The sequence below is a fragment of the Vulpes vulpes genome, chromosome 2, assembly GCF_048418805.1.
Source record: "Vulpes vulpes isolate BD-2025 chromosome 2, VulVul3, whole genome shotgun sequence".
In the NCBI taxonomy this organism is placed as follows: Eukaryota; Metazoa; Chordata; class Mammalia; order Carnivora; family Canidae; genus Vulpes; species Vulpes vulpes.
Window position 1 is genome coordinate 103,954,964 of NC_132781.1, and position 288,358 is coordinate 104,243,321.

The 288,358-nt window shown below is 36.7% G+C and overlaps 3 protein-coding genes and 1 non-coding gene across 8 annotated transcripts; all 4 read right to left on the reverse strand.

Annotated features, from left to right (window-relative positions):
* Nucleotides 1-22,559: 22,559 nt before the first annotated feature.
* Nucleotides 22,560-117,269, reverse strand: MRC1 (mannose receptor C-type 1). The gene is made up of 30 exons (XM_026015900.2): nt 116,938-117,269; nt 104,212-104,613; nt 100,297-100,470; nt 95,641-95,805; nt 87,916-88,029; nt 84,899-85,045; nt 81,657-81,842; nt 72,692-72,849; nt 70,786-70,896; nt 65,308-65,423; nt 62,664-62,812; nt 60,643-60,842; nt 57,698-57,825; nt 57,122-57,209; nt 54,640-54,784; nt 53,071-53,112; nt 51,711-51,874; nt 50,044-50,111; nt 48,652-48,752; nt 47,625-47,767; nt 47,133-47,247; nt 42,931-43,097; nt 39,438-39,540; nt 36,202-36,434; nt 34,269-34,434; nt 33,283-33,432; nt 26,627-26,740; nt 25,928-26,092; nt 24,755-24,796; nt 22,560-23,626 (listed from the first exon to the last, which is right to left on the reverse strand). Exons 1-30 carry the CDS (start codon nt 116,996-116,998, stop codon nt 23,376-23,378), a joined length of 4,368 nt encoding a protein of 1,455 aa, XP_025871685.2. The 5' UTR covers nt 116,999-117,269; the 3' UTR covers nt 22,560-23,375.
* A 15,891-nt stretch (nt 117,270-133,160) lies between these two features.
* TMEM236 (transmembrane protein 236) lies at nt 133,161-171,178 on the reverse strand. Of its 3 annotated transcripts, XM_072749423.1 has the most exons (5): nt 170,945-171,178; nt 170,374-170,477; nt 155,512-155,584; nt 151,342-151,480; nt 133,161-136,304 (listed from the first exon to the last, which is right to left on the reverse strand). In XM_072749423.1, exons 2-5 carry the CDS (start codon nt 170,469-170,471, stop codon nt 135,736-135,738), a joined length of 879 nt encoding a protein of 292 aa, XP_072605524.1. In that variant the 5' UTR covers nt 170,472-170,477; nt 170,945-171,178; the 3' UTR covers nt 133,161-135,735. The 3 variants fall into 3 exon arrangements, 2 of the variants coding, with proteins under 2 accessions (XP_072605524.1, XP_025871693.2); XM_026015908.2 differs by lacking the exons at nt 170,374-170,477; nt 170,945-171,178 and adding an exon at nt 165,570-165,924; XR_011999950.1 differs by lacking the exons at nt 151,342-151,480; nt 155,512-155,584; nt 170,374-170,477; nt 170,945-171,178 and adding an exon at nt 146,025-146,159 and having other exon boundaries at nt 136,169-136,304.
* A 25,160-nt stretch (nt 171,179-196,338) lies between these two features.
* Nucleotides 196,339-275,935, reverse strand: STAM (signal transducing adaptor molecule). Of its 3 annotated transcripts, XM_072749424.1 has the most exons (15): nt 275,225-275,798; nt 252,485-252,569; nt 243,473-243,611; nt 232,721-232,796; nt 232,544-232,639; nt 230,755-230,901; nt 222,662-222,752; nt 220,315-220,507; nt 218,579-218,673; nt 214,301-214,389; nt 212,473-212,560; nt 212,202-212,256; nt 211,489-211,642; nt 209,292-209,467; nt 196,339-197,662 (listed from the first exon to the last, which is right to left on the reverse strand). In XM_072749424.1, the coding sequence occupies exons 4-15, from the start codon at nt 232,769-232,771 to the stop codon at nt 197,431-197,433; spliced, it is 1,467 nt and encodes a 488-aa protein (XP_072605525.1). In that variant the 5' UTR covers nt 232,772-232,796; nt 243,473-243,611; nt 252,485-252,569; nt 275,225-275,798; the 3' UTR covers nt 196,339-197,430. The 3 variants fall into 3 exon arrangements, with proteins under 3 accessions (XP_072605525.1, XP_025871701.1, XP_025871719.1); XM_026015916.2 differs by lacking the exon at nt 243,473-243,611 and having other exon boundaries at nt 275,225-275,935; XM_026015934.2 differs by lacking the exons at nt 243,473-243,611; nt 252,485-252,569 and having other exon boundaries at nt 275,225-275,670.
* On the reverse strand, nt 218,315-218,418 carry LOC112908419 (U6 spliceosomal RNA). The gene has a single exon (XR_003232923.1). It is a non-coding gene; the product is annotated as a U6 spliceosomal RNA (small nuclear RNA).
* Nucleotides 275,936-288,358: the final 12,423 nt, after the last annotated feature.

Consider the following 288,358-nt stretch of genomic DNA (forward strand, 5'->3'; position numbering starts at 1 on the left):
TTTCTTTATAATGTATTCACATGTGTACCCGGCCTTGAGCTAGAAAGACTTTAAAGGGGCCCGGCAGGAGCCGTAAAATAAATGGGGCCAACTAAAGAGACTGAAACCAGGATCAAGCCATCTTGTGGGGTAGTTCAGGGCTGCCCTGTACAGTGTTGCAGGTTGGGCATTGTACAACTGTAGGGATCATCATTAACTTGCCTCTTCATCACAGATGTATATATTTATTGGAACAATTTTCCAGCAACCTTCATGAGGAAAGGAGGCTTTGAGCTGCCAGAGGGCTGCGTGTGTGCCTCTTCTCCAGCATTCAGCCTAGCCCCATGGGGCCAGCTCTGGCGGTAATAGGAGGTCCTCCTCTTCCAAGCTTCTCCCCATGTGCCCCTTTACATAGTCTTCTTCCCCCTTTTCCAAGACACTACCCTAAATAATAATAATAATTAATAATAACAATATTTATTAACACTTTTTGAGTGTCTTTTACGCCTAGGCACTGTGCTAAGCAGCTTCATGTATATTTTCTGGTGTTATAGCAATTGAACCTAATGAACTTCTCACTGTACATTTCAGAACTAGCCAGTGTCACACAGCTGGTAGTTGTCACCAGAAATCCAGGCCTGTCCACATCGAAGTTTTGGTACTTCTACTCCAGGCATCCGTGGGTTGTGATGAGCTCCCTGGTTTTTATTTGTAAATGCAAGCTTCTTTTACAGCACAGCGTGGGATGGGCGGGATATGTGAAGGAAGCAGATGAGAGCCCATCATCGAGGAAATCATCTGCTACATTCTGATTTTCCAATTCTTCCCCAAAACCTTGCAGCTCAAAACTTCTCAGGGGATAAAAGAAAACGTAAGCGGAAGACCGAACTTTATAACAAACAGAACCTTAGGCTTTATTACTTTTATGTGCTACTTAACAGGACTACCTACCAGGCATTTGAAACAAATTCTCCTTGTTCTCTAAATGATTTCTCAGAGGAAAAACAGAATATCCCTCTGGGAAGGCAGCCCTATGGGGCAGGGACTGTCTAATATGGCTTCTGATTCTCTGACACGGCCAATTTCACTGTGTTGACAACAATTAGAAGATGTCAGTTGGTTTGAATTTAGACCTTTAGGCCATCTTTGACTTGGAAGCCGACTTAAATAAAACATACACTCTATTATGTGCAACTTCAAACAATATTTTTCTTCTCTTTATAAAAGCCATAGATTATCACTAGTAAAAACAAAAAACAAACCTAGAGAAAATACATGATGTATAAAAAAAAAAAAAAAGGATGGTAGTCTCTGTATTCTCTTACCTTTTAGATCACCTAAAAGGTAGTTATCTCTTTTTATGATTTTAACCTAATTTGGATGTTATATATCCCTGATTCTAAAGCTCATCCTTTTTACTCATTATTTTGTGCCAGTCTTGTTGGAAATGGATCTCTCTGATTAGTCGTTTCAAACATTCACCATCCCATTGGCTTTGATACCTCATTTATAGATTGCTTTCCATGCCATTAGTTTTCACCCTTTTTATTTCCTCCCTCCCTTTTTCCTGTCTTTCCATGGTTCCTTTTGTGGGAACAAAGCTTTGAGTGGCAGACTTTGCTAAGCATCCACCCCATGTCCATCCTTCCTTCTTCCATTTGTTCAAGGCAACAAAGTGCCCAACTGAAACTCCTCACTTCTCCAGACTCATTAAAAGTGAGGGGGGTGCTGCAGGTCTATGGTGAATCTGAGTGGAAGTCTGCTGGGGATGTTGACGGGAGCGTCCTGTCTGGAATGCAGGTGGCCCCAGCAACCCAAGGAATGGGAGGCCAAGGGCCTCTCCACTCAAGTTGGAAGAACAGGAAGACAGAAGAAGGGGCTTAAACACCAGAGTTACCATCCAAGCCACCGTGGGAGCCCTGGCTGCCTGTCCCTGGAGGTTTGGGCTCCTACCTCTGTGAGGTCCATGCCTCCAAGTCTTCTGTTCATTTGTGCCACATGCATATGCTGGTACCCCTTGAGACAAAAATGATATGTGTTGTCATCTTTTTCTGTTTCTGGAAATGACATTTTCAGACAGGGAAAAGCTACTAGAAATGGAGAGTGGGTATGTGAAGAGGCCTGCTGACCACTTAATTTCACAACTAGCTTCTGACTCACTCTGGGTGAATCATTGTGTAAATAGGTGTATTAGTCATCTATTTCTGCATAACAGATTAACACAAATTTAAGCTCCCAACAGGACACATTTATTATCTCACAATTTCTGTGGGTCAGGCATGGCTGAGACATGTATTCTGTGTTTTGGAACATCAGGCTGCAGCCTAGGTCTCGGGCAGGGCTGGGGTTTCTCTGAAAGACTTTGTTGGTGGAAGGATACCCTTCAAACTCATGCGACTGTTGGTAACCTTATAAATTCCTGTTTCACTGGTCAGAAGGGAATCACATGTCCCATCCACACTTGGGGGGATAAGGGCACCATAAAGAGGTGGGGATCACTGGGAAGCATTAAGTGTTAACAGGAGAAGCATAGGGAAATCAATTCACATTGACAATTCACATTGGAAAAAGCTGTATTTTTCATCCATACTCTTTCCGGGGGAATTGGAGACAGTGGAACTTCTTACAACATCTTTCTTGATCCTCCAGCCACACCCCAACTTCACTTGTTTCCCAGCCCTCCTGGGGTTAGCCACAAATATTACAAAGGACATATTCAACATTTAATATTTGTTCAGAATCTTCAGCGCCAGTCTAAAACACTGGGAATTCTTTCCTTTTTAATTTAATGTCTTATTTGCTTGTTCCTAAAACGAAGAACTAATCCTTTGTAAATTGAGATGAAAGAATATTAAGGTACGTAACCCTCAAACATGTTTTTTTTTCTGCAAACCCAAACCATTGCAATTTCTAGAATATTTTTAGAAAAATAGAATCCTGAGTTAGCATTTTAGCCTGCTTTTACGATTAGAGTGTTGGTGTCAACTTATGGGTATTTCAGAATTATGTGCTGAAATTTCTTTTGAATATCCTTTATGCTAATGAGAATTTCAAAAATTTGCTAGACTCTAATATTGCCAAAGAGAAGGATTCAACACTATTTATATTGATTCAACTAATGGCATTCACAAGAATTCTACAAAATAAACTGTTCAGTACTTATTATTTGGTGGATTTTATTCTAAGTATGGAAAGAGATATTTCCAATATTTATCCAGTTATTAGGCACATTGTATAATAAGAGAAGTTATTTTTACACATTTGTACATAATGTTATGTGGATCATAATTATGTCAAATATATTCATGGCAAGAATATCACTATAATTAAGTAGTAATAGTTCCTTACTGGTTGTAGGAATATAGGTGATTTTTCCTTCTTTTTAAAATATTTTCCACATTTTTATAGTAAATATGCATAATTTTGTACAACAGGGAAAAATCATTTTTAAAAGAGGGCCCTTTGAAATACTTTTTAAAACTGCCAGCCAGGATGGTTTTGGAGTTCTTTAAAGGAGGCCGTGGTGATAATACGAATCAGACAGACCTGGGGGAAAGAACACTGGCCCCACGTAGGATATTTTATGGGGCCTCTGAGCCTTCTTCTCATTTTTCAAGATGGGGATATCACCTGCCTTTATGGCGTTTTGGCAGCTGGCACAGCTATGAGTACAATAAATGGACTGTCATCACTGCAATTATTACACAAGCTCTACAGTATGATTCCATGAAAAGTCCTCTCCAGCCTCTTTCTTTGGCTCCTTCTCCAGGCCATTTGCAGCCACTTCTCTTACCCTGAGCATCTCTAGGGTCTAGTATTTGCCCTCTTCTCTCAGGATAAAATGGCCCTTTCTCCCCTGGCCTGCCAAACCTATGCTTTGTTTTGTTTGTTTGCCTTTCCCTCAGGCCCTCAAATACCACTTTCTTTTAAAAGCCTTCCATGGTTACCCTGCCGTAGTAGAATCTTCATCACCTGTGCCTTGTGATACCTTGTTTTTATCCTACTTGTTCCACGATGTGGAGGCGTATATGTTTATCTTATCTCTGTGCAAAACCCTTGAGGCAAAGAGGTGCTAAAATCCCAATTTCTGGTTCAAAATAAGGCAGGAAATACAGAGGGTTGTTTGGGAGAAATGATCCCAGAATAGTTCATGTTAGAAAGTGGAAGTTGTCTCTACCATATACTGAAAAAATGGTTCCCTTAATGGTAAATGCTCCAGAAATAATTTCCAGAAAATCTTGAATTCAACTCATAATAATTCAGTTCAGCCAGCAACTGTTTAGAACCTGCTTTGTGCAAGCTCCTGTTACAGCTTGTGTGAAATACCATGACCTACATATACTCTCAGATCTCCTGGGCCCTCATCCTGGTGGGAGACCTCAGCCCACCCCTAAACAACAATGCTACAAAGTGGTTCAGGGTGTGTCCTGTGTTCTGTGTGTGGGTGAAGGGATCGCTCAGCTCTGATTAGTGGGAGAGGGTAGTACTTCATTCTTAGTGGACTATATCCAATGAGAAAAATAACTCCATCCGGGGATTTCCTTTTTAATTCAACTTTGGAGAGCTGAAAGGAAAATAAAAAGATTGTCTCAACTGGGCGTTTCTAAAGACTGGGAGCTAAGAAATGGGGCAGGCTCCCCCCAAGCTTCCACCTTGCTCACTCTGTGCCTTTTTGCTTCTGTACTGTCTCCCCACACACTCTTCCCTGCCCACACCCCCAGCCCTTCAGTCATCAATTTCTCTGAACTCTGACTCATTCCATTCTTTTCAACTTTCTCAAGCCTTCCCTGACCTCAATATGTACCCTCATGAGCTCCTCAAAGTTTCTTCCATTATACTTTCTTTATTTTTTTTCCATTATACTTTCTTTAATAACAATTAAAAGTTCTTTATGAAATCATTTGTTTAAAATATGTCTTTCCTATAGCCGCCTAAGGTCTGCGGGAAGAAGGACTATGTCTTCTTGTCACTGCTGTATCTTGGTTTTCACACACAGTGCCTTGCATAGAGTGGATGCTGAATAAATACCTGATGAATGAATAAATGCATAATTGAGTGAATGAGCCAGAGGAGGAAAAGTTGATTAGAACTGTGTGATCCCTGTAAGGATAAAAGAGAATGGATGTGATCAGCAGACCTGCTGCTGGGGAAGAAGAGGACTAGCATAAAAGTAGGAAGCTCAGCCACCAACAAAAGAAAAAGTTATGGTCAAGAGGATAAGGTGCTGAAAGAAGAAAATGGTATCATGGGGAGCCATGCTCTGATCTCTTGTTCTTTTTTTTTTTTAAGATTTTATTTCTTTATTAATGAGAGACAGAGAAAGAGAGAGAGAGAGAGAGAGAGAGGCAGAGACACAGGCAGAGGGAGAAGCAGGCTCCATGCAGGGAGCCTGACATGGGACTCAATCCGGGGACTCCAGGATCACGACCTGAGCCAAAGGTACATGCTTAACTGCTGAGCCACCCAGGCATCCCATGATCTCTTGTTCTATTTACAATCCTCCTCTTCTAAAGACGAAATGAAGAAAAAGAAAAAACCTCCTAATGTCTGGGCCTCACTTGCTGAACTGAGCACCTTTGTTCAAATAATTGCCATGTCTCAGATTCCTACTGTGAAAGGTACGTTGCAAACACCTAGATCAGAGCTTCCTTGAAGTCTTGAAGGCATTTCTGTATTTCTCCTTATGAGAAGCTTTGTTGGGGCCCCATAAGTGCTGGTAAAGAGCCTTGGCTTTATGAGAGTGAAAGTCTTAATCTGGTATCATTCACATAGTCCATGATGGGAATGGTGCCAACCCAATTGTATTAGTCAATTTCTCCAGAGAAACAGAACTGGTAGGAGATATATAGATAAAGTTTAGACAAATGATAGATAGATAGATAGATAGATAGATAGATAGATAGATAGACATTGATTGATTGATTGACTGATTGATTCATTGATTATAAGAACTTGGCTCATGTGACTATGGGAGCCAAGAAGTCCCAAGACATCTAGTCCAAAGGCCTTAGAACCAGAAGAACTGATGGTATAAGTTCTAGTCCAAATCCAAAGGTAGCAGAAGATCAATGTCCCAGCTCAGAGATCCTCAAACAGAAGGAGTGAATTATTCCCCCTTCACCTTTTTCTGTTCAGGCCCTCAACTGGCTAGATGTGGCCCACCCACATTATGATACCATCTGCTTTACTCAGGCTACTAATTCAAATGCTAGTTTCATCCTGAAATATCGTCCCAGACACTTCTAGAAATTATGTGTAATCAATTACCTGGGCAACCCTGTCAGGTTGACATATAATATTATCGTATCAACATAATATTATTGAAACCCAGCTTCCTTTCTATGTTAGAACTTCTGGAAACTCAGTATCTCTTTGAAACTACATAGCATACCCCATCTGAACTTCCTTATTAGACTTCAGAGTTTAAGAAAGTGTAAAAAGATTAAGGCTAATCTAGGGGAATACCGGAGGCATAGGGTGCTTTGGGATGGTATCAGACATCATAGATGGGATGCCTTCAAGTAGAACTTAAACTGGTTCTTATCAACCAGTTCCTAAGAGGGTGCTGTTCTTATTTTTAAATGCCATTTGAAGAGAACAACAGACCTGGAAAATTGCACTCAGCATATCCTGTCCTCCCAACATACATTTAATTCACAAAATTGAAGTTTGATCCAATCTATTCATGGTGGTCAGGAATCAGCCAGAAGAGTATATAACGAGCAGCCCCAGGATTTAAGAGAAAGGTTTCAGGCAGATGTAAATTTAAATCCTGGGCTCTGTCATTCACAAGACTTATAACCTTGGTCAGTTTACTGGATCTTTGTAAGCTTCAATGTCCTTATCTCTGAAATGCAGATGATGATTTAGTACCTATTTTATGTGTGGATTAAAAGAGAGAGACCATGTAAAAGTACAGCACCTGGCACTGATAATGTCAAATGAATATTACTGTTGTTATTATTATTAAAATCAGGATTTTGTTAGATTTCTTTCTTCCTTCAGTTGACCCAGCTTCCCATAGATCATCTGTGACTGCCCAAGTCTGGATCTGTCTCCAGCTCTGCTCCATCAATACCTTTTCTGAGGCTATGAATATATAACGAGACTTCTGGTTAAAGGTGGTGTGTGTTTATCTCAGAGCTCTCCTCCAAATTCCATTTTGATGACAATAGAGGATTTTTTTTAAATAAAAGAAGCATAACTCATCAAATAAAGAGAACAGAGAAAAGACAGCAGTGTGAAAAAAAAAAAGGCAAGGAAATCTTAGAAGGATGAAAGTGGATGAGTGGAGACTCCTATATATATATATATACACATATGTGTGTGTATATATAATACTGTTAAAAGTTTCTTGTATATTCTTCCAGAGAAATGTTGTGCATATATAAATATGCATGCATATGCGTGTGTACACTTATTTGCGTGGATATATATAACTGATCGCTAGAAGAATATACAAGAAATGTCCAACTGTGGTTGCCAGTGGCTGAGGGATGGGAGTTACAGGGGTGGGTGGTATGGGGGTTCATCATACTCTTGAATCTTTTTATTTGTGTACCCTATATATGCATTATCTATTCACAATGATGATGATAAATGTAACAAAGATAGTGAAATACCTGATTTGTTATTCTCAGTGCCAATATTGGCAACTGAAATCCTTGATATCACACCCCGCCCCAATGCCCCCAGGAAAGAGTCATATCCTGGAGAAAGAGGAGTGGGTGGTGCTGGGAAGCCTGCTGGCCTTGCACCCCCACCACTATGACCCCCTGCTCTGGGTTGCTGTCTCTGGTGAATACTGCTCTACTGCTGGCGCCTTTGGGTTGTGCCTTCCCTTTGGTTTTTACCCAGGCGCAACCCTGTGGCCAGTTCCATTCCAGCCCGACCTAGTCCACCTCAGTGACCTGTGCTCCCTCTTGCATGGAAATGGAGTTCAGACAGAGAAAAGTCCTTCTTTTCCTTACTTCCTTGCCTTTTTTCTTTCAAAGTCAGCTTACTCACTCAAGAGCTAGCCTGTCCAGGCTCCATTTTTGGTTCAGCCACTTACTAGCTGTGTGACCTTCAATGACTTTCCTAAACTTTCTATCAGTTTTCTCAGTAATGAGAGGGTAAGAGTAGAAACTTGCCTTCACAGAACTGTTGTAAGGGTTCTCCTAAGTTAAATTAAATAATAATACAATGAATGACTTGTACATGGCACATAGGGAATGCTCAAAGAGCATTAGATGTTCTTTGCATATTTACATAGTATCATACTCAGATATTTACTGAGCATGCCTATGTCACCGTATGCTGGTGAGACAATGACAAGAGGAGCATGATCACTTCCCATAATCACAGTTTGTCAGAGAACAGCCTGCCAAACAGTCCAACAGCATGCAGCAGGATAAGTCCTATGATAGTTACAGCATGTTCTGTGGGAACCCCTTACCCTGTGTGGGAGGCAACAAAAGGCAAGATGACTTGAACACTGTAGTAAAAGTGAGAGGTCTGCGCAAAGTCAAGTGAAGCAGAGAGGTTGGAAATATCCTTGAACAAAATGATTATCAGTGAGCACAAATTACCTTCTAGCTTTAGTTCTCAAGGTTTCCTCTGGTGACATATAAATAAGACTTTTGAAGTGACCTCATGGAGAGTCACAGCTTATTCTGGCTCATTAGCAGATAGAAGCCTTCCCTCACTTCGTTGGTCTAATGGCTTAGCCCGTGCAGGCTTCTCTGAGAGGAAGGTTAGGAAGTGTTGAGAAAGGCAAGGGCAACTCTACCTCTTGCAACAAAAGTTAGATCCTGAATGGCACTGGGGTTCTCATTTCTGTCATCTAAGCAGAAGTCTGGTACAATCAGGCAGCATGCTCTCAACTCTCTTGGGTATGAAAACTTTCATTCTCTTGGGTATGAAACCTTTCATAACACAGACTTAATATTTTCCTTGCATTTTTTTTCATCAAATGTGTCCTGCTTGCTGAAGTCAAAAGAGAGTAATAGTTAGGTACATAGATTTGGGACATAACCTAGATTAATAAAGCCTACTCTGTACACCAGCCACCTATACTTGTATGGAATATGAAGTCCCAGTTTATCATCTATAAAATAGTATCTAGCTCATGAGTTACTATAAAAAATTAAATGAGATAAACCACATATAGTATCTAGCACAGATTTTTTCACATATCATTTAATATATATTTAAATATCATCTATCTATCATCTATGGTTAAGCCTCCACCCCTGAAATCAGCAGACATCATGGCTTTCTCTCCCAGTCTGACATTGTCCTCTATAGGTGGGGCCAGAGAAAGTGGTCAATGGCTTGGCCTATCTATTCCTTTGCACACTTTGTAAGCCTCTGGACTATCTTGATCTTGTGTAAAATGAACAGCACAGATTTGCCCAGAAATGAGCAACACTGATAAATGGAATTTGTCCTCCTAAGACCTCTTTAGGATTTAGAGTGAGAGAAAACTTGAGACAAGGCCATGTGCACATATCTTCCCCAGAGAAGAGGAACCTGAGTGGAGGACATGATTTGTAACTGTTAAGTTTTCTTGATTTTGAAGGTGTCAAAAACTTCTACAAGAAAAGGAGAGCCAAGACATTGCTAAAGTCCAATTTATCCAATCCTAGTCTCCCCCAGGGTGGAGATCATTGAGAAATCAATAGCATTCACTATAGCCTGACTCAAGTAGTACTCAAAAATAGTAAAAGTAGGGGTACCTGAGGGGCTCAGTCTTGGTTTCAGCTCAGGTCATGATCTCATGGTTTGTGAGATCGAGCCCCAGGATGGGCTCTGTGCTCAGCAGGGAGTCTACTTGACTCCCTCTGCCCATCTTCCCACTCATGCAATCTCTCTCTCAAATAAATAAGTAAATCTTTAAAAAAATAAAATTAAAAATCTTTAAAATTTAAAAAATAGAAAAAGTAAAAACATAAGTAAATCTTTAAAAAAATAAAATTAAAAATCTTTAAAATTTAAAAAATAGAAAAGGTAAAAACATAAGTAAATCTTTAAAAAAATAAAATTAAAAATCTTTATAATTTAAAAAATAGAAAAAGTAAAAATAATGTAACCACTTCACATCTTTTAGTCGCTACTATCAAAAAAATGGGTAAGTAATAGAAAACAGTGTTGGCAAGGATATGAAGAAATTGGACCCCTTATATAAAATGCCATAGTCACTGTGGGAAACAGTATGGCAGTTCCTCAGCAAATTAAAAATAGAATTACCATATGATCCAGCAACTCCACTTCCAGGCATTACCCAAAAGGATTAAAAGCAGGATCTTGGAAGGATATTTATACACCCATGCTAATAGTAGTATTATTTATAATCACCAAGAGTAGAAGCAAATAAATGTCCAAAGACCAATGAATGGATAAACAAAATGTTCTATACATACAGTGGAATATTATTCAGCCTTTAAAAGGAGAATAATTCTGGGGCGCCTGGGTGGCTCAAACAGTTAAGCATCTGTCTTTGGCTATGTCAGGATCTCAGGGTCCTGGATGGAGTCCCTCATCAGGCTCTACACTCAGCATATAGTCTGCTTCTCCTTCTCCCTTTGCTCCTCCCTCCCACTCATGTTCTCTCTCCCAAATAAATAAATAAAATCCTAAAAAAAAAAAAAAAAAAAAAAAGGGAAAGGAATTCTGATGTATTCTACAGGATGGATGAACCTTGAGAACATTACACTAAGTGAAATAAGGCGGTCCCAAAAGGACAAATGTGCATGATTTCACTTATATCTCTAAGGAGCTACTTAGAGAAGTCAAATTCATAGAGGCAGAAAGTAGTATGGTAGTTTCCAGAAGGTGGGGGTTAGGGGAATGGAAAGTTATTTAATGGGTATAGAGTCTTAGTTTTGCAAAATGAAAGAGTTTTGGAGACTGGTTGCACAATAATGTAAATATATCTACTATTAAACTATACACATAAAAAATTATTATTTTATAGTTTGAATTCTTTCATTGACTCACTGGAGTTAACGTCATGAGCCAAAGACTGTTTAAGGCATCAGAAATTCACTGATGAACCAAACTAGACATTGGTTCCATTACATTGGGATTGGTAGGGAGGAAATAAATAAAGGAAACATTAAGAGATTATGAGTGTTATGGAAACAAGCAGGAGGCTGAGTTTAAGATCAATGGAATTGGAGGTTATCCTAATGAAATTGACCTGAGGGATCTATTGTGCCTAGCTCTTGGAGCTGGGAAGAAAGCACATTCCATGTGGAGGGTTCAACACGTGCCAGTGCCATTCGGAAGCTTTGTGACAATAAGCGTGTATTACCCAGGGACCATGTGCCATCTTGGGTTTGTTGTTGGCATCCTCAGCATTTTTATAAGCTCTGTAAAAACAATACTGAGAATGGCCTCAACTCTAGATTTTTGTTACCAGTTACCTGCATAATGCCTCAATCTCCTTCTTGAAAGTTGTCAGGTTTCATAATGTGCATGTGATATTGGGTGTAGCCTTGAGCGCCACAGTCAGTATGGATAGTACCTTCATTTCTGACTCAACTCTTTATGTCCTGGTGGTGATCATTGCTGTCTTAGACATGACTCCTTAGGGGTGATGGTATTCATCATCCCCGTGATGGTAGTTTTGGCCTCAACACTCAACCAAATGGATGTAGCTCTGCTTTCTGCCTTAACTACAGAATGGCTTACCAGAATCTCTGGGTTGACATCCTTTGCAGATTTGTCAAATATTTGGGGAAGTCGTAATGTTATGACTGGTGTGTTCAGAAGAACAGATTGTGTATATTTGACCATTTACCCATGGCTAGGTCCCAGAAACAACTTTAGAGTTTGTAGCTTACACTGTCATTTTTCTGCTTTGGTTCTTTATAGCATTTTATTCCTGGGCACTATCGGAGCCAATGGAAAGTGAAGTACCATTGAATGAAGAAAACAAAGTGAGAGCTAAAAAAAACCCTCATGATTATGGGTGTTGATGTCTACCCAGGTGTGGTACCTGTTATGGTCACTAAAGTACCACATTGCCCATTGTGTTAGTCTTTTTTGGGTGCCACAGGGTTGGTGGCAGCTACCAAAGTAGCTTAGGTTGGCCGATCCCAGGAATGCTTGGAAGGGGAATGACTGTGTTCTTTCCAACAAGAACTCACTCTAATTCTCTTTAGGCTTTTAAAAAAATCTTTTATTGTCTCAGTCTATGTGATATGTGTTGGCAGAAACACATATAGCTAAATCATTAGCTTAGCTAAATCATTCTTCTTATGAGAGAGAGAGAGAGAGAGAGAGAGAGAGAGAGAGAGTGAGTATTTTGTAAATGGTTCTTGATATCCTGAGGCTTGGCACTGTAGAAAATGCTTGGTTGAAGACGGTCCAAAAGAACACAGTGGCTTGGATACTCTAAAGATCAACTGCAGGAAAGGTTACCTGATACTGCCTGGCCTCCCCAAACTTGTTCTCCTTGTTCCTCTTTGCCCTCATGGAAAGCCCAGAGTACTGTGCTTTTGCTGCTTGTCAAGGGAGAAATCTGGCTTTTAAACAAGAGTAGGGAGGAAGCAAAACAAGCGCAATGACTATACACATCTTGAGGGGGAGCTCAGAGGGAAGCTGTGGCTTCTGAAGCTCCAGTTGGCTAAGGCTCTTCAGAGATTTTGCCAGATTCTCTGTTGTTTGGCAGTAGAATCTGTCAGCTGCTCAAACAAAGGCCCCAAACTGGATCTGCTTCCTCCTTCATGTTCTATAAGCCTGAGGGCTCTTCACTGGGTGAGACATGGCCCTGAGGATGAGGAAGCAGGAATCCCCCTACCTGCATTCTGGTAAAAACACACCACAGGAGCTTGAGACCAGTACAGGTGTTTCCAGCAGAACTGCAGTCCAGGTGGGGAGGCAGCCCACAACAGAGTCAGGGGCCAATGGGGTCCATAGGATATGGAAACAGACTCTTCTTACATAATCCATAGCTAGTTACAGACTATTGACATGTGGAAGCAAAGGCCCAGGGAGAAGTCTGGGCGCATCCAGAGAAAATCAGGACTTTTTATTGAGAACCTTAATAAAAGGGTCATCCCTTAACCCAGTATTTCCTCAAGGGAGTCAAATCCTGCCTGATAAACTGCTTGTCATGTTTAGAGATGTGGGTACATAGAGATTATCAATCTCACATTCTTCCTTCTTCTCTGTTAGAAACTTCAGATCTCCTCCTTTGTTCCCACAGTTCAAAAGTGAAGACCTGTGGGTTTTGGAATTAACCCGTAGGGTGGCACATGGCAGTCAGCAGAACACACTTCGGGACCACCTGGAATTTATTCAATTACATGGCATTCTGTTTAGCACGATAGATACTTAATTAGTTTTCCTATTATCTTCATAGCCAAGAACCGCTCTCACTTCCAGAAAATTGAGGGAAAATACAAGACAGATTCCTCTTTGAAATGTTTATTGCAATTTTTATCAAAGAAGCTGATGAGGTACCTCTTACAGACGCGATCCTCTTACTTCTCAAGAAAATAAGAGTGAATTAGATTGACGGTGATCATAGCATTAGAAGGTTTCCATGTACTTCCTTTTATAACAAGAGCAAGCTCTGAGCCACAACAACTGACATTTCCATGAGCTGGGAAGCCTCTATGGATGGGATAATTTTCTGTTATCACCCACAGCAAAGAGAAATGATGCTTTTCACAAAGATCTAAGGTTCTGTCCAGGACCACATAATGACTGGCTTTTCCCTTCTCTGAGTTTATATTCTAAGATTGGATAAGAAAAACAAATCATCAATTTGCACATATTCATTAATGATGATTATAAAGGAACTGTGTAGGCACAGGATAGCATTGGGAGACTGTCTTAGACCATTTGGGCTGCTCTAATAGAATACCATAGACTAGGTGGCCCAGAAACAATGAACATTTATTTCTCACAGTTCTGGAGGCTGAGAAGTCCAAGATCAAGTTGCCAGTAAAATCAGTGTCTGATGAAGACCTGCTTCCTGGTTCATGGACAGTAGTCTTCTTTCTTCATCTTCACATGATGGAAGGGACAGGGAGCTCTCAGGGGTCTCTTTTATAAGGCACTAATACCATTCACAAGGATTCCAGCTTCATCACCTATTCACCTCCCAAAGACCCCACCTCCTAATACCATCATACTGGTAATTAGGTTCACAACATATGAATGGGGACGAAGGATGCAAACATTGAATAGAAAGCAGAGAGTATAAGGCAGTTTACAAAAAGTAGTACAGAAAGATTTTAGCATCTACAGTTCCTAGTTAGTTAATTAACAGGAAGAATGGAAAAACTGAAACTTTGGTTAACTCCCATGCTATCTGGCTATCCTGCTTTTACCTCACAGATTATGGGATTATGTGAGATATCTAACAGTTTGGAGGAAATGCTATCTCAATGCAAAATGATTGCGAAATAGAGCATCTCATCAAAATAGAGCACTCATAAAGCCCGAGGCCATCAGAATCTCCTGGGATGCGTCCTGAAATGCAGATTCCAGGACTCCAACCCAGCTCTACTTAATCAGAATCAGAAGCATGAGCCCAGAGAAATCTGTATTTTGAATAAATTCTCTATGTGGCTCTTATGCCCATCAAAGTTTGAGAACCCCTGCCAAAACCCCAAATCAGGAGCCAGCCCAGTGAGTCTTGAATTTTCCCATCCTTCAAGAAAACAAAAAGTTCACAGAAAAGAAAGTGTGATAGCTTTGTGGAGTTCTCTCACACTCCTGGAGAACTGTGTGTACATGAGCTGTAATCAGACCCATAAGGAGAAAGCTGTGACAGGAAAGGTTTTCACTCAGCCCACAGAGCTAGTTGAATGAGATCAATAATCTTTGCCAAAACCTAATCATGCAGAGCCGCCATGAATAACTTTAATATTTTAAAGCCCCCACAGCACAGCCAGGATCTCCAGCCAACTCAAGAGAGCCTTTCCAATGTCAGTGCCACCTTTTGTTTAAAATTGCTGCCTGTCAGGGCGCCCTTCCAAATCAAAAACATCATTTAAAGAATGCTATAGAAATTCTAATACCAGAATATGCATTGCGCCAGTTTGGACAAAATTTCCAGTGGAAGGAATCTCCTAAAACATTTTTATGACAACATCTATTTAAGCTTGACCAAAAACAAGGTTTCAAGGAAATTTTCTTATTTGATATTTGGATACAATATAAATTCCGTAAGAAAAACTAGATGTATGAAAAGGCAAATTATAATATTACTATTTTTGGTGATACCTTCTTTTTAGTTAAAAAAATAGTTATATTAAAAGCAGCCATTCTACATCATGAAATTCGCCAATTGCCCTCTGCTAATTTTGAGAAATATTATCGTATTCATGTTCTCAAGAATTTTGACCTATTAGGGAATCCTGAAGAATAATTAACACCTACAAAACTGTCCTATTCAACATTATTTCTTCATTATCTAGTTCATAAATTCACCCGGCAAGCTTTTGTTGGTTTGCCTTGTTCTGTTCTGCTGGTCAGGCTGCCAATGGCTTAGTCTCACTCCCAGATTCTTGTTTCACGGGTCTGAGGTGAGGCTCAGGCGACTACAATGTGCAGCCAGGGTTGAGATGTCCATTTACAGCCAATGCAATAGGTTTTCCCCAAGATATTAGCAGAGAAGAAATTTTCACTGATATAGGTGCCTTACATTCATAATTCAAGAGTTTCTAAATTAAAAGGATTTTCAGCCTCTAATTCTGTTATGCAAACAAGCCAACTGTTCTTTGCATCCCATAGTTATGTGATCTAAGTCTCCAGGAGTCGCTGAGCCTAATTCTTTCAGAGTCTACTAGGGTAACTCCAACGTCTGAGTATAAAGAGTGTTATTTCTGAGGACCTCTCTAAGTTGGGGCAGGTTACACACGCAGCTTTGATTATGCGTGTTAAGGCATAGAACTATTGATCTCATCTCTTTGCTCAAGATTTGCCCTGCCTGGCATCTGTCCCTACCCTCCCCGCTCCCCACTGAAATACTCTTTTCTCTCATCTGATCGAACTGCGTTCAGGTCTCTCCAGTGGCACTTCTCTCAGAAACGACTTCTGACATTCAGAGTGATTCTCTAGTAAAACTTTCAAATGAAGCATAAACTGGGGGGCCCCTCACTTGCATGTGTCCCTTCTAAGCCAGTGGATAGGGTCCTAGCAGTGTTTTCACATGGTTGGGTTTGTCAAATAAGATGTGCAGAAGTAAGATATTGTTTCAGACTCTCTACTTCAACTACCCTTGGATTAAAATTCCTCTTGTATCAGGTAGCATGGGAGTGACCACGAGCACTTTTGGGAATCAGGGGAAAGCGACATCAAGTTTGGAACACATTTGGTTGGTTTAATGGAATAATATATTTATGTGATTGTTAGTACAGGAATAGTGTATCAATCAGAATTTGGGCATAGAAAGAGAACCAGTAGGAAATATTAACATAATGGAGAGAGAGAGAGAGAAAGAGAGAAATAGGCAAATGTCTATAGATAAAGGGAAAGTCAGGAGCAAGTTGGAACAGCCAAAGCTTTCTGAAAAGCAGGAATTTGCCCCCAACCCCTACCCTTGGGAAAGCCTAAGCCCAGTTTTGAGACCATTCAACTGATTAAGTTAGGCATATGCAGGATAATAACCCCAACTTAATGTCATCTGATTAGGGCTTTTACTTGTGCAGAATCCCTTCACAGAGCAGCTGTGAGTACTGTAGTTCAGCCTTGTGAGACTGCACGTCCAACAACTACCTCTCAATTGGTTTCTGGGAACGTACCTACCATCCACTGTATCCAATCGTCCAGCCCCTGTTGGAAGGCTGACAACCAGAATTAATTTATTCAGCAGTATGCGCATATCCTTAATGTACCCAGGACCAAAGTAAGAGGACTTAGAGAAGAAACAACATTAAACATTTGAAACCAGACACTAGTTTACGGAAATTCTTTCGATTACGACAGGGTAAAAAATTTGAGTAGAAATTTCAGTTCCCATCAGAGCTGAATCAAAATGGAGGGTTGAAGTAATGCAGCATATACAATATAAAAGCACTATGTGGTTTTTCTTTTTCTCTTTTTTTGCTGGGAACGTGGTCAGAGTTTTATCAAATACATTACTTCACCTGTAGCTTGGAAAAACAATTTTGTAACACCTCAAAAAAAAAAAAAAAAAGAAATTCTTCTATAGGTGCTGGTAGACTGCACATTGGGATGTGTAGAAAATATACCTTATTTTGTCATTTTTAAATTTATTTGTTAAAGGAGTGCCTGGGTGGCTCAGTCAGTTAAACATCTGCCTTTGGCTCACGTCTTGATCCCAGGGTCCTGGAATCAAGCCCCACACTGGGTTCCCTACTCCACAGGGAGTCTGTTTCTCCCTCTGCCCCTCCCCATACTTGTGCTTTTTCATGTTTTCTTGCACTCTCAATCTCTATCCCTCAAATAACTAAAATCTTTTTTAAAAACAATAAATAAATAAATATATAAATAAATGCATACATACATAAATAAGTAAATAAAAATAAAATTTGTTAAAGAATTAGAGTAAAATACAAGCCAAATGAATGGGAATATGAAACTGTAGAGGCCGAGAAAATTAAGGCCATTCCACCTTAAGTTCAGCGTTAGCACAAGTTCAGCCATCTCAGGCCCCTGTGAATTAGAGCTGAACTTTACCTTACTTCAGTTAAGCCCCATATTAGAATGAGAACAGAGCTGAAGCCAGTGGCAGGAGCCCCATATCAGAATGAGAACAGAGCTTAATGCCCTTGAAAGCCCCATATCAGAATGTAAACAGAACTTGAGAAATTCCTCCACCCTTTCTGAAGGTCCCCTAGACCAGCCCATTTTTATAAACTAAGCTGGAACCCACCTTGGGGTCTAAGTCCCTGCTCCTCTGTGTCGGGTATACTTGGACCCAAGCTCGAGCTTGTTAATAAACCCTTGTGTACTTGCATCTGTGTCGGCTCCTTGGTGGTTTCTCGGATTCGCAATCTTGGCCACAACAGAAACAAAGCAAAAATAAGCCAACAGAAAATTGGAAATTTTGAAAGTTGCAAAATGAAACCAACAAATTATTCTGACATCAAGATGGAAATAGGAACAAGAAAATCTTTAGATCATTCCCAAAGCAATAATTTATTAACAGGAAGGGATTGATTTCAAGTTGAAGTAATGAAAAGACTCTCAGGTTATATGGTAATTTAGTTAATGATGAAAATGAAGAGAACTGAATCATATGAACATATTAGAAAAAGATTTGAATTGTTAGCTGATTTGACACAAAATACCAACCTCACCAAACACATCATATGACATTATAAAAATGTCAACAAACTGATTAGTGATTATTACAGATTCAAACTTGTTTATGATTACTCATTATACTTTCATGCACACACATGTGAACTCAAAATAAATGCCCTAACGTATTAGTGCTTGTAGATGAATGAAATTCAAGAGTTTTTTTCATATTTGCTCATAATTCTAAAATGTATACATTATCAATAACAGGTTATATAGTTAGAACTATAAACTATCAAAGAAATTTTTAAAGATTCTATCATGCTGAAGACTGCATTATCTTTCTATTCTCTCCATAAAAAAAATTGCAAAAACCATTGCCATAAAGGGGGGAGATGGTTAATTTATGTGTCCACTTGTTTGGCCATGGTGCCCAGATAGTTGCTCAAGCATATTCTGGACGTTTCTATGAAGGAGTTATTTTGGATGAGATTAACATTTGAGTCAGTGGACTTTGAGCAAAGCGGATTACCCTCCTTCATGTGGGTGAGGCTTGTCTAATCTGTTGAAGGCCTTTGTATAGAACAAAGCCTGACCTTCCTTGAGTGAGTCTGCCAGCGGACTGCCTCTGGACTCAAACTGCACGTGGGTCTTCAGCCTGTCCACCTAGCCTGTACATTTCGGACTTACCAGACGTCCACAACTGCGTGGGCCTATTCTTTAAAATATCTCTTTCTCGGGTTGCCTGGGTGGCTTCAGTCTTCATGCCTTCAGCTCAGGGCATGATCCTGGGGTCCTGGATTGAGTCCCACATCGGGCTCCCTGCAGGGAGCTTACTTCTCCTTCTGCCTGTGTTTCTGTCCCCCTTCCCTCTGTGTCTCTCATGAATAAAAAAATAAAATCTTTAAGACAAAATAAATAAAATACAATATATCTTTCTCCATTTAGATAACTAAGTAGATAAAAAGATAAATAGATGGCAGGTAGACAGACAGCCACATCCTTTGGTTCAGTTTCTCTGGGAAACCCTGACAAATACAAGGGACAATCAAAAAGAAGTGCTAAGTTGTGTCCCCCCACTCCCCCCAAATTCAAATATTGGTGCCCTAACCCCTAGTACCTCAGAATGTGACTGTATTGGAAGACAAGATCCTGAGGGAGGGTACCAAGTTAAAAAACAAGGTCTTTGAGGTATGACCTAGTCCAATCTGACCGGTGTCTTTATAAGAGGAGGTAGGACAGGGACGTCTGAGTGACTTGGTAGTTGATCATCTCTGCCTTAGGCTCAGGTCATGATGCCTTGGTCCTGGGATCGAATCCTGCACTGGGGTCCCTACAAGGACCCTGCTTCTCCCTCTGCCCATGTCTCTGCCTCTCTCTCTGTGTCTCTCATGAATAAAAAAATAAATAAAAATCTTTAAAAATAAAAGAAGAGGTAGTACACACGTAGAGACACCAGGAACCCCTGCACATAGAGCGAAGACATAGGAAGGGGTAGCAAGTAGGCAGTGATCTGCAACCCAGAGAGACAGCATCAGAGGAAGCCACCCTTTGCCAGCACCGTGATCTTGATCTTCCTGCCTCCAGAACTATAAACTGTCAGAAAGCTGAAAGACAATAAACTTCCATGGTTTAAGGCATGGGTCCATGGTATCTTGTGATGGTAGATGCTAGAAAACCAATACAAAGTATATCTGGTAGCTAATAATTAAAAAACAAGCATAATTATCTTGAATTTATGATATTTGCTGTAGATGCCAACTTAAAAAATTGTAATTTCGCACATTTCTTTTTTCACTTTGAATATATTTTCACTTTTCGTACCTGTTTTTTTGTATTATCTTTCTTCAAGAGCCCCACCCTCCAAAGTGAATGCTGCAGACCCACAAAACCCAGTTCTTGCACTGCTGAAACTGTGTCTGCATCTGTCACTGCTCTATTAATATCTGAGACATATTTCAAATTATAATTATGTGAAGTGATGGATATGTTATCTAACCTTAGTCATTACTTTGCAATATACAGATATATCAAATCATTATGTTGTACATCTTAAATTTACACAATGTTATATGTCAACTATATGTCAATAAAGCTGAAAAATTTTTAAGATTTTATTTCTTTGAGAGACAGAGGGAGCATGAGCAGTGGGAGAGGCAGAGGCAGAAGCAGACTCCACACTGAGTGGTGAGACCGATGCAGGGTTCGATCCCAGGACTGCAGGATCATGACCTGAGCCAAAGGCAGATGCTTAACCATGAACCACCAAGGTATCCCAAGCTAAAAAAATATCTGAAGCCTATTTCTACCAGTGTAACCACCCACTGTTATAAAATGATCTGTGTCTAGACCTCCACTGGGCTGTGGAGCACTTTTTATGGACAAGCACTGCTTCTTACCCATATTTGAATCTCCAGGGGCTCACTCAATGCCTGGCACATGTAACTGATGGTCTAGAAACATCTGAAGGATAAAGGAGCAAATATATAACTTGGCACACTAGCAAATACTGAAAAGTAAATTAAGAGTCTGCAAGTCTCTGCAAATATCAATTTTAGCTTTAGAGTTCAAGTTCCAAGCTATTCACATTGTCTATACTCAACGGCGCTGGGGCGGTGGGGGGGGGGGGGGGGGAGATATCCTTAAGAATATTCCAGCTGCTGGATTCTGATCCAAACTTGAAGCAAGTGCAAAGACACCGAGTAGAGTACTTACACATTTAATCCACCAAATAGAATTTTCTGGTTAAGAAACAAAACAACTCAATTTCAACAACCCAAACCAAAACTGTTCTCCCCCAACCACAAAATATCCTTGATATTTTAGGAGTATATTTGGATACCTGTGTAGGTATAAATGATTTAACTATTTGATTATATGTTTGAGTGGACAATGTGAATGTAAAATATAATGCTCAGCACTCTACCAAATATGGACTGCTTCTTGAAAAGGTAAGACATTTAAGTCTGAGATACATGTTTGAAGTCCAAAGTATCTTCTGTGAAGATATGGCTCTGAGTTATAATGAAAGTGACTTCTGTAAAGAATTTTTAAATCATGTTCTCTTACGTATTTCTCCTTATTTTATATTTCCAATTCACTCTTGTATTTTGAGGTAAAAAAAAATATATATTAGGAAAGGGATATATAGAGAGAATATATATTATACATATGTCATATATTATACTATATATAATATAACATATATAATATGTATAATATATATTAGTATATGTAGTATATTATATAATAAATACAGGTTATATATAACACATAGTACAGTATATATAGTATATATAATACATACTATATATACTATACATATATTATACATTAATCATAATGTATTTATAGTATAAAATTAATTATAGTAAAATAAATTAATTATAATATAATAAAATAATTTAGTAAAATAATATAATAAAATATGGTATAAAATATTTATAATGAAATAAAATTATAGTATATAAAATATATAATAAAAGTATATGTATATATAGTACATATATTCTATATAACATGGTATATATAGTATATACTATATATACTATTATATATAGCTCACTAATATTATATATTATATATATATATAGTTCACTATTATTATATATAGTTCACTATATATAGCTGTGATACTATAGCCATCATTCCTGTTGGAACTTCTTCAAATGAAATATGCTTTATCCTTACCAAGAAAATGAAAAACAATATGTTTTCTATTGTTTCAGATATGAGAGGGAATCCTTTGTGCTCAGCGGGCTTTCCTCGAACTGCCTGTCACTTCCCGTTTCTTTCCACCTGTTACTCATCTGAGTTGGAGTATTAGAAACTCCATCCTATTCCAACCCAATGTTCAGTTTATTCATCTTTTTTGAATTACAGACTTACCCAAAAATCTGCTATTTTCTTCCCAGGAAAAAAAGAAAGAAGCCACACACACAAATTGGTACAGCACTTTGCATGCAATTTTTGGGCGTTCCTAGATCTCTTAACACCAACCAAGGTGTCCCATCTGGAGACCTCAGGTAAGGAACTCCTGCCCTGGACCAATCCCTTGACAAAGGCAAGGATGAACTGATAGTGTGGTATGTGTATGAGATGCAAAATCTCTAAAGTATTATATAGTGCACAGGAAGCTTTATCTAAGGCAACATTTTTAAGGCAAAAAAGAATTATTAAAGTGAAAAAAAAGATATTTAGAAACCTAATTCTCAATAACAGTGCCTTTGTTGAATTCTGACTTGAATCAGTGTTACAGAGGGAGATCTGGGAAAATCATGCAAGTCACTATGAGAAAAAATTCATTTTATACCTGGTGTTTTAGCGACATATCTTTTTTCCGAATAGACGGGGGGTTTAAAGAATTCCTCTTGCTGATCATACTGTTTATTTTCAGAGTAAAGTATCAAGTAAATAGATAAATAAGTCACACTTAAAAGAAATTTTACATTTACCAAGATCACCAAGATACAAATATATTAAAAATAGACCTTGTCTTTGATGTTTATTTCACATTATCTAAGTACATTCAGTTATGCAAATTTACATTTTTATGTCACATCTTTGCATTCCTGATATACATACATATAACAGGACAAAGAACACGTTTGCAAGATTCAGCCTGGAAAACCCTGCTCCGGGCAAACAAGATTCTCAGCTGCCTCATTCTTTCTGCAGGTGTACAAATATAATTCCAAATAACTGAAGTAAAACATCAAGATTGGTAAGAGAAAAATGTGACTAAATTTTCATGCCACCTGAGGATATCTGTACTTGATTTTTTCATCAATGGTCTTCTAATTACTGAATTACAAGTCAATAGGTAACATTTCTTTCTTTGGGAGCTCCTTAAACTATTTCAGGAATCTTAGGTATTTGGGGTTCTCCTAATCCACAGGCGGTTGACACTAGCTGCACATCAGTGATGCTTAAATGTTGGCATTCTTGTGCTGTGTATTCACCTAAGATATCTTTTAAAGTGGTAGTCAATATCCTTATTCTTCATTTGTGAATATACCATGCCAGGCTAGAAAATGAGCAATTATTTCTTCAATTAGGCAAAGGAAAAGGACAGGCCAGTTCAATACAGTACTAATTTTAAAGGAAACAATCACATTGAATTAAAGACCTTAACATTTTAGTTATCATGTTATAAAATTCAAAAATACCTAAATCACATTATGATACTAGATGCCTGCATGTTCATTCTGTTCAATGTTGCCCACGAGATCTTTTGTGTCACTAGTTCCTGGACTCGATCTGCTGTTAAAATAGAGAGTGTTTTCAAAAGTGTTCTCTTGAGGTAAGTGCACATGTCTTTTCTTATGAAAGAAATATGCAGCGAGGCCAGCACCCGTTATGATTAGGAGGACCACCATCACCACGACTCCTGCCACGCTGGAAGACGGCTTGAAAGGGTCCATCTTCCTTGGGTCAGCTAGAAATAAATAAAACCATGAGGATAAAGGTGGAGGGAGGCAAAAGGTAGAACACTATGGAGAAGAGTACAACTTTCTTTTTTGGAAGGCTAAAATGTATCAGTGTCCTTTCATGTCCAATATTCATTGACATTTGTCAGATAGAATTGCAGGGCATGAAAACAAGTCCATGTAAAGGATTATTTTCAATATTAAGATTATTATACAGCTGCAGGAATATTTCATCTATCAATGTTTATTTTGTTTTTTAAAGGTTTATTGACTTGAGAGAGAGAGTGAGTGTGAGCGAGAGTAGGGGGGAAAAGGCAGAGAGAATCTCAAACAGACTTTGCACAGAGCACGGAGCCCTGCACAGGGCTCGATCCCACGACTCATGAGATCACAATCCAAACCAAAACCAGGAGTCAGATGCTCAACGAACTGAGCCACCCAGGCACCCCAATTAATCAATGTTTTAAAATATTTACACCTGTTTCAAAACAATTTAAGGCTGTTCACAAATACATCATATGAAGATAAAGAGAATAGTAATTATGATGATTTTTTAAAAAATGCAAGGGAGAAAATTAGGGAAAAGAGAAAACAAGAGTAGTGGGAATCTGAGCTCATGAGTATAACTAGCTAACAAACAGCACCTAGGAGGTTAATAAAGAGGTTGAAGACAAACCATAAATCATACTTTTGAGTTTTTTTAGCTGTCAACAAAATTGGTGAAATAAGATCAGTTACCTGATTCAAGTTGTCTATTAAAAAAAATTTAAGCTATTGCTTTTAAAAAAGGTAAAAAAAAAAACCCCACAAGGATTCCTGAGAGAAATCTCTCTCGGGGTTTTCACAAGGCACCTCTGTAATGCAGCAATACCTTCAATAATATCTATGGTAAAAAACACCAATCCAGTGCTTGCTTTGGCCCCACATATACTAAAAACACCAACCTGACTCTAAGGTCTGCTTTCCTAGAGCATCATTCAAGCAAGACTGATGACGCAATGGCAAAGGCTAAAGTAGCCCAAGCAATTCTACTGAGAGTACAGGGGGTGTATGAAGGGATCATTATGGTTTTTTAAATGAGCAAACCATATTGATATATTACTAACGGAGAACTTAAAATTTCATATTGTTCTTACCTTTTGTTGCAATTAATGTGTGAGTAGGCTCAGCATCAATAACTGTGAAATAAAAAAATAATTAAATACTTACAAAAATCCATAATAATTTCATGCAGATAGTGACTATTATGTGGTTCACAAATACATGGAATCCTCCATATTTGGTTCATGATGGATGGTATGATATATATGGATAGACAACAGATGATACATAAATAGAATCTACGAGACATATATACATATATATGTATCTATCATCTATCTATCCATCTGTCCATCTGTCCATCCATCCATCCATGCATGCTGCATCAGAATCCTAGAGCTATAGGAGTTTAAATACAATGAAATTTCTGAAAATATAATCCACCGAGTTGCATTTGACCCACTGATACTGACCCTCAAAATTTACCCAATCTATCCAAAAATAACGTATTCTAATCTAGCTGTTTTTGAAGCCTAAAGTACCATAAGGCATTGGGATGAAAAGTAAAATAAGATTCTAACGCCGCAACAAAGTGTCTCAAACAGAGTTTTAAAAGCCTGAAGAACTACACACAATTCCAAAATAATAAAATCTACTGAGGATAGACTCTTAATTTATCTAACTCACTTATTTAAATCTATTATCTAATTAATAATTTCATCTTTTGGGAAGGATATTGTGTGAAGTGGAATGGCATAAAAATAGTCTTAACGTCTAGACAGTACCACATCACGGGTATGTAACACTATTAATTCCCCCAATCCCTGTCCTTACATAGTCTGCCACCTAATCTCAGAAGGAGATTTAATTGGTCTTACATGATTTATTCTATACTAAGTTCTGATTCCTCTGCAGAACCCTAATCCCTTCTGGTTTAGTGGAGATGACTATTTTAACCCCTTTTCCTTTTATGCTGTAAGACTTTTAAGCTGGTTCTCCAAACCGCCTGGAACTCCACAGTCTATATGCATGGGCATCCCCTCCCAAATGTACTGATAAACCAAAATCATTACATCAGCTAAGAAGACAGAGTATGCTCACTTGGAGCTGCAGCCAACAGCTGATCACTAGGGCAGATTGGATTTTTCACTTACAAAAGGGGAAAATTTGCAAAAGACCTATAATCGTATTATAATCCCACACATGACCCCCTAATATCTGAAAGAAATGCTGTGAACATGTGTACTGCAAGGAAAATTCTTACTGACTTTTTGGTCTTTTACAAATATATCCTTTGTAGGAAGAACAGTGAATGTTATTCCAAAATCCAGAAGATGCAGACAAAGCCACACAATCATTTCGTTCACCAGAGGGATCTCCTGTGTTCCAGTTGACAAAGGAGACTGGATTGTTGTTTATCCAAAGCCACATTCCTGATGATCAAATAAAGTCAATAAACACAGAAGTTAAAAGTCACTCTAAAATAAATTCAGCCTATTCATGCAAAATTTCTATGCATCTTGTATCATATTATAATCAATAGTTGTTTACAACTAGACTTTTAGTATGCAAGAGCACAATAATAACCAGTTGCTACAGAGAAAACAACAGAAAAGAATATGTTTCTTACATAGCTTTAGTTGAAAATGTATTCCCACTTAGAACAAATAGATATGCTTTATCCTTCCCTAATTTTTTTTTCTGGCAAAAGATAGAAACTATTTTTTCAAGCTTCTTAAACTACCTTAGCTACGGAAAACACTCTTTTAACCAACAACTTTCAAGACAGCATAACATGTGAGTCATTTAAAATTTCAGTTCTTATTTTAAATGAAAATATAAGTTTGAATTTTCAAACTCTTCACAAATCAATCATTATTTAAGGCAAGACTTTCTAGAACAGAAAACTTGTTTTGCACAGAACATTTTGAAATATTTGTTATTAAATTATTGTTCTGCAAAGTCACCTTCAACATTTCTGAACAATCCTATCCAAAAGTTGGTTTTGCTTTGAAGTGGCTCTACTCGATAGGACAGAAAACTTGATTCAGCAGCACTTTCAATGGAAACCAAAGAGGAACCTGTAAAGTATAAAAAAAACAATGTGATGGAACTGCATTTAAGGAACGAAAAATATTTTTATGAGGACAGTATTGATAATAACTAGAGCAACAAAAATCACCCCAACATCTCCACTTAAGGGGAAGGATTTCAAAGAGAGGACATTTGACTTCTCAAAATTTCAGTTTCCCTTCTGAAAATCTGATTTTCAGGGTGTGCCTGGCTGGCTCGGTTGGTTAAGTGGCTGACCCGTGGTTGCAGCTCAGGTCATGACCTCAGGATCGTGAGACTGAGCCCGGCGCTGGGCTCCACGCTGCATATGGAGTCTGCTTAAGATTCTCTCTTAAAAAAAATGTTTTTTTAAGCATAATTTTTGTACAAGCATTGAATGAGTTGTGGCAGGATACGCAAAGACCAGTAGGACAATGTGTCTTTTTTTTTTCTTTCTGAAAACTGTTTTAATGTTTCATAGGCACTTCAAGCTCCACATGTACAAAAGGAAATGCACAACATTTTTGCCTAGAAATCTTATTTCTCTGTAGCTGTTTGCATGTTAGAGAGCAGCAGCATCTTCCCACTTGCTCAAGCCTGAACGTGCGAGTCATTCTTGACTTCCACCTTTTCTGATGCCTGTGCCTAAATTCTGCTGATTTTGCTATTTAAATATTTGTCACATCTGCCTGCTTCTCTCTGTTTCTATTACTTCTACCTTAAGAATGGCCACTAGCAACTCATACTCAAATTATGGCCGTGACTTTTGGGGTAGACATAATCTAAGATGGCTCACTTTGATCCTTGCCTCCTAATATTACACATTTATGTAACATGCCTCCTCTTGAGTGTGGGTTTGGGTATAGTGACAGGTGTGTGAGTGAATTCGTTTATTTGAATATATCTGACACACAATGTTTCATTAGTTTCAGGCATACAACTTAGTGACCTGACAAGTTTACACATTAATTACGCTATGTTCACCACAAGTGTAGTTAGTTCCCATCTGTCCCATCACATCACTATTATAATACCACTGCATTCCTTATGCTCTGCTTTTATTTCCTTTACTTCCTCATTCCATAACTGGAAGTCTGTATCTCTCCCTTCCCCCACTTCACCCACTTTGCCCAAACCTCTACATCCCCTTCCCTTTGGCAACCATCAGTTTGTTCTTTGTATGTAGAGATCTGATTTTGAGTTTTGTTTGTTTATTCTTTTTTATATTCTATTTATGAGTGGACTCATATGGTATTTTTAGGGTTATTTCACTTGCAAAATACCCTCTAGGCTACGCATGTTCTCTCAGAAAAAGCACAAACTTATCCTTTTATGGCTGTGTAATATTCCATGTTTTCCTTATCCATTCATCTACTGATGTACCCTTAGTTGCTTCCATGTCTTAGCTATTATAAATAATGCTGCCATAAACAGTGGGGTGCGTATATCTTTTTGAGATGGTGTTTTTGTTTTCTCTGGGTAAATACCCAATAGTGGAATTATTAGATAATATGATAGTTCTATTTTTAATTTTTGATACATTTCCATACTGTTTTTCATGGTGGCTGTATCAATTTACATTCCCACCAACAGTGCATTAGGGTTGCTTTTTGGCAACACCTTGCCAACACTTACTATTTATTTTCTTTTTTATTTTAGCCATTCTGACAGGTGTGAGGTGATACCTCATTGTGGCTTTGATTTTTATTTCCCCAATAGATAGTGATGTTAAGCATCTTTTCACATGTCTGTTGGCCATTTGGATGTCTTCTTTGGAAAAATGTCTATTCAGGTCATCACAGAGTATGTCCTAACAAGGTTATGTTATCTACACTATACTATCAGGAGATAGATGGATATATTACAAGAGAAAATAAATACAATATGTAATTGACATGTCAAATAAGGAGATTTGTTTTAGGTGGAACTAAAGGGAAACATAGAGAAAACAGAATTTAAGATATTAAGAAGCATAGGATTTCAAGTGGAAAGAATAAAAAATAATTCCAAGAAGAGAAGGAATAAGAGAAGAGACAGAGAGAGGGGAGAATAGAGCTTCTTTAAGAACATGGCATACAGATACATGGATTCCTCCATATCTGTTTTATGATGATATGATACAAACAAATGATGGAACGATAGATCTGACTATTGCGAGGAACTTAGAGTGTTAAGAGATGTCTGTTTGGCTGGACTAATCTGGTTAACAGGTGAAAAAGGCTTGAGTTAGGCCTCATTGTAGATGGAAAGAGATTGGTATTCAGGGTAGTGATAAAGAACACTTAGTTTTTTTTAGGCAGCAGAATTAATTATTAATCCTGTTGTTAGGTATAGGACCGTACAAAGTAAAAAGAGAGAGGAAAACTGAAAGCCTGGTTAGATTACTATGGCATCAACATCTCACATTACATTAGGGTTGACTCAGTGTCAGCATTAGAGTTTATAGTAAAATATATAGCTTTATAATAATAACAACTAATATATTTTAAGCACTTCATGCCAGACATTTCACATTGGGCTTTACAAGTATGATCTCACTAGGAATTTACAACCACCGTTTTAAATGAACACTACTGTTACTCTACTTTATAGATAAGGAATGAAAATTACAGAAGGTAAGTAATTGGTCAAGATCCCAATGATAGTAGTGAGCTGAGTCATAGCATGATCCAGGCATTCTGAATCTCAAATGCTACACTTAACCATGTGCCTGCATCCCATGTTACTGCGTCCTGGTTGATCCTCTTGATGATTGCTTTTATTGTATAATTATATATTCCATTGTTTAATATATTTCAGAGATAATAATCATTTCAAAATATTTGTGACATGCTTTGATAAATGAGAATCATTTATTTTATTTACAGGAAAACATAGTCACCTAAAATTGAAAAAAATGTTTCCCATATTCATTGCAAGTTTTTTCAAAAAAACACTTAGCAACATGAAGGAAAAAAAAATTTTAATTAAAAAATTCCAAAGCAGACTTCGGTGACATCATAAAGAATGGCAGAGTAAGTATCCATCAAAATCCTCTCCTCTACAAAAGTGGTAAGAACCCTGAAAAATTTCAGACCCCTAAAAATTAAGCAACAGTTGTAACAATACAGGAGGTATTTATATAAAAAATATTCAATCTTTGGATGAAGTGTGAGATTCATGGTGTTTAACTTGTTCTAATTTCATTGCCTTATCTTCAGGTTTCTGTTTACCTTAAAAACAATTGGCACCCAAATCACAGTGAAAACCAGCAGCCCAGAAGCCATTGGAATAGTCAGAATGGGGTTGGAGCTTTTTCAAAGTCTCAATTCAAAAATTTTCCATTATTTTATCTCTCTGACAGTTCTGTGGAAAGTCTCACTTGCAGAGCTTGGCTTTGCTTGTCCTAATTCAAAACCCAACAGTGTAAACAGCCTTCTTTCTGAGGGAATTATTCAAAAACTATCAGTGGCAACTGTCTAACATCATAGACACCTGAGGCAGGGATCACAGTTGAGGAAAAGAGGATAACAAAGAATAAAAGCATAAAAGGAAAAATGGGAATAAAATGACCATATTGAGCTCCAAAAAACTTTGATCCATTCTAGGGAATCTAGAAGGCCACAGACATGCACTAGAGTGTGTACACACCCAGGACTACATGCCTGCTTATGAAAAATTTGAGGGATTCCCAAGCTCTCACCCCTGGCTGACCTTGAGAGTCTGCACAAACAGGAAGTGAGGACTAAGACAGAGTTGTAAGCTAGTTGTAAGCTAGCTGAATGGCAGTATTTTCAGGCAGAGTCCCTTAGGAAAATCTGGGAAACATATCGGTTTTAAGAATTTAAGAAATCTGTTCCCAATCATTAGCCAATCATTAGCTGACCACTAAACTAGCTAAGCAGTGACTACAGTGACTACACATGAAAAAGAATACAATCTTTACAGAATTAATGATAGAAAATCACTAAACCAGAAAAAAAAAAAAAAAAGAAAACAGCAACAACAGCATACTCTGGAATGGAAAGAATCTCATCTCCAGAGTTGCCTATATTATTTAAAATGTCTAGTTTTCAACAAAAAATTACAGGAAATGTAAAAAAAAAAAAAAACCCAAGAAATTATGGGCCATACCCAAGGAAAAAAGCAGTCAATATCAACTGTTTCTGAGAAAGCCACACCTTCAGTTTACCAAAGACTGAATCAGCTATGTTAAAGAAATGAAGGAAAATGTGTAAAAAATGAGCAAAAAAGTATGAGATAATGTCTCACCAAATGGAATATTAAGAGAGAGATAGAAATTATTTCTTAAAATTCAGAAGATGAAAATTATAACAATTGAAAGGAAAAATTTACTAGAGTAGCCTAACAGCAGCTTTGGTTAAGCAAAAGAAATAACCGAAAACCATGGAAATAGGTAAATTGAAATTATCCAGTCTGAATGATGGGGGGAAAAAAGAAAAATTTACAGAGCCTCAAAGATTTGTGGGACATAATCAGGTGTATCAAAATATACATAATGGGTGTCTGAGAAGGAGAGGAAAAAGAAAGAAGCAAAAAGAATACTTGAAGAAATAATGGCCAAAAATTCTGAAATTTGATGAAAACCATTAATGCATACATCTAGGAAATTCCACATCTATTTAAGCTCCAAGTGGGATAATTGCAAGGAAATTCATATTGCAAACTGTCAAGATAGAGATTCTTAAAATCAGCAAGAGAGAAGTGACTCATTGTGCAAAAGAGATCCTCAAAAAAAAACTGGCACTGATTCCTCAACAGAAACCATGGAGCCTAGAGGGTGATGCATAAGATACTCAAAAGGCTGAAAGAAAACAATTATTGACCAACAACTTTCTATCCAGCAAAACTATCCTTCAAAAATGAGGGAAAAATTAAGACATTTCCAGATACAAAAAAATGGAGATAAATTATCACATGGAGAGAAATTATCACAAGCAGATTTACTCTACAAGAAATACTAAAGAGAGTTCTTAAGGCTGAAATGAGAGGATACTTGACAGAAACTCAAATCCACATGAAGATATAAAAAGCACTAGTAAAGGCACCTACGTAAGTAAGAATATGACATATTAATTTATTTATCATTTATAACTCATTTTTAAAATTTTACATGACATAAAGACAACTACATAAAGTTAATAATTATAAATCTGTATTGATGGGCATACAATATATAAAATACGTTTGTATGACAATAGTAACACAAAGCATTGTGGAGGGAATAGACTTACATAAGTGCAAAAATTTTATGTATTATTAAAATTACATTTATATTAATCTGAACTAGATTGTTGCATATTCAAGTGGTAATTATCAGCCCCAGGTCAACCATTAAGGAAATAAACTATATATATATATATATATATATATGTATATATATATATATATAGTAAATAATTAATAAGAAAATTTAAATGGTATACTACAGAGCATGAAAATAGGGAGATGCTGGCAAAAGGGTAAAATGTTTCACTTATAAGATAAATAAAGTTTTGGGATAGAAATGGATAACATAGTGACTACAGCTGATAATGCTGTATTGTATAATTGAGATTTACCAAGAGAGTAGAAGTTAACTGTTCTCACCAGAAAAGAAAAAAAAAGTAAATATGTGATATGATGGATGTGTTAATTAACTTGATGGTGACAATCCCCTCACAATATACACCTATATCAAATCATCATGTTGTAATGATGTAAATCATCATGTTGTACACTAAATATGTGATATGATGGATATGTTAATTAACTTGATGGTGGTAATCCCTTCACAATGTACACCTGTATCAAATCATCATGTTGTAAATGATATAAACATCATGCTGTACACCTTAAATGTCTCATAATTTAATATATTAATTATACCTCAATAAAGCTAAAGGGAAAAAAAAGCCTAAAAGGAAAAATACAAAATCCAAGGTTGACTTTTGAATGAATTCTAGGAAATGAGAATAAAGCTCTTGTATGAATATATATATATCACTATTGGATAAAGAACAATGACATACAACATAATCAAAATTTAAAAAAGAATAATCCAACAGTTTTTTAAAAAGTAGGATTTAATTAAGTATTTTTAAATGCAATCTGAAAAATTAATTTTAACATTTTTATTTTGAGAGGAAAATTATCCATCTCTGTCATGTCTTCTTGAGTTTTGTTTTGTCTTTCTTCACATATAAAATAATCAGAACTAAAGGCTTTTCTATTAATGGTAAAGCAAATGACTCTTGGGCATTTGTCGAACCTGAGCTTATAGTGATAAGAGCTGAACACAACACTCTGAGAATGACAATCCCAACAATTGAGAATATTAGGACAGAAAGTAAGGAAGACTTATCCAGCAGATAATTACTTTCTACTGTAATTCTTTAAAATTTTGAGTCCACGATGTTATAAATTATATTTGTGTGGGACATGATGTTGACTATTCATTCTGTTATAAAATACAGAGAAAAATAAACAGGTATTTTTGCATTCCATATGATTTAAATGTACAGTGTTGTTCATATCATGGTAGTCCAGAATAGGTGATTATAGAATTTTTTAGAGTAAATGTGACACTTACCCATTCGGAGGCATTCCAGAGACGCTTGACCCCAGTTTCTTGTAAATGAAGATTCAATATAGTAGCAGTGACCGTGGAAAGGAATCCACGCTGTGTGCTCGGACTCTGGGCATCTGCCAGGCAGTTGTGGGGGTTCGGTGGCAGGGATTTCTGTTAATAAAATGACATTTAAAATAAAATAAAACCTGAGGTTTCTATATTAGCAGCTAAGAAAAATTTCATCGCCAATCATTATTTGTAAAAAGTTCTAATGGTAATCATTTGGATCTGCCATTTTTTGTTATTGGGTGTTCTTTTTACTTTATCTTTTTGTTTTCATTTTAAATATATTTCAATAGACTGTATTCTGGTAGAGTAGAAATCACAGTCATAATGAAGAAGGCAGATCTATAAATACTTACAAAGATGTTACGTTCCTTAAAAAGTCACCTAAATATAATTTGCAAAGCGTGTCCCCCTTCAAGACACTCTTTTCTGGAACCCTAACCCCTATTAATGCTTGTTAGCTATGACTGATGTCTGTGATATAACGAAATGTGACCATGAAAATTCTAGAACTTTATCCCTGTCCACTTCTAAGACTGTATTCTAAGAAAGCTAAAGCCATAAATCACTGACTCTGCTTAATCTATATGGATTCTGATAAAACTATTTTGATACAGTTGTGCTGTCAACATAAAAAGTCATCATAATTTCCTGACAAATCTGACATCAGAGATTCAGAGGATAATCTCAACAATAAAAATTCAAAAATCTACAAAGTGCAAAGAAACTCTAGCAATGAAGAAAATTTTCGACCTCCATTATTTGCCTCTTTATATATTTGTTTATTACCAAGTCAGCCTTTCATTAGGTGAAGGGATATGTTCTGTTATCTACTCTTAAGATACCTAAGACATGTTACGGTTTAATAATGTCAATAATGGTGTATATTAGCTCATTGAGAAAATATCAGATCCCTTGATTGGCTTTGTGTATTTGATTACCATCTGATCTTTTGCAGAGAAAATAAAAACTTTCATTGCAATACGCTGTCTTCCAGTGACCATCAATATCCAGATAAACACATGCTGATTTCAATTTGGGCTCATCAGCAGCCCAGTTGGTGTATCTCATCCTCCATTTATCTGTCCAAGCATACTCATTATTGGTCTGCAAAGACAAAAAAAAAAAAAAAATTAACATGGAGTCTTGTTTATTTAGAAAACACCAAAAGAACCAAGTGAGGAGTAGAAGTATATTTAAGACTGTGATTTGACAAATCTTCAACATTTGAGAACAAAAAGGACATTATAAATCATTTCTACCAACTTAAATTCAGTTTAATGTCACCTTTTTTTTATAAAGACCCTTGGACTTCTCCATAAAGACATCCTTGAAAGCTAATTTGTAAAACATAGACTTAAAAAAACCCCTATGTTGGGGCAGCTGGGTAGCTCAGTGGTTGAGTGTCTGCCTTTGGCTCGGGTCGTGGTCCTGGAATTGAGTCTCACATCAGGCTCCTCATGGGAGCCAGCTTCACCCTCTGCCTATGTCTCTGCTTCTCTCTCTGTCTCTCTCATGAATAAATAAAATCTTATAAAAAATAAAAGTAATTATAAATGTTGTTATAGTGGAAATGTTGTTTAATCATTCTAAAAATAAATAAAAGCCTATTTCAAACTCATGGGAGAATTGTGACCATGTCTATAAGAATGAGTGAACTATCAAGCGAATTAATTACTAAAATTAGAGTTAACATAGCCATAAAAATGTCCTGCCTAAGCTTAATCACAGAAATCATTATGGAACTACTTACTTTTAAATATTCAGTTCCCTACTTAGGAAGTTCTCTGCCCATAAAGTGTACATTTTGATCTCTGTAGCACAGCATTAGAAGCTCTATCAAATCTGACATCAACCTACTTTCCAGTTTTATCTCCTTCTGTCCATTTCTCTCATCTTAGTACTCCTTATGTTCCACCATCCCAGACCATATCTATAAAGTCCACTTTCCCTAAGAAGCCTTCTTGGCCCTCTTTTCTGACTCAACTGATCTCTTTCCTCTCCTCTTTAAGCACTTTTATAGACTTCTCTTCAACCTTTCTGATCTTGTCTCTCTTAGTTACTTGTAGAAATCTCTATTTCTTCTACTAGGAAGTTTGCTGGCTGACTAGATAAGTGGATGGAGGATGGATGGGTCACAGACCATCAGAGAAGGCTCATTTTAAGAATATTTTGGCAACTGCATCACCACTCTTAGTTCTGTGCCCCCACCCCCACCCCAGTTCTCTGCCAACCTGCCTTTTTCTTTTACGGAACACAGAGAATTGACTGCAGTGAAATTCTTCACACAACTTTAGGACTGATAACTCTAGAATGGCTTGCCACAGAAAATAAAAAGTATCCTTATCATCTAGGAACTATGCCTCTGATCTGGTTTCTTAATTTCCATGGCACAGCTATAATTATGACACTAGAGAGAAACAAGTTAATAAAAAAGGCTTAGATGCAGAATCTAAGTTTAACATTCAAAAGCAGAATTAAAGTTAATATAAGTTATATAAATCTTAGTTTGATTTCTGACACATATCACTAGCTTGCTAGATCCTTGAAGGCATTGGATCCTCGCAAGATTGGATCTAATTCACATTAGCATCACTCACATTGCCTGGCTCAGCGTCTTGCAGTTATATGTAAGACATAAATAAAGAAATAAAACTTATTTTAATTGATTGATTAATATAATTAATTTAAATTTAAATACATTTTATAGTATATAATTTGATTTATTTAATAAATTGATTTAAATTAAGTTTATTTAAAATAGATTCATGTAAAACATTTTATGTAAATATTCAACAGAATGAACAGAAAGAGAATCATGCTTAATCACAATTTATCAATCATGTCAAGTCACACATGTTTCCAGTATCTTACCAAGTTACTGTTCAGGGCGATCCACACAGGTTCATTAAATCTTTGCATTTGCATCCATACAAATGCATTGCTATAGGGATCTAGAATGCTAGCAATAAGGGAAGTGTGAAGCTTGCAATACTTCTCTGCTTCATGCCACTCTAACTTTAATTTCACGAGTGAATAATTACTTTCCCCATATTTAATAAAGCCATCTGTTGGAATTGTTGTTGGAGAATTAGGCAAGGAAGAGTCTGGAATAAAAGATTTGTTTTTATTAGCATTATCAATAAACATTACTTTGAGTGTTAATGGTACATTATATCTATTACCATATCTCATATATTATAAAAATAATCAGGGTAGCATAAATCTAAACCATCAGGTGCTAAAACTATTTCCATGAGTCATTTCATACCAAACACCAAAAAAAGCTCTGTTTTTTTAACCAGTATGTCTGGTTGAATGAAATAATTTCCAAACTGTATTTAGATCATTAATATAGATATGTAATCAAGTTTCTAAACTATATATAAAAAAAAACCAAAAGGCTTGCAAATTCAATGAGATCTAGTATCTGAATGAAAGAAACAACACAGTTTAATTCCATCAATTAAAAATATCTATCATCCTGTCATTACTAATCTTTAGTTTTACCATCTTGGGCATATTTCAAGGTTATCAACCATCTTCTTCCTCCTCCTCCATCTGTTGCACCCAATGCATGAATTTGCATCTATTTGTATCTATTTGACTCAACCTGTTCATAAAGTACCTTGAAGAGGCTGCTTTAAGTTCTGGCATGAGGCCAGATACCAGCCCTGGGTTTATTCAACCTTTATCCCAGCATAAGGCTTTTCTCCTACTGATGATTGTCAATGCCTTTCATCCTGTACCCTCATATCTCAACCAAACTGACTCAGGGGCTGGAGCCCTTTTAAGCCAGAGTCACTTTGACTTTCTGAACTCTTCCTCAGTCTTCTAGCATGGGTTTCTAAAGGCTGTTTGGGCCCACCCATTCTTTGTGACACTGTCAAGACCCCCCAAAAAAAGACCTTCTTTCTGGGCCCCTTTATAGATGGCCTAGGGTGAGAGGTTAGCAAATGACAACCATAAGGTGAAATCTGTTGTCTGTTTTTATAGCCAATGAGCCAAGAATGGCTGGACCAAAAAAAAAAAAAAAATTTTTTTTCAAAGAAAAAGATTTTGTGACATGTCAACATTGTATGAAATTCAAATTTGTGTCCATAAATTGAGTTTTATTGGAACACAGCCGCAGTCACTTATTTAATGTTGTCTGTGATTGCCTAGTATCACAGCAGAGTTGAGTAGTTGCAACAGAGAATGTACATTTACAGCCTAAAATATTTATCATGTGTCTCTCTACAAAAAAAAAAAAAAAAATTTTGCCAATCCCTAGTCTAGGATTCTAGATGTCCTTGCCTACCAATTTTGTCTTGGCTAATTCTCAGACATGCTCCACTATATACGGACCTAATCTACCATCTGCCTTGTTCTGTCACTGTACAATGCCAAACCTGGTTTTGATTATGCCTAGTATGGTAATGACTTTATTTTGGCCGGGGCAGCTTCCCCTTTCTTTTGCTGTTGCTGCCACCTTGTGTTGGTAGAAGAATATCATTAAACCAAGAGACCCAGACCAGCACCCTTCCAATGGTACAGCCTGTAGGGACTGAATAACCACCATTTCCCAACTTGGGGAGCTCTGAATTTGTCTTAATACCACTGGAAAATTTGGGGAGCACTAAAAGTGGCAGAGGAGGCTTGACGTAAAGCTTAAAAGTTTCTTGGAAGGCTATATGCAATTAGGAAACAGCTCATCTGTCCAATTTGCTTGTTTATTAAAACATTCATAAACCAATTATAATGAAAAACTAAACTAAAATACTGGGAGGTTTTTTTCAGGTGGTTTGATCATGAGTACTTTTTTCCTTCGTGCTTTTCTGCACTTTCAGAAATGTCAACAAAGAACAGGTGTTATATATTTTTTAAATGATGGGTTTTATATTCATTGATATGAATAAAAACATGAATGAGTATGTGAATATGACTACCAATATTTATTTTTTAATAAGTTTTGATGAGTGGCAAATTTCTATCACTTATGGTAAGAAGAGAAAGATTTTCAAAAAGCTTGTAAGTCACTATTCATTCCTGGAAGGATACTTCTTCCTTTCCTCAAAACAGAGGCACAGATGGCATGTTTGGCATTTCTGGTGGCCTGAGATTCTGGTGCCATAGGACATAGCATAGAGGGAGAAGCAACATGTCCTGGACATAAATTAATGAATTAATGAAATTAATTCTGAATTAATGAAAGTTTAGAATTTCTACAGTACTTTTTAATCATCCAAAAATATCTTGTGATTTCCACTCATTGTTATGAGTTGACTTAGTTCCCTGACTCCCAAGAGAATGTAGAAAAATCAGTTTGATGCAGAAGAACAAGTACCTTCCAATTCCCACTCTAAGAGCTGTGCTCAGGATGAGAGAAGCCCACCCCACCCTACCTCCTCCTCTCTAAACCACCTTTTAATTTCTGGCCCTTTTTGTATAGGAAGACATTTGTATTCTTCTTTCACTGGAGGCTAAAGTACAAACATAATCTTGACTCAGTAACTATGCACATTTTCTGTTTTATTTTTCTGTAACTATAGGGCTTCCTAAGATATGAAAGAAACATAAATCAGATATCTAGGGATACAGAGTTGGCTTAGTCAGTAGAACATGCAATTCTTGATCTCTGGGTTGTAAATTCGAGCCCCGATGTTGGGTAGAGAGATGACCTAAAATCTTAAAAAAAAAAAAGAAGATATCTACATTTTTAAAGGCAGAGAATACAGAACCAATGGAGCATATATAATGTTCTGTGCCAATGGTTCTCAAATTATGCAAGCAGACTGTAATATTCTTACTGTGACATTTTTTAAATGGTGTACCATCCTAAACTTCTAATGAGGCTAGAAAAAGTTCCAACCTCTCGTGTAAACTGCACAAAATGTTTGTAACGGATGAGGCGGTACACCCAGGACAAGGTCATAGGTGTCGCCCTTTTTTTCTGTTATAGACACACATGGATTGAGGTGAGAAACAATGTGCAAGACAATGGCCATTCTTTAAATAAAACCTTACGTTTTTAGAGCAGTTCAAGGTCTACAGCAAAATTGAGAAGGTCATTTTTTTAGACTGTTAAATAACCTCAGCTCTTTGGGACGGCGAGGTTCAGTACAGCTTACCAGGAAGTGTCTGGCAAATGTAGCCCCGCTTGCTGTCACACGTGTCATCCATCCATTTTCCTGCATCTCTTGACTTCCCTCCAATAATAACAACACAGTCAGCCTGTACATTTGTGGAGAAAGGAGGGGGGGGGGAGAAGCAGTGTGAATCAACAATTGTTTAAATAAATTAATAAGCCAAAAAAAAAAAATCCCTCATTCCCAACCACCAAATTTAAAGACATCATCCTAATTCATTGACAGTTCTGGCCAATTCACCCTTACTTTCCACGCAACTGCTCACACTTTCTATGTGGCTCTCTCACAATGAACTCTTGCTATTGTTTTTAAAGATTTTATTTATTTATTTGAGAGAGAAAAAGAGAGTGAGGGAGCATAAGCCACAGGGAAAGGCATAGGAGAGGAAAAAGCAGGCTCCCCACTGAGCAAGGAGCCCCATGTGGGGGCTCAATCCCAGGACCCTGAGATCATGACCTGAGCCAAAGGCAGATGCTTAACTGACTGAGCCACCCAGGCACCCCTGAACTCTTGCTGTTTTTAATTAAAAGTCAGATAGATTTGGATAATTTTAGAGACAGGTTGGAGAAACTTTGCCATCAGAAATTACATTAATCCCTATCAAAATTTAGCGATCAAATGTTAGAATACAATGTCTTCTCCATCTTAATTCTCATGATTCAAACCCCCAAACAGGTATCCTACTGCTAAAGGGAAATAAATATAATCTATATTTTTTATTGCTAATTTAATTCATAAAATATCATTATGGATTCAGACCAAATTGTTGGCATGTAGCTAGAAAGCTTCCCATCTTATTTGCAATCTTACAGGGAAGTATGCCAGGCTGCAAAGAGTTTTCTATTTTTTGTTGTGAATATGTTTGCAATATCAAGCTTCCATAGGATAGTCTGAGCCAAAGCAAATAAAAAAAGTCATAAGATCTGCACCTGCCAAAGTTTTCATCCAGTGTTTCAGATGAAGATTTTGATTTATTACATGTTGGGCTTCTTTAACCTATCAGTTCTAATAATTATATCTCACACCTATAATATCTGGCATTGTTCTAAGCACCATCTATATATTAATTCCTATAAACTCACATCCATCCGATGTGGTTGGTACTATGAGTATGCCCATTTCATAGCTGAGAGCTCTGAGGCACAGGTTAATTGAGGCACAGGTTAACTTGCCCAAGGTTGTACAGCTAATAAATAAGAGTTAGGATTCAAACTCCAGGCATTCAAGCTCCTAGCACAGGCCTTAGTCACTGCACTACCCAGCTTCTCAACAAGTGAGGAATGCAAAGCATGCTGTGAGCAGGAGTGGCCCCCCAGGAAGGGTTTCTTGTTGATAAAGAGCCACAAAGGAAGGAAGATTGGGTGTTTTCTTGACTGGATAGAACGACTGGAACTTCTCTACCATGCAGTAATGAAGAGCTAAACCAATATACCAATGATGTAGAGCAGAAAGATGGAAAGAACCCCAGTCATTAGCTCTAACCCCCTAACCCCTGATCCATAGCTACCACTGCTTGCAATGCTGCACCAACTGCCTTTGTGACCTCCATGCCTCTAGCCTCATTATCCTATGAACTTCAACCCCCAGGAACTCCTGATCCTGCATTTACATGCTCCACTCATTCCCATCTTCCTTCTTAGCTTTTCTTATCTTCCATTACCCTGGCTTACACCCTACGCTCTACTTCAGAAAACCTGTACAGAGCAAGTATGTTTCCACTACAAAAGACATATGAAAAGCTCTCTCACACTCTCTTTATCACACCGTGTTTAATCCTCTTCATTTTTCAAGTCCTAGAAATTGTAACAATACAGTATGTGTGTTTTGATTACATTTTTGTGAGATAAACTTTATATTTTTCACATACTAAGAACAAGTCTACAAATAAATTCAACACAAAATTGTTTTTTCCTGGATGATGAGATTACAGATTTTGCTTTTATTGTTTTTGCTTGTCTTTATGTTCTCAAAACAAATGAACAAAAGCCACTTGAGCAATAATAATTTTTACACAAAATTCATGTCTCATCCAGAAATTTTTCTAAGCAAACCTTGCCTCATTCCATTTTGCTTGAATTTCTTCACTAAGTTTTTAGCCTTCATGAACGTAATGAAGATTCAAACTATTTCTCCACAGAAAATCACCAACCCATCATCTAAATGCATCTGCCTTACACAGAGCTAACCCAATTAGTTATTGTAAAGGCACCATTGTGATCAGATAATTTTTCTGCTCTAACCTTTTCTTGCTGCCTGACAAAGTCCAATTTAAATGGGGCATTTAAATTTCTCTAAATTCTGCGTCAACCTTTCAAAGTTTACTCCTACTTCCTCTCTGTATAAAAGCCTTGTTATATCCAAAGTCATGTACTCCTGCCCAGCCCTACCTGGTGTCTTTTTCCTGAAGACTTTATTCACCTTGCCCAGTTAGCATGGCCTTCCCCACCCCACACACTCAACTTCCCGATCATTGTTTTAAACCTCTTGAGGAAGAGACCCGTAGCTGGTTCTTTCTCATATTCCTTCTTTGCATCAAATGAAAGATAAGAACTGACAGATTAGATCACTCTATCCCACAGTAAGCTTCTTTCCTCCTAACTACTACAGGGCTTTATAACTGATCCTGCCATCACACCCTTGCATTTCTCACCATCTTCTTTCCCATGGAAGACTTGTAGTCTAACAAAAGTGTGGGCTTCTTTAAGACAAGAACAAAATCTTTTGTTTCTTCATGTTTTTCCTCAATGCCTAGTGCAGTGTTTAACACTGATGGGTTGACTGTCCAATGATACAAGATTAAAAGTACTAAAATAAAGAAACAATCATCTGTCTCTTAGGTTAATATATGAGAGCAGCGAGCACAGTGGCACACAGTAAGTGCTCTACAAGTGGTAACTCAATCATGATAATTTCTATCTTTAGAAGTAGTAGTAGCTGGGCATCTGGGTGGCTCAGTGATTGAGCGTCTGCCTTCGGCTCAGGTCCTGATCCTGGGGTCCTGGCATTGAGTCCCACATCGGGCTCCCCACAGGAAGCTTGCTTCGCCTTCTGCCTATGTCTCTGCCTCTTTCTGTGTCTCTCATGAATAAATAAATAAGAATCTTTTTTAAAAAAGTAGCAGTAGCTTCCAGATGTACACCCCTAATGATACAAGCCTCAAGAGTTTAGAGGCAGTTGATACAGCTAAAATTGATAACTCTGGGTTCAAGTGTACATACTGACTGCAACATAGGCCCAGATTGGAGCTGGCTTTCCCATCCATTGAGACCACCACCACCTACCCCACAAGCTGAAGAGTCCATAACTGAATTTATACCTCTTCCCTCGAGGCTGGCTCAATCTAAAACACTTAAGATCCGCAAGAATGAACCAGATCAAAGAGAAATCTGGTAGATTTTTCACAGATTAATCACTAATATGATGACTCTAAGTAGGCTGACGGTGCATGGAGAGGTGACCTGAAACTGATATTTACATCTTCATAGGAAAGACTGCTCCTTCTTCCACCAGGGTAACCTTTCCCCCAGTTTGTAAAATGAACTCCTCGCCCATCCGTCCAAAGGAATGTGTGCTCTGAATTCACATCATTCAGCCCAATCCAGGCATTAAAAGTGGAGTCCTTCATGTGATAGGTAAGAAATGCTGAAAGAAAGTTCCACAGGGTAATTTTAAACTTTGGTGGGGGAGGGGAGGAAGATACTCAAACTATGGAAAATATTCAAAATACGTAATTTTAAAACATCGAGTACATGATTAATGTCTTTATTATGATTTCAAAGCACTTACCATGAAAACAAACACATTCTAACCTAACATCACGTTATCACTTCACTTTGTACTTTGGAAAGTTTTGTATAATAAAAGTCTGGGTATTTATCCGGGCCGCTGCAGATAGTTGTGCAGGCCGTGCCCTGCCCAAGGGCAGTGGGGAACTGGGACAGGGTGGCTGAAATCCATCCCAGGCCCTGTGCTCCATTTCATACAGCCCGATCTGGGTTGTGGCTGCCTGCCATCCTGCAGGAAGAGGCACTGTTTCTAATTCATACGCAGTCATCCCATGAGTTTGCAGGTGTCCTGATTCTTTAAATAAGACAATCTGATTATAATAATGAGGGGGCAAACAGGGTGCTTCATCCAGAAAACTTCTAAAAATGAAACCTACTCTTCAAAACAAGAAGCATTAGGCTGTCACATTATCACTACTTTGGATTTCCAAACCAAAAGAGCCACCCAATTAGAACTTCTCCCAGGGAGCAACTGCCAGGGGTTGGTGGCCGTCCACCAGGTGTGCTGGGACCAAGGGGGCATCGTGATGCTAAGCACTCCCCTCAGTAGGAGAGAAGATTTGGAAAAATGCACAGAATGTAGAACAAGTGTGGCCTCTTGCTTCCTTGCCAGTTCTGCACAGAGAGGATGGTGGCAAATATTCAGATGCTGTAAGGGGCTTAAGTGAAGACGTGCCCCATCCCCTGTCCATTTGCCCTTCTGCACGCCTCGCACACCACACGCTGCCTTCCATGGCTAGTGACCTCATCTGCCAGCAGCCACGGACACCTAGGTGAATGAACACCAACTCTACAGAATATTTTCCAAAAATGCTTAAACCCAACTCCCAAATGCAAATAGGATACTGAATGACTAAGCATCTGGGTTATTAAAAAGAAAATGCAAAATAGAAAGAAGCCTGAAGAGATACAATTATCTGTTTATTCATGAACAAACATTCCATAGAAGGGTCACTGTTACGTGTTTATTCTCCTGCCAGACTAGCAGACGCAGTGACCACTGTGCTCAGGGATTTGCTTATTTCTCAATCAAAGGTGAAAAAAATAAATAAATAAAAATTAAAATTAAAAAAATAAATTCTTTCAACATTTTTTAGAGCGAGAAGAACACAGCTAGATATTTATTTTGGTTTTGTTTTATTTCCTAAATAAGATCAGAACTTTCCCCATCCCCAACTTGAGATGAATGTGGAAAAGCACTACCTGCCAGGATTTCAGCACTGACTTTGTTTCTGCCAACAACCACAATAAGAATTCAACAACGTGTGTCTGTTTTGCCAGGAATAATGTTATTTTATCTGAAAATTGTTTCCTTCTGCACATCTCTATTACCCAGGTTCTAATTTTGTGATGCCAGGAATCAGCACTTTGTGGTTAAGAGAAGAAATCAATTATTATTTTTCTCTGCTGGGTAGCTAGGTCCAAAATGTGGTAGGCCAGTTAGAGAAATATGAATATTATATTCTTAAAACGTTTCTATTGTGTGCTATGGTTTGACCCTTCTCTTTCAATGTCTGGCAAGCTGCTGAACTTGACAAAGGCTCTCAGTGAAACTTTGGTTGATTTATTGTATCATGTGTTCCAAGAGAGCACATGGCGGCATTTACAGAGTAAACATTTGAGACAGTGCCACAGAGGGTTTTCCTGTGTCTTTCTTCTTTTGTATATTTTGTACCATGTTTTCCAGTAAATGATTCTGGAAGTCAAAGAATCTCAGAACCAAAAGGGAACTTAGAAATTATGCAGTTCCTCAGCTCCCCCTTAACATCTCACATAAACTCATTCGTACAAACACTCATTGTAGATCTTTCGTGCTTTGTACCAGTCAGCATGTGTGACTCTATAACATCCCGTTGAGAACTTCCCAGTGTAAGCATTTTCACAGCCCTGTAGAGAGCTCACAGAACAACTTATTTAATCAGTTCTAATTGTTAGAATGGCTTCCCAGTTTTGAGCCTAAACCTATTTCTTTGCAACTGCCATCCACTGCTTCCTTCTGGAACTATACAGGTTTACATCTTCTCTTTTCAAAGCTCACAGCCTTTCTTTCCGGGGCTGTGAAAGCTGAGGTTCCTTCAAACAAGCCTCACTCAATGCCTGCTGTGGCTTCCAAAACTTCCATGAATTTAGTTACTTCATCTGGCTGATCTGTAGGTGGGCAGCATCCTTCTTAAAATGACAGGTCAATAATTTACTGTAATATCTATTTTAGGTAAGGTGGCCATGAAAAGATCATTGCCAAATTGGTCGGCTATCTTTCTCTTGACAGTATAATAAATTTTCCAATCTGTTCTATAGATATGGTGAGTTTTCTCCTTCAATATTTTCTTCAAAGCTCTGGTTTATCCTTACATTTTATGGGGTGGGGTGTCTCCATTTGCTCAAAGTTCATATTTAAAAATTAGTTTTATTATTTTAAGGTATGTGATCAACCAGTTAGAGGCACAATAAATGGAAAACAAGAAATTTTTCCATTTTACTTCTAGAACTACTCTACTTCTTTGACTGCTTGAGGAATAAACTGGTTTGGTGGAAACAGAATGGAATGTAAATGGAAGAGCCAGTTTGATTCCCAACCCTCCCACTAACCAAGTAGGGTGAGGATAACCTGCTTCACACAGTTGTCCTAACAATGAAAAGGGACTTTTTCAATCGGAGAAGGACAAACATTATATGTTCTCATTCATTTGGGGAATATAAATAATAGTGAAAGGGAATAGAAGGGAAGGGAGAAGAAATGGGTAGGAAATATCAGAAAGGGAGACAGAACATAAAGACTCCTAACTCTGGGAAACGAACTAGGGGTGGTGGAAGGGGAGGAGGGCAGGGGGTGGGGGTGAATGGGTGACGGGCACTGAGGGGGGCACTTGACAGGATGAGCACTGGTGTTATTCTGTATGTTGGCAAATTGAACACCAATAAAATATAAATTTATTATTACAAAATAAAACTAAAAAAATTAAAGAGATACCACCTCACACCAGAGAGAGTGGTGAAAATTAACAAGACAGGAAACAACAAATTTTGGAGAGGATGTGGAGAAAGGGGAACCCTCCTGCACTCTTGGTGGGAATGTGAAATGGTGCAGCCACTCTGGAAAACTGTGTGGAGGTTCCTCAAAGAGTTAAAAATAGAGCTACCCTATGACTGAGCAATTGCACTACTGGGGATTCAACCGAAAGATACAGATGCAGTGAAAGGGCAAGACACCTGCACCCCAATGTTTATAGCAGCAATGTCCTCAATAGCCAAACCATGGAAGGAGCCTCGGTGTCCATAGAAATATGGAAAAAGAAGCTGTGGTCTATGAATACAATGGAATATTATTCAGCCATCAGAAATGACAAATACCCACCATTTGGTTCAATGTGGATGAAACTGGAGGGCATTATGCTGAGTGAAATAAGTCAATCAGAGAAGGACAAACATCATATGGTCGCATTCATACAGGGAATATAAATAATAGTGAAAGGGAATAAAGGGGAAAGGAGAAAAAATGAGTGGGAAATATCAGTGAGGGAGACAGAACTTGAGAGATTCCTAACTCTGGGAAACGAACAAGGGGTAGTGGAAAGGGAGGTGGGTGGGGGGTTGGGGTGACTGGGTGACGGGCATTGAGGGGAGCACTTGATGGGATGAGCACTGGGTGTTATGCTATATGTTGGCAAATCAAACTCCAATAAAAAATATGCAAAAAAGAAACAAAAAAAGGGACTTTTTGTGTTAAATGTCCAGCACAGTGCCTACAACTGAATAAAATAGTTCTCCACGTGTGTTTGGGTTTTCTTCCCTGCCTAATGTTTACTCTGGAAAACCAAAATATCATTTACTATCAGCAGGGGAAAAGAATTACATATTTAAGGGCATCATTGATTATACAATGGTTGCATACCTTGTTCTTTCTCATTGCGGATTGATACCAGATTTCCCCCAAATCCTATGCAAGCTTTTCGTGCCTCTTGCCAATTTTTTCTTTCTTCTTCAACAAATCCAAAGATTTTGAAACACTTGGATGAAAGAAAAAAGGAACTAAGTAAAGATAATAGTGTTTGCTTTAAAGAAATTAAAATTCTTCATGAAGATTATAGCTAAATATAAATTTTCTCCAACCAAACAGAGATCCAAAAGGCTAAGTTAGTTTTATCACCCAGAAACTTCCTTTGCAAAGTTGTTTTCTTCCTCAGAACAAAGGACACGTCCATTTGGAGAGTATCTTCAAGTATACTCTCAATTTCCATAGAGAACTTGAAATAGCAACCTCTATCGTTGCCTAAAATTTTCTAAAGTCCCTAGAGAAGCAAAAGTTACCGCCATACTGAAAGATTTGCATTGTCAATCCACACACTGATCAATGCCACAACTACAACTAATTTTTTTTTAGTACCTTGTTATTGTAAAAATGCCAGCCCTCCTTACAACCTCCTGGGACAGAAGGCACCGTAGGAACAACTGTGGCATTGATACTGCTGTTGTGTCTCTGGCAAATGAAGGCATTTGGATAACCACAATTAATGTCATTCCAAAACCCTGGCAAAGAACAAAATAGCTAAGTTAGACTTACATATTTGCATTTAAAAACACTCTTTTTTTAAAAAAATGCATTTATTTTTTTAAAATAGATTTTATTTATTTATTCATGAGAGACACAGAGAGAGAGAGGCAGAGATACAGGCAGAGGAAGAGGCAGGCTCCCTGTGGGGAGCCCAATGTGGGACTCAATCCCAGGACTCTGGGATCACGACCTGAGCCAAAGGCAGATGCTCAACCACTAAGCCACCCAGGTGCCCCAATGCATTTATGTTTTATAAGGAGTCTCAAAAATTGGCTTAGACTACAACCATCATTTTTACACAAGTGACTAGAAAGATCCCTGCCATATTCTTCTGTTCTTTCACTTAAACTGATAATAGTTCAACTTTATAGATAGCTTCCTATGAGCCCAGAATAAACTTAGTGTTGCAGATGTATTATCTATATCACTATTAAGAACTAATAATAGTAATCTAATAATATCTAAACATATATACGAAGCATTTGTTTAGTGTTTTAGATATATTACATCTTTAATCTTCTCAACAATAGGTAAATTCTATCATTATTCTCATTTTACAGATAAAGATGTGGAGAGAGAGAAGGGAGATAGATAAACATTCTGGATATTTTGCTCAAATCAAAACATAAAGAAATGTTTCATAAAATGAGAAACGACACAATTGTGTCATGTATTAGAGCAAATGTTAAGCATCCATTCTCACAAACCAAACAGTTAACACTGCTGAAATTAAACTTCTTTATTTTCTCTGCTTTTCTTGCCTGATTTAAGTGCACGACTTGCTACTTTTAGCCTAGGGATGTAGCAGATGACACATCATACGACAAGGCAAATTCACGAAGATTTTTATATTGTCTACCTGAATTTGAATACATGGTCACGCAGTTTTCATCGTCATTTGCAAAATTAGGTTCACCTGTGGCCCAAGCCACGTAATCCACTTTGCTTCCATCCATCCAACTGGAAAAGGAAATTCAGGCATTTAGCAGCAATAATCCAAACATTAGGATAACTGGCTGCAGTTTGGTGTGGGAAACAGATTAGTCAATGAAGATGAAGAGAGTATGGGATTTTAAGCAAACAGAAGAGAGGAGTCTACAGAGACTAGCAGGAAAAAGCCCAAGAAGTTGCTGCTTCCCGTGGCACTGGGCTCCTCTGCAGCAACCTGATGCCCTGGCTAGTCTGTCTTCTTTTCCTTCCCTGGAAGAAGCTACCTTTAGTCTTGAAGTGAGAGAGATAATGGAGATCCCAGTTTCTCTAGAAGTGGGTCAGAAGCAAACAGCCTCTCACAGTACTTATTACACATGATTCCCACAAAACAAAACCACCCATAGAGAGAGACCAAGAATTCAGAGTTTCTCATTAAGCCCATACTCTGATTTTTATGTTTATTCTAGGTTTCTCCTAAGGTATGTGGGTCAATGCTTATTTTCATAAATTATAGAAATTCAGAGACTGTTAGCTGGAAAGAGAGCAAGAGATCATCAAATTCAACCCTCTCATTTTAGAGATGATTAAAATGGGTGCTTGTCCAAAGAAGCATCAAACATTTCTGATCTTTAAAAATAATGAGTGTGAGTTTTGTTCTCTATTGCTCAAAAATGGCAATTAATGGTCAAGCGGAACATATGTGGCTAAAACATCCGTGCCTGAGCCAGGAAGACATATCTGCTCTTCAAGCTTAGGAGAACATTGTATTAATGAACAAGGAAAGAAACCCCAAAAATGTACTAATTTCCTCCCTCCCACAGCTTTTCCTGGCCCCTGTATCTAATGGAAAACAGTACAGTCATTCCTTTGAAGGGAAAGCATTTCGTGCAGTTGAAAGGGAATATCAGAGTAGTGCTGTGAAAGCAGTAAGTGGGGCAACTTAAAGACCCCTTTAATCCTGTGCACCAAGGATGGTCTAAATGGGAATCATAATTTTTAAAATAAGTTCAGTATTCATATATGTATAATATATCTTCTTCGTAGATCATTGGCTAACATGTGACAAAACCCTAAAACAAAGACAGGTGGAGTTTTGCAAGATTAAATCAGACTTTGAGTTATCTGTTTGAGAATTATGATGCTGAAAATACGAAACAGGATTTTTAAAAATTCCTTTTGTTTTTTTAAAGACGCATTTTAGATTGAGAATTCAGTAGGATTTTTAAAAATGTATTCAGCAAAACTAAAGTCTCAAAAATAACTCTTAGATGTTTATCAGATTAGTCTCTGAAGCAAAGTCGTTTTATTTTGATGTACTTACATAAACTTTTTATCCAAGCTGATCATTAAGCCAATAAAATACGCTGGCTGTGCATCATTCCTGTTTACCTAAAGGATGGAAGTTTACATATAGTTCAATCCATACTTATATGATAGGAAAATTCTTTTTTTTTTTTTTAGAATATTTATTTATTTGTGAGAGAGAGGGCAAGTGGGGTGAGGGACAGATGGGGAGAGAAAGAGAATCTCAAGTAGACTTCATGCTGAGTGCAGAGCTGGGGCTGACATGGGGCTGGATCTTAGGACCTCAAGATTATGACCTGAGCCAAAACTAAGAGTTGATGCTCAATCAACTGAACCACCCAGGCACCCCTATAATAAGAAAATTCTTAAACAAAATGTACTTATTAATGAGGCAGCCCATTTGGAACCTTTTCTAAGAACAGATTCATGCAGATATTTTGTTGTAAAAGTTATGTTTTTCATAAAAATTAAAAGAAAAATATTGGGGTGCTTAGCTGGCTGAGTCAGAAGATCATGCAACTCTTTATCTTGGGATTGTCAATCCAAGCCCCACATTGGGTGTAGAAACAAAGAAATAAGCTTTAAAAAAGAAGACTATGCACACTATACAAGAATGTGAAGTTATAAAACAAATACCTTAAATCATTCTCTATAATACCAAATGGCTACAGTAATTATTAGGTTGTTGGAAGATATTCTTGAAAACAAAGTAACCACATGGTATTTTGCTTCTGAAGAAAGACTTCATCCACATATATATTTGTGCAAATTAGGAAATATCCTCAAAATTTCAAACCAAAATATATCCACAAAGATGAAGGTAAGTCAGACTACACTCTAATCCCTTTGTCAGCAAATGAATTTTTATTTTTTCATTACGTTAACTTTATTTTTTTCCGCTCTCCCTCTTACTTCCCTTCTGATAAGCAACAAGGATGTCATGAAGATTTTTAAAAAGAAATACTAAGCCAAGTGCCTTTGGAAAAAAAAAACCCTATACTTTCTATGTTATGTGACAATTTCGGTACAACCAAGAAAGATTTTTTTTAAAGATTTACTTATTTACTCATTCATGTTAGAGAGAGAGAGAAAGAGAGAGAGAGGCAGAGACATAGGCAGGGGGAAAAACAGGCTCCATGCAGGGAGCCTGATGTGGGACTTGATCCCGGGTCTCCAGGATCACTCCCTGGGCTGAAGGCAGACGCTCAACTGCTGAGCCACCCAGGCATCCCAACCAAGAAAGATTTTTATGTGAATAATCAAGCTTTTTTTTTTAAATAATCAAGCTTTTAACCAACAATTTGGTCGAAATAAGATAGGTTTTTAAATAATCAACCTACACTGTACACAAAGAGTCCAGGATTGATATATAACAACGAGTTAAGAATTATGATATTTGAAAATCAAATTAGTGAACTCAAAGCCATCATGTGTAGGTCTTCACAAAGCCTCGACTAAAAGCTTTCTGGGTTCTGTGACTCTGCATTGAATAGTTAAGCAATCAGGTCACTTGTTTCTGTTACGGCCACCACTTGCCTGTCCTCTCTGGCATTCACATCTCCCCCAACCTTAGAAAATTCAAATACAGCACATAACTTGAAATTGCACCATGGGGTACCAATAGTAGGCATTATCTTTGCTTATCACATCACTGTTTCATTCTTAAATTAATCAAATTCTTACATATTTCCATAGAAACTTCTTTTTACTTTCACTTTGAATAGAAACAAGATCGCCAAAGTTCTTCTTGCAAAATTCTCTGGCTTTGTCCATGGTTTCCTTCTCTTTGCTAAAATAATACTGGTAGTCTTTGTAAATAACCCACCCATCTTCAGTGACTGGCGGATCTGAAAAATTAATGAAAAAGGGTGATGAATTTTACTTAGACAAATTCAAGAATCTGGTATGTGTGGTTCACAAAAGTGAAAAGGACAGAGTCACTTTATCAGAGGTATCTGAAACTCTGAGAACCCAGAATAAGCAAGATATTTATGCCAAATACAGACTGCATTGCCTAAGGCCAGATATCCACCTTGCATCAACTCTGGAACTTTTTCTTCTCAATTAAGTTCCATGTATCATCATTGGGTAAAGGAACTCTCAGCGTTATTTTTATCAATAGGATCACAGAGCTGGCAGGAGTTACATACCTGCACCCATGATGTTCTGAGTTCAAGAAGTGGAAGCTGGGAGAAATCAGCTTTCATCTCAATATAACAAAGAGCCTGTAACAGATGGACTTGGGTGCTTCAGTGTATACCTGGAGAATCAAGGAATTCACATACCAGGAGGGCTCCTAAGCCTTCTTCCAAACCATGGTATTCTACAATTCTGTGCTATTGTAGGCTGAATAAGAGTCCCCAAAGATATCCATGTCCTAATCTCTGGAATCCATAAATATTACCTTATATAGAAAAAGATACTCTGTGCATGTAATTAATTTAAGGGTTTTGAGATGGAGGTGAGATTATTCTAGATTATCCAGCGGGCCCTAATATAATCACAAATATCCTTAAAGAGGGAGATCTGACTACAGAAGAAGAATAGAATGTGATAAATGAAGCAAGATGCTACAGTGCTGGTTTTGCAAGATGGAGAAGGGAGCCACCAACTAACAAGTGCAAGAAATGAAGTTCTAGAAGTTAATAAAGGCAAGGAATCAGATTCTCCCTTAGAGCCTCAGGAGGAAGCATGATCCTGCCAATTTTGACCCAGTGAAACAGAGTTCACATTTCTGAATAAGTGTGTGTTGCTTTAAGCCACGGGGTTTGTGGTAATTTGTTACAGGAACCATTGGAAACTAACACAGTACTGAAGAGGAGATCCAGCCCCTTGGATTTGATTCAAGTGCCCTTGAGATACTGTATTAAAACTCCTTGTGTTTGTGCATGTGAGCATCTAAAGGAAAAGATCCAGACTTCCACAAGATTCTCAAAGATATTAAGAACTCTGCTCTTCCCAGGTTAGGTATGTCTCACAGAGAAAGGAAAGAGAAGAAAAAAAGGCTACCGATATGGAGTTCACAAAATATGAAAACACCTACTGTCTTGAGGAGCTGGCGTTGGCTCAGGTTTTGGTGTTTTTCCTGGAAAACAAAAGAAAATCAAATCATAAAGTATGCTGGAACTTCTGCAATCACATGTCCTTCTAATTTTACTATTTTCATTGGGTCAAAATAGCTAAAAATATAACTGCTCTCTCTGTCTCCTCCTCTTCCACTCCCTAATTCTCTTACCATGTCGTAGAGTTAGAGAATGAAAGACAGGAGAATTAGGTAAGTAACAGCCACCAGAAATTGGAAGAAACTTTTCAGGCCCAACAAATAGTGTCATATAAAGAAAAAAAAGGAACACAAGTTTTGGATTCAGAAAGCCTAGGTTCAAATCCCAGACTAGGGCTTAAATTGCCTACCTTCAATTCTTTCAACTGCAAAAAGGAGTTAGTAGTATGTGTAGAGAGGTAGGGTAAAATATGTGTGCTATTGGTATATAGAAGGTACCCAATAGATGATAATTAGCTGTGAAATTACTTAAAATTTTATTATTTGAAACCATTAAAGATGAACTATTTGTTTATAAAATGTTTTCTTCAAAATAATCTCATTTTTATTAAATGTATATTTTACTAAAAGTTAAATGAACTTTCTGTCCAAGTAGTTAATGATATATCTGGACTTTGTTGGAACCTGATAAAAGGACTCAGGTTACCCAGCTTGACTTAATGTATTTAACATCTGTTAAGAATAGAGCTACTAACAATACACAAAGAAACTAGTCATTCGGAGTTAGGAGACCTCTAAAGAAAAACTGGTCACCATTTATTCCTCCATTTGAAAAACTTTGAAAACACTAATCTATGCAGAAGTAGGGAAAATAAGCAGACAGACAGTGGGAGAGCAACACGGTTGTGTCTCTATCTAAGCAGTGGCGTTGGGACAGTAGCCAAGGTCCCCAACAGCAGAGGGCAATGTGGTTCCACTTAACTGTTTACAAAGGAGGAAAATTATGTATAGTGTGGTTCCAGGGAAGATCTGTTTATTCCTTTATCTGAACATAAGAACCTGGATCCTCTGACTTCAATGCCTGACTTGGATATGTGGAACTTTCTGAGTCCCAGATCATAACTGATAGCATGCAGTGATATTTTTTGACCACCAATAGCATGGTGGGTGTAGTAGTACCAAGCGCCTCTAAATGGTGCTTGTGCTTTGTGCTGAACATTTATTTAAGAAATCAATATTTAGAATATTTGGGAAATTTTCACCTACTGGATGGCTGACATAGGTCAGGGGGTAAATATCCCCAAAAGAAATGGTATTTGCATTACACCCACTCCTACCCCTGTAGAACGTGAGCCAGAATCACAGCTCGTGGGAACTCTTTTAGAGGACGTGACTCTTGTCCAGGATTCCCGGGTGGCCTTTTGATCTCCTGTTCCTTTGGAACATTTATCTGTACTCAGTGACTTCATTCTTATCCTGTGAATTGATGGACCCTGCCAGTTCCCTTATTTTGTTATTTTGTTTATTTGGTTCTTCTAATAAAGGGAAAATATTAGGATATCAGGAGGTTAGTTCTCCAATCTAGGATAAAATAAAGCACAGTTATCATACCTTTTTGTATCTGGCATATCCAGTTGTTAAGATGTTCACAGTTTATATCATTCCAGGACATACCAGAGTCACCTTTCAACTCACCACAGTATTCAACATTTTGATAATTGTTAGGTTCTCCATAAGCCCAATTTTCATATGAAACCTATGTTAGAGACATTACATTGTAACCATTAATCATTTATATCAGGCCACTGCCTATCATTTATCCAAACAGGAAAAGAAAGGTATATTAACATTTTTAAAATCCGTTTACTTTTTTTTTGCAGTACTTTGTTTTGAAAGCAAGGTTGATGAAAACGGGTAGGAAAGAAATAGCACCCATTACATAGAAAGTTTCAAAGTTGAATAGAATATGCTATTAATTATTATAAAATTTTCTGTGGTTTGGGGATCCCTGGGTGGCTCAGCAGTTTGGCACCTGCTTTCGGCCCAAGGGATGATCCTGGAGACCCAGGATCGAGTCCCACATCAGGCTCCCTGCATGGAGCCTGCTTCTCCCTCTGCTTGTGTCTCTGCCTCTCTCTCTCTCTCTCTCGCTCACGAATAAATGAATAAAATCTTTAAAAAAAATTTTTTCTGTGGTCTTATTAATAAAATGGATCCAGGGCTTCAAAAGTGGGATTTAGGGATCCCTGGGTGGTGCAGCGGTTTAGCGCCTGCCTTTGGCCCAGGGCGCGATCCTGGAGACCCGGGATCGAATCCCACATCGGGCTCCCGGTGCATGGAGCCTGCTTCTCCCTCTGCCTATGTCTCTGCCTCTCTCTCTCTCTGTGTGACTATCATAAATAAATAAAAATTTTTTAAAAAGTGGGATTTATATATATAGGGAAAACTTAGCCAAAAAAGCCCCACTTCTCAGTATTGGGAATCCCTAAATCTGTCATATCCCTACTGCTTAAGGGATAGTATTCCACTGTGATGTTGGAAACTTTCTCTTTTTAGATAGGCAGGATAGAGAAGTACAATTAAAAAAAATTAAAAAAAAAAGAGAAGTACAATTAGTTCTTCTTATAAAAGAAAAGGACTTATGAAATACTCCTAACAAAGCTACCACACTTCACCTAAATTAACAGTGAAAATCAATGAAGGGGATGGGTTCAGGTTCCCTTTGCAGTTTTCAGTGTGGAATCAGAGACAAGAGAGTTTTAGATGAAGCATTTTCCAAAAATATCAATATGAAATCCAAGTGTCAATGGAGCTATGAATTAAATCACTTTACTTCAGTGCCTTGAAAAATTGCTGATGGTTTATAAGAGGAGGTAGAACTGAAATTACACAAAATCACTTCCTGGGATGACTGGAACACTAAATGCTGCCAGCATGTGTCCTAGCCTCTCACTTCTCCATTCCCAAGAATGGGGAAGGCTGACAAGGCCTAGTCCTTACTAATGGATTCTTGAAATTTGTTCCCAGATCTCCTGGTCTATAAAAGGCTGTAAACACTCAATTTTTCATATGAAGTTTTAAATTTTAATTCCAGTATAATTAACATACAGGGTTATATTAGTTTCAGGTGTACAATGTAGTGATTCAACAATTCTACACATTACTCAGCACTCATCATGGTAAGTGTACTCTACATCCCCTTTACCTCTTTTACACATCTTCCCACCCTCCTCCCTCTGGTGACCACCAGTTTTTCCTCTATAGTCAAGAGTCTGTTTCTTGGTTTGTCTCTCTTTTTTTCCTTTACTCATTTGTTTTGTTTCTTAAATTCCACATATGACTGCAATCATACAGTATTGTATGACTGACTGGCTTATTTTACTTAGCTTATGCTTGCTAGCTCCATCTATGTTGTTGCAAATGGCAAATTTTCATTCCTTTCATGGCTGAATAATATTCCTTTATATATAGTAATTTACACCCCACATCTTCTTTAGCCATTCATCTATCAATGGACACTTGGGCTGCTTCCATAGTTTAGCTATTGTAAATAATGCTGCAATAATCACAGGGGTGTATGTACCCTTTGAATTAGAGTTTCTATATTTTTGTTGTAAATACCCAGTAGTGCAATTACTAGATTACATGGAAATTCAATTTTAACTTTTTGAGGGACCTCCATACTGTTTTTCATGGTGGCTATATTAGTTTGTATTCCCATCAGTGGTGCACAAGGGTCCTTTTTCTCTACATCCTCGCCAACACTTGTTTGAAACTCAATTTTTAAGAAGTTGAACTACTCGCACAAAATTTTGCATGATAGAATGAAAACATTATTTTATTTAAACTAGCAAAATGAGTTTTCTAATTTTTTTTCATCCAGTCCACTATGCTTATAACCTTGGGTGAACAGGAAAACCATATTAAGGCAGGAGCAGAATAAAGATCCAAAATAGCATTTACTTCTGCGTAGAAAAATGTTTCTAGTTATCAATAATAATCTGTTTTATGAAAAACTTGGATTAAGCCATAGGATAGCATGAAAATAAATACATGATAAACTAAGAAAATGGTATATAATTAAATTACTCACAGGAGAACCATCACTCCAAGTAAAGCCCTCTGAAGGACTGCCATATGTCAATCCCAACCAAAACAGTTCATGGTAGCTTCCACTAGCCCTGTAATTTACAAGACACCAAGAGAGCTTATACTATTGGATAAAACAAGTCTAGTTACCTAGAAGAGCTAATCAAATTTTAAAACTACCTTCCAAACTTAAATTAGTATACAGGGAAAGGATTCAATGAATAAATAAAAGCATTATGCAATTGCTGTGCAATTTGGTACACCTCATAAATATATTGAAAAGGAGTCACCGATTGAGAATATTTAATTATAAAGCACTGAAAGATATTCATTTATTGATTTAATAACATGTATTGAGTGTCTGGTACTTTTATAGAGCAATTTGTCACAGGATTTATACCTACAAAATTAAAGCATTTGGAAGTGAAACCAGATCAAAAAGGTCCTATGGATTTGGTATACAGTATAGGCACTCAAAGTAGCATTATGAGCCAAAAATTTCAGAAATATAAGAATTTTCTCAACATCATTAGCACCAGATAGGTAAAAGAAAGGAGTATTATATAGAAAAGACACTTACGTTATTAATCGCCATATTGCTTGCTGTTCTTCTTTATTATTGATACTAGCTAGATCACCACCCAGAGCTCTACAAAAATCTCGAGATTCAAACCATGTTTTCTTCTCATGTTTTCCTTTTGCAAATAGCTAAAGATGATATAGTTTCAAAAGTTATTTTTCACTTCATTGCTTACCAAATCAAGAGAATTAATTATTTACTTTTGATGAGATTTCACTTTAGAGAAATAAGACACCTCTATGGTGCAAAACAATGTAATTCTCTTGGTTGAAAATCAATTTAGAAGTAAGTATTTGGGTAACAAAATGTGTAAGATGATTTTGTTGAGAAAAACCTTAAAAAATAAAAGCGTGTTATGGCACAAGAGAAATTAGATTAAAATCTTAGAAGTTTCAAAAAAAAAAAAGGAGTTTCAAAAATATGGGAAAGCATACAGCTCACTGTAGAAGACAGGCTTAATTTGGTTAGGTGTAGAAAGCAGCACTGAGATGGGAAAGAAAGAAAAACTTTTGTCTCTCAATCTCTCTCTCTTTTTTTTTTTTTTTTTTTTTTTGAGAGAGGATGAGAGAGAGAGAGAAAGCTTGTGCAAGCAGGGGGAGTGGAGGGGCAGAGTGAGAGGAAGAAAGAGAATTTTAAGCAGACTCCACACTCAGCCTGGATCCTGACTCAAGGCTTGATCTCATGACCCTGAGATCATGACCTAGTCCAAAATCAAGAGTCAGACACTTAACTGACTTAGCCACCCAGGTGCCCCCAAAAACTTTTGAGAAATAGCAAAACACAAATAAGGAAAACTTCAAAAACAACAAAAAATGTACCACAGTTTGTTATCCTGTTTAGCTTAAACAATGAATAACCTGGCAGTATTCCAATACTCTGTAGCTGGTGTCCTTTACAATGGTCTTGTCTTTTTTTTTCTTATCATTGCCTGTTTTAACAACTTTTAAAGCACATGCCACAAAAGACATGTATTTGGTAAAGCATCTAAAAAGGTTATGAGCTAAACTAAATTTAATAGATCATATTAATAAATTAGGGAATATCTCCTATTATCCAGAAGCCTACAGTGAAATGGAATCCCAGACTGGGAAATACCTGTCTGTATGCAAATATTATAGGAGTCCATTGTATACCCCAACTTTTCTAATTTTCATTCATTGTTTCCATTGTTTCTCATGAGTCATGGTCCCTACCATCATAGGCCTGTGGGAAATAGGATTTGCTCCCAACTGACTATGGCTGCCCAGCTGTCACCACATAACTCAAGGCAATCTTCACCCTGACCCTAACTTGAGCTATCTAGACAAAAACTACCCTGAGCAACTTTCCACATCAATAACTCCCAAGATTCCTGTGAGCACCTCAACCTGCTCAACTGTGATATATATAGTATTTTGTTTTTTCTTAAAGATTTTACTTATTTATTCATGAGAGATACAGAGAGTGAGGCAGAGACACAAACAGAAGGAGAAGCAGGCTCCCTGCAGGGAGCCTAATGCAGGACTCAATCTCAGGACCCCAGGATCATGACCTGAGCTGAAGGCAGACGCTCAACCACTGAGCCACCCAGGCACCCTAAGATTTTCTTAAATAAATTTACTATTACCTAAATTTTATTAATAACTTCTATATCTTCATATGTACAAAGATGGTCCATATATTTCCAAACAAACCCTACCTAAGCACCTCTAAGGCCATATAATTTTCTAACGAAGCACATATTCTAATTTGTTGAATATCCATCTGGATAACATCTCTACCAGAACCCTTGTTCACTTCCCAGCTCTGAAAAATTCCACCACTTTTCTCAAAATCCTGCAACAAATCTCCACAGCCTACCACCCTCCAGTGAATGGCCATGTATAGGATGAAATTGGCCTTTGTGTACTTAATTCAAAAGTTTCCAGATGCCACAATAAACACCCGATTTGCTTTCTGTTCATCTTCAATTAACTCATTTACAAAATCCTCTTCTATCTTGGCCCCAAATGATCCCTTCTAGGCAAATTATGCATTTAGCCCAGACTGGACTGAACAGGTTAGCAGTCTCCATGGCTAGTAGTGGGAGTGGCTAACCCAACTAGTCATGCCCCATGAGTTCCAGAAGACTAAACAGCCTCATTCTGATATATGTTAGTAATTCAAGGTTTCCCCTTAGCCTTGCCTAAGTGTGTACCAAGGCATGCCATGGCCATATGCCACTCAAGGGACTAAGTAAAAGAGGTCCTGAGAGTGGGACATTAGAGAATAGTATCATTAAGCAGTAGATAAACACTTTTCTGTATTTGACTAAGTCTAATTTTCTCAAGAAAGGATGAAAGAGTGAAAAAAAAAGACACAAATGCATAATTCACTGAAGTTTTTATCTCATTCATTTTAGTCAACTTGACTCCCTAAGTAGAAAATGGATGGTGTGAACTTGGAATGGATAAAATGATAGCAGAATATCAAATTGTCATCGAAAGGGCACGGAATGCCTTCACATCCCATCAGGTGTAACAACCAGGCACTAAACCAGAAAAATGGACCATTACCTCTAAAATGTCCATTTGGCATTATCAGTGCACTTACCTAAAAGCTTGGGCTCTAAGAACAGGGATAATGAGATGCAGTGGGATCACATGAAGTGAAACAGAAATTTTCATTTGAGATGCAGACAGGTGAGAGCTCAGACTAGGGCAAGGAAGCCTGGGAGCAAGGAGACACAGAGTGAGGGTGATGAAGGCAAAGCACGTGAAGAAAGCTTCTGTGAGTTGGGTTTGTTAGCTGAAATGCAATTGGTCATTGACATGCACTCAAGGAGAGCTTTTTTAAAAACTGAAGCCCAGCTCCCTTTCCAAATTAATAAAATTAGAATTTTCACGGGTAGAGCCTGAGCACTGTGGTTTTTGGTCCTGTTTGAATTCCTCACATGATTCTTTATTATCTTAGCAATTGATACTCACCTTGAAACACAAGCTTGTTTTACTGTTGGTGCCCCAATCCTCTGGACACTTGGGTTCAGGGGTTGTTGTGGGCTCCGGCGGGCGAGTTACTCCTTCTGCCCAGTGTTTGCACACAAATTTAGCCTTTTCTTCACATCTCAAAACATCCCACAAGCCCCCTGCAACTCCAGTTCTCATGGCAACGCATCCTGTTTTTCGGCCTGTATTAAATACATAACAGAATTCACTTAACAGGTGCTATTAACGGTAGACCACGCTCACAGAAGAGAGTGCAAACCCGAGTGTCAAACGATGTGGTAAAGTCTGCATGTGAAGACAACATATAGGTGAGAAATCCAGCAGCATTTTGCAATTCATTTACACTATTTTGAACTGCTATTTACCTTTTATTTCTGTGGCCTAAATCCCTGAGCAGAACTTTGATATCATATGTCAAGGTTTTGATAACATTTTGTATTTCTAACATCTGGCAAGGTGCCCTGCATATAGATATTTAATGATACAATAATTTTGGTATGATGAAATTTACCATCATGGTAAAAATAGTGGTTTAAGGTAAGTTATTTAAGGATTGTTTTAAGACCCTCTTTTTCCATAGGTCTCTCAAAACAGAAATTCTTCGCACACTTCAAAATGAAATACAACTGAGCGAGAGATTTTAGTTATTCATAGATAATGTAACTATGTTGAAATGGTTTTCTCACCTTAAAAGGCAAATATCCCTACCTACCTCACAGAGTTGTAATGAGGGCCAGCTTTAGTGGATAAAAAGGCACATAAAATAAAATAAATCTGTTTTACAGTTGTGATTATTTCCAAATAGTAATTCATTAAGATGGAACATTGAAAACAGCATGAGTCTTTGCTGCTAGAATGAGATAATCTTTTATTGCTATTCTTTTAATGGACTTCAAGCTTTTAGAGGTAACTCTCAAAGTTCTGGGGAGGCATATCTTTTCCAAAACATTTTCTCTAAGATCTCTCCTTCTCCATGGCTCTGATTTCATCCATTTTTATTTCCGGCACATTCCAAGATGAATCTCTCGAGTCCCCCTGCTGAATGAGCAACACCCGTGAAAATACAGGATGGAGTCCCGCATGGGGCCCCCTGCAGGGAGCCTGCTTCTCCCTCTGACTCTCTGTGTCTCTCATGGATAAATAAATAAAAATTTTTAAAAAAAGATTAGGACTTATTAGGCCATATAGCAAATTCATGAACTTAAGCTAAGGGTCTTGCTTTAGCTTTTAGCCCAGACACAGTGAAACATTTGCTATAAAGGATGTGGAATTTCTGGGCGGTGTTACACTGAATAATGTCACATGCTATAGCAATGTATAAAGAAGGCAAACAATCTTTCAGAGGCTATTTCCAAAACTACTTCCCAGGGAAGGCAAATCAAAATTGATTGGGAGTCATGGCAGTATTAGTGCAAGTAGTACCGATCTGGGAATTACATAGGCTAGTCTAAATCCATGCTTGCAATATTTCTAGTCACATAAATTTTCTGAATTCTAGTTTCCACATCTTTAAAATAAAGATACTTAAATTTACCTTGCAGGTTTCTTATAAGGATAAAATAAAATCCAGGATATATAAAAGGCTAAGGGCAGTACATACAAGACAGTAGAATAATGAGTCCCATGTAAGCACAATTCCTTGCCCCACCACTGAAGCACAAGAATAGTTCCATTCATCGCTGCACTGAAAAGTTTAAATCCCTTTAATATAATTTTAAGGTTACAGAAATAAGTTAACCATTTGGAACATCTGTGGCCATTTAGGATTTCCTAAATATTTTTCAAACAAGGTCATACCAGACAACCAGTAGTTTTTCCTTCCCTGTTTTTACACCACTGTAAACGAATTAGAAAATGAGAAAGAAACAGAGAATGAAATATAAAATGCTGAAAGCATAATTAGTGCACACAGTCTATCTGGAAAGGCACATGGAAGGATAATAAGCTTTGCCCAATCGACTTGGAGGTTGAATGAAAACCGCAGCCCCAAGTACTGAACATACCTGGCATATCTGAATTCCAGTGGGTGAACAGAACCTTTTCCTCAATGGTCCACTGAAAGGTCCCTTTGTTTTGAACATCTGAAAGTCCTGTCCAAAAATATCTTTCAGGCCTCAATCCAACCAGACTAGTCAGAAAAGCTTGTTCGTATCTTTAAAAAAAAAATTTAAATAAATTTTAGAAATGTGAATTTTTCTAATTAGCCACATGAAAAGTATCTCAATTGTATGTTTGAGTTAATGATTTAGTTGGTAATTCAAACATAGTGTGTCATGTTGATATGTCATTTAGATTATGCAAACTTGAGGTGCCTAAGTGGCTTGATCGGTTATGTGTCTGCCTTCCACTCAGGTCATGATCTCAGGGTCCTGGGATAGAGCCCCACAGCTGGATTTCTGCTCATCAGGGAGCCTGCTTCTCCCTCTCCCTCTGCCTGCTGCTCTCCCTGTTTGTGCTCATGCTCTCTCTCCCTCTGTCAAATAAATAAATAAATAAATCTTTAAGAATAAATAAATAAATAAATAAATAAATAAATAAATAACACAAATTTCTAATAAGGAAATGAGGGAAAATAGCATAGGGCTGAGTGAATAAAATCATTCATATATATACAAACCATTTATTCCTATTCCTCACCAGTCCCTATGCCCATCCTCAAAATGTAAGAGAATTCTGAAAATGCAAAGTAGTTCTTTAGCCTCTTTGAAATACATTGTTTAAAAAAATTAGTTCTTTAGCTATAAAGAGTTCTATAGCCTCTTTGACATACATTGTTTAAAAAAATTAGTCCACTTTTCAAATATTTCAAATGCTCTATACAGTTCTTAGTTAAGTAAATCGTGAGGCTGTAACATTATCAAGGATGATACAGATGGAAAAATCTGTGCGGATTTCCCCTTCAATTTTATTCTCTTATCTCAGGTCTGAAACAAAAGAGGAAATTATTGAGAAAAACAGAGAAGCAGAGATTCAAAGTCTAGAAAGAACTGGGAGCAGAGTCACAAATTTCCCCATTTTCTCTCCCTTTGGATCTTATCCACCACGTATTTGACATAATCTGGTAATGACACAATTTGGTTAGTAAAGCAACCAAAGTTTGTCTTCAATGACAAACATTACACAATGAACCAGAAACGTGGGCAAAAATCTTTGGAGCAAAAGAAAAGTGAAGGGATCCCTGGGTGGCTCAGTGGCTTAGCGCCTGCCTTCAGCCCAGGGTGTGATCCTGGAGTCCTGGGATTGAATCCCACATCAGGCTCCCTGCATGGAGCCTGCTTCTCTCTCTGCCTCTCTCTCTCTCTCTCTCTTTCGGTGTCTCTCATGAATAAAGAAAATCTTTAAAAAAAAAAAAAAAGAAAAGAAAAGAAAAGTGAAGCTCAAAGTTTCCAGGAATGAAGAAAGGTGATGGCTCCAGAGAGAGCAGAGACGGAAATGTGGAGGTTACCATAACAGAACATTTATATGACCCTAATCTGAGTAATTTCATTCCCTACATTAAAAAAACAAAAAAATGTAAAAGTCCTAAACTCAATTTTTCTCAAATGTCTAGAAATCAAATTTAACCACAGAGTTAGGGAGCTCCTGAATATAAATATCATAGAAAACACAAAGGAAAACAAACCCAAAATATAAAATATAGGGAATCTCTGCTCTGATAAACCAAAAGATCAATTACAATGCAGTTCAGAATATATTCCCATAGTACTTAAAGATGTAAAGTTCATCTTGTCATAAGATAAAAAGGATCTATGTTCAGATTTTCAGGCATTAGCATTATATGAGTATGCAACAATATATTAGGTATTTAATTGCACATGAAAAAAAGAATATGGTTGAAATACAAGCTCTTTTACAAAGACTATACAAATTCTATATCTTTTTTTTGTTTTTATCAAAGAATTTTTTTAAATATCAATAGCATTCTCTACATTTTATTGGGTGTGCCTTAAAAGGCCAATGGATATAACTTCTTGTATTAAAACACAACCTGTTTTTATCTTTTTATTACAAATCAAATGTACATTTTAAAATTTCTTTTAAGTTTCTTCAGTGCCTAATCCAGTGCTTTGTAAAGATTATGGGCAAGATAAATAAAAACTAAAACCTCAAAGATGGTTGGGATGCTAGAAGTCAAAAGTTATATAAAATATCCTCTATGGCTATGTTATTTTTCTGGACCTAACAGTCTAGCAAGCATAGCAAAGAAAAAAAGAAAGCACAGAAGGATATAAGGGAATAATAAAATATTCATTAAATCTCTATCACCTTTTTTGGTGCAGATAGTGGTAAGATAGAAAGCAGCATTTTTTGAACTAATAAGTTTTACTCAGTTTCCTTGCCTTAAAAAATTTGACATATACTAGATCAGAAAAAAGTCAGATCCACAAACTATGTTTACTAGGATATTAATAAATTGTCCTGAATATTGCTTTATAGTTCTAAAAGAAGCAAAATACTTTATAGTATTTACAAGTGAATAATTCAAATAAGAATATGATTTTTTTTAATGCTCCTACTTTTGCAAGCCATACCTCAGGATAGATCACATGTAACTTCCAGAAATTTAGAGCATGTTGATATTTAGGCTTCTCTGAAAACATTTCATTATTTGACATACGTTCAAATAAAATTAAAGTAGTTGCATACCTGTCTTCAATAGTTGTTAAGTAAGCCTTCTCATTTATACAGGTTTGGTTAGCTTCTGTAAATGTTGAAAGTGTGTGTCCAATCAAATAGCAGTAAAAACCATGTCTTTTCCAGCCCTGTTAATGTTATCAAGCAGATTATCATGGATACTGATTAAATAATATTATTTCAGTAATTCCTCTACCATGAAACATAAATTGATAAATAATAGGAGTATGTGGAGAACACAAATCTGGAAAATTTGAAATGCAATGAAAAATATTTATATGAATAAAGAAAACAGTAGTACATTGTTCCTCTTAGGACAAATTATGCCACAAAACTAGAGGCAGGACATTTACTCTCTCTACTCCTGTTACATCTTCTAACAAAAGTGATTTTTGAAATGCTTACTGAGGATCCTGAACAGAATGGTGAAGATTTCAGTGTTAGAATAAGTAACCACATGAAATAATTTGAGTAGCAAGCCTAGTTGCCTACTGAAGCTAAAAGTAGGTAGTTACTGTAAAGCTGTATCATCTGGTCCTAGGAGAATAATTATCACACTTATGGCAACATGATTCTGCATGGTTCTTCTCCCATACTTCAAACACACAGAAATGCTAAATAAAAACATAACAATAAAAAAAAAAATCCATGCATGAGGAAACCGTAAGGAACCAAAAACATATAGAAAACTAAAATGGTAGAATGGGAAATGCTCAAGCTGAGACTGTAGTCGTCCTGTCATGTACCAGACCTTGACTAGGGTCCTAGGGTCTCAGGGTAGGGGTACTAAATGTCCATATAAATGAGGGTATTTGGCTATCAGCCCACCTGAGGCAGGGAAATGGGACTGAAGTCCTTACATAAAGATCATACTGACTGGGGTGCCTCGGTGGCTCAGTCAGATAAGTGGCTGACTCCTAATTTCAGCTCAAGCCATGATCTCAGGGCCCTGGGATCAAGCCCTGTGTTGGGTTCTGCACTCGTGGGGAGTCTTCTTGAGAATTCTCTCTCCCTCTGCCCTTCCCCCCACCCACTTGAGCGCTCTCTTCCTCTCTCTCTCTCTCAAATAAATGATTTTTTTTAAAAGATGACACCCACTAAGGGGAGCCCCTCCAGGAAAGTAGAGTGAGAAAACTATATTCACAGAACCAAGCAGTGGCAGATTCTTGTCATCTGCCTGGGCTTCTAGGTACAGGAAAAAAAATTCTTCAGTTAAAAATAGTGATTATGTGTCAGAGATGGGTGCTGGTCCCAACTTGTCATTGTTCACGTTGTATTAGAATCCACAGCCAAATCATAAAATAAATCTTGGTTTACAAAAAGAGAAATTCCTCGGCACTCAGGTAAGTAAAATGCACAACTGAAATATTTCTGCAATACGGGTCATGTATGACTATGACATTTGAGGTGTAGGGTGGAGATGAGATGGGGACTAATCACAGTTGAAATTATCAACCATGTGAGGCTCATTTTAAGGGAAAGTCAGCAATGTAACATAATAAAACAATTTGGAAAGAATATAAAAATAAGCATGTTTCTAATGATTTAACAAAAGAAGGCAAAAGAAGCAGAACCAATAATGAAAGATCAAAATGCTATGAAAAAAGAACAAAAGGATCTGAACACACAAAAAATAGAATTTCTAGAAAAGAAAAAATATAAAGTTAGAAACACAATGACCAGATTAAATATAGAAAATGTGGCTTAGTCAATCAAATGAATGCATCAGAGAGATGAACAAATGAAAAGAGATTTTAAAAGCATGAAGAGAAAACAAAATAATACAATGAGAAGTTTCAAAATCAACCTAAGAAAAGTTTCAGAATCACTGTATAAAATTAATGACTGATGATTTTCAAGAATTAAAAGAAAGAGACAAAAGACACATGGAGTACCAAACAGAAGAAAATAAATCCAAATTTCAACATATTGTACTAAAAGCCTGCAGAATGACAAAGACGATGAGGAGATCTTAAAATCAGAGAGAAGATACAGAGTCCCCACTTTTAAAAAAAGAAGAATTAGTCAAATAACAGGAATTCCAATGGCAAAAATAAAGGCCAGGAGAAAATGAAACGATGTATACACAGAACTCTCTGAAAACTACTGTCAACCTAGCATTTTAAAAGAACCTACCTAAGTTATTATGTAAGATGAAGAGGGATCAAAACATTTTCAGATAAAGACAGAGAGTTTTCTACTCCCATATCACTGGTGAAAAAAAATCATTAAAATATTTACTTTGGCAAGAAGGAGTTTAAATCAGGAGGAAGTGGACTAAAAGTCTACACTGAGCAAAGAAACCAATAGATGCCTTAGTGAATCCAGGTCTAAATGCTTGTAGGAATAGCAAAGATAACTAATTGCAGGTGGGAGGTTAAAGAATGGGAAATTAACAAGATGTATAGTTTAGTTAACATATTGAATCCATGTCAGTTACCTAGCTGTGATCCTGTACTCTAATTACATAAGGGGTTCTCACTGGAGGGAGCAGAGTAGATGGCACAGGGGAATTTTCTGTACTCTCTTTTACAGTTCCTTGGGAGTGTAACATTAATTCCAAGTTAAAAAAAATTTTTTTATGTTTACGTGGAATAATAAACTTCATTTTGTTCAGGAAGCTGAGAGAGATGCTGCTTAACTTCAAGTCAGAAATGTGTGTTAAAAACAGAAGGTCAACCATTAAAAAAAATTAGAAGTGGAATATGATTCCCATACGTGTAGAGAAGGAAAATGTGATAAAAACATTCCATAGAACCAGTGGAATGTAAGAAAGCACACACCAGAAAGGAAAGAAAACAGAATGGTAAACAAAATAAAGCACAAAATAAGATGCTAGAAACAAATACATGAGTATCCAAAAAAAAAAAAAAAAAATCTAAACTCATGTTTGCCCGGAAAAAGCCAGAGTTCCTCCAATTAGATTTTAAAAAATTAAAATGCAGATACATATTTACAAGAGCCATTCCATGACATAGAATGATTAAAAAGAACTAGTTGGAAAAAAGAGATTCTAAGAAAATACCAAGCAAAAGATAGCTTCTGTGGGCATATTAATATTATTTAAATTTGATTTTACAGTTAAAAAAGCATTATAAATAAGGAAAGTAATTGCATAATTAAAGGATGGATGTATCAGGAAGATATAACACAGACTAAAGTATATAAAACAAAAACTGACAGAATTGCAAGGAGAATATTTTGTCGAACAGACAAAATATTAGGAATATAGAACATCTGAATAATATAAATTAACTTTTTATCTAGTCCATATCTATAGACCCCTGAAGCCAACAATCAAAGATCATCCTGTTCAAATACACTGAATATGTACAAAAACTATGAATTAGATCATAAAGTCTCAACAAGTAATAACCAAACCTTTATATGATCACAATGCAGTGAAATTAAAATCAACAGTTTCTAACTATTTAGAAACTAAAAACCAAAATTCCCATCCCTACCACCAAAGTGCCACCAATATCAACACACACATAAACACTTCTAAATAATTCAAGGATCAAAGAAATCTTAATGGAAATCAAAAATATTTGGAAGTGAATCATAATGAAAGCACTAGACAAGAAAGTTTGGTTGATTGGTCCACGGTTCCAAGTTCATCTCTAATTTCTGTATGTCACATCCATTAATCCCACCATTTAAAGTTCCTGATATAATTTCAGATTTCATACTCATCTGTAAGATTCCTTGTCAGCCTGGCAGAGGGAACGTCTGCATAAAGTGGCTTAGCATTTGTATCTGTCAGATATCCTGAAATATCAGAGACTCAGGACCTCACAAAGGTAGCAATGAATTGAAAACTGAATCCCAGATCTGTAGAACACATCTGCGGCTTTGAATTCTCACAAAGATCCCCACACCACGAAGTGCCCAGGCACAGATTAGAAAATAAATAAATTTTAAAAAATCTTGTTATCTTCCTTTGCTAGTGAGTGGATTTTTTGCTGTTATTGTTGTTGTTCCAGTCTTCTCAGCTCTCTAAGGAAGCCACCTATTACAGGTATTTTTAATCTGGTCAAATTATTTAATGTCTCTGAGCTTCACTTTCCTCTTCTAACTAGGAACATAATATTTATCCTTTAAGAAAATTAACTGTATTCAACAAACAGTTGTAGATATTTTATTTTTCTTATTACCACCTTAATGATTAAATTGGATTTTATCAGACATTGTAGATATGACAATTACTAGACTATACATATAACTTATTATACATAGAAACTATTACATGTATACAGACTTTGATCCATTGTACAGAAGTAATAACATCTAAGGATTTTTTATTATTTATAGAAAATTACAACAATATACACACTCCTGTATATCCATCCCTATGATTAGACAAAGAATATATAAGTACACTGGTAGTGAAACCAGTAATCTCAGTGTAGAGACATAGGGTTGGGAGACCAGAGTTCTAGCCTTGCTTCTGTCATTCTAAGAAAGTCATGGCTTCCCTGGGCTGAATTCCCAGAGCATAATAATTAAAGGGGGGATTTTGATTATCACAGAGATATCGTGAACTAGCTCTGATTTTCTGTGTCTGCTCAATGTTTCTTTATGATTTATTTGGACAGTTCTAAATTATGTTTCATGAACTCTCAGCCTTCTGGTGTTTGTTTATAAGATGATCTGATCACAACATGACATGCTTGGAAAGAAAATTAGTTTCTACTTTATTTTTATCCAAGAGAAGTGAGAAAGGTAAAAAAGGGGAAGACAAGCAACTCAGCAGTTAAACAGGAAAATGATAACCATACACCCTGTATTTTGTAGTTTCTGGATGCTTTTAGAAATTGTTTCACAGAGATCATTTACTTCAACCTCAAAGAATTATAAGAGCTGCAGGGAGGTAGTATTAGCTGACATACAAGTGGGGACAAGTGGGGACAAAGCATGCCAATAACTTGGCATGGCTTTATAACTGGCTACTACCAGCTAATCTGATCCCCTGCTTCCCACTGCAGGGATCTACGGGAAGAATCCCTATCAGAAGCAGCACCCTCAGAAATATTATAAATGGAGAAAATCACAGGACAGTTTGTTATCCAAAACTTCCAGTTATCTATGGGAAATGTTTCTACAAGCCATAGGATCACTGACTACCAATGCCTCAATGACCCTTCTTCCATGACTATAACTCACTATAGTCTCATTGCCCTCACCAGGCTCCATAGAAGTATGGTTTTATTTTCTGTTCTCATTCCCCCATTTGGGGCAGGAGAATTGCCATGATGTTCTTTAAGCTGCTACTGACCACATGCACCTGTATTACCTGTAGAAGACACCCAAAGATGCTTTTGGGGAGAACAATGATACCAAACACTAATGATAACCCATTGGATGGTTAAACAGTTAGAACACATGGCTACCTAGACAATAATAAAGCACTTTCACAGCCAAAAAATAAAGCCAAGGCATCACATAATATTTTCTACTCTGAAGTTATTGTGCATGTTCTATACTCACTTTCTGGCAGCCTGTTTCTGCTTTCACTGTTCCTGTGGGCTGGGTTTGAGATTTCATCTTACAGATGTAGTCAAGAGGCCTCTCGCAGGCTCGATCTGCCCAGTACCCATCCTGCAGAAAGCAAAGAGAAAAACAATGAATGATTATCAGTTGTTTGGCTCTGAGGCTGTTTCCTTACAATCAGGCCTCAGGAAAAAAAATAAATAAAAAGGTTCTTAAGAGAAAAATGGTATCTCTGAAAGGAAAGGTAAATTCACATTTAATAAGTGAATAGCAAATTTGATTCTGGCTGCAAAGATGTGAAAAGAGATTGCAGCCCCAATGTGTTTTTCTATTTTGGCTGTCCATGCCACTGTAGAGTAGAGGGATCTAAAGAGAAACTAAGAAAAGATTGTAGGCTCTTAAGTTATGGTGTCAAAAGAAGGTCTATACACAGCCTCTTCTATCAGCTGCTTTCAAGTGAACCGAGAACCTGGAAAGCCATCCAGAAAAACTCCCTTCCAAATGCGTCAAACTTCAAAACACATCTGAAAACATGCATATCTCCTCCTTTTTCTGATTCATTTTATTTTTATTTTTTTTAATTTTTTTTTAAATTTTTATTTATTTATGATAGTCACAGAGAGACAGAGAGAGGCAGAGACATAGGCAGAGGGAGAAACAGGCTCCATGCACCGGGAGCCTGATGTGGGATTCGATCCCGGGTCTCCAGGATCGCGCCCTGGGCCAAAGGCAAGCGCCAAACCACTGCGCCACCCAGGGATCCCTTCTGATTCATTTTAATGGGTATCCTCCTGAATCTAAAGCTCCGCCTCCCACTTTGCTTCAGACTCCAACTTCTCTCCCTACCTTAGAGACTTCACATCACAATGGCTTCTCCTCTGCTTCACATAACTATTAACCACTTTGGAAATGTTTTCTGTATTGTCTGCCTCTGATTCCTTATTCCTCACTCAGTTGCAACCTGCTGCCGTTTGGTACTCAACTTTCAGCCAGAGTAATTATTTTTAAATTGAAAAATCGGTCTTGCCACTCCTGAGCTAAGGCATATTTGTTCAGTGTCAACACTCACTAGTATTCCTACCCACCCTGCGTCTTACTCCTTGCTTTCAGCCATACTATTCTTCAGTTCCTTACAATGATGCTTTCTGGTTTCCTCTTCCTAGGACCCACTTCTTCCTATCCTTTCAATAGTTAACGCCTACTCTTTTCTTTAGCTTTCAATTAATCACAATGAAAACCACCCCAATGATGAAATAGCCTCTAATACTTACTGAACAGTAGGTTTGGGCCAGTCACTGTGCTTGTTCTATGCATCAACCCATTTAATCCTTTGCCCATCATTAAGTTGGGTACAATTATTATGCCTATCTTATAAATGAGAAAAATAAGCCATGCATCAAAACCCAGCCTCTTAGCCACCATGTTCATCATCCATTAGCAAAAGATAATTTGATGATATTCTTTAGTCACTAAAGTCGTATTTAAGGACATGGAAGCAATCTTCTCATATTTGACATCTCCATGTAACCTAAAAGAACAAATGTAGCTCTCCAAGTACAGACTGCAGACTGTGGTAGGTAGAATAGACTTAAGTACATCTACTCAGAGCAATCAGTCAGAAATAGAACCAAGCTCTCATTTGACCAGTCAAGCTCTATATATTGCCATTTAGAACCCAGCACAGGAACAATATGAATATGGGTTATTGGTTAATTTCACCCTTGAACTGAATGTTTCTGTCTCTTGCTTTTTTGTCCCCTTAAAAATTTGACCTTGCTAAATAACTGAAATGTAGATAGATCACCTAGACTAGAAACAATCTAAATGATTATATGAGTGAGTGAGGCAGGAGGGAAAATACCTTCAGGCTTTTGCTAGGTATCAGCAAATACAGTTGCCCTACCTTGCCTTTCATGACGACACAATCTTCCTGCCTGTTGTTTTCATGGCTTGGTTCCCCACGAAGCCATTTAGTAAATGTTACAGGGGTCCCATCACTCCACTCAAAATACATTTGAATCTTGATGTCATTTAAGCCGATCCATAACTCATCATTTGGCTCTAAACAGGAAGAAAAACAGAAAAGTAACATACACATGTTTTCTTTCCAAAAATCAGGAGGTTATCAGGAAAGGAAGGCCCCTGTTTTATTAACAGATAATAATATTCTAATATAATAGAATATAATATTCCCTTAATATTATAACAGATAAAAGAGCATCCTCTTGAGTGTTAATCTGAGTTGCCTACTACATTTTATGTTGTCAATATTAGTTTACACAATGTATTCTTTATATTATGAATGGAACTTTATTCTTTTATTGTGTGAGTATAACTTATATCTCATGGCAGTTGCTAAAATGAAGCTGAAGTTGATCCATCATTATTCCCTATTTTGTGAAGTTACTTTTTTGGTTATAAATAACTTTCCATATCTACTGCACTCTCAGTGTTGGATATATGATAACTTCCTTATATATTAATCTATTTGACTGTTATTAAACTCATGAATGTTTTAAAGTACTATTAAAAACCACTTCTAGGGATGCCTGTGTGGCTCAGCAGTTTGGCGCCTGCCTTCGGCCCAGGGCATGATCCTGGAGTCCCGGGATCAAGTTCCACGTCGGGCTCCCTGCATGGAACTTGCTTCTCCCTCTGCCTATGTCTCTGCCTCTCTCTGTGTGTATATCTCTCATGAATAAATAAATAAAATCTGTAAAAAAAAAATACTTCTATTTTATTACTATGCTATTTTGGAGAACATATTGGGTGTTCCCATTAAAGCTCAATATCTATAATAGGAGTGAGAAGATATATAAACTGAGGGGTTGAACTGTCTCTCCTGACATTTGGGACTTATTTATTAGTCTATAAATATAAATGAATATGAAGTCATTTTCACTATAAAATACCAGAAAAAGTTCAAACAACAAGCAAAGGTTAAAACAAAAACAACCAGGTACAGATATAAGATGTGACCATTTTGTTTTATTCTATGAAGAACATTGATGATCTTATCTGTAGTTAAAATTCTAAAAATTCTAAATGTTTTAACTAAAATGGGATAAAATTTAAGGCCTAAGCTTTCATGGCTAGAAACATATATATTTGCAAATTCAAAAAAAGAAAGAATAGACAAGGTCTATTTAGTTTGTACTATTGGAAATGTCATTATGAATGTCTGACTTATGTTCTTTACATGGTAAAAATAAAATTACTTGCCAAAGGATTATAAAGATGATGTTGCAGTAGAAAATGAGAAAAATGCCATACCATATAGGAATTTCCCTAAATGGTTTCATCTCTTCCTCCTAAAAGTTGTCACTCAACTTTGCTTTTGGAGAAGTCCATAATTGGCCCATTGCCAGCCCCAGCAGATGTTTCCAGTGCCATGAAGCATGAATGACATCGCCAGGATGATCCCCTTTTCCTTTCACTTAATTTGGCAGATCATGATCTTTTGGGCAGAAAATATAAGCTTCAAAATGACCTCATGTGCCCTTCCAGGATTTAGGTTGAAGACTAATAAAAATGTAAACTCTCTATAAACATTTTTTCTCACTAAATTGTGCACCTCCCTCTAGTTTTTATAATTCCTAAGCACAATCTAGATTCTATAAAAATACACAATACACAAGTTTAAAAAGTTGTTAGACAAATTGTTATGAATCAGTTAGGGAAGCTGTCTTAGTTGATGTAGTCATAACTTATGTGGGCAAGTGTCAATTTCTCCATTGTGTTTCCACAATTAATATAAAGATATTTTTTACAAAGAGATATTGTCTCAACTACTTAAAGAGTTTTCTAGGCTTTTGATTTAGAAACAATAATTTTGTTTACCTTTACTTTTATTTGTTTTTATCTATATTATTGTTACTGTTTTAAATAAATCAGCCTATCAACAATAAAGAAGGGAAGATTTCCCAGTGAAAATGTATTAATTCCTAATCTGAATTGTAGAACAACCTTTGCCAGAGGCAGCTCCAAACAGCAGCATATGAAGATCCTGAACTCAACTCCTCCAATGGATACAACAAATCTATAGCTACCTATGGAACAATTCCTCTGAAAGGAACCTGACAGCTAGCTGAACCACTATTCTACAACAAAAGGTAAAAAGGCCATGTTGAGATGGCTAGGAGAAGCAGAGACTTAGTCCTGCCAAAAACCCACAAGGGTGTAGTGACCCACCATCAGGAGGGGTCTCACAAATATGGAACTCCTTCCTAAGGAGCAAGGAATTTGTGTCTCACATCAGGCACCCCAACTCTCAGGATGTGTACTAGAAATGAGACCCCAAAACATCTGGTTTTGAAAACCAGTGGGGCTCAAATCCAAGAGAACCATAGGGTTGTCAGAACAGAGGTCTCACATGCAGTGGCACTCAACCCAAAGCCCAAGGCAAAAGCAGCAGTTCCTAGACCATATTCAAAGGAGATTCATTTGCTAATCTTAAAAATTGCCGGGGGGAGGGGAGGCAAAAGTCTGTTGAAATCTCTCCAGAGAAAACAGTGCAGAAAGGCACCATTCTTACATTCTTCCTCTACTTTGCTAGTGTGGGGACTTAATAGGTGCTATTTTTGCACTATCAATCTAATCAGGTAATGCCATTCTATCACACTGATGCTGTAGCCCTGCCAGAGGCAGTAGGTGAGGGCCCCACACCTCCTTCCACTACTACAGCCCCCTCCCAAAAACAGCAAGCAGCACTTTACCTCCCTACATCCCTTCAATGCACAGCCCACACAAAGGATGCCCCTTGAGTCCTAGGCTTTGGTAGCCAGAGTGGGGGGACTGTCTCTGGGCCCCGCAAGTCTGAAATATTGGAGAGACAATTCAAGAAACAGCTAATGATTAAAGCAAAGTTAGATGGTAAGGATCATCACCCACACAGGGCCACCACTTTAAGACAGAGAGGTAGCTGATTCCTGACACACAGAATCCAACAGAGAGTTAGACAAATTGTAGAAACAGAGGAATATGTTCCAAGTTTTTTTTTAAATGAAACTCCAGAAAAAACTTAAAGAAATGGAAATAAATAATTTACATATACAGAATATTCCATTCCCAAACAGCTGAATATATAGTCTTCTCAAGTACACAAGGAATCTGCTCAAAGATAGGTCACATGTGAGGCCACAAAATAAGTCTCAATAAATTTAAGAATACTGAAATCATATCAAGCATTTTTTCAACCACAATGGTATAAAACTAGAAATCAACTACAAAAAGGATACAAGAAAAAATCAGGAATAAATTGAGATTTAAAAAAAAATGCTGCTGAAAAATCAATAAGGTAGTAAAAAGATTAAAGGAGAAATCAAAAAATACCTTTAGACAAATGAAATGTAAATAAACATATCAAAATCTATGGGATACAGCAAAAACATTCTAAGAGGGAAGTTCACAGCAATACAAAGTTCCTACCTCAAGAAAAAAGAAAAATCTCAAATAAATGATCTAACTCTACACCTAAAGGAACTAGAAAAAGAAGAAAAAAATGAAGCCCAAAGTTAGTAGAAGGAAGGAAATAATAAAGATCAGAACAAAAATAAGTGAGAAACTAAAAAGGCAACAAAAAGACCAATGAAACTAAGAGTTAGTTCTTTGAAAAGATAAACAAAACTGACAAACTTTTAGTTAGATTCAATCAGATAAAAAGAAAGGTGTAAATAAATAAAAATAGAAATGAAAGAGGAAAAATTACAACTGATACCAAAGAAATACAAAGTATCATAAGAGACTACTGTGAGTAATTATATTCCTACAAATTAGACAACTCAGAAGAAGTGGATAATTCCTAGATATATACAATCTTCCAAGACTGGACATGAAGAAACAGAAAATAGAAAATCTGAACAGACCAATTACTAGTAAAAAGACTGAATCAGTAATCAAAAGAAAAAAAAAAAACAGCAAACTGAAGTCCAAGATCAGATGGCTTCACCAGTGAATTCTACCAAACATTCAAAGAAGACTTAAAACTTATTTTTCTCAACTCTTCCAAAAAATTGAATAGGAAAGAAAACTCTCAAACTTATTTTATGAGACCTGTATTACCTTGATACCAAAATCAAAGGCATCACAAAAAAAAAAAAAAAAAAAAAAAAAAAGAATCCCTGATGAACACAGAAGCAAAAATCCTCAACAAAATGTTAGCAAACAGAAATCAACAATGCCTTAAAAGGATCAAATACCACGATCAAATGGGATTTATTTCAGGCATGTGAGGATGGTTCAGTATCTGCAAGTCAGTCAATGTAATACACCATCATTAACAAAATGAAAATCATATTATCATCTTGAGGCATCTGGGTGGCTCAATTAGTTAAGCATTAAACTATTGACTTTGGCTCAGTGTTTTGAGCTATTGGGCTCCATGCTGGATGTGGAACCTGCCTAAGATTGTCTCCCTTTCCTTCTGCCTCTCCCTCCACTCATGCTTGCTCTCTAAAAAAATTTTTAATTTAATTTTGAAATAATATCAATAGAGGCAGAAAAAGCAACTGAAAAATCAATATTTATTTATGATAAAATCTCTCAATCAATTGGAAATAGAATGTACCTTAACATAATAACACCATATATGGTGTGCCCACAACTAAGGTACTCAATAATAAAAAACTGAAGGCTTTTCCTTTAAAACAAGAAAAAGAGGGGCATCTGGGAGCCTCAGTGGTTGAGCATCTGCCTTTGGCTCAGGTCATGATCCTGGAGTCCTGGGATCAAGTCCTTAATCAGGTTCCCCATGGGAGCCTGTAATTTTTCCTCTTTCATTTCTATTTTTATTTATTTGCATTTTCTTTTTATCTGATTGAATCTAACTAAAGGTTTGCCAGTTTTGTTTATCTTTTCAAAAAACTAATTCTTAGTTTCATTGGTCTTTTTGTTGCCTTTTTAGTTTCTCCCTCTGCCTATATGTCTCTGTCTCTTTCTCTGTGTCTCTCATAAATAAATAAAATCTTTATTTAAAAAAAGAAAAAGAAAAGGATGCCCATTTTCCCCAGTTTTACTCAACATTATATTGGAAGTCTAGCCAGAGCAATTAGGCAGGAATAAGAAATAAAAGGTATCTAAATTAGAAAGGAAGAAGTAAAATTATCACTATTTGCAGCTGACATGATTTCATAGACAACTCTAAAGACTCCACCAAAAAATTGTTAAAATTAATAAACAAATTCAATAAAATTGCAGGATACAAAATTAATACATAAAACTTTGTTGCCTTTTAATATACTAACAATGAACTATAAGAAAGAGAAACTAAGAAAATAATTCCATTTCCAATTGCATCAAAAAGAATAAAATACCTAGGAATAATTTAAACAAAAAGGTAAAAGCCTTGTACACTGAAAATTATAAAACTTGATGAACGAAACTGAGGAAGAAACAAATAAATATAAAGATAGTCCATGTTCATGGATTGGAGAATTAATATTATAAAAAAAGTCCCTATTACCCAAAGTAACATATAGATTCAACGCAATCCCTATCAAAATATCAATGGCGTTTTTCACAGAAATATAATGAACCTAAAATTTGTATGGGACCACAAAAGATCCCAAAGAGCAAAAGCAATCTTGAAAAAGAACAGATGTAGAGGTATCACACTCCTAGATTTCAAACAATATTACAAAGCCAAAGTAATCAAAACAGCATGGTTTCAGCATAAAAGCAGACACACATCAATGGAACAGAATAATGAGCCTGGAAATAAACCAATGTATATATGGTCAATTAATTTACAACAAAGATGGTAAGAATATACTTTGAGGAAAGGACAGTCTCTTCAGTAAATTATGTTAGGAAAACTGGAAGCCACTTACAAAAGAGTGAAAGAGGACCACTATCTTACACCATAAACACAAATTCATTCAAAATAAAGACTTAAATATAAACCCAGAAACCATAAAACTTCTAGAAAAAAAAACATAAACAGTAAGCTCCTTAACATTGCTTTTGGCAGTATTTTTTTGGCTCTGAGTCAAAAGACAATGGCAACAAAAGTAAAAATAAGTCAAATGGGACTACATCAAACTAAAAAGCTTCTGCTCAGCATAGGAAAGCATCAACAAAATGAAAAGGCAATCTACTGAATGGAAGAAGATATTTGCAGACCAAATGTTCATTAAGGGTTTATATCTAAACTATATAAAGAATTCATACAGTTCAATAACAAAAAAATCTGATTTAAAAATAGATAATGTGAATTGACATTTTTTCAAACAGTATATAGAGATGGCAAACAGACACATGAAAAGATGCTCAAAACCACCAGCCATCAGGGAAGTGTAAATTAAAACCATAATGAGATATTACCCAACATGTGTCAGGATGACTATTATCAAAAGGACAAGAAATAACAAGTGTCGACAATAATGTAGAGAAAAGGGAAACTTTGTGGGCTGTGGTAGGAGTATAAATCGGTGCAGCCACTATAGAAAACAATGTTGAGGTTCCTCAACAAGTTAAAAATAGGTCTACCATATGATACAGTGATTCCGCTTCTGGGTATTTATCCAAAGAAAACACTAACTCAAAAAGACACATGCACCTCCAATATTCCTTGCAGCATTATGCACAATAGCCAAGATATAGAAATAGCCTAAGTGTCTGTCAATGGATGAATAAATGAAGAATACATTTCATATATATATTCCATTGTGTACACACACACACACACACACACACACACACACACACTGGAATACTACAAAACCATAAAAAAGATTAAAATCTTTCCATTTACAACAACATGGATGGATGGAGCTTGAGGGCATTATACTAAATGAAATCAGAGACAAATATCCTTTGATCTCACTTATATGTGAAATCTAAAAAAGCAAAACAAATGAATAAAATAAAACAAACTCATAGATACAGAGACTGGATTTATGGTGGCCAGACGTCATGGTGGGAGGTTGTTGGGGGAAGATGGGTGAGAGGGTCTAGAAGTACAAATTTCAGGAACACCTGGGTGGCTCAGTCAGTTAAGGACCAGGTCATGAGCTCAAGGTCCAGGGATCGAGCCCTGTGTTAGGCTCCCCCACTCAGCAAGGAGCCGGCTTGTCCCTCTCCCCCTCCTCTCACTCATACTCTCTCCTTCTCTCAAATAAATAAATAAAATCTTTTTTTTACAAAAAGATACAAACTTCCAACTATAAAATTAAAAAGTTATGGAGATGTAATTCACAGCATGGTGACCACAGTCAAAATTGGTAAATAGGTTTATTGTGGTGATCACTTTGGAATGAATACAAATGTGGCATCATTATGTTAGATATCTGAAACTAATAAAATGTATGTCAGCTATACTTCAATAAAAAAATAAATAAATGAAAGCAACCTTTGTCAGTCAACTTCCCTACATAACTACAGTAATAAACATAAGCTGCTTCTTTTACTATATCATGTTATATAAAGTAGAGAAAGATTTGCACTTTGGGTCTGTGGCATCTTAACTAATCTGTTTTCCAGATTCATTTGCAAACTTTATTACCTGCTGTAAGTATCATGACCTGGATGCTATGATATTATTCAGACATATCAGTCTTGATTACATTATTATCTTCTAGTCTGAATTCTCCAGAATGTGTAATTAGAGAATATGAAGAAGTTGTTTACAGGCTGCAGCAGGCTATTATCAGGGCCTATTAAATGGAGTCAAGTAGACAGAGGGGAAAGAATTCCGTTTGGCACAGGTGCTAGGAGCCCTGGTGTTTTGGGGTCTTTGCAAAGGCTCTCTGTGACTACTCTGCTAATTCCCATCTTTTGTCAACTGCTGAAAAACCCCTCCTGCATTCCCCCTGACTCCTATCAATTTTCAGGCAATAAGTGTCAGGAAGCCTCCCCCACCATTGCCACCATCCATTTCCTCTTGTTTTGCTGGCTGGAAATGAACAGCTGTCGCTAGTCAGCAGGCTCGAGGGGGAAGCACAAAATGAGCATCACTGAACCAGCAGGTACCCAAGTGCCAGTTAGCATTCGGTTCCTCCTCTCTTGCCTCCTCTTTGGGATAAGTGTTACCAGTTCATTTTTCTTTGTTTTCTGATAGAATCAATTTTTGAAAACCTTCCAGTATTTTGTTTAGTACATTCTCTGTATAATCTTTAAATTACATACCTAAAATTGAGGCATACCTTTCTTTAAGTTTAGGCCACCACCTAACCACCCCAATAAAATATCCTGTTTCTTTCACTGCTCAACACTGTAGCAGTACTAGCTAGGACAATAAAGAAAATAAAATCCACAGTACAATATGGCTCATTTAGAGATATTTCTGGTGAGAGAAACTATGGGTGTCAAAAAAGAAAATACATACACACCAGTACTTCCAATAAATGAAATATTAATGACAAATTTAAGGTAGACTGTTCTGCATGCAGATTATATAGAAAAAAATAATATTTTAAAAACTATATGTCAGTTGATTGTGTATTAAAAGAAAAAGAAGTCAAATTATCTCCTTGATAAAAGTTTTTAAAATTTTGGGTGCCTGAGTGGCACAGTAAGTTGGGTGTCCAACTCTTGATTTGAGATCAGATCTTGGGTCCTGGAATCAAGCCCCCAGTTGGGCTCCCTGTTCAGCATGGAGGCTGTTTGGGGTTCTCTCTCCCTCTTCCCCTGCCTCTACTCATGCACTCTCTTTCTCTCTCTCTCTCTCTCAAATAAATAAAACCTTTTAAAAAAATTCTTTAAATTTCTAAACAATTTCTACTATGCATGATTAATATTTATTATATTTATCAAATAATCTCACTATTAATCTTCAATTATTAAATTAAATTTAACATTTATGATTAAATTTTCTAAGAGATGGGTGGAGAGTGGGGGAGAGCCAAGCATATTACTGCTATAAAGTTTCTCACCATATCCGAGCTGGGAAATGATAAAGTCAAATTCCTCGATGCTGTGGACACTGGCTAGATCACCACCTTCCTTCCGACATGCAGTCAAGGCATCTCTTTGAATTTTCTTCTCTTTTCTATCAATCTTATAGCAGTGACCTGCATATGGCCACCACTGACTTGGACAGTTAGTAGGCACATCACTTTCTAGAGAAAAAAAAGAGTTTGGAAAACATTTAAAAGGGAAGATGTTTTTAAAAGTATAACAAAATTTTCTAAGCATTTAAAGGTAATGTTTACTTTTCCTTTTTGGCACACATACTCACAAATGATAACTAGGTGGAGACAGAGGGGCCGCCAATGAGCCACAGAAACCACAAGAGCATAAGCCAGCCACTGGTGCCTCTACACTGACCCACTGGCTCTGGCTTGTTTCAATGAGATGGCATATGATACTGTAGTGACCACAGAGCTTTAGATTCAGAAGTCTTTCAGGCCAAACCTGAATGTGCCACAAGTTGTGTGATCTTGGGCAAGTCATAGCACATGAACTAAAGTATGTAAAAACATTTCAATAATGTCAATAACAATATTAATACGAAGCTATTCATCTTCACTGTGTTCTTCTGAACTAGAAAACACTTGAGATAATGTCACTATAGATGACAAATATCACACAATTATTATTTAAATCAAGAGTAACAATGGCCAACATCCTAATTATTGCTACTAAGAGTTATTGTCAAATTTCATAAATCTTGATTTCACATTGCAAAATGAACTATAATCGTAAAGAGCTGGGGAAATGGAAAGGAAAGATGTTTGAAGACAGAAACTCAAGTTATCCATCCTTGTATGTCCCAGAATTGGCATGGGGCCTGGTACATGGCAGGTGTAATGAATGTCGGTTGAGAAAATATATTTGATATATAGCAGCTCATCAGTTCTCTTCACAGATACTATTTCAAACTGCAATTTCTCAATAGACCTTGCTTAAAAAGGGACTATATTACCAAATGAATGTTAATTTATACATTTGTTTGGTAGTGAATGTTCTCAAATGTGCTGCCTTAGTAAATGCTCAATACAGTAAATGTTTGCTATTCATTTAATGAATCTTGTAAAGCCATTATCCCGAGAGACCAGGATTGTCTGCCGTACTTCAAGTTACAGGATTGTGTTTACACAGTCATATAAGTAAACAGTCAATCATGATGACCAAACGCTCTGTTATTGTCATAGAAAAAATGCATATACGTAAAAATTCTGGCCCCTCAATACAATTTAGATGTTCAACATTGCCACGTTACAAAATAAATAAATAAATAAATAAATAAATAAATAAATAAATAAATAAATAAAAGTAAGTAAGTAAGTAAGTAAGTAAGTAAGTAAGTTAGTATAGCTCTGGAGCCCTCTGGTGGGATATTTTGACTTTGCTACCTAGGAAGCTAAAAATAATGTCAGCTAATGCTGAGGACTTCAAAATGTGCAGATGACCTTTAAAAATGTTTAAAACAATCAATGAAATGGCATTCCATGGGACAGACACAAAACATCACTTGTTCCTGTAGAGCAACACTGTCTATTAGAGATACAATGTAAGCCACAAACAAGAGTTCCATACATAGTTTTAAATTTGCTAGCAGCTATGATAAATTCTCAGAGGGGGAAAAACAGGTATTAATATTTCCCTTTACGGATGAGGAACACAAAACTGGGGGTTAAGTATCAAGGCCAAGTTCTAGAATTCTACTTCCCATACCAGGGAAGCTGTAAAACAACCATTTTTCTCTTCCCCTAAGTGGCAATTCCAAATCTTCCAAAGGAGAATTGTATGAGCTTTTCCAAGGAGAAAGAATGATACTATTTCTCCTATGGGAGGAATAGAGGAGATGAAGTACTGAAGGCCTCCTGCACATGTGCTTATAATCATCATGGTGTCTCTGGAAATATCACTGAACCCAAGAACCAGGACCCTCATCTGTACCCAGTGGACATCTTGACCATATCTGTATCTATTAAATTTGCAAAGGCACCTACTCTTTGGTCTGGCAACTCCACTTCTAGGAATGATCACTCGCATGAAATGACATGTGTATAAAGTTATTCATGATAGGAATGTTTCCAATAATAAAAAAATTGGAAGTAAACTGAAGGTCAGTTAGGTGACTGGTCAAAAAGTATACATGGTCTCTCTCTGTAATGGCTATCATGCAGCCATAAAAGTATACCAAGAGGCTATTTGTGTACTGTATGGAAAGATGTCCAAAATTTTTATCTGAAAAAAAGTGAAGAATATACATAGAGTATGCTTCCATTTGCATACTAAAACAGACAAAAATTATTATAGACATATTTGTTTATATATTTATACAATAACTACATAAGGATAAATACCCAGAAACAGTTTACCTGGGAGGAGAACTGAATGTTAGAGGTGGAAGGAAAATACTATTGCTTCCTATCATTTTTGTACCTTTTGACTTCCCAGGCATGGAAAAAGTCAAAGAGAAAAGCCAAGAATGCCACAGTGTCAGATTTCTCAAGCAGAATACATACATACATACATACAACTAGAGAATTTCTGCAAAAACAGCCGATAGTGAAAAAAGTTTAGGTTGCTTGCTTTTTGCCAGTTTGAAGAAAAAAAGGTGCATTCTTGTGTAACTTAATTCTTCTCAAAATTATAAGAGGGAGCATAATTGAATTCTTTCCCCAGAGTCTAGCCTATATATAAAATTCATTGAGTACTTTTTGGATGTTTTATCTCATTTCTGTGAAGACTGCCATTGAAGATACTAAACTTACAGCACTAGAGCCAGATGGATCCTTAAATAGCAAGAATATAATTTTAAAAAGTCCCTTGCATATATCTATTCCCTAGCTTGGATTCCAGTTTTGTCACATGTGCAAGTTTTATAGATCCTCTGAATATCTTCTTCCTCGTCTAGAATGTGTGAATAATAATGCCTAGCTCACAGAGCTCCTATGAGGATAAATTCTTATTTATTCTTAAATTCTTATTTATCCTTATTCTTATTCTTTATTTATGTTCTTTCAAAGGCTTTGTACATGCCTGAGCACCATAGCACACTAGGTGGTTACTAGTAACCAACAAAAAGAAATTCCGTAGGGATATCATTAAGTTTACTCCATAAATTATCAACAAAATCTGTCATTTCACACAGTTATGGCTAGACTATAATTTTCTTCTTTAAAATAAAATATTTTATACACTTCAGATCAAATAGATCACTTACCTGAGGGAATCACAAAAGAATTCAAAGTTGTGTTGCCCTTTTTACAAATATAGCCTAGTCTCTGAACACATTCCAGATTTTCCCATTTAGCATTTTTCCCAGGATTTAGGGACACACAGCTTTTTCCAGGTTCTGCTGATGGACTTCCTTTGGGGAAAAGGAAAAATCAAAGTGGATTATCATAGGTATTACAAGCAGATAGCCCCAACAATGGCACGGCTTCATCCTTAGTATTTAATGGATCCCATTCTGTCACTGGCTTCACATTCACCAAGAAATCTTTACTGATTGCAGAGAAAAGACATGTTGGGTGTCTATTTCTTTTCTTGTCATTGGATCATTCCAACGTTTAAAATGTTGATTATACAAATTTACTTCTTTGAAAACAACTTTTTTCACAATATCAACAATAAAGCTAGACCATATAATCTTGAACAATCTTCATGTTGGGTTTCGTGATGTATAACCAAGAGATATCTAACAAAATGCAAAACACATGATGTTCCAAACCAGTCATATTGAACACTGTAAATACCTACCAAAAAGCTAAGTAATGCTAACTGTGAGGAGCAAACTAGAGAATTTCTGAAAGTGGGAATCTTTCTCCAACAAGAGAAAGACAGCAAAGAGGAGAAAGACAAGGGAAAGGGAGTTTGAGGAGCAACTGACATGGGAAATGCTGATAAGATACACCCCCAAACTAAGACTCTTCCTCAAGATTTTCTACCCAGCCTACTGAATCATCTCACCGGTTCCATAAAGCTTTTGTCAAAATTTTTTGAAAGTTGTGGAAGAGCACACAAAGAAAGACATTGTTAGTGATGAGGACTTTAACATATCAATCAGTTGTCTTTCAATGGCTACCACAGTTATATATTTGAATTCACACTTCTACATCATTTGTGTAAAATATCCTCACTTAAACTGTGAATGTATTTCAATAGATACATTATTACTTGGTAAGTACTCAATTGAATGCTTGATCAAATAATTCATGCAATGACAGCTTCTACTATTCCAAAAGATTTCTGGTTTTAGTTTGAAGAAACTCTCATTATTTCAGAAGGGATTTAACCTTGCAGCTACTACTTCTCAGGAATTTGGTTTAATAAAGAGAGAATTTTTCTTTTCCTTTCTCAACCATATTCCAATTTCATTCCTTACTTTCACTGAAGTTAACCTCTCAATTTTCTCACTGAACTCTTGGAATGCAAGTGGTTAAATATTACAATAATTATTCCAAAATTGCACAATAAAGTGACTTGCCTAAGGTGCAATAATAAGCAGCAAAGAATATACTCTAGTTCCTTAAAAAAAGAAAAAAAGATTGGGGCACCTGGGTGGCTCAGTGGTTGAGTATCTGCCTTTGGCTCAGGTAGTGATCCCAGGGTCCTGGGATCCAGTCCAGCACAAAGCCGGGAGCCTGCTTCTCCCCCTGCCTATGTCTCTGCCTCTCTCTGTGTATCTCTCATGAATAAACAAAATCTTTATTTAAAAAAAAAATCATTATTATCTAAAGATCTGATTGAGCCTAATTGGCATTCTCCAATTTAATCTGAGTAGGCAGGCAAATCAAATCCTCAACCACAAAAAGGACATTTTATATTCCCTTGCAGTAATGTTTAGTTCCCATATTGCAAAGGAAAGCAAAGCCAATTCTAGGACAGCCCTGTAAATATGCACTGAAGGAATGCACTGGAAGTGGAATTTCATAGTAAAAGCCAGTCAATTTAAACCAAAATGTATCCTCTAAAATTTCCCTCTTGTGTTTTAGCATCTATTCTGAATATCCTTCTTCCTTCTTTTCTTTCTTTCTTTCAAGTTTTCATTTTCTCTAAATACCATAAATCAGTAATACAGAAGAATTTAATTTCCTAAGCCAAATGCAAAAACCATTCAGTGGCTTTTAAGAAAGCAGTCTGACCATATGAAGGAACACTGTATCATTATTTTCTCATAGCAGAACTAGTAAATGAAAATGCGACTCATCCTTTCCCACATCCATGGCATTCAGTAATCATTAATTATTGTACTCTTTGCTAATAAACCAACATTAATTAGTGCACGGGTATGGGTGGAGAGTTCTGAATCACACTCGATAGAGCACCTCAAGCAGCTACTAATGGTTGGCATTTGTGAATAAGATAAAAGTTTTTTTTGTCATCATTGGTCTTTTTTATTTTCTCTGAATGATTGCCATGTATGTAAAACACATTTATTATTTAGCCTCCTTTATGTTCTGTTACCTGTATGTTATGAAAATGTAGACATAATTAGTTCACAGCATTTTCTGTCCTCCAAAAAATTTGACAGCTGTTGAAGTCTTGGTCATCCCCCAACAGCATTTCTTTATAATTAAACCACAAATTGCCAACAAAACTGGTAATGAATTATTATATTACCTTGGAATATTATCATCTGTCTGAAATATTATTTTAATGCAGCTCTATTAGATTAACAACAGGAAACAATGAAGTTAATATCATTATAATAATGATAATCAGAGCAAATACCACAAATATCTCAGGGCTCAAGATAATGAGAAATTTTCCAGCCCCAAATAATCCACACTCAAATATGTGTGTGTAAATATAAATAAATACATATAAAATCTTTGAATATATAATATAGCATTATATAGTATATATATATCTCATAAGTATACATTTTATATATAAGCACTTTCAACTGGAACATTGTAAAGTTAGAAAATTTGATTTTGAATATAATACCTAGCCAATGAAGAATACTCAGAGAATATATATACACTTTAACAGTGTCCTATATTGATTTGTGTCATAATCCTTCCAGACAAATCCATATCCCAGGAGCCATAAAAACTTTATGGTTTTATAAATCTAGTTGGCAGATTTCAAAGCAACATGAGAAATGGACTATATTCAGTAAAGTTTCCCAATTCTTTTCTTTGAGCTCTACATGTGAGATGATGAAGATCCCCATGGTATCCAGATAAATTAAATTTAGATGAATTTATTCCCAGGCAAGCTGAACCCTACCTGGTAGCCAGTTCAAATATCGGAATGGACTGCCACCACTCCACTGCCACCCACTGTTGAAACTCAGGCTGTTAAGTCCAATCCAGAGTCCTGAGGTCAAGGAACTAGTTAATCCTATACAAGAAAAGCAAAAACAAAACTGACATTTGGAAAAGACAATGGAATCACATTCAGAATTAAGTACTTGAATCAAAATGTATTTGAGAGAAATGATTAAAACACCATGCCCAACATTTCTCCTTGCATTCTCTTGAGGTAAGTACAACTACTACCTCCACCGGCTGATAAACAGAGGTGAGAGCCTAAGTAAGATTCTTAGTAAGATTCTTGGTAAGCTTCTAACCCAGATCTGACCAGGCTTCAACTCTATTGTCTTAATACTCCTATAGAATGGTATGAGTGTGCTTTTTTAATTTGGATAACACTATCATCAAATAATAACATTCTTACTTCACTTTTGAGTACAAATAAGTTTTTTAAGATTTTACTTATTTATTTGAGGCGGGGGGGAGCAGGGGGAAGAGCAGAGAGGGATGAGGAGACTCCATGTCCAGCGCAGAGCCAGAATACGAATGTGGGGCTGGATCTCACGACCCTTAGATAACGACCTGAGCCAAAATCAAGAGTCAGATGCTTAACTGACTGAGCCATCCAGGTGCCCCAAGTGTACAAATAACATTTATTATGAATAAAATTCAAAATATTCTATCATAAAAATGTTTACTAAACATTTTGATCTATCATGCCCACAAATTATTACCTAACCTTACATTCTAGAACTTATCCTAAGAATTTTATTTTATAAAAAAAAAAAAAAGAATTTTATTTTATGGCATCTTTTAAGATCCATTTTTCTCTCATTAATATTTTGCTTAAAGTCTAAGCAAAAATCTTTGGCTAACATGAACAACATTTTGTTTAGGCACTTCATAAATTGTAATTACAATGTTCCAAACTGTGTGAGGTTGGCGGGTGCTGATGTAGACTTAAAAAACAAGCCACACGCACCTCAGCCCTCTGGTGTTAAACACTCTCATTTGTTACTATTTATACTTTCTAAAAACCACACAGATTCTCTGTTCTCTTCACATTCTTTTTAGTTGATTACAAAGAGTTCATAAAAAATAAACTATCCTCTGTCTTTAATAAAGTACTAAACTTAAGTTGGTATTCTTGTCAATGGCAAGAATTAGCACTTATTCTATTCAGAGCACTGCCTATGTTCATTTAATCCTCACTAGCTATGCTAGGTGTCTCGTGACACCAAAGTGCAAACACTCTAGTTCTCCAACTGAGCTACCTCAAAGTCATTAACATTTTCCCCAATTTTTCATCAACTCATGTATGCATGCACACATTCAAGTCACCAATTCAAGTGAATAGGGGTCAAAGTGACTCAGTGCCAAATAATCAGATCTCACATTTATTGCATCCACTTCCATAAAAGTGAAGACAATGGTTTTAGAGATAATGTGACCTCATGTTGCACTCAGATTATTCAGCATCTGGCAGAGAGGCACTAGCAAAGGGCAGTCCAAATATCCACTTGAAGATATGATTAGGTTGATATTGATTAGGTAGGCTGATTGCTTAATAAACTGAACTGAATTCAATGCAGGAATTACTGAAAAGTAAACTTGACTCTTTACTTTTCAGGAAGTAAAATAAACTCTACTGTGTGATTTTTTAAAATAAAGTGATAAAATAACAATGGGATGAAATCAAATACTGGAATGTAAAAATGGGTGAAAATGAATTCAGAATCACTCATTTTTATCAAATGTTCAAGAAAAAATGTTTGAGTTAGCACAGCTCTTACAGGCAGGTACTTTAAGTACCTTGGGAGGTATCTAGTTCAATCTCTTCATTTTACAGAAAAAGAAACCAAAGACAGAGAGATTAAGGAATTTTTAAAGTGAAGGAGATTAGCAGATCAGGATTGGAACCCAGGGTTCACTGTGGTTTCTCCAGTGGCTTCAATTCCTGCTTAAATTAATCTTGCCTGTGAGTTACTACTAATACCTTTTCTAGATAACTTTAAACATTAGAGCACCTTAAATAAACAACAGTGAACTAGACAGATATTTCCGATACATGCCCTTCCTCTCCAAACAATAGCACATGCCAGAACTCATTCCTATCACCTGCAAAGATGCAGCTTTTGGTTCTCCAAAGTTGGAATTTTACCAAAAAATAGAAATGTTTATTGTAAACTACCAAGGAGACGAGATTATCAAAAGGACAATTCTTGATATTTCTTTAGCCTTAAATCTCTGGGATGAGCATCATCAAGTATGATTACAATCATCTGAAAAAATAATAATGTGATAAAAATTCATTCATATTAAATCAATTTCATAATTATTCATCTTATCAATGGTTTCTTTTTAGTTTGTTAATTATTTTTTACATATAGTTATTTAAACTATTTTGAGTACTATTTTATTACTTAGGTCACTTTTGGATAAATGAAAGAAATCAACTTAAAAGTTCTGTCCTCCCTCATTTATGTAATAGGTAATTTGTGTCAAGAGGAAATACTTGCTTACTGGTCTGTGCATTAGAAATGTTATTCTGGGATCAACGTCATACCGACACTACATTTTATGTTAGTAATTACTCTGTTAAATACTATTGGGCACTGAATGATTTTTTTCCATAAATTATTTAAAGTTGTAGTAACCTGGAAAATAATTATCTCTATACTTACAGAGGGGTATACTACAGAAAATGATGCTGAAAGTAGCATTTCACAAATGTTAAATATAGCTATTTATTCCAAATCAAATACTCTGGTATTTTTTAATTGTTATTAAGAAAATAAGCATTTCTAAGCTTTTAAAACTATAAGTAATTCATGGACCATAGGAAGAATTAAAGTAGATTTTGTCTGAGATGGCTTAAATTACTGTGTTTGGCAAAATGAGAAAAGAAGATAGCTTCTTATAGGAATTATCTATCCTCTGATAGCCTGAGTCTGCTCTGTGTACTTCTAGGCTTGTTTTAAAGTATTAAATTAGTAAATACTTCTTAAACCAGGGCCTAACATAAAATATGTACCCAATAAATGTAAGCTGCTATTGTTATCAGTATTAGTACTCTATCTTGAATCAGGGTTGGCAAAACCTGTGATTAGAAACAAAATTCAAATTTTGTGTTAAATATATCATCACCACTTAAAGCAGATGAGCATTGTCCACAAATTTCTTTCTCTAATGTGCTTTTGTAATATCATAGAGAGACCTAGGGTTGTTTTTGTTGTTGTTGTTGTTTTTAGCATTACTATACAAAGTATCGATTCCACACACTGAACTTTTTAATGCTTTATTTTTCTGCATGTGCATTGTCTGAAATGGTTATGCACCTATTTTTGAACCTAGTTATAACAGAAGATGCATTCACATCCAACGTTATCCTTCCCTTTCATCTTTCCTGTACTGTGGTCCAATTCACTTTCCAACCAGCACCAAAAAACAATCAGGGAAACAAGCCAACTTCCACTTCCTACAGCTTATTTCAGTTCTGTAAACCCTAACCCGGCACATATGCTGTTATAACTCTGATTCAGAAATTGAAGGATAAATAGCTTCCCAACATTTTGGAGGTAAAAACAGAAGTTGAGGATGATGCAATGATCATAAATGATATAAGAAGTTGCCGGTGGGCAGACACAATAAGCCCTGCACACAAGGGGAAATCAGATCACCATTTTAAACTAAATTCACCAGAATGATTTGTTGATACTTAAATTAAGGATTCTCTTTAGTGATTTGGAAATCACCAGATCCTGGCTCATTTCATGAGCAGGACCAGGACAGAGCAAATGGAAAGATAGTGGGCACCTCCAATCCAACTGTTTTCTTAACAGGAGGTATTAGGCAAATTTCTAGCTTCTCCCTTTTATTTCATCTATAATATGGAGACATTTAAGAGTTTGGTATGAGCTTTAGAAATAAAGCCCAGTGTCCGGCACACAGCAGCTGATCAATACATGACAGCTGAATGGATCTGAGTCATATAAACGGTTTACACCTTTTAAAAAAATGTTATTTACACTGCTTACAGTCCTCACATGGAATAAATCTTATTTTGAAAGTAACTATTTATGAGTATACATTTTTTTTCCTTTTAGTGGCATATTTCCTCAAATGGAGTAGATCTACAATTCTTCACTCACACCATTATTTTCCAGATTCTTTCCTACTACCTCCCAATGAGTCCTGAATGCCATGACTATCTTCCCTTCAAAAAACAAAGTTCTGTTTTACTTTCTGAATTTCCCTTTAGACCTCCCCGCCCCCCCCAATCTGTGATATTTCTGACTTAAAGAAAAGCAGGAAATGCTACAAATCTCACTAGTGAAACCATTCTCATCCAGATTTCAGTTAAAATTTGCTGACTAAAATTCCGGAGGCTTGGATAAGATTCAAACAAGTATCTGAGGTGAACTCGGCTTCTGAGCCTCTTAGCGCCTGTCTGCACTCCTGAGGGACCCAAGAATAGCACTGGCTGATTAGGAAAGCATTTCCTGAGGCCGGAGCTGGAGCCGCTGCACTCACATCACCCCTTGCCTCCATGCAGCTGGTAAGGCAGGTAAAAAGTCACCTGCATTCTGTACCTTGGCTTCCAGAAAGCCAGAAACCAAGTAAAACTTGGTAGAGTCTAGATAATACAACCCAGAGTCCCTTAAAAAAAAATCCAGCTCAAATCATTTCAACTTTTTTTTTAAGTTTTTATTTTAATTCCATACATCACCCTCTGCTCATCACCATGAGTGCCCTCCTTAACCCCCATCACTCATTCCCCCCATAACTCCCATCCTCTGGCCACTGGTAACTAGCAGTGCGTTCTCTGTGATTGAGGCTGTTCCTTGGTTTGCATCTCTCTCTCTCTCTCTCTCTCTCTTCTTTGCCCTTTGCTCATCTGTCTTGTTTCTTAAACTCCACATATGAATGAAATAATTTGGTATTCATCGTTCTCTGACTGACAGAAACCACTTCACCTCTGATAGAGTTTTCTCTCACCCAGGCCAGCTCACACAGAAAACACCTGACTTGTCTGATGTCATCTTTTCCCTTCCTTGATCATCTACATGAATTTAGTTTTGTCTCTGTCCATGCTTTCTGCCCTGATTTTTATACATGGTCGTAAATATTAATCACTCTGATACTCTGCCCTGATAGTAGGAAGGCCTCCCAGACCAACATGAAACAGAATAACTGAGGAGACATGAGGCATAATTCTTTCTCTGAGCTTATGAACACACAGAGAGGTCAGGTTGCTTTTCTACTATTGGTCTCGGTCATAATAACAGAAATAAAATGATCAATTTCTGTCTGTACTGAAAAGAGACCATTAATAAATGCTAAGCTTGGCACCCAACTATTATTGTAAGAAAGATTCTATTACAGTGGAGCAGCTCATGATTCAGTCCTCAGGAATGGAGGAAGAGTAGAAAAATGCATTTCATGGGGCTCCTGGGAAGCTCAGTCAGTTAAGTATCTGCCTTCAGCTCAGGTCATGATTCTGGGTCCTGGGATCCAGCGGGCTCAGCGGGGAGTCTGAGTCTCCCCTGCTTATATTCTCTCTCTCTCTTTGTCAAATAAATAAAATCTTTTTAAAAAAATGCATTTCACAAGGCTGTGCTACATAAATGTGTGTTACCTCTTTTCTCCAAAAAGAGAATGGAATAAACATCTCCTAATTCAATTAAAAATAATAATAACTTACAGGGGAAATGTGTTCCAGTCATTGAAGACCTATCATCCAAAAAGAAAAAAAAAGGCCAAGCTGGGGACATGCTCCATCCCTTGTATTGGTTTACACATACTCCCCCCTTTAACAGATGATGTCACTGAGGCCCAGAAGCTTCAAAGCTTTGAAGAGCTGAGACCCAGGCTGTCTGGCTCCAGAGTTTACTCTCTCTCTCTCTACTCCTACCTTCTGCTGCCTGGTGGCTAGTCAACTGGACTGTGTAGGCATTGCTGACACAGAAGGCGCTAACACAGTGGTCCCTCAACCACTTGCCCCAGAAGTACCTGGAAGGTTGACAATATGTAGACTCCTGGGCCCCACATAACAGCTACTGATCTAGCATCCCTGGCATTCATGCCCATGTATCTTCATTCTAACAAAGTGGCCCAATGATTCATATGCAACTTTACATTTACGAACCATTGCATTAACCATCTTCTTGCCATAAAATGACCACCTGTCCACACGTGAGGCTGAATTTCTAAATAATTATTGTGCGACACCACCAATTGTCATTTAGCAAACATTCTTTGAGACTCTCTTCCTTGGACGTTTCTATGTGAATCTCTATGGGGGCTGAGGGACATCACTATTCATAAGACTGGGGGCTGAGGGATATTACTATTCATAAGACATTCCTCATTTTCAGCCATTTGCTCCTATAATCCATCCGTCACATGTCTTTAAGTTTGCTTTTTTCATGGCATTCACTAAAATTTGTATTTATCTATTTGTCTTCTGGTTCATGCTGGTTTTCCCCACTGGACTTTAAGCAACATGGAGACAGGACATGACTGGCTCTGGTCACCCTCATGTCTCTAGGACCTATCATAATACCTCACACACAGATATCAGCCACCTGGTTGAATAAATGAATAAGAAATAACAAATGAATGTATTTATAGTCTTGCAGGGGAAGTGGGGCATATACATCTATTATAAAAGTAGTAAACAAATAAGAGAAATGCAGATAGAAATGAATAAGATTGCATTTCACCTGTATGAAATTTGGGGATTCCAGGTATAAAACAGCATGGGGAAAGATATGGCAATGAGAAAGTATTAGATAAAGATGAGAGACCCAAAATTCTTCTGTCAAGACTGCAAAATACCTAAAGGAGAACAGCAGTCAGGGAAGAGCCGTCAGCCTCTAAATGCCAGGCAAAGGTGTTCTGTTAATTATTTGATAGGAAATAAACAGCCATGATGGCTTTTTTGAACACGATAGGCATAGGATTAGAGATATATTAATCTGGTAGCAGGGTCAGGGTGAACTAGAACTGCTCCTAATCTCTCGGCTCCCCAAGTGTGGACTTCAGAAGCTAAAACAAATAGTTTGATCTCAAGCAAACACTGGTTCTCTTCCCATCTTCACAATCCTATAAGAACAAATGCTTAAAAAACAAACACATTGTGGGAAGAACACCAATAAGGCCTGAAAATCAGTAGAGTCTGGGAGTTTGAGAGGCAGGAAGTAAAAAGGACTCCAAGTTTCAGAGCTGCTCTTGACTCGTCCCTGCTTGTGGCAAGAACACACGATATACTTCCTTCTCTCCTTTTGAATTCCGTGATGCTGATGGAAAATCTTTGGCTTCAGGTTAGATCTGGAATGCTTGACCAGCATAGTACCCCTGCCATGTCCAAGAACATCACCGACTGATTGTGATGCCTTCTACTCTAAGCCCAGATCAATTCTCAGAATCCTTCTCAACACAGGTTCTTGAAACTGTCATAATTGATGGAAGAAAGTTTGCTCCTGAGACAAAACCTACTTGCCATTCCGGGGGGCAAATCTGTAATACCTGCTCAGGACTGTAATACCTGCTCAGGACTGACTACCCCTGTAATACCTGCTCAGGACTGACTCTCTCCTGATGTCTATAATCAGATGCACCATCTGCTTTTAAGCTAAACTAAATAGAAATAAAATCATCATGATCTTACAACTTTCTTTTCTTTACCCGTCATTACCTGTCAGGTATGTTTGCTCATGTATCTCCATGATACTCAAGAGTTCAGCACTCTGTTGTTGGCAGCTCCTCCTCGCCTGATGCCAAGTTAAAGCAGATTTGGAGTTTATCTGGTAGGAAATGCCAGTCAGTGGGTCTTTATTCCATAAGCTTTCACTGCCCTCAACTGTAAGAGAAGTCAATGGAATTGGCTGCATTAGGCATAAAAAGACTTTCAGAAAACAATATTTTTTAAACAATTCTAATAGCATTTTTGTCTGAAATATATTTTTCTTTTCTCTTACTTATTTTAAAAGCACCTGTGAGATTTTCTTCATGCCTTTGATAGAGAAGGAGAGTTTTCAAAAGATCAACCACATCTAATTTTTTTTTCATCTGCCTAAGAAAGGAAAGAGAGGTATTGTCTCCCTATTTCTGTGTCAAGATGTTTGGGATCAATTGAGTTGAGAAGTGAGCCAATGCAAAAACTAAGAATAGAGATGCCAGCCCAAACTCCTGGGGAAATTTGGGGAAAGAGAATATATGTATCTTCTCTCAGGAGGCGAATATTTTGCCTGGACATTCTATTTGGGTCTTCTCAGACAAAAGGCATGGGTGTTAGAAGGCAAAGTCGTGGACTCTACCTGCATCCAGGCAGTGGCACTCACTAGTTTATCCTTAGTTTTAAAGTCTTTTTCCAAAAAAAAATAAAAATAAAAAAAATAAAGTCTTTTTCCCATCTCTAGAATATATTAAATTTATGTAGCCCCAGCCAGTAGTAGATGGTTAGTTTTCCTTCCTTTAGAGTAAAAAATAATTCTTTGAGCTTATTTCTGCCTTTGCTGTTTTAATTCCCAATATACTCTATAAACTTAGTTATACTTTATGAAAGGCCAATAGTAGAGACGGATAAATATTATTTGTAGTGTGTTACCTACAAGATGTTTGGGAAATTAGTCAACAAATGAAATATTTCTCTGTGCTTCATGTTATGAAAATGTCCCCTTTTTCTCTCTCTCTTTAAAAGATTATATTTATTTGAGAGAAAGAGAGCAAGAGAGGGAGAGCATAAGCATGGGGGGATAATATAAAATTCTATTTACAAATCCTAGGGAGTAATAATTTCTTCACTTATTCCTAAGGAAGAGGAGGAATCATGTAACTTCTCAAATTTTCTGAGAAGTGTTCAACCTGCCAAGAAGTTGGCCAGTTTCCCATAAGCATATAACCTACGCTGCCATGAATCTTTGTATGTGACAAGGAAGTAACCTTTTTCATACACATACCACATAATGTGATATGAAACTTGTGGTTCTATGAAACATCAAAGAGGAAGAAAAACAGATAAAACTTCATTTTGGCAACAACATAGAAATTTTTATGTTGGGGATCCCTGGGTGGCTCAGTCATTTAACATCTGCCTTCGGCCCAGGGTGTGATCCTGGAGTCCTGGGATCGAGTCCTACATCAGGTTCCCTTTGCCTGTGTCTTTGCCTCTCTTTCTCTCTCTCTGTCTCTCATGAATAAATAAATAAAATCTTTAAAAAAAGAAGAAATTTCTAAGATGTTTTCATTATAAAATGACTATATATTTACATAAAGATAAATTTGAATTGATAATGTTAAACTTAAATGATCAATGATCATGATGTGGGGCACCTGGGTGGCTCAGTCAGTTAAGCATCTGCCTTCAGCTCAGGTCATGATCCTGGGGTCCTGGGATCAAGCCCCATACCCTGTACCCAGATTCCTGCTCAGTGGGGAGTCTGCTTCTCCCTCTCCTTTTGCCCTTCCCCCTACTTGTGCTTCTCTGTCAAATAAATACATAAAATCTTAAAAAATATAAAACAAATGATCATGATCTGAGATCTTACTAGTTCTCAGATTCTTCTCCACTAAGTGAGACCATCCATTCACATGAGACTGGTTTAAGGGTTATTTGAAGATGGAGTTGTTTTAAATACATATTTTTAGAAATTTGGAGATCTAATACGGTAAACAATGTGAGACTTCTTTTTAAAAAGAAGGGATTATTTTCCTGCCCAGAAATGGAAGTAAGAGATATACATAATCAAAGAAGGAAATGTGATTTGACTCTTCTCTTCATTTAAAGAGTATATTTTGCACTGTAGATCAAGGAATTAAAATCTATTTCCCAACGAATGTATAGGTTTGCTGACTCTACACCTCCCCATATTGTTCAAATTCCCACAGTAAACCAGTACAACTGATGTGGAAAGCTAAAGTTGCAAGCTCTGGAGAACTGAGAGAAAGGGTCTTTTCCTTTTCCTGTTCTCATGATACTTTAAAATAAATGTCTAAACAGAAGGAAAACATTACAATAAACAATGCAAAGGACAATGAAGATTAGGTCAATAACTGGTACCTTATCTTCCTGTATTAAACCTGCTAGTTGAAGGCTAATATTTAAAAAAAAAAAAAGCTCTTTTGAAAGGAACACAAAGCAAGGAAAATGAAGTAGATTGGGAAATCACAAAGCCCTTTAAGAAAGGCATGAATGTATTAAATGTGCTTTAAATTTTTAATGCACACTAAAATCAAACAATTTTTTAAATTTCCTGTAGTTATTTTACTTTTACCAACTACACACACACACACACACACACACACACACATTGGTTTTGAAGACATAAATTAGAAGTAACAAGACTAAAAGATTATTCAAGAAAATACTCAGGATACCCCTCCAACACACATGGATCCCAAGGTCGTGAGGTTTTTTGTGTTTTTTTTTTTTTTATGATTAGTGACTAGTCATTTATCTTCCATTTAATGATTGACTAAATCATACATACATCCAACAACTAACTCCTTCATCAATATCACTTAAGTGCAAGATGCTGTAGACTCATGAAATCCACACCTCCAAGAAATTCCTTGATAACAGATTTATAAAATACCATTTCTACTAATAAAGGTGAAAAACACTCCTCAATCATTGGAATACAAGCATTACTTTATCTTAGGGGAAAAATATCTCAATTCCAACAAAAAAAGACATCTAATACAGAGGTCAGACATCTATTAACTTTTCGTGGGAATCAAACTTCTGAAAATTGTTATTAGAGGCAGATACAATTACTTTACCCAAGAACAAGTTAGCAGCATCGCCATGAATGGGAAGCCTGTGAGTTTTTGCAGATATTAGCCCAGAACATGGGAACTGCACACAGAAGAAAATTACAATAATATATAGGGCTGAAAAATAAAATTTATTGTAAGTGGGATTATAAATCTAAAAGAAATAAGCATGATTCTTAGGATTCTGGCTTTACTGTGAGACACTAAAACATTTTTAGCATTATTAATTTATGTGTTATTATTTTTATTAATATTACATTAATAATTAATTATTAATTAACAATAATGCTTGTGTGTAGTTCCCAAAATTCAGTGGTAAGTGATGCTATTGCAATTCAGGTGGCCTTACAATCATCCCAGACTGCATCTGCACCTAACTCCTCTCCTGCACCCACCCCTCTGCAGGCCAGCAGGAGAAAGCTCAGGAGAATAGCACAAACAGGAGTTGCTGTGCTCTATAAAGCCTGAGGGAGCAAGAGCAAGTGTGAAGTTTAGGGGGTAGAAAAGGAAGAGGATAGCTGGCAGGAGGCTGAGGACGGGGGGTGGGAGTGGGGTGGGGAGGTGGGGGGGGGGTAATAGCCCTGCCTCCTTCTTCAGTCTCAGCCTTGGCTTCCAAGGCTCTTCCACTCCCTTCCCTCCTGCACCTCAACCAGCTACACTGTTTCCTTACAGATTCTTGAGTGTGGAGAAAACACAGGAGAATTCTTACATTCTGGCTGCTTCCTATCAATTCCATGCAATGCCACTTATTTTGTATTACTGTGTAATACGTTTTCATTTTAAAAATCCTTCAAGCATAAAAATAATCTACTGCCATTTGATTCATAGCAAGGTTTAAATTAAACGACACTGTTCTTAAATTAAATTTACTGTCATTACTATTCATTACTATCACTTTCACAGGAAAGCGCCCTTTTCATTACATTGGCAAAACATCAGGAGTCCCTCACATCTCTCTCACCCCATCAAACCACATGCTTATGGCATTGTTTAAATTTTGGTTTTGAGGAACTCCTGGGTGGCTCAGTGGTTGAGCATCTGCCTTTGGTTCAGGGTGTGATCCCGGGTCTGGGGATTGAGTTCCGCATCAAGCTCCCTGCATGGAGCCTGCTTCTCCCTCTGCCTGTGTCTCTGCCTCTCTTTCTATGTCTCTCACGAATAAATAAAATCTTAAAAAAAAATTTGGTTTTGATCTATGGTTTAATAAAGGTAAGTCCCAATGGTGACAGTATTCAGTATATATAGCATCAGCATAATTTGCCCTAAAGCCTTAAAAAATAACAGATAGAACAGTAACAGTTGAAGGAAAGAAGCAGTTGATGGAAATAAAGGAGTCATGTATGCAGCCCAGGGCTGAGAAGTCAGAAGATCTGTGTCCTGGTCTTCAGCCAACATGGATCACTTTCTCCATTAGAAAGTGGGGACAATGATATCCGTACAGGGTTGCAGTGGAGTGTGACAAGATGATAAGTGGGAAATAACTTTGAGAGAGAACATAGTCCCAATAAACACAAGGTCTTATCGCCATGTTGCTGTACTAAATGTGGCAAATTTTCTTGACGACAACGCTACTTACATTTCAATGGACAATATCCAAATAGCTTGTCTGCGTCATAATCTGCGGTGGTTCCACACCAGAGCCATCCATCTGATCGCCCAGCACTTGTGCAATCTGCATACCACTTGTTCTCAAACTTGAATGGAAATGCACATGCTGCCCCATTGGCATTGCCCAGCAGTGTGTACATGTCTAGAAGAGACACATTGACCACACTTAGAATGTAAGTCAATCTTCTGAACGGTGGCTTTGCAATAAGAAAAATGCCGAGGATGGGTCTTACTCTTCTGATCACATTTAATGTTCCCACATGGGGAATTCATTTTTCTTTCCCTTCTCTCTGCACCCCAGTCCCTTTCTGAGTACACACAGCCGTCTGTGTTAGGAACAATTCTAGTTCCACTTCATTTCTGCTGTCTTTTAGGACAGATTTTCCTCTTTCCTCATGTTAGGCAAAAGTAGTCAGCTCTAGTGACACCTGCCTTGACTTCTGCATTTTCCCTCAAACAGAGAAGAGGCCATCCTTCCTTTTGCTTGGTATCACAGAATTACTGAATCTCTACATTGAAAAATAACATTCTAGCTGTGTAACTCTAACGCACAGTCAAAAGTCAAATCCCCTCCTACCACTTCCTGTCAAGCCAGCCTCTACTGGAGTCCCTCAACAATGACTATGAGGAAGGGTCAGAATTTGAACATAACTCTCTAATCCACATCATAGAAAGAAAGCACTCAAAACCATTGGATACCATTTATAATCAATATTTGTCCTTCTTAAAACTGAATTCAGACAGAGCAAAATGGGAAGCTCTGAGCTTACCTAGGAAAGAAAACAAATAAAAAAATCATTGTTGATTATGGTTTGGCTTAAGCCAAAGAATTAGAGAAGCTCATATCTCCACTGACAACCACACCACACCCCTAACTGCATTCTTCAAAATGTTTACTGTCTCTGTCCCTGTAGAGACACCCCTCCCCCCCCCCGGGAAAACAATAACCCTCTATAGGGTAGTATTTTGCCTATTGCCACCTGATGATATTCAGAATTTGTCCTAGATAAAAATACTCTTTTCTTCATTAAGTTTTGTAGATTCATGACTTTAAAAGGAGTCCCTAAAAGATATCTCAAAATCTGATTTAGACAATATAAAATGTATAAAACGTAGCACAACACCTAACAAATATTAAAATTGTAATTCATGCTAAGTTCCTTACTCTCTTTCCTTTCTCTTCAGTCACTGAGAAAAAAACCTGGGAATTAAGGGTTGCCAGATTTGGTAAGTAAAAGCAGGATGCCCAGTAAAATTTGAATTCCAGATAAATACTGAATAATTTAATACCAGCATATCCTAAGTTTAGTAAGCTGTGTGACCTTTGGGATATACGTACACTAAAAAGGTATTTGTTGCTTATTTCAAACTCAAGTTGAACTGGCCTAGATTTTATCTGATAACTCTTGAAGGGTTGGTGCATGAGCCTCCTGGGGACACACATGTGTGCTCCTCAGACCAGTCCATCTGGTCTCAAATGAGTGGGGTTACTCACTGGGAGTATTCAATGTGTGGACAAAGGTCTAGTGTGACCCAGACTAGAGGCAGGGGCTGTAGCATCCCAGGGACCTAATGGCCTTGTCCTCCACACCCAGCTGGGTGAGAACCCCATGAGAGAGGGGCAATCACCCATGACCCTGTACTCATCCAATCTTCCTGACAAACTAAGCTTATTTTCATTTACTAAAAAATTAACTTTTTTGTCAATTAGCTAGTTGTTAGGAACTTCAAAATACAGTCCTACCTTTGGTTCCACTATGTTACAGGACCAGTTCTCCAACTCATATATTGTATAAGGAACATGCTGGATTTAGATATAATTGTGCCACCCTTAATCACTGGGTATCCTGTTCCTTCATATGAAGAAAGCCTGTTAAAACCACCTCAGGGCCAGCTGTACTCTTAATTAAATTAGCCAAGAAATTTTCAGGGCTGAATTTAGAGCTCTCAATCAGAAATGGCATTTTCAGAACTAACCCTATTTATTTAAACATAGCCCTGATGAGGCCAAAAGAACCAAATTCCATTCTAGCCATTTCACTGACAAATCATACCTACTGTCAATTTTTCTTCCTATGTGGTCCAAACTCCCAGATAACAGTTTGATTCTACTAAGTCTACGATTCTGATTCTCTTATTCTAAAACAATTCTTGGCCTCAGCCAGTTATCTTCCTCAAGTGTTCTTTTAGAGAGACAGGTTCTATGTATACCCTCTCTACATTATCTTCAGATCAAATGTGTATTCCAATGAGTAGATTCCAAGATCCCTTTGAAAGGCTAGATCTTCTAGTAGGAATAGCTTAAGCTCTGAGAGAGACATGGAGAACAGGCAAAATGTGGTCAATGGACCATCTTCATCCAACCACCGAGGTGCTCATCAAGATAATTCAATAGATTCTTAGATCTTACCCCCTATATGCTAATTTAGCTCCTGGGTAGGAGGGGAACCTTGGTATCTGCACTATTAACAAGCTTTCCTGGTGATTTGTAAACATATTACAGTTTGAGAACCACTATCCCAAACCCTGTGCATCTTTTTCTCAAATAAGCAGAACAAAAAGGATGATGGGAATTGGGGATTGGGGTCTATGTAACTTCGGTGATATATTTTTAAATAAGAAGTCTGATGTTTTAGCACCAATCTTCCTTGTTTTGAATCCCTCAATTAGGATTATGCGTCATCTGTGGAATTTGACTCAGTCAAGTTTGGTTCACTCTTGTCTTGCTGAAGTTTTCTATTGAGTTTCTCCTGAAAGGTTATACTACTTAGGTTGCCTCACCTATAATTTCTAAACCTTCATTACGTTCATTAAGTGGCTCAGGAGAGCCTCTTTCTGAACCCTTCTTCTCATTCTTCTACAATGCCTACCCTCCCTCCTCTTTATAAAAAAGGAAAATGAAAAGCTGACAAATTATGGCCTTAGAAAGATCTGAACTTCCCAGCTCTGATTAGCTACGGCAACTAGCTAATCAACCAATCTTTGTAGCCTCAGGAACATAGTAATTTTGGAAACAGGTAATCTCTCATCCCAAAAGGCAGGCTATTCCTCTGACTCTGAGGTTGTTCTAGATAACACTTCCAAATAACCAAGTGTCCAAACCTGGAATGTGGTTATCATATTATCTGACACAAGAAGGTTTTGTAAAAGGTTTCAGTTCTGTTTTATTTATGTTATGTTGTTTCTGTGCAGCCACCAGAGAATGAAATTTGGCCAAGATAAAACTAAATACTCTGGTTTTATTTAACCTTCAAGAGCTTAAGGAACCAACTTCATATAAAATTATTTTCTGCCCCACAGGTGCTACCACTTTCTAAAACAGCTGACTAAATATGTTGCATGTAATTTACAAGCTAATTCCTTAGATGTTCTAATCTTGTGATTATTATATTTTTTTAATGCTCATAAGGGGACACAGAAACATTTAGAAATTTAAGAGATCAAGAAATGCCAAGCTTTCATTTTAGGCAATTTGACTCGGGAAAGAATGTTGTTCCATGTGTCATTCTCTAGGGAAACATAAACCAAAGGAAAAGAAACATCTGGTTAGATTCATTTATCACAATAACCAAATAATGTCAAATGGGAAGCTTCTGGTCAAAGACTACAGTGCAAATTCATTTCTAATAATTGCAATCCATAACTTAAAAAATATTTTAAAAAGTTAAAAAAACACAAAATAGTCATTCCATTAATTATAAATAGCTAAAGTATCATTCACTGTCATTTATTTATAGAACGTAGAATAGTCTAAAACACAAACACAATCAATTAATAATTCTAGCACAGACTAAACAATAATATACTTATATTCTTGAATTAGATTCCAGCTATAAAGATGAGAAAAACTTGACAGAAAGGCAAGACATTCAATGCTTCTTACCTTCATAACCTCTGGAGCACAAGTCATCTGTAGTTCCATAGACTTTCCATCTGCTCCATAAACCAGAACCCTTGTAAAGCATAATATTCTTTTCTTGTTTATTGCCATAATTAAAAAATAAATCTTCTCCCTTGATGCCCAAAAGTGTGTCATTTTTGCACTCCCATTTCTGAAATTCACTCTTTGGGTCACAGGCATACAGAGTGACAGCAACCCAATCAGTTTTTGATGGCACCCCCAAACATAATTTAAAAGCAATACTCATAATCCGGGATTCAGACACCCATCGAAATTTCTGTGCTTCATTGTCCTGGTTGCAAGTAGCTGTTTGGACTGCACTGGGACTTACTGCTTCCACACAGCGCTTGTGATCTTCATTATATATTAAAAATTGCCTAGTGTCTGTTTAAAAAAATAATAAGAAAACATGCTTAAGTGGATACATATGACAAATAATATTTTTGGTCAAGATTCCCAAAGTTTTTATTTCCACAAAACTCATGATCCCAGAAGAAGGGGAGAAGTGGACTCTACCTGGGCCAACTCTGCTCCCTCTGCTCCAGGCGGGGAGGAGCGTGGTGCAGGAGACCCAGAGGGGGAGTGTCCTTGAGGCTAGGGGAGAGACTAGGGGGAGAGGCTCTCCCTGGAGAACATAGGGTCCCCAGCAATCGGCTGGAAATCCTGAAGACTTCCTAGTTCATTACAGGGAGCATTACAAAAAGGCTTGCCTTAAATGCACACAAATTATAGTAGAGTAAGCATAAAAGGAAGATAACAGAGAAAGAAATAACATGAATTTGAGAAAAGACAATTTAGAAATATATCCAGGGGATCCCTGGGTAGCTCAGCAGTTTAGCACCTGCCTTCGGCCCAGGGCATGATCCTGGAGACCTGGGATTGAGTCCCACATCAGGCTCCCTGCATGCTTCTCCCTCTGCCTGTGTCTCTGCCTCTCTCTCTCTCTCTCTCTCTCTCATGAATAAATAAATAAAATCTTTTAAAAAAAGAAAAGAAATAAATCCAAAAAGCAGTAAAATTAAATATGTGTGTACCCTGGAATAGAATTTTGAAGTCTGATTCAACCCTACTCTCTTTGAGATAAAGGAAACACATACATAATTATTCTAATTACAACATTAATGAGGCTTTTCTGTAACTTAAAAAGTAATTTATTTTAGGAAATGTTACCTTTATGTCCAGCCAATCTTTGAACTAAGTGCTTTCTGGATAGCCCTACAAGAGCAGTGTTTTGTTTTGTTTTCCCTTGCAACAATAGGTAACTTAGAGATATAGCACTGAGATGGAATTTAGTATCTGTTATATAATTTTAGCTTTCATTTTATTGGCATACTCAAGCTAGCCTTTGTATAACAAAAAGAAACAATGAATTTGTCAAATTCACAGTAAAGTTTAAGTATATATCCTTACTTCATTTGAGGTAATATTTTTGAGAATAACTACAAATAACAGTGTTGTTTTTATACTTACAACTTGGGACTGGTAATGTAAATAAATATATGTGGATGGCTTATTGTACAAAGCTGCTAGCTGGCAAAACTGAACTTCCATTTTGCAAAAAGAAAAGAAAGAAAAGAAAAGAAAAGAAAAGAAAAGAAAAGAAAAGAAAAGAAAAGAAAAGAAAAGAAAAAGAGAAAGAAAGAAAGAAAGAAAGAAAGAAAGGAAGGAAGGAAGAAGGAAGAAAGAAAAGAAAAAAGAAAAGAAAAGAAAGGAAAAAAGAAAAGGATCTGGCAAGCTTCCCCCCTCCCCTTAAATCAAAACTGAATTCATGGAAAGGCTTTTTTTTTTCTGTTTATTTTTTTAAGAATAGACAAATGAAAAGAACTGACTTTTCATTTTATGACATAACTATCAAACATTACTTCTGAGAATTTACTAAATTCCTTCTAAGTAAGTGTTCTTTCAAAGTGAGCTGCCAGTATTGCAGATATTTGAGGGTCTGACTAAATTAGTTCCTTATTTTTAATCAAGTGAAATGTCTTAAAGTAATAAAAGTACCACTAGCAGAGTGTACATTTACAGAACCTTTTCACAAGCCATATTCTTTTTACTGTCTCAACACTCCTGTCAGGTTAGAACCACTTACATCCTGAGATCAGTTATTGGACCATTAATTTGCCTTGAAAGTTTATTTTTCCCTGCCCTGCTCCTGCATCTGCTCTTGCCCCACACTCCTTAGAGACCTCCTGCCTCTAATCCATCTGGGTTCCTAATTTGGTGCTACTTTGAACCTTCGCCGGGCTTCCTAGGCTGGGTTTCTCATTTCTGCTGGTTTGATTTCTTGGAATTGGGACTCAATAGTCTCAATTCAGAACACCTGCTTCTGTTTGCTTCTCTGGAGTTGACATCTGTCAACTTGAGTATGCAATGCCTGGCTGAAGCTCCTCCCATCTAGCTGAACTCCTTCCCAGACTTGATCTCATCTTGTTGCTGCCCATGTCCTGGTGTGACAAGATGAGTAACTTTCTGTGTTGGCAATAAAATTAAAATATTAATAATATCATGTTCTGTTTATAATAAAACAGAGGACATAGGGGAGAAAAGCTTACTATGATAATTCGCCACACACAAATGTAAGTCTAGGCTTTTCTATCTAAAATGGTAATGAAGTCTGAAATTTTTCATATATATCTGTGAACTCAACTATATTGTCCTTTACATTTAATTTGTATGCTATTCCACCTATTGTTTTCCTATCTAGACTTATCTTCCACTTTTCAGACAGTTTTGCTCAGTAATACCTCATAAACAGTAATATTTTCCACCTCATACTTCAGCATCATCAAACAGCCAACATTTATTAATCACAAATTCAGTCGTTCAACTAGTTGGTAACCAGCCATTTAAGGTAAGGTGCTTGAAAGTCTTTATGCACAAGTAGTGTTGTTCTTCTTTCAGAGATTTTTATGCTTATTTGACTTTTATTTCATGTAATTTTCATCTGCAGTTCCATCTTGATTTTTCTCTAAATATTATGGCATTTAATAAGCAAAACTCCAATCTTCCGTTTTTCATTAATGGTATCATCATCCACTAATATCCATAAGCTAAAACTCTAGGACATCCTGGATTCCCCGATTTCCTTTACTTTCTAGAACAAAAGCAGAATCTATTGGCTCTATCCAAAAATATACTGTGATAATTAATTTTATGTGTCAGCTTGGCTAGGTCACAGTTTCCAGATATTTGGTCAAACACTGGATGCTGCTGTGAAGGTTTGTTTGATGAGATTAACATTTGAATCTAGATTTTAAGTAGATTATCCTCAGTACTGTGGGTGGGCCTCATCCAGTCAGTGGAAGGCCTGCAAGATAACAGACTGAGGTCCCTAAAGAGAAAAAGAATTTTACCTCCAGACTGCCTTTGAACTTGGACTGCAATATCAACTCTTTCTTGAGTTTCCAGCCTGCCAGCCTACCCCTATTTTGGACTTGCCAGCCTTCACAACTGCATGAGCCAATTCCTTAAATATTCTCAAAAGATAGACAGAAGATGATTGATAGATGGGTAGACGGATGGGTGGATGGATGGATGGATGGATGGATGGACAGATATAGAGATACATACACATACAAACACACCCACATAACCTATTGGTTCTGTTTCCCTGGAGAACCCTGACAGATACATATACTCTAATCCATTCTTTTCTGTCTCCACAGCTACCATCCTAGACCAAGCCACCATAGTCTTACTCTGGTCTTCTTCTCTTAAAAATGCAAGCATCAAAGAATGTAACACTTGATCTCCCAGTTTCCTGGGTGAGATGGGCCTACTTTGGCACCTGACTCCAAACCACAAAACCTACCTCATGTAATGGGTTGTTTCTATTTAACTACATAGATGAGTCTGATTTTTTTCCCGTTTTTGCAGTCTCTTTAGTAGATTGCCTGTGATGTGCATCCCATTCTGGTTGAATGCTTATTCAACCATGAAACTGTTTTCTTTTTCTTCTAGCTTTGTAAGAGGTTTTCTAAGCTGGGAGGAGATTTTGTTTTTTACTATATCTTCCCCAAAATTTAAAACCTTCAAGAGTGCACTATTGTACACAGGACAAAAATATCAACCTCCACATCCTAGCTCCCTAGGGAGGACATGATCCTGTCTGGCTATCTCCACTCTCACCCACCACCTTCCAGCCACAGGCCTTTCTGATCCTCAAACACTTAATTTCCACTTTAGAAATTTCATATTTCAAGTTCTCTCTTCTTGGAATGCTCTTTAAGGCCCTAGTTCAAGTGTCAGCTCCTTAGTGAGCAGACTATCCCGATTTTGCTCTTTTATTTTCTATATAGCATTCACAACCATCTTAAAATATATTCTCTTTAAGAAATCACTTAGTTATTTTTTGCCTGTATCCCTCCACTGGAATGTAAATTCCACAAGTAGACTTCATCTTTCTGGTTCAGTACTCTATCCTCTCTTTTTGGAGCATTATAGTCTGTTGACAAATATTAGTTGAATGAATGAAAGAATATTAATTAAATCTGAAGCACCTTGACTAGACACCCAGACACATTATTTTATTTAATAACTGATTAATGATGATGAGTACGTTTAATGTTAGCTTCTTTCCCTGAAAGTTTATTTTTACCAAAGAACAATCTATAAATGTTTATACAAGGAGTACTTGGAAATGAAAAGATCTATTTCAATTCACCCTTATCTATTCTGGCTTCCTTTATTTATCTTTGACATTAGGGAGCAGTGCAAGTTTGATATTGCATTTGCCAGACAATATAAGGAAATATAAAATTATCATTTTTATGATTCCACAGTCATACATAACTCCTCTCCCCCACTAGTCAACACTGAGTTTTACTTTTATCATGGTATCTGTGTAGTGTCTCTGATTTAAAATGTCATATTTCTTCCTCTGAAAATGATCCAAGGCCTTGACTAAAAGTCATCTTGTGGTATTTTTGCCACTATCAACCACACCAACGTTTTCTGTTCTTTTTCTATACTAACTATGTTATTGTAATAGAAATATTACAAAGCTAACAAAAGAGGATGGTGGAATTTCTATATTCATTTCCCTGCCATCTCAATTATGGGATTGATTGTGTTTTAATTTTTGCTTATTAAATACTTACACATCAGATATTTATTTACAGGATTGAAGAGACCCTTCTTAACTCTATCTTCCTAACCTCATATTAATTTTTCAACAAATATGTGCCAGGCACTGTGCAAGTAACCTTGCAAGGACAAACCAGAGACAACTTTTGTGCCACACTGAGCTCACACCACCTGCAGTTAATTTAAAGGCAGAAATCTCAAAGGTCAAAATACACACATGAAAGAAGCAGTAAGTTCCAGATGAATATCTCAAGTCAAAATAACTGAAGACTAGATACCCAATAACATGAGTGTGAATATTCTTTTTTTTTTTAAATAGGCTCCATGCTTAGCAAGGGGCCCAGAGCAAGGCCCAAACCCACAACCCCAAGATCAAGACCCGAACTGAGATCAAAAGTCAGACGCCTAACCAACTGAGCCACCCAGGTGCCCCATGAATATTCTTTTAAGCATGTTTTAACAGATTTAAATTTTTCCATTGATATTGGGTTAATTTTTCCATTGACATTGGGTTAATAAATTTCTAAATTGATTAGCAAAGAAAATTAGGTGATTAAATTTGACTATCTAGAGATATAAGTATTATATGCTGTATTTCCTTATACATTTATAGACTTTCCCTGCTGGCAAATAAAATGCTGAGCTGCAAACATCTCTATCTTTTGCAAGACAGAGAAGCTGGGTAAGAGGAAAATAAGTGGATACTTTGTACCAGATACTGCCAGAACCCTACTTATCTCTTCTTGCCTTTTGCCATTTCAGTGCACATGAGCCCCACTCCCCAAGGTCAGTATAGCATCTCTGGGCCTGGGGGGCATCTGAGTCCCCTATGCCTACACACTGTGAAGACAAAAAAGGCCAAAGAAGCCCCTGAGTAGTAGCCTTTTACCAGTGACTGATAGCAATTGATGAATGAACACCCCAAGTCCCTGGCACGTTGGGAGGGATAACTCTGAGGCACATTGTCACCCAGAGCACTCTAGCAGGGCTGAACCCCAGGTGTTCCCAGTGGTCAGTGGCTCCTTCCCTTCCAGTCCCACCTCCTTACTCCTTTGCCAGGGTTTCCTGGGACTGTCTCCCAAGTAAACTATTCACTCAAATCATTGTCAGAGAGACTGCATCTTAAGCAGCCCAAACTAAGAAATCTGTCCATTAGCCTCAGTAAATGAATGTAAAAACCTTCATTTGTGTCCTCTAAGAACCGAAGTTAAGTGAAAAGCAGTTATTTATCATTCACCTAGTACATGCAAAAAACAAACAAAACCAAAAACTATGCCAAGTACTGGGGGCATGGGGAAGACTAAGGATCACAGTGTTAGGTTTGGCAAAATTGAACAAAAGTATAAAGGAAAAATTAAGAATTATTTTGGTTGTCACTTTGATCTTTCATTCATTCACCAAATATTCAGAGAGCCTAATAATTTTAAGTCACTGCATTTGGCCATTTGGGGAGGTACAAGTGTGAATCCAGTAAGGGTTATGACCTCAAGGAGAAAGGAGAGGCCAGGCGTAAGACATTTATCCAACTTCCTGTCTTCCTTCCTAAAGATATGAAGAACTACACCCTTCCTGGGTTTGTTCATTTCCATCTCAGTAGGTCTCCCTCGGTCTGCTGATTTCTTTACCTATGTCCTGGACTCTACCCCCCTCTGCCTCTCCACTTGTTCTCCCTTTCTTTCTCTCCTAGAACTTCAACCTCAGAATGCCAGCCTCTCTCCTCGTTCTAGGACAAACAAAATCTATTGGTAAGAATTTGACACTACACCAATCTTCTTCTCTTCACAGCCATGCTCACTAATTAGTTAGTCTTTATGGGGACACCTGGGTGGCTCAATAGTTGAGCATCTGCCTTTGGCTCAGGGCATGATCCTGGGGTCCTGGGATGGAGTCTCACATCGGGCTCCCTGCTTCTCCCTCTGCCTGTGTCTCTGCCTCTCTCTCTCTGTGTCTCTCATGAATAAATAAATAGAATCTTTAAAAAATTAATCCTTATGTATCATGTCCATTTGACCATGGCACAATCAGAACTCTTGACGCTCACTGGGTGTGTGACTTTGGTGAAGTTTCTAAACTACTTTGTGCTTCCTTTTCACCATCTGAAAAATGAGGGGAAAATCTTAGGACTTGCTGGTTGTCGTGAGGCTTCAATGAGATCATCCAAATAAAGCACTGAGAACAGTTCCTGACACACAGAAATCGCTATATACATGTTAATTATTATCATTAACTCGGGAAAATCAGTTTTGAAGACAGCGTGAAATGGTTCAGAACAGGATGAGACCAGAGAAAATAGAGCTGTTGCAGCAGACCAGAGAAAGGAACAGAGATGATGGAGACTCCAGTTTCCAAACTCAAGAGACAAATGATGTGGTGGAGAAGGGTATATTCTTTGAGGTCAGCAAACTTGTGATCAAATTCTGACTCCATCATTCGCTTGTGGTATTGCCTCAGTTAAAGTAATCACTCCAGCCTCGATTTCCTCATCTGTAAAATAGGGATAATAATGCTCCTTGATAGACTTACCACAAACTTCTAAATGAGATACTTTATGTAAAAACACCCAGCATGTCATTTTGCATAAAGTATACATCCCAGTATTAATAACTTCCTTCCCTTCCCCGAATGAAAAGTCTAAACAGTTGATATAAATAGAGGGACTAAATCCTTCTTTGACATACTGTTGTTTTGAGCACATTTTATGTCTTTCCTGATCTATATCTTCCCTGGTCTACACACCCCAGCTGGTAAATTCTTAGCCTCGGAGCCAGAAGACAATAGTCAAGAATCAGTTCTGGTCCTTATTGGCTAGCTGACTTCTGAGCCTGTTTTCTCCTGTAATAAAAGGTGGATGGTAACACCGACCCTTCTTACATCATGGGGCTGTTGTTAAGGATCTGAAAATGATTAATGAATGTGACTAAGGTTCTGAAAGTGCTCTGTGACTTTAATTTGGTTTTTAAGTGGACAAAGTTGTCTTAGAATGTTTTCTTTTTTTTTTCTTAAAGTTCCTTTTTTTAAATAAAATTTATTTTTTTTCGTGTTCAATTTGCCAACATATAGAATAACACCCAGTGCTCATCCCATCAAGTGCCCCCCCTCAGTGCCCGTCACACAGTCACCACCACCCCCCGCCCCCTCCACCTCCCCTTCCACCACCCCTAGTTCGTTTCCCAGAGTTAGGAGTCTCTCATGTTCTGTCTCCCTTTCTGATATTTCCCACTCATTTTTTCTCCTTTCCCCTTTGTTCCCTTTCACTATTCATTTGGGGAATATAAAAAATAGTGTTTTCTCCTTTCTATGTCAGATTCAATTCTTTTTAAAAGGGTATTTGCTTTCTTACCTCTTTTATTCTTACTTTTGTCCTGATTTTCACTAGTTTCCTCTACAGACCAAACTAACCCCATGATGTTTCCATCCAACAATGCTTGATGGTAGCCAAGAAACAAGAGGACACTAATATTCTCATTATGACGTCAGTTTCATTCCCTCTCTGCTATGGAGGCAAGCTACTTCAGAGGCTACTTTCCTTTTGTTCAACTCCTTTCGTGGCCTCTGTGACCTCCTAGCTCTGATCCTTAGCTGCTCATGTTCCAGTCCCAGAGGACAGATCTGAGTGTTGAAGGTCTTCAGCTCCTTTCTGAAGACAAGGGTTCTTGTCTTTAACTGATGTTGAGCATATTTGACTCTGTAAAGTTGACATTTAACCAATGATGACTCCTTCTACTGAGAAATTAGGTTCAGCACCCTCTAAGGCACTGAATTGTCATGTGACAAGGCAACTGTCATCTTACCTTTGTAATATCCATACACAGATCTCCATCTCTCAATTTCAGAAAAATCAGATGAAGTTTGGAACAGTAACAGGAAAAATAGACAAATATAAGAACAGTGGAAAAAAGAAAATGACAAGAACTTGGTTTTGCTCAGTAACTTTAGAAAGCATGTCTTAAATCCGGTGTCTAAAAGAAGTCACATGTAAAGGAAGAAATGAAGAGATTAGAGAAAAAATTAGAAATCTTATAAAGAAAATTTTATGAAAATTAAAATGACTAAGGGAATGGCAAAGGGGAATTATTTCTTGAAGAAATTCTAGATTGGTATTAACCAATAATTCATATACAAAAAAAATGCATCGCTTCTGTTTATTTTTTAATTTTTAATTTATTCATGAGAGACCCAGAGACATAGACAGAGGGAGTCTGATGCATGACTCAGTCCCAGGACCCCAGGATCATTCCCTGAGCCAAAGGCAGACAGTCAACCACTGAGTCACCCAGGTACCCTGCATTGCCTTGGGAGTCAGGAGTCCTGAGCACTAAATTGGTTGTGCCATTAACTAGTTGTGAGACTCTGGAAAGATCACTTAACCTGTCAGGACTTCAATTTTCTTATCTATCAAACAAGGACAGTGGATGCAGCATGGGACTGTGCCAGAGATCAAATTCACTGTATCTTTTTTTTTTACAATCACTGGCTAGTGAGGTCCTACTGTTGGCATCCTTTCCAAGTCTGCCTCCAGTACCATTACATTGGTAGTTTGAAATCAGCTGTGACAGGAATGTTACACCATGAAAATCAGTAAATGCCACAAATCAGTGCTTTTTTTTTTTTTTTTTTTCCCCTCTGGGAACTAATTGTTAAGTTTACCAACATACTATTGCTTATGCACCAAACCATCCCATTTTAAGCTATGTTTCTCTGCTGAGGTCCAACCTCTGAGTCTGAGCATCTCTCACTGTATTATGACTATGACTATATCGCCACTGAGGTCTAAACATTGGTGCTGAATGCAATTCTTTCAGCTAAACAGCAGGGCAAGAAGAAAGCTAAGAACTCCCCCCTCCCCCGCCCCCGCATGCCTGGCCTCCTAGGACCTCAAGGTAGGACATGGATGCTCACAGTGCTGATGATGTGGAATGCGCTGGGTTCTGAATTGAAAGAAAAATAAACCACAGAAAGTAGGGAGACCTTTCTGTGGGTTTTCTTCATGGGTAGGGAGCCAGGGCAGGGGGTGCAGGGGTAAAGGAATTCATATACCCTTTGTTCTACTGCTAACTGAGCAGTAACTAACCTCTGTTCATGTGCTGTTTGAACCAAGAAAAGGTAAAATCAGAATTATAGGCTCTCAAGTTAAAGAAAAAAATTCTGTAAGAAGCTCCCTTACCCATGTTTCTGTTTGTTTTTTATTCTCTGAGTAAACAGATCTTCAGCAACTCCCTGTTTCCCCCATATTTGTGCCTATGAAGAGGAAGACATTCATCAGAGTAAAGGCATTCTGCTGTCTCAAGGAGGGAAACTCTCCTAAGCAAATCGAGAAACATTTCGTGTCCCAAAGCATTAAGAGTCAGTTTAGAGAAAATTAGTATCTATGGGACCCAATATGGTAGCCATTAGCCATAAGGGTCTCTGGTACACTTGAAATGAGGCCAGTCTGAATTGAGAAGTGCTCTAAGTACAAAATACATTCTGGATTTTGAAAATCTAACTTTTAAAAGATGAATATAAAAATATCCCAATACATCTCTTTACTAAAAATATTTTAGACATATCAGGTTAAATAAAAGATATTCATAAAATCAATGTTTTTTAGTGTGGCTATATAATGTAGCTAATAATGTTTCTTTTTTTAAATATTTATTTATTTATTTATGAGAGAGAGAGAGAGAGAGAGGGAGAGAGAGGCAGAGACACAGGAGGAGGGAGAAGCAGGCTCCATGTTGGGAGCCCAACGCAGGACTCCATCCTGGGACTACAGGATCACGCCCTGGGCCAAAGGCAGGCGCTAAACTGCTGAGCCACCCAGGGATCCCCGCTAATAATGTTTCTATTGGATTTCCTGCGTTAGGCTCCAGGTCACATACAGAGCCCTTGAACTGTTCACCTAGATTCTGCTTGAAGACCTTCAGTGACAAGGAACTTAATCCTATGCAGATGATTCTATGTGGGACAGCACAAGTCTTAGAAGATTTTCATTGGTCTTGGTTTTACCTCTTCCACTTGCAGACTTGCAAGATGAACACTTGAAAATGTGGTCTTCTCCCACTTGGGTTAAGCATCTCCTCCTCCAGCACCCCTTACTCAATCAGAGATATGCTTTGTAGCCAGAAATAAGGCAAAATATCTTCTCAGGCTCTAAATTTTTCCTCAGCATAGTTTCTTGGGAAATCTCTCCTTTAAATGCTTCATCTACTGCTTTTATGGGATAATTAGTTACTACTGTGGGAACAAGCGCTCACTACTTCTAATTGTCAGCACTTAGGGAGCAATTCCTATGGCCCATACTATGTTCCAAACATTTCATATTTTGTAACTCATTGAATCCTTGCAAAAGCATGGGGCAGGTAACATTAAGCTCCCTGTTAGAGCAGGGAACTAATACATGGAGTAATTCCGTAGCTTCCCTGCAGGGGCAGGAGGCCTTCACTTGTACTTGTATAATCACTGCTACTTTTTTTTTTTCTTTTTTCTTTTTTTAAGTAGGCTCCACACCCAGAATGGAGCCCAATTTGGGGCTTGAATTCACCACCCCAAGATCAAGCTCTGAGCTGAGACCAAAAGCCCAATGCTTAAGCGACTGAGCCACCCAGGTGCCCCATATAATCACTGCTACTTAATGCTTAATGATTTAACGTTTTCTGTGGTCAGCACCCTCTCTGAAGTCTCCTGGTGGTTGGAGTTTCTGTGTTATTAATATGCTCCCATTCCTGCTCTCACCATTACATGGAAGGTATGGAGTGCCATTGGCAGAGGTGGCCTGTGCTGATGTAGGAGAAAAGGGGGATCAGGAACCAAAAGTTCAAAGTTGAGATCCTTTCAATCTCATTTCAAAAGGGAACTGGGAAAGAAAATTCTAACAGGCACTCTCATTCTGAAGTTTAAGCAGTTTGCATCTAGAGAACGAGAAAAGACAGACTCGACAATGTGTTTGAGAATTGAAAAGTTATGTAAAAAAAAAAAAAAAAAAAAGTTCCTCATGAGCAATCACCAGTCTCCAGAAAGAAAAAAAAAAAAAAAAAAAGAGGAAGAAAACAAGTGTAAGTCGGTTTGAACAACTTAGAATACTGATAAAGATGAGCTTTGTAGCTATAAAAACCATGGATAATTAAAAGATTTGTTCACAGAAAAACATGCATTGTAAAAATCTCATGGAATCCCTCTTTGGAGGATGATCTATGATCCTGTCCTTAGACCCACCATGAGGAAAGACACCAGTGCCTTCCTCCTTTTGGCCAAAACATTCCAGAAGATATTTCTTGGTGGTTAGACAGGATTATTGTGAATTGAAAAACAGAACGCAGAAACCACAAAGGAAATCCCTCTAAGAACAGAGCAGAGAAAGAATGATGGGACGTGAGAGAAGTCAGGAGGAGACAGGGGTTCTGTGGGGCTCGAGGCCAGGTGGCATCTCTGGCTGGAGAAGCAGCCTTGCTTCTCCAGGCCCCGGGTTTCTAGGCCTGGCAGCGAGGAGGAGGCACCGGTTTCCCACAGAGCTGATGGGGCGCGGGACTTTGGCTTTCCTCCTCACCACAGATATTAAAAGGAATCCATCCATTAACCTTGACCCCAAAGGAAACGTGGCATAGCCCCCAGGCCCAAGTCAGAAAGCTTCTGCTTCAGTCAACTTACCCAACAGCTGTACAGCAACCGGAATAAGAGAGAGGAAAACCAGGAGTAGGGACAGCTTCATGGCCCAGAGTTTATCCTTCGCTTCCACTGATGGAGACGAGGGGGTAAGAAGGAGCCAAAACAATGCAGGCACCCACTCACCCCTTCCCCTACTCTGTTCTCAGAGCTGCCCTGCTGAAAAGAGATATGGAGGAAGCTGTCACTTTTAAAGGGCTTCTGAAATTAGGGAAAACCTCCAATAAGGAGATATCCTGTCACATGAGGGTAGTTGGAAAAACAGGAATTCAAAGTTACAACTTTGCTTTGTAAGCTAACTTCTGAGAAGAGCAGACACAGAGGAAGGGAAGAAAGGGACACATGTGGGAGAGGGGTGAGGAAGGGGGGTGGTGAAAGGGTGATCATGAGAAACCCGGAGCCAGGCTGGCCTGCAGAGAAGGGGAGAAGTGAAACAGCTGTGTGCCCGAGAGCTGGCTCAGAAGGAGCTGTGTGACAGGAGGCCATTACCTGAGCCAGAAAGCTGGGGTTCCCTCTGGGAAGCAGCTGAACCAATGGTCCCTCAGCAGACAACCCCACCCCAGACACAGAAATAGCAGGCAATGAAAATGCTTCATGCTGGAAACATTTTCTGATGTGCTGAAACTGATCCCCCTCATTCTCTATATTCAGTGCTTTGAGTGTCTTTTTTTTTTTTTTTCTTAGATTCAAAAGACACAGTTCTCACAGAGCTCTGTTCCTTTAACCAGAAGAAAAGTGAGAGGCTAGACATAAGAAGAAATCTCCTCGAGGCTGGGAAGCAGAAAGTTCTAGAAGGCTTTCTCTAGAAAGTTCTCCAGAAAAAGCGAGAAAAGAGTGACAAAGATTTGTAATAAAGCCTTGATGCCCAGCCTCAACCATGCTGGTTGTCTTCAAAGTCGGAAAGTTCCTCTCAGAGGAGAAAATCTGCTAGTTCGTTCACAAGGATGCATATTCCTTACATGATGGGTGGATTTCTTTCTTTAAAAGCAAAAATAGGAGCACCTAGAGTTGGTTAAGCATCCAACTCTAGATCTCAGTTCAGGTCTTGATCTCAGGGTTGTGAGTTCAAGCCCTGAGCTGGGCTCCATGTTGGGCATAGAGCCTACATAAAAAATGATAATTTTAAAAAGAAAATACAAACAAAAATCTTTATAAAACACAAGATTAGCCCCTAAACACCTATTTTATTATTTTTCAGAAGTAAAACATGGATTAATAATATTTTGATGCAGATATCAGTAATTAGATAGCCAGCCCACATGTGGAATGTTGGTAAAGATAAGCAATTCAAAATGAAGCTGCTGGAAACATTGCATTTTTTATTTTTTTGAAATTTTAAATAAGTAGTTTATCATCAAGTGGAAAGCCCCAAGACTGACCATTTTTGTGAGAATTATAAAAGTTATAAACTGCTACCTAATAAGAAATGTGATATAGTCCTCTTATTAATTTTTTAAAACATTCTAAATTTAAGGTTATTTAAGCAGGATGCAAAAGGTGGTAAAAATATAGGACAAAGGTCTTTTGTTTTTTTCATTAAGCCAAGACTTGACTCACAAAAAAAAGTTGGCTATGAAACAGATGAAACAAAATGTTTCTTAAACACTTTTACTGATTTATCGCACACAAAAAAAGATATTTTAAATGAGTCATTCATGACTTTTAAATGTACATAATTTACATAAATTCAAAAAATTTGGCCTGATTTGGATTTGTATCAATTTCAGAAGCAAAGAAAATGTAATTATATTTTCTCACACTCACCCTCAAGGTTTTTTGAATTACATAAATGTGTCACATGGCCAACCAGGATTAGTGGTAAATCTGACTTTGAAACAAAAGGAGGCCAACTGTTCCACAAAGAATTTACCCAAGACCTTGACCTTATTGAAACAAAAATATATCAGGCTAGAAGGATAGGCAAACTCTCCCAAAAGCTGGACAGTCAACTTTTGTGAGAGTGACATCACAGAAGATGGTGGGAATAGGAGACTCTAGGAATCCATCATTTCATCTAAACAACTATTGCAATGGTGGGAACTGTCCGAGGTAATTATTTGGGAACTCTGGACTCTAGTAGAAGTCTTAGAACACACAGTGGAGAGCTAGTAAATTTCAATGAATTTCAACCTTTCCCTTATGGTGGTGGCTACCATATTCCCCAATCTTTGTGGCTGACAGCGCAAGGGCCACAGACTGAGTTTCTGGTGCAGCTTGCTAGGGCCAGGGTGGATAGAAAGGACCTTGCCCTTCAAACTATCAGAGTTGTGGGTTTTGAAGGCTGACTGCTGCTTTTAATTGCTTTCAACATAGTACTAGAAATTTTAGCTGAATTAATTAGACAAGAAAAAAAACAAAAGTATCAAACTCGAAAAGAAGTAAAACTGTCAAAGAGAAGTAAAATAATCTCTTTTCACAGATGGCATGATTTTATATGTGGAAAACCCTAAAGCTTCCACCAAAAAAAATTAAAAAAAAGAGCTAATAAACAAATGAAACACAGTTGAAAGATACAAAATCAAAATCCAAAAATCAGTTGCATTTCTACATACTATTAATGAAAAATCTGAAAAGGAAATTAAGAAAACATTTCCATTTACAATAGCATCAAAAAGAATAAAATACTTAGGAATAAATTTAACCAAAGAGGCAAAAGACTTATACAATGGAAGCTACAAAACATTGCTGAACGAAATTAAAGAAGACCTAAATAAATGGGAAGATATGCCATATTCATAGAATGGAAGACTTAATATCTTTAAGATGATGGTACTATCCAAAGAGTTCCATAGATTCAATGTAATTTCTATAAAAATCCCAATGACATTTTTGCAGAAATTAAAAAAAAAACTCATCATAAAAATCACATGAAATTTCAAGAGATCTCATAAAGGCAAAACACTCCCAAAAAAGAATGAAGTTGGAGAACTCAATTCATATTTTCTGATTTCAAAATTTACCACAAAGCTACAGTAATCAAAATAGTATGGTGCTGGCATAAGGGAAACATAAAGACTAATAGAATAGAGTAGAAAGGCCAGAAATAAATTCTCACATATGTGGTCAATTGATTTTTTCACAAGGGTGCCCAGATCATTCAATGAAGAAAGAATAGTCTTTTCAACAAATGGTTTCAGGAAAACTGAATACCCATATACAAAAGAATGAAACTTTCACCTTATACCATATATAAAAATTAACTCAAAATGGATCAAAAACCTTAAAACCATAAAACTTGTAGAAGAAAACATCAGGAAAAAATCTTCATGCCATTAAACTCAGCAATGAAAGAAAAAATAGATAAATTGGGCTTCACCAAAATTTTGAAAATTTTTTATATCAAAGGACAGTCAAAAGAGTGAAAAGACAACCAACAGAACAGGAGAAAATATTTACAAATCATATATCTGATAAGGGATTAATATCCATAATATATAAAGAAGTACAACTCAATAGCACCACAACACAATCAATTTTAAAAATGACAATGAGCTTGAGCAGACTTTTTGCCAAAGAAGACACACAAATAGCCAATAAGCACATGAATTCAATATCACTAGTCATTAGGGAAGTACAAACAAAACCACCATGGCATATTACTTCACTCCCTCTGGGGTGGCATCTATCAGAAAACAAAAACAGAAAATAACAAGTGTTTGTGAGGATGTGGAGAAATTGGACCCCTCGTGTACTGCTGGAGGGAATGTAAAAGCCACTATGGAAAATAGTCTGGCCATTTCTCAAAAAGCTAAACATGTAATTGTCATTTGATCTAGAAATCCCACTTCTAGTTATATACCCAAAGAACTGAAAATAAAGACTAAAACATTATTTGTACACCAATGTCAGCATTATAGTAGCCAAAGGATAGAAGCAACCCAACTGTCCATCAGCAGATGAATGGATAAACAAAATGTAGTGTTGGTCACACACACACAATGGAATATTATGTAAAAAGGAATCTGATACTTGCTACAACACGTACAACCTTGAAAATGTTATGCTAAATGAAATAATCCAGGCACAAAAGGGCACATAATGCATGATTCCACTAATATGATGTATGTGGAATAGGTAAACTCATTAGAGACAGAAAGAATAGAGGTTCCAGGGACTGGTAAGGAAGGGAAAGTGGTTATTATTGTTTAGTGGGTAGAGAGTTTCTGTTTGAGATGATGAAATGTTCTAAAAATAGTGGTGGTAATCACACAACATTGTGAATCTACTTAAAGCTACTGAATTGTACATATAAAAACGGTTAAAGTGGGAAATTTTATGTTACGTATATTTTACAGCATTAAAATCTGTTATATTCTTCTACTAAGCTTTGGTTCTGGTTTTTGCTTAGCTGTTGATGGTGGCAGCTTTTAACTAGCACTTCCTTCAAGTTAATGATGTATTTCTCTAAAATGAAGAAAATCCTTACTTTTTTAATTGGCAAGATAATTGCTGAACTATTTCATTTCCTCCTAGACATTTTCTTTCTCAAGCATAACGTAATTGACACCCACTCAGTTCCATAAAAGATGAACTTGGTGACTCTTTTGCCCTGGAAGTTCCAAGAAAATAGCTCAACACATTTTTTGTAACCTGTTCTATCATTTCTCATGGTTAATACTGGCAACTGATTCAGAAGTTTGTTTTGTTTAAGCAAGCCAATCTTTTGATGGGCAAATTTGCTCAAATGGTATCACAATAATTATGGCCCAGAAAGAAAAAATAAGATATAATGATGCAGTTGAGTACAAACTTAAATATTTAAAGGATGGAACACTGTTTATTCATATTCTTATTCCTCACACTTTCCACTCCTTACCAAAATACATCAAAGCACAATAATTGCCTTACTGCAATTAAAAAAAAATATTTGTATTGGCTTGTCTAAAATTTGACTTTGTGGTTCTCTCCAGACAAAATAATTAGATTGACTATAATTTACTATATATACATATACATACATACACACACACACACACACACACACACACTGAGGGGCCTGTAAGTTTTCCAGTTCTCTAATTGGTGTTTTGTTTTGTTTGGTACCACACATGTCTTTATAACACATTTATTTAACTTTGCAAAATAATTTAATTAGAAGGTCATTTCACCCATTTAATATTTGAGAAAAATTTTTTAAATAAAATTAAAAATGTACTTTAGGGTCCAAAAAGTACCGAGACTTTATAGATGGAAGCCAAGACACAAAAACATTAGATTTCTTCTCCTGAACTACACAAATATGTAATGTTACCTATAATATTTAGCAATTCAGAATGTAAATGTTATATCTATTCACTGAAATATTCTAGAAACCCTATTCTCTAAGGTACCTAAATCTTGAAAGAAATAAAATAAAATAAAATAAAATAAAATAAAATAAAATAAAATAAAATAAAATAAAATAAAATAAAATAAAATAAAATAAAATACATACATACATTGTAGGGGAAGAAGGCATTGCTGAAAACTCCATTAATATTTTATTTCAAGGGCAGCCCGGGTGACTCAGCAGTTTAGCGCCGCCTTCCGCCCAGGGTGTGATCCTGGAGTCCTGGAATCGAGTCCCACATCAGGTTCCCGGCATGGAGCCTGCTTCTCCCTCTGCCTGTGTCTCTGCCTCTCTCTCTGTTTCTCTCATGAATAAAAAAATAAAATCTTAAAAAAAATTTTATTTCAATACATGAGAAATGACTTTTTTAATAGGAACATCCTGAAAAATTAATATTTGTGTATATAAATGCAAACTTTCACAGCAAATATTACTATAGTAAATATTATGCCCAACACATATAAAATCATTTTTGATATATTTAAGACTACCCTATTTTTTTAAGATTATTTTTTAAGACACTTAGTTTACAATAAATTTGAGAGGAAATTTCCCATATACTCCTCTTACCCCTCATGTACATACTCTCCTCCATTATAATCATCCTCTGTACTTTACTTGTTCATCTTTTTTTATTGTATCTGTAGTTTTGCCTTTTCTAGAATATCATATAGTTTGAATCATACAGCATGCAAGCTTCTCAAACTGGCTTCTTATATTAGTAATATTCAGATAAGTTTCCTTCATGTCTTTTCATGTCTTGCTAACTCATTTCTTTTTAGTGCTTAATAATATCCTATTATCAGAATTACCACAATTTATTGAACTATTTTACCTACCTAATTATCTACAGAAGGACATCTTTCTTGCTTCCAAGTTTTGACAATTACGAATACAAGCTGCTAAAAATACCCATATTCAAGCTTTTGTATTGATATAAGTTTCCAACTCCTTTGGGAAAATGCCAAGAAGCATGATTGTTGGATGGTATGGTAGGAGTATGTTTAGTTTTGTAAGAAACTGTCTTTTTATCTTCCGAAGTGTCTGTACCTTTGCATTCCCACCAGCACTGAACAACAATTTATTCTGTTCCACATCCTCCCCAGCATTTGGTGTTGCCAGTGCTTTGATTTTGGCCATTCTAAGTGATGTGTAGTAGTATCTCAATGTTTTAATTTGCATTTTCTTGATGGCATATGATCTGGAACATCTCTTTGTATGTTAATTTGCCATTTGTGAGGTGTCTATTCATTTGGTGGGGTCCTTTTGTCCATTTTTAAGTTAGGTTGCTTGTTTTCCTAGTGTTGGGTTTTGAGAGTTCTTTGTATATTTTGGATAAGAGTCTTTATTAGATATCTCTGCAATTATTTTCTCCCAGTCTGTGGTTTGTCTTCTAATTTTGATATTGTCTTTCACAAAGCAGAAGGCTCTTTAATTTAATGAAGTAAAGTTTATCAACTATTTCTGTATGGATCATGTCTTTGGGTGTTATACCTAAAAAGACATCACTGTACCCAAGGTCATCTAGGTTTTCTCCTATGTTATCTTCTAGTTTTACAGTTTTTTATTTAACTTTTGGATCTATGATCCATCTTGATTTAATTGTTGTGAAGGGCGTAAGGTCTACATACAGATTTATATTTTTTGCATGTGGATGTAGTAGTTCCAACACCATTTATTGAAAAGACTATCTTTTCTGCATTTTACTAATTTTGTTCTTTCTCCAAAGATCAGTTGACTATTTTTATGTGGGTTTATTTTGTCTCTATTCTGTTCTATTGACCTGTCTATTGTTTTGTCAATACCATATTGTAAAGCTACAAGTAAGTCTTCAAGTCAGGCACTATCAATTCTCCAACATTGCTCTTCTGCAATATTGTGTTGTCTGTTCTGGACATTTTATCTCTCCATATAAACTTTAGAATTAGTTTGTCAATATTATTTTTTCTTTTTCTTTTTTTTTAAAGATTTTATTTATTCATGAGAGTTACAGAGAGAGAAGCAGAGACATAGGCAGAGAGAGAAGCAGGCTCCATGCAGGGAGCCCGATGTGGGACTTGATCCCAGGACTCCAGGATCATGCCCTGGGCCAAAGGCAGACAGTGAGCCAGCCGGGTGCCCAATCTCTGTCTTTTAAATGGTGTATTTATATCATTGTCATTCAGAGTGATTATTGATAAAGTTGAATTCATATCTATCATATGCATTACTGTCTTTTTTGCCATTTTGCCTTTCACTCTTTTTCCTGCCTCTTATGGTATTAATTGGGCATTTTATATGACTCCATTTTGTCTCCTTTCCCAGCATATCTGTTTACTTCCTTTTTTAAATTTTTTTTAGAAACTGCCCTAATGTTTGCAACATACTTTTACAGCTAATCCAAGTACAGTTTCAAATAATGCTATACCACTAGCATGAATGTATCTTGAAATTTAAAAAAAAATCCTAATTCCTTCCTATCACTTGTATCATTGCTGTTATTTGTCTTACTTACATATAGTTGTACAAAGCATGTATGTATACACTATATACATAAGCATACATAGATGAAAACATTGTTCCTATTATTATTTTGAACAAACTGTTACCAATTAGGTCAGTTAAGGATTTTTTATAGTTTTTATTTATCATCTGTTCATTTTCTGATACTTTTCCTTTTTTTTATGTATCTCAGTTTCTGACCTATATTTTTTTCCTTCTCTCTAAGACCTTCTTTAAACATTTCTTGCAAGGCAGGTCAACGGACAACAGATTTCCTCAATTGTTTAAGTCTAAGAAAGTATTTCTCCTTGCCTTTGAAGAATGATTTCACAGGGCACAGAATTCTGGTAGTTTTCCCCCTTAATTCTTTAAATATTTCACTGTTCTCTCATGGTTCCTGAGAAGGATGTTAGGGATAGGGTGCTTTCTTCCTCTGGCATCTTTCAGGATATTTTTTCTTTGACTTTCTGTAATTTGAAAATGATATGCTGAGGTATAATTCTTTTGCCATTTATCCAGCCTGGTGTTTTTGGAACTTCCTTGATCTGTGGGTTTGGTGTCTTACATTAATTTGGGGGAAATTCTTAGTCATTATTGTTTCAAATATTTTTTCTGTTCCTTTTTATCTTTCTTCTGTTCTAGTATTTCTATTACTCATAACTTATGCCTTCAGCTGTCCCACAGTTCTTGGGTATTCTGTTCTATTTTTTTTTTCAGATTTTCTTTGTTTTCAAACATTCTATTGCTATATTATTTAGTGCAGAGATTTCTTCCTCAGCTGTATCCAGTCTACTAATAAACCCACTAAATTCAGTCTTCATTTCTGCTACACTGTTTTTTGTTTCTAGCATTTCTTTTTTTGTTCCTTCTTGGGAGTTCCATTTCTCTGGTTAAAATGTGCATCTGTTCTTGCATGCTGTCTACTTTATCCAGTTGAGCCCTTATTATTAACCCTAGCTGTCTTAAATTCTTGGTTTGATAATTCCAACATCCCTGACATGTCTGGTTTTGACACTTGTTCTATCTCTTCAAATCATATATTTTGCCTTTTGGTATGCCTTGTAATTTTTTCTTGATAGCTGGACATAATATGTAAAAGGTAAAAGGAACTTCTGTAAATAGGCCTTTACTAATGTGAAGGCGAAGTATGTGGTGGGGGGGGAGCATTTTATAATTTATGACCAGATCTCAGTCTTTAGGGAATCTATGCCCTGAGACTGTGAACTGCACAAGAGTTTCTCTGGTTTTCTTTTTTTTTTTTTTTCCTCCACTTATCCTAAGGTCGACAATATAGCAGAGTGGGCTGGAATTGGGTATTTCCCTTTCCTCAAGTCAGCTAGGCTCTGATGATTACCCCAACATATTAGGCTCTGGTTAGCTAGTTTTTCCCTGAGGGCAGGCTTTATTAAGAAGAACAGAGTGCTCTGGCTTATTTCAAAAAGGTTTCTTTTCCCCTCCCCTGGTAGAAGCATGAGGGGATTTTTCTCCAATATTTACTATGGAAACTTGATCAAGCTTCTGGAGGTTAATCTTACAGTGTTATAGGGAGCCCCTATGATGTGGTCCTTCTGGAGGTTTTAACTCAGTTGTTAACACAGAGCCTCCAACAATTCATCAATTACAGTTGAGGTTTTCCTACCTGGTGCTGGTGAGTATCTCCTTCAGGCAGCTGTGACTTCCTATCTGTCTCTCCAATCTTGGAAATATCCCTGATGTTATTCTTACTTGTTGAAGGTAAAACCCTTCCTTTTCCTATTCTTTCACTTGATTGTATCTTTTGGCTCAACACTGACCAAGAGGGGAACCCATTTTGGAGTAAGTTTCTTTTTTTGAAGGCCATTGTATAAAGATGTTCAGATTGTTCATTGTTAAACCGAAAGGGATGCCCTTCCGATTGGCTACCCTAGTCATACATGGCAGTTCTGAAAAATACATGAAGCAGCATGATTTAGAGTTCATGAATTAATGTCTCTTAGTGAGACACTGAAACACCTTCCCAATGCAGGTACAGCAGAGGGACCCACCCACCAATATGTCCCCAATAGTTGCAGCTGGATCTTGCAGACAGCTGTACCATGGGCTAGCTTCAAACACAAACATACCCATGGTAGCCACAGTTGGCCTCTTAATCAAACACAATGGGCCAGTTCTGCCCACCAGTCACAGCATAGCCATAACAGAAGGGCACACACAAACCACACAGGGGATACCTCTGGAGCACTTAGTTCTGGTGACTGGAGGATTATACTTCTGAGACTCACAGGATATCTGCATAAAGGCCACTTCTTCAAAGCCAGGAGATGAGGCTGACCTAGCGAACACATAGAAACAAACACAGCAAGCAGGCAAAATGAGGAAATAGAGGAATATGTTCCAAAAAAAAAAAAAAAAGACAAAGCTACAGGAAAAGTAAAATGAAGATAAGCAATCTACCTGATAAAGAATTGGAGGTAATGGTCATAAACATGGTCATTGAACTCAGAAGAAAATGAATGAACACGTGAAAATGTCAATGAAGAGATAAAAAATGCAAAAAGGAACCAATCAAAGCTGAAGAATATAATAACTGAAATGAAAAATACACTAAAGGGAATCAACATTAGAGAATACAGAAAAAAAGATCAGTAATCTAGAAGACAAGGTAGTTAAAATCCAAAGTGAACAGCAAAAAGAAAAAAAATAAGAATGAGGATAGTTTCAGTAACCTCTGGAACAACATCAACCACACTAACATTTTATTATAGGGATTTTGGAAAAAAGAAGAGAGAAAGATTAGAAAACTCTTTTGAAGAAATAATAGCTGAAAACTTCCCAAATATGGGAAAGGAAACAGATATCCAGGTCCATAGAGCACAGGGAGTTACAAACAAGATGAACCCAAAGAAGTTCACACCAAGACACATAATAATTAAGGGGACATCTGGGTGGCTCAGCAGTTAAGCATCTGCCTTTAGCTCAGGAAGTGATCCTGGGATATAGTCTTGCATTGGGTTCCCTTTGAGGAGCCTGCTTCTCCCTCTGTCTATGTCTCTGCCTTTGTGTGTCTCTCATGAATAAATAAAATCTTTTAAAAAAAAGACACATAATAATCAAAATGTCAAAAGTTAAAGATAAAGAAAGACTCTTAAAAACAGCAAGAGAAAAACATCTTGTCATGTACAAACGAACCCATATAAGACTATCAGTTGATATTTCAGCAGAAACTTTACAGTCCAAAAGGGACTGACATGATACAGTCAAAGTGCTGAAAAGGAAAAAAAAAAAAAAAAAGACAACCAAAACTACTTTACCCAGTAAGGTTATCATTCAGAATTGAAAGAAAGATAAAGAGTTCCAAAGAAACAGAAGTTGAAGTTTATCACCACTGGACTTTCAAGTAATGTTAAAGGAAATTCTTTAGATGGAAAATAAAAGGCCATAACTACAAGTAAGAAAACTATGAAAGGAAAAATCTTGCTGGTTAAAGCAAACACATAGTTAAGGAAGTGGATAAACCACTTATAAAACTGGTATGAATGTTAAAAGACCCAAAGTAATAAAACCAACTATAGTTATAGTAATTAGTTAAGGGATACACAAAATAAAAAGATATAAAGTACACCATCAAATCATAAAACATTGGGGAAAGCATAAAAATGTAGCTCCTTTAGAACATGTTCAAACTCGTGTCCATCAACTTAAATAACTTGTACATACAAAGGGTGCTAAATATAAATTTCATGATAACAATAATCCAAAACCCCATAATAGGTATAATAGATACCAAAAATAAAATAAAGAGAAAGAATTTCAAATATAACACCATAGAAAATCATCAAAACAAAGAGAAAACATTAAGCAAGAACAGAGACTAACTACAAAAACAACCAGGAACAATTTTGAAAATGGCAATAATTACTTTAATGGTAAATGGACTGAATATTCCAATCAAAAGACACAGGGTGACTGATCAAATAAAAAATAAATAAAAAAGACCAGAGCTTATTTTTTGAGTGGCTCAGTTGATTAGGCCTTTTGACTCTTGATCTCAGCTCAAATCTTGATCTCAGGGTCGTGATTTCAAGCTCCACATTGGACTCCATGCTGTGCAGTAAATAAATAAATAAAACCCATCAATATACTACCTATAAGAGACTCATTCAGACCAACAGACACATATAGACTAAAGTGAAGGGACAGGAAAAGACTCCATGCAAATAAAACCAAAAGAAAGCTGGAGTAACAATACTTGTATCAGACAAAATAGACTTTAAAAGAAAGACTGTATCAAGAGATAAAGATGGACACTTACATAATGACAAAGAGATCAGCCCAACAAGATGATATAACACTTACCAATATGTATACTCCTCCAAGTAGGAGCACTAAAATATATAAAAGCAAATGGGAACAGGTCAAAAGGAGACATTAATACAATAATAGTAAAAAAAATTTAACACCCCATTTATATCAATGAATAGTTCATCTGGACAAAAAAATCATTAAGAAAACAGTGACCTTAAATGACACATTAGACCAGATGACATATTAGACCATACTTACCAGATAAATACAGAACAATCCATCCAAAAACATCAAAATACACATTCTCTTTAGGTACACATGAAACATTTTCCAGGATAGATCACATGTTAGGCCATCACATGTTAGGCTCCTCCAAGTAGGAGCACTAAAATATATAAAAGTCAATATAAAAAGGAGACATTAATACAATAACAGTAAAAAAAACTTAACACCCCATTTACATCAATGAATAGTTCATCTGGACAAAAAAAATCATTAAGAAAACAGTGACCTTAGGGCAGCCTGGTGGCTTAGCAGTTTAGTGATGCCTTCGGCCCAGGACATGATCCTGGAGACCCGGGGTCGAGTCCCACGTCAGGCTCCCTCTATGGAGCCTGCTTCTCTCTCTGCCTTCTCTCTGCCTCTCTCTCTGTCTCTCTCTGTCTCTCTGTCTCTCATGAATAAATAAATAAAATCTTAAAAAAAGAAAGAAAGAAAGAAAACAGTGTCCTTAAATGACACATTAGATCAAATGACACATTAGACACATTAGACCATACTTACCAGATAAATACAGAACAATCCATCCAAAAACATCAGAATACGCATTCTCTTTAGATACACATGAAACATTTTCCAGGATAGATTACATGTTAGGCCACAACACAAATCTCAATGTATTTAAAATGATTATAATCATATCAGCATCTTTGTGATCACAATGGTATGGAATTAAAAATCAATTACAAGAAAATAAACCAGCAAAACACAAGCACATGAAAACTAAACAACATGTTACTAAACAACCGATGGGTCAATTAAGAAGTCAAGGAGGAAATCAAAAAATACCTTGAAACAAATGAAAATAAAATGTACCAAAATCAATGGGATACAGCAAAAGCAGTTCTAAGAGGAAGTTTACAGTGACAGGGGCCTACCTCAAAAATCTCAAATAAACAATCTAACCTTATACCTAAAGGAACTGGATAAAGAAAAACAAACAAAGCCAAAGTTAGCAGAAAGAATAAAGACAAGAGCAACAATAAATGAAACAGAGACTAAATAACAACAGAAAAGATTAATGAAACAAGAGTTGGTTCTTTGAAAAGATAAATTGATAAACATTTAGCCAGACTCATAAAAAAAAGGACTCAAATAAAAATCAGAAAGAGAAGTTACGACACCACAGAAATACAAAAGATTATAAGAGAAAAATATGAGCAACTAGGGTAAAACAAATTGGACAATACAGAGAAAATGAATGAACCCCTAGAAATATACAATTTTTTAAGACTGAATCAGAAGGAAATAGAAAATCTGAAAGAGACTGAGTACTAATAAGGAAATTGAATTAATAATAAAAAAATAACTCCCAACAAATCAAAATCCAGGACCAGATGGCTTAATAGATGAATTCTACTGAACATTGAAAGAGGAATTGACATCTTCCTGAAACTGCTACAAAAAATTGAAGAGAAAGGAATGCTTCCACATTCAGGAGTCCAGCATCACCCTGATATCAAAACTAGGCAAAGATGTTACAAAATAATTACAGGCCAAATATTCCAAATGAATGTAGATGCAAACATCCTCAACAAAATATTAGCACACTGAATTCAAGAATAAATTAAAAGGATTTCTATACCATGATCAGGTGGTATTTTTCCCAAGATGCAAGGATAGGTCAATATTTGCAAGTCAATCAACATGATATATCATATTAACAAAATGAAGATAAAAATCATATCATCTCAGGACATCTGGGTGGCTCAGGGGTTGAGCATCTGCCTTTGGCTCAGGGTGTGATCCTGGGGTTCTCGGATCGAGTCCTACACTGGGCTCCCTGCAGGGAGCCTGCTTCTCCCTCTGCCTATGTCTCTATGAATAAATGGATAGAAGCTTTTTAAAAAATCATATCATCTCAATAATACTTAAAAAACATTTGACAAAATTCAACATCCATTTATGCGGAGAACATATCTCAACATAATAGAGGCCATATATGACAAACCCATGGTTAAAACATCATATTCTATAGTGAAAAGTTGCAGCTTGTCCTCTAAAATTAGAAACAAGACAAGGATGCCCACTTTTGGAACTTATATTCAATATTAGCACTAGAAGTCCTAGTCACAGCAATCAGACAAGAAAAGAAATAAAAGGCATCCAAACTGGTAAGAAGTATAATTGTCACTATTTGCAGATGACATAATTGTATATATATATATAAAATGCTAAAGACTCTACCAAAAAATTGCTAGAATAAGTAAATTGCAGTAAAGATGCAGGATATAAAATTAATATACACAAATCTGTTGCATTTCTATACTCTAATAATGAATTGTCAGAAAGAGAAATTAAGAAAACAATCCCATTTACAATTGCACCAAGAAGAATAAAATACCTAGGAAAAGATATTTTAAAATACCTATTTAACCAAGGAAGTGAAATACTTGTACACTGGAAACTATATGATATTGATGAAAGCAAATGGGTAACACGAATAGAAAGATATGCCATGCTTATGAATTGGAACAAGTAATATTGTTAAGATATCCATACTACCCGAAGCAGTCTATAGATTCAGTATAATCCTGTCAAAATACCAAAGCCATTTTTCAAAGAACTAGAACAAATAGTCCTAAAATTCGTATGGAAGTAAAAACAACCCTGAATAACCAAAGCAATGCTGAAAAAGAAGAACAAAGATGGAGACCATCATACTCTTTGACTTTAAAGTATACTACAAAGCTTTAATAATCAAAACAGCTGATACACACACACACACACACACACAAAATGGACACACAAATCAATAGAATACAGAGCCCAGGAAAAAACCCACAATTATATGGGCAGTTAATCTATGACAAAGGAGACAAGAATAGTGTGATGTGAGAAAAAGTCTCTTCAGTGAATGATGTTGGGAAAACTGGACAGTTACATGGAAAAGAATGAAACTGGACCAGTTTTTCAATCCACATACAAAAATAAAGTCAAAATGAATTAAAGACATTAATTTAAGACTTGAAGTCTTAACATTCTTAAAAGAAAATATAGTCAGTAGGCATAGCACATGGGTCTTAGCAATATATTTTTTGTACCTATCTTCCCAGGCAAGGGCAACAGAAGCAAAACTAAACAAATGGGACTACATCAAACTAAAAAGCTTTTGCACAAAACCAACAACAAAATGAAAAGGCAACTTACCAAATGGGAGAAGATATCTGCAAATGATAAATCTGATAAGGTATTAATATCCAAAATATATAAGAAACTAATAGAACTCAACACCAAAAGTAAATAAATAATAAACAATTTACTTTAAAAATGGGCAGAGGAGGGAAGTGAAGAGGCATCTTCCAAAGAAGATGTACAGATGGCCAACAGACACACAAAAAGATGCTCAACATCACTAATAACTAGGGAAATGCAAATAAAAACTACAATAAGATATCACCTCATACCAATCAGAAGGACGAGAAATAAGTGTTAAGAATGTGCAGAAATGAGAACCTACACCTGTTGGTGGGAATGTAATCCTGTGCAGCCATTATGGAAAACAGTATGGAGGTTCCTCAAAAAATTAAAAATAGAACTACCATACAATCCTCCGATTCCACGTCTGGGTATTTATCAAAAGAAAATGAAAATATATCAAAAAGATAATGTGTGTTCCTATGTTCATTGCAGTACTGTTTATGATAACCAAGATACAGAAGCAGCCTAAGTGTCCATCAACACATGGATAAATCTAAAAATGTGATAGATATACAATGGAATATTACTCAGTCATGGAATATTGCTCAGTCATTAAAAGAATGAAATCTTGCCATCTGCAACATCATGGATGGTTCTTGACCGTACATGTTAAGTGAAATAAGCCAGACAAAGACAAATACCACATGATTTTATTTATATGTCAAATCTCAAAAACAGGACAAATGAACAAAAAAACAAACAAAAAACAGAATCAGACTCTTAGATACAGAGAACAGACTGGTGGTTGCCAGAGGGGAGGGGTGTGGGTAAATGAGTGAAATTGGTGAAGAGGATTAAAAGGTACAAATTTCCAGTTATAAAATAAATAAGTCATGGGAATATAAAGTACACCATAGGGAATGTAGTCAATAATATTGTAATAACTATGTATGGTGACAGGTGATCATTAAAGTGATCATAGACTCATGATTATAGACTCATTACAGTGATCATTTTGTAATATATGTATATCAAATTACTATGCTATATACCTAAAATTAATATTGTATGTCAACAATTTAAATTTTTTTAATTAAACAAAATACTGAAAAGCATTGAAATGAAAAAAAACATAGACTTGAACTTTATAAACTTGTATACTCTTGAAATAAAATATTAAATTAGTTACTCTAATTTTCCTCCTATATGTACATGACTTTACTATTTGTATAAAGTGTTGTGACTTCCCAATATATCAGGTACATCCATTTTCAAATATTAGATACAAGATGCATTCTAAACTCAAATAAGTAATACTTTAGTTTGAGCACTGTTCACTCTATAAATTCCAATATAAATATAAATGTATGTAAAATATATTCACATCTAAGAATATTACAAAGCAACTACTTCACTATAGGTTCCTTAAAAAAGATTATCATAGCATAATTTGAAAGAAATTATTTGAATTCTCATTTTTTAAGAGTTATAAGTATTATATAAGTTCCTGTTGGACTGGCAGATGAAGTAAGAGATGCGTTGTTAAACAAGATTTAGGGAATTTAAACAATAATGGGGAACTCAGAAAAGTAAATTCATAATGAAAGTCTTAATAGAGTATTATAATTTAGGGTCAATGAGAACTCAGGAGGGATGGTCAAATGCCTGATGAATTCACAACAAATTTAATGTGTATATTCAGTAGGTTGCTCATTTTTGTACTTACTGCTGCTTGATGAAAAATTACTATCTGAGGTAACCTTAAGATTTTACATATTATTCTTTACAAATGCATGGTTAAAATTGTTATTCCCAGACAGTAAGCAGGGTATGCAGCAAAAAATGAGACAGAAAAATTAAAACAATACATTTAGCTACTTGTTTCTCCGGGATTTGGTACATTTGAAATATTTAGAATTTATCTGGTTATTATTGTTTGCCAGACAATGTCATGAGAGCATTTCCTGTCTCAATCCTCTCAACCCTCTTAAAGTACAATTCCAACCTATTGAGATACTATTATTAGTCTCACGTTTTAGATGTGGAAACTAGGGCTTTGCATGGTCAAAGAACTAGCCCCAAGCCATAAAGCCAGAAGCTAAGCTTTTAATAACTGTGAATAGATCTTTTCTTATAGTGTGAGGAAAAGCCATAAAGCATAGGGGGCCAGTGAGACTGAGGAATTTGGTGGACAGTAGGGGTGGCATGCAAGTTCAGTTATCCATCCTTAAGCTATTTATTGCCACAGATCACTGAAGAGACTCATTAGTTCAGCACATTACACAGAAGCCTCTCAAATTTTTCTAGCAGCTGAATATCCAAGAGTGTCTGTCCCAACACAGTGAAAGCAAATTCTGTAATTACGTATCTAATCACTTAACATCAAGATATTCATTATACATTCTTACATAAAACACTAATGCATTTACTAGTATGGTCATAAGCTGAACTTCTAATTCTAAACAGGGCTTGCAATTATTTTTAGGATGATCTGAAATTCCACGACCAAAATATTCTTTGAAATCCACATCTTCAATTTATGGCTCCTTCCAATTATAAAACCTTATCTAGGTATTACTGATGTACCTAGACTTCATTATATTAAAGAAGTATTTATATTAGTACTTCAGTACTAGTAAAAGAACTGTGCCTTAAACTGAACCAAACATCTATTACACTGAATTGCCGCTTATGCTAAAATCAGTTCAATTACATAAAAGTCATTTGCCACATGGATTAAAGAACATAATCCCATGCTTGAAGAAGACCTTAAAACCGTAATTCAAATTTTTAAGAAGTATAATTTAAAAATGATTCAAGAACTTTAGGCGCATTTTCTAAAAAAAAAATAGTTTAATTCTCGTAATGCTCTTTAATTTACATAAATGATAAAAATCTCATTCTTGGACTTAGTGGGAAAACATGTTCTAATTTTTTTAAGGCTTTAATGAAGAGTGTTTTTAGAAAAAGAGTGGTGTGTGTATATATATATGTATATAACTAATGAAAATAGCTAACATTTTCTAGAGATCCAGGGGAGCTAACTTATAAGAATTAAATGTTGCTTAAATTTAACAGCATTTGAATATATTTTTTAAAAAGTGATATGCTACAGTTATTAAAAATAGTGTTCTCTCTACAATCTATTCCTATTTCATTATATATTACAAAAACTTACACCCCAGAAAAAATTACAATTATTTTGTAATGTACACATGCATAATGAAGAGGTTTGACTACATGACATTTTCTCTTTAAAACGAAGACGTTTAAAAGGTAGAGAAAGCCCAGATTTTGGTTAAGTAATTGAAGTAAATGTAAGAGAAAGTCACTAGTACGTTTTTACAAAGGCCCAATACAGGTGTGACAGTTCCCAGGGTAATGATTAAACCAAGTCTAACAAAAATAAAGGGTAAATCCTGGAGAAGAATGCTCAGGAAATTCAGAAGAGGGTTCTGAGGAGTTAATATAATTCGAAGGATAGAAATAAAACTGAAAATGTAGACTGGGTATAGCCAGCCTGACTTATACACCGAGGGGTGGCCAGCCACACGCACCATTTCTATGGTGTCAGACCATAGCACAAAGCTCCACAGGAAGATTTGGGCTCGATCATCTTGCTGGGACATTGCTCTCAGGACTCTCGAGTGAAAGACAGGCTCTTGGGGTACCCTCAGCACTGGAGTGGAGATCTGTGTCCTTGTTGCTGATGGCTGTGATGCCTGGGTCGTCCAGGCTGGCTGGGGAGGTGAAGTGTTTTCTTCCTTTTGTTTCACTTGGTCTGTCACAGTTTTTATTTGGTGCAAAGTAGTTGTATGAATGTGCCTGTCTTCATTACCTGCAATAAATTGATTTATTCGAATTTGTAATTAAAAAAATTTACGTAAGTTAACATTTTATTTCAAATTTATGTAAATTCCAAATTTTTTAATTTTAATGTAAAATTTAAAGATAAAATTGTGTTATCTTATTTGATGTCTGTTTTACACATGGAAATTCAGACAAAAGTGGGAAGCATAATGACCAAAAAGACCCCCCCCCCAAAAAAAAAACCCTCCAAAATAACAGAGGCAGAGAAGGTTCTTCATATTTTTAGTTTTTTCTAGATATGGATCTCAAGTCATTTCTACCACTTCATAGTACTAGCTAGCCCTACTGGCACTTTTACATATTACCTCATTTAATCCTCAGAAAAAATCTGATAGATGGGAATTACTATCCCATTTTATAAATATAGAAACTGCAGCCCAAGAGATGAAATGACACCCTAATTCAAGTACACAGTAATGATCAGAGCTGGAATTCCCACCCAGCTTTATTTTACCCCAATTGACAATCTCTTAACTTTATGGCTGCTATTACCATCTGGAGGCAATACATCATGTGCTAATTATAAAACATACAAAACATAAAATCAAATGACTCCAAAAGTCCAATGGTCCAATCTCATCCTTTTTAATAAGAAGTCCACAAGGATCACTACAACCCAGATCTCCAGGCTCGGAGCTTGGTCTTAAGAGGGAATCTGTTTGACCATGAGAAAATCTTAGTGAAAGGTGCCACTCGAATGCACCCGAATCTGAGATTTTTTTAAGCTGTAATTTTGAACCAATCAGTACAATTAATTAGACTAAAGCAACTTGTTTGTGGCCATAAGGCTATCCCCGAAAAACATGACAATCTTCTGAATAAGGGAGATAACTTCTCATGAGTATCACATTGTGTATGTGCTCACACATGGGTCTCTCTGTGCACACATGGGTGTTGAGGTTGGGGGAGTATGAAGGGATCCTCAAATTTCAAAACTTACTACCAATGAAAAGTACAGCACATTATTTCTCAAACATTCATCTAGTTAAGCACCATTTTTTGCTAAGAATTTTTAGGTCTTAACAAAGTTTATTTATTCAGCAAACATGCTGAGCTGTCATATTACTTGATAAGACAAAATTTAAAGGAGTCATTACGCTGAATAGCTCTAAAGGTTAAAGACACGAAGTCAATAAAAGTTTGAACTATATTGAACTGATGTGAAAACATTTTAAAATAAATGATTAATGATTAATACTTGATTACTATAAATAGGAGCTGTTTAAAGAACAAACCTGTTTTTTTTATATATAATGAACTGCTGTAAAGTTTTAAGTGTGAATTGAGTTAATCAATAAACTAAAATGATAATTTAAATTCTTGATGAAATATTACTTACTTCTGATATGAATCATTTGTATACATAGTCTGTAAGGGTCCTACTATGTATATAGAAACTTCTTTACCAACCTTAGATGACATAGCATAGATGAATATCATTTTTATATATAATAGTCAAGTAAGAAAGAAAATTATACACTATTATTTTAACATTCATAAAACCATCTCTTTTTAAACTCAGATGCTTACTGGCATCAATTATATCTCTCATTTTACAAAAGAGAAAAAAAAACATGGAAATTATGTGTCTTAGAGTATGTCATGTCCTGGAGAACTCTCCTTCACCTGTCTTAGTAGATAAAGCTGTTTGAATGGAAATCCAAATTTCTTTGTCAACATAAATAATGCAGTGCATAATTTGGGCTTTGGAGGATGATTGCAAATTCAGCACTGTTTCAAGGCCAGGAAGCAGCAATCTAAGAAGTGACACATTAACATTTTTTAAAAAGATTTTATTTATTTATTCATTAGAGACACAGAGAGAGAGGCAGAGACGGAGGAAGAAGCAGGCTCCTCGCAGGGAGCCTGATGCAGACTCAATCTCAGAACCCCGAGATCACACCCTGAGCCAAAGGCAGATGCTCAACCGTTGACCCACAGGCATCCCAACACATTAACATTTTTAAACAGTCAGTAAAAATCTTAATATCTGTGGATAAGATCCGTGGGATGAACAATGAATTCTTGGCTAGAGTTCATTTTTAATAAAATAATAAAGTCCTAATCCACGTGTATTTGGTGAAATTGGGGCTGGAAGCTTCATATCTCTCTATAACTCAATAGAGACTGAGGGATTCTGTTGTCCCCTTTCCAACTGAGAAGTACTAGAACTACCAGCTAGAAAGTTCTGCTGGCCTGCCAGAGGGCAACGTAGTGTTGAAGAAGCCAAGAAACTGGTCACAAATTTATCCTTAAGCAATATAAACTTTGATGTATTCAGTACTATTCCATTTGAGTCAATAACTAGTTCCCCTTCAAATTATTATTTTTTTAATTTCCACTTTGTTCTTTTGTTGTTGTTAGTGTTCTATTGGGGTAAAATGATATTTATTTGTGCAAAATCCATAAAAAATGTAAGCATGAAGAAAGAGATCTACTCACTTCCTTAGAGTCCCTACATAAAGCAAAAGTAGCAGGCATTCTGTGGAGTTCCCTACATCTAATGCCAGGTGCCAAAACAACTTTTTGTCTTCACTGTGAAAGCTAAAGAATAAGAAAATATCACTTAAATCACAGATAAAGGTTTAAGTAGGTAACTCACATCTATTTTACTTGATTTTTTTATTATTATTTATTTATTTGAGAGTAAGAAAGAGCATGACTGGGGATGGAGGGCAGAGAGGGACAAGCAGACTGTGCACCCAGCATGGAGCCCAATGAGGGGCTGGGTCCCACCACTCCAAGACCATGACGTGAGCCAAAACCAAGAGTTGGACACTCAAGCAACTGAGCCACCCAGGAACCCCTTGATTATTTCTCTATTTTGATGTATTTTTATCTTTAACTTGTCCCCCAAAGTTTTAGATAGCTCACAGGGAAAACCTAAGAAAAACAATAACAAATCAGTAGTGGAGAATTTTCTAAAGTGAGCATGTATTCCTCTGGCAAGAGAATAGGAAAAAAAAAAAAGATATTTATATACAAGAGAAAAAGAGAGAATCATAAGGAAAGGTGCCTAAAACCAAGACACAAATGGAACTAATACTAAAAATACACTGGTTAGGCTCCCAATGTCTGTCAGTAGCAGACAGATTTTAGAGTGCTGTACCAAGCTCAACTGGGGATAGAGGATGGTAGCAGATACTGTGGTAACAGCAGTCCTAACCTCACCATCCTGTCACCTGTGATCACATCAATAAATACAGAAGAATAAAATGTGGTGGGACTTTAAAAGGAAGGTTAGGGGGTACATGGAGGCTCAGTGGTTGATCATCTGCCTTCGGCTCAGGTTGTGATCCCAGGGTCCTGGGATCAAGTCCCGCATCAGGATCAGTCCCACATCAGTCCTGCAAGGAGCCTGTTTCTCCCTCTGCCTATGTCTCTGCCTCTCTCTTTGTGTCTCTCATGAATAAATAATTTAAAAAAATAAAAATAAAAATAAATAAAAGGAAGGTCAGTTCTATTGAATGGGTCTGAGACTGGAGGTCAAGACGGCTCATCTGAGAAGTAACAGTTAAGCAGAAACCTGAAGGGTAAGGAGGAAGGAACTTTCTAGGTGATAGAAAAGGCATGTGTAAAGATCTTCCAGCCAGAGTGATTGAAAGAGGGAAAGTTTTATAAGGAGTTGGGAAGGCAAAAAGGGAAGAAGAGCAGAAGAGCCAAAACCTAGTAAGTGTTCTCTATATACCAGGCACTGTTTAATTCATTGAATCCTTAGAAAAACTCTATAGTATAGATACTTTTATTTTCCCACCTGGAAGATGAATAAATAGAGGCACAGAGAGATTAACAATTGTTTCTAAGGTCACACAGCTAGCAAAGAGAGCGACCAGAACTTGAACCTCAAACCCTTTGCCCCTAGATCACATTATCAGTGGCGGAGTCAGGCATAAAGTGTGTGGCACCTAACAGGCCATGGTAAAGTCCTTGGGCTTTCTTCTAAACTCAGTGGAAAGCTGCTAAAGATGGAAACGAAGGCAGAGGAACCAGAAAGGATATGGAGACATCAGCAAAGAGGTTCTCAAGGCCACAGAGGCAGCTGTTGTGAAATGAGACTGTTACCCAATTCACAGCAACCGGATCAGATCAGAGAATTATTCAGGAAAAAAAAAATGTTCTAGAGAAAGTGAAATGCTAATGAATTAGAAATAACATTATGAGAAAAAAAATCTGGAAGAGAAGAAAATTGTCATTACATATAAAGTATGTTAAGTACACAAAACACTTGGGGTCATAATCTTGGAGACTACAAAAAAATGTAATAAAATACACTGCAGGGCACTTATCTACATTGTTATTTTGAAGGTATCTACTAACTAAACTCAACTGAACTATGGTATCAGTTGTGTCCTTTGAGCAGCACATCTGAGGTCAGGGAAAACCACTAACTTCACTGGCAAATAATAAATGATGAAACCAGGACCCACCTCACAGGGTGGTTATGAGGAATGAACAAGTCAATATGTGTAGAACATTTAAATAGCGCCTGACACACAGAAACAGACATATGTGTTAAATCAAACAGAGCAATCCCTAAATATCAAAGTGCAGTAAATAGTAAAAGGGATCAGTTTGTTAAACTTTGGTTATAGTTACACTGTTACCCACTATCCCATTTATGGGGGGGGGGGGAGGATAAGTTTGAGAAACTGTGTCATACTACAGAGCCTTCAGGAGGTCATGACTTTAATTCTCATATTTGCCTGTTCATACCACGCAGAAAAATGCTCCCTCACAGATATAGCAGGTGCAGGTGCAAGACAACTCGCAACAGCTAACAGGAGTCTATCATGTGCATCTCTTCCCAATTCCATAATCAGTGTTCAGTGACACCATCGCCTTGGTAGCTTTAAAATGGTCACAGAAGGAGTAATGACACCAGAGAAATGGTGGGGCTTTTCCATGGACCTCCTGCAGAGATGGCTATTTACACGTTGACCAGAATACTACTGCCTGTGTTCAAAACGGTACGCAAGTTCTCACCAGATAATAATAATTCATAACAATAATGACTTCAAGACAAATATTCAACCCACCATCAATGCTGCAAGAGCTCAGGAACTTTCTTTAGAAAAAGCATTATCCTGTTTTCCAGTACGTTCAAAAGCCTATTGACTGCCAGTTCCCTGCCAGGCATGAGAATAAATAAATGTATCATTTCTGAATTTTAGGCGATGTAAAATATTAAGAAAATTCTTTTGTCTGATGTAGCTTGAAGGCTGGATGGTTTAAAGACCATCTTCCCGGACAAGATATTATATATAATAATGCAACAATTAATAATTATAATATATTACATATATAATATGGTCAATTATAAACATATAATATACATTAATATATGATCATTATCTATTATATAATATTGAATATATTATATTGTATATTGAATATATATTGAATATATATTTAAATAAAACATAAATCACAAAGTAAAATATTGAAAAGCATGTGGTTATCTTATTTCCAAATATAAATAATACTAGACTTTGAAAAGGTTTGAAACGTCTTTACTGGTAAGTGCTTGGATATAGAGCAAAGCTTGGAATCCCAGCAGGAACCCAAACTGGTTGACAAAAATGGACACATAGGGAAATGAGCCTGTTTTGGGCCTTCAGAGCACTTGCCTCAGCTTTAATTATACACATTTGCTAGTGTAGTTTAGTGATGTGCTATCATGTCCACTAAACTGAGAGCTCCAAAAAAGGGGGACTCTGCCCATTTTCACTCACCACTGTACCCCCAGGACCTAGCAGACGGTCTGGTAAAGATGCTGTGTAAAAGATGGGAAATGTTCCTGTTCTGGGGTCTGTTTGCATAAAGGAGCAATGGGCATCTTGGGGGGGAAATACACACAACGGCAAGTAAGCCAAAGCATGAAAACCAGCAGAATAACAATGCACCTCCCCCTCCCCCTCCGTTCAAGAGGAAGGATGACTCTGGAGTCCCACAGCACGGGATCTGCCACTAAGATTGCCGTGTAGCCCAGATCCTGGAGTAAGACCATGCGACTGCTTCAGTGAACAAGTCCTGGAGGACGTAAGGAGGTCCTGGCAGCACAGCCCGGCCCCTCGCAGCTCAGTGGTGAGGAGATGTCACACACGGCTAGAGGCCCAGGAGAGGAGCCAGTGCCACGTGTCCCCTGCATTGCCCAGCAGGACTGGGACAGCCATCAACGGGAGATCCACTAACAGCGGACATTTCAAAGGCTTCCCAGGCATTGGCCATGTCAGGAGTCACCAGTCAGGGAACAAAAATGCCCACGTGTGATTCCGAGAAACCAGCGTTTGTGAGTTCATAGGAAACACTTAGAATACCACCCCATCCAGAAATAGGCGGACATGGGTTTCTAAAATAGCAGGTGGAAGCAGGGCCACAGCAAAATGGTGCTCCATAAAAAAAAAAGACCCTACCACGTGAAACACAGAATGACCAAGAAGGTCCATACATTATGCAGACCATCAGCTCAACAACCTTTTTTACTCTCTCCACTCCAAGACCAGAAAATCTAGACATGGAAAATCAATGACCTATGCCTTTACTTTCAACCTGGGACCATAATCTTTGCTGATTAATAATGAGAGGAAGAACAAGCCCTGGTAGTATCACAAAGTAAATGCATGCTGAATCCTTTGTGTTCCCTTATTTCTATCCGTCGCCCTAAAATATTTACTTTGAAAATAACCTGCAACTCTCAAGAATTTCACTTTATCTGCTAAAGCTGTTCATAATTTTTCCCCATGTAGGAAAAAAGTAACAATTAAGTGCCAAATTGTCACAGTCATGTAAAGCTGTCCTAATCAAAGGGTCACAATTTGATAGCACCTGAGTTCCTACATCTTTTGGCAGGAGTATTGCTACAATATAGTTTCTGGCCCAATATATACTGACCTAATCCTGACAGCTGGTACTTCATTAGAAGGTGTAAATCAGAAATCCTACCCTTCTCTCATCCTGTTCTGGTAAATAGATACTTATTTCTTGAGAAGGGGGAAGAAAATCCTAAAACTAACACACTTTTCTAAAACTTCCTTCTTTTAAATAGCAAAGGGGGGTTGTGTGTGAAGGAAATACATCCCTCCTTTTTGGCATGGCCACGAACACAGTGTTCCTCATATGTACTCTCTAAACACACATTGCAAAACACATTATGGAAACCCAGCTCACACGCTGGGCTCATATTGTATAATAAGCTTTTTCTTAAAAAGAAACAAAGGGGAACTCAAAGTGCCATTCATTTTATTCAGAGAAAAAGCAATGTCTGGTTTTTATCTCCCCTTTATTGTCTGTGGTAGCTTTTACCTTCTATTTGGTTAAAGTGTGTGGCATTCCCTTTCAAGGAAATATGGAAAGCTAGTAGCTTCAGGAATTTGGATTTGGGCTTTCAGCCTTTAACTTGGTATATGTCACAGTTCCTGATACGTGGGCCTATTACCAGGGGCCCTTCGTCAGGGTGGGTACCAGAACTGTTTGGAATTTTTAAAAATTGTGGATGCCAGGCCTTAAAGCCTGGCATATATTTCAAGCCAGAAATTGCTGGTCTAGGCATGTAACCCGAAGAAGTAATTGTAGATGCTGAGACCCTAACAACTGTCCCCTGGTGTACTGATCAGTAGATGGTGCTCATGCATATGTATTTTGCAACGATAACTCTGGTGAGTACCCATGGGTGAGTCCCTGCATACATATTCATGGGATGGTCCACGATTCACTGGAAATAGCTTACACGTTCAATAAAAATCATCATTGTCATTCATTTAAGAAACTGTAGAATTCAATAAGAAGAAATAAGTAGTAAAGTAACAGATCATTTTCCTTCTTCCATTCCTGCTCTGCGAACTCCTAAACCTGGATCAGGCCTCCAGTTCTATCTTTTCTACAATCAATGCCCAGATTTCTCAGTATCGTTGAAGTAAGGGCTCATAATCTTGATTGGTCCCAGGACAAATTCCTGGTTTCTATTCTAGACAAACCCTATGTATCTCTCATGCATCCATCTCCTTGCCTTTGACCCTCAGCAGTTATTCCAAACCTTACCCATCCTGTTACAGATTCTCTCCCTTCCATCCATCCCCAGTGCTCTCTACAGGTAACTTTGTTTTCTATTTCACAAATGCACTGGGGTTTTAATAGGTGTAAACTGCCCCTGCTTGCTTTCTGTGCATCCACTTGAAACGCATTCACAAGTGTAAATCACCTTACAGGGCTTTAAAAATTACTTGTGTCTGGTCCTATCCTCCACCAAAATGATGATTTACTTATCTAGGGTTAAGTCTGGGAGTCAAAAAAACTTCAAGTCCCTTAGGTGTTCTGAATGTGCATTCAGAAGTGAGAATGACTGCTCTTAATTAGGGATACAAATCAGAATCCAGTGAGGATTTGTTTTTAAAAATTTAAATATAGGGGCAGCCTCGGTGGCGCAGCGGTTTAGCGTTGCCTGCAGCCCAGGGCGTGATCCTGGAGGCCGGGGATCGAGTCGGGCTCTCTGTATGGTGCCTGCTTCTCGCTCTGCCTGCGTCTCTGCCTTTCTCTCTGTCTCTATGAATAAATAAATAAAATCTTAAAAAAAATAAAAATAAAAATAAAAATTTAAATATATCCTCAGAGATCCTGATTCACTATATCGGGGGTTGCTGTGACTGACACTGACATTTTTAAAGCGCTCTATTAAGTCCTTTTTTTAAATGTTGGAAATACCAGGAGAGATGGACAGAAATACAATAGAGGCAGGAGTCTAAAAGCTTTGCCTCGGGGCACCTGGGTGTCAGTTAAGTGTTTGCCTTATGGGTCAGGTCCTGATCCTGGGGTACTGGGATTGAGCCCTGCACTGGGCTCCCTGCTCAATGGGGATTCTGCTTCTCTCTCTGCCTCTGCCCTGCTTGGGTGCTCTTTTTCTCTTTCTCATAAGTAAATAAAAATCCCTTAAAAAAAAAAAAAAAGCTGTACCAGATCAAGTAAATAAATATACTAATTATCATTTCTGGTCTATTGGTTACCTATAATTAGTGAGTTTATACCCTACAGAGATTCCAACTTCTTCTCTTCAGGAAATATATTTTTTTAAGATTTTATTTATTTATTCATGAGAGACATGGAGAGAGAGGCAAAGACATAGGTAGAGGGAGAAGCAGGCTCCCTACAGGGGAGACTCAATCCCAGGACCCCGGGATCACGCCCTGAGCCAAAGGTATATGCTCAACTCTGAGCCACCCAGGTGCCCCTTCAAGAAACATTTAAATATACAAAACTTTTGAGAAAATAATTAGTGAATATTTACATCACATTGGAGTGGGAAAAAAAAGATTTTTAAAGCATAACACTGTAGACAGAGTCCAGAGAGGAAATATTTACAGATTGGATTATGTCACAGTTAGAAAATTCCTATATCAAAAACACTATAGTAAAATTAGAAGGCAAATAACTCTGTAATATATATTTCTGACAGGCAAAGTTTAATGTCCTTACTATTTACAGAACTCATGAATCAGTAGTAAAAACAACAACAACAAAAGAACGGACATAGCAACAGAAAAAACAAATCGAGAACATAAATATATGATTTAAAAAAAATACAATTAGCCAAGAAACCTATGAGAAAATGCACAACTACTGCCTTAAGCACATTATTAAAATAATAAGATACTATTTTCACCAATGAAACTGGCAAAGATGAAAAGGAATACGTTACCTGAAGTTACAGGGTTGAGGAGAGATAGGTGTTTCCTTACATTACTGTTTAGATGGTAAATTAGGGCATTCATTGGAGGGGGCCATTTGATTTATTGACACATCAAAAACCTTAAAAGCTCGTATATACTTTGAGACAGAAACTGTTCTTCTAGGCATTTAACCTAAAAAAGTAATCATCTATACTTCTGAGATCCTGCAGCCCTTGGCCCCAATCTCTGGGTATTAAAGAGTCTACACAGTAGGAACTGGACTAGGTCCACTGAGAGCAGATTTATTTGAAAACCTTACACTGCCAACATCATACCTGGCACTTCTTACTGATGTGACAGTGGAAACCACCTCCTCTGCAGAGCTCTGATGTTTTCCACTCAAATAGCCTGTTGATCTCACCTCTAGCAAGCCGTCTCTGACTGTGCAGATATCCCTAATGCAGCCAAACCATCTTGCTATCCCGTTGGTACAATCCCCTACAAACGACCCCCTGTGTATTTGTCTGCATGTGCAGCCAGTCCATAATAGTCCCATTTCCTCTGGCAAGTGTCATTGCCAAGGAGTCTGGGCATGTGCAGATGCTCAGGGTCTTCTGAGGACACTCTGTGGTCATCCTCCTGATATCATTCGGCTGTGATCCAGTGGCAGTTAACTCTCTCTGTCCCCAGCCACTGCTTGGCCAGTCACCTACAAGTGGCTTCTAACTCTCATATATAGCCAGGGTCCTCCAGACACTGACCACCTGCGCCATCAATGCATGTGCACTCTCCACACATGGCTTGCCTCCCCTGCTTAACTCCAACCATGTCACCCTGCTCATTCTCACCACATCCTTTTGCTTTTTGCTTTTTCCTGCAACCCTTTTTACTTCTGATTAACAGTCATAACAATAGTGTTTTTAGTAGTTAAAAACTAGAAAATAATCTAGTCATCCAACAACAGTAGTTAATAAATCACAGTTAAATATGTTGGGGTTCATTAATATAATGGATATTATTCAACCAATCAAAACTACGTAGCTGAAGAAGATACAATGATAAGAATAATACCCACCACATATTGTTAAGAAAAAAGATGCAAAATAGGTTTCCTTAAAAAGAAAAATGTCCATGAAAATGTTATCAGTTATAAATCTCTAGTCTACAGGATCATGGTTGACTTCCATTTTCTTCTTTTTTTAAAAAAAAGATTTTATTTATTTATTCATGACAGACACTAAGAGAGAGAGAAGCAGAGACATAGGCAGAAGGAGAAGCAGGCTCCCCAAAGGGAACCCAATGCGGGACTCGATCCCGGGACTCCAGGATCACGCCCTGAGCCGAAGGCAGACACTCAACCACTGAGCCACCCAGGTGTCCCCCATTTTCTTCTTTTTTGCTTATGTTTATTTGACGATTTTTTAAAATTAATATGTATTATTTTGGGAAAACATTAGAAATAAAACAATTTGAAGTAGAATGTTCAAAAAATGCATCTGTTTTTTATATGTGTTGGGCCTCAAAACCTATGTATGCTCTGGTGGGATGGACCTGCTCACCCAGCAATGCTATATTGTAGTGGATTTTAGTATGTTGTATAGTATTGTATTGTATTGTATTGTATCATATCCCAGAGCAACAGCAGTCACAAGATATTGGATAAGGATGCACTTTGTCCTTTGGTGGTTCAGTGCCATGATTCCCAGAGATCCATGGGCTGGAGAGGTAGAGAACTGGCCACCTGAGTTATGGTACTGCCTCAGAATCTAAATGAGGTCTGAGGTTAATGGTTAACAGACATTTTGCAGGAAAACCACTTTCTTTCCAAATGAAATCTTACATAAAATATCAACTCCTAAACAAACAAAAGTTGTATTGATTTGGTTCAAGTGGGATTTGGGGCAACCAATGACTCCAGTTAAGCCACCCTTTCTGTCCACAGCCCCCGATAAGCAATGTTGTTCAGGTTTCCAAATGGACTATTTGAGAAACAAACAGTAGCTGGTTTTAAGAAGACAACTTTCATTCCAGCAATAGGTTTTCCATTTAGGGAGTGAAATTCAACTGGTTATTTTTGCCTGTGTATTACAGGTATACCTGACTTTCTTGAGACCCAATCTTCCTTCTATGTAGAAAACTTTCCTCACTATGCCTGCTTGAATTCCTACAAATCCCAGATATTCCCTTTAGTTTTTTTCTGACTTCCAAAACCCTACATTAAATGAAGTACTCCTTCACATGTCACCGCATAGTACTTTAACTATGACACTCTATTATTCCTCATGTAACATGGTGCCTGAGCTAGGATTATACTATTCAAATGAGTCCTTGCAGGTAGAACTGAAAATATGCATCCTAACCACAGACTTCTTTGTGTGTCTGTTTGCATTGCTGGCTTTTATGGAGGTTAATGAATCTACATGGGGGCAAAGAGAATCTAAGGGTGACCATGATTTGGGGTTCAGAAAATACAAGTAAAACTGATAAAGGAGAAACTATGAGATCCCATGGAAAAAAACTACCTCAAGAAAAGGAATCTGGCTCTACCAGAATCAACCACAAGATCTAGTGATAGGAGGGGAAATGATGGTTTCCAGTGGAGTGGAATGACCATTACTTGAAGTTGTTAAATCACAGCCAATCTGTTGGTGCTTATACATTCTGGGCATAAAAGACTTGTGTTCCCAAATGAAAATCTATTGCTCTGTTTGGGATGTCTCTAAACAAGTAGAACTCAGTGAAGGAAGTCAGTCTTCCAACTGTCAAAAGAAAAGCAATCAGTCCAAAGCATCAGCGGAACATCAAATATCCCAGAGGCAAGTAATAGCAGTACTAAAAGCATTTAGAGCAGAGTCAGTCAAGAGTGGTGGAAAAACAGCATGACAAGTTGTTTGTGCATGAGAATGATAACTGAAAAAAAGCAGGAACAATGGAATATTTAGCAGTCTGGACCAACAAATGAGACTACAAGAGACTCACCTTCGGTCTGGCTTAAAAAATGGGAAAGGGAACAATATGGAAGAGGAAGGGGAATGGATGTCTAGTCATTCATTGGTTGGGCTTGAGCTAGTAAAATTCAAATAGAAATATCAAAGTGTGCTCATCTGTACCCTCATCCTAGTAAGAGCTGGGGACATTCAGGCTGTATACTTATTATTTGATCCCATGACTGGGACTGACATTATTAGGTATGGCATACATCTGTGAGACAGCTGTGCCTCAAAGATCTGTGTATCAAAAAATATTCCCATGTGAGGCTCAGGATATGTGAAATGATGAGCCTGGATGTTATGACCTGATAATCACTTGATACTGAGATATTTCAACTGGTAATGGAAAGTTAGCAGAATGGACTCCTTGATTCAGTGAAGACTGCTTTAAGCATAAACATATTTTTCTATATTGAATAACTTTTATTTAAAGGAAAAGCTACACAAAGATCAAGCTTTTCCAGCTTGTAATTGAGATGGTTGAGATGGCATGAAAGTGTCCAGAAAGCATTGTAGATTATTTTTTCATCTCACATAAGGTCATAACTGCTACAAGCTCATAGATGGGTAGGTATTTCAAACTCTCTGAATAAAGCACAGAACAGAATATATTCCCTTTCCCAAACATTTTCCAAAGGAAGCCAAATGTTTCTAAAGCTTGTTCACCACCCACCCCTACCCTACCTCTTGGATTCTGAAGTGCCACATGCAGTGACAGCATATTTTAGCATACTGGCTTATGTTCAGATTTATGAATTACAACTTCTATGTTTATGAATTTATGTATTAAATTCCAGAGAATAAATGAGAATTCCCCATAAATTCAAAATTCACATAATTTATTTTATTAGTATGCATGTCGAAATGCGTATGGCAGACTATTTGAGTTCAAAAGCTTGCATAACAGATTAACATATATTCATATTTGCAAAGGTATTTTGAGTGAATGCTAGTTTTTTAAAGCATGATTTTGTTAAATGGGGGAGCTATTAAACCAGACATTAACCTTCCCAAGGTTGGTCAGACAAGAGCTCAAGAAGAAGGGTCTTCAAACAAGAAAAAGCAGTTGTGCAATATGTTATCAAGTGTTGTCTCCAAGACTGACTTCTTTGGAGTTTTCTCATTTCAATTCTCAGTGTAATTACTGGATACAGGGAAAATTCCCCTTTAACAATCCAACTCATGACTTAAAATATAAAATGCCAATAACTTATTTCCAAAAATGCCCATACATTTTTTAGAAAGAGAACTTTCACTAAGAGCTTAAACAGAAAGTCCACATTAGAATGGAAGTTATAGCATTATTAAAAAAAATCCAATTTCAAAATAGGTTTGCATCAGGAGTCTAGAGAAGTAGCAAAGGATATGACAATTCAGACAATTTCCAAATCCCATCAGATTCAGACAAATACACTTGACTCTGGAGGGCAGATGTAACTTAAGGATACCTTTTCCTCAACAGATGGCCACTAGCTACCATCATACCTACCTTATCATACCCTATGTTATGTTAAACATAACAACCATCATCTCCTACCAAGGACAAAGTACAGAACATGAAGCTCAGAGTCTCAGATTTCCTGATGGCCTCCCAACTCAGTTTAATTTCTCAATTCCAGGAGTAAGAATGACTGGAAGGCTGGTGGCTCATGTGCCATAAATGATTCTCTGGTCTTTTCCTTCCTGGCTGTAGTAGTCATCCCTATTACTCTAAAGAATTCCTAGTGACTCACTCAATTTAACCCAACCACCCTACCAGGCAGGAAGTGAATAGACAAAACTTACCCACTCCAAATATAAAATCTTAGCCATATAAGAACTAGAACATACACTTATAAATTAAACACAGATATTATCACACAAAATTAAGTGAAAGTTGAGAAAATTTAAGAACAAACATAATATCCAATTAGCAAAATACCTTTTTTTTTAAAGGCCAACCTAAATTAGGTTTGATTGATCTTTTTTGCAGGATTATTTGCAGTATATCTTGATTTTGTTAGTGTGATATTTAGCTTTTTGACAATCCACAATTAAAAACACATAATTCTCTAGGACATAATTGCAGTAGTCACATTGATTTCTGTATCAAAGATGTCCCCCCACAAAAAAAATGAAACAAAACAAAAAAACTCACAAAGGTGTCCCAAACTAAGCTACTTATTTACCTAAACTTAAGGTTTTAGGAGAGTTCCTAAAAAATATAAATCTATAATAATTTACCTAGATAATTTTCTCACTAGAGTAAACAAAATTTTCATATTAAATATTTGTAAGTTTACTCTTTATCAGTACTACCAAAATACAAATAATCTGTCAAACTCCTAAAGATATTTATATTTAAAAGAATACTTACTCTTTTGCTGCCCTCTAAGAGGATATATCCTGAGTTTTTCGATAATATCAACCACAATCAAGGAAGTCAGAACCAGAGAAACTGGCAGGTCAGGTAATGTTTCAGGTAAGGGAGATGCAGAACCATTATTTTTTTTAACCTGTTTTCAGAAAACCATTTGGAAGGATTACATTTTTATACTTTCTTTGTTTAAAATTCTTTTAATAGTCTGAAGCAGCACTAAATTAATTATAAAGATATTTCCTAAAAGACTAAAAGTTCGATTTACAGCTTTTCAGGTGTTCAACCCCATAAAACTTGGTAAATACAGGCATAAATATAACAGCAGTCTGCTGGTAATGATGGGATGGGTAATTTCCTCCAACTGTACTGCTAAGCAGAGACTTTGGAAGTCCCTAGGTCAAAGAATTAGGGGCATAGATATTGGATGGAGTTCAGTGTCTTCCAAGAAGGGAGAGTCCTGGTAAATCCAGCCAACTTTTGGGACACTGCCTTCATCTGATTAAGGTATCTACCAAAAAAAACCTATAGCAAACATTATATTAGTGGTGATATGTTGAGAGTTTTCCCTCTGAGACCAGGAAGAAGACAAGGTGCCACCATGACCAAGTCTATTCAACATTGTACTAGAGGGTCCTAACCAGTGTAATGAGGCAAGAGAAAGAAATAAACATTGTAAGTATTGGAAAGAAAAGAAATATGTATCATTATTCATAGACTATATAATTATACATGGGTAAAACCTCCCCCAAATGGATAAATTATTTCTAAATACCCATAAAGGGAAAATGAGATTTTTAAAAAATGATACCATTCAATGAAACCTCAATCAAAATTCAAAGTTTTTGCAGAAAATGATAAGCTGATTCCAAAATCCACATAGAAATACAAACAGCAAGACATTTAGACAAAAAAGATATAAAGATTTACTCTTTTGGATATAAAGAGCTATTATAAAGCTGTAAGAATTCAGTGTGGTGTTGGCATAGGTATATAAAAGCAGGCAGTGGACAAAACAGAAGACTTGAAATAGATGTGTGTGTATATTCATATATATATCACACACACCCACATATATATCAAATAGACACACACACATGTGATTTATAACAAAAGTAGCACTGCAGAGAAATGTGGAAAGACAGACTTTTTAGCAAATAGTGCTCTATCCATTAGACATTGATTGGAGGAAAAATGAACTCCCGACTGCACAATATATGCAAAAAGTAGTTTCAAATGGATTGTGAATCTAAAACAGAATGTAAAACAAGATAGGCTCCAAAATAAAGTATAGGAGGAAATCTTCCGGTCTTTGAGGTTCAGATTCACAGTATGACAAAATATTCTCAAGTTATCAAAATTACTATCCATTAAGAAAAGAAACTGATAAATTGGACTGTTTTTATTTTATTTTTTTTAAATTTTGATTTATTTATGATAGTCACAGAGAGAGAGAGAGGCAGAGACACAGGCAGAGGGAGAAGCAGGCTCCATGCACCGGGAGCCCGACGTGGGATTCGATCCAGGGTCTCCCGGATCGCGCCCTGGGCCAAAGGCAGGTGCCAAACCACTGTGCCACCCAGGGATCCCAACTGGACTGTTTTTAAATGAACAACTATTTGTCCAAAAATAGCATTAAAAGTATTAAATCACAGAGTGTGACTATATTTGCAATACATATAATCAACAAAGAGCTTGAAATCTGAATATATATATATATATACATATATATATATATACACACACATATATATATGTATATATATAAACTTCTGAATAAATTCTAAAAAGGTAAGTGACACAATAGGAAAAAAGTGGCAACGTAAGAAAATGCTCAATTAGTTATTAGGGAAATGCAATATAAAACTACAATGAGATTCAAGAATATACCCACCAGAAGGGCTCAAAGACTTACAAGGTAAGGTTAGTGAGGATATAGACCAATAGGCATGCTCATTCTCTGCCAGTGTTAAGTCTAAATTAGTAGAATCTCTTTGGAAAACTGGCATTTTCTACTACAGTTGAACATTTGAATATATTAAGACCCATCAATTAATACTCCTGCATATTTAACCAAATAAAATTCTTGCATATGTGCATTAGTAGACATACTCAAAGACATTCACAGCAGCATTATTTGTCCTAACCAAAATCAGACACAACTGAATGGAGGCATCAAAAGCAGAAATGATAAACTAACATATTCACAAAATGAAATATTCTACAGAATGAAAACGAATGGACTATGGTTGTATGAGTCACACTTTTGAATAAAAGAAGCCTGACACATATTAGGTAGATAATTAGATATACAATAGATAAGTGGCAGATATATAATTGTCTTTCCCTTTAAAAAGATTAAAAAACAGAGAAACCAATCTGTGGTATTAGAAGTTAAGGTAGAAATTACCTTTGGATATTGGATAGAACTGAGGACACTAGTTTAAAAGACATCTAGTTAAAAGAAATAAAGGTGGATCTGTTTTCAGATTCCTGCTTTTTTATTATTTTGAAATTAATGTTCCTGTCTGTCATACACAAACACAGAAGGGTTTGTTTGTTTGTTTGTTTGTTTAATTAGCTGCTAGACCTTCCTTCACAATCTCAGAGGTAATGATTTTAGGACTTTAAATATATACAATGTAACTTGAGGAGGACGGAAAGGTGGTCATTGCAAAAAACATGGGGGTTGCATTTAGGGAGCTGGCAAAGTTTTACTTTTTGACCCGAGTAGTGTTTACACAGGGGTTCACTTTGTGATATCCATTAATATTGTATATCTTATGTTTTATACATATTTCTATTTGTGTGTTATACTTCAGAGAAAAATTAAATGAAAGAAGGAAAAATGCAACAGTGGGTAAGAGCATAATAGAAAATAAGCAAAAAGGGCAATCAAAACTACAAATATACAATCATTTTATGATAATAGGTTTCCTTAAAATGTTGTAAACTGAATTTTTAAAGGTCTTGGGAACCTCCCAAGTGCTTTACAAAGTCTTTGAGGAGGAGGGAGGAAGAAATGATAAATCTAGATAAGAATATTCACATATTGCTGTTTGGTGCAAAGTACATTTGTGGAGCTCTTCTGAGGTTACTCTAACACATTCATACATTGTCCTAATGTAGCATCTAAGATATATTCTAACAACCATGTATTTCTAATGATATCATACACTACCCAGTACTCACTTCTCTCATAATGCCTATCAGAACTATTCTAATTGCCTATTATTTTTCTCTCTACTATTAATAATTACTGAAGGCCAGAGGCTCTGTCAAATTTTCTGAGTGTTCTATCCCAGTACCTAACACAGTGCCTGGGATGTAATATGCACTTGATAAGTATCTACTCAACATATTTCATCTATGAAATATAAAAGAATTTAAGTTGTTCACTTTAGAGAAGCGAAAATTATATTTTTCACAGCATCATGTAAATTAATAAGGTTAATAGGGCATTATTCTTCTAACCTAAACTTCTCACAACCTGGAAATTTTGCCTATAATATTTGGGGAAAATGAACTGAAAACCCTCTGGAACACCACACTTCCTGGAAGGCAGCTTTGAACCAGCCTCTCACATAAGGGAGTTAGACCCTCAATCCATAGGAGTTGTGTATGTGAGGTAGATATACGATCTACTGAATGCTGAAACCAAGCCCTATAGATGCCCATCTACCAGAGTCCTTTTGAAGTTGCATTTAGTCAAAATATAGTCATATTTACTTTCACATAAATAGCATGTACAAATCCTTCACCAATGGATATATTATCAAAGGTCTTGTAATGTGAGTAGTTCTTCCTTTGGATATTGTTTAGAACTGAGGACACTAGTTTAAAAGACATCTAGTTAAAAGAAATAAAGGTGGCTCTGCTTTCAGATTCCTTTTTTATTAATTTGAAATTAATGTTCCTGTCTCTCATACACAAACACAGAAGGGTTTTGTTTGTTTGTTTGTTTGTTTGTTTAATTAGCTGCTAGACCTTCCTTCACAATCTCAGAGGTAATGATGATCTTAGGACTTTAAATATATACAATGTAACTTGGAAGAAGCCTAAATAAAATAAACTTTAAGAGAATTTTCAGGCATATTATTCTATCAAAATTCAGTAACAAGGGAAATTTCAAAATCTCAAAATCTTGCAGAAGAAATAAAAATTCCATACCTCAGTAACTGCGATAGAAAAGCTGAAGCTGGGAAGTGTAGTGAATACAACACACATCACCATAACAGGTCTCCTAGCAAAGGAGAAAAAAATAAGCAAAAGCAATAATGTACAAGATCAACAGTTCCTGTTACATTTTGCTAATTTTGCAGTTCCTGTTCCATTCATCTATAGTTTTTCTAAGAAACAACTGCTTCCCTATTTCCATTTCCCAAATGTTTGAGTATGGCAAAGGGCAACACATGCAAAAACCGGAATATTTTCTAGAACAAAGAGGTGAAACATTTCCAAATAACTAGCAAACCATGGATTTCTAAGAGCATCTCAGTGCAAGACAAGAGACATTCAACATTTTCATTATTCATTATTTGGAATCTTGCCCCAAAGTTCTAGCTCTGATGACCAACTAGAAAAAAGAACATGACTTTATTAAGGTATATTATACCCTATCTCTAAAATTGGTTTTTCAAAAAAGACATTTACAAATCATATATCAAGAATGACTTCAAGTGAAAACATTTGGATATTTCTTACTTGAACCAAAAAAATTATATATATATGATATATAAAAATTATATATATCACATATATAGAAAATATATATACAAAAATATAAAATTTTATATATGTCACATATATATAAAATCACATATAGTGATGCCTGGGTGGCTCAGTGGTTGAATGTCTGCCTTTGGCTCAGATTGTGATCCCGGGGCCCTGGGATTGAGTCCTCATTGGGCTCCCCATGAATAAATAAAATCTTTTTTTTAAAAAATCACAGATATATGTATGCATGTATATTTCACACATGTTTTTGGACCACTTCTTAAACTTTGCATGATTAATCAAATAGTTATTGAGATATAATACATATATAATACATAAAATGTCTTACGACAGAAAGAATTAAAATATACACTTACCATAGTTAATTTATGGGAAGACAAAATATATTCAAAGCTTCTGTATAATGAAATACTTTCTCTTTCCTTAAACATACATTTTACTAATTATATTTATATGATAATGTGTTTCTAAGTACAAAAAGTATTGAACTCTTTCAAATAACTACGGATTTTTCCTTGGTCCCATTTATGCCAGCCTGGTCTTAGATGTTCAGGGTATAGACGTAAATTAGGAGGCAGGACAGACCTCTCTCCTAGTAAGACTCAGAGGTACAATGAGGTTCTTAAGGAGTAGCTTTGCTTCCTTTCCTGATCCCAGATCCAGGTTCTTGTAGCACCCAGCTCTCTAAAACTGGCTAGAGCCTTCACAGAATCCTCTTCTCAGCCTGTGTTCAACAACAGAGAGTGCCCCAGGCTTACTTCTGCTCTTCTTCTTTGTGTATATTTTCTCCCTCAATTATCTCAGCCAATCCTATGGCTTTAATACCACCCACTTACCCATGACTTCCAAATATAATATTTTTATGACATATTATATTTTTATGACATATTATATATATAATATTATATATAAATATATATTCCTGAGCTCTGGGCTTGTATGCCCAATTCTATTTGGTACCTCCACTGGGATGTCTAACAGGCCACTCAGATTTAACAGGCCTGAAAAAGACTCCACATCCTTCTTCATACTTGTTCCAATTATCATCAAACGCTGTCTGGTTGACTGCAAGTAGATTTACTCAAAATACATTTCCATTCCATCCTTTGTTAACACTGTAGCTCATCTGCTATCATCTCTCATCTGACTTCCTAACCGATTTCCTGTTAGTACTTCTATTCTTGCCTAGCAACGTTTTCTCCATAGAGCAAACTGTTATATCTTTAAAATGAAAAACATATCACTGCCCTGCTCAAAAATCTCCAATGATGGGGGTGGGGTGAATGGAGAGTTAGTGTTTTGTGGAGATGAAGCTTCAATTTCAGAAGACGAAGAGTTCTGTGGATTGATAGTGGTGATGGCACAACAGTGTTTTTTTTTTTTTTTTAAGATTTATTTATTTATTTACTCATGAGAGGCAGAGACAGTGTGAATGTTCTGAATGCCACTGATCTGTACAGTTACAAATGGTTATGATGATAAACTCTTTGTGTATTTTTCATAAAATATACACGTGTATATTTTATATATTTTTTAAAATATCCAATATGTGAAAAATGTAATTAGAATAAAATTGAAACCTATTACCCTAGGCTACATGTTCTTTTTTTTTTTTAATTTTTATTTATTTATGATAGTCACACAGAGAGAGAGATAGAGAGGCAGAGACACAGGCAGAGGGAGAAGCAGGCTCCATGCACCGGGAGCCCGACGCGGGATTCGATCCCGGGTCTCCAGGATCGCGCCCTGGGCCAAAGGCAGGCGCCAAACCACTGCACCACCCAGGGATCCCATAGGCTACATGTTCTATACATGGTTTCTCTTCTTCCTCCTACTCTCTTTCTCATTTAGAATGACTTTTCTCTCTCTCAAAAATTGTTTTTACTCCAGCCATACTGACCTTCCAGTTATTTCATGATCGCAGTAAGCTTGCCCCACCTTCAAGTTGTACATTGGCTACTCCTTTTGCCTGGGGCTCTCTATTCCTGGATCTTCTGTGTCTGACACCCATTGTCATCCAAATTGTATATATTCACAGCCTTATGACTATCTGAAATTCTGCTGATTATTTCTTGTTTACTCTTTACACATTCCTTGTTGCCAATCCACAAACCAAGTTCCGTGGAAGCAGGAAACTTATCTGAGTGGTTTCACTATGTTATCTCCACTGGCTAGAACAACGTTCTAGAACTTTTTTTGTGCAGTTAAACTTCTGAGAATTTTATAAATCCTATGGATGTTTCTCAAAATATAATTTTTAAAAACAAAGCAATTATGTTGAAATTCAGTTATCCCAATTTTTTAAAATTCTGATATAGTAATACATGTGCCTATCTATGAACACATTTTCTTATTTTCTTTGGAGTACCCAAGATCTAGTGGAAACTGAAATTACTCATAATTTCAAGGTGGTGAAGATCATAAACCATAGTATGAAGTAATGTGATATGAAAAGACCTATGTAATAAAATTACAGATTCTGGTAATAGTACTTGTGGTTTGTTACCAACCTTCAAAATTATACCTTTCAATTAGAGAGAGGTTAGTAAAAATAAAGATGTAACCTGTTCCTAATCCAAGTTCTGTGTTTTATGTAACCAGAAATAATGATAATTTATATTTGAAAATCTTTACTGCTAATATATTTTTATAATTTATTACTAAGTGTTGTAGGTTAAATTGTGTTCCCCCCAAAAGATGTGTTGAAGTTCCAACTCCTGGTACCTTACAATGTTACTTAATCTGGAAACAGGATCTTTCCAGCGGTAATAAGTTAAAATGAGGTCATTAGGGTAGGCCCTAATCTCACATGGCTGGTGTCCTTATAAAAAGGGAAAACTTGGAGAATGTATAGACAGAAGATTATGTAAGAAACACTGGAAGACATTGCATGATGAGGAAGGCAGAGATCAAGCAGTGTGATGCATCTTTAAAGAGTACCAGCACACTGTGAGAAGCTGGGAATGAGGCCTGGGACAGATTCTCCCTTACAACCCTCAGAAAGAATCAACTAACACCTTGACTTCAGATCTCTGGCCTCCAGAATTAGGGGACAGTACCTTTCTACTGTTTAAGCTCCCAAGTTTGTGGTACATTGTAACAGCAATCCTAGGCAATTTATACAATGAAATTTATGTTGAAAAACCCACAGACACATCTTTGAAGGTGTACTCATGCTAAGACTAGTGCAAGGCTGTAGAATGCCTAAGGAGAAGGACTTGTGGATGTGGTGTAAGTTCCAGATGGAAGGATGAGTTAGGTCACTACCAGTAGAGCTCTGTGGGCATCTGGAGTAAATTAGAAAGAGACTCCCCCAGGAGTAGGCCTACATAGAAAGACCTCAGCCATGGTAAGCTGAAGATTCCTATTTGTGCAGGAAGGAAGACTTATGGCCCTGAGGTTTCTCATAGAGAAAGTATGGTAGGTGGAACAGGTCAGATAATAACTTGGGAAACCACTCTAAGCTCAGAAACTTGTACACATTCTCTATCACCTAGCTCTTCAAGTCAAAGTTTCCTTCCTTGTCTTTCAAGACTTCCCATGATCTGCCATTAACTTCCCAACAAAAAATAACACTTCTACTTGACACTATCCCCAGTGAGCTCATACTATAAGTCAAGTTCTGCATTCATCCATTCATATAAACTGTTGTTAAATATGTGAACTACACTCTGTTCCCAAGACGGAAAGATACATAAGGCACACTCTGACTTTGCAGCACTTAAAGGCCATGGAAGTTGCCTCAGCACAAGATGAGGTAACTGCAATGAGAGCAAGTTTTTCTAGAAGTCACACCCTCAGTTTTGAAACTCCTTATAAAAGTGACACAGTTCTAGTTGAAGTCAATACATCACACCAATGGCTGAAGCTGAGTTGCATCAACAGGACATCAGGGTATCAGTGAGATCATCTGAAAATTAACAAGCCAGTCATCATCCCAAGGAAATATCCAAAAGGGTAAAAGGTCCAGAAATCACAGGACAAGAATACCTGATGAAACCTGCACACCATAGAAGATAGGAGACTGCCATGGGGTGTGCATGAGATGGCAGGGTGATGTCGCTACTTTCAAATATTTGAAAAACTTTAATATACACACTTTCCTCTAAGTCACCCCTGGAGACACTATTTTGGGAATCATCATATAAGTGGCATTTTATATTATGAGACAATTAGAGTGCTTGTAAAGCAATAAAAGGGGGGAAATTGCAGAACACTCAGGTGGCTTAGTCAGTTAAGCATCCAATTCTTGACCTCAGCTCAGGTCTGATCTCAGGGTCGTGAGTTCAAGCCCCATGGGCTCCATGTTAGACATGTTAGACATGGAGCCTACTTAAAAAGAAAGGGGGTTCTAGGGGGTTCTATAAAATTGGGAGTGGGGGTAATTGGGCAGAGTTCCTGGACATGGCCAAATTCACTAGCATATAAAGGGAAGACAGAGGACATGAAATCTACAGAAAAGATGGGGAGGAATTTTCACGATGGCAGATTTTATTTTCATATATGGAAATAAGGAAGACTATTTTCATAATTAAAGACACAAAAACTAGGGTATCAGAGCCCCAGCATTGGTTAATAAAATGTTCTTCATGCTTCCTTGAACAAAACAACCAGGACAAATGATCTGATCTTGGTTTTGAATATATGAAAATTTGGGGAGCCATGTCCCATGTATGATGATGGCCCTGGAAGTTAGTGCCTAACTCAGGTGAGGAAAACAGTCATGGAGAACAAAGAGGTAATGCAAGAGAGAGGAAAGAGGAAGATTTAATGGAATCTGGTGACTTACTGCTCAAAGTGGGAGAGAAAAGCAAAAGTAAATATACTCCTGATTTACTGGATATCGTGGGGGAAGAAAGAAAAAGCTATAGTCAAGTATCACAAAATTATTGCCAGTGAATAGAAGATGGACAGATACATTGAAAGAAACAAGAGTGCTCTCGAAAGAAGTAACTGTGAATCACCAGCGTTTAGTTCATGGTAACTTACTAATGACCTTCCCAGTCCTGAAAAGAGCAAGCTCTGCTTCCTTCAGTTTATTCAGCCTGTCCAGCAGTGCCCAAGTATTATTACCACGGTGCATGTGACCTGCGTGTGCTGCTGTGGAATAGTAAGGTGCTCAGGAGACAAGGCTCTGGGGACAGAGCACCCTGTGGTCAGTGTTGGCTCCACGGCTCACTCACTAGCTGCATGGTCTTGGAACTTCTGTGCCCCAGTTTCCTCATTTGTCAGATGGGTGCTCTAAGTGTTCTCACATATAAAGGTTAGAGAATAAGCTAAAATAATATAGGCAATGTGTTTACAACTATGCTTGGTACATAGTGCTACTATTGAACAGCTTTTGATAAGTACTTCTTTTATTTTACTGTAACTACAATTACTACTACTATTACTATCACAAATCAACAGCAAATCCTGTCTAATAGGTTAAGCACTGGGATACCTGGGTGGTATCTGCCTTTGGCTCAGGTCATGATCCCAGAGTCCTGGGATCAAGCCCCACATTGGGCTCCCTGCTTAGCAGAAAGTGTGCTTTTCCCTCTGCCTGCTGCTCCCCGATTGTGCTCTCTTCCTCTTTCTCACTCCCTGATAAGAAAATAAAATCTTAAAAAAAAAATAGGTTAAGGACTTAAGCAAGGCAAAATGTAGTCCCAAATGTTGATGTATTTCAAATGTGGCACTGCCCGGAATTCCTGACATGTCATAATCTAAGGTAATTGTACTCTAATAGATTTGAGAGAATTCCTGAAATGCATCCCTGGGTCTCAAGGCTTTCTGGGAATCCCTACACGTCCTCCATTATTATCCTGTCCCCAGGTGCCCTCTTCATTGAGATCAATCGCTCCAGTTGCAAACTAGCCCTGTAGCTCAATGGTTTCACACATTCACTGATATTCCCAGGATCTCTCTTATTTACTGGGATATACAATGTGGTGTGTATATAAATAGCTTTTCCTCATTCCTCAAATCATCTCCCTAGTCTATTATGAATTATGACAGGCATCCCTAAAAAGGAACAGTCATTCTAAAGAGAATGAAGTGTTTCACAAGAGTAAAGGAAAGAGTACTGGATTAAAGTTCAGATTCTACTGTTGATTTAGTGTACATGTCTTAAGCTCTTTGGCATTGTTCCCTCCCTTACAAAATAGGAATTATATCCACTTGGTCAATTTCACAACACTGGCATTCAGGTTAAGTGAGAAAAAAAAACACAAAAAGCACTATATGAATGTCAAATACTTTGCAAGATACTCATGGTATTATTATATTGGTCTTCATTTTTTCAAAGGATAAAGAGACCTACAAGATTTTCCAAATTCAAAGAGTATCATTTATGGCATATAATTGTATTCATCATTTTTTTATCATACCTCTACCACTTCTCAGAGTCATTCAGAAAATTTAAAAAGATCATGGGTTTTGTTTTGTTTTGTTTTTGGTTTTTAATTGGGGGGGATGGGGTGAGGAGAAGCAGAGGAGAGAGAATCTTAAGCAGACTCCACACTCAGCATGGGGTTCAAAACAAGATTCAGTCCCACAACCCTGAGATCATGATATGAGCTGAAATCAAGAGTTAGACACTTAACCTACTAATTCACCTAGGTGCTCCTAAACAAGATCATATTTTAAATGGAAATACTAAACTCAGCCTGAGGTAATAACAATAATATTCATTGAATCCATACTATGTGCCAGGCATTATGCTTGGAACTCATTATCTTATTCCATTTCTTAAAACAACACTCAAGTGAAAGAGCTAGGTTGTCCCTGTAATGCTCATGAGAAAATTAAAATTCAAAGAATTTAAATAACTCACAGAAGTTCTCACAGTCACTGTCAAAGCTGGGATTTCAACTCAGGTCTGTACCTCTCAGCTGTATGGCCAGGGCAAACTCTTTACTAGTTGGATGACTCATTCTTTCCTGAATACCAAATTCATGAGGCTAATAATGCCATCATGAACCTACAGGGAGGTCCTCAAATAGGCTCATCAACAATCTATCTATGAATGCTAAGGATCTATAAATTTTGCATAAACAACTATTTAAGCATTCTTCAGAAATCATTATTTCAATTCCTACTTTTTATAATACCAATTATTTTTGCATTATTTTTATCTAGCAATTAAGATCAACACTCTACATTACCACATATATTAAAATATCCATAAATATAATGTTGAGAATCATATAGTGTACAATTTGATGTACAATCAAATATACATCATTGGAGAGAATATATCTTAATGACACCAAAAGAGTTGCACTGCTCTTAAAATACACTTGGCACTCAAAGATAGGAAAAAAAATAAAGGAAAAGTTATACAAGATAAAGGAAATGGCATAGATTCAGACCAATCTGGGTTTACAAATCCCAGCTCCACCACTTATGAACTTTATTACCTGACAAAGTTGATCACTTCTTTGAGATTCCATTTCTTTATCTATAAAATGAGAACACTGGCATACACCTCATCAGACTGTCATAAAGCTTAAATTTAATAGTATAGAATGTATAAAGCTCCTAGAATAGTGCTAGGTAACTCTTCTCTTCTATGCCAGTAAGAGATAGCAATATGACAGTGCTCATGAATGAGGCCATGAGGAAATAGTTTCACAGTTGTGCTGAAATTATAGATAACCTGTGTCTATTTAGAACACCTAGGTCAGCCACACCTACAAAAGAAAATGAAAGGCCAGAGGAGTATTTCCCCAAAGAATTCACTGGAAGTTATAACTGCAAAAGCCCAAGACTCATTAGCAGAAGGGAGCACACGATCCAAATTTGTAAAATAAAATGTGTACTGGAGAGTACAGAAATCAAAGACTATTCTCTTCTTTGCCCTCAACTAAACCCAGCAGATTGGGATCTTGTCATCCAAAGACAGTTTAGGAGAGTGGTTAGAAGTACCAATTATGGAGTCAAATGGATGGAGGTCCAAAGTTTGGTCCTTTCATTCACTAGTTAAATGACCAGGGAAGTTGCAAAGCCTCTCGAATCATGTTTCCTCTTGGGAATAATAATGAAAAATTCAGGAAAATACCTAATTCACAAGGTGGTATAAAAGGAAATGAAATTCACATGTAAATCTCTTAGCATATACGTGATCAGTAAAGAAGCAGTTATAACTTAAGATGATGATAATAACTGATATGGAAGGTTTGTTGCCTGACTGATATTCAGAAACTAGAGTCCTAGGGATTTGAGTCAATGTGAAAAAATTAAATAAAATCAAGAAGTGCCTTCCTGGGTGGGAGTAAACCAATGGTTCCTACAGTCATTTGGATATTCCACCCTTCCCTCAAAACTCCCAGTCAAGCAAGGAGTCCTGGACAGTCAAAGCAACTCCTGGTCGTGTGAGGAGTGAAGGGCCTAGCTCAGCTCTAAACCTGCTCCTTAGGTAATCATGAGACTTTGGAGCAAGGTTTGGAAAATCCCTAAACTCCACCAATAAACACAGTGTCAACCAAATGGTTTATTCCCGAAACCCTTCTAGATCTTTGCCCTCAAGGAACTGAAAGTCTCCCAGCAAGATTTGTGGAGCTATATCTAGAATTGGCACCAGAGAATGCTTTTGAATTCCACATTTCAGTTCTCCTCTTCTTTACCCTCCTGATGCAACTAGACCGCTGTCTCTATAATTTTCACATTCCTGCCCTTGTTAAAATTCCCAGCTGCTTGCTTTTCAAATGTGTTGATGTTGTTTGACTTTAAAATAAAAGATTCGTATGAAAGGTTTAACTTAGCAAAGAAAACTAAAAAATCTCAGATGAGCAAAAATATGATCTGCAGATCTAAAAGTTAAATTAGTATCAGACATTATTTGTACCCAGTCAATACAGGTGATACAGTCATCAAATTACTGCTGAATTAACATTAAATCTTAATTTATTTAAATTATTTCTGAATTATTATTGAAGTAACCCCCCCCCCCACCACATACGAGGGAAAAAGAACTTACTAACATAGTAAAGTATCATTTTTTAAAATCTAAGTAAAGAAACCAGGTGCTTAAAAATCTCAGTTGGTTAAGGGTCAAAGGATGCTTTAGACCTGCAAAACAATGCAATGTAAACATCTTAAAACAGACATTACTTTGTTTCACACAAAAGTAAAATTCTATGTTATAAATTTACAGTTCTGATTTCTATAAATTCACTGTGATAACTTTATGCAGTTCAGTGAACAGAGGAATTAGGTCCAACATCTAGTACTCAGAATATCATAGACTCATGCTAACTAAAAGCTTATGAACACCTGTAACTTGTTGCTACCAGTCAGAAAAATGCCCCTATTAAAAAAAAAAAAAAAAAAAAAAGGAAGACACCAAAATAACACATTTAAAGAAATGGTGATAATGACTTCTCATTAATCATAATGCATATACCTTAAGTACATTCGTGCTACGCTAATATCCTTACACATAATACCTGAGAAAGTATCTTTGAAAGCATCACCGAGATTCCCTGCTTTAGAACCCTTCTACTTACCATCCTTTAATTTTTTTGTAAAGGCGATACTTCTTGTATAAGAGAACTTTTATGGGAACCCAAATCAGTAGAGTCACTGAAGCCACATAGGCAATGGAACAGGAAACAATCAGCCAATAATGTGTTTTTCCAGGGGTACCTGTTAGGCTTTGATAGACAGAGGCAAACTGTTCCATAATTACAAGCGTGGGTGTGGAGAAAGCCACAAACTCAAGCAGCTCAAAAACCAGGAGCTTGATTATTCTTCCAGAAACCATCCTGAGGAAGTTCAAGCTGCTGAGGATCCAACACTCCCCCTTTGACTGTGAGCAGCATATGGACACTGATAGTGAACTAGGATCAAGTTCCTTGTACTGAAATCACTAACCAGTGACTTTTTATTCTTTTATTGACCCTCATATGGTTCAATGATCTTCCAACTTAACAAGCGAGGTCTCTTAAAGAAACAGAACAGTTGTGGAAATGACCATTTAGTGTGTTTGCATGTTCATTATTCAAAGTCAAATGAACTTCTGAATATGCCTTGCAGCACTGGCAAAAAGCTGGTCTTTCCGTGTAGCTTGGACTGCTAATTTGAGCACATACAGAAACATATGTAATATTCAACACTTGCTAAGTAGAACCACTGGGATCATATAATTTTAGAGTTAAAGGAGAAGAGGGGCACCTGGGTGGTTCTGTGGTCAAGCATCTGCCTTTGGCTCAGGTCTTGATGCCGGGGGCCCTGGGATCAAGCCCCACATGGGGTTCCCTGTGGGGAGCCTGCTTCTCCCTCTGCCTATGTCTCTGCCTCTGTGTGTCTCATGAATAAGTAAAATCTTAAAAATAAAAAAAAAAAAGGAGAGAAGAGCTGTAATTCAATCCCCAATTTTTATATCTAAGCAAATTCAGGCAAAAAGACATACCCAAAACCTGGGTCTTTATCAAGGAAGACTCCCCTCACTTTTCTTCAAAGCACTTGAAAAGGGTGTTTGGATTCACATGCCAATCTCCTAACCAGATTTTTCCCTGGTACTTGAACTATCTGTTCTTTTTTTTTTTTTTTGAACTATCTGTTCTTACACATTAATTGTTATATAACATAGATTAACATTTTTATTTTGATGGTGAGGAAACCAACATATGTTAGAAACCTGTTATCATGATTGACACATTAAGAGCTGTCTATATCTAGTCCAAAAGCATATCAAATATTTAAAACACAACAATCGTCTCCATGAATATCCTTCCTCAAAAACTACCTTTGAGCACCTGCAACAAACACTTGGCTTTTGCTAGGTCCTGGGGTGTGAAGGTGAATGGACAGAAGATTTCTTCCCTAAAAATACTCAGAGTTCAAAGGAGAAAACAAACCTGTGAACAACAAAAATCACTGAGGTCAGAAGTACAAATCTAAGTGCTATGGTAACCCAGACAACTTCCTCTATGTGCTGTGGGAAGGGGAGGGAAAGATAAGGATGAGGAGGACAGATGGCAGGTTCTGGGGTGTCAGTGACATTCCAGACACAAAGAAGCCAGGAGGCTGGATGGTAATGAGAATCTGGTGTTGTTGATTGGCAGAAAGTAGGGACAGGTGATGTTATAAGAATTGGCTGGGGTCAGAATATAAACGTTTCATGAAGGATTTGGGTGAGTGTATGTGTGTGTGTGAGTGTGTGAGACAGGCAGTGAGAAAGCAACGTATTCTGGACAGAAGAGCCACTTACTTGATATTTTGGAAAGGGGAGTGAGTGCTGGTGTGGAGGAAGGACAGGAGTAACGTCAACCTGAAAGTGGGGAAGCCAGTGAAGGGAGCTATAGAGCTGCCTGGACAGGAGGGAGAGCCTTGGCTACAACCAAAAAAGAGGAATGAGGGGAGCACCGCATCAACAGATACGGATTCTGACTCTTCCATATGCTTGCTTCTTTAGATGGCTTTTCCTGTGCCTGCTGACAGCCTGAGGCACACCAGTATCTCCCTGGGTTCCTCTCTCCCCAGGCAGGCCCTTTGTACAGGGGCTCGGTGTGCCTGGCTCCCCAGTGCACCAGGGACTCTGGTAGTGGCTCGAGGATTAATGCCTCCTGCCCTCCTACTGCAACAGAATTAGCCCGTTTGTTTCTCGGGCTATCTATTTTACTTGAACCAGAATCTCCACTCTGCTGGTGTTTTGCAGAAGTCCTCTCAAATGAAAGAAGAGACCTGGAAGACAGGTAACAAGAATGTGAAAGGACGGGGTAGAAAAACCATCTGAGCAGCAGTTCTATCACCAACTGCTTCTAATACCATATAATTATCATTGATTCTCTATATCACATCATTCCTGACAAGATTTTCTATTTAAGAGAAGCTAGGTACAAATTATACTCTAACCTCCTAGCCCTCTGTCTTGAGTCATCAGTGCTATGTTGTGTTATAATTTCTTCTACAAATTTTATGTATTAATAGGAATTGTGCCCTGGGCAGTTGAAGATAGTTGTTGAATAAAATTGGCTCCAAGCAAAAGGACTCTGGCCTGGGTCTTTAATTCCATTTTAAGTATTCAAATTTTATTTCCAAATATGGGAATTTTATTTTTTTAAAGATTTTTATTTATTCATGAGACACACACATGAGAGAGAGAGAGAGAGAGAGAGAGAGAGAGAGAGAGGCAGAGACACAAGCAGAGGGAGAAGCAGGCTCCATGCAGGGAGCCCGATGTGGGACTCAAACCCAGGACTGCAGGATCAGGCCCTGGGCTGAAGGTGGTGCTAAACTGCTGAGCCACCCAGGCTGCCCCAAATATGGGAATTTTAAAACGGCACTCGCTTTATATTTCTCAGATATAATTTGAGAGCAGTTCCTAATATGTCTTCACCTTTACCTTCAAAGACAACATTCGTGTGATGTGACCCACAGTTCTTACAGCACAGAATGCTCTGAAAATTAGCTGTGCTTTCTCTAAATAGGAGGGAGGTTGTGATTCTCACCCTCTATCCACAACAAGCCCGCCTCCGTGTAAAGGAAAGAGTGCCTGTGTTAACATTGTTTATTGGACACTTTGTATGAGCAAATCATGATAGAGATACAGTATTGATTTATATTCTGGTTAGGGAGATGTCACAGATGCACAGGTAAGACCTGAGAACACTGAGGGAATGAGCTGGGCATGTCAGGGCTGTGAAGGGCTCTCCTAAGCACAGTCCTCCACACCCCCCTCTAGCCACATCTGGATGAATAGGCCCTGGGCCACAGAATATCCCTCCATAAACTGGGCCCACTTGCCCAAGCTTAGAACCTTGAACTGAGAAGCACAAGGAGAATTTGGTAAGTGGAACAAAAGGAAGCCATGATTTGGAGTCAGGATTAAAGCAACCCAGGAACTACCCTGGTTATGTTGAGACTTTCAGTACTTATTTGCTGAATGAATGGATGAACAAATGGAAGCCAAGTGGTGAGGGAACAGAAAAGTCAGTAAAGAAGCCAACCCAGAGAGTGAGAAAACTGGAAGGGATGAACAGGGAGATGTAAGCACACAAAGAGACACCAGTCCCTCGGTTCTTGAACATTCCAGTTCATGTGTATTCTTACAAATGGGCTCTTTGTTCTTGGCAACCAAAAGGGCTTGAGTACAAGAAAGGAATATGTTTATGAGCAGGAGCCAAACATTATACCAAAAGAATATGTAAAGACTACATGATTCAGAAGAAAGTATCAAGAAAAATCGAGTAGAGTTGATCAGAGAGGGCTTCCCGAAGGAGTTAAGTTTTGGCCAAATTGATTTTTCTTTTGACTCAGAGCAATATCCATATATTACTACAGCAACCTTCTCTGTGTCATATAATGACATTTTCTTTGGAAATTAGTACTAAGAATGTTCATGATGTAGTGAGTTGAGAGAGGGGTAGGAAAGGAGCAAGTTGCAGAAGCTACATAAAACAATGTGAATGGCACAATCTCATTTTTGTTTTAAAATATCAGAGTTGTAGATTGAAGCATAAATTAAAAATCAGGAATACATTCATCAACTGTTAATAGTGCTGCTCCTGGGGAATGGGTTGAAGGGGTTTTCACTTTTGATTTATTAATATTTGCAAAGCTGTAATATTTCACCAGTATAAAAATTAGTAAATAATTTTTGATTAATAAAAATCAATTACACAAAGCAATTCTGGCTTAATAAAAATTTTATGTTCTATTTTTTAAATCTTTCCTCCATCAGTTTGTTTTCCCTCACTTCTGAGCAAAAGCAACATAAATAAATCTCACTTCTACTTATCCCTAAAATGGCAGCACTAAAGAGCAATGAAATAACCAAGAGGCAAGCAGAAAATGAGGAGAAACTTGAATAACAGTTTGCCAAATGGGCTATGAGGGCAGAATTTTATTACCTTCTGATCTCACAAGAGAATGGGAAAAGCATAGCCTTTATCCTTCAGGCTCCACTCTAAGAGTTTCTTCCTCTCTGAAACCCTTCCTTGCTCTCCTTTAGAGGAGAAAAACAGAAATAAGCATTTCCTCCTTTGAGTCAAAACACCTTCTGAATCCTCCTGGATTTGTCCACACTTACACCATAGTACTTGCCTCCCTGTATTGTTTGTGCACTGGGTCCTCTACAAAACTGGAAGCGCCCTGGAGGCAAAGACTGCTTGTATCATCATATCTCAGCACAGTATCTATCAAAAAATAGGAATTTGTGGAAGGAATGGATGGAGAGGAAGGGTAAGAGAAGTGGTAGACAGTTGGGGGAATGTGCTAAGCTTTGATAATAGCTAACTCATCTTTTATTCCAAGGGAATCCTGGCTCTCACACTAATCTTTCAGAAGGAAAAATCATGTATTACCTACCCCAAAACAATCTGTTCACTCAGCCTATGAGCTTCAGTTTCCTTGTATGGCCCTAAATACAGCCTCCAGGTCTCCTTCATCTGTACCCATGGTTCCATAGCTTTCTAGAGAAGAGAGGAAACAAAGCCTCTAGGGATTGTAGTTTCTTCATCTCAAGATGCAGGTTAGGAAAAGATCTCTTTCCAAGCATTCACAAAGACTCAAGTTCCAGTGTTAAAAATAATCTTTCCCAACATTTTTTAGTCCATATGCTCTCAAAAGTGCATATTCCATCATGGATTTGAACATTAACAAAGGAGGCTGGAGAAAACTGGCTGTTTCTTTGTCTGGACCAAGGCACAACCTTCAATTATTTCAGAGTCCTCAGCCCTTCTAAAGTGTCCATTTGTCTAAAATGTCCATAACAGTTTGGGAGGCAGGGTAGATTCCTTCACCAGGGATAGAGCAAGTAGCTTGGCAAAGAAAAAGAATGCCATTATGGCAGCATTTAGCTACTGGGAGGAAATAATGCTAGACGCCCAACTTGGAGAAAGAGACAAAAAGAGATGTGAGAGGGTTTGAAGTCACCTACCCTTCAGCTGAGACCAGTTTATGCCAATCCTGATTCTTTCCCTTCTAAGTCCCCTGACGAGTCCTCCATGCAATTGCACTGCCAGTAACTGAAAGGACAAGGAAGGGGACATTTTCACACCCCCAAATTCTTTACTTGGATTCATCCAAGACTGATTCAAAGAACTCTGCCCCTTACTCTGCTCTTTAATGCTGGGTTTAACAACTTCCTGGTAGGAAACAGATCTGGTTTTCTGGAGCTGGGTCTGTGGTGGAAAGACTGAGTCTTGTGGTTAGAACTCACTTCCATGTAGGAATGTTGATGCAGTGTTTTTTATTTTAGTAAGCAGAAGATATCACGCTGTCCAGGGTAACACCTGTTCTCCACACTTCCAACTGTCATTTCCTTCCTGCCCACAGGAAGTCAAAAACTGAAAGTCTCCTAAATTGTTAGTAAGATCATTTGTAATCTCAAGGCTTATTCATTGTTTTCAGTGTAGGGTCTGTGAAACAAAATGTACAGATAGCCAGGAATGCTCTGGCATATCTGTGGCTTGTTTCCTGTGATCGTATGGGGTTGATGTGCAGAAAGGCCGGCGCTGCTGGCAGTAAAACTGCTCTACAGATCAAGCTGGATCTACGGAGATTCTTGGGAAGAGGTGAAAGTATGTTCCTGGGCCTAATTTATTATTTATAATTTCCAAAAAATATTTCCAAAATACAGTACTGATCCTCATAAACAAGTGTCACCAAACAAACCAGAAGAATTCAGGAAGATTATGTAACCATCTGATTATGCCCCTTTTACCTTTTACTAATGCTATGCGATCATAGTCCAGATAACATTCAATTTATATTATAGGAAAAAAAGTATAGTTTCATCTTCCGGGCTACTAAATAAACAACTTTGTAAGAGAGCAAAGACAATAACATATTCACTTCTGCAACCCTTTAGTATCTGGTATTTATTTAGTGCTCTATTCTTGAAATAAACAAAATTGGGAGAACGTCCTTACTTTTTAAAACAATCATGCTCCCCTGCAACATTTTTTTCTATTAAAATTGTCCAGATCTCCGGCAGCCCGGGTGGCTCAGTAGTTTAGCGCCACCTTCAGCCCAGGGCGTGATCCTGGAGTCCCGGGATCGAGTCCCACGTTGGGCCCCTGCATGGAGCCTGCTTCTCCCTCTGCCTGTGTCTCTGCCTCTCCCTCTCCCTCTCTCACGAATAAATAAATAAAATCGTTAAAAAAAATTGTCCAGATCTCAACATTTTGAAGGAATGAAGGATGGAAGGAAGGAAGGAAGGAAAATGATTTAAGATTTCCCATTACACAAATTGTGTGTAGTGGCATATAAGTGGGAGCTAGTAAGTAAAAATAGACTATTAAAGAAAAGAGGAAGTCACTTCATTCTGTACAACGTAGTCTCAGATTTTATATTTTAAGAGACTACAACAATCTGGGCTAGCCTTTCAATATTCCAAAATAACAAATTTCAGCCAAGAAATAATCCTATTTAAATGTAGATGCAGCCCTAATTAATTACTGTATTTTCATCCCAAAGTTCACAAAAGTGATTTAACCTATATTTCCTAAATCTTTGCGGCTAAGGACTTGATAAGTTTGCGGCTCTTCAATTTTTTTTTTTTTTTTTACTTAAGATAAAATAACTAGACATCGCCATATTTTTGCAAAGTACACAGAAATGACAACTATTCAGTTATTTTGCTTAATGTAGATAAAGGATAAAATCTCCAAATGGTTTGCTTAAGTGTAGTGCTCCCTAACTCCACTGGGTGGTGGAAGTTTTGTTTTGTTTCAACCATAGATTTTAAGTCAGTATTTTTAAAGATATTACAGGTTTGGAGTCTTCTAACCTAAATTACTCCTTTTAAAACCTAGACTATAAAGGCATACAAGTTATATGTCTTCCTGTACAATGCATATTGGTCCCATTTAGTTCCAAAAACATTTCATGAGTAAGTTTACTTATCTCTTCTCTGCCCAAAGCCCCCCAGTGGCTTCACATCTCATTTAGAGTAAAAGCCCAAGGCTTTACCAAAATTTTTGAGGCTTCCCACAATCCCCCCAACCACCTTCGTAACTTAATTCCCCATTACTCTTCCTCTCTTTCTTCAATGTCTTCCAAACATACCAGATATGGAGGCTTCATCCTTTATAAAGCTTTTGTCCTTCCTATTCTCCGCTCCCACACCAAAACATAGAGTCAACTACTTCACTTTCCTTAGGTCTTAACATAAATTACACTTTCACTGTGAGATTGCTTATGCAAAATTTCGACATACCCACCTCCTCAATTTCCTATTCTTCTCCCTCTTTTATTTTTCCTATTACTTAACAATAACATAATATTTATTTGACTTATTATATAAATTATCTGCTCTCTCAACTGAAACTTAGGTTTCTTTAGGGCAGAAACTCTTACCAATTTTGGACTCTGTTATATACTCAAACCTAGACTAGTGCTTGGCATATGGTAAGATCTCAATAAGTATTTGCTGAGTGGCAGAATAAATTCACAAATGAACTGAGTGGACTCTCTATGCTAGCTTTCGTGCTTATGCTGGGGTAAAAAGATGACCAAGACACACTCTCTGCCTTTACAGGCTTACAGTCTACTTGAATGGACAGACATTTCCACAAGTGATTTCAACAGAAGTGCAAGGAGACATGTATACCCAAGTCATATGGAAGCAAAGAGGACAGCAACATGGAGGTTCAGGTAAAGATTCCTGACAGAATAAAGAAGTACATTTTCTGTGCTCAAGAAAGTAGTCTAGCTACAGAAATACAATACTCAAATATGAAGATCAAAGGAGATTTTAAAATATCTTGAGACAAATGAAGACAAAAGCACAACATACCAAAGCTTAAGGGATATAGCAAAAAAAGTACTAAGAGTTATAGTGATAAGAAAGATCTTAAACATGCATCCTAAATTTATACATGCCACTAGCAAAAGAACAACAAACTAAACCCAAAGTTAGAAGGATGGAAATAATAAACGTCAGAGAATAGATGAAATAAAGAATAGAAAAATACAAAAATAAAGCTAAGAGTTGGTATTTAAAAGACAAAGTCAACAAAACCTTAGCTAGACTAAGTATGAAAAAAAGAGAGAAGATTCAAATAAATAAAATCCGAAAAGAGGAATGAGACATTACCATTGATGCCACAGAAATAAAAATATCATAAGAAACTATCATGAACAATTATATGATGAAAAGTTGGACAACTGAGAAAAAAATGGATAAATTTTTAAAAATATAAAACCTAAGAATGAATCAAGATAAAACAAAAAGGGGCACAGGGGAGACTCAGTTGGTTAGGTGTCCAACTCCTGATTTCGGCTCAGGTCATGATATCAGGGTCATTAGATCAAGCCCTGCATCACGCTCTGCACTGGGCAGGAAAACTGCCCAAGATTCTCTCTCTCTCTCTCTCTGACCCTTCCCTTATTCACATGCATGTGCACATTCTCTTTCTCAAAAAAAGGATGAAACACAAAGATTAAACAGATCAATAACAAATACAGAGATTGATCAATAATCAAGAACTTCCAGAAAAAAAAAAAAAAAAGCCCAGGACCTGGGTTTCATAGGTGAATTCTATCAAACATTTAAAAATAATTAATAGTAATCTTAAGTTCTTCCAAAAAATACAGAGAACACTTCTAAACTCATTTCATAGGCCAGCAATCACCCTCATAATGCCACCAGACAAAACATCACAAGAAAACTATAGGCAAATATACTTGATGAACATGGATGTAAAAATCCTCAACAAATTATTAGCAAAATTAACAGCACATTAAAAGGATTCACACACCATAACCAAGTGAGGTTTATCCCTGGAATGCAAAGATGGACTAACATACACAGATCAAACAATGTGACATATCACATCAACAGAAATGAAAGACAAAAAACAATTACATGATCATTTATATAGAAGTACAAAAAATTATTTGATAAAATTCAGTACTTTTCATGATACTCTCAAAAAAAAAATAAAAGGGGTATAGAAGGAACTTGCCTGAATTCAATAAAAACCATATATGAAAAGCCCAAAGCTCACATCACACTTAATGGTAAAAAGTTAAAATCTTTTCCCCTAAAATCTGGAACATGACAACACCTGTTAGGATGGCTATTATTCCACACACAGCCCAAAAATAATGCAGCTGATAATGATGGATATGAAGAAATTGGAAACTTTGTATAGTTAGTGGGGATGCAAAATGGTGTAGCCACCATAGAAAATATTATGGAGGTTCTTCAGAATATTAAAAATAGAGCCACCATGTGAATAGGCAATCCTACTTCTGGTATACATCCGAATGAATTACTTACAACAGCATTATTCACAACAGCCAAGTTGTGAAAATAACCCAGCTGTTCTTAACAGATGAATGGATATAGATACACACACACACACACACACACACACACACACACACACACGTATACATACAATGGAATATTATTTGGTGTTAAAAAAAAAAAGAAAGCCTACTATTTACAGCACATGGGTGGACCTGAAATTTTATACTAAGTGAAATAAGTCAATTGCAGAAGGACAAAAATATTGAATGATTCCTCTTACATGAAAGCATCAAAACAATCAAATATAGAGGAGAGTTCAGAGGAAAATGGCAGAGGAGAAGGATCCTGAGCTCACTTTATTTCATGGACACACAAATATAACAGCTACATCTGTACAACTAACAGTGAAAAGAACCGCAAAACTGGCAGAACAGAACTTCCACAATTAATCTTAGAGAGGCCACATGTAAAAGAGTAGGAAGGGGAAAGGCACAGTTTAGAACCACAAATGGAAGGGAACCCACAAACCAGGCGAAGGAAGAGGTTCAGACCACACACCCCCAGGCACCGGGGACCTACACTGGGAAGACAAGTCCCCATAATATTTAGTTTAAGACCCAGTGAAGCTTAACCTCTTGAGCTTTTACAATCGGTGAAGTTTAATTCCAGGCATTTTAAAAACCAGTGTGTTTAGACCAGGGAGAGCAAGAGGAAACAGTCCCTGCCCTTAAAGAGCTAAAATAATAAATAACCCTGCTGAGACAGCATAGAAATAGAAGTTTGAAAAATGAAGTAGATTTATTTACTAATCTCAGAACATGCCCTATAGGGGAAGAGATCTACAGGAGATTTCTCCAAGAATAAAAGTGCCAGCTGGTGCCTTTTCTCTTTCCTACTCCAGTCCAGTCTGTCATACCTCTGCTCCTAACAAAATTAACTGACTGGCCTTATACCTAAAGGAGCTAAAAAAGAAGAACAAAGCCCAAAGCTAGCAGAAGGAAGGAAAAACAAAGATTAGAGCAGAAATAAATGAAACAGAAACTAAGAAAATCAATAAAACAGATCAATGAAACCAGGTGCTGGTTCTTCAAAAAGATAAACAAAATTGATAAACCTTTAGCCAGACTCATCAGGAAAAAGAGAGAGGACTCAAATAAATAAAATCAGAAATGAATGAGAAAGAACAACTATACCAGAGAAATACAAACAATTGTAAGAGAATATTATGAAGAATTATATGCCCACAAATTGGACAAGAAATGGATAAATTCCTAGAAACATACAATCTTCCAAAACTGAATCAGGAAGAAACAGAAAATTTGAACAAACTGATTGCTAGCAATGAAACTGAATCAGTTATCAAAAAAACTCTCAACAAACAAAAGTCCAGGACCAGATGGCTTCACCAGGCAAATTCTACAAAACATTTTAAAAAGAGGTAATACCTATTCTTCTTAAAATATCCAAAAAAACCCAGAAAAGTGGGAAAACTTCCAAAGTCCTTCTATGAGGCTAGCATTATCCTGATACCAGAACCAGTTAAAGATGTATAAAAGACAAGAACTGCAGGCCAGTATCTCTGATGAACATAGATGCAAAAGTCCTCAACAAAATAATAGCAAACCGAATCCAACAATATACTTTAAAAAATCATTAATCATAATCAAGTAGTATTTATTCCTGAGATGCAAGGGTAGTTCAATATTCATAACTCAATGTGATACACCACATTAATAAAACAAAAAGTCATAAGATCAACTCAAAAGATGCAGAAAAAGCATTTGACAAAGTACAACATCTATTAATAATAAAAACTCTCAATGAAATAGATTTAGAGGGAACATACCTCAACATAATAAAGGCTGTCTATGAAAAGCCCATAGCTAATATAATCCTCAATGGTGAAAAACAGATTTTTCCCCAAGATTAGGAATAAGACAAAGATGCCTGCTCTTATAACTTTTTATTCAACAGACTACTTAAGTCCTAGCTGCAGCAGTCAGACAATAATATGAAATAAAAGGCATCCAAATTGGTAAGGAAGAAGTAAAACTGTCAGCATTTGCAGATGACATGATACTTGAATAAAGAAAATCCTAAAGACTCCACCAAAAAACTTACAAAATGAATTCAGTATATGTGCAGGGTACGAAATTAATATACAGCAATCTATTGTGTTTGTATAGACTAACAATAAAGTATCAGAAAGAGAAATTAAGAAAACAATCCAATTTACAATCATACCAAAAAAAAAAAAAAACCCATAGAAATAAACTTTTCCCCCCCACAGGAACAAACTTAGCTAAGGCAATGAAAGACATGTACTCTGAAAACTATAAGATGCTGATGAAAGAAACTGAAGATGACACAAATAAGTGGAAAGATATTCCATGCTTTGGGTTAAAAGAATTTGTTAAAATGTCCACACTACCCAAAGCAATCTACTGATTCATTGCCATCTCTATCAAAACATCAAAAGTATTTTTCACAGACCTAGAATCAATAAGACAAAAATTTGTATGGAGGCACAAAAGACTGAGCAGTTAAAGCAATCCTGAGAAAGAAAAATAGTACTGGAATATCACAATCCCAAATTTCAAGATACATTACAAAGGTGTAGTAATCAAAACAAGATGGCACTGGCACAAAAGCAGACACTTAGGTCAATGGGACAGAAGAGAGAACCCCACAATAAGCCTATCCTTACATGGTCCATTAATCCACAACAAAGGAGCACAAATACACGAGGGGAAAGGACAGTCTCTTCAACAAATGGTGTTGGGGAAAACTGGACACCTATATGCTAAAGAATGAAACTAGACCATCCCCTTACCAATGTTTATTGGAGGATTATTTACAATAGCCAAAATATGGAAGCAACCCAAGTATCTATCAATAGATGAATGGATAAAAATGTGGTATATAAATATATATGTGTATATACACACACACACACGCACCCCCCTACGTCATTACTCAGCCATAAAAAAAGATGAGGTCTTGCCATTTACAGCAACATAGACAGACCTAGAGGGCACTATGCTAAATGAAATAAGTCAGAGAAAGACAAAACACCACGTAATTTCATTAACGCAGAATCTAAAAAACAAAAAACAAACCAAAAAATAGACTTTTAAATGCAGAGACCAAACTAGTAGTTGCCAGAGGGGAAGTGTAGTGGGGATGGGTGAAATAGATAAAAGGGATTAAGAGATACAAACTTCTAGTTATAAAATATTGTAAATATGTACACAGAAAAGAACAGTATAGGGAATATGATAATATTGTAACAACATTCTGTGACAAATGGTGACTACAATTGTGGTGAGCACTGAGTAATGTACAGAATCGTTAAATCACTATGTTTTATGTCCTAAATTAATACAACACTGCATGTTAAACTTCAATTTAAAAACAGAAAAATGTAATAAGTAAATAGTCAAATTACAGAAGTTGAAAGTAGAATAGTTGTTATCAGGGCATGGAGAGATATATGGGAAGTTCATGTTCAATGGGGATGAAGTTACAGTTCTATAGGGTTAAGTTCCAGAGATCTGCTATACAACATTATGCCAATAATTTGCAATAAGGTATTTTGCACTTAGAAATTTCTTAAGAGGACAGATCTCACATTAAGTGTTCTTGCTACAGAAACAACAAAACAATACCAGGACACTCTGGGCAGTGTTGGATATGTTCATTACCTTGATTGTGGTGATGGTAATATAGATGTGTATACTTGTATCCAAACTCACAAAATTGTATACATTTTGTGTAATTATTTATATGTCTGTTAGCAGCTCAATAAAACTGGGGAAAATGTTTTGTTCCAAAGCATTAAAATGTTTAGTGCTTATATCTGATTTCCCAGTTGCAATATTAGAACCATCTCTTCTTACAGTACTTAACACATTACTGGTTTACTTTGTGCTGTACTTTTAAATGTACATGCTTTATTTCCTTACACATTTATGACCTCCTTAAAGGCAGGTACAGTACTTTGCTGCATTGCAAGGGCTCCCAGCACCACCCCCAGTTTTGATGGTTCACTAGGAGGACTCACAGGGTTTAGCATGTTGTACACAGGGCTATAATTTATTACACCAAAAGGACTCCAAACAGTATCAGCAAAAGGAAAAGGTGCTTGGGGTGGTGAAGTGTAGGGGAAACCAGGTACAAGCTTCCAAGAGCCTCCTCTCAGTAGAGCAACACAGTGAGTTTCATTCCCCTAGCAACAAGTTGTGGCATGTGTGAAATGTTGGCAATTAGGGAAACTCATCAGACTTAGCGCCTGGAGCTTTTACTGGGGGCTGATCATGCCATGCCCTCTGCCTGGCATATGCCCAAATTCCAGACTTCCAAAGGCAGGCAGGTATTCAGCATAAACCACATAATTTGTGCAAGTAGTTGGGTACAGTGAGGCCCTCTTATCAATTCTGGGAATGGTGGGAACCCTGCCCAAATCCAAGTTCCCAAATGTAAGCCAAAGGCTAACCTTGGAAATGGAACTTTGAAAAGACAGCAGTCAGGCCTGCTGTGCTTTTTTTCTGTCCACTTGCCACTACTGAATTCCATTTCCAACCTTATGCTATTGATTAAATGAGGCAATGGGAATCAAAGAAATAAGAATTTCATACAAATGAAGAACTATGTTTATATCTTAAAACTGTCTGCATATGTTTTTGTTTTTAAAGATTTAACTTTTTCATTCATGAGAGACACAGAGAGAGAGAGAGAGAGACAGAGGCAGAGGGAGAAGCAGGCTCCCTATGGGAAGCTGGATGTGGGACTCGATCACGACCTGAGCCCAAGGCAGATGTCAACCACTGAGCCACCCAGGTGCCCCTGCATGTGTTTTCAAAAACTGTCTTGCCCCATAATGAGTTTTTTTCCAATACTCTGTAAACTTGGATAAACCAATTTCATATAAACATCTAGCTAATTATAATAAATATAGAAGTAAACAATATGTAATGGTTAAATCACCACCACAGAGACAATGGCCCACCAGATAGAATTTCTGGTTTTTTAAAAGATTTTATTTATTTACTTGAGACAGAAAGTGAGCACATGCAAGTTAGGAAGAAGGTTAGAGGGAGAAGGAGAAGACTCCTATCAGGGAGCCCGATGTGGGGCTTGATCCACTTGCTTCACCAACGTAGTACCAGAATGATTTCTGCTGTGGTATGACCTGGCCAACTCCAAATTATGCTCTAAACAAGACGGCTATCTCTAGAATAGAATAAATTAATATATATACCTTGACAGATCAATATAGTCGGAAAAAGCCAACTGCAAACTATAAAACCTACCGGGAGCATTTCCTTAATAGGTCATATTCTGTGTTTTTAAAGAGATTTTATTTATTTACTTGAGAGAGAGAGAGAGGAGAAAGCAAGCAAGCACAGGCAGGGGGAGGACGCAGCGAGGAGGGACAAGCAGACTCCATGCTCGGTGTGGAGCCTGATGCAGGGCTTGATTCCACGACCCTGAGATCACGACCTGAGCCAAAGCCAAGAGTTGGGTGCTTAACAGACTGTGCCACACAGGTGCCCAGATTATATTCTGTATTTTGAAGAACTCAAATAGGCTTTAAGAAAAGCATACTGGTTCCTTTGATTTTAATTTTTCCATGTGTTCAGGAATATAACCTGAAAATTTTGCTCATCTTTACAGGTCCTGAGTATGATGTGTATAATAAGGCAAAAGGCTCAGTTAGGGTAGACCTGGATTACGGAAAACCTTGAAATCTAGCCTTGGGAATTTTAAAATGATTCTATTAGATGAGGGTTTGTTAGGTAAGTGATGTAAAATGGACTCTAAGCATCTCTGAAGCACCTGGAATTATATGTAAAGCTCCGGGTAGGAGTATTTTTCTGGGAGAAAGTCCCAGGTAACTGTGACCCTAAAATGTTTGTGAAGCCTCAGGCCCAATATATAAGGATATTTAAGTCGAAAGGAAGCTACATATATTAGTGTTTCCAAAGTAGTGTGACCATATGTATCACTCAGGATACTTGCTAAATTATAGATTTCCAGGATACCTCAAAATCAACTAAATCAGAATCTCCAGGCAAATGGCCTGAAAATGTGTATTTTACCAAGCACCTAGTTTGAGTGGTAGACTTCAATCTTTAAAATTCATGTCAGGTTAGACATTTTACAACTCTATGGGTTTTATGGGCCTACTCCTATTGGTTAAGGCCCGTATTACTGTTTTCTGAAGCATGACAGGAAAATGGTATCTTGGTAGGTCAACAAATCATTGCTCCTATTTGTCTCATGAGATGATGCTGCCAGAAACAAAGTGAAGTTCCTTGCATCTAATTCTTCTCCAGAGAACTCAAATGGAACTGTTTAAAAAATCTTGGTACACATTATGATTCATTGCTTAGATCTCTAAAAGTAAATTAGAACAAGGCAATAGTTACCTTTCCCAACCCCCAGCACAGCAGGTCAGAACACTATCAGAGTTCTATAACATGCCCATCCTAGAGATTCTGTGGAGATACCTTGGTTGCTGTTCCAGATTGTTGGGCAAATCCAATATAGCCCATATGGTAACTAAATCAAAATTCTAAAAATCAATGCTTTGCGGAATGCCATGAAAAACAAGGAATCAGAAACTGACTGGATTGTAACATTATTTCCCAAATAACCTGTCTGAATTCTAGATAAAACTGCAGCTAAATGTCTAGTTTCGATTTTTCTGGATTCAATCTCAGCAGCACCACCTACTGATGATTTAAATTCAGTACTTCACATAAATTCCTAACAATATGAATATTAAACAGTTAACTGGAAAATAACTGGAATACACTTTGGCTTTTCATAAAATAGGCATGATAACTGATAGAGGAAATATTTAGTAATTTTTGCAAATGGGAATCAAATTGCATTAAATGACAAGGCATGCTCTGATCCTGCTATAGAATGAACGTGCATCCCCCTAAAATTCATCTTAAAATCCTAACCCATAACTTGATGGCATTAGGCAGTGAGGCCTTTGAGATGTGATCAGATTATATGAGCAGACGCCTTGTGAATGGGATTGGTATAATCCCATTATACCTGAAGAAGGTATATAAGAGAGACCCTGAAGAAGCGTAAATCCCCCTCCTCTTGCCATGTGAGCTTACAGGAAGAAGACTTAGCCCTGTATGAATCAGGAAGTGAGTCCTTACTGGACACTGAATCTTGCCAGAACCTTATTCTTGGACTTCCCAGTCTCCAAAACCGTAAGAAATAAACTTCTGCTGTTTATAATCACCCGGTCTATGGTGTTCTATTATAGCAGCCTGAATGGACAGAGATGTGTTTCTAACATGCTGGCTATTTCCCTTTTGTCCCTCTCCCTATCATTTAGTATTCCAGCTGGGTTCAGCCAACAGGAGGATTATTGGCCAGTGAGCAGAGGACATCTATCCATCTCTTGTCTGTCTTTCCTGCCTGCTGTGCCAGCCACCGCTGTCAGTCTGTCCCTCCTCCTTAAGTCCTACAGCTCTGCTCTCACTGGGCTCTGGTTTACTGTATAATAGTCAGCCTTTTTGATCCAAGAGTCACAACAGCAGAGTGTGCCTCAACAATACCCCTTGTCTGTTCCCTTGGTCATCAGTAAGCACTTCTTTCATGCGAGTTGGCTCAGTTGGACCTCCTGAGTGTCACTTTGCTTCCTGCCAGGGAAGCATATCCTGACAGATATGGAGAATCGCCTTGTATACTTTAAAACTGAACTGATCATTCACATAACACTTAAGTGAATACCGTGAAAAAATATTGTCTTAGGTGCAACATGGATACAGATACAAAGATGAAAAACATTCCATTATTATCCTCAAGGAACTCATATTAACATATATAAGTGAGATGTGAGTTGACTAAGAACTTTCAAAGAAAATGATGCAGGTAACTTTTAATTTTTATAATTTTATTAATCTTATGTATCTTATCTTATCTTATGTATCTTATGTATCAAATAGGAAAGCCTTTTGGCCAATTATGTCTGCATAGTTCCCTAAAAGTCTCACCTCATTTATTACTACCAGGTAAGAACCCTAAGGTTTATTTCAACAACCTTAACCTAAAATGTACACTTTTACAGTCAAAGAGGTATTCTTACATACAGATGTTTACATTGGAGTCCTTCTGTGGCTCACCCCCCCCCCCCCCCCACACACATATACACAGCACAAAATTCTCACTTTGTGTGGAGATTCTGGAGAGCAGAGACTCATTCACTCCTGCAGCTTCCAGAGTTCTCACAGGGCAGAGAGTGAATCACTTTTTCAATGAAGAGCTGGCTGGGAGCAGCACAGCATGGTGGAAAAGAGTACAAATTTCACCTAGGTTTGAACCCCAGCTATGTCACCTTCTAGTTGGATGACCTTGCGAAAATTATTAAACCATCTGCCTCAGTTTCCTTACCTACAATATCATTTAAGAGTGGTGCCTGTCCCACACTAAGAACAATGTAAATGCTCATCAAATAAAAATTAAAGTGATGCTATTTTTATATATTATGTATATATTTTTTATATTGCCTGGAAGTACGTAGTTGGAAAAAACCTTAAGAGACATGATTCTCAGGCACCTGGGTGGCTCAGTGGTTGATATCTGTCTTTTGCTCAGGTCGTGATCCCGGGGTCCTGGGATCAAGTCCCTCATCAGGATCCCCGCAGGGAACCTGCTTCTCTCTCTGCCTATGTCTCTGCCTCTGTGTCTCTCATGAATAAATAAATAAAATCTTAAAAAAAAAAAAGAAAGGATATATGATTCTCTCATTTGTAGGTGATATAACTGAAGCCCAGGAAAAGTAATACAATCAGCTAGTGTAGAAGATGTGACTGTCTAAGATAACTTTACTCCTAGGAAGATCTACTCACTGATACACCATGCCGAAGACACGAATAGTGCCATTGTATCCAACAAAACAAATAAAAATCTTTTTTTCAGGGAATAGAAAGTCACATGGGTACCCAAACCATTTTGGAAAAGGTTTAGTCATAAGTAAATTAATTTCTGTTCCATAAGAAATAAAGTCTTGACTTTATTATTATTATCCAATACAAGTTTCAAGATCTCTGAAGGCTCTGAGATTTTATCTTACTTGCAAGCTAACAAGTTAGCGCCGTCTTGTGAATGCTGAAATAGGAAGACACAAGACCCATGGGTCTAAGACAGAGGACTGTATCGTGTACAGCACCAGCAGCAGGCAGAGTGGCAGCATTTTCTTGTGCCAGTTCCCTGAACACAGGGAGAGAAGTGGGTCAGGTAATACCACATGCAGGGAGTTGCAGAACAAAAGGGGAACCCCAATCTTTGATCCTGGTAAGTCTGCCCGCCCCTTGTTCCAAAGGGAGGAATCACCTCTACCTTTAGCAAGGATATTCACTACACAAACATCTTTTAAAAAGACAGTCTAGAAAAAGGACAGTTAGTGCCTCTGCTTGTAAGATGTGCAAAAACACAGAACTATGGACAAGTATCTCTGAACAATTTCTACCCTTCCTGTGTACACCATCTTAGTCCTGGGGAAATTTTCATGAATGCACCATTCCATTGATCGCGGATAATCTGACAGGCTGGGATCAACTGTTTGTCTCATGTAGTATTCAACTAAAATTACAGCCAATAGGACTCATAACAGCAGGCAGAGGAGGTTAATTTCAAACATACCCGAGTGGCCTGGACCCAGCCAATTAAACAAATCTCACAAACCCTCAGAATTCATCTTCGCAAGTCAGACGGACCTGGATTTCCTCTCCATGAAGTGACCTACACAGGGAGCACATAATAATTAACACGCTTTTTTTTTTTTCTGTGAGCATAAAATCAAAACAAGAGAAGTTAAGCTCCCCTGAACCAAAGCATTATGTATTTCCACCTGGAGAACAGCTTACTTAAAAAGCTAGGATACTCAAAGTACATGGGCTAAGATTTACTCTCCCCAGTACATCCCCTTTTGCTAGACTTCCATAGTTCTACACTGCCCACCACCCTTTTCCTAGGCTATGTGTTCTGTCGCTGAACAACAAATTACCACAAAATTAGTGGCTTAAGATACGTTTATGATCTCACGGTTTCTGTGGGTCAGGATCGTGGGCGTGGCTTATCTGGGTCTTCATCAAGGCTGCACACAAGATGTTGGCCAGAGGTGTGTTGTCATCTGGAGACTTGACAGGAAGGCTCTGCCACCAAGCTTAGTCTGCTAGCATGACACAGTCTCATATACCATAACATAATCACAGGAGCAACATCCCCTCACCTTTTCATAGTCTGCTGGTTATTAGAAAGTTACCGTGAAGTTCAAGGGAAAGGATTAAACAAAGGAATGATCATCAGGAAGGGATCATGGGGTTATCCACCCTAGAGTCTATTTGTCTCATCACATCAGACATATTCTTGAGAATTACATACTCAGGTCCTAGAAGCCTTGGATCAGCACTGTCCAATAGGAATAGAATGTGAGACACATTTTAATGTTAAGCTTTCTAGTGGGCACCTTAAAAAAAGTTAAAGTACACAAACACTATAGCAATGTCATTATGTGTTCCAAAGGTTACAGTGAAATACAGTTCTACTGAAATGATAAAGTTATGTTTAAGAGGAAAAGTATTTTTACATTGCTTCAGCTTTTAAATTTAAATTAAAATTAATCAAGATTTGGGATCCCTGGGTGGCGCAGCGGTTTGGCGCCGGTCTTTGGCCCAGGGTGCGATCCTGGAGACCCGGGATCGAATCCCATGTCAGGCTCCCGGTGCATGGAGCCTGCTTCTCCCTCTGCCTATGTCTCTGCCTCTCTCTCTCTCTCTCTCTCTCTCTCTGTGACTATCATAAATAAATAAAAATTTAAAAAAAATTAATCAAGATTTAAAATTTAGCTCCCCAGTTGCATTCGCCCATTATAAGTGCTCAAGAGTCCAACTGGACAGTACAGCCTTAAATCTACTATCTTTTAAAGCAAGAATCAAAGCCTCATTTCAAGGGGTCAGGTAAAAACAAATGAAGTGGTAACAAGACGTTCTTTGACCAAACTTTGGTCAGTCTTCTTTAAAGTTGTGGTCCCTGTCCTTGCCTGGCCTAAACAGCACCATTTTAGCAAAAATTCTGCTAGGTCAGTTTAGAGAGAATCCATCTCTCCTCTCCTTGAGATCAGATTACCTTGGCCTGTCCTCAGCAGGGATCTTCCCTATCTTTGATGGCTCTTCAAAATTTTTCCATCTATGGATCTCCCACACTCCTACTACCTCTGCTTCCTAGCTATAAATCCATAGTGGTTTTTACTTTACTCCGGTTTGAGTCCAGTTTTATACTGAGGTCATTTCCTCTACTGCAAGTTTCTGGATTAAAATCTATATAGTATTAACTAGTATCTGTCTCTAGTTCTCATTGACAACTGGAAGGGTGAAATTTTCATAAATGGAGGGCTCAGGGGCAACCCAGAGATAGAACATCCAGCTGCGGGAATAATACAGGCCTTGTGTTGTTAGATGATTTTTTTTTTTTTTTTGATAAGGAGCCAGAAACCTGTATTTTTCATGTGAAATCACCTAGTCTTAATAGAACATTCATTCTTTAAAAAAACTCTAATTCTATGCACATCAAATAAAACATGTTGGCTCGATTTGGCTGAGCCACCAATTTTTAATGTCTGCTTTAAATTGCCGATCTGTCTACTGTGGTTCATTTTGTATTAATTTTTCTGTTTGAATCATAAGGGGTAATCTTATTTCCTTAGGGAGCTACGTCACTGTAGTTCCTAAGAACTGACCACATCCAGGAAAAACACGCTTCTCTTGGGTTCTAAGGATCTCTCTGCTCAGCCTTTCCTTTGTAATCCCACCCCATGCCTACCTTTGGTCTCACTTAAAGACAGTCTGAGAAGGAAGTGGGGAAGATTGCCTCTTTTTTACTCTTCCTGAAACTCTTAAATGTCAAGAAAAGGGGTATGTTCCTCTGATTAATTTTACTTCGTTCTTTGGTACATTTGCCATTTTCCCAAAGTATAAATGAAAAGCAACAGGCAAAATGGGAACTATGTTTCCTTGGTGCTTCCCATTGCTGAATTAAGATATAACATTCCCTCAAATAGCTGGAGTCATCAAGGAAATGAAAATACCATATTTCCTTTGAAACCCCACAGGGAGGGTATTATAGGGAAAGATTGTTTGGTGCTTGGGGGTGAGGAGAAAGACCACCTCTTTTCCACTCCTCTCCTCTTGCACCAAGGGCCATGTGCCAGGAATTGAAGATAAACTCCAGTTCTAAGGATGGGGGCAGGGCTTTGGATTCCCTAGGTGAGTATACAAAGTTGTAGCCTTTTGTGAAATAAAGGTAAACAAACTTAAGGATTATCATATAGAATAGATATCACATTAGCCTGCCTGGGGCCTCTGTTTTTACTTCAACCTAGTGCTTGCAACTGCAGTCACAACTGCAGTTAGAAAAACACAAGAAGTCACCCCAGGGATAGAAAGGAATGGTGAGACTGTCTTCAGTCCTCCAATGGATTGGATAGAGTGAAAACATAATCTGAAGGGGCAAGTTGTGAAAATGGTGAAGATAAGTACATTTATCACTGGATCTCAAAAAGGAGAGTACACACTGGCCTATACTGGGTATTCAGAGGGACAAAATGAGTTAAGTGTCTCTGTTTATGGGTAGATGGAGGGTCTGAACCCACCAGTCACAGGTAGGAGATATGCTTCTGGCAATCCATATTTGGACTCTTGAGTGTGTCTCCCTACGGAAGCATCTGTGGCACATAACTTCAACACACCATTAACACATCACACTTTGGTTACATCATGGCTTTAACAGAGTTGAGATCCTAATCACCAGGTTCAACACGGTTTCTTAAATGTGTCCCATAACCTGGTTAGAAATAAGCTTTTGGGGAACCAATAAAGGATGATGTAAACAAAAGACCTCGAAACATACTGTATGACGATTAAATTTTGACAATAGAGTAAAACCACTAGTATGCTTATTATTTGTTTTTTTTTGATAAGTTCATCTGTTGATATGAAAATGAATTTGTAAATAAACTACATCCATATATTCAGATTTGCAAAGATATTATTTAAATATTTTAGGTAATGTTTTAAGGTAAAATGTTAAGGTAAATGTTTAGGTATATATTTAAACATTTACTTTAAATATTTAAATGTTTAAATAAATACCCATCCGTATTGAATGCTGACACGTAAAAATTTAGAAAGCAGTTAGTAAACCTTGAAAACCTGGTATACACTCAAATGTCAACCAAATGAAAAATCAAGTTAATAAAAACCAATGAAAATAGACATAATGGCTATGCCTCCGTAAGTCAGAAAATGATGTTATCCTTTTCTTTCCCCTTTTTTGAGGTGGGGAGAGGGAGGGATTTTTTTAAAAAGATTTTATTTATTGGGACGCCCGGGTGGCTTAGTGGTAGAGCATCTGCCTTTGGCTCAGGTTATGATCCTGAGGTTCTGGGATCGAGTCCCTCATTGGGCTCCCTGCATGGAGCTTGCTTCTCCCTCTGCCTATGTCTCTGCCTCTCTCTGTCTTTCATGAATAAATAAGTAAAATCTTAAAAAAAAAAAAAAAAAGATTTTATTTGAGAGAGAAAATAACTATGAGCAAAGGGGGAGCAGCAGAGAGGGAGGGAGAAGCAGGCTCCCCGCTGAGCAGGGAGCCCTATGTGGGGCTTGATCTCAGACCCCAGCTGAGGACAGACACTTACCAATTGAGCCACACAAGTGCCCCGATGGCAGGACTGTAGGGCATACAATTACAGACTGTCTTTAAGCAAAATATATAATTCTTTGAATCCATATGTGCTCACAAGTTCAACTGGGATACTTTCTGATCTGCTAAGGAGGGAGAAAGCTGTCCTACATGTCCATAATTCTTATCAATCACTTCAAAGTTTAAAAGGAATTTTTCTAAAGTTAGAAACATATGGTGACTAGACAGTCTCTAAATCGCTTTCAGAGACAGTTCTGATATAAGGATTATTTGGAAACCACATATTTGTTGCAGGAGATTGATACACTAGGAAACAATGTGAGTATCTTCGAAAGTACAAGAAAGGGCAGCCCAGGTGGCTCAGTGGTTTAGCTCCTGCCTTCAGTCTAGGGCGTGATTCTGGAGACTTGGGATCGAGTCCCACGTCGGGCTCCCTGGATGGAGCCTGCTTCTCCCTCTGCCTCTCTCTCTCTCTCTATGTCTGTCATGAATAAATAAAATCTTAAAAAAAAAAAAGTACAAGAAAACTAAAGTATATTTTATTCTTAGAATTGTTTTTATATAACTATATATATAAAATAAAGGATCCATGTAACTGACACATAAGAAAAAGGTTGATTAGAAAAAAAAAAAAAACCCTTTAACAGTTAGCTAATGTTTGTTTTGAGTAAAATAACTTGTAACCAAACTGTAAAATTGGCATTTTTCTAGGCCAAATATTTGGGGGTTTTTTGTTTTTTTTTGGGGGGGGGGGGCAAATATTTGTGATGTGAAAAAGTGCAACTGCTGATCCTACATCTTATTTGGAGTATTAGAAATAGACTCTCAGCCAGCACTTTAATGTCTCAAGCAAACTGCTTACCAAGTAAACAAAACAGCTGAAGGATGGTCAGTGTAAGCACATGGCCTCCAGCATTATTTTCAGTAAGACTAACTGTCCTACTTTGTCTATGAGAACATTAACAACAGCATACATAATCTGATGCTACTTATCTCTTGCTTGAAGCAATATACAAAACAGTATATTATTACAAGAACAGTATATATTGGGCGCCTGGGTGGCTCAAACAGTTGAGTGTCTGCCTACAGCTCAGGTCGTGACCCCAGGGCCCTGAGATTTAGCCCCGTGTCCAGCCTGCTTCTCCCCTCCTATGCCACTCCTCTTGTTTGCGCTCTCTCAAATAAACAAACAAAAACAGCATATGCTTCAGAGCTGTAATTAATAATTCCTCCCCCCACAGCACCTCAAATCAGCACCAGTGAAAATGAAAGTACTATTAAATCAAAGCCCTTCTACTTGGAATGAAGATGTTCCTGGTGAGATTGCTCAAACATAAAAGGCTCAAGTGTTTGCAAATAAAGTATCGCAATTACTTTCAGGAAAGTATATTATGAATGCCAGAAATCATATGCCAAAGTTTTAGTACCACAGTACTCCACCCCATTCCATCCTGCTTCCTCCTCTAACCTACGAGATGGTAACTACAGTGCCAGAAGTGAGTTATTCAGGCCACATGGCAGGGATATTTCAGGTGGACAGAGGTAGAAGATCTAAAGCGCAGACATTCTGCAAGCTTCAAAGAATTCTGTGGTTATACTAACATTACAATTGATAAATCAGAAGGCAGCCCAGAGAGATTCATGGAACTGCCTAGATCACTATCCAGCAGATACTCTTGACAAAATATATACATCTGGCTTAAAATACAGTCCTCTGATTTCCTTAGGGCAATTAAGTGAAATTTCCACTTAATAGCAGAAAAGAACTGCAGCAAACGATCTAATTTAGTTCTTACTCTTCTTAACCAAGAACTACCACCACTTCTTTTACAAGAAACCCATGTGGTCACAAACTGATAGATTTTACAATGCAAATTTTACAATGAAACCATTTTATCATGTGCCATCCATCATTTATAGAAACTGACTTGCTACTGTGAAGCTTCTATGAGTTTTTTTTACTTTTTTTTTTTTTTAAGAGAAAGAAGCAGAGAGAGTCCTAAGTAGACTCTGCACTGAGCAGAGGGCCTGATGTGGGGCTTGATCTCATATACTTGATTACAATTTCTTCAGTCATTTTAAGCAACTCCTTTAGAGTGTGTTATCACTGAATTTTTAAATTACAGAATATCAAAAATACTCATATTGAAACCTTCCTTTCTCTGAGGGAGGAACAAATTCCAAAGTAGTGTAGGGATATTCTCGTGTGTTTTTGGTTCTGAGAAAAATAACCGTATCACATGGATGTTTCATAATATTTGGCATCGAAACTGTCTAACATTATATCACACATATTTAAGTGAAAATATTTTCAACTGTTTATATGCCATATCTCGTTTTAAAGTAAAAAGTTATTATATATCCTGGACTTAAAAAACTTCCTTAAAAACAAAAACAAAAACAAACAAACCCACCAGAACAACAAAATAAAACTTCCTACATCCTCCTACAGAAACAATGGATTATAAACATTTATTCCATTTTTAAGGCCATTAACCAACCAAAATAATCTAAGGTCCTAACCCAGCTATTTAGTAACGTGATAGCATACATTATTGTAACTTGCACATTTCTAACTTGAAATGTGGTTATAAGTGTTACTTGATCTGATTCCAATTTAGTAACCAACCTGAGGAAAACTTTTAGGAAAGGGTTTCTTTCTGTATCAGTGATTACAGTATCTTAAGAAGATATGACTATATGGTAATGAGAAGTCTTTTAAAATAAACATGTCAAAAATGCACGCATCCATAAAACAAAGTCCTTTGGCACCTGGTGGCTCCGTTGGTTAAGTGTCCAACCCTTGATTTCAGCTCAGGTCTTGATCTCAGGATCATGAGTTGAAGCCCCGTGTTGGGCTCCATGACGTCATGGGGCCTACTTAAAACAAATAGAGAAAAAAAACCACAAAGTCCTGTAATTGTTGATCACATTTCTAAAATCTACTTTAAAAGCCATCCACAGTGAATTGGGTGGATGAACTTGAGAAAATCTGATTTGGGTTTGAATGGGGGAAAAGGAGGTTTTGTTTATTTTTTATATATAATATATATTATATATATTTGATTTGTGAATGTTGACATTTTATAGACAGTTTAAGAATATTTATTTTTCCAAATATATATTCTATTATCTCTAGATTTTTTTTTAATTTATTTTTTATTGGCGTTCAATTTGCCAACATATAGAATAACACCCAGTGCTCATCCCATCAAGTGCCCACCTCAGTGCCTATCACCCAGTCACCCCCACCCCCTGCCCACTTCCCCTTCCACCACCCCTAGTTCATTTCCCAGAGTTAGAGGAGTCTTTCATGTTTGTTTGTTTTTAAAGCACATATTTTCTTCAGATTCTAAATGCAATTCGAAATGAAGAACACAGGGGTGCCTAGGTGGCTCAACTGGTTAGGTTAAGTGCCTGCCTTCAGCTCAGGTTGTGATCCTGGGATCAAATCCTGTGTTGGGCTCCCTGCTTAGCAGGGAGTTCAGTCTTGCTTCTCCTTCCTCTGCCCCTCCACCCAGCTCATGCTTTCTCTCAAATGAATTAAGACCTTTAAAAAAAAAAAAATACAACACTGTACTAAGCTATGGTTGCATCAGTGATCTAAGCATACAGTCTATTATACTTTAAGGTAATACACTTTAAGATTAATGATGTTCATTTTTTTTTCAAACTACTAATGGTTTGTTTTTTTTAATATTTTATTTTTTTATTCATGAGAGACACAGAGAGAGAGGCAGACACAGGCAGAGGGAGAAGCAGGCGCCATGCAAGGAGCCCGACGTGGAACTTAATCCCGGGTCTCCAGAATCACACCCTGGGCTGAAGGCGGCGCCAAACCGCAGAGCCACCCGGGCTGCCCTGATGTTCATTTCTATATGGTTTTCTGATAGGAGCCTGAACATTTTAATCATTTTTAACCATAAATCATACAGTTCTAACTGTAATTCCTTTAGGATTAAGTAATAAGGTACTATAATGAAAATGGAGCATTAAGTTTAATATCATAAAAAGACAAATCCAGAATGTGGGATTCTATGAGACAACTGGTATAGATCTTTAAAAATTCAGTAGCAGGGAGTTTAAAAAGACAAGGAGATTAATCCAGATTAATAGAGAATAAAGGGACATGGGAAATGTGTGGTATATGTTCCTGGATTTTTAAAAAAATTGTAAGTAACAGTTTGGGGGACATATGATATCATAGAATTATGGTTACTGTTCTTAGATGTGATAAAAGTTTAGGTCATGTAGAGGAATGTACTTATCCTTACCAGATACATGACAAAATACTTAGGGGTATGGCTGACAATATTTGGAACTTCTCTATTCACACAAGAAAGTATGCGTGTACACATAAAAACATGTTTATACACATATACATATGACATATGTATATATAAACATATATAAAGAAATAAAGCAAATGTGACAAAATGTTAAAGATTAGTGAATCAAGATACAGTATTTGGGTGTTCAATGTATTATTCTTTCAATCTTTCTGTAGGTCTGAAAATTCTCAACATAAAAAGTTGTTGGGAAAAGCACTGCTTGTAGTATCAGATACTTCAACATGCCAATTTACTAATCACCTCCCATTCCCTCTATCTAAAGCAGTGCTCTCCAAATCACAGACATATCCTAGGACACAGACGAAACGAACCAGAGATACAGAAGGAAAATATTAGAATTTCTATTAACATTTTTTCTCTCACCCTTCTAAGATATCTATTTTTCAGTGTCGCGTAATGTACAATATGTAATTGCCACAGTAGAACCTGTAGAATTTGTAAGTACATATGCATATGTACTTTGAAGCTATATACTTACAAATATTTGTTACTGTGAGGGTATCTGATAAAAAAAAATTAGGATACAATTCTTTAAAATAGACATAACTATATTTAAGTTTCTGATCACCAAAAGATCATTAAAACCAGTTCTTTTTGCTTTTATCTGAGGGAGGGCTAACGCAATAATTTAATATATAATCCTTATCAGAAATTCTATGAAATTTTAAGAAGCAACAAATAATCAATGGTGGTAGTGGGAAGTATTAACATAAGCTAAAGAGTCAGAAAATCAGCAAAGTACAGAATGACCACAAGTTATCACAGATAAAATGCTAAATTTTGTTCAGCAAGGAAACCTATGATTTTAAATACTAAGATTTAAAATGCTCTAGAACATAAGAAAAAAAATGTTGTTAAATCTAGGAAAACTTCAGTTGTATAATTTCAAAGAAAGATTATACTAAAAAATAATATAGGAAACAGCTTTGATTAAAAACTGGGGAGAGGAATGTTATCAAAAATAGTATAGAAAATAATCTAGATACTTCACAAGAATACTTAATAAAAGATAACTGAACAGAAGGCCTTCAGAAAATATTTAGCTAAGTTTCTTCTATGTATTTTATTTTGAGGGGTAGAGGAAGTTAACTGATAAAAAATAAAAGAAAGGAAAATGATGTAAGAATGAAAGCTTGAAACTATAGTTTTGTTCTTAAATATTTAAAGAGTGATATAAGTGATATAACAGAAAGCTCTGTTAGTATAATTGCTAATAAAATAATAAACCAGGGAAACAGATCAGAAAAAGAAAACAGTGATTTTAAAGTATTAACCAGATGAGGGTCTGACTAGTAATACCAAAGGACTTCATTTGAGAAAATAACTGTTTTTATAGCTGTATAGTTTGTCATACAGGAAATTAATATGTCTTATATAAACCTGAAGCTCTGGACTAAAGGTATTTCTGAGTTGACTTATACATGTCATATATACATGAAAATTGTACCCAAAAAACATGTTAGTGGTCTTAATTATTAAGCATTTTAAATTCAAAAATTAAAAGGTATAGAAACAAAGTTCCAGAAGTTTTTAACATAGACGGGAATCTCTAAGCCCCTAAAATGGATCCTCACTGAGTAGGAGAGGGGAAGTAAAGAGAGGGATGATCTGAGAGCTGGAAAGAACTATAAAATCAAAGTAAGTACACACTACACATTAGTCCTAGCAGGTTTATGGCACTGACATATTGTCATATCCAAATGGCCATGGTTTGTCAGTTACTTATGCTAGATAGGAATTGGGTGAATTTTATATACATGGAAAAATTCATGTTTATGTATACACATTCAAATTCTATAAAGGACATAAACTGAGAAGTCAAATTTGCTTCACAGAAATCCACATTCTAGTTAATTCATTTATAAATAATTCATTCCTTAAAAAAAGTGAGGGGGCAGCTATATTTTAAAAAGACTTCTTGAAAGTATGACACATACACTGGTTTCAGAATATTCATTTGTACACGAATCATTTGTGCTCCTAACTGATCCCATTTCTATCTTTGCCATGTCATCTGAATGAAGGAAAATCCAGGGGTTCCTTTCAACTAGAGTTTTTCTAACTGGTATTTTTAAACCAAATAAATGCAAAGCATAAACTATTATCAATTTTAAGTGCTCATCACTTAAACCTTCATAAGGCTAATAAAAGATAACAAAAATGTATATACATTGTAATAAGGGCAGCTTTTTTTCATTTCACCATTTGTTGATTTTTACAGCTCAAAAGGATACTAGAGACTATGTAATTGATGATACAGCATGAAGGATATCAAGATAAATAATACATTTGCCATTGGTAAACAGAAATCTATCAAAAGACAGAGAAAAATACAATATGACTTAGGGAAACGTCTACCGGTTAAACTAGATAGTTAAACTGGTAGCTTCCATTTCAAATTGGAATGAAAAAGATTATAGTCTGATTTGCAATATATTAAAATTTTTTTAATGTAAAGTGTGAATTCCAGTTTTAAAATTATTTTTTGAGAGCAACATACTTTAAACTCAGGATAACACAACACTAGGTTGACACACTGAAGTTGAAGATGATGCTCTAAGTTTGAACCTCTGACTTTAGTCACCATTAAGATTACTTGCCACAGATGGAATATCATCTGTCAGAAAGCAAAGGAACAAGCTACCTGATTACAAGGGTCTTAGAAAATACACATTAAATTTTCATTTTTTAGTGTGAAACATGTTAATTCATTTAATATAATGCTGACCTCAATTTTTTCTGTTGTTTAGTGTTAATTAACAGTATAGCACAAGTAGGGAAATGATAAATAAGATTAAAATGTCAGTGGAAAACATATTTCATGTAGGTCAAAAAGAAAGCCTATATTCAAAAATACTCCTGAATAGGAAGCCAAAATAATTCCACCAGAATTTTGAGAGGAGCCCCAAAAAGCCCAGTTTCAAAGATAAGAATAAATAAATATACAAACTATTAAGCAAAACCAGGAATATAGAATACTTTGAAACATCTGCTTACATCCATTTTAATGAACAATTAAAGGATACAATGTGTTAAAGACATATTGAAAAGACTAAGAGTGGGAAAAGACAGATGAATCAAATTTTGTTTATATCCTAAATAATTACAAGAGACTTTGAAAATGTAGTGTAATTCATCTTTTCTTTCCAGTTTAAAAATTTCTATCCATTGCCTCTATCTTTGGTGTCACTGCCACCAATAAACACAGTATACAGCTTAGAAATCTAATTACTATCTTCAACTAGGAAAAAGTAAATCAATATTACTCCTTTAAAAATGAGATATAAAGAATGTGATCCTACTTAATTTTGTCTCATGGTCCCACAATATTCTGAAATATCATGCCAAAATGTAAAAGTTTAAAAGGGAACGTCATCATTTGCTATAATTAAACCAAAAATTTAGCTACTGTACGCTGGTGTGATGACAGCTAGTAGTATGCAGAGGCTACAGAAAGACATAAAATACATATGTTTAGCTCACAATTCGTCAAAGGAAGGTTCACTTTAATGTGAAACTGAAGCGTGGACAACATAATGCCTTCACGTAAATATGCTACAGCTTTGTTCTCTTGCAGTTTAAAGGGATGGTGTAATTATCTTAAATTTACACAAAACATTATGAAACATGGTAGTTGTTCATGATTAAAATAAAATAGCAATGTAAATTAATTTAACAGTGTTAAATATATTCACATGATCACCATTGTGATTCAAAATGGCCACTAATGGAGTTACACAGCAATATATGTACATAACATTTGCCACAACAGTTTTTGTTAAGTTTGACTTTTTGCAGACCAGGTAATTTCATGAGACAAATAATCTTGTATCATTCTTTCATATTATGAAAGGAATTAAATGTTGTAAGTAGTTTCATTCCTCTAGGGGAGGGGGAAGGAAGAACCTCTAAAAAGTCAGTGCAAATTGAAGAGAGTTCTACCTTCTTGAATATTTGAACTTGTAGACCAAGATAAGATTCCTATAAGCTGAGGATAAACAAACCTTAAGATATTAAAGAATCTCGTAACATTGTCAGCGGCATTTAGCGGGTATTTGCCACACAGAGGAATCCCAAGTCCTATAGCAGAGCCTTCTGAGAATATTGTTGCTGTGGCTGAGGTGGCTGTTGACTGCCTCCTGGCTGAGGCAGTGTTGATGATGTTAAATTATAGTTTGGCACCTGGGACATATTAGTTCCTGCATTCTGGTATATAGTGACATCCGCAGTAGCAGCAGCAGCAGCAGGAGGAGGACTATATACTGAAGCCTGGGTGGGATATGTATTTCCTTGAACGGAACTGACCATTGTGCTGTAGAGGGGGGGAAAAACACTCGATTAGATCAATACTGACTTATATAGCCATTTAGAGATAATCAGGAAAGCCATTCATTAAACATTCATTCATTCAGTCCAGACCATAAATATTTATTAAATACTTATAAGAGCCAAACCCAAACATCGCTAATTTAGGCACTGGGAGATCATAAAGAAAGAAGTGAAAAGAGTCCTTATTGTCAGGGAGCTGAAATTCCAGTAGGAGAAAAAAGATAAATTTATAATAGGTCAAGTTGTCATAAGTGATATGAAGAAAAGGAAATCACACCAGAAGCATATGGGACAAGAGATTCTTGTTCATGAGCAGTGGTAAGGGAAGGCCTCTCAGATAAGACAACATTTAAAAGACAGCTGAAAATCATGAGAGAAGGAGTCATATTGATTATCAGGGGAAAGGGGTCAGTGTATCAAGCAAAGGGAACATTAAATACAGAAGCCTTTGAGGGGAGAAAATGCCAGGCATGTTCAAGGAACAGAAGAGAGGCCATGATGGAAGCAAGAGCAAGCAAAGGGGAGGAGACCATAACATCAAGTGGCAGAAGGAGGAGGAGAGCCTTAGACTATGTAGTGCCTTGTAGACCATAACAAGGATTCGGGCTTATATCTGAGTGAGATGAAGATACTGAATAGCTAGTTTTGGACAGAAGGCGGATATAATTTGACTTCGGTTTTAACAGACTCACTTTGGGCCAATGAGAGATACAAGGATACCTGAAAGGAGGCTACTGAAATTGTCCAGATGAGAGATGACAGGTAATTAGAGCCATGGTGGACATGGTAAAGAGGGGAGGAAAGGGTCAGATTCTGAAGGCAGTGCCATCAAAATTTGCTCATGGGAAGTAGTTAAGAGTGCCTGAAGTTTTAGAACGGAGTACCTTGGAGAGAAGCCATTCACTAAAAAGGAAGACTACACATAAGGACTACAGTAGATCTGGGGAGGGAAAATCAAAGTGCAGTCATAGACGCATTAAGTGAGAGACCTAGGAGATTCACAAAAGATAACAGGCCTAGAGTCCAACTGAGAGGTCAGGACTAGAAATACGCATTAAGGAGTCAGCACACACCCAGTATTCAGAGTCATGGACCTAAATGAGATCCTTTGGGAGTGACTACAATCAGAGAAATAAGTGGTTCTTATTTAAACCCTAGACTAGAAATAAGATAAAGAGGCACCAGGCAAAAAGTCACAATTCACCCAATACTCTCTTACATGTCGCTGCTCTGCCCTAGTTCTCCAGCTTGTCACCCATATGCAGTCATTAGTTAATCTCCTTTAGGATTTAGGATTAACTCTTTCCCCATCTCTTATCATTTTGTCCTGCAATTAGACAATCAATTGTTGTCTAATATACACAATCTGCCAGCTGCTTCTTTAAAAAAAAAAGAAAAAAAAAGATTTATTTATTCATGAGAGACACATAGAAACAGAAAGAGAGAGAGGCAGAGACATAGGCAGAGGGAGAAGCAGGCTCTTCGAAGGAGCTCGGGATCACAACCTGAGCCGAAGGCAGACACCCAACCGCTGAACCACCCAGATGTCCCAATCTGCCAGCTTCTTACCTAGCCCCTAAATATTCATCTATACTACTGCCATTTATAGCCCTTTAATAACAAGATTTCCCAGACAAGACCCAACCTCTTTAGCATATCTATATATAGATATATTCATTATCCTTGCCAGTAACTCCGAGTGTATCTCTCCTCTGTTCCACCACAAGACTTTAATCCTCTAGTAACAGTGCACTGTTTGGTAATGTCCAAAAACGTGCCATGTGTTTTCACAATTCCTCAGTTTATTCATTCCATGAGTACCAAGCCATTTCATACTACCAACTCTTTGCTAATGATAGAAAAATCTTTCTTTATTCCTCCAGGCTAAGAATAACATAGCTTGAACATATTTTCTTGTAAATCTTCCCTGAACCACGAGGTTCACCTACAAGTATCATGCTGCAAGTACCTCTATTTGTAATTTGTTATAATTACATATTTGTGTCTGCCTCTACCAACCATAACCAGTAAGCACTTTGAGGCTAAGAAATTCAATGGTCAGCTAATATTTGACCAGGAGGCCAAGACTACCCAATGAAAAAAAGATAGCCTCTTCCATAAATGATGCTGAGAGAACTGGATAACCATGTGCAGAAAAATTAAATTGGACATCGGTCTTATACCATTCACAAAAATGAACTTGAATTGGATTAAAGACTTATATTGAAGACCTGAAACTCCTAGAAGAAAACAGAGAAAAAGCTGTTTGACATTGGTCTTGGCAGCAATTTCCTGGATATAACAGCAAAAGCACAAGAAACAAAAATGATGTTAGCTTGATGTAGTCAAACTAAAATGCAGTGCAAAAGACACAATCAACAAAATGAAAAGGCAACTGACAGAATGGGAGAAAATGTTTTTAAATCATATACCTAATAAGAAGTTAATACCCACTATATAAAGAACTCATATAACTCAACACCAAAAAGACTAACAACTTGATTAAAAAATGAGCAGGGGAAATGAATATATAGTTTCCCAAAGAAGACAGAAAATGAGCAGTAGGTACATGAAAAGTGTTCAGTATCATTCATCATCAGGGAAATGGAAATGAAAACCATAATGAGATATCACTTCACACCTGTTAAAGTAGCTATGGGAAAAAAGAATCCTTGAGCAGTGTTGCTGGGAATGTAAACTGGTGTAGCCGCTATAGAGAACAGCATGAAGGTTCCCCCCAGAATTAAAAATAGAACTACCATATGATACAATAGTCCCATGTCTGGATATATATCCAAAGGAACGGAAATCAGGACCTCATAGAGATATATGCCCTTCCATTTTCACTGCAGCAATGACTCACAATAGCCAAGATATGAAAACAACCTAAATGCTTACCATTGCATGAATAAAGATGTGGGGTGTACACACACACACACACACACACACACACACACACACAATATGAAACATTATCAGCCACGACAAAGAAAGTAATCCTGTCATTTGTTACAACTTGGATGAGACAGGAGAACATTATGCTAAGTGAAATAAGATACAGAAAGACAAATACCATATAATCTCACTTAAATGGTTACCAGGGCATGGGGGTTGCAGAAAATGGGGAAATACTGAACAAAGGGTACACATCTTCATTTATAAGATGACCACGTTTGGGGACCTAATATAAAGCATGGTAGTTCTAGCTGATAATATTGTAACACATACATGAATGAATGCTGCTAAGGATTAATCTTAAATGTTCTCATCACACACACACACACACAAACACACACACACACACACTACACACACATAAATTGTAACTAAAGGAGGGGATGAAGGTGGTAGCAAATACTATGGTGGAGTGGTAATCATTTTATAATATATAAATATACCAAATCAATAAACTGTATACCTCAAACTTACACAATTTTTTTTTAATGTCAGTTGTATCTCAATAAAACTGGAAAACACTCTTAAGTCATAATGGCACAGATGAAATGTTCAGTAAACATCTGTTTAACAGAAATAAATTGAAATAAGAAACCAGTACATAGCTCTGCTCATCTTAATACTATCACTGTCATCACTGCTACAGGCAGGTTTAGGAAACTGCATCTAGTACCACTTTACTAAATTATAAGATTGTCCCAGGGTGACAGAACTCTGGACAAGTAATAACCCTAAAACCAAAATTATATGTAAATGATTAAGAAATGGCCATCTAGGTATGAACTGAGGGACACTTAAAAGCCTGCCTACCAGAAACAGAAATAAAAATTATTCTTCATTGACTGTCATCTGTAATTAAAAAGCTTAAGTCAAATATGTAGTACTCCTCTATCAAGCATACTTCCAAACTCAATTCTTGCTCCTCTCAATTTTGTTATCCTACATTTACTTTGTTATCAATTTTCTCATTTAAACACTTAACACTAATTTTTATGTATTTATAAATACATGTTATATATGTATTTGTGTATGCATATATATCTTTTTAAAACTATATAATATAAATAGTAAAATATAAATATGAATAATACATATGTATATTTAAAAACTTCCTCAAAGCCTTTGTGAAGCCTCTGCAAGGAATTTAAAAAATATATCTCATTGGCTTAATAGAACACTTGAAATTCCCATCAATATTTGAACATTTATCAAATACCCACTGAGTTTCCAGCAGGTATAAAACTCTGTGCTATACAGCATGCACACAAAGGTTAAAGAGATCTAGCACTAGCTCTCAATATATAATAGATCAGGGGGGATATAAACAAGTAAAAAAGTGACAAGACAGTAGGAGGTATGCTGGGGTCCTGTGACAGGAACAAAAGAGGAACAGTGTTGGGAGAGGCAGGAAGGCGAAACAGATGCTCTAGTAAAGATGAAGGTCAACTAAGAATAAGAATAGGAATCTGCCAGGTAAAGAGGGGTAAATATTTCAAGGAAATACTCTACAAAAGGCACCTACTGAAATATAGATGTGTTTCTTAAGAGAGGATATTGATAGCTACAGTGTATCAGTGGAACCAGGGCCCGGAATACAGAGCAGGACCCTACACCAGTATTTCACATCTTCACTGCAGAAGCAGAGAGAGCAACCCACATCAAAAAAGCAAGAGGATGCTTCAGCGCTATAGCATAACACAGTTTAAGCACCTGCCGATAAATTATCTCTATGGTCCTGACCTAAGAATGGTTTCCAAGCAAGCTCTAGGAACAAGGATGCTACAGCAGTATGTAACACAGTAACAACAGACTAGCTGGGAAAGAGGTAGCATTTCTAGCTAATAATAAAGTATCTATGCACATTCTCAACAATGCCTACCTGCTTTGTATCTAGTTTTTAAAAAGCATGTTATTTCCCACCAATCTTATTTTCCATGTAAGTGTATTCGTTTTCATCAAATTTCAACTTAAAATTTTAAAAAGTCCTAGAAGAGAAAAAGCTATTATACCTAACTTTTTATCCCTATGCTATACAACCCAGTAGAAAATGGCCTGTTTTTTGGTGCCTATAATAGGCTTCACTACCCTTCTTCTTAATGTCACTTAGGAATATTAGATGTGACCACAAAATGATGTGTGACAATCCCCGAGAATCCCCAGTGTGACTTTTCTGAAAATGAATAATACAACAATGATGGCAATGTGTTGGCATTTCTGGACAACTTCAACACTGATGGATAGGTTTATACAAATTGTGCCTATGTACACAGGCATAGGCCTGTGAACATACAAAATACTTCTGTTGTGAGTCAGAATATCATGACGTCTAGAATGACACACTGCTGACTTCCTAATGTCTATCTTTTCTTCACTTCAAAAGAAAGACTTTGGTTTAGGGCCCTACTGAAGCAGAAGAAACACTTCTATAATTAGACATTTTATCATATATAATCATTTAACTATGTGCTAGGAGGCATTATAAGAGCCAAAATATGGGTCTGTTATGTCATACTCAGCTACCTGACGCATGAACTATACAGGCATACGGCTTCTTGTACCTCCTTTCAAAGGTTTATCTTGCTGTAATATACTAAATTCTGACACAGGGCAAAAAGAAGGAAATATCTGTCTTACAAGCCATCCCAGAACTATAAATTCTAAAACAATAATGATAAAAACATTTAGATTTTATATGAAGTTTGTGGAGGATAAATTATAGTTATCTAATTTAAGTTTCATTAAAGTCCTTGAAATAGCATCATATACTCAAACAAAAACAGATTAAGGGTTGGGCTCAAGATGGCCCTAAAGTCACTCCATTTCATGAATGTAACAAATACACAACTACATATGAAACAATTTACTCTAAAAAAGATCAGAAAACTGGAAAAACAGAACCTGTGCAACAAAGGACAAAAACCACTGAGACAGGCAGGAGAGGCAGACCATGTGGACAAAAAAAACCCCATCCCAGGCACTTTGATCTACAATTGAGAGATCTCAAATATATATACATTTTCCCTGAGGAGAAATTAACCTTTAGATCCTGCATGAGGGGAGTCCCCAAAATGTTGGGCTTTGAAAACCTAAGGCACTTCTATCCAGGAAAAACACAGACTATAGGGCACAAAGAACTTGTTCTTAAAGGGCTAGCCATGCAGACTCACTCAAAATCCAGCACTACAATACCAATTTGAAAAGTGCCTAGACCATATGTAAACAAGAACCACTTACTAATCTTGAAGTGCCTGCCAGAGAAGCAGGAAACTGCTGGGACTTTCTTCAGGAACACAGATACTGGTATGAGCCATATTAGTGACCTCACTGTACCTTGCCAATGTCTGTGTTAGCAAGTACCATGTTGAACTATCCTTTTAACCTGCTAGAGCCAGTAGTCATGTCCAGTGGAGAACTCTGCCCACAACCACAGCACAACCATGAGGAACCGTCATGCCAGGACAACAGCCCCACCTACCACCCTGACACAGCACATCTGTGAGGCACAGCCCAATCAGGCACCAGCCCCACCCACCTCCACACCCCAGACTGGGCCCTGACACAGCAGAGAAGCATGTACAATCTACATAGGGGACATCCTATGAGCATCTAGCTCTGCTCAGACGGGATTATGCTTCTGTGTTCTATATGCTATTTACTATACAAGGTCACTCCTTCAAGATTGACACAGGTAGTTAATTTACCTAATACAAAGAAATAAACAGAGTTAGGCCAAAAGAAGAAACAGAGGAATATGTTCCAATGAAAGAACATGGAAAAATACCAGAAAAAGACATTAATGAAAGAGCAATAAGCAATCTGACAGAATTAAAGTAATGGTCATAAAGAAGTTCATCACACCCAGAAGAATGGGTGAACAGTGATATCTTCAACAGAGAGATAGAAAATATAAGAAAGTACCCAACAAAAGTTACAGAAATGAAAAATACAATAACTGAACTGAAAATAAACTGGAGAGGTACAATAGCAGGCTGGGTGAATCCAAAATTGGAATACAAAATAATGAGAATTCATCCAGAAGGAATAGAAAAAAAGAATGAAAAGAAAACCTTTAGTAAAATACCAAGAATAGCATTCTCATTATGGGGTCCCATAAAGAGGAGACAGAAAGAAAATAACAAAAAGCTTATTTGAAGAAAGAATAGCTGAAAATTTCCCTAATCTGGAGAATGAAATGAACACACAGGTCCAAGAAGCTTAAGAGAGTTCCCAAGAATATGAACCTAAATGATCTACACCAGGACATGTTATAATTAAAATGGTGAAAGTGAAAGATAAAGAGAAAATCCTAAAAGCAACAAGAGAAAAAAAAGTTATTTCATACAAGAGAACCCCCCATAAGGCTATTAGCAGATTTTTCAGCAGAAACAGCAGAATACAGTATTCATAGTGCTAAGAGAAAAAACACTACAATCAAGAATTCTCTACCCAGCAAGATTATCATTCAGAATCGAAGGAGAGATGAAAAGTTTTCTAGATAAGCAAAAGCTAAAGAAATTCATCACTACTAAACTTGGTTTTACAAGAAATGTTAAAGAGATGACTTTAACCTGAAAAGAAATGGCACTAATAAGAAGAAAACATACAAAAGTAAAAATCTCATTGGAAAAAGTAAATATAGAGTAAAGGTAGAAAAAATCACTTATACAAGTAGGAAGATTAAAATACAAAAATAGGGGATGCCTGAGTGGCTCAGCAGTTGAGCGCCTGCCTTTTTTGACTCAGGGAGTGATCCTGGAATCCTGGGATCAAGTCCCACATTGGGCTCCTTGCATGTAGCCTGCTCCTCCTCTGCCTCTGTCTCTGCCTCTCTGTGTCTCTCATGAATAAATAAAATCTTTAAAAAAAAAATACAAAAATAGTAAAATTAACTATAACCGCAATAATTAGATAAACTCAAACCTTAGCTAGATGAACCAAGAGAAAGAGAACGATCTAATAAACAAAATCAGAAATGAAAAGAGTTTTGACTAACACCACAAAAATACAAAGGATAAGCAGCAACTACTACAAACATATGTCAACAAACTGGAAAATCTAGAAAAAAATGGAAGTTACTTGAAACAATCTTCTACAAGTGAATCACAGAAAAATAGAAAATCGGAGTAGACCGATTAATAGTAGTAAGATGGAATCAGCAATAAAAAAACCTCTCAACAAACAGAAGTCTAAGACCAAACAGCTTCACTGATGAATTCTAGCAAACATAAAGAAAATTTAATACCTATACTTCTCCAACTCTTCCAAAAAACTGAAAAGGAGAGAATACTTCCAAAAATCAATTTATGATGCCAGCCTTATCCCCCCCATACCAAAACCAGATAAGGAAACCAACCACACACACACACACACACACAAATTACAAGCCTATCACTGATGAACACTGATGCAAAAATCCTCAGCAAAATATTAGCAAACCAAATTCATCAATATATTAAAAGGATCATATACTATGATACCAAGTGGTATTTATTCCAGAAATGCAAGTATGTCTCAATAACCCCAAATCAAACAACATGATATACTACTTTAACAAAACTAAGGATAAAAATCACGATCATTTCAGGGGCACCTGGGTGGCTCTATGGGTTAAGGCCCAACTCCTGATTTCGGCTAAGGTCATGATCTCAGGGTCTTGGATCCAGCCCCAGCATGAAGCCTGCTTAAGATTCTATCACTCCCTTTATGCCTCCCATCAACACCCCCTCCCTCACTCAAAAAAAATTTTTTTAATTGTATCATTTTCATAGATGCAGAAAAGCATTTGATGAAATACAGTATCCATACAGAGGGACCATTACTGGACATAAGAAAAGACATAATGACACAGCCACAGTAACACTATACCCAAAGGAAAAGGCTGAAGAAAGCTTTTCTTCTAAGATCAGGAACAAGACAACGATGCCCACTCTAGCCACTTTTATTCAGCATACTATTGGAAGTCCTAGCCACAGCAATTAAGCCAAAAAATAAAAAGAAGGAAGGGAAAGAGAAAAGAAAAGAAAAGAAAAGAAAAGAAAAGAAAAGAAAAGAAAAGAAAAGAAAAAAAGAAGAAAGAAAGGGAAAGGGAAAGGGAAAGGGAAAAGGAAAAGGAAAAGGAAAAGGAAAAGGAAAAGGAAAAGGAAAAGGAAAAGGAAAAGGAAAGGAAATGCATCCAAATGGGAAAGTAAGAAGTAAAACTATCATTTGCAGATGATGATAAGATACTATATGTAGATAAACCAAAAGACACCACCAAAAAATTGTTAGAATACATGAATCCAGTGGTCAAAGATGCTTGAAGATTTTGTAAACACACAAAATCAATATACAGAATTGTGGCATTTCTTATACATTAATGACTTATTAGAAAGAGAAACTAAGAAAATAATCCTACTTATAAATACATCAAAAAGAATAAGTTACCTAGAAAAAAATTTAACCAAGAAGGTGAAAGACTTGTACAAAGAACTATAAGGCATGATGAAAGAAATTAAAGATGACACAAATAAATGGAAAAATATTCTGCGCTCACGTGTTAGGAGAATTAATATTGCTAAGTCTCCATACTATCCAAAGCCATCTATAGATTCATTACAATCTCTATTGAAATTCCAAGGGCATTTTTCACAGATCTAGAACAAACAGTTCTAAAATTTGTATGGAACCAAAAAAGATCCTGTATAGCCAAAGCAATCTTGAGAAACAACAACAAAGCTGGAGATATCGTGCTCCCTGATTTCAAACTATACTACAAAACTACAAAAACCAAAACAGTGCAGTATCAGTATAAAAAGAGACACAGAAATCAATGGGACAGAACTGAAAGCTCAGAATTACACCTATACATATGGACAATTAACTTACAACAAAAAAGCCAAGAACGTACACTGTAAAAAAGGATGCATCTTCAGTAAATGGTGTCAGCGATACCAGAGAGCCAAATGCAAAAGAATGAAACTAGGCTACCAGCTTATACCATACACAAAAATTAATTCAAAACTGGGACGCTAGTGGCTCAGTGGTTGAGCATCTGCCTTTGGCTTGGGGCATGATCCTGGAGTCCGGGGATCCAATCCCGCATCAGGCTTCCTGGGTGGAGCCTGCTTCTCCCTCTGCCTATGTCTCTGCCTCTTTCTGTCTCTCATCAATCAATAAATAAAATCTTAAAAAAAAAAAAAAAGGATTAAAGACTTGAATATAAAACTTGATCACCATAAATTTCCTAGAAGCAAACACAGGAGTAATAAGCTCTTTGACATCAGTCTTAGCAATATCTCTGGGGATCTGACTCTAAAGGCAAGTGAAATAAAAGAAAAAAATAAATGAATGGGATTATAACAAAATAAAAAGCTTCTGCACAGAAGTAACTATCATTAAAATGAAAAGGTAAAAAAAAAAAAGAAAAGAAAAGGTAACCTACTGAATGGGAGAAGTTTTTGCAAATCATATATCTGACAGGGGATTAATATCCAAGATATATAAAGAATTCACATAACTCAACAAAGGAAGAGAAAATCCAATTTAAAAAGTGGGCAGATGATCTGAATAAACATTTTCCCAAAGAAGACATAAAAATGGCCAACAGACACAGGAAAAATATTCATTCCACAACAGTAATTATGGAAATGCAAATAAAAATCACAATGAGATATCCTCTTACACCAATTAAAATGGGTATTATCGAAAAGACAAGAAATAAGTATTGATAAGGCAGTACAAAAAAGGGAACCCTCATACACTGTGGTGGGGATGTAAAGTGGTGTAGCCAACAGTATGGAGATTCCCTAAAAAATTAAAAATAGAATGACTATATGATTCAGCTGTTCCCCTTCTGGGTATTATCTGAGGAATACAAAAATATTGATTCGAAAAGATATATCCAACCTTGTGTTCACTGTAAGTTTATTTACAAGAACCAAGAAATGGAAATAATCAAAATGTCCACTGACAAATTAATCGATAAAGATGTGTGGCATATGCCTTTGTGTGTGTATACAGTACTGTATGTAGTATACATATACTACTCAGGAGTAAAGAAGTCTTGCCATTTGAGACGTTAAAAGTGAAAGAAGTCATATAGAGAAAGACAAATAGTGTATGATTTCACTCAAATGTGGAATCTAAAAAAAAAAAAAAAACCACAACAGCCAAGCCAAGCCAAACCAAACCAAACCCACAAAGAAAACTGGATGTTACCAGAGAAAAAGAGGGCAAGGGGACGGGTGGAATGGGTGAAGGAGGTAAAATGAATGATGATGGATGTAACTAGACTTTTAGAAGCAATCACTTTATAGCATATACAGATAAAGAATTAAAATGTACATCTGAAACTTATGTAAGTTTATATGCCAATTTCACCTAGATTAAAAGAAAAATTATAAGAAATTTTAAAAATACAGAACCAAGACCTGAATATAGCAGTTCAGTGAGTAGTAAGACAGAAGACTAGCTTGCTGGTCAGTAATGCAATACTGCAGAGGTTCATATAAAACCCACTCATCACCACAAACAGGGCTGACCATCTGGTATTAAGTGATGGCATCTATCCTAGGTTTTACTCATGCAGCTCTTATGGTTACAGGTGATTTGGGACATTTAAGAGTTATAACAGCAGTAACTCCAAACAAAAGTAAGATAATAGTAAAAAATCAAATTACTTAGGGTAAGAAGCCTGAGTCTGCTGACTGGAAAGGGCTGGGTTTACAGATGGTGGAACTGCTCCTTGGCTGAGAGAAGAGAGTTGCTCTGGGGGAAGACTGTAGCTCTGGAGATGGCTCATCTGTGCACTCCCTGCAACCAGGTAAGTACCACTTTGAGGAGGTCCTGGATATACCTAGAACAGTTCATGAAAAAAAAAATTTTTTTTTACATTTTCTAAGATTTTAATAGGTATGCCAATATTTCTTTGTATAGGCATTCAGTTACAAAGTGAACACAGTGAAATCTCTGAAATCTTTCTAAAAGTTACTTCTTTTGATAGGCATTTTAAAAAATACTTTTCAGTGACGTGGGCTTCTGATTTTTGTTCTTAGGTAAACATGAGCTAAGCTCATGTTTATCTCATATAGAAGCACTGAAGGAACTTACCTTGAAACTTTATACTAATATCATTTCTCTTTCCATATTGATATTTTAAGTACTTCCCTAAAAGGAATCCCCAAAAAATGCTTAAGAAGTGTCTTTGAATTCACTGTTTCAAGTCAACAGACTTCATTTGCTTATAGGTATATGTATTTCCATTACAGTTTAGTAAACACAGAGCAAGCTAACTTTCAAAAGGAGGGGTCAACAAACATTTTTGCAAAAGTCCAGATAGTAAATACGTTAGGCTTTGTGGGCCTCTCTGAACTCTGACCATACAGAAAGCAGTCAGAAACAATGTATAAATGAATGAGAATGGCTACATTACAGTAAAGATTTATAAAAAAAAAAAAGGCTGGGAGGCTGCATTTAGTCTTTGGGCTATTGTTTGACCATTCATGCATCTATAAACTATACTTACTTTAATCAAAAGAGACTGACCTCTTAAGTGCCCAAAATCTTAAACTTAATGTTCTAATTCTCTGTTGTATTAATTAGATCCTTCCATTTCACATGTTTACAAGAACTCCCATTGTTTATATAGTGAGATTCTTACCAGCTGTTAAGATAGTAGTAACATAGTCACTAGGAGGTAAAATGATCTTAGCAGTTGTTTTAAGCCATAAGAGACTCGCCTCACCATACATCAGAATACAGAAGGTCTTAATTATAAACGGAGCTATTCCAGCCTACTCAAATGCATTATTTTTTTGTACTTTCCAAACGAAACATGCAAGAATTGTGTGTTGTTCTTTCCCTCAAACTGGAATCAAGAGCCATGAGTAGGTATCACCTATCCCCGTATTGCTCAAGTCTGGCTGTTCAATTCCAGAATCTGACCCTTCATTTCAGGGGAAGTGGGCCATTTTAAGAAAAAATATGCATAAAGTTTATTTACTCAGTTACTCATACTCTGTATGAGTAAGTGGAGCACTTGGCTAATTATTCCCTATATAGTAAACTCTCTGAGTTTGTGGAAAAGGGGCTCTTGAAATAGTTGATTACAATGAATAAAGGGGAAAAGGGCTCTATTTTATATTCTATGCCTTCTCATGTAATGGAAGAGGAAAGCTCAGATTAAAGCTTTTTATTATAAAACCTAAAATGTAAATACTCAGAAAAATTTAGTAATAGATATTTTACTCAGACCAAAAAATGTGGTTCTTAACCAGATAATTACATATGAAGTTTTAAAAATATATAGATGCTTGAACCTTATTCTTGAATATTCTGATTCAGTAGGTTTGGGGTGGGGCCAAGGAACCTGAAATTTTTTTTGGAAGTTTGATTAGTGATTCTGATGCATCTCCTTGAAGAAAAGCAATTTTTTTGGTTTTGCTTTTTTTTTTTTTAGAAAAGCAATTTTTTAAAAGGAATATTTGGAATAGTGTATTATACACATGTATTTGTCAAGTAAAAAATTCTTTTAAACTTTATTCTAAGATTACTTTTAGAAAGTTTCACATCTTACAAAAACGCAGCTATTCCAAATAATCTCAAATATATTGAGAACTTAAAATGATATCTTAATAAACACCTGGGAGGCTCAATCAAGAAGTGTCCAACTCTTGATTTTTGGCTCAGGTCATGATCTCAGGGTCTAAGATCAAACCCTGCATCCAGCTCCACACTCAGCAAGTATGATACTGCTTGAGATTCTCTCCTTCCCTCTCTCTCTGCCCTGTCCCCCTGGTTCACATGCTCTAAAACAAAATCTTAAAATAAGATTATAAAATAAAATAAAATTACATACTTGAATTGTTAAAAGCTTACCTGAGAACCAGAAACACCAGATGACTGCATATAATACTGCTGATTCTGTAATTTTGCATACATCGAATACATTGGATCTTCATTCATTAACTTGGTATACAATGAAAGTGCTTCCATCACTTTAACATTAAGTTCTGAGAGTTCTGAATGTTTTCTGAAATATTACATAGCAATTTCAAACACACAGTAATTTCAAACACAATTGTATTATTTAAATAATACACTGTTCTAAATAAGAAGACTAAAAATAGCAAAAATATTAAGTAGACATTACTAAAAATTTAACCTTATGGCAGAAAATACCCTGTATTTTAGCTCCAAGGCAACCAAAATTGTTTATGGTATTGTGCTGGGAGAACTTTAGCTTATTATACTTGACTTTACCTTGAAATAACTAGGTGTCCCTAGTAAATAACAGATGGGTAGGTCATTTGTGGGCTCTGGTAATGACATTTATAGCATTATAATGATTACAGTAAATTCCCAATTTTTTTTAAAAGACTAATATAATTAAGGTGAAATAAATGTTCACCTTAAAAAAATAGATACGTCTAATTCTAATCCCCATATCTATAGTGGAAAACAACTGAAGGAGAACTGATTCTTTTGGCATATCTTTAAAATAATAATAAAAAAGTATACCTATCCCCATATGCACTTAAAAAGAACTTCAGGAAAGATAAAAAATATAGATATAGCATGTGTTCTTTTACCTATCAATATCTTCCAGCTTTTCATCAATGAGAGGTCCCATCTGGTGACACATTGCTAAGACAACAAGATTTAAAGAAATATAAGAAAACATAGCAAAACGAAGCATCTCTCTCATGGATATTCATATAAGTGAGACTAGGTTATAGAGGAGTGAAAAATGCTAACTTTTTCTTATAATTCTTAATTTTATTTAAATATAAAGCCATTCTATAACAGAACACTAGATAGCCTCTAATTATTCTTTATGTGTAAGGCTAATGGCAAGTTTACCTTCAAGATGAAGTAACTCTGGAAGATCTGGTTGGTCATCACTGGGATCTGTACTTTGCAACATCTGTAGCAATTGGTCCATTTTGTCCTACAAGAGTATTTTTAAATAGTTAATAGGAGAAGCAATAAATCCTTAGGCAACACTAGGGTCTCACCTCATTAATTAATGATAGAGAATGTTTGTGATTCATATGGAGATTCCAATTTTGCCTTTATGTATTTAGTATCTGTGCATTCTCTTTCATACCATGTGAAGTCAGAGCCTTGAAAGTTCTTCCTACTTACTTTCAAAACTGCAGAGACTCTCTTAAATGAGAATAAAGAGCCATATTTAAACTTACAATGTGTGAGTTCTTCAATCTGTTATGTCATGCTTATGGATTTGTGTCATTTTGTTTTGGAGCAGCTGTAGTCTTGCCATGTTGACAGGTGTAACTTCTCTCTCAAAATGGCATTACTTGTGACTAACAACTCATTACTTTTCTACCATGGTGAATGCAGCAGCTGTTTTGGCGAGGCTATGGAAGGAGGAAGATTTGTGGTTTCTCTGTTTTCCCATGTGAGAAGGCTGGAAAAGCATCTCAAAGCAAGTACTCACATCTATTTCAGAATCTTTCCTTGTAAAAACCAAAGGAACTAATGAAGCCATCATTACATAAATATATCTATCTATTACACAAGTATATATATACTCATATGTAAGTTTTTAAAAATCAAAATACTGATCTCATGTACCAAAAAATAATACTATAATAATTACTAAGTTTTATCCATGCATGGTTTTTACATGGCTATGTTACTAAACATAGGTACATTAGGTAAATGATGTAAGACTACCAATTCTAAGCAGTCATTTAAATCAAAACAAAACCTATGTTTCTGCAAAGAACAGCTTGAGAGATAAATGGTCACTGGACAGTGAAAGCAACATAAGTATATAAAAAACTCTTCTAAAGTCAAAAGAATTTTGTATCTTGAAATGGATACTATTTTTCAATGTAAAAGATTCACAATTTTCATTTTAAAAGGCCTTAAAGAGGGTGATGTCAGAAGTTTGCCTACAGAAAAAAAAAGGGGGGGGGGAGTGGGAGTAACATGAGAATCAATTAATGTGGATAATTTTTGTTTTCTTTTTTCACAGAATATTACACCCTATTTGAAATGATCTAATATCCGAGAAATGAGATTTCTATTCAGACAACTAGGCTGACTACTGTACACATATCCTCTTATGTAATACAACTGGCCAAACATAATACTCCCCCAATCAGTCAGATTCCCTGGCTCTCAGCACAGTCTTCTACAGCCTCTCTAAAAGAACACAATTCAGACTTTCTGTTTATGGCTCCTCCCAAAGAAGCCTGAAAATCTATAAAATCCTTTCAAATATCTTAAAGGGGACATGTCATTTTTCATCATAAGTTTAAAATGTTACAAAGGATGTACTTTCCAGAGCATTAAATACTGATCTTCACAAATAAAAGCCACATATTCTGTTAAATATATTCTATCCAAAAAAAATTTCACAACAGTTGTGTTAGCAATAAAAAAAAATTAAAAAACAAAAAACTGCAAACAACCTAAGTTCCAATAGTAAAAGAATTAATCATATAAACTCATTCTATGAATACTAAGCAGGAATTTTAAATATTGAGGTACAGAATGGGACTAGAGAAGACAGTTTCATGGATAATCTTTGCTTTGTCTATATTGCTTGAGTTTCAGAACATAAAATACAAGCATTAATCAAGTAATCAAATTTTTTAAAAAAGACTAACAGGTACTTCAATACCAAGTAAGAACCACTCTCATGGAGGAAATCACTTACTTCATCAATAAAGGCTTGCTCCGGTTCTGGCTCTATTGTTTCTACTTGAACATCATCACTAAATTGTACCGTCTTCTTCTCTGTTTTGACTGCAAAACATGTAATATTTATCTTTTCCTTATAATAAACTTAAAATTCTATCCTAAAGTACTTTAAATTGCATGAGAGAATTTGGATTTTTCTTATACTCCCTTCAATTTGGGAGACTCAATTTAAGGAATCATTAAACTACAGATTTAGGCAATAATAAGAGAACATTATTTTATGGAATTCTATGAAGATTTCTTAATTTTCTCTTCTAAAGATTTTACATTTTCCATAATAGATACTTCATTAAAAATAAGAGATGTGTTTCTGAAACAAAGATTAATCACCTACTACATGAGTTTAGTAAATCGGTGGACCAAAAGCAAAGTTTTACAAGTCATAAATGAACTCTGCAAATTAAAATAAGTCCTCTTTTAAATTTCCAGTCCTTTCAAAGAAAAAAATCTCATTTGAAAGACCATGCTATTTCAATGTAGTGAACTAAAGTCAGCTATACATTCTATGGCAAGCCACTCAGACTTTTGTAAAAGAACGACATCCAGGTCAGCGAAGAACTTTATAAGTGACATTGGTAGTGATCTGAATTTTCCACTAAATTGGCCTGCATTTTTTAGTTACATTATTCTTTGAAATAAAAATGGGATTATGAGGGATCTGCAAACCACTGGCCAGAAGCACATATTTCTCTTGCTTAACAAAGCAATCTTTTAAAACTATTCAATATATCATTAACTAGTAAATATAAAGCTATGATTAATAGAGCAATTAACTTTCTCCCCCAAAATATTGAGAGGCCCATACAGCTTTAAAGGAAAGAAATTCTTTTCTGCATTTTTCATCCTTGTACCAATGTGGTTAATCAGTATTAATAAAAATATTAGAAATCAAGATGAGAAGGGGTTTGGGAACAGAGCAGAATTAAGAAAGAAAAGGAAATATATTAATTAAATTTTTACATGTGCATAATAGAATATTACATTTCCCCCCAAATGAATCTCTTATACCATCTTTTATTTTTAAGATTTCATTTATTTATTCATGAGAGACACACAGAGAAAGGCAGAGACATAGGCAGAGGGAAAAGCAGGCTCTCTGGGGGGAACCTGATGTGGGACTCGATCCCATAAAACTACAGGATCATGCCCTTAGCTGAAGGGAGATGCTCCACCACTGAGCCACCTGGGCGTCCCAATCTCTGATGCCATCTTATGAGATATGCCCATTTTAAAAATGCGGTTAACAGCAGCACTAGTAATATTAAAAACACTTGCAAAGGGAAAGCTGATGTATGACACAGCCTGGATTTAAATGCCAATCTATCTGGTGCTACCATCCCACATACTGGAATCTGGCTAATGATTTTTTTACTCTAAGAACAAGAACCCATACCACTTATGCATTCTGTGTTGTATGCTTCTGTATAAAATGCAGATAATTTAATTTCCATTCAAGTCACCATACAGTAAAATTCTATATACACACAAAAAGTTTCTGTTGATTTTATTTTCCCATGGGGGTAAAAGAGACATGTGCTAGAGATATTTCTGCTTTTTATAGCTATTAACAGGTAGAACTGGGAAAACACTGCATTGGCTGCTCGACATCTTATTAACAGCTGACCATGCACAAGTTGTGAGCACTTTTTCGCAAAGGGGCTAATACTATTACTATATATGCATGCGTGTGTGTGTGCATATGCATGTGTGTATGTATTATATAGGTACACAATATAAAGTCTTTTCACAGTATCTTCCTACACTTCTACAAGGAAAACAAGCTAAGCAGGGCAGGTACTTCTACTGAACATTAAGTAAAGTGGGCTTGTTTCCTCATAAAGAATAGTGCTATGAAGATCATGCTAATACTCATTTCCCAAGCCTAAGAACTACAATTCCATTACATAAGCTCTGCTGCTCCTGCTCTTCTTTTCAGTAGTCTAAAGTAAAACACAGGAAGAGCCAAAACACTCATTTTAAAGCTGCACTGATATATGTTGGGGGTGGGGGGGGAGATGAGTTGGCTATGATCCATAGGAGATCTTGGATGTCATCTTGAACAGAAGTCCAAGACAATTCTATCTTTCCCAATAGCTTATTGAGGACAAAATAAAAACAAAAAACCCAAACCTCAAAAAACAAAAAAATCACTACCATGAGCCCAGGTTAAAAAGTTGGCACACAATACATTGCCATTTAAAATGGGTTCTACAATATTTTCTGAGCTCTAACAAAAAAGAGCTCCATTACTAGAATGGGGATCAAGAATCTGTCTCTCTCATAAATCTGTCATAAAATGACATGAGACAACTTGGCAATAATTATGAGACAACATCATTTCATCAAAGATGAAAGTAATGTCTGATTTATTGTTAAAGCCTTCTCTTCAAAGTGAAGTGTTCCTAAATTTTTTCAAGAAAAGTATCTCTTTTATATATACATATATATATACACATACACATATATGTAAATATACACACACACATCTATGTATCACTTTTGTACAGATATTTATATAGTCTGTATCCTGGGTAAGACTGAGTACTATGGGGACGCCTGAGTGGCTCAGCAGTTGAACATCTGCCTTTAGTTCAGGGTGTGATCCTGGAATCCCAGGATTGAGTGCCCGTGGGGAGCCCACTTCTTCCTCTGCCTGTATCTCTGCCTCTCTGTGTTTCTCATAAATAAATGAATAAAATCTTAAAAAAAAAAAAAAGAGTACAACATGCTGTTGGATATGAAAATATGACTAAGACAAAAATCCTTTCTTAAAATTCTTGTAAACTAAAAAAGACCTAAACATCCTACAGCTTATAACTGTCTCTAATCCCTTCTTCTGGCACTAGAAAATTAGATGAGGTGAGATATTTTGCCAGGTAACTACAGCTTACCAACTTACACATAAAAACTCTTAAAATTCTAAATCTTTCAGTCACTAAAAGAAATCTTAAAAAAAAAAAGAAATCTTTCTACACTAGAACATATTTCTGTTTCCTTAAAATAGAGGGAGATTATGACTTAATCTTGATGACCCTCACTCATCATTATGATGATCAGTGAAGTATAGTATTATGTAAAAATATAGTGAACTGTCTACCAACATTTTGGTAGATTATCAGTAGTTACATCTCCTGCAACTATTGTGCCTGCCAATAACATCACTTTTCCTCCTATGCATCACTTCCTAGTTTATTTCCCCTAGTAGCCCAGGTTTGGAAACCAAACAAAAAAGTACTTACATGATTAGTTATGGCTCCTTCTGACTATCTGACACGGAGGCTTAGGAAAGCCATTATATTGCTTACAGGCTACTGCTTCTGTTTGGAGCCAGACACTAAAGAAACGGCCTTAATCTTAGAACAGCAAGAATTCTCTAGGAGATTACACTGCACTAGTCATACTTTATCAACTGAAAATGAAAATACATAATGCAAAAATTTCATAACACTTCTTAATCTGCAGTTTTATAATGGCACATATCTAGTTTTCTAGTCCACAGTCAAAAAAAAACAAAACAAAACACACACAAAAAAAGTCCACAGTCTGCCCAATTATCTGATTAAGGACAATCTTAGTAGACAATTTCAATTTGTAGATAATTAGATGATTTCTGGTAAATAACCTACTGACTAGTACGCTGCACTTTTTTTTTTTTTTTTTTAATTTTTATTTAGAGACGTCTGATTGGCCTAGAGGTTAAGCACCTGCCTTTGGCTCCCGGCGTGATCCCAGGGTACTGGGATCAAGTCCCACACCGGGCTTCCTTCAGGGAGCCTGCTTCTCCCTCTCTCTATGTCTCTGCCTCTCTCTTCTCTCATGAATAAATAAAACCTTTACCAAAAAAATTTTTTTGAATTCCTGTTAGTAAATTAAAAAAATAAATAAAAATAAATAAATTCCTGTTAGTTAATATACAGTGCAATACTGGTTTCAGGAGTAGAATTTAATGATTTATCACTACATACAATACGAAAATATGGAATGCTTCACAAATCTGTGTGTCATCCTTGCACAAGGGCCATTGTAATTTCCGTATCGCTCTAATTTTAGTATACGTATTGCAGAAGCAAGCACACAAGATGCATTCTTTATAAACACTGGGCAGGCACTATCACCTGAGAGTCCTAGCTCAGCTTGTAACTTTCCATAACTTTGCATAAAGTTGAATTTACTCAACTTTCATTTAGAAGACAACTGTGGATTATCATCCACTTACAGACTAGAAAATACTTACTCATTTCTGGTTCAGCAGTAAGATCAGCAGTCACAAAATTAGAAGGAAATAACCCCATACCTTGATGGGTTTCACCTTTCCACCAGTTGGGATCACTAATGAGGAACAAAAAAGAATATCTGATTATAATAAAGATTTTTATCTCTATAAATGTCTACCTTTTACAGTGTTTAACTTGCATTATTACTGGATTTGAATCCCCCAAAAATCTAATGAGGGAAGAAATGAATGTACCATTATTACAAATAGAAGATGAAACCTCAAAGATGTTAAAGAAGTGTTTAAACACACAGCTCTTATCTTTTGGAAGGCTGGTAAATGCTTTGAGGATTTAATACAAGATTGTGAACTTTCTCCCCAAAAGAGAGATCTCTATATTTGTCTTCAGGTAGTTCATGAGTTCCACTGTAAGATTCTTTTGTAATAAGGTAATGATAGGCTCTTAATTCAGATCCATTCTTAAATTAGTGCTCTCTGTTGTATATACTCACACATTCCCATCCCCACAAGAAACAACACGACAGATGACATTGTTTATAATAAAACGTTCACAATGAACACTCTCAGATACATCCCATGGTTCACCATTGCACCCTTTGAGCCTAGTATAAGGAAAGCTAGCAAGCTCTCAATGAACATTTTTGAACGAATCAATCAAGGTTTTGTGCAATTTCCAGCTAAGCAGCTCAAACTTCATTTTCTTTTACTCAAGAAAACAACAGAAGTATGATACTATAGGAATAACCTAAATTTTTTACAATTTATTTTTTATAACCACTTGCAAATGTTAGTACTTCATTATCAGTAAAAATCATCAGTAACAATTTTTGAGTGAACATAAATAAAACTAGAGTCAAAAGCCAGATGTTCTCATCAGAAACACAGAGTTGCTGAAGGGGAGAGGCGTAGGGGGATAACTGGGTAATGGACATTAAAGAGGGCATGTGATGTAATGAGTACTGGGTATTATATAAGGCTGGTGAATCAATCCTAGACCTCTACCTCTGAAACAAATAATACACTATACATTAACTGAATTTAAATTAAAAAACAGGGATGCCTTGGTGGCTCAGCAATTAAGCATCTGCCTTTGGCTTGGGAAGCGATCCTGGGGTCTCAGGATCGAGTCCTGCATCAGACTCCCTGCATGGAGCCTGCTTCTCCCTCTGCCTGTGTCTCTGCCTCTCTCTATGCAGAGAGAATAAATGTCTCTCATGAATAAATAAATAAAATCTTAAAACAAAATAAGAAAACCAATGTATTGAATCACCTCCCATAATAATGTAAACGTATATAATGCCATGTAAAATGAATTTGTTCCACACAGATATACTATTATGCTATTTTTTGTGAATAAATAAGTTCAATATAGTATGTATTTATCACATATTACATAAATACAAATACATATGTGGTATATTATCTAAAATCTTAACCTTACTAATTTAATAATCTATATTATTAGATGGAACAAAAAAATGAATAAACTAGATCTTCAAAAAAATAAAAACTATTTAAAGAAAAGATGAGAAAAAAAATTAAACTACAAAGTAAGAATCTAGGCAATATGACACAAGCAAAGCAACCAACTATCACACACAGGAAATATTTACATCAATATTTTTTCTTATTACCTTTGATAATGGCAATCAACAGGAATAATATGAAACACAGAAGTAATGTTATATATTTTCATATGAACGTCAACTTAATATCAATTTGATATTATCCATCACCTGTCATCAAGAACTGTAATAATTTCTCCAGCTTTAAAAGTAAGTTCATTATCTTCAGCAGCTTCAAAGTCATATATAGCACGAACTTTTCGACCTTCGTGTTGGTGGTTAGTTAAAAGATTAGATGTGCTTGGGTACAAAGTAGAAAGGGTGGTTGACTGTTGCCTTTGCTCCTTCAAGGATAACTCAATAGCTGGAAAATAATGAGTTAAAAAGACCCAAAATGTTAATATACCCAACGATCCAAAGAAGTACAAAATGGTATCTGAAGGTAAAATATATTCTTTTAAATGTGGAGCTGGGAAGTAGGACATATCTTGACACACTGAACGAAAATAATTTCATCAATTTTATTCATTCACAACTGAAAGTTTAAAGAATAAACTATAAAAAAGTTGAACAGCATAATGACTAGCTTTTTAAGAGTTTATTTTTTTATGTAATCTCTAAACCCAACATGGAGCTTGAACTCATAATTCCAAGATCAAGAGTTGCATGCTCTACCAACTGAGCCAGCCAGGTGTCCCACATAATGACTACTTTTACTGAATGGATAAAATTTAAATTATTCTGGGTAATAAAAAGATATAATCTCTTAAATCCACTTTTTTAATTTAGTTACAGATATTTTTATTTACTTTCATCTTTTCAATATATTTCTATAGCTTCTGTTTCCAAAATGCTAAAGTCAATTGAGAAATCAACAGTCCCAAATCTCAAGGAAGACTTACTAAATCAGGGTATCAAAGGTATTATCCAAGAACCTGCACTTGGCTCCAAAGTTAAATCTTATGTAATTAGTCTAATAAGTGGATTTGGAAATAACTATAATGAAGTTTCACGTGACAAATTCCCCCAGAGAAATTTCAAATGTGTGTTTTTCTTATGGTGGGGGGAAGGGGACAGACGGAGAGGGGGAGACAATCTTAAGCAGGGTCCACGCCTAGCGGGGAGCCCCAGGTGGGGCTAGATCTCACAAGTCTGAGATCATGACCTGAGTCAAAATCAAGAACCAGACACTTGACTGACTGGCTAAGGCACCCAGGCACCCCTCAAATGTGTCTAATCGCTTCCACTCCTCCCCTAGCAAAGGCTATCATCATATGTCACTCAGGCTCTGCAATGTAATCTGCACTGATTACCCAACTTTCAACTCAAACCATGACCCCTTCATCCCTTCCATCCCTGTTCTACATTGATAAAAGACCTATAGGACAAAGAAAACTTTAAAACCATCATAAGGAAATACAGGAAAGTACCTTTTAAGATTTGGGGGTAAGGAAAAATAAGATACAAAAAAAAAGCAAAAATCATAATAAGCAAATATTTTGACTAGATTAAAATTTTAAAATTTCATTTGATAAAATATACCATTATCAAAGTCAAAATAAAAGCCAAAAATCAAGAGCAGGTATCTAGAATAGAAATAACAGGCAAAAGTTTAACATCCAAAATTAAGACTTTCTACATATCATTATCTTAAAAAAAAAGCCACACACACACAAAATACCTCAGTAAGAGACATCATCAGTATAGCTAATGAACATACAAAAGAGGACCAGCCTCACTAGTAATCAAGGGGATAAAAGTCAAGATAAATGGACATTATTTCCAACCTATCAGAATCACAAATATTAAATTCTGACAATACTAAATGTTTTCAGGAGATAAAAAATACAATAACTTTCATATACTGCTAATGGCAAAAGAAAGATAAAACTATTTTGCAAAGTTGAAGATGTATTTCCCCCATAAGCCAAAAATATCAGCTGCAGTCACACAAAACACACACACACATAAAAGAAAATATGTACAAGAATACTCAACGCAGCCCACTTACTATAGTAATAAAAAAACAAACCAACCAAAAAACCCAATCATCCATCCATTTTTTGTCCATCCAGGACAAAAAATCCTGTCCATCCATCAGCAGGACAGATAAACCATAATTTATATTTATCAGTACAATGGAATATTATATAATTGCTGAAATAAATGAGTTCGATTTATATGTTTTATTATGATTGTAGACATATTGTTGCATAAAAATAAACTACAGATGGTCTAACTACTGACAGAAAAAATTTGGTGGATGCATAAAAGTATTTAGTATTGTTTATAGAGACAGAGTGTAATAAAAACAGTATTGCCCATAGACTTAAAGGACATATGAATACTAGCTGTCTTAGAAGAGTATCAACTGACACCAAAGAGGGGCACAAAGCAGATTTCAAGGTTAGCTTATAAAGTCCTACGTCTTCTATTTTTAAGTATCTCAGTAAACAAATATTAAGTAAGGGACCCATTTCCTTCCCACCTTTCCAATATCGGGGACTTAAAACCATACCTTTTGCTAAGTCTTCTTCTTCTTTTTTGTTAGCCACAGTACCAGGATCTTTGGCAACCAACGCTGGGCTTGCTTTTGCTTGATCTGCAGCCTAACACAAAGGAAGGAACACAATATTTGAAGACTGTTCTCAAATTTTCCTACCTCCTTAATCTAAGAACTTACAAGAGCTTTCTTAATCAATCTACTAGATTTTTAAAGCAGAAGATAATCCAAACGGAGCAGTCTCCACTCTGAAAGGAGAAGAGTTCGAACTGGAGAGAAAAGACCTGGACACTGAGGGTGAAGACCTAATCGCACTCTCTTAAATTTGTGTAAAGATAGGAAGCTGAAAGAAGACAAACAAAAGAAGACAGACTAGGGGAGATTTAAAAATTGTTAGAAAAATCCTAAAACCAGAAAAAGGGAGAGAGACTCTTTCCCAGAGATCTTGGGAAAGGGAAGGCAATACTATTTTAAAAACAAAGTTTTTAAATTTAAACCATCTATTCAACAGTTATATTTTATTGCTTTCTTCCAGATTAAGAGGCAGGATGTTATCTTTAGGAGTAGAGACTTATATACAACGATATAATATTCATAAAATTACACTATTTTGTAAACTAAAATACAAATAGTTAATTCTGACAATATAGTTCAGTTACCAGTAACTGCTAGCGAGCGCACACACACTCACTTTTCATATCTCTGACACTTAATAATGTCCTCCCCTTTGGCTCCTGTAACTCTGTCCACATTTTTCCCTATTGAGTTTTAACTCAACAGCTAAATAGTTTTAGTCAACAGCTAAAATAATCACTTTCTCAATGAAGCATTCCTAAACCCCTAAATGAAGTACTCCCTCCTCTGTGTTCCTCTGATAGTATTTTTAACAAGGTAAAAGGTATGCTCTGGGTAGTTAAGAATGTAAATGGTGGAGTCAGGCAAACATGGGTTCAAAACCTAAATCTACCTGGTTCAAATATATATATATATAGGCTGTGAACAGTTACAAATGTTTATCAGAATACCCAAATCAACCAAGAACGACAACAAAATTGGAATTCTAAAGTACTCAAATTAACACATGCACAGCACACAGAACAATGCCTGGCACAAAGTAAGAGTCAATACATCTCAACTTCTATTAAAATTATCTTATATCTATCTCCCTAACCGTGCTCTATGTTCCCTGAGAATATATGTGTCTAAATATGGATTGTGAGCAATCAAGAAATAATTATTGAGTAAATAAAAGGTAAAATAGTCAAAATTATAGTAAATACAGTATATCTACATAATATTGTAATACATTATAATGTATATCTACATTAGTATATTTTATATTGTCAAATGAATACACAAAGCACTTATCACTGTCATTCAGAACTGAAGAAATGATAAAGAATTCCCAAATAAGCAAAAGCTACAGGAGTTCATCACTACTAAAAGGGTTTCACAAGAAATGTTAGAGGTGGGGATCCCTGGGTGGCTCAGTGGTTTAGCGCCTGCCTTTGGCTCAGGGCGTGATCCTGGAGTCCCGGGATCGAGTCCCACATCAGGCTCCCGGCATGGAGCCTGCTTCTCCCTCTGCCTGTGTCTCTGCCTCTCTATGTCTATCATAAATAAATAAATACATAAATAAATAAATCTTAAAAAAAAAAGTAAAAACCTTAAAAAAAATAAATAACAGAAATGTTAGAGGGACTACTTCATGCGGAGAAGAGCCCCTCAAGGGCATGCTGGGCTGCACTGAGGACCAGGTTGTTTCCTGCCATTTTAACAGTGACACCTATTCTTCCAATTCAACGTTGGGGCCAGCATTGCCACCAAAGACCACTTTGTCAAGCTCATTTCCTGTTACGAAAACAAATTTGGCCAAAGCAACTGGGCGGTCCACCTTATGGTCCACATGACCTTCAAGGAATATCAGCTCCCGCTAGAGCACAAGAGGAGAGAGAAGCCCTCAACTGCTATGGAGTCCTTGCTCCAGCTCATCCCCCAACATGTGGAGAATCTCCCAACCACAACAAAGTTTTCATCCTAGACACCATGAAGAAGAAAAGAGGCTTAGAGAGCCCTACCTTGTACCATCAGTAAAGCACACTGTACCAAGCCAAAAAAGAAAGATAAGAAAAGGACAACCAAATCGTAATGGAAGTAAACTATCACTATGTGCAGATGACATGGTACTATATATAGAAAATCCTAAAGACTCCTCTGAAAAACTATCAGAACTAATACATTAATCCAGTAAAACTGAACACAAAATTAATATACAGAAATCTGTTGCACTTCTATACACTAATGACAATCAGAAAGAGAAATTAAGAAAACAATCCCATTTACAATCCCCATCAAAATGAATAACATGCCTAGTAATAAATTTAGCCAGGAAAGTGAAAGACCTGTACCCTGAAAACTATAAGACAATAATGAAAACAAATGAAGATGACCTAAATAAATGAAATATGTCAAACTTATGAATTGGAAGAATATTACTAAGATGTCCATACTACCCAAAACATCTACAGATTCAATGTAATCCACATCAAAATATTAATTATATTTTTCACAGAACTAAAACAAAGAATTCTAAAATTTGTATGGAACTACAAAAGATGCCAGAGAGTCAAAAAAATCTTGAGCAAGAAAAACAAAGCTGGGAATATCACACTCCTAGATTTCAAAATATACTATGAAGTTATAATATAACCAAAACAGTATGGTACCAGCACAAATACAGAAACACAGATCAATGGAACATAAAAGACAATCCAGAAATAAAATAATACTTGTGGTCAATTAATCTATGACAAAGAAGGTAGAGATATACAATTCGAAAATGAGTTTCTTCAACAAATAATGTTGACAAAACTGGACAGCTACATGCAAAAGAATGAAACTGGGCCACTTTATTGTACCACATACAAAAATAAACTCAAAATGGATTCAAGTCTTAAATGTAAGACTGATACCATACTACTCCTAGAAGAAAACAGGTAGTTAAGCTCTCTGACATCGGTATGTTTGTTTGTTTGTTTGTTTATTTATTTATGATAGTCACACAGAGAGAGAGAGAGAGAGAGAGAGAGAGAGAGAGGCAGAGGGAGAAGCAGGCTCCATGCACCGGGAGCCCGACATGGGATTCGATCCCGAGTCTCCAGGATCACGCCCTGGGCCAAAGGCAGGCGCCAAACCGCTGCACCACCCAGGGATCCCTGACATCGGTCTTATATTTTTTTGGATCTATCTTCTCAGGCAAGGACAACAAAATGAAAAATAAACAAATGAAACTACAACAAACTAAGAAGCTTTTGCACAGCAAAGAGAAATATGAATAAAACAAAATGGCAACCTACTGAATAGAAGAGAATATTCATAAATGATATATCAGATAAGAGGTTAACATCCAAAAATTACTAAAGAACTCATATAACTCCTTATTTAAAAAAAAAATACAATCTAAAATAGAGAGAGGACCTAAATAGACATTTCTCAAGAGAGACATACTGATGACATACATGGAGAGATATTCACTAACAATTAGGGAAATACAAATCAGGACCACAATGAGACAATCACTTCACATCTGACAGAACAGCTAGTATAAAAAATAAATTATAAGTGTTGATAAGTGTTGGCAAGGATGTGGAGAAAAAGGAACCCCTGCATTGTTGGTGGGAGTGTAAACTGGTAAAGCCACTATGGAAAAGAGTATGTAGGTTCTTCCTCAACAAATTAAAAATACAACAATCATAAAATTTAGCAATTCTCGTTTTTATCTGAAAAACTTCTAGGTTCCTAATCCAAAGACAAAAAAAACACACCAATTCTAAAAAAAAAGACATATGCACGCCTGTGCTCACTGCAGTACAAAAACCAAGACTGGAAGCAACCTAAGTGTCCTCCCATAGAGGAATGGATAAAGAAGACGTGGTATACATGTACATGTGCGCAGAAGCGCGCGCGCACACACACACACACACACACAATTAATGAGCCATAATAAAAAAATAAAATCTTGCCATTTGCAACAACATGTATAGACCCAGAGGGTATAATGCTAAGTGAAATAAGTCAAGCAGAGAAAAACATATGGTATGATTTCATGTATTATATGGAATATAAAAAGCAAAACAGAAACAGACTCAGATACAGAAAAGAAACTGAAGGCTACCAAACAGTAGGCAGGTGAAGGTGATGGACAAAACAGGTGAAGGGGATTAAAAAATACAATCTTCCAATGTGGTTTATGTATACAATGGAATATTACTCAGCCATTAGAAACGACAAATACCCACCATTTGCTTCAACGTGGATGGAGCTGGAGGGTATTACGCTGAGTGAAGTAAGTCAATTGGAGAAGGACAAACATTATATGTTCTCATTCATTTGGGGAATATAAATAATAGTGAAAGGGAATATAAGGAAAGGGAGAAGAAATGTGTGGGAAATATCAGAAAGGGAGACAGAACATAAAGACTCCTAACTCTGGGAAACGAACTAGGGGTGGTGGAAGGGGAGGAGGGTGGGGGGTGGGGGTGAATGGGTGATGGGCACTGAGGGGGGCACTTGACGGGATGAGCACTGGGTGTTATTCTGTATGTTGGTAAATTGAACACCAATAAAAAATAAATTTATTATTTAAAAAAAAACAAAAAAAAAGGAAAAAAAAAGATACAATCTTCCAATTATAAAATAATTAAGACGGAGGGATATAATGTACAGCACAGAGAATCAATAATACTCTAACAACTCTCTATCATAGCAGATAACTAGACTTATTAAAGTGACCATTTCATAATGTACATAAACACTGAATCATTATGTTGTACACCTAAAACTAATAAAATATTTTATGTCAAAATTCAATAAAAAAGAGAAGAAAGTGCAGAAATAAGTATATTATCCTATATTCCTGAACTGTACTCTTTAAAATTCCTTCCTATTACTGGGTTCTAAGTGCAGCAACAATACATACACTAGTAGTCAGTCAAATACAGTCACGGTGCTAGCATTTCTTTTATCTCTATGTCACAAGTTAGGGCTACAAGAACTGCAGCAGAATGAGTTACTAAGTATGACTTTTCTTAATATTTTTATATTATTTTCTTCTGTACTTAGATGAAAAAATGTACTTCAAAAATTCCCTTTAGAACCCTCTTACACTGTTGGTGGGAATGTGAACTGGTGCAGCCACTCTGGAAAACTGTGTGGAGGTTCCTCAAAGAGTTAAAAATAGACCTGCCCTATGACCCAGCAATTGCACTGTTGGGGATTTACCCCAAAGATTCAGATGCAATGAAACGTCGGGACACCTGCACCCTGATGTTTCTATCAGCAATGGCCACAATAGCCAAACTGTGGAAGGAGCCTCGGTGTCCATCGAAAGATGAATGGATAAAGAAGATGTGGTTTATGTATACAATGGAATATTACTCAGCAATTAGAAACGACAAATACCCACCATTTGCTTCAACGTGGATGGAACTGGAGGGTATTATGCTGAGTGAAATAAGTCAATCGGAGAAGGACAAACAGTGTATGTTCTCATTCATTTGGGGAATATGAATAATAGTGAAAGGGAATATAAAGGAAGGGAAAAGAAATGTTGGGAAATATCAGGAAGGGAGACAGAATATAAAGACTCCTAACTCGGGGAAACGAACTAGGGGTGGTGGAAGGGGAGGAGGGCGGGTGTTGGAGGGGAATGGGTGACGGGCACTGAGGTGGACACTTGACGGGATGAGCACTGGGTGTTTTTCTGTATGTTGGTAAATTGAACACCAATAAAAATTAATTAAAAAAAAAATTCCCTTTATTTTTGGAGGCTTCTGTTAAGTATGCTGACAAAGATCTAGCCTGATCAAGATGAATAATGATTATGCAACTGAGTTTAAAATCTAGAGGTACTTGTGGAGATGATCCTACAAGATACATTTTTCATTAAATATGAAGTTCTTCACAAACGTGGTTTTCAATGATAAACTATCAGATATTATTTTTTTAAATCACCGTTCTACCTCATCATATTTTACTTTATATGCATTTTATGTATTTCTTGTGGCTGAAGATAATAACTACAACAAAATTAGCTTTCATATACTTTAGAACATTCCAGATGAAAAAAAGTAACTCTTTACTATCGCTGATGTGTGTCCTGAACCTCTTGAACAGAAGAGTAACCTAACTTCTGTACCAGTCAATAAATAAATGCTCTTGCCAGTGTTCACTCCACTTCTTGTCCTTTGAAGCCTAGTCCGGACAGACACATATCCACTAACCTCTATATCAAACGGAAGGCAGGATCGTGTAGTGGAAAGAACACTGGACTGAGAGTCAGGAGGCCTGTGTTCTAGTTCCAGCTCTGTCAATTACGAGCTGTGGCCCTGGGGAAGTCACTTAACCATTCTGGGTCTGTTTCCTCATCTGTAAAATGAGGGCAGTAGATTAGAGAATCCCTAAAGCTGTTCACACAACTATCTGAGATTCTAGGTTAACCAAACAAAGCTACATATCACATGGGTCATTAGTTCTCCTTCCTTCTCTAACTAGAACAAATCCCTTTGTGGCCTGAAAAGCAGTTTTCACCTACAGTGAAAGTTGTACTCAAAAGCAGCATGTCTCAAACTTAAATGTGCACACAGAATTATCCAGGGAGCTTATTAAAATAGAGATAATGAATCCATAGGTCTAGAGTGGCACCCAAGATGCTGCATTTTTAACAAACTTTCATGTGATGATGATGAAGTAATAAACTCTAGAAAAGCTTTTCAGGGCACAGGAACTGCAATCTCATTAATCATCTTTATGATTAATATACTTCCTGATTTTCTGCGAGTCTACCCTTTGATAAATAAACAATGCCTCTTTTGTCAAGGAATTCATTAGAAGATTTTTCTACATAAAATTATTCCTTAATTATACAGATTTTAGAAATTATTCTGATAGTAAAAAGCCAGCTACAAATTATGAATAAATACTTCTTAAAGATATATTTCATTATTGTAAAACCATTCATAAGCCAAATTTTTTCAAGTAAGAAGAAAAATATCCTTTCCTTCCTTCATCTCCCAAACATACTTTTGGATCTTCACACTTCAAGAATATTCAGATAAACTAAAAGAGTGCTTTGGGGAAGAAATCTAAAGAGAGTTTTCTGTGCGTGCTTTCACACCACTTGTGATATTCTGTCCTAATAATGGAGTAGGGAAAGGCAGTATAGTAAATTACCACACATTTTAAGTCCCTAGATTAGCAGGAGATCCCAAAGGATGGTTACCCAGAATAGAAAAAATGAGACACCCTTCAATTTTTCCTTTAATACGTAAATTAGAAATTGATCCCATTACACATAAATTGGAGGAGGAAGGGGCAGAAAGGAAATTTAAGCCTTTCACTCAATCATCTTTACAAACCAGTCAACTCTTATTAAGGGAAAAGAGGCTTTTTGTGCTTCTCTCCTCTTGACTCTCTTATCTCCTTCTCATTTCTAATACAAGTATTCTTAAATTGCATAATCAAAAGAACCTCTAAACTCATCCTTAAATTTTAAGGATATCCTGATTTTTAAGCTGTCATTCTTTGTAGACAAAATTAAAGCACGAAGCCTATTTAAGAAGATTGTCAGTACCACCTAATATCATAAAGCAATTTTGTCTATGTTATTAAAAACTCTTTAAAAAATCTTAAATTGGGGCAGCCCTAGTGGCGCAGCGGTTTGGCGCTGCCTGCAGCCTGGGGTGTGATCCTGGAGACCTAGGATCGAGTCCCACATCAGGCTCTCTTCATGGAGCCTGTTTCTCCCTCTGTCTGTGTCTCTGCCCCTATCTCTGTGTCAATAAATACATAAAATCTTCCAAAAAAAATCTTAAATTGTAAAATGCTAATCTAATTTATTTACAAGGAAGGAGAAAGAGTGGGAAGGTGGAAGTTAGAACACATTAATATTCCCCCTGTATTTTTCCGGCACCACTGATTATTAACAAAAATTATTAAAGATTATTAAAAAAAATCCTTTGCAGTAGTAAAAACTACCTGGGTTTGAGGGGGAAAAGAAAAATTCATATAAATGTGGCTACATTAAAGACACATGCAACTTTACAAAATACCTGAGAACCAATAGCTGGAAATGTAACTCCTTGTTCCTTAAGGTTCTTAATCATTGCCGATATTAGACTAAGCTGTGGATCATTCTTAAATTCATCTGTCCATTCAACCATAAGAGCCTTTAATTTTTCACAGACTTTAGGATGACCCTGAAAAAAGAAAAAATTTAATAAAAACTACTAATTTCCTGGCTAATGTTTTAACACAGATACATTAAATATAAAAATTATAAAGTGCTGAAAATGTTGTGTAGATATTTTTTAAATCACAAATTACCCCTAGCTATAGATGATACAATAAGAAAACAGAGTTGATTACCATAAATAAGTTTTTTCACACTATGAAACAATAGATGATACCAACATACATACCTTATGTCAAAGTAAAACATTAAGTATGTATTAACTTATTTTGGACGTCAGAGTGATGGAACTTTTTAGAGTATTTTGCAACTAAGTGAGCTTTGTACATCAAGAAGACAAAGAAAAGTAGTCTGCTTTGTTTTGGTTATTTTGCAGACAAAAAAAAAAAAAACAGTTGGAAAAAGAAAAAAAAAATGACAGTTCCTTTATTCCTAACCCCTGACTTTTAAAACTATGCCTGTGTATTTTTTCCAAGTTATCTAATTATCCGAGACCTAGTTTGTGGTCCACTATATGTCAATATTTCTAGAAACTTCATTTCTTCAAAATAACATCTCTCCCTCAAGTATAAAATCAATATGTTCACTATAAAACATTTGGAAAATAAAGAAATCCTTTCTCTTATATGTAGCTGTTTGCTTTTCAAAATAGTTGTTCATGCTAACTACAAGTTCGAATATCTCATCTTCAATTAAATTACAGAAAACACTATATACTAAAATCTCTTCATAAACAGTCATACATTTTGATGGACATTCAGGACATTAAAAGAATAGTTATTAATTAGCGGAAAATACCTAAATATAATTGAATAAAGCAAAAAAGGAAAAGAACACATAATCATACTCGAAAACAAAGTACAGAAATTCTGTAAGAAATTATGTAAATAAACTTTTATCTCATTTCTGGACTGTTTTCTACTAAAACCTAGAAAGAATCATTTTTTCCCCAAAAACACAAGGTATTTTCCCTCTTAACATCTTAAAATTTTTCCTGATTATATAATATCCCATCCTCTCTCCTCCTCCCAAAAGAGTCAGAAATAATTACCCTTCACAATGCATAAATTTTTACTGGAAAAACTCACATGTTACTTATAAACAAATTCTTTTAATTCCTTGAATTGCATAAATGGAATTCTTTTCTTTTCATAAATGGAATTCTTTATTGCATATCCAGTTAAATGAAAAGCATAACATTAAAATCCTGTCATGGTGAGATAGTGGCCTTTCTTGTATCACAATGAAAATAGTGTCATACTTTGGCAGTATTTCTGAACAGCTCACATTGGGAAAATACCTCCGTGGCTACACAAAAGGTTACAAAAACTGTGACTAAAATAGACTGGTATTATTTAATCAGAGAAATACATGTATTTTTTTATTAGATGAAAGGAATGATAAAACAGATTAAATATACTCTAATCTGGTTAAAACAGCAAAAATAATTCTCTAACTATATAAACTTGTAGTCTCTTCAGCAAAATAGCATTTACCTTACTTACATATTGGATAGACACAGCCTAGGTAGGATTTTAAAAAAAAATAAAGTACAGACCAGTCATTTGTGATTTAAAATGTGAAAAAATGAACAATGAAATACAGGAAGACAATTGTGTTCATTCATATCTAAAAATAATGTTCCTTACCTTGTTTAATACGTTGCTTACTTCACTAGCAAAATCTCTTGAACATACTTCTAAATGAAAAATTTTGCCACAGTTTGATACACATGCTCCTAGAAGCTAAAAGTAGAAAATCACAAGTTAAAATGGCTCAATTTTAGCAGTTTACTTTGTGGTAAAACTTAAAATGAAATCACTTACAGTCAGAGCTTGCATAGCAACATGAGGATCTTTATGGTTCACTCTCCTCATAATAGATCGAAGACAATCTTTAGGTCTGAAAAATAAGAAATATATCAATCAATTAGTAGTATACCCAGGCTTTTCCCCTCTTAACTGTAATAGGCAACAGACTCCTATACAAAAAGTAGACTATAGTAGAGAGGTCTAATTTCTATTAATGACACAACTGAACTGTATACTAAGAAGTTCCTTTAAATTTTTCAAACAAAATTAACAGGCTCTCTTCCTTAGCAATCATAGATTAGTCATTTCACACTACTTATAAGTGAAAAAGTTCTGAAAATGAAATGATAGACCCAAACGTCCACTTCTAGTTATGATGGAATAAACTGAATTAGACCTATACTCCTGCTAAAAATGAGAAAACTGGAAAAATATATTTAAAATATACACTCAGGTCACTGTGACATTAGGTCACAGGCAGTGCTGAATGATCTCTAAGAAGAAATTATTAATTACTAAGCCCCAACTTTTCATTCAGAAGCACTTTCCAGCTATCAGTACAGGCTTTCTGCCTAAAGGCAGTTTCTGGATATTCGTGTAGAGGTGATCCCAAGAAGAGAATGATGATGATTTCACTGAGTTGAAAGGACAGAAATCAGAATTCAGGGAGGCTGAGGAAGCTAAAATTGGTAAGACAGAGTAAAAGGAGCAATATGAAGAAATAGTTCTGGATACCTACATAGGAGTCCACTTAGGTCTACCTATGCCACACATGCATAGATTAAAACCTTCATAAGGCTGGACAAAAAGTGACTGCAAACTATATACTCAAGGAGTTCCCAAAGCTCACACAGTTGTCAGAGTTCATATCAAAATGGAGAGTCCTTGCTAAATAATCTAGAGCATTCACTGGATACACGGAGTTTAGGCCTTAGTACTGGGACTAACCTATCCCAAAAGACTACTCTAAATCCACCCTAAAACAAGCTAAAAACAAGCCATAAGGAGTTAATTCAATGTAACTTCAGTTGTTGAGCGTCTGCCTTTGCTCAGATTGTGATCCCGACGTCCTGAAATCAAGTCCTGCATCTGGCTCCTGTGGGAAGACTGCTTCTCCCTCTGCCTATGTCTCTGCCTCTCTCTGTGTGTCATTCATGAATGAATGAATAAAATCTTAAAAGAAATATTTTTTGAGAAACTAAACACATAGGTGTTCCACAGATTTAGTTACTTGTTATTACTATTACTGCTAATTGTGTAAGCCTAAAGGGAAGAAGCAATTACCACTAATTTATAAAGAAAATGTTTTTAGCATTCCCAGACCCCAAACATAACTTCTCTTAGGCTTTTCTGATACCTTAGGACATGTCTTACTAATGGATGCACAAAGTAAGTCAAAATAAAGCAGATGCTCACAGACACAGTTCAAAACTATGGTGGCTTGATGCTGAGATGCTGAATGTAGCTCCCCAGAATAGAGCTGGGAGGCGCTACTTTTGCTGCTACAGGGGTGCGCTATCTCTAAAACAGCGCAAAGGAAAACTGAATGCCATTTTCACTTCTGGCCTTTTTTTATACAGTGAAAATACCCTTCAAATCTCTTTTAGTTAAAGTGAACAGGTACTTATGTAGGTCCTTCCATGAGAGTGAAGTGGCATAATACAAAACTTCCAGACGCAGGGGATACTTATACTTTCACGTGACTGTGGCTTCTAATGACTTTTTCTCAAATAGACCAGCCACAAGACAGACTTTTTAGGAATGTACACAGCTGCCTTGGCATATGTCAGTTCTGGTGAAATAAAGCATCAAATTCAGCTTCATTATCCATAGGTATTATTTCAATCCACCTCAACAAACTACTATGGGTTTCAAAGAAAGTAGAGCTTTAAGAGGGGCCTCTTTTCTATCAAATCCTCTCTACTCTACTTGTCTCCCACCATACCACTCAGTCATTAGGTTACCATGTGAAGTTACAACTACTTAACTTAAGCTACTTCATGCTCAAAGGTAAATAAAAATTAAGGCGTGAACCCTTCTTAACCTTCAGACACAAATACCACAGAGCCATGCTACTGTGCTTTCTTTTGCAATTCACACTTTTCCAGTTTCCCACAGAAAACAGAGCTGCAGAACTTGAAGCTCTTAAGGCAATTCTGAAAAGCATATATTCTTTAAACAAATTTTATCAACTGTCACTCCTTTGATCTAACAGTGAATTAATAAAACTTTTTATTCTTGCTCATTCATCTTATTGGAAAAAAGTACCCAGAAAGCAAGAGCCCTCTACATATAGTACCTTACATTTCTATCAGTGCTAAAGGATACTGACCCTATGATTAAACCAGTTTGGTCACCAAAACCGTCACACTGAATCACCATCTCCATGTAAATTACAAATTACACTGTGAAAAAAATATTCGACAGGTAGCAAATAACTGCTGATAATGCCTTCATTAACTAACATTATACTGTCATCTTCACTTTTGCTTTTATGAATTTTCATAAGCTAAGTTTTACCAAGTCATGTATATAAAACAAAACCATGAAAGGTCACCATGAAACTAAATCTTTATGACTACCTAAATCTTTATGACATGTTAGCTGTTCTGTTCTTATTTACAAATATTTACAAATGGGTAGAACTCTTTCAATACATAATGACAATTTTCTATGTAAAAGTCATAAACAAATGTTAGATGATAGTAGTAAAGGACCCTCACACCACATTTTGCCATTCAAGTTCCTAATGACTGTGTATCTCAAGTATCAAAACTGTGGAACTATTTTGTTTACTAAGGATCCACTGTTTTGTTCTAATGATATATTCATTGTTTTGTTATCTAGGTCAAAGCTGTCAGTCAATATTTACAGACCAGGCCTCTGTGGCAAGTTATGTATTCCAAAGATAACCACAATAACTCCCTTTCCACATGCTTTTCTACAAAGTGACCTTACCACTTCCCATAAAGAGGTACAGTTTAATAATCTTCCTCTTAAATGTGGGCTGACCCCAGTGATATGCTTGATCCACAGAATGTAGTGAAAGTGATATTCTGAAATGTATAGTTCATAAAAAGCTATGTAGGGGCTCAGTCGGTTAAGCTTCTGCCTTCAGCTTGGGTAGTGATCCCCGGGTCCTGTGACTGAGCCCCACATTGGGCTCCCTGCTCAGCAGGGAGTCTGCTTCTCACTCTCCCTCTGCCCCCTACCCTCGCCCCTCATGCTTGCTCTTTCTCTCCCTCAAATACATAAATAAATAAAATCTTAAAAAAAAAAAAAAAAAGCTATGTATAATACAACCTACAACTCTTAGAACACTTACTCTTAGGCTGCTCCCTCTGGGATCCCAGGTACTACTACTCTGTAAGAAACTCATACCACACATAAGCCTTGGCAACTATTTCAACTGAGAGCTCCAGTTGAGATCCCAGTTGACTGCCAGCCATATAAGAACATCCAACCCAATCAGGGCTTCAGAGGACTCCAGTCCCAGCCGTTAGGTAACTGCAAGTTCATGAGAGACCTCAAACAAAAAGTGCCCAGCTGTTAACCCACAGAACCATGAAGATGATAATAAATGCTCATTTAAGCCACTAAGTCTTACATTGGTTTGTTATGTAGCAATAGATAATTAGAATCACCTATAACAAAGTGTGCTGACAGCTGTTAGCTTTAAACACTATTGTATTATTTACAATGGTTTGGGTTGCTTTTCATCTTTTTTTTTTTTTTAATAAAATGTTAATAAAATTGCCTTAACTGTTTATCTCCTCATCTTAAGAGTTCCTGAATGGGCAGCCCCAGTGGCACAGCGGTTTAGTGCCACCTGCAGCCCAGGGCGTCATCCTGGAGACCCAGGATCGAGTCCCACATCAGGCTCCCTGCATGGAGCCTGCTTCTCTCTGCCTTGCTCTCTCAGTGTGTCTCTCATGAATAAATAAATAAAATCTTAAAAAAAAAAATAAAAGAGTTCCTGAAGATGGGATCTAGGGCCACACTGCTCATCCTTGGCTCCCTACTCCTTACCCATGGTACATAATTATGTTCTCAAGTGAAATTTGAGGAAACAAAAACAGGAATTATTTAGCTGATGCTGCTCACCAGTGACTAAAGGTAAACATTTTCATTCTGAATGCTGCCTAAAATAATGCCTTGAACAAGGTCAACGCTAAATAAAAAGTCAACAAGCTAAGTATGGAAAAACACTACTTTTCACTGTTGTACAATACTTAGTATTTAGAATAATCAAATAATCTTCCTTTCAAGCTCTATTTATTACCAACTCCTGTATGTCTTCCATTGAATTAGTTTTCTATGAGAAAAATGTACATTCTTTCATAAAATCTTGCCTTAGAATTACAAGAAGATAAAAAAAATAATTACAATAAGATCAAAATAAGGGGAAAAGTGATTAAGTAGTGCTGGGAGGAGCACAGGATGTAAGGTAATTGATGATAATAAACATAAATGAAGTATTTTGTAAAAATACATGCTAAAGATAAAATGTGCATGTGCATTAGAGTCTACCAATGATTCCCATTACCCAACCTCTGCAGTCTCTTGCAAAAACCTTCTCAAAATTCCATTTTGGTATTTTAAAACTTCTTGTAAGACATATCCTCTTTCCCTTATCTTGAGATAGGAAAACAAAAAGATTGGGGTCAGGGATAGGGATAAGAACAGGGAAAGGGAAAATTTTCACCTTTCCCAGTTTTCCAACCCCCAAATAACTTTGTTGCTCTTAACCTACCAAGTAAGAAATGGGCACAGCACAAATCTCACCACTGTAAAATATAGGGGAATAGTACTATTTCTTGGGGTGTGTTTCCAAAGTCAGGGCACAGGTGAAAATTGTAATTAGCCAATTTCTCTTGATCAAGGAGTTACCTGTTGGAAAAGATACTCTGCCATCTCTCAAATATGCTCAATATAGGCAACTTTTCCTCAATTATTAAAGCAAAACTGTTATTTTGAGCCTCCATTAAAAAAGGTGGCTTTCATATAGGGCCACGTTGTTTAAAATATGCATACACTGAGCAAGAATCACACTCAGTACAGTGAGATATTCACACTCTATAAGAAAGTGAAAACTGTAATGGGGAGATAGCACATAATAAGCTCACTAAATGGAGAGCAGGGACAAGCTTTCTGGAAAAATTCAACTTGAGGGGGCTACAAACAGTACAGTTAAACACAGTAAGATAAACATGCATATGATGCAGCTCATATCAGTTGTCAGAAGATCAAGGAAAAGTAAAGCTAATTTCACATTTCTACAACTCTCTTTTCAAAGATAATGAAATTTCAAATCTCTTTAAACAGCCTCAAGTAAATTTCCAAAACTGTTCATTACTTATAAATGTCTACCTACTTACAAGCATGTTGCTGTACAGTTATGACAGATAAATAGCTCAACACTAGTCTCCTAGTCACCAGTTAGTGGGATTACCTTAAAGGTCTTTCCATTAATATATATGGAAAAAGTAAGAAACATTTTGCTGGATAAAGCAGTCAAGTTTTGTGACATCTTGTGCTTTATAAAATTTTTTTAAAAATACCCTTATTTCAATTATGTCCCACTCTTCTACTTTTCATTTGAGAAGTATTTTGTATCATAAAAATAGTAACTTAAACTGTGATAAGGTTTTATATCCTTAAGGAAATTATTACCATTGAAAAAACAGTAAATTTAATTTTTTTTTTTTAATTTTTATTTATTTATGATAGTCACACAGAGAGACAGAGAGAGGCAGAGACATAGGCAGAGGGAGAAGCAGGCTCCATGCACCGGGAGCCCGATGTGGGATTCGATCCCGGGTCTCCAGGATCGCGCCCTGGGCCAAAGGCAGGCGCCAAACCACTGCGCCACCCAGGGATCCCTGAAAAAACAGTAAATTTAAATTCTAACTCCTGCATCTATTTCTAAGTCAATGACCTTAGACCAATACACTTTTCAAAATGAGGATACTACTTCTTCATTATCCCCCTCATGGAACCTGACAAAAGAATAGGTTATTTTCCTTAAAATATTGCAAATATTAAAAAAAAGAAAAAATAGTAATAATGTGTAACACAGTTAATGAAAGTGCTTGCATAGTTAACTTCTCATCACCTATGAAGCAGGAATGAAAAAGTACAAAGACACTAGCAGTAGATTTCTAAATAGAAGCACTATTATGTGCTCAGCGCAGAAAATTCTTTATAGTATAAGACTATCTGGAGTATCACATCCCTTTGCCCCACCTAACCCTCATATGTTGACAATGAAAACCATCCCTAATATAAACATATTACCCAGGTAGAGAACCAATGCTAGACATAAGCAGAGCTACAATACAGTAGAAAAAGTAGAAAAGATCTGAAGCTTGACAGACCTCATCCTGAAAGGGAATTTTAACGCTTCCTGATCAGTTATGTTATTCCAATACTTTGAGAATTGTCCCAGGGACATAGAGAACTTCAACAACATTAATTCTAGTTTGTTCTTCTATCAAATTACTTTTACAACTTTAGCTTTCAAATTATTTTAGACTAGAATGATCTGACCTCTAAACTGTCACTTTACATACTCTAAAAAATGCTTTACAACTTAACCTTTCAAGGATTTACATTTATCTATATTGTGTAGTGGTGAAAGGCTAAACGTGTACAAACAGCTTTTATAGGTCTTAGTATAGGGTAGTACCCAGCAGGCACACACTAAAAGATACAGGAATTTAAATCTTAATTTTTTTTTCAATTAACAGATAATAAAAACCTTCCTTGAATACAGAGAAGAGTCTAATGTAGAGGATGCCTTTCAAAAGCATAAAAGCAAGAGACTAACTTGAAGAGAACTCTAACATAAAATAGGAAAGCAATCAGAACCGAAGCAAATAATTGTATATTCTATGACATATTGAAAAGATAGATTTGATCTATAATACAGTTTATATAAAACACAGTCTACACAAGGGCAAAAAGGGTGAAACACTGAGCACAAATATCAAATTCTTGACTTTGAGCTTGTAAAGTAGGTGTTTTTCGTGAGATGACTGATGAAACATGAATTCAGTATACAAATGATGTTATCTGGCTATATAAGGAACAAGTTCAACAAAGGGTTCCAGAAGGGGAGGTGGGTGGGATGATGGGGTAACTGGGTGACGAACATTAAGGAGGGCACATGATGTGATGAGGACTGGATGTTTATATGTTGGCAATCTGAATTTAGATTAAAACAAAACAAGTTCATGATTCCAAAAGACTTCAGCAGAAAAGTAGGTAAATTAAACTTCTACATACTACATACTGAGGATTAATAAAAAGATAAGTTACTACATACTTAAATTCAGTATGAGGATATTTTGAGTTTCCTAGACCATATAACACTAAGGCATATTTCTGTCAAGCAAAATACAATGTAATATGATACATGGGAGAGAAAGGAAGCACTCAAAACTTCAATATCAAATTGGCATGTCTTGATTCATGATTTTAACTTTCAAATAACTGTTCATTATAGACACTTAAGAATGTGACACAGATAAGTGAGAAATAAACATAAGATTGGGAGTAAAAGGGATCCCTGGGTGGCGCAGCGGTTTGGCGCCTGCCTTTGGCCCAGGGCGCGATCCTGAAGACCCGGGATCAAATCCCACGTCGGGCTCCCGGTGCATATGGAGCCTGCTTCTCCCTCTGCCTGTGTCTCTGCCTCTCTCTCTCTCTGTGACTATCATAAAAAAAAAAAAAAAAAAGATTGGGAGTAAAAACCTGACTTTGAATTTTGCTTATGCTACTACTTTTGGAAGTCACATTAAAATCTCAGGGCTTTAGTTTCCCTATCTGTGAAACCATCTCTATAGTCACGAGGATTCTATAGGTCCTAGCCATAAAATACATTGTGTTTTAAAAATTGTAGTAAAATACAAAAGTAAAATCACTGTCTAGGGCAAGTAAAGATGAAAAAATGAAGTTGAATCAGAACCCTACCCTAGTCAAGGACTTGGCTCCTGCTACTATCCCCCCTTTTCCCTGAATCATCATCTAAATTTCCTGCCTTAAAATGGATCATTCTCTTCGGGATACACAGAATTTATAATACAGTCCACCGATGAAAAAAGAAAATTCCTTTCAAACAACCAGTAAAAGAAAGACTCCACTTAAACAGTGGCAAAAGGACAAAATATCTCATAAGAAACTTTACCAAAAATATTCAAGACTTGTAAGAAGAAAATTTCACAACACTACTAAAAGATACAAAGATATGTTCTATTCTTGGATAAGAAGATTTAATATCATAAAGACAATTAATTTAAAACTAAGCCAATTTAAAAGAAAACAATTTTGTTTTTAGACTAGTCAAGCCAATCCCAAAGTTTATCTGGGGAAGTAGAAAGGGTAAGGAGTATTTAGAAAAACTCTTAGGAGGACAAAAAAGAGGAAATTTAGCCCTGTCAAATACTGAAATGTATTCTAAGGCTTTAATAATTGAAACCATGTGGTAGCAGCACATGTATACACATGTACAAATAGGACAAAAGATAAAGTTCAAAAAATACACTGGTCATACATAGTGGGAGTGTCATACATAAAGGCAGTATTTCAAATCAGAAAGGAAAAAGATGTACTATTCAGTAAACATCACTGGAATTTTGGGTAGCCAAACAGAAAAGAATAAAGCTAGAACCATACCTCATATTACATAAGAGGATATTCCAAAAAGAGCAAAGATTTAAATGTAAAAAAATGTAACCACAGATACAGAGACTTTGGAAGACAGTTTGGCAGTTTCTCACAAAGCTAATCAGTCTTCCAAACCATGATCCTAGGTATTTACCCAACTGAGTTGAAAGCCTATGTCCCCACAGAAAAAAACCTATACATGAACGTATTTCATAGCAGCTTTATTCAGTTACCAAAAACTGGAAGGAATCTAGATGTCCTTCAATAGGTGAATGTAAAAACGATATATAGAACATCCATATAATGGAGTATTATTCAGAAATAAAAAGAAATGAGCTATCAAGCCACGGAAGGACACAGATGAAGCTTAGATGCATTTTGCTAAGTAAAACAAGCTAGTCTGAAAAGCCTACATATTATATGATCTTGATTATACATTTTGATAAAGGCAACATTAAAGAAGCAGTTAAAAAATATACTGTCAGAAGTGAAGAGGAAGAGAGGAGAGGAATGAATAGGTGGAGCATAAAACATTTTTAAGATGGTGAAGCTATTCTGTGTGATATTTTAATGATACAGATCATTAAAGATTTGTCAAAATCCATAAAAATGTACTAAAATGAGCTGTAATGGAAACAATGGACTTCAGTTAATAATATCAATATTGGCTCATTACTTATAACACATGTACTATACAATGAAGGTGTTAATAATAGGGGCAGCTGTATGTGAAGAGTAGGGGGGATATATAGATTTCTTTATACTGTCTGCTCCATTTTCCTGTAAATCTAAAACTGTATTCAAAAACCAGTCAATTATGAAATTAAAAAATGAAACCATAAAGAAAAATGAGTTAATTCCACCAGAATGAGTTAATTCCACTAAAATTCTGCAAACCATAAGACTGATAAATTTACCTACATAAAGAATTAAAACTTCTAAATGGAAAAAGAACAAAGTAAAAAGAATAATGCAATATATATATGTGTGTGTGTTTGCGTGTGTATACACACAGACACACACAACTCAAACTATAGACAAGATATGCCCCTACTGTATCAAAGACTTCTAGAAATGAAAGGATATATACAGTTCACAGAAAAGGAAATGTAAAAATCTCTTGAACATAAAAAATTATGTTTAATTTTGCAAAGGATAAAGTGAGCCTTTTAATTAATGTAAAACTAACACATGATGAGCCCAGGGTGATGTAGGAAAAGTGCTGAATTACTATACATCTGAAATTAATATAACATATACATCTGAAATTAATATAACACTGTATGCTAACTAACTGGAATTAAAGTAAACAAACAAAGACTGAGGCACCTGGGTGGTGTAGTCAGTTAAGCGGCCAACTCTTGATTTTGGCTCGGGTTGTGATCTCATGGCTATGGGATTAAGCCCCAAGTCTAGCTCCATGCTCTACATAGAGTCTGCTTAAGATTCTCTCTCCCTCTGCCCCTCTCTCTCCCTGGACATGTGCATGCTCACACTCTCGCTCTCGCGCACGCTCTCTCTCTCCTTCTCTCAAATAAATAAATAAATAAATCTTTAAAGCACAAAAAACAGAAATAAAGACTATCCCACCTCAAGCCTCTTCCCTTTATGGACTGGGGTCAAAAACAAGCCCCAACCACTTCTTCCTAGGCCTCCAAGGATCCATCCATAAAGGTCAGAAGGAAGTCTTAGACACCCTACTTTCTCTACTATCCAATAATTGAGAATTTGAGAATACATGCCTATAATACCTGTTTACACCAGTCCCTACAAGAAGCTCCCAGACTAGCCTTTCCATCATTAAACAGTTCTACATGTGTATTACTTTCTCCCTTTTGAAACTTCTCCACTGTGTCCTCTAGAATTTACAGTCCAATGTCAACAAAAGCTCCAATCCTCAGTCCTTTTGCTTTACAGAAATCTGGCTCTCCAGGGAGGATACTATTCCCACTATAATAGATCAGTACAAGATAAGGGTCTTCTTTGCTTCCATTACTACTTCCTATTCATTCTCCCTCCCTCTTTCCTAACAGTCCAGCTCTCTTCAGGTGGGACTATCTTCTAACTGCACTTATTTAAAAAAAAAAAAAAACAACTCACGTGGGGTGCCTGCATTGCTCAGTCAAGTGCCCAACTCTTGTTTTTGGCTCAAATCAGGATTTCCAAGTTGTGGAATCCAGTATCTCTTTGGGCTCTGGGCTGGGCATGGAATTTGCCTGACATTCTCCCTCCTCTCTCTCTAAAAAAAAAACAAAAAAAAGTCCTCAATTACCCCTTCATCCCTCAAGGATTTTAACTCCTAGCTCATTGCCACTCTCTCCAACACTACCTCTGTTTTAATTCTCTCAGAGATGTTGATTAATTACTACATGAGTGATGTTCCCAACATCTTGGCTTTTTAACTTCTATCACACTTTATTAACTGCCCTGGTCACATCCTAGACCACGCCATTACCAGGAAGTGAAAACTCTCTATAATCTCAATTTCAACCATTCCAACTATGACTTCGATTTTCCTAACTCACTCACTCTTATATTCAACTCTCATTTAGGGCAACTCACCTCTGTTCTCGCTACTCTGCATCTTTGAAGTTCTTAGCACCAACCATTTTCTCTCTTGTAGGATTCACTTAGGTATTATTTCCTCTGCCTGGGACCTCTGCTTTCAGCTCTTGGATTCTTCTCAACTTTAAAATCATAAATGTTATCCTTTCACACTGGGCCTTCCTCAAAAAATCTAAGTAGGTCTCCCCTTTTATTCTCCACTAAAGCACTATCTTGGCTTGTTATATGTCTACCTATTTATTTCTACCTTCCACTAGCAGACTGTCACCACAGCTGATGACAAAGGCTTTGTTGTTTTATTTACCACTGCATACACAAAGCATGATACCCAGCTAGTACTCACTGTTTTGTCATATAAAAGAAAAAATGACTGATGCAGAGAGAATGAAACCAACTAAAAATAAGTCCACAATGTAAAGTAAAAAAGACATGAAAACCAAGATCACACTTTACAAAAAATCCTTTAATTTTATTCCTCTTGGGATTTCCCCTAATTTAAATTATATTTAATCCTAAATATGAATTATATTCCATTTGTAAACTGGAAAAACCTATAGTACCTAGGGCTGTGATAATTATATAAAATGTTTTTAAAGAACTTAAACAAGACTTGACAAATAATAAGCCATCAGTAAATGATGGCTATTATTCTTAAAAGAGCACTTGGAAGACTCTGAAAATTAAAGCTTATAACTTGAAGATACGATTATCATACTATATATTGGAAGAAATGTGTTCCTCTATGTAATTGAAGATGTCTGGGTCAGAGACTACTTTTCCCTTTAAAAAAATCTGAAAATACTACATCAACCTTCAGGTGAAAAACAGAAATAGTCACAGCCCAGGTCTAAGACAAGGCAATACAGACAAAATGAAAAGTATTTTTAGCAAACTCTTTTCCAAAGGCTTATATTTGTATTCTTCACAAAATGTCAGTAATGACTATATATCCTTCTAATTCTATAGGAATAAATCAAAGATTTATCATCTAAATAATCCCTTAACCAAGTTATATCTTGTTTTCCACATTCAGTCAACTCTATCTCTGCCCAAAGCTAAGCAAAGACAGTTCAGATACAAAGTAACAATACAAATTAATCTGGATGTCAATTACAGAATTTTAATTTTAACTTGTATAGTGGATAATCAACACCTTTATTCAACACATTTATTTTTCATGTGAGAATATAAACAAATGATTTAGAACAAATAAAAGCTATTCATTATGTGAAGACATGCTAAAGAAAACTGCTACCATCATTCTCAAACTTCTCCTGATTCTAAACAAACAGACTTTTCAGTCTATCATATGACCTCATTGGTTAGGCATTTTTCAGTACTTACTCATACACTGGAACTGTACCCTAAAAATCATGTGAATGTCCTAGGAAGTCAGAAAAAATTTTCAAAATGTTCTTTAAAGTTTTAAGTCTAGCATATTCAAACATTTCATTGCTTAAAAAATAACCTCTATAACCTATATGAAACAAACAGTAATTACAACTACTAGGTTTCCTGAGACTGATATAATTATTTGCGATTATTAAATAATTTGTTAATCTTTTTTTTTAGGATTTTATTTATTATTCATGAGAGAGAGAGAGGGGGAGAGAGAGAGAGAGAGAGAGAGGCAGAGACACAGACAGAAGAGAAGCAGGCTCCATGCAGGAAGCCGGATGTGGGACTCGATTCTGCTCGATTCTGGGACTCTAGGATCACGCCCTGGGCCGAAGGCAGGCGCCAAACCGCTGAGCCACACAGGGATCCCCAATAATTATTTTAAAGTGTGGTAATATTCTACATGCCACTAATTAAAACCTGATGTTAAACTACAAAATGATTTCTGTATGTTGTCAATTTAACAACCAATGTATTGCTAACAGACATTAAAAGAAATGTATTTCTAAGGCTATCAGGATATATTAATGAATTAACTAATTACAAATGTGGAATCATGTATACAATATGCTTATTATATATCAATGGAAAATAAACTCATATTCCTGTAAAGAAACAATGAAAAGATACAAAAGCAAGAAAAGCAGCTACCTATATAGGATGGAGGAGAAAAAGAGATAGGAGTTAGTCTTATCCATGTTCATCTTTTCAAGTTGTTTTAATTTTTGAGCCATGTAAATATAAATCTATTGTTAAATCAAAAAAGTACATATTTTACATAAACATAAGTATTTCCTGAAATCAACAAATACATTCACACTTATGTATAGTTTAAAGAAGAGAACAGTAAAATTTTTAAAAGAGAAAGAATATAAGGAACATTTTTCAAAACAATGGAAGCCATGTTTCTGGGTCACAGTTCTGACTAAATAAAATTTCACAATAATGGCTTTTTCTTTCCTTAAAAACTTGAGAATATTTTCCAAACTACAACAACTCTAAACTAGATGATGCTTACAAAAAAAAAAGGAGGAGGAGGAGGAGGAGGAAGGGGAGCGGGAGGAGGAAAAGACCAAAAGGATCTGGGGTGGAGGGGGGGGGAAGAAAGACCTGACAAAAGTTATTTTATTTCTGCACTAAATAATTCCACAATATACTGATGGTTATAAATAATTTTGATAAAAATATCAAAGCTTATAAAGAAAAGCTTTTCCTAAAGTTCCCTCTATAATCCCCAAATCCATCCTCTTAAATAAATCTGTATATTTTATAAAATTAAATTAAAACCAGGGGATCCCTGGGTGGCTCAGCAGTTTAGTGCCTGCCTTCGGCCCGGGGTGTGATCGTGGAGTCCCAGGATCAAGTCCCGCATCGGGCTCCCTGTGTGGAGGCTGCTTCTTCCACTGCCTGAGTCTCTGCCTCTCTCTCGGTGTCTCTCATGAATGAATAAATAAAATCTTTAAAAAAAAACAAACAAATAAACCCCCAAATGGTAATGCTTTTTTAAAAAATCTAGACTGCTGCATAGTACACAACTAACCTTATGAAATGCATTCCAATCCATAATTTTCCATACTTCAGCCCACCCTATCTAAATTTGTTTCAGGAAAATACACAACACATGCGTATGGTTTCAGGAACACCTCTCTCAAACCAATGACATTTCTCAGTCTTAACTAAAGCACACTGGGTACCTCGAATATCTTGCTGACAACCTACAGTGATATTCAATAGTTTTATGCTACCTTCAGGAACCCATAACTAAATATATGTATGTAGGTTCCTAGGTAACATAAACCAGATCTCCACAAGTTCTCCATATACACTAATTACAAAATGATTTCAAAGATTAAAAACAAACTCTAAGTGGTTCTAATTGGTTACCAGGTGCTGGCAGGGAAGTGATGAGGAGTTGTCTAATAAGAGTTTTAGCTGGGGTTGATTAAAAGTACTAGAAATGGGTAGTGGTGATAATCCCACAACAATGTGACTGTACTGAATGTCACAAACATGCCACAAAATGGATAAATCCTAAATTTTATGTTATATATATTTTACCACAATAAAAAGAAATAAGCAAACAAAAGAAATACTACAAACACCATCATAAGTATCCCATATGGGCAGCCTGGGTGGCTCACAGGTTTAGCGCCACCTTCGGCCCAGGATATGATCCTGGAGACCTGGGACCAGGTCCCACGTTGGATTCCCTGCATGGAGTCTGCTTCTCCCTCTGCCTGTGTCTCTGCACAGTCTGTGTGTCTTTCATGAATAAATAAATAAAATAAGATTAAAAAAAAAAAGTATCCCATAGTTTACTGCTCACTTGAAAAGCACCTTAATAATCTTACTACTACTAAGTTGATTTGAAAATATCTTTTTTTTTAAAGATTTATTTATTTATTCATAAGAGTCACAGAGAGAGAGAGAGAGCGTGCGCGAGAGAGAGACAGGCAGAGACATGGGCAGAGGGAGAAGCAGGCTCCTCACAGGGAGCCCAATGCTGGACTGGATCCCGGATCCTGGGATCATGGCCTGAGCCGAAGGCAGGTGCCCAACCGCTGAGCCACCCAGGCATCCCGATTTGAGAATATCTTACACAATTGTGTAACACCACTTATCCTTAGGCATGTAGATGCAACACTTAGGGCTCACAATAATTTTAGGGGCCCATAAAAATAAAAATTTATTTTAAGAGAAAAAGAAAAAATGAACTTTTGGGGCAAAGAGAATGTCTGGGTGTATAATAATATAGTTGTTTTTGTAATAATGCAGTTATAAAATAGTTTTATTAATTTTCATGGAAAAAGGGACCCATGAAGGCAAAAGCGTCGAGGGCTAGTGAAAATGAACATGGCCTTAATGGGTTCCATTTCCTATTATGAAATTATCAAGGTACAAGAAAGTGAAAACACAACTAGATATGTATATAAAACATTATTCTCTAAGAGAAATCATAAAATTTAAGGGTGACATTTTTTAAAAGCTCAGCAATATTAGAATAGCGTCTCAATTATTATTTAATCCTTTTCAAATAATTCTTTATTAACAGGAGCTATGAAAAGAGATTGTATTTATATAAATAAATGTTTGCAAATTAATGAAGATTTAAAGGAACTAGAGCACAATAAATGTTAAGGGAAGAAAAAAATAAGTAGAAAGAAAAAAGGAAGAGAAGGAAAGAGGAAAGGAAAAAATATTATTTAAAAGGAGAAACAGAACTACATCTCATTATTTAAATCAGCAAAGTTGAAAATACTTCCTAATTCAGACTTAGCATTATGTCAATTAAAACGCCCAAAAGATAACGGAAATATTAAGGAACATATTGACAGGAAGTATACTGTCTAAAATAAATTTGAAAAAAATGATCATGTATCTAAACCTACTGATACTAGATGAAAAAGAGACAAATTAGGGGGGGAGGGGCAGTGCCTAGATGGAAGTCAGTTAAGCGTCTGACTCTTGGTTTCAGCTCAGGTCTGATCTCGGGGTAGTGAGATCAGCCCCATGTTAGGCTCCACATCCAGTAAAGAGTTGCTTCGGTTTCTCTTTCCCTCTTTCTCTCCCCTCCTCTGACAATGACCCCCCCCCCCCGCCGCCAATTAATAAATAAATCTTAAAAAATGGGAAAACTTTTTTTTAAAGCTACAAATTAAGACATTTTAAATATATGAGGTCAATATGGATGGACCTTGAGGGCACTATACTAAGTGAAATAAGTCAGAGAAAGACAAATACTGTATGATCTCTCACTAATACGTGGCATCTAATAAAACTGAACTCAGAAATAGAGAGTGGGTTGATGGTTGGCAGAGGTGGGTGTGAGGTGAAGTGGTAAAAAGAGGCAAAAGGTAGAAACTTCCAGTTTTAAGTAAGTTCTGGAATATAACATACAGCAAGGAGAGTATAGTTATAATGCTTTATTGGAACTTTAAAGCTGCTAAGAGAGTAGGCCTTAAAAGTTCTCATCATAAGAAAAAAAAGGAAAAGAATAAATAGTAGCAAAAAAACTGTTAACATGAAGAAAAACAAACTGAAGGAAAAAAAACAAAACTGAAGGAGCCTGAGATGTCCTTAAATAGATGAATGTATAAAGATGTGATATATATATATATATACACATACACACACACACACACACACACACACACACAATGGAATATTACTCAGCCATCAGAAAGGATGAATACCTACCATTTAGATCGACACGAATGGAACTGGAGGGTATTATGCTGATTGAAACAAGTCAATCAGAGAAAGATGATTATCACATGGTTTCACTCATATGTGGAATATAAGAAATAGTGAAAGGGACAATAATGGAACGGAGGGAAACTGAGTGGGGAAAAATCAGAGAGGAAGACAAACCAGGAGAGACTCCTAACCCTGAGAAACAACCAAAGGGTTGTAGATGTGGAGCTGGGGGGGGGGGGGGGGGGGGGGATGAGGTATTAAGGAGCACACATGATGTGATGAGCACTGGGCATTATAGTATATGCTGGCAAAATGAATTTTAAAAAAAAAAGAAAGAAAAAAAAAGAACTACTCATCTCTTTATCTTCATTGTACATTATGCAGAATTTCAGATAAATTATAAATTTTTTAAATGGAAAAATACGGACTATTTCTAGTAATGAAAAGCAGTTTATCTTTGTATTTCAAGCAACAAACCAAATTATTTAAAAAGTATCTACCAATGTAAAGATGAGAAGAAAACCGACAGAGTGAAGAGGGGAGGCACTTAGTAACTGGAATGCTAGATAAATGTTTTATCTCCAAATTATACTGGGATGGAATTAGGTTGATACCTAATCCTTAACAGACAAATTGTCACAAAATTGAACTTCAATCAAAAAGAGGTTAAGTTGCACCCATTTAACCATGTGCCAGATACTACTATAAACATTTTACATTTGTTAACTAATCTCACACTGACAATAAGCACCTTGTGAAGAAGCCACTATTTTTATTCTTACATAGCAAACCAGGAAGGTAAGATACTTACCCAGTGTGACATGGCAGAGCGGTCAGAGCCAGAATATGAACCCAGACAGTCTCACTTCAAAGTCCATGCTCTTAACCACTAAACTATCTGCTTCTTTCCTCTACACAACAAAAATTCATGGACCTTTTCATTCTATAAATCTAAGTCTATCAGACAGATATAAACTATGATAACACAAAACAAGACACAAAAAAGAATGATTTCCTCTACACAACAAAAATTCATGGACCTTTTCATTCTATAAATCTAAGTCTATCAGACAGACATAAACTATGATAACACAAAACAAGACACAAAAAAGAATGATTTTGATAGACTGCTTTGAGGATTCACAGGACCATAATATGATTTGCAATAAAGAGGATAAAGAAAGGTTTGTGGAAGAAACGAAGTGTATATTGGGCCTCGAAGGATATGAGACAGAGAGACAGAAAATGAGAGAATCAAATACTTCATACTAAAGGAATACAATGACCAAAAGCCTTAAACTAAGGTAGAAAAGCACAGGCAGCTGAAAAGCTTGACTTGAAAAAAACAGTACTTAGAGGAAAAACAAATGGAAAATAAATGAGTCAGAGGCCTAGAGAGAGGTCAGACAACTCACTGCAGAAGGTAGGGGAATGACATGGTCAGAGCTGTTATGGGGCAATTAGATATAAGAAGTAGACAGAAATGAAATGGAAATGGAAAGAAATGTCAGAAGGTTAATTCACTAGTCTAGGCATGAAAAGGAATGTCTCAAGTGGGACCAACAGCAATAGAGAAAAAGGAATAGATATACAGCACACAGTAGCTACTCAAATTCCAATTAAATAAAGGAACTAACAGGGTCAGAAACAAAGACTAGGTACACTAAAATGTAAAGACAAGAAAGCAGATGGAAAAGGCCACATTTGGAGGCCACAGTCTGAGGAACCTAATGAAGGCTGTATGTTACAGGCCAGAAAAGAGCTTGACTGAAGGGTCAGAAAGACCATAAAGACAAACTGCCCTGCCTGTGTTCAAGAAGTTAATTGAGGAGACTTTATAATAATATCAACATTCTGTGAGATATTTTGGAGGCAGATTGATAGAATTCAGCAACAATATTAATGTGGAAGTGACTCTGAGGTATTAAGTGCAAATGAATTAATCTTGTCATTAACAGAGATCTACATGGTAAGATGAAAGCTTACATAGTATGATGTCCAGAAATAATGATGTGTCCACAAGACTAGTGCTAGGATGAGAAAAACCAGGGCCGAAAATATAGATGCCACCCATATAAAGATACAAAGAAATTGCAAGATTTAAAAAAATGTACTGGCAAAGAAAAAGTATTAGAAAAAAAAAAATGGATCTAAGAAAGTTTAAGAAACTGCGTATATTTAGAAGGGAAGGAAGGAGAGCCAAAAAAGCATCATCAGATGGTTAAGATTAGCAACACAAGAGTCAAGTAAAGGGGCACCCAGCTGACTCAGTTGGTGAAGCATTCAACTCTTGATCTCAGGGTTATGAGTTCAAGCCCATGTTGTATGTAGATATTGCTTAAAAATAAAATCTTAAAAAAAAAAAAAAAGAATCAAGTATAAGACAGCAGTGCTAACATTTTTCACAGCAAAGTACATAAATAAGATTTTTGTGGCACAAAGGGGTAAATGAGGCTGCTAATAACCAGGTGTTATTAGCCCAGGAATTAAGATATATTAGTCTGTATACCAGTTAATCCACTCACTGTATTAAAAGCTCTGTATTAACAAAAAAGGCTTTACGCCAAAAAGTTTAAGATTATACTGTCCTAAAACTGTCTATACACTGATTAGGTAGGTGGGATATTCCAGATATGACAGTGAAGAAAAGAACTGAAAAATAACTGCGAAACTTAAGAAATCACTTACCTGAAAAAACACTATTATTTTAAAAGCGAAAAAAGCTAGGCTTCAAGAAGCAACTATGTTTAATTAAAATATCAACATTGTTACCAGTCATGTTACCCTAATTGGTTGTAAAGGATAACTTAAATGGGTAATTCCTCAAATCTTGCTAGCAAAAACATTGCCTTCTTAAATTAAATTATAATTGTAATATGCTTTGCCTTCTAATTCTCATTTTATTCCCGTTAATAAAGAGAACATATATTTCTGAAACTTTGCAACACTTACCCAGTGCGAGATTGACCGACTTTATCACAAATATCCAAAATGAGGCCCCAATCCTCAGCAGTATTCATCTCACTGGTTGCTTTCTCTGTGTTTATGAAAAGAAATTGCAGGAACATTATTTTTAAAAATCTTTAAGAGGTAAATGACCACATTCAAATGACCAAATTGTGATATCATCAAATATCAACTAGAAATCAGAACAGCTGCCAGCAGTCTGTTTAATGAGATGGTCAAGTACATTCTCAAAAGAGGGTAGGGTCACATTTACTCTCTATTACAATAATATTCCCCATTCACACTTCAGTTGCTTGTTATTTAACATAAGAAATAGGCCAGGAATTTAAGAAACAAAACAAATGAACATTGGGGAAGGGAAGGAAAAGTTAAAAAAGATGAAAATAAAGAGAAAAAAACTGTAAGAGACTTAACTATAGGAAAGAAACTAAGGGTTGCTGGTGGAGAAGATGGTAGTGAAGGGCATTCAGGAGGGCATTTGATGTTAATGAGCACTGGGTGTTATATGAAACCGATGAACCACTAAATTTTACCCCTGAAATTAATAATACACTATGTTAAATAAATTGATTTTAATTAAAATTTGAAAAAGTAAAAAGATCTTTAAAAAGAGAAGAAACAGGCCATTGATGGGAGAGCTGGGTGGCTCAGTTGGTTAAGCACCTGGCTCTTGATTTCAGCTCAGGTGTTGATCTCAGGGTCTAAGACTGAGCCCCACATCTGACTCCACGCTCAGTATGGAATCTACCTGTCTCTCTCCGTTTCTCCCCTGTCCCCCTGGGCTCTGCTCGCACGTTCTCTCTCTCTCTCTCTCTCTCTCACAAATACATAAATAAAATCGTAAAAAAGAAAAACAAATAGACCATTGATACTTATTTATAAAACAACAAAAAAACTACATACAGATCTATCCCTTTCCCCATGAAGAAAGACTAAAATAAGAAATAGTTTCATCATCAAAAACTTCTTACCTTTACTTGCCAGTGAAGAAACTAAGTACAAATCTTTAGCAAAAAGTTTCAGGTAATTAAATGAATTATATAATTTTGTCGATTTTTGTATCTGACATGGGGAAGGAAGAAAATGAACAAAAGAAACCAAGCTTTAACTGAGGATTTCCCATTAAATGAAAATGACAAATTTAGAGATATCACAGATTGAGCTCAATCATCTTATTAGGCTCCCTCTCTTAATTAAAGTAAAAAGTTCTGGGGGATCCTTGGGTAGCTCAGCAGTTTGGTGCCTGCCTTTGGCCCAGGGCACGATCCTGGAGTTCCAGGATCGAGTCCCACGTCGAGCTCCCAGCATGGAGCCTGCTTCTCCCTCTGCCTGTGTCTCTGCCTCTCTCTCTCTGTATGTCTATCATAAATAAATATTTTTTAAAAAAATGTTTTTAAGGCAAACACACAAGGACAACATTAGAAGCAATAACAGCAACAGTATCTCAAAAACTATGTAACAATATAGATAATGGTTACCTACTCAAAAGACCTAAAAAACATGCATCATATACCAACCAGCAATAACAAAAAAAGCTTAAGAACCAGCTTGTTTTATACCACTAAATTCTCAGAAAAGTCAAGTACTGGTTGCAGAAGGAAATGCCTGCAGTTGACAGTGGAGAAGAAAGAGGATTTAGAATGGAATAATGCTACAAAGTGTAGGTAGGTATCTATTTTGCCTTCCTTAATCAAGAACTCTGGTAACCACCTCTCCCCAACCTCCTGAGCAAATGAGTGAAGATTTGCTTTCTGGAGATAAAGCATAGCTGAGACATAAGTACCAAAAATAAGTAATTATTTCCAGTTTCCAATACAGCATTTAAGGAACTTGGAAATGACCACTCTATCCAACCAAGTAAAGAACTGAAAAATAAACTCTTCTGAGATCCCTCAGAAGTGAAGTCACAGGCCAAATGCTGTCCCCAAAATCAGAGACACAGACAGATGGATACACAGAATAACAATTTAATAGAGCAGAAACCCAGAAGCAGAAATATCACCAGGAACCAGTATCACAGATCTAAGCTGTAACAGACAAATTTCCTGGAGGCTAAGTGTGCACAATTCTGAAGGCTAAAATCCAAAAGGGTACAGACACAGAGGATTTCCCACATTTTTATAAATTTTATTCTCAGGAGCTCTCCCAGGATCTCAAGATAAATATCAGAGAAAATTTTCCATTTTTTAGCAGGATGAGGGGGACAATAACCATTGTGAGATACACCAGAGCCTTCTTTCCTGAACAAGGACTACTTGTTAATTATTTTAACCAGTACCTAACCAACCAGGGTTTTAACCAGAGATTAACCCACCTACAGTTAGGGAAAAGTCCCAACACCAGCCTCCCACGTGGAAGAAAGGGAATATCCAACTTCAGCCCATCTAGCCATCCTTCCTCACCCAAAAGAGGAATAAACTGAGAAGCAGGGAGAAATTCACATCCCAGGGGCAGAAGGTCACTTTAAAAGACTGAGACCTAATCACAAGACTACAGAACATATCTTACCTAATTCCTTACTATTACGCTATTAAAGGATGGTGTTCTTTCTTTTTTGGGAGATTGGGGGTATGTTGTTTCCTTTATCTAGGACATCATGTCTAGCTTTCAGCAAACCACACTATAAGGCAAAAAACAGTCTGAAGAGTAAGTATCAGAACCAGATTCACACATGACAGGAATGGAGTTATCAGACCAGGAATTTTTAAAGCTATGATTAATATGCTAAAGCTCTAATGGAAAAAAGAGTCAAAATACAAGAACAGATAAAGAATGTAAGCCCAAAAATGGAAATTCTAAAAAAGAATAAAAAATACTAGAGATCAAAACTGGTATAACAAAAATGAATGCCTGTGATGGACTCATCAGCAGATGGAACACAGCTAAAGAATCTCTGGACTTGAGCATATGTCAATCGTAACTTCCAAAACTGAAGAGCAAAGGGGAAAAAATGACTAGAAGAAAAAAAAAACTAAAATAGATTATCCAAGAACTGTGGGAAACCATAAAAAGTAAAACAAGCATAATTGAAAAAGCACAGGAGAAACAGAATACTTGAAGCAAAAACAACTCAACATTTCCCCAAACTGATGTAAGACATCAAACTACAGGTCCAGGAAACGCCAAGCATAACAATTATCAAAAAAGCTACACCTAGGTAAATCATTTTTAAATTGCAAGAAAATGAATGATGGAAGAAAAAAATGGAAAAAGAAGTCAGCAGAAAAAAAAAAAACCTTACTTATATAGGAATAAACGTAAGAATTACATCTGACTGAATGGATAAAGAAGATGTGGTATATGTAGACAATGGAATATTACTCAGCCATTAGAAACAACAAATACCCACCATTTGCTTCAAGGTGGATGGAACTGGAGGGTATTATGCTGAGTGAAGTAAGTCAATCGGAGAAGGACAAACATTATACGGTTTCATTCATACGGGGAATATAAAAAATAGTGAAAGGGAATAAAGGGGAAAGGAGAAAAAATGGGTGGGAAATATCAGAGAGAGAGAGACAGAACATGAGAGACTCTTAACTCTGGGAAATGAACAAGGGGTGGTGGAAGAGGAAGTGGGCAGGGGGTTGGGGTGACTGGGTGACAGGCACTGGGGAGTGGGAGGGACTTGACGGGATGAGCACTGGATGTTATGCTATATGTCGGCAAATTGAACTCTAAATAAATAAATAAATAAATAAATAAATAAATAAATATCTTTTATTTAAAAAAAAATAATTATATCTGACATCTCAGAAACCATGCAATCAAGGAGGAAATGGAGTGAAATAGTGTTGAGAAAAAATAACCATCAACCTATTATATATCCTGTGAAATTAGTTTTCAAAAGGAAAGGAGAAATAAAGACTTTCTCAAACAAAAAACCATTGACTTTGCAATAAAAAGTTTTAAAAAAGTCTCTATCTATGAAGATAGAGGAAAAAATCGAGATATACGGTATGTACATGTGTTTCCATTTATGTAAAATAAATGACAGCAAGGATATCAGGAACAAGAGAGAGGAACTGGCAATATTTGTTATTTATTTCACTTGCCTGCACTACACAGTGCACTTCACACTACCACAGTCAAGTGCTATAATGTTATTTCAAAGTGGATTTGGACTACTTTTAAATGTACACTATAAACTCTAGGGCAACCACTGAAAATAACAAAAACGTAAGTATAATTGATGTGCTACAAAAGAAAAAAACTAAATCATATGAAATGCTCCATTAAAATCATGAAAGGCAGAAAAAAAAAAGAATGGAAGAAAAAACAGGAACAAAGAACACAGGCTACAACTAGAAAACTGTAACAGATATGGTAGGTATTAATCTAACAATATCAATAATCACTTTAAATGTTAATGGTCTAAATACATTATCAGAGTGATCAAACAAACTCCAATTATACATTGCCTACAAGAAGCCCACTTTAAATACAAAGACACATGCACATTAAAAGTAAAGAGATGGAGAAAGATAAAGCATGCCAACACCAATTAAAATAAAGTGGGAGTAGCTATATTAATTTCAGACAGAGCAGATTTTGGAGCAAGTTATCAGGGATAGAGCATTACATAAAATAAAGGGATTAGTTCTACAAAAAGACATAATAATCCTTAAAATGTAAATGCCTAACTACAGAATGTCAAAATAACAGTGTCAAAAACCAATAGAACTATAAAGATAGATGAAGCCACCGTTCTAGTTGGAGAGTTCAACATCCCTCTATCAGAAACGGACAGATGCAGAAGGCAGAAAATCATTAAGGACATAGTTGAACTCCACACCATCAACTATATATAATTGGCATCTATAGACTACTTTATCCAACAAATGCAGAAGACACATTCTTCTCAAGCTCACATGAAATACCAAATATGTTGCATGGCCATAAAACACACCATAACAAATGCAGAAGACTAGAAATCTTATAATATCTGTTCACAGACCACAATGGAATTAAACAAAAATCATTAACAAAAAAATAGCTGGAAAAATCACAAAACGTGGTGATTAAGTAACATACTTCTAAATAATACATGAGTCAAGGAAGGAAGCTCAAGAGAATTTTTAAATATTTTGAACTAAACAAAAATGAGAGTACAACATACAATAATTTGTAGGACAGGGACCCCTGGGTGGTTCATTTGGCTAATTGTCTCAGCACAGATCTCAATCTATGTGTTATGTGTTTAAACCCCATGTTGGGCTCCACACTGGGCCTACTTAAAAAAAAGAAAAGAAAAGAAAGTAGGATATAATTGAAATCAGTGCTTGAGAAGTTTATAGCTTTGAATGCCTACATTAGAAAAGAAAATCTAAAGTCACTAACATAAACTTCTGCTTTAGAAAACCAGAAGAACAACAACAAAAAAAAACAACCAGAAGAACAAATTAAATCCAAAGTAAGCAGATGAAAAGAATTACAGCAGAAATCAATGAAATTGAAAAAAGAAAATAAAGAAAAATCAATACAATCAAAAGTTGGTTCTCTGAAAATACCAATAAAATTGACAGTTGAAAAATAAAAAAGAGGGACTCCTAGTTGAGTGGTTGAACATCGCTCAAGGCATGGTCCCAGAGTAACAGGATCAAGTCCCACATCGGGCTCCCCTGGAGGAGCCTGCTTCTCCCTCTGCCTGTGTTTCTGCCTCTCTCTGTGTCACTGATGAATAAATATTTTTTTAAAAAGATAAATTACTAATATCTGAAAGAGAGGATGTCACTATAGATTTCATGTATATTAAAAGGATATTATATGAACATTACTATGGCTCAATAAAGTTGGGGGATCATGGGAACCACCAAATTATGGCCAATCAATAAGCACAGGACAGGGATGCCTGGGTGGCTCAGTGGTTGAGTGTCTGCTTTCACCTTAGGGTGTGATCCCGGGGTCCTGAGATCAAGTCCCGTATGGGGCTTCTTGTGGTGAGCCTGCATCTCCTTTTGCCTGTCTCTGCCTCTCTCTCTCTCTCTCTCTCTCTCTCTCTCATGAATAAATAAAATAAAATCTTTAAAAAAAAAAAAAAGGCAGCACAAGGACATATTCTGGACTTTGGCATCTGAAGTGAAGAGTGAGGACAGTCTTGTGGGACTGAGTCCTCAACCTGTGGGGGCTCTGACACTATTTCTAGGTAGATAGTGTCAGAACTGAGTTACATTTGTGGGACACTGGTCAATGTCCTCTGAGAATTAGAGAACTGCTCAGTAGTGTTGGAAAAACACCCATAAGAATTATGAACTCTATGCCCACAAATTTTATTAGATAAAATGATCAATTCCTTGAAAGACACATCTGCCAAAATACACACACAAAAATAGACAATCTGAAGAAGGCTGTATCTATTAAAGAAATTGAAGCAATAATTAATAACCTTCCAAAACAGACAGCATAAGGCACAGAGAGGTTAATAGTAATTTCTACCAAACATTTAAGGAAGAAATTATACCAATTATCTGCAATATCATCTAGAAGACAAAAGCAGAAAATACTTCATTCTATGAGAGCAATATTACCCTAGTACCCAAACCATACAAAGACATTATTAGGAAAGAACACTACAGACCACTATCTCTCATGAACACAGATGCAAAAATCCTTAAGAAAGTATTAGTAAATCAAATTCAACAATATGTAAAGAGAATTCTACATCACAACCAAATGGGATTTATCCCAGGTATGCAATGCTGGCTCAGTATTCAAAAGTCAATAAATTTAATCCAGCTAATCAACACTAAAGAAGAAAAATCACATGATCTCATCAATAAAAGCATCTGACAAAGTCCAACGACTCATGATAAAAATTCTCAGCAAAACAGGGATAACAGGGAACCTCAATTTGATAAAGAACATCTACAAAATAGCTATAGCTAATATATTTAATGGTGAGAAACTAGTAGAAGCTTTACCTAAGATGAGAAACAAGGCATGGATGTCTTCTCTCACCATACCTTTTCATCAGCATACTGGAAATCTTAGCTAATACAAAAGGACAAGAAAAAGATATAAAAGGTATACAGATTTGAAAGGAAGAAATAAACTTATTTTTCCTTACAGACATGTTCATCTACGTAGAAAATCCAAAAATATCCACAAATGGAACTAAAAAATGAGAGGCGCCCGGATGGCTCCATCGGTTAAGCCTTCGATTCCTGTTTTTGACTCAGGCCACAGTCCCAGGGGCTGGAGATCAGCATCCCCTCCCCTCTAAGCTGTTGGGCTCCCTGCTCAGCAGGGAGTCTGCTTGCCCCCTTCCTGCTCCTTCCCCCTTGCCCCCTCTCTGAAATAAATAAATCTTTAAAAAAAATTATTTTGGCAAAATTGTAGGATACAAAAGTCAGAGGCTTTCCTAATATAAGCAACAAACAGATGTAATTTTAAATTAAAAACACAATACCATTTATATTAGCACTCAAAATACTTAAGCATAAATCTACAAAATACATACAAGATCCATATGAGGAAAACTATGAAACTCCAATGAAAGAAATCAAAGAAATAAATGGAAAGATGTTCCATGTTCATGGATGTCTACAGCAGCTTTCTTCATAATTGCCAAAACTTGGAAGCAAACATGATGTCCTTCAGTAGGTGAGGATAAACTAAGGTACATCAAAACAACAAAATATTATTCAGTGCTAACAAAACCCTAATAAGCCATGAAAAGACACGGACAAAGTTTAGAGGCATATTACTAAGGACAAGAAGCCAATCTGAAAAAGTAGATAATACATATTTCCAACCATATATCATTCTAGAAAAGGGAAAATTATAGACAGTTAAAAAAAAAAAATCAGTGGTTGCCAGGGGCTGGAGCAAGGAAGGGCAAGACGAACAGGGAGCACAGAGGTTTGCCACACAGAGAAACTACTCCGATGAGACACCAAGAGTGATGCTAATGTAAGCTATGGACTTTGGGTGATGATGACAATGGGGATATGTGGGTTCATAAGATTTTAACAAACATACCTCTCTAGTACAGGATGCTGATATTTGGGGAGGCTGAACATATGTGGGAGCAGGAGGGATATAGGAAATCTCTATATTTTCTGCTTAATTTTTCTGTGAATCTAAAGCTACTCTAAAAGTCTATTATTTAAAAATTAATAAAGGAAGCAGCAACTGCGTGAATGCTCATACCTGCTGCACTGAAGAGTTAACATAGAGGCCTGTTATACTTTAAGAGGCCTGTTTATGCATTTCCTGGTGTATAGGAACTTGAATATAGGGAGAGCTCTCACCATCCTCAGAAACGAGAAGACTGGCTCCCTAGGTCTAAACTGACTGTAAGACAGTATGGTTTATTCTGAATATCCGCTTTCCTTCCGGGAGTCTGGAGTTTGGGTACGTGCCAAGCAGAGTATGCCTACAAGATCAGCTCCGAATAAAAACCCCAAGCACTGAGTCTAATGAATGGTACTTCCAGACTTCACCATGTGTCCTTTCACTTTGCTGATGGCACTTTGGATCCTTTCACTATAATAAATCATAACTGTAACTGTAACTATATGCTGAGTATTGTGAGTCCTGGTGAATCCTGGAACTGGAAAGGTAGGAGGGTAGTCTTGAGGTCTCCTACACCCCCATCAAATACCTGCCCTCTCAGAAATTATTCTGTTCTACCCCCTCACATTCATCCATACCCTCAGAGAAATTACAAAACTCTTCTCTGGGGATTCCAGGTCAGTCCAAGAGGAAACAGCTAAAAATACTCAAGATAGGGACACAGAGGGATAGAGAGAGATTCCACAGTAAATGGCATACCATATCACTTATAATGAAGTTCAGTCAGTAAGGCCTAACCACATGATCACAGCTTCCAAAGAGCTTTCTATTTCTCTAATATTAAGCTTGGGAAGACAACCACGGATTAGCAGCTGAGAAAGTCTTCTAATATGCAAGATAAAGGAAAAAAACAAAACAGGCAAATATGGCAAAAAAGAAAACAGAATAAGGTAAATTAGAAAAAACAAGAGCCTATGCGGAGAGGAAAAAAAACTTCAAAAGAAATCGTTATTATCTTCTGAAACAAAAGCTACACAGAAGCAGAAGGTAACCTGTCTTGACTGGAACACCGTGACTCAAAGAACAGATATGCTGAAAGACAGCATCACCGTGATTCCCACTAACATTTTCCTTTTTTTTTTTTTTTAACCTGAGATGGGTTGGGAGTAGGAGGCCTGATCTATACCAATATTCCTACCTGTAAGGGGCTGGTCTTGGTGAGGACACTGAAATTCCTGCTCCTTACTTTCCCTCAAAGTCCTGTTCCCTGGTTCAATAGACAATAATACTCATTTCCCCATTCTAGAATCTACTACGGAGAGCTGGAGATTTAAAGCACAAAATAGCAAGCAGCCAATTCTGTCCAACCTCTTTGTAGGCTTACAATTCCTGATCCATAGCACAGCCCCAAGGGATAGAGAAACACCTACTGGTTAGTCACTGCCACTAGGGAATTAGATTAAGTATCTAATAAGGTGGTAGTGGGTGATAACCAATGAGTAGTAGGTACCTGTGCTTAGTCATCCTACCATCTTCCAATAGAGATTTTAACAAAAGCAGGTAATTCACACGAATTCCTTGTATAAGAATACAAATATCCAAGAGATCTGAGATCCTGGAAAGGTGACTTATTTGCAGAAAGTAATAAAATCTGGATATTCAACAAAATGGAATAAGTTTCTAATCTACGCCAGGCCCCATCTGAAGTACTTAGACTTTAAATAAAGAAATGAAACCAGCAGATAGAGATCTAAATAGACAACAGAAAAAGTGTCACAGAAAAAAATGGAAAGCCTGAAGTAAGCTGGAAAAAAAAAAAAAAGGTAAAGACCTGGGTGGAGAGAAAGGAACACTCAGGAAAGGCTTCTTGATATACTTAAAAACTAAGAGAACAAAAAAAAATAAAAAAAATAAAAAAAAAACTAAGAGAACAGGATTAATAATACACTTGTGTCTCTACTTAAGTACAAATATACAGTATATATAGTATAATAAAGAATAAAGTTATGAAAACAGAAGAGAAGTATAACAAAGAATCTAGGCTGGCTACAACAAAGACTACTTTGTGAAAAGTTGGAACCACTCAGAAACCTAAAATATAAGATGAGGTATTTGTATTAGCTCAAGAAACAGCCAAGTTTCCAATAAGAAATTATCTGATCAGAACTGGACTTTCGGGGGGGGGGGGGGGCGGGGAGAATCAACTGCCCATATGTGAAAACAGTTTGCATGAGGGAAAAGCAACAAACATAATGAGAAACTAACACTACTCTAGAAACTAAACAGGTTACTTATAAAGCAAATGTTGAGATGCTGTTGATTTTGTTCAGGGTGTAGTGTATGCCAAAAGGATAACTGAATCAAACTTCCCTGTCACTTTTCAAGCTCCCATAAAAGACTAAATCCCTTAAAAATAATAACAATTTGAACTTTCGGCAATTCTTTCAATATTCATCTTCTCAGCCTAAGAACTCAATAAATATTAAACCCACTCAGGTAATTACAGTATGAACCCATAAAACTCACAGGAACACATATACCTTTAATGGTATCTACTTCAATGATTTTCAAACTTTACTTTTCAGTGCACAAGTCTCTACAATGCAACTGTGATGCTACCTATCTGGAGCTGGTACTATGCACTGGCTAAGGGCAGAGAACTCCACAAGTTTCCCCACTTCAGGCATAGGCAACAAGCTCTAGAGTTCCCAGGTCATATGCACTTCTGACCAACTGGCTACAAAATCAGGGATTCCCAATATCCCTTTCAGGTTCATTAATTCACTGTAACAACTCACAATACTCAGAAAAGCATTATGATTACAGTTTTATTACAAAAGATACACATCTGAACCAATCAATGAAGTGTGGGACTAAGGCCTGGGACAATCCCAAAGCCAAAGCTTCTATGCCCTCAGGATGCATGATCCTCCTGGCACACCAATGTGTATCACCAAGAAGGCTCAACCAAGTTTTGGTGTCCAGAGTTTTCATTGGCATTTCAGTACATGAAGTATTATCAGCCACCTCCTGGAACTCAATCTCCAGGCCTCCTACCCTTCTCTGGAGGTCTGGCTAATATCATATGACTCAAAGTCTCAACCATCTAATCACAAGGCTAAGTCTTTCTGGAGTGACCAGCTTCCATGCTGAGTCATCTCATTAGCATAAACTAAAATACTGTCCTAGGAGCCCTTCCTAAATAGGATGCTCCTATCATCACTCAAGAAATTCTAAAGATTTAGAGGGTCCCTCTCAGGAAACAGGGACAAAAACCAGTGACACACTTTATTATTCATTACTCTCTTTTATAAGAAAATTTTACCTTCAAAGAAACTCAATATGTAAACCAATCCAAGTGGAACTGCTCTGGGGAGTCCCAACCTCATAGATCCCAACCTTTAGGAAGCCAAAGAATATTGAGTGAATCACCTGATCAATATTCTCTGGTCTAACATTTACTTCATCTTAGAAAAGGAAAGTAAGTCATCACTTTGATCTGATAGTGTATTTAAATAATTAATCATCATCCTTACTGACTGGTAGCCAAGCAGGCTTCTTAAAAACAATGCATTTTTGTAAAAGAAAACACTTAAATTTTAAAACTTATCGCCTTATTTAAAAATACAATAGCTAAGCTATTTAAGTCTTAACTTACTAAGTCAATTGTTGACCAGAAATGATATGCTTATGTCGATCAAATATAAATGGCTTATTACCAAAGCAAAGTATGATCTCACAGTTCTTGAGTTAAGGTGTACCTACTGAACAGGTGAACAAGGTGAACAGTCATGAACTACCTTCTTTGTTCTCTGATACATAAACAAGATCAGAATCTGACTCAAAGTTACATAAATCAGAAATGCAACCCATTTCCAAACTCTGAAACTATTCAGATTATTTATTGATGCTGGCTCAAGATCAACAATAGCAGTAGCACAGTTCTTCTCAGTTACAAAAAAACAAATACATTTTAAATTGGAAGAATAAAAACTATTAGTAACAATTCAACATGGTTTTGTGAGTAGCAAAGTCAAAACTATTTTCTAAGACAGAAAGAGGGTTTGTAGGGAAGGTAAAAGTGCCAAGCAAAAAAAAAAAAAAAAAAAAAAGGGACTTGCTTCTTAAAGAATTGAAAGCTTCCTAATGATTTCATTTTATCCTCAGATTATCCTTACTCTGATGCAAAGTTCATTTTATTGCACTTCACTCTATTGCACTTTGCAGATACTGCGTTTTTGTTTTTGTTTTTTTTACAAATTGAAGGTTTGTGGCAACCTTGCTTTGCGCAAGTCTTCGGCACCATTTTTCCATGTGTCACATTTTGATAATTTTTGCAATATTTCAAACTTTTTCATTATTATATTTGGTATAGTGATCTGTGATCAGTGATTATGATTTGCTAAAACTGGGATGATGGGGAGCATTTTTTAGCAATAAAGTATTTTTTAATTAAGGTGTGTGCATTGTTAAACAGGATGCTATTGCATACTCAATAAAATACAGTATGGTACAAAGGTAACTTTTATATACACGGGAAATAACAAAACTCACCTGACTCACTTTATTGAGATGTTCACTTTATTATAGTGTTCTGTAACCCAGCCCACAATACCTTCAAGGTATGCCTGTATACAAAGACCAGTAATCTTTTTTTTTAAGATTGTATTTATTCATTCATGACAGAGAGAGAGAGGCAGAGACACAGGCAGAGGGAGAAGCAGGCTCCATACAGGGAGCCCGACACAGGACTCAATCCCAGGTCTCCAGGATCACACCCCAGGCCGAAGGCAGCTCTAAACTGCTGAACCACCAGGGCTGCCCAAAGACCAGTAATCTTTAATGCTGCAACTCTAACTGTTTTGAAGCATCACAAATTGCATCCATATTAAGATGATGAACTTAATAAAGTGTGTATATTAACTGTCCACTGGCCATTCCCCCATTTCTCTCCTCCTCTTTGGGCCTCCCTATATTCCCTGGGATACAACAATATCGAAATTAGGCCAATTAGTAACTCATGATGGCCTCTAAGTGTTCAAGTGAAAGAGTCACATGTGTCTTTAAAGCTAGAAATGAAAAAATAAATAAATAAATAAATAAATAAAGCTAGAAATGATTAAACTTAGTGAGGAAGACCTGTCGAAAAGCTGAGATAGGCCAAAAGCTAAGTCTGTTGAACCAAACAGTTAACCAAGTTAACTGGTTAAACTTGGAAAAGTTTAACAAAGGAAAAGTTCTTGAAGGAAATGAAAATACTCCAGTGAACACACAAATGATAAGAAAGTAAGGCAGCTTTATTGTCAATACGGAGAAAAGTTTGAGTAGTTTGGAGAGAAGATCAAATGAGGCATAAAATTCCCTTATACCAAAGCCCCATCCAGAGCAAGGTCAATTCTATGAAGACTGAAAAATGAAAGGAAGCTACAAAAGAGAAGTCTGAAGCTAGCAGAGGTTGATTCATGAGGCTTAAGAAGCCATCTCCCTAAGATAAAAGAGCAAGGTGAAGCAGCAAGCGCTGAGGTAGAAGCTGCAAGTTATCCAGAAGATCCAGCTAAGATCATTAATGAGGTGGCTACACTAAACAGATTTTCACCATAGACAAAACAGCCTTATAGAGGCAAAAGATGCTGACTAGGACCTCCATAGCTAGGGAAAAGTCAATACTTAAATTCAAAGCTTTGAAAGACAGGAATGACTCTCTTGTTAGAGGCTAGTGCAGATGGTGACTTTAAGTTGAAGCCAATACTCATTTGCCATTCTGAAAATCCTAGCGCCTTTTAAGAATTATGCTAAATCTATGCTGCCTGTGCTCTGTGAATGGAATAATGCCTGGAAGATGGCACATCTGTTTACAACCTGGTTCAGTAAAAGTTTAGTCCACTGTTGAGATCTGCTCAGAAAAAAAAAAAGATAATTCCTTTCAAAATACAAGCTCTCATTGACAATGCACCTGGCCACCCAAAAGCTCTGAAGGACATATACACCAAGATTAATGTTGTTTTCATGTCTGTTAATACAACATCCATTCTGCAGCACTTGGATCAGGGAAGTCATTTTGACTTCCAAGTCTTATTACTTAAGAAATATATTTCCTGGGGCACCTGGGTGGCTCAGTCAGTTGAGTATCTGACTTTGACTCAGCTCATGATCTAAGAGTCCTGGGACTGAGTCCTGAGTTGCTCAGCAGGGAATCTGCCTTGTCCCCTTCCCTCTGCTCTGCCATCCTCCCTCTCCATGATAGCTCTCAAATAAAATCATTAAAAATATTTATTTATTTATTTCCTAAGGCTACAGCTACCATAGATACAAATTCCTTTCATGGATCTGGGCAAAGAAAATTGAAAACCTGGAAAGGATCACCATTCTAGATGCCAGTAAGAACATTCACAATTCATGGGAAGTTTGTCAAAAGATCAACACGAACAGGAGTTTGGAAGAAGCGGATTCCAGCCATCATGGATGACTCTGAGGGGATCAAGACTTCAGTGGAAGAAGTAACTGCAGATGAGGCAGAAATAGCAAAAGAACTAGAATTAGAAGTGGAGCCTGAAGATGGGACCGAATTATTGTAATCTCATGATAAAATTTGAACAGATGAGGAGTTGCTTCTTATGGATAAGCAAAGAAAGTGGTTTCCTGAGATGGAATCTACTAGAAAATGCTGTGAAAACTGTTGAAATGTGACAGCATTTAAACGATTACATAAACTTAGTTGATAAAGCAGCAGCAGGGTTTGAGAGGACTGATTCCAATTTTGAAATAAGTTCTACTATGGGTAAAATGGTGTCAAACAGCATTGCATGCTACAGAGAAATAAATATTTCAATGAAAGGAAGAGCCTATCAATGTGGAAAACTTCACTGCTGTTTGAAGAAATTGCCACTGCCACCCCAGTCTCCAGCAACGACCATCCTGATCAGTCAGGAGCCATCAACACCAAGGTAAGACCCTCCACCAGCAAAAACATTATGACTTAATGAAAACTCAGATAATGGTTAGCATTTTTGCTTAGCAATAAAGTATTTTCAAATTGAGGTATATACATTTTTTGACATGACGCTATTGCACTTAATAAACTATGGTATAATGTAAATATAACCTATATGCACTGAGAAACAAAACTCATTTAATTCTCTTTATTGCAATATTTGCTTTACTATGGAAATCTGAAACAGAACCAGCAAGATCTCCCAGGTATACTTACACCCAAAAGGAGAAGACTGAGAAATTTGCTTAGGTACCCAGAAAAACACATGCAGAGCCTCATTTGAATTTCAACAGTCTTCTCAATGCATTGGAGATCTTTTTCTGATAAGCAGCTATTTCTGATTTTCTCAGGATTTATGACTATCAAAGATTTGGGGAGGTGAGAAATGCTGACAGGACAATTGCCCATCATGTTCTGGCTATGGTGGGGGGAATCAATCAGCTTAGAGATGTAACAGTTCATCAAAAATGGCTAAGAAAGCAAGTCTTTAAGAAATTATTGTCTTTTGGAGATGATGGTTATCAATTTTTCCAAAATGTTTCATCTAAAGTTCCTATCCCCCCTGACCGCCAGAAACTGTGTTTACAAAGAAAAGCAATCTGAAGCTCTACTAACCAGAAAAGAAGTAGGCGTCAAAGGAACAGCATGGAAGCATCTAAGAGAAAAGTGCAAAATAGAAATGCAAACCTGAAAAGCTATACAAGGAATATACCTAGTAGGAGAAGTAAAATCAAAACAGAAGAAACACTGAGTACAATTTCTTACCCAATGGTTATCAGACTTTGAAGGGACCTATATTCTAAATTTTCACATTTCTCCCCTGAACATATTTTCACAGTAACTGATTCCACCCCTTAGAATCTGAGCAGTCTCTCGAGGCTCCACAACTACTACTACTAATATTATAAGAGAAAATAAAATGTATCAACTGCTGCTTATATGGCAAGTACTGTATTAAGTGCTTTACCATGCATCACATCCTTAAACGAAGACTAATGAAGAGAAGGCTATGCCAGGCCAGAGGTTCATATCTGAAAAAGTAGCAGTATAAAAGCAACAAGGAACATGCCTTGAGAAATGCAGTGGAAAGCAAGAATGAAGAGATAAAAAGGAAGCTAAATGCTAAAAGGTCTTACATTCTATGCTTAGAAGTTCAAATTCCTGTGAAAGGTGTAGATTCACTGAAATGCTTCAATCAGAGGAGATATATGATTATATTACATTTTAGAAATATTATCAGCCATCCAGAAAATGGCAACAGACCGCAGGCAGGGATAACAGTCTACTGTACTAATCTAAGAATTGAGGGATCTAAGCCTACCCTAGCAGAGGAAAGGATGGGAGGCATGAATGGAGGGAAAATAAGTGTGGATTCAAGAGCTTTATACGGAAGATAAAGCATACAGACTATAGCAATACCAAATCCTTGAGGGCATGTTCCATGTGCCTGGCACATAGTAGACAGTATGTGCTTGTTGTCCGGAATGTAGAAAATTACAACTACAGAAGTCAAGATTCTTGACATGTGTGACTAAACTGAAGTCAGAACAGAGGAAAAGCGTATTTGAGAAGTCTGGATATGATTTTGAGCATACTGGATTTGAAACATATTATCTCCAGAAAAGAATTAGAATGTCATGTGTTTCTATAACTTTTTCTCATTGCAACTCCTTGGGGTATTTTTTATCCATATTTACAAAGGTGGAAACTGAACTTACAGGGCTTCTGTACTTGTCCACACTGTGCCCACTTACTAACAGCAAATGCTGCACCTGCAATTTAAACCCAAAGCCCAAAGTCCTTCCATCACACCATACATACTGCAGAAGAATAATGTAGCATTAACATTTATGAAAATTAGGGCAGCCCCGGTGGCTCAGCGGTTTAGCGCCGCCTTCAGCCCAAGGAGTGATACTGGAGACTCAGGATCGAGTCCCGCATCGGGCTCCCTGCATGGAGCCTGCTTCTCCCTCTGCTTGTGTCTCTGCCTCTGTCTCTCATGAATAAGTAAATAAAATCCTTAAAAAAAAAATTTATGAAAATTAAAATGGCTGTGTTTTATGACTGAATGGACTAAAAGATAAGACTAAAAATATGGCCAAGTCTACGGATATGAACTGGTCCAAAGTACTTTGATTAGAAATACAAAAGAGTACTATTACAAAAACAAAGATATGATGATTTAGCAGAGGCAGGGTAATGATTCGAAGATGTCTCTAGGGTTTCAAATCACGATAACTAGAACACCGTAAAATTACTAGATACTGGAGGCCTGGGATCAAGTCCCGCATCGGGCTCCCTGCATGGAACCTGCTTCTCCCTCTGCCTGTGTCTCTGCCTCTCTTTCTCTCTGTGTGTCTCTCATGAATAAAGTATAATCAGACTGGAAAATAAGTTTGGTTTTCTGATAGATTGATGTCTAGGTAATAATAGAACACCAAACAGAAATACAAGACTGGAGATAAAAAAAAATTAGTAATTCATTATTTGATAAATACTTATTATTTATTGAGTATGTACCAGATACTGTCCCTAGGTATTAAGAGATAAAAATGAAAGTCTCCTTATGTGGAGTTTATACTCCATACAGGAGACAATCAATCGATCAACGTCAGATAGTTGAGTACCATAAAGAAAAATGAAATGGAACAAGGAAACAAAGTGAGGAAGTAAAAATGGATTTTTATTCTTTTTTTTTTTTTTTTTACAGAAAGTAATTAGGGAAAGACTCTCTTAGAAACTCATTTGAACAGTCTTGAATGATGTAATGGACATCTGGATCTTCAAATACCAAGGGGAAAAACATTCAAGCAAAGAAGACAGCACAATATAAAGGCAGGAATGACCTTGGAGTGTTCAGACACAAAAAGCTTAGAATGAGAAAGTTTGGAGATCAAATCATATCAGACATACAGGAAGGGGCCTAATTGTAAGCCACAATAAGGAATGTGCATTTCCCTGTAAGGGGATGGAAAGCTATTGGAGGGTTCTGAGCAGGTGACATTATCTAAGATTTTTAAAAGATCAGGGGATCCCTGGGTGGCGCAGCGGTTTAGCGCCTGCCTTTGGCCCAGTGCACGATCCTGGAGACCTGGGATCGAATCCCACGTCGGGCTCCCGGTGCATAGAGCCTGCTTCTCCCTCTGCCTATGTCTCTGCCTCTCTCTCTCTCTCTATGACTGTCGTAAATAAATTTTAAAAAAAATATTAAAAAAAAAAAAAGATCAATGACCTTTGTAGAGGAGAACTGACTATAGAGGGCAAGCATGTAGTGCAACTATAAACCTCTTGCTGTAGTCTAAGAAAGAGATACCAATGACTAGAATAAGACAATAACGGTAAGGTAAGGAGAAGTGACAAAATTCTGGATATATTTTTAAAGTAAAGCCAAAAGATCTTACTGATAAAATGGATGTGGAAAATGAAAAAAGAAGAAACAATGATGACTCAAAGACATCAGAGATGAGGGACAGGATATAGCAATGGTGCCATCTAAATGAAATAGGCAAGGGTGAAGAAATGAGAATGTTCAGGTAAGAAAACTATGAACCATTTATCACTATCTCCCATATTAAAGACAAGGAAATTGAGGCACAGTGTCATTGTCACTGATAAGCAGCAAAGTTGGGGAATAAATTCAAGCAGTACAGCTCCAGAGTCTGAATTTGTAACACTAAGCTAAATTGCCTAGTAATACTGCAAGGGGAAAAATGTCAAAGAATTACTAGGACTGAGCCTGAGGATTGGTTTGAATTTGGAAGTCACAAAAACAAGAAGCCAAGAAGACTAAACAGAAGCTAAGCAGAAAATGAGCAAAAGTTTGATGTCCTGGAAACCAAGTAAATAAAATATATCAAAGAGGAAAGCTAAAAGATCAACACAGAAATAGACCAGGAAATAACCGTTAGACTCGGCAAGATTGAAGTCACTAGGGGACTTTGAAATAAAAATTTGATGGAATAAGTTATTATTATAATTCAATAATTGAACTGATCAAGAAATACAACATCCAAAAAGAGACTCATGTATTCAATAAATGTTTGCTGAATGTTTAGGATATAGTATAGAGCAATCCCTGTCCTATGGAGCTCACATTCTAACACATCTCAGCATTTCTCACAGGGAAAAAGCTATAACCAGTATTCTGTCTCTGTATAAAATGTTACATTCTATAAATCAGTGCATTTCTGATTCACCATCTCAGTTTATGAATAAAACTAAAGGCAGTTAATTCTGAAGAAGTACAAATGTATATTCTGTTAAGTGATAATTAAATCAAGTGACTTAGTATAACTACTTTAATGTCACATACTCATTAATAGACTAAGAAGGAATGTTGTTAAATTTATTCTACATACCATATTCTATATATTAGTAAAAAAAATTAACATGGGAGTCCATTGGACTCTTTCCAAGGATTATTTACTGGGAGTCTCTGACAGGTCTCCTTAGGGTAACCTCTCATATTTTCATGAAGAGCAAATGGATCCAAATACCAGAACCTGACTAACTTTAAAAGATAAGCTTTCCTGGAGCAAAATAATGTCCTTACATTGAAGAAGCTTACTGTTTAACAGCCTCAGTTAAGACAGTCTCAAACATTTATTAGGCAACTACTATGTAGCAACTAATAAAATAATTACGGAGCATAATACAGAATATAACTATCTGTAATACTAAATAATTTGGTAAAGACAGAAAGCGTTGCAGGAGTTTGGAAAAGGGAGAAGATTACAGTGAGTGAGAAGAGTGGTGGGGGGGTGGAAAAAAAAGAGTGGTTCTCAGCTGAAAGCTATTTTATGACCCCAAGGGATATTTAGTAATGTCTGAAAACTTTAAAAATCTTGGGGGGGGGGGGGTGGCACTAGTATCTACTGGGTAGAGGTCAGACCTGCTGCTAAACCCCCTACATTGCACAAGATAGACCTCCACAACAAAGGTAATTATCTCATCTAAACTGTCAATACGATTACTACTGAGAAATCCTAGGCTAGAGTAATCAGGAAATGATTCAATAATGAGTTGGATTCTGAGTTGTCCTTTAATCATGAGCACAGGTAAAAATGTAGAAAAAATAAATTAGAATGAACTGACACGTAAGACATTAACTAACCAAACCCTGGTGTAGGTACTTGGGAAATTAAGTTTGTCATTAAGAAATTGATTTAAATGTGTGCTTAAAAGTCAGTAGGATAAGTGCACCTGGGTGACTCGGTTAAGCGTCTGATCCTAGGGTCCCGGGATCCAACCCTTTACCCTGAGCCCGGCGTCCCGCATCCGGCTAGGAGCAGGGAGCCTGCTCTCCTCCCCGCTAGTGCTCTCTCTTGCTATCTCTGTCCCTATCTCTGTATCTCTCAAATAAAATCTTCAAAAAAAAAAAAAAAAGCAATAGAATATAAAAGTGAATGTAGTTAGAAACTAGATTATATGCGGCTATGAAAAATAGATAAATAAAAGTTCTGAAAACAGAGGTATTAAGAAATTGTTTTATTTTAAGCATTTGCCCTAGAAATTACTGTAATGTGATAAAATTGCTTGAGAGCAGCAACCATGTCTTACCTGTGACGTCACTAAGACAATTTCCTGTAAATACAGATCTTTCTAGACTTATGATAGGGTCAGGTCTCAAACCCACAGTAAGTTGAAAATATCCTACATCAAAATTGCAGTAAATTCACCTAACCTACATTACAGCTTAGGCTAACCTACTAAGGCTACTTAAGAGTGTGCTCAGAAAACTTACTTTAGCCTGTTTGGGCAAAATCTAACATAAAGCCTATTTTATTTGATAAAATGTTGCATATCTCATATAATGTATTGCATAGTGTACTGAAAGTGGGGAAAAAACAGAATGCCTGTATTAATGCAGAATGGCCCAAGTATACTGGTAGTTTACCCTTGTGGTTGCATGGGTGACTGGGAACTGCAGGTGGGTGCTACTGCCTAGCATCATGAGAGAGGATCATACCGACTGCATATGGCTTTCCTGGGAAAAGATCCAAATTCAAAATGCAAAGTACACTTTCTACTGAATGCATATCCCTTTCACACCATACTAAAGTCAAAAAATCGTTAAGTTGAACTATTGTGAGTCGGAGACCATCTGTACTGTGTGCTAAGTGCTTACTGAATTAAATGTAATTTTCCAATTATTTATTAAGTACTATTGGCTATCTCTAAAGTTCCATCCACTGCTGATTCAGGCCATGCATTTAAACTGCCACCAAAAACAGCTATAATTTAGATGACTACTCTACAAAGGCACTATACACGTTACCTCATTGAGCCCTCGACATGTATCATTTCACGGAATCACAAACACAATGTGTTTTTTCCCACGTTTTAAAGATGAGCAGCACTCTGGGACTCAAGGAGCTTCAGGGATTTGCCCATGATCTCACCATGAGCTAGGCAGTGGCCAAGATGGGACTGAACCCATTTTCTAGTCTTAACCCAAATCTCCAAGCCTCAGTGACATGTTCTAAGGAAGAGTTAAAAAGCAAAAATCAACACCTACCATTTGTAATTAAACAAAATAATAAAAAGCAACTCCAGAACGCCTGGATGGATGGCTCAGTGGTTGAGTGTCTACCTTTCGCTCAGGGCGTGGTCCTGGGATCCCGGAATCCAGTCCCACATCTGGCTCCCTAATGGGAGCCTGCTTCTCCCTCTGCCGGTGTCTCTGCCTCTCTCTCTGTATAGGTCTCATGAATAAATAAATAAAATCTTAAAAAAAAAAAGCAACTCCTTAAGGGTGTCCTTACATTTCTTTACTATAGTAATTAGTCACGGTATCCGGCTTGCTTTCATTCCATACTTGTGTGCCACAGTAGTTCCTAAGTGCATCCAAATCACCCCAAAATTCTACTCCAGGAAACTCAAAAGTCTGTAATTATCACCCTCAAACCCAAGAGAGTGGGGAGGTGGGGGATCCCTAACCTGTTGAATTGGTATGGTCAGGACCCCAAACCAGTGATTCAGAAAAGAGAAAAACAAAACAGAAGGGACATTTGAAAAATTGAAACAAGGCAGCACTTCCAGATTTAAGGTCCTCTTGCACACTTCGTGAAATGCTGAGACATTGCCTAAAGAAGGCAGCACAGTGTGGCTCAGGTCCCCGGTTCGGTTTCAGTTGTTGCCAACTATTGCATGTTCACCTCTCCCGACATTTTTGTGATTCTACCCTTGGCCAGCAGCTCTCTCCACCCGTTACAATTGCAAAAAATAAAAATCAATCAATCAATCAATCAATCAATCTTAAAACCCCCTACGGAAGCTAACCTAAAACATCCCCCTAGACCCAAACGTTTGACATTTGTCCAGGGAAACACTTTATCGGACGGCTTATCGTCCTCCCCTGCGCGACCTACTGCAGCTCAGCTCTCCACTCCCGTCCTGCAGAGGCGCCGTCCCAGCCCCAGATGCCACCCCAGCTGCTCCTCCGAGGCCCCCCACACCAGCCCTCTCCACAGCGGGGCTCCCGAAGCCCACAGCCCTAGTCTGAGGCCCACTTGGCAGGCTCTCCGAGTCCCATTTCTTCCCATAAAGGGCGAGCCAAGCCCCCAGCCTCCTCCAGAGTCTTCAGGACGGAGCCTCGGGGAAGGCGAAGCAGCGGGCCGCGGCCGGGGGGTCGGGCACGCGCGCCCAGGGCGGGCAGGGCGGGCAGGGCGGGCAGGCGCTCCCGCGCGGGGTGGCCAGGGAGCGGCAGGGGCGCTTACCAACATCCTGATCGAAGGGGTTGGTGGCAAAGAGAGGCATCTCCGCTGCGTGCCCGGGTGTCCGCGGGGACTCCCCCTCGACACCACGGGAGTCCGGGGGCGACGCGCGCGGGAAGACTTCCTCGGGCAAACACGGCAACACGGACGGACTCCACAGGGGTGGCGACAGCCCCACCTCTCACAGACCCCCAGCAACCGCGGCGGCGGCGGCGGCGGCGGCGGCAACAGCGGAGGCGCAGACAAGCCCCTCCCGCGCGCGGAGCCTGTCGGGAACCGGGGCGACCTCGGCGCTGCCTGCTCAGAAGCTGCCCGGAACCGGCCCCGCCGAAGCCGGCCCCGCCAACGCGCCCCCGTCTGCCTGACTCCCCTTGCGATCGGTCGTCCCGGAGAGTGGGAGCGACGCCTGCGTCTTCTGCCTTCGCTTCGGCCGGGAGTCTCCGGAGGACGGGGTCCTTCAGGCGCGCCGGGGCCGCCCCCCCGAGCCCGGGAGTGAATCAGAGGCTGAGAAAGAAAGAGGGTCGCGTGAGCGTTGAGCGAGACCCCGTGCTCGCCCCGCACGCCGTGGGCTGGGAGCGTTTCATGGTCCCCAGGGAGGGAGGATGGACACGCCTTCGCGGGGGCGGGGGGGTATTTAAGTTAAAAAGCCGTGAGTTCGGTGGCTGCCTGAGGTGACCAGAAACTTGTTTGGATGAAGTCATGTGAGCCGAACCCGTTGGCCCGACTCCTTGGGGAGGGGAGTGTCGGGGCGCGCGACTCCGGAGAGGCTGAGGTAACGCGGCAGCGTCCCGACGGCCCGCGAACGCCTGGTTGCGCGGCCCGGTCGGGAGCGCCTCTGGCCGAGGCCGAGGCTCCTGACTCACCGCGCAGTCCCTGAGCGGCGGCGATGTTCGGAAAATACGGCTCACGCCCTGGGACTTACTCTACGGTAAACCGCTTCCCCGCGAAGACCGAGCAAAATCCCAAAACAAAGCTGCGGATGGAGCTAGAACTGGATGAGGGCTTCCAGAGGACTTAAAACGTTTATTTAGTGTTTTGTTGTTGTTGTTTTAAGGAGTGTTTTAACCAGCGGTGCCTACGTCGTGTCGGATTTCTTAAGGAAAGCACCCAGACGCTTTGTGTCCCGCTTGGGACAGAGGAGGAGCGTTTGCACACAAAGTGGAATTACGTGGATCATACCTAAATCAGAGCACCTCGAAGTGTAGCGTGGAAAACAAGGGTCTAGGACTTGTCATCGACGGGATCGGTGTACGAAGAATGCTTACAAGCACCGTTCACAATGAACACTCTTCGTTCCCAAAAGTGAAGGGGACGTTTTTGTCCGACAGGGATTAAAATGGGATGTGGGGAATCGTGGACTCACGTTGTTGCCTGAAGTCTAAGTTAACGGGGTCTTCCCAAAGGATACCCCTGAACGTCTGTTAGAAGAGCTTTCAGAAATGAGAACTCTTCTGGACCCAGCAGTTCTTAATGGAATTCATCATAAAGATTTTTTTTTTAATATTTTATTTATTGATGAGAGACACAGGCAGAGGGAGAAGCCGGTTCCATGCAGGGAAAGATGTTTTTTAAGAACATGAACAACGATATAAACGCTGTTTATAATACCAAAGCATTGTGAACCACTAACATTGTCCAATATTAAGAAGTGGTATGAATTACTTCACCTCTTGGCGCCTCAGTTTCTTATCCGTGAGGAACAGGAATAATAATAGGGTTGTGAAGGATCAAACGGATGAATACAAACCAAGCCCTTGAGTGCCTGCCTGGCATATAGTAAGCACCAAATAAGTGCAAGAGATCATTATTAATATCCAAGTAAATTATAGTAAACACAATGTAAAAACTCCCCACAGCTAAAGGTGGTTTTATAGGTCTTTATTTTCATACAAAGACATCTAAATACGTAAGTTTTTAAAAGGTTGCAAACATGTAAAATTACAAAATACTCCCAATTTTCTTAAAGTCTGAAAGGAAATAAATGAGAACCACATATGGTTAAGATTTGGGATGATTTTTTTTTTTGTTTATGTGCATTTTATATATTCCAGATATTTTAATGAGCCTTTGTTTCTTTCAGAAACAAAACGCAACAATGTAAAAAAATGTGGTATGGGATCCCTGGGTGGCGCAGCGGTTTGGCGCCTGCCTTTGGCCCAGGGCGCGATCATGGGGACCCGGGATCGAATCCCACGTCGGGCTCCTGGTGCATGGAGCCTGCTTCTCCCTCTGCCTGTGTCTCTGCCTCTCTCTCTCACTGTGTGCCTATCATTCATAAATAAATAAATAAATAAATAAATAAATAAATAAATAAATAAATAAATAAATAAATAAATAAATAAAATGTTAGTAACACCAGTCCTTAACATTTTAAGGAACCAATGCCAAAAGCTTGTTTGTGTTCCCGTATGGCAAGTATTAAATTCTTCTAAAACATCACTATTGATAGAAGCAGAACATTCTCTCTCTCTCAAACTGGTTCCTGATGACTGGGCTGACAGAATCAAGTGACAGCTTGTCCATCTTAAGCTCCTGAGCAGTGTCTGGGGCACCTTAATCATAGGCACTCTGCATCAAAGCCAAATATTTATGAAAATGCATTTGGATGTGCTTTTACTTCAGTAAGGAGACTGAATTACTGTTGCCGGCAATAAGCCAGTGACCAAATTGTTCAAGCCTTGATCATCAATATGTAAAAGCATTGGGAATAGTGAAGGAATTAGTCTTGGTGGCATTATCCATGTCTTCTGACCTAAAAGAATTACTTTACCAACTCGGGGACTTCATGATGACTATACTACAAATAACTTTTAAATGTAGAACTTTTAATACTATTGTTATATTTAACATAAAAGCCAAATATGAAAACTGAGATGGGTTTGTATTTTGAGGTTAGCTTTCCGTTATTATCCTTTAAAACACTGAAACTGCAAGAGTTGCACTTTTAATATCAAAGTTTTTTAAATTGACTAAATGTCAATTTCATAGTAAAACATTTCTATAGTATGTGTTTACTAAATTCAGTGGTTAATTTTAAAATGTTAAATTCTTTTTTTTTTCTGGTTCGATTTTGAAAATTCTACATTAAAAAACAATAGCAATGTGCAAATGGAGTTATTCCAAGAAAAATCTATAATTTTAAAGTTTAGGAAAAGAAATACCCCAGAAAAATTATTCACACTAGTACACACCCTCATCATCTCTTATATGAATTATTACATCCACTTTCTACTATGCTTTTCTCCTTTCTTACTGCTATGGACTGATTTGCATCCCACCCAAATTGACACTAAAGCCCTGCTCTGGTATCTGATGGTATTTGGAGATGGAGCCTTTGATAGATCATTCAGTAATTAGGTTTAGATAAGGTCATGACGATGGGGCCCTCATGGTGGGATTAGTGCCCTTTTAAGAATAGACACCAAGGAACTTACTCTCTTTGCCTTGTGAGGACACAGAAGAAAAGCAAGAATAGAGTTTTCACCAGAACCTGATTATGCTGGCACCATGGTCTAAGACTTAAAAGCTTCCAAAAATATATTTCTGTTGTTTAAGCTTTCCAATCAATGAACATTTCTTAGGACAGCAGAACTGACTAATGCGCCTACCTGTCTCCAAACCATTCTTCAAACCCCTGCTGGAATGATTTTTCTAGCACGCAGATCTGACCGTGTCATTCCTATAAAATTCTCACATGGTTCTTCAGTCACTTGGTATACATATTTATTCATTCTTTATGTGAGCCAGGTACCATTCTGTATACATAAGGACAAATGCTCTATATGAGAGAACCTTTTTTGAAGTATATCCTATGGGGAATACAGTCTTTAAGTAAATAAATTGCATGATTACAATTCTGCAGAGTAGTCTCCTGCCTTCAGGGTTAAATTCTGATGCTTTAGTAAGTATATCCTTACTGAGCTGGTCTCTAGTACCTCAACTCTTCAGTCTTTTTTCGTGGTCTAACATTTCTGATGCTCCATGGTTTCATATCTTCGAACAAGCAGTTTTTTTCTACCTTTCCTTCTCTGATTCGATACCTTTTCTAAACCTCTACTCAGATTTCACTTCCCAAAAGCCTTTCCGGACTCAGTACCTGACCAGTAACAGGCATATAATAAATATATGTGAATTAGTTAATTATTGGCCACCTCTGTCACAGCACTTAATGGTATTATATTTGCTCCAGGTGTCTTTTACTATATAGAAACCCCTCCAAACTTGTCTTAAGGCAACAATAATCATTCCTTTTGATTACCAATCAGAAATTTAGTTCGAGCTCTGCAGGCACAGATTGCTTCCCTTCTACACAGTGTCAGCAGGGGTACCTCAAAGGCACCTTGGGATTGGCATTTGTTTGAAACCTTTTGCACATACATGTCTAGCAACTGATGCTGGCAGTTGGCTAGGTCACTGGAGCTATCAGCTAGAATAGCTATATGGGACCTCCTATGTGTCTGCTTGGTTGCTCCTAGCATATTGGACTGAGCATTCCAAGAGACGAAAAGGAAACTGCTAGTTTCCTAAGATTGCTAGTTTTCCTAAGACAGGAAAAATAAACTGCTAGTTTCCTAAGAGATAGGAAACGGGCACAGTATCATTTCAGTTACATTCTACTAGACAAGCAGTCCTAGTGTCTACAGTCAAGGGGAAAGGAAATAAAACCCAATTCTTGATGAAAGGAGTGTTAAAGAATTTTGGGACTATATTTGAAAGCAACCACAATACTGTAACTTCTTACTTGTTTATATAGTATTAGTCTATGACTCACTTATCTCTAGATTTCCTCAGCAGGTGTCCCATAAATATTTACTAAATGTAGTAAAGAAATAAAATATGTCAGGATTAAAGTAGTATATTTCCAATAACATACTTATCAGCCATGAGGCAGTAACAGGATCTGGACTTCTCTTTTTACCATAACCAAATAGAACACTGAACAAAATGTATGAAACAATTGATTTCAAACATCGGACAACAGACTGTAATCCCAAGGATAAAGGAATCCTGCATGAACCCTCCGATTGCCACAGCTTTCTGCCTAGAGTCAGTTTCTGGACTATACTATGGAGAAGGGAAACTCAAAAGGAACCAAATGGTCTTGTTATATTAAAGAGAAAAATCAGAGTTGGATAGGCTGAAGGGCTGGAATTTAGAAGACAGGAGGGTGCTATGTAGAGAAAGAGCTCCAGAAATTTGTGTAGGAGTTCCCTTGAGACTATGGCTGACTGCTAAACTAGTCATGGGTCAGTAGAGCTCTACAAGTCTAGGTAAAGAACTTTCAAGGAAAGAGCTATTTCCAGGGAACCAAAATCTGAAAAATCCCACGAGTTCAGACAAGTCCGGAAATCACTTGAGTTCTCAAAGCCAGAGGGAAGAAACCTAATTGACGATATTAGATGTTTAATAACCCTCAAAAGGTAATGTCTTAATAGTGAGGAGTAGCCTGAATGAGAAGGCTACTCTAGAGCTGCTCCAAGAAAGCTTTAAAAAGTACCTCTTGAAAAAATTAAGACATAAATGAAGGGCAAAGTATGAAATTAAAAATTATACCCCCCCAATACAACACTCAAAAAAATAAAATGGCTAGACTTTTTTGTTGTTGTTGTTTCAATATTAAGGTTTTTGTTTTTTTCCAGAGTGAGGTTAAGTAACAATTTAAATAATTATCAAGATGTATAAATGAACATCCATTCAGATAAAACAGTACTGCTTAAAAGTGGCTGTCTAAGAAATATTTTGTATGTAATAAATATATTCTACGTTTAGGTTAACAGGCACCATCTTGAGAGCAGAAGAGGTATTTTAAACCAATAAATAAATTACATTCAAGAAAACAAGATGTTTATATCTGAAATATGATATATCCTTAAATGTTTTTCTTCATATAGCACCCAAACTTCCCAAATGTCTAGAAAGTATCTCCCAAAATATAACTTATACCTTAAGTCATAAAAATAAAGGCCAAGAAAAATCAATTTAAGACAAAGTTTATATTCTTAATTCCCCATTCAATAAAATATCAATTGACAATTTATTAAAAGTAAGTGAACTGTATATATGCAATCTGTTAGTGCTGAAAATCTGAAATATAATATTCTTAAAAGTCACTCTCAAAGTATTTAAAATCTTGTATCTCTGGTGGCAAACCTGAAAACTATCAAGCATTTTATTTCCCTAGTTTTCATTCTTCCACTCCCGTCTCTGCACCTTTATTTTTTAACAGCCATCCATTGTTTTTTATTTTTTTGTTGTTTTTGGTAAATATATAAAATGGGTAGACTTGAATAAAAAGTTACTGGACACGTGAAGGCCCAGGAAAATATGACCAGTAACTAGTAGGGCAAGCAGTCCATAGAAATATCCAGAAATTAAATAGATGATTGGATTAATACAGAAATATTTAAAGAACTATTATAACTATGGTCAATAAAGTTAAGGCTTTACAGATAAACATAATGAGGAAGGAAAATAAAAGATATCAAAAAGAACCAAATGGAAATTCTACAGATAATCTAATACCTATGATGAAACTCACTAAATAGAATTAACAGTTTAGACACTGAAGATATAACAACTTAAAGATACAGCAACAGAAAGTATACAAGTTGAAATACGTAGAAAGAAGACAAAAAAATTGTCCTCAATGACCCATAAGGAAACATGAAAAAATATAATGTGTAGTTTCACAGCAAATAAGAAAAAGGGGAAAGAAAAAATTTTAAATACCAAATTTTCCCTAAATTGGATGAACACTATTGCCACAGATCTGAGAATGTAAGTGAATCCCAATCATAACTAATGAAAACAATAATAAAACATGACACCAAGGCACAGCAGGACCGAATTACTGAAAATCAGTGATAAGACAATTTGGAATACAAAAAGACAAAAACAGGAAAAAAGAATTAAAATAGACTTAAACCGTGCGAGATAAAAAAATAAAAAACACTGTAGCAGGACCTTTAAAGTCCTTAATTTTAAAAATGTCAACCTAGAATTCTCTCTATAAAAATATTTTTTAAAATGAAGGTGAAATAAATATTTCCATTAAAAAGTCTCAGCAGCAGATCTACACAATGAAAAATGTTAAAATATACAAATGAAAATAATTTTAGGCAAAGGAGTATGGTATCTATGATACAAATCTTCACATGAGGCATGAAGAACATTAGAATGATCATGTGAGAATAAGTGTAAAAGACATTTATTTCTACTTATTTTTAAATTTATTTAAAAATGAAAATATCAACTGTATATTTTGAAACTGATAATAGGCAGAAATAAAATAGCACAAAGGATGGCAGTAGGAACATAGAAATATAGGGTTGGAGGACTCCTTATATTATATATAAAGTGGTATAATATAAATACAACTTGAAAAGAGATTGTGATAAGTTCAAATGCATATCATAAGTCCTAGAGCCATAGCCCTCCCAAAGAAAATCAAGCAAAGGGGTATAGATAGAACAGTAGTGAAAATAAATGCAATTTTTTGAAAAATTCAAAAAATATTTTAAAAGGCAGTAAAGAAAGACCAAAAATAACAAATGGGACAGAGATTTAAATCCAACCATGTCAGTAACTACATTAAATACAAGAAATCTACTTCTTCCAATTAAAAGATAGAGATTGTCCGACTAGATTTTTAAAAAAGCAACATCCAACTAGATGATGCATTATATAAGAAACTAGTTTTAAAAATAAAGACAAGGTAGGTTAAAAGTGAATGGTGGAAAAAGATACTTTTTGAAAATACTAAAGAAAGCTCTGGTTATATTAATATCAGACCAAATAAAAAAGGAAACTTTCCAGGGATAATGAATGACGTTTCATAGTGGTGAAGGGATCAACTAACCAAGAAGACATATTAAACATGTATCAACCTAATGATAAACTTATAAAAAAAAAAGGGAAACAAAACTTCAAAAACTTAAAGGAGAAATAGATACATCCATAGTTGCCGTGGCTATTTTTTTTAAAGTTTTATTTATTTTAGAGTGTGAGCATAGGGGAGGGGCAGAGAAATTTAGCAGACTGGAGCTCAGAGCTAACACAGGGTTTGATTTCATGACCTTGAGATTATGACCTGAGCTGAAATCAAGTTGGATGCTTAACGCACTGCACCACCTAGGGGCCCCTGTGTTGGCTATTTCAAAATTCTTTTCTCAGGTAAAGATAGAATAGAAAATCAATAATTACTTAGAAGAGTCAGCTCTATCAATTAATTTGATAACTGACATAATGACCCCGCAAGTCATGCATTTTTGTCAAATAGGCACAGAACATTAACAAAAATAAGAATATGCAGACCTTAAAATGACTCCATATAATTTAAAGGATAAAATCCTATCGATTTTGTTCCTTGACTAAAACAGAATTAACTTAGGAATATAAGAGAACATTTTCTGGAAAATTGCAATTTATGTAAAGATTGACCCATGCAGTTATTAAGTAACTTAGGTGTCAAAGAAAAATCAGAAAATATTTTGACCTGGGTGAAAGTGAAAATACACGTCAAAATTTGTGGGATGCTGGTGTGTTGCTTAGAGGAATACTTCCAGCCTTAGATAATAGAAAAGAAAAAATCTAACATGAATCCTTTAAGATAAAAATATGAATTCAAAATAAAGAAGAAATAATAAAGACAACCGAAATCAGTAAAATAAAACACAAAGGTGAAATCAACAAAATGAAATTTAATCCTCTAAAAAGATTAATAAGATGGGTAAAACTCTACCTACATCAAAAGAAAAAAAAGAGGGCAACTGGGTGGCTCAGTGACTGAGCATCTGCCTTTGGCTCAGGTCGTGATCTCAGGGTCCTGGGATTGAGTCCTGCATCTGGCTCCCCACGGGGAGCCTGCTTCTCTCTCTGCCTGGGTCTCTGCCACTCTCTGTGTCTCTCATGAGTAAATAAATAAAATATTTTAAAAAGAAAAAAAGAGTAAAAGAAAACACACAAATTACCAGCTTAAGGAATGAAAGAAGCACTATGACTATATATCCTGTAATTAAAACATTATAGGAATTAAATGATATTAAAACATTCATAAAGGAATATTCTTAAATTCTATGCCAATAAATTTGAGAACATAAGGGAAGTGGAAAAAACCTTTGAAAGATACAAATGGTCACAACTGGTAACAGAAAACCTGAAAAGATATATATCAATAGCAGAAATTAAGTTCTTAGTTAAAAACACTCCACAAAAATCTCCAGGCCCACAAATTCAGTAGTTAATTCTAATTCATCAATCTTATAAGGAAGAAATAATATCAAACCTATATAAAATCTTTTAGAAAATACACCACGAAGGAAAAATTTCCTACTTATTTTATGAGATCAACATTACCCCGATAGCAAAATCAAACAACATATCATGGGAAAACTTCAAAAACTATCCTTCATTTACATAAATATAATAATCCTTTAAAAATAGAGATTTACAGCAATATACAAAAACAAAAATGCATCATGACCAAGTAGAGTGTATCCCAGGAATACAGGGTTACTTTAGCATTCGAAAATCAACACAATTCACCATTTTAACAGAATGTAAGAGAAAAACATAATAATAGATACAGAAAAATATTTGAGAAAATTCAAAAGCCTTTGTGATAAAAACTATTAGCAAACTAAGAATAGAAGAAACCTTTCTCAAAAATAATTTTTTTTTTAAAAAAAGAAACCTTTTTCAACCTGACAAAGGGAATCTTCAAAAAATTTAAAGCTAGCATCTTACCCAATGGTGAAGGAAAACAGTGTTTCTCTCTATGATAAACAGCAATACAAGAATGCCCATTTCACACTATAGTTAAATATCATTATGGTGGTGACACTAAAGACAAGGAAAAAAAAAAGAATATAGGTTTCAGTTTGACCTTTGATCTAGAAGGAGTAACATAGGCTAGATTTGTTCTCCTGCATGAAGCAACTGAACAACTGGACAAAATATGTGAACAACAGTTCTCCTGACACTGGAACATCAGACAACAAAGGATAATGATCACTGAGGGATGGGACACAAATGACGTTAGCCTTATGATTGTCCTAGCTTACTGCTTGGGTAGTTTTTTCAGGCTATCACATATAGTGCCAGTCTCCTTGGCATATAGACACAGATAGGAGTCCAGAGAGGCCAAGCCTGAAAAAGTTTGCAAAAAAGAGTACTGGAGACATGCTGGAACACAAAAATATCCATCACTTGAGAAGATAAAATATACAGTGTCTGACATCCAATAAAAAATTAGCAAGCTATCTATAAGAAACCTACTTTAAACATAACACTATGTTAATAATCCTACAAAGTAGTTCAGGGAATATTACCAGAAATACAGAATGTAACTTTATAATGAAAAAGGAGTTAAATGAGAGAATCTGACCTATAATAACAGAACATCAGAGAACATAAAAACTGATGGAACTTCAGGGAAGAACAGACAATTCCACAATTAAAGTTAAAAATTTCAAGTCCCTTATTTCAACAGTGATAGAACAAGCAGAAAATCAGTAAGGCTGTACATGACTTAATACTATCAACCAACTTAATTGTAATTGATAAAACACTACAACCGATGTGAATTGAATATTCTTTTCAAGTGCTAACGACATATAAAAACAAATCTCAATTTAAAAGGATTCAAGTCTCACAAAAATATGTTCTCTGACTATAGTGGAATTAAATTAAAAATAAATAATAGAAGAATACATAAAATTCATCAAATAATTTGAAAACTAAATAACACAGTTCTAAATAATCATCGGTTGGGGCGCCTGGGTGGCTCAGTCAGTTAAGTGTCTGCTTTGGGCTCTGGTCGTGATCCTGGGATCCAGTCTCACATCAGGGCTCCCTGTTTGGTGGGGGGGCATGCTTGTCCGTCTTCCTCTGCCACTCCCCCTGCTTGTGCTGTCCCTCTCTCTGTCAAATAAATAAATAAATAAATAAATAAATAAATAAATAAATAAATAAAATCTTTAAAAATAAATGACCGTTGGGGATCCCTGGGTGGCAGAGCGGTTTAGCGCCTGCCTTTGGCCCAGGGCGCGATCCTGGAGAACCAGAATCGAATCCCACGTCAGGCTTCCGGTGCATGGAGCCTGCTTCTCCCTCTGCCTGTGTCTCTTCCTCTCTCTCTCTCTCTCTCTCTCTCTCTCTCTGTGACTATCATTAAAAAAAAAAAAATGACTGTTAGTCAAAGGAGAAATAAAAATGGAAAATAGAAAGTATTTTGAAGTAATAAAAATGAAAACATCAAAATTTGTGGAAAGCAGTATTTACAGGGATATTTATAATACAGCCTATATACTAGAAAAGAAGAAAGGTCTCATCAAAAATCTCAGCTTTCATTTAAGAATCTAGAAAAAATAGTAAATGAAATCTAAAGTAAGCAGAAGAAATAATAAACGTCAAAGAGAAAAACAATGAAAACAGGAAACAATAGGGAAAATAAAACTAAGAGCTAGGTTTTTGAGGAGATAAAATTGATAAAACTATGGTCAGACTGAGGAGGAAAATAGAAAAGATACAAATTACCAATTTCAGGAATGAGGGAAGTGACCATTATAGATGCTACAGATATTAAAAGCACAGTAAGGGAATATTATGACAAACTTTATAAATTGAGTAACTTAGAAGAAATGGCAAATTCCTTCAAAGGCACAAATTACTAAAGCTCAAAAAGAAATAGTTAACTTGAATAGAACTATTACTACCTAGAAATGCAATTGCTTGTTAAGAACCTTCAACAAAATTAATTGCAGACCTAGATGAATTCTCTGGGGATTACAAAAGGTGCATGAGGAAATTGGGGGGTGAGGGTTGATAAGTTATCTTCATTATTTTGAGAGTGTTGATAATTTCATTGATGTACATATATGTCAATGCTTATCAATTTGTACATTTTAAATATGCACATATTATTGTATGTTAATTAGACCTCAATAAAGCAATTAAAATTACTAGAAATTTATCCTTCACAACAAGTTTATAGTTCTGACGAAAAATTTTAAATCACTTAAAATATGGGTGAAGGTAAAAATGTTTGAAAATCAAGGCCTCAGCCTGTTCCCCAACCAGATTACCCAGCCTCTCCTAATAGATAATTCTGGAACAGCTGCTTCTTAGTGTAACATCTTTTTTTGAGCAGACTGGACCAATCTGTCTAATGCCATGGTTTATAAATAGCCTTTTCACAACAAACTATAGTTTTTATAATACATAGAAACTCCCTTAATTTAGTATACATAAATTGGTCAGTTTCACTTTTTTCCCCCTTTCCCCCTATAAAGATCATGTATTTTCTTTAATTTAATAAGTGCCAAACACTGAGTAACTAGATCAGCCACACTCACCAGCTGGTCTGGGTTTATGATGATTCCGCTGACTCAATTTGCAACTGTATATACTTGGAAAAGATCCTCACCAAAGAATCTGCTCTGCCCCAGTTTTACCATTCAGACTTTTCAGAGGCTTTCAGGCATATTAAAATAAGCCACAATTTTTAAAACAGGTGATGCCAGTTTTTAAGGTAGTTCATTTCTGGCAACAATGAAAAACATATACGCTTGCTGTAGGGACACTGATAGGAAGAAAAAAACGCATTTTCATTCTAAGTTCCCTGTACTATATCTGCGTCCGTGTAGAAAATATTTCCTAAAGAAGCAATTAAAATACTATTTTTTATATTACGTTTAGTCTAACATAATTAGTGTTTATGATAGCATATATATTTAATTTCATTTTCATAATCAGTTTTGTAAAGAATGAACTAGCTCCTTAGGAATGAAGTTCTCATTTAAAATAATACATGTGGGGCAGCCCTGGTGGTGCAGCAGTTTAGTGCCGCCTGCAGTCCAGGGCGTGATCCTGGAGTCACTGGATCGAGTCCCACGTCAGGCTCTCTGTATGATGCCTGCTTCTACCTCTGCCTGTGTCTCTGCCTCTCTCTCTCTGTGTCTCTCATGAATAAATAAATAAATCTTTAAAAAAATAAAATAATACATGTATAGAACTAAAGGATTTTACTTATGAAGATTTCACTTTCAGCTGACGACCTAAAACCAAATTTGTATGATTGATTCTGTTTTAGAGGAGATTCTAGATAAGCTCTAAAGACATCACTGTGGCTCAGTTTTC

Coding starts and splice junctions, on each gene's coding strand:
- MRC1 (XM_026015900.2), bottom strand. CDS start 116,998: ATGAAGCTGTCCCTACTCCTGGTTTTCCTCTCTCTTATTCCGGTTGCT. Junction 88,030..95,640: donor TGAGCAAACATACCTGACAG/GTAATGACGGGT, acceptor TTTCTTGTATAG/GATTAACTAGTTCCTTGACC. Junction 26,093..26,626: donor ATTGTTCAGAAATGTTGAAG/GTGACTTTGCAG, acceptor TTTGATCATCAG/GAATGTGGCTTTGGATAAAC.
- STAM (XM_026015916.2), bottom strand. CDS start 275,264: ATGCCTCTCTTTGCCACCAACCCCTTCGATCAGGATGTTG. Junction 230,902..232,543: donor TAAGCAACGTATTAAACAAG/GTAAGGAACATT, acceptor TTCTTTTTTCAG/GGTCATCCTAAAGTCTGTGA. Junction 220,508..222,661: donor AGAAGAAGACTTAGCAAAAG/GTATGGTTTTAA, acceptor ATTATTTTCCAG/CTATTGAGTTATCCTTGAAG.
- TMEM236 (XM_026015908.2), bottom strand. CDS start 165,826: ATGGTTTCTGGAAGAATAATCAAGCTCCTGGTTTTTGAGCTGCTTGAG. Junction 155,585..165,569: donor TACAAAAAAATTAAAGGATG/GTAAGTAGAAGG, acceptor CTCCTTTGCTAG/GAGACCTGTTATGGTGATGT. Junction 136,305..151,341: donor TCTTAGAGGGCAGCAAAAGA/GTAAGTATTCTT, acceptor AATTTATTGCAG/GTAATGAAGACAGGCACATT.